At 37.9% G+C, this 288,358-nt stretch overlaps 2 protein-coding genes across 14 annotated transcripts in view; one reads left to right on the forward strand and one right to left on the reverse strand.

The window, feature by feature from the left end:
- Nucleotides 1–35,292: 35,292 nt before the first annotated feature.
- On the reverse strand, nucleotides 35,293–194,936 carry vwa8 (von Willebrand factor A domain containing 8). Its single transcript, XM_067443330.1, has 45 exons — nucleotides 194,673–194,936; nucleotides 194,247–194,324; nucleotides 193,714–193,844; nucleotides 193,488–193,598; nucleotides 183,109–183,276; nucleotides 181,788–181,952; nucleotides 181,648–181,697; nucleotides 181,461–181,569; nucleotides 180,447–180,551; nucleotides 179,203–179,334; nucleotides 178,911–179,045; nucleotides 178,555–178,632; nucleotides 169,631–169,791; nucleotides 168,572–168,685; nucleotides 157,193–157,361; nucleotides 156,949–157,026; nucleotides 156,430–156,545; nucleotides 150,864–150,967; nucleotides 148,916–149,022; nucleotides 142,372–142,443; nucleotides 140,603–140,679; nucleotides 137,938–138,013; nucleotides 132,552–132,687; nucleotides 132,341–132,460; nucleotides 131,991–132,196; nucleotides 110,482–110,633; nucleotides 107,176–107,284; nucleotides 106,952–107,090; nucleotides 106,655–106,842; nucleotides 103,158–103,280; nucleotides 102,923–102,987; nucleotides 101,878–102,003; nucleotides 100,883–100,992; nucleotides 95,365–95,519; nucleotides 93,986–94,178; nucleotides 93,801–93,882; nucleotides 93,150–93,354; nucleotides 72,952–73,060; nucleotides 72,452–72,608; nucleotides 60,485–60,593; nucleotides 48,405–48,530; nucleotides 46,652–46,810; nucleotides 39,416–39,514; nucleotides 36,645–36,883; nucleotides 35,293–35,882 (listed from the first exon to the last, which is right to left on the reverse strand). Exons 1-45 carry the CDS (start codon nucleotides 194,809–194,811, stop codon nucleotides 35,774–35,776), a joined length of 5,691 nt encoding a protein of 1,896 aa, XP_067299431.1. The 5' UTR covers nucleotides 194,812–194,936; the 3' UTR covers nucleotides 35,293–35,773.
- Nucleotides 194,937–196,257: 1,321 nt separating this feature from the next.
- Nucleotides 196,258–288,358, forward strand: part of dgkh (diacylglycerol kinase, eta) — a 107,665-nt gene continuing 15,564 nt past the window's right edge. The window contains exons 1-25 of one of the 13 annotated variants that reach the window (XM_067443334.1): nucleotides 196,258–196,423; nucleotides 198,241–198,402; nucleotides 230,516–230,626; nucleotides 231,865–232,011; nucleotides 234,378–234,458; nucleotides 252,235–252,339; nucleotides 253,090–253,222; nucleotides 263,096–263,202; nucleotides 263,301–263,426; nucleotides 264,302–264,404; nucleotides 273,728–273,890; nucleotides 274,858–274,966; nucleotides 275,105–275,244; nucleotides 275,335–275,416; nucleotides 277,862–277,953; nucleotides 278,065–278,164; nucleotides 278,260–278,551; nucleotides 280,055–280,186; nucleotides 281,767–281,901; nucleotides 283,542–283,659; nucleotides 283,742–283,852; nucleotides 283,945–284,041; nucleotides 286,164–286,271; nucleotides 287,522–287,635; nucleotides 287,725–287,859. In XM_067443334.1, coding sequence (XP_067299435.1) covers nucleotides 196,373–196,423; nucleotides 198,241–198,402; nucleotides 230,516–230,626; nucleotides 231,865–232,011; nucleotides 234,378–234,458; nucleotides 252,235–252,339; nucleotides 253,090–253,222; nucleotides 263,096–263,202; nucleotides 263,301–263,426; nucleotides 264,302–264,404; nucleotides 273,728–273,890; nucleotides 274,858–274,966; nucleotides 275,105–275,244; nucleotides 275,335–275,416; nucleotides 277,862–277,953; nucleotides 278,065–278,164; nucleotides 278,260–278,551; nucleotides 280,055–280,186; nucleotides 281,767–281,901; nucleotides 283,542–283,659; nucleotides 283,742–283,852; nucleotides 283,945–284,041; nucleotides 286,164–286,271; nucleotides 287,522–287,635; nucleotides 287,725–287,859 — 3,054 coding nt within the window. In that variant the 5' untranslated portion in view covers nucleotides 196,258–196,372. Of the gene's footprint in view, nucleotides 196,424–197,925; nucleotides 198,403–230,515; nucleotides 230,627–231,864; nucleotides 232,012–234,377; nucleotides 234,459–240,184; nucleotides 240,320–240,494; nucleotides 240,709–252,234; nucleotides 252,340–253,089; nucleotides 253,223–263,095; nucleotides 263,203–263,300; nucleotides 263,427–264,301; nucleotides 264,405–273,727; nucleotides 273,891–274,857; nucleotides 274,967–275,104; nucleotides 275,245–275,334; nucleotides 275,417–277,861; nucleotides 277,954–278,064; nucleotides 278,165–278,259; nucleotides 278,552–280,054; nucleotides 280,187–281,766; nucleotides 281,902–283,541; nucleotides 283,660–283,692; nucleotides 283,853–283,944; nucleotides 284,042–286,163; nucleotides 286,272–287,521; nucleotides 287,636–287,724; nucleotides 287,860–288,358 lie in introns of those variants that run through there. The other 12 variants (XM_067443338.1, XM_067443337.1, XM_067443333.1 and 9 more) reach the window with 12 other exon arrangements.

Raw genomic sequence — 288,358 nt, forward strand, 5'->3', positions numbered from 1 at the left:
TTGTTCTCTGTCAAGTTCACATTTAGGGCATTTAGTTGCGCAATGATCAGCATTTCAAAGGTAAAAGCTCAGCTCTTTTTTAGAAGTGAGAGTGGAAATAATCAATGCTGTATTATTTGTGACTGCTCTTCATGAAAAGGCCCACATCAATATTGTCTGTTTCTGTTTCTGACAGGCAGCGCCAGGCCGGCAGTCTCAGACAGAAACTGCTATCACGTATATGTCTTTGTGGATCTGCAGATGGACAAATCTCACCTAGACAAATCTGCATAACTTCATTTGCATTGATTTTGGTGGACAATCTGACCATATTGATGTCAAATAGGTCGTTTTTTAAACCTGGTATCTGTCTAACCGTCAGCATCAACAATGGTGAAACCGATATCCACATCTGAAATATATATTTTTAACATAACATTTTTCATCAAGGACACATTCAATTGATCAAAAATGACAGTAAAGACCTTTCAAAGGTACAAGATTTCTATTTTAAAAAATGTTTTTTAACTTTCTATTCATCAAACAAGAGAGAAACAAAAACCACTTTAATTTACAGCCCATAGATTCATACTTACCCTGTAACTATGAAACAAGAGGGGAACAAGTACAACTTTAATTTACAGCCTGTAGATTCATACTTACCCTGTAACTATGAAACAAGAGGGGAACAAGTACAACTTTAATTTACAGCCTGTAGATTCGTACTTACCCTGTAACTGAACATAATTACACTTTAATTCAAAAATACTTACAGTATAAATAATTTGTTAATTTTCCTGATAGTTACCCCTTTATTCCTCAAATAGTACATATTGTTCCGTATAACTACACATACTTACTTTATAGTTACACTATAATCACAGAAAGTTATGCTGTAAATTTGCTTTACTTACGCAGTACTTTCCGAACTGTATTCTAAAGCGCTTATTTTAAATTGTAATAATACTTTCTTTAAAAATAAAAATAATAAACAATGGGTCAGCCACAAAAAAAAAAAAAAAAAAAAAAGTTGCTGTTTGGATTTGTAAATAACTGGATCGTTATTGCAGTGATTTTGTGTTTCAAGCATTTTATATGTTTGGCGACAGTTCTTACTAATTGATGTTCCCTCCCAACCATTCTTTCACAGTTTGAGCCTGATGAATCTTGACTTTGTCATCCTGGAATATTGTCATGATGTGTCATCCTACGTTATTTAAGAAATGAAAAGCTACACACTCCATCAGTTAGGGTTAGAAGAACTGTTGCCAAACATATAACATGCTAGAAACACAAAAATCACTGCAATATTCATCCAATCACTGGCTCTGAAGCATTTGACTATTTAAATCCAAACAGCCACTTTTTTTCTTCTTCTTTTTTTTGTGGCCAGGCAGTGTATTTCACAATATTCCTGTTTTTATTGTATTTTTGATCAAATAAAGCCTAGCGAGCTCTTGTGTAGTTCAGGTAAACGTCATGGGGACAAAATGTTCCCACAAAAAAATCTTGTCCTTGTGGGGACATTTTTGGTCCCCATGAGGAAAACAGCTTAGAAATAATACTAAGTGATGTTTTTTGAAAATAAAAAAAGCTGAAAGTTTTGTGATAGGTCGAGTTATGTTTAGGCAATAGAATATACAGTTTATACCATATACAATCCATTATGTCTATATGAAAAGGCACATAAAAAATGAAAAAAAAAATAACCTGTGTGTGTGTGTACATGCGTGTGTTTGTTTATGTGGTTTATGAGGACACAAATTTGTATAACTACATGGGTATTACACTGGTATTACACTATAAATGTGGTTTATGAGGACATATCAAATGTCCTCATAATTCAAATGGCCTTAAAAACATACTAAAAGATTTTTTTTTTTTTTTGAGAAAGTAAAAATGCAAAATGTTTCCTGTGATGGGTAGGTTTAGGGGCAGGGGCAGTGTGAGGGGATAGAAAATACGGGTTGTACAGTATAAAAACCATTACGCCTATGGAGACCAACATGTGTGTGTGTGTGTGTGTGTGTGTGTGTGTGTGTGTGTGTGTGTGTGTGTGTGTGTGTGTGTGTGTGTGTGTGTGTGTGTGTGTGTGTGTGTGTGTGTGTGTGTGTGTGTGTGTGTGTGTCCACAGAAAGAATGTAAGTGAGTCTGCATCACTTGTCAATTAGTGTCTCCTCTCAATTTGAGATTGTGTGATGACTCCGATCATTCGAATATCCCCATTTTTGTTTAATTGACGTGTCATCTTCAATAAACCCGTCTCTTGCGTGGTAGCTCGAACTTTCAAATATTGTAATATTCTAATATCTAATATGATTTCTGACCTGTAAGGATGCCAAAATAATAATCATACACTGTTTGTTAATAGCCCAGAGGAGAACTGGCACCCCGACTGAGTCTGGTTTCTCCCAAGGTTTATTTTTCTCCATCATGCCCTGATGGAGTTTTGGTTCCTTACTGTCACCTTTGGCTTGGCTTGCTAGTTCTAAATATCCAAATAAAATTAATTACTAAATTAACTGTATCAACTTTATTACTGATCTGCCCACATTGTCGCTATATGATAAATTGATAAATATAATATATGATAAATTGAAATGAGTTGATAACATCACTGTTTTCTCCAGAACGACTGTACAGCGGAATCAAATTGTTGCAATATTTTCCAGTTTTTCCTTATATTTTGATATAAGTACATAATACTTAAGGCCACCTAATATGGAATCGAGAATACATTTAAATGCAGATCATATGTTTCCTAACCTATAATAACCTACTCATTGGGTTTCAGCTTCATTAAATCATTTTGATTATTAAACTGGGAAGCATTTGTGTTTTGCCAGCTCTTTTCTGAATGTGCTGCAGGTCAGAACTGATGGCTGAGGATGTGGCATATAGAGAGATGAAGATGATCACATCACAGTAAAATGAGTCCTCTGCTAAGAAAAGCAGAATTCACAGATGAATATAGCAGCATGCAGAGATTCCTGCGGTTCCAGTAACCCATGCACAGAAGAATTCAGAACAACTCAAACACTATAAATCTATAGCGCCTGCTCACCTACGCAGCAATCCCCTCACCCTGCTAACACACTGGGATACTGGGATGTTTGATGGTGGTATGTAATGTAGCCCCCCGGCCCAGTGAGGCACATTGATTTAAAGAGATGGAACTCCCAGGCTGAACACTCTCTTCTCAAACTCAGCCTCTCTATTGTGTCTGTCCTTCCCCTGACCTCCAGTCACCAACCACCTTTCACCCAAATGCACAGCAAAAGAGCCCAGGTCAAAGGCCATTCAAAAGGCACCGGGGTTCCAGGGGGAGAAAGGACAGCGGAAAGCTTGACGAAGAATTTCTGTCTTTGAACAGCGTGAAAGCGGAAAAGGGAGTTTAATCCAGTATGACGTAATCTCTGAAAAGACCACAGGAGCTCAATGGAATATACTTGTCTAAATGATTCAGAGATAAATCCTCCTTCTTTAAAGAAAATTAAAATTGTCAGGATAATTATCTGCCTATCTGTGCTTCTACAGATCTAATGGATGAATGGAGAATTGAATAATATCACTTTCCCATAAAAGTGTTTATTTGTCTGATATATAAAGCAATCAAGACACCAACCCCATTTTGTTTAAATAGATTCTAGAGTCTATATAAACTATTATAACTACTGTACCATACAACTTTACATGAAAAGTATAGTCAAGTCACCTTTATTTAGTGCTTTAACAAATGTTCAAACTTAGCTGGCTTTACAGTGATAAACAGGAAAATAGCGATTTATTGATGGAAGCATAATTCAATTCTGCTTTAAAGCTTTAAAAGACAATAGTAAACAGCCATTATTAGAGTTGGTGTAATTCATTATTATGTGATTAATTACTATAAATGAATTACTTTTCATCAATTAGTGAGTTCAATTCACCTACAAAGCTGCTCTGGAGAAACAGTGATGTCATCGTCCTGCTTAGTTCAGCTCTCATGCAATAGTGTCAGTGCTTTCAAGTCAATAATATTGTTGAATATTAAAGGTGCACTATGCAACTTTCCGTCCACTGGAGGGCGCCTATTCTAAACAAAGGCGTTGTTTGATGATGCCAAGTGTGAGCGCAGTATCTTGGGACATGTGGTCTTCACCTCACAGCCGGTGGAAAATAGGACTCAGGCAGAAATCATGTTGATGGATGCGGTTATTAACGTTACTGTAGTGTAAAGCAGAGCAGGACCGAGTGTTGTGGAGCTGAGCACGGCCGCTGGAGCGATTGTTATACAAACACACGGCTTGCGAGCACCGGGACTTTTATGATGGGACGGGACACAGTCGCCGGGCGCCTGCACTTCTGCTTTTCTGGTCATGAGTATAAGGTAAGGCAGCTCTGTTTATTATATTAAATACATTTAAGTGTGTTTAAAATGATGTTATGACGTTACTCTGTGCGTTCGCTCGGCGCTGCTGTGACATGTTCACACTGCTAAGAGAAATGCACTTCTGCAGAATAAAACCAAGGGTTATCCGCAGATTTGATGCGATTGACAGGCGACGCTATGATAAAACATCCCGGGTCCTTGGTTAAAATAGCAATTTTCTCACAATTTACAAATAGTTGGAAACATTTGGGATATTGTAAGTACTCAACTGAAAAACAATATATTGGCCTAGTATTTTTTGGATATTTTACTGCAAAAAAAAATACATTGTGCACCTTTAAGTTTCCTCAGCCAAGTAAGCCAGAGACGACAGAGGCAAGGAACCCAAACTCCATCAATGACAGAATGGAGAAAAAACCCTGGGAGAAACCTGGCTCAGTCAGTGGGCCAGTTCTCCTTTAGCCAGATGCTAGTTTTAAAGGCATAGTATGTACGTTTTCGCATAGTATTTAAAGTCGCTTATTCAAAACAAAGGCGTAGCTTGGTGACGCTGTGAATGAGTGTGGAATCATGGGAGTTGTTGTCTTCAGCTAGACTGGGTAAACCCAACCCAGCCCATCCCAATGTCTGAATCGGGAAACCTGTGCATATTTCGGTCCTGCTTCTGTTACAAATTTATAGGGACCAATCACAAACTGGCTTATCCACCTGGTGTACTATTGGTGGGTTTAACACGAAAACGGATAGAGAAGCGATGGATCGTTGCCCTGATTGGATGAAGGATCCAATTGCGTACAGAGTCTATGAACTATTGAACTATGCCCGTTGATCTCGCCGTTAGTGCAGTAGAAAATACAGAGCAGACTTAAAAGATTGGTCTGGTGATAGCCAGACAAGTCTTCGGCTCCACAGCTAAGGAATCCAACTTGGGCAGAAGTCATGTTAATGGATGAGCTAATGTATTAAAGTTTTATTAACTTTAATACATTAGCTCATCCATTGGTGGTATGAAGAAGTGCCAAGACCCATGGGGGTGATTGCTAATGAAAGACACCTGCGCAAAACACCGGTCTCAAGACCAGTGGAGCTTTTACTATGCTTAAGCTGCAGCCGGCCGCTTCCGCTCTTTTCATTGTGTATGTGCTGTTAAACATGGTTAAAACAATACAATTGAGTGTGTTGAAAGTTCTGTTTTAACTTTATGTTGTGCATTTGCTCGGTGGCTGTTGTGAGGGACTTGTTGCACCATGCAGTAATTTAAATCATTATTAAAATATCATCAGAATCTGTGTTGCTAAATGGCATGCGATTCATTTCAATACATATTGAATGACAGCAAAAGCTCTCTCTGATTATGCAATGTTAGCCACTTGAAAAAGTAGTGTTGTTCAAAATGAAAATGTTCTTATCATTTACTCACCACCATGCCATCCAAGATATTCATGTCTTTCTTTTTTTAGTAGAAAAGAAAATCACACGATCCCAGTCAAGGAATAGGGTCTTATATAGCGAAACCATCGTTCATTGTCTGAAAGAAACCAAAAATATATACTTTTTAACCTAAATTGCACATCTTGCGCTGCTCTGCGACACACCACGGATTGCACAATCCAGTCGGAAAGGTCATGCTAGACGTATAGGCAGAAGTACAGCCCCCGTGTTTAAAAAGTGTTTGTGCGAAGACTTATACAAACATCCTTTAGCAAAAAAACAGTTAAACAACAATTTCGGGCGATTTGGAAGTTGAAGATGGATTTTTTTTTTTGAAAGGGCGTTTGTAATAGTCTTTGCATATCCGCTCGGGGCATTACTTCCACCTATAGTGGGACCTTTCCGACGTGATTGCGCAATCTGGTTAAAAAGTATATAAACGTTTATTTTTTCTTGACAATGACAGATGGTTTTGCTAGGCCATATTCCTCGACTGGGATCGTGCAGAGCCTCTGAAGCCCTTTGAAACTGCATTGATTCGACCGTCAACATTTTGGTTGCCATTGAAGACCATTGTGTGGAGAAAAGATTCACCAAGATTTGGTGCTATACAGCACTTAAAGTGGTTCCCCTATGATTACAAGCCAAAGAACCACTTTTTAGCAGCGTTTATTTAGAGTGTACAGAAATCAAGGGTGGATATGACGTCACTGACAGGTTGATGATTCCTCTGGATTTAAACATTGCTGGAAATGTTTAGGATAATGTAAGAACAAAAGTCAACAAAATATATAATGCTGTTCTAGTGGTTTTTGGATATTTTGATTTAAAATTCTTTAACCACATTGCATCTCTCTAAATTAGATAATATTATCTATCTTATACATTTTAATTCAAATTGATGATGTGGTAGGCTATTCATCAAGAAAATCGGGTGGAATTTTTCTACATTATTTACACTTTTATTATTATTATTATTATTATTATTATTATTATTATTATTATTATTATTATTATTATTATTATTATTTAAAACATGTAATAGGGCTTGATTTTCACAAACATATATAGCCTAGAAATCTAGACGCATCCTAGCGGCAGCAAATCTAATCTGTCGTGAGTGTCGTCTAGCAACTCTCAATACATGAGCTGTAAAAACCAAACTCTGGTCGGGCCAATCACATCGTGTATAGAGTTGGTGGATGGGGCTTAACATGATGGCAGAGTTACGTTTGCGTGCTTCTAGTAAACACAGAAACTGGCGAACAGTGGTCTTTTGAATCAGCTTTGACCGCGATTCTGGTAGACTTGGAGTTAAGCTTTTCTCTGAGAAAAGAACAAAGAACGGCACTGAAGTCATTCTTAAAAAGGGAAGATGTGTTCTGAGTTTTGCTGACCGGATACGGCAAAAGTTTAATCTGTCAACTAGTTCCGCTTCACGTTGCTCTGGTTGGTGTAGCGCTATCCTATCGCGTGCAGAGGGAGTTTGAAGGACAACCGTTTATCCCACCCCTCAGATTGAACCCTGTCAATGGTGAGTTTCCAGACCAAACATCTTGATGTGGGTCTGGCTTGTCAAGCTAAAACATATAAGCAGAACATAACAACCAGTCTAATCCAGTTGCTGACTTTTGGCACTGCTGAACAAAAATTCAAATATTTTTCACTAATAGTTCCTCTTTTGAAGATGAATGCTATAGTGAAACAGAGTGGTGTGTCGCAGATGGTGTGTCGTAATTCAGACTATTTTTCCATTGTGATCAGACGGGCTGATGTCCATCTGCTATATGGCTCTGAGGCAGACTGAACTCTCAACAGGAATGCTGCTTTAGTCACAGAGGAATAGGGCCTGGAGAAGGACTTATGAAGACTGCTAAAAGCTTACTCTAGCATATTATATCCTACATCAAAATATCACTCTTTTGCCATACTCAGCTCTTTCCATTGCTCTATTCAAGACTAAGGGTTAAAATGTGGCTAAAATGGGTAAAATGAAAATGCAGTCATTATTGACCCTGACCAGTTGAACTGTAACAGTCTTATGATTGTGTTGTCATGAGTGAATCATTTGCTCTTTGCTCTTTATTCATTCAGAGAATAAAGCAGGAGGTACTGAGAGGTCACATGAGTCCTGAGATCAGTGTTTAAGAGATAAGATTCAGCCCTGGATTTCCACTGCTTGTTTTGAGAAGCCATTAGAAAAAATAAGTAAAAAAAAAAAAAAAAAAAAACTTGTTTGTTAATGCCACTGATAAGATATTGGATTTGCAAATTTATATTTGAGACCATGTAGAGGCATTGTGCCGTATGCACAAAACAGTTCATAACAAAAATTAGTCACTTTTGTGTTCCACAAAACAAATAACAGCATAAAGAACAACATGAGGGTGGGAAAAAAACAATGACATAATATTCATTTTTGCCTAAATATTTCTTTCAGTTGTACAACAGCATTCATCAGCAAGCTGTAGTGATACTGTGAAGGAATAAGGTTAGCTCCTTCTCATGTCATTCCAAACCTTTAAGACTTTCATTCATCTTCAGAACACAAATTAAGTGTCTTTTTTCTTTGTTTAAGATTTATTTCTGTACCCCCAGAAAGTGTATTTACCCTGATCTCTGACTTCACGGAGATATTGTAAAATAAATCCATATGAATCAAGCGGTTTCTAAAGAGACATGATTGCATTTTACAATGAAGAGCTTATTAGAACTTATTAATTTACACCAATCAAGCATACCATTATGACCTGTCCTATTATTGTGTTGGTCCCCATTTTGCTGCTAAAACAGCCCTGACCTATCGTGGTGTGGACACCACTATAAACCCCTGAAGGTGTGCTGTGGTATCTGGCAGTAATATAATATTCTTTTAGTAAGTTGCGAGGTGGGGCCTCCATGGATTAGACGTTTTTGTACAGCACATCCCACAGATGCTTGACTGGATTGAGATCTGGGGAATTTGGAGGCCAAGTCAACACCCCAAACCCATTGCTGTGCTCCTTAAACCATTCCTAAAATATATTTGCTTTGTTGCAGGGCGCATTATCCTGCTGAAAGAGGATACAGCCACCAGGGAATACCATTTGAAAAGGTGAACATGGTCTGCAGCAATGCTTAGGCAGGTGTCAAAGTAACATCAACATGGATGGTAGGACCCAAGATTTCCCAGCAGAACATTGCCAAACGCATCACACTGCCTCAGCTGGCTTGCCTTCTTCCATAGTGCATTCTGTGCCACGTGTTTCTAGGGTAAGTGACACACACACACACCCGGCCATCCTTGTGCATTAAAAGAAAACGTGATTGCCCATTTGTCCTGCCTCTAACACATCAACTTTGAGGACAAAGGGTGCTTCTCAATATCCCTCCTCGCAACCTCACTCCTCCGTCCTCCATCCTATGACCCGGAAACCGATGGAACTCAGCCATCTTGTAGGACATCTCAATACTCTAATTGCACCGCGAGGATGGAGGAGTGAGGAGGCTTCCTGAGGAGTCGTGAGCGAGGATACACTGGTGGATCCTTTGCGGAAGTGTTTTATCGGCTAAACGTGACCCACGCATTAATTCTCCTCCCCCTTCATATCGTGCCACAGTTTATTCATCATTATTAATATGTTAACATAGCCTGGATGCCAGCCGAACTTAGCCCCGCCCACAACATTTTTAGGTCTGGCAATTCGGTCTGGCATCGCTCCATAGAGGAGTAATTATCTCCGAACAGAAACTGTTCGGACCAATAAAATCATCAGGGCGGGCTTTAGACTAAGACGGACAGATGATCAACAGTAACGTAATCATGCACGTCATCAAAGGAGCTTAGATTATATTTACTCGAATCCTAAACAGAGAGCTTGTTTGTATCTGCATTCACCTTCATAATTTCTCTCAAAGATGATGATCATGTTGGGTAAGTACTCTGTGTATCATTGAATTATTTTATTTTTTTACAACACCGACAAAGATCGTTTATTCCAGCGTGTGTGCAGACAGGGTTGCCAAGTTTTTACAACAAAATCCGCCAACTACTAGCCCTAAACTTCTCGGGGGGGTCTCCGGGGGAAAAATGGTGTTTGGGGGGTAAAATGTGTGTTATTTTGGCAAAATTGCCAGCTAAAATTCACACTCATGGGTCTATATATCACATAATAGTCGCTTCAACCCTTGGTTGACAACCGCAGAACAAAACGCGGACTTGGCAACACAGTGCAGTTGAGCTCTTTCTGTTGACATTTGACAATGTGTCGCTTCGTTGCTCTGATTGGTTTGCTCCATTGGGCTGCGATTATGAGGTGTGTTTCAACCCAACCAGGAAAGACATCAATTGGATAGACCTACAAAGGTCTATCCAATTGAGGTCTTTCCTGGTTGGGTTGAAACACACCTCATAATCACAGTCCAATGGAGCAGTTTCAGACTCATATTCTGACTAGAATTGAGTATGACCACGTCAGGCTAATGTTAACATGTACAAGACACAAATGTTTGTCAAATAACAACAACTGACAGTTGCAGAATTATATCAAAGCACAAGAAAATGAAAGAAACAAATAGAGAAACAAATAGAAACCAATACTATACAATGAATAAAAAGCAGTTAATAACTGGAATTCGTTGTTAATAATAACTGGTAATATTCATTAAAATATGGACAAATGTGGTATTTTGTGGAGGCTGAAGCTCACAATATAAATAGTTATCTCTAATGTTCAAGAATCCCGACTAAATCCAGCGGTGCAGAGTCATCATTAACTGACGCTGTTTTAAAGTGACGTTAAAGGGAGCGAGGATATATCATTTCACTTGATTCAATTCCTCCGTCCTCGCGTCCTTTCATTGAATCCTGAAGGGGCAGAGCTAAGGAGCGAGGAAAGGAAGCTAGGAAAGGAAACGAGGATGCACAAATAAGAATTGGGAAGCACCCAAAATGTAAAATTCCTGCCTAATATATCCAACCACTAACAAGTGCCATGATAAGGAGATAATCAGTGTTATTTACTTCATCTGTCACCTGTCATAATGTTATGCCTGATTGAAGTATACACAGCAAATGCAAACAGCAATCAAGGCTCATTCTCGTGTGTTACGCAGCAATGTTTTTTTTTTTGTTAGTTTAACTTAAAAAGTAAGAAACCATGTTGCCTTAAAGTGTTGAGTTTATTGAAATAAAAATAATTAGTTGATACAATGAAGGAAATTGGTTTAATAAAAAGAAATTCAAAATATAATAGTATCTGAACCACATAAAAAAATTGTTTAATCATGAAAATAGCACAATTTGGCATGATTCACTGTCATCACAAATAAAACACACAATTACCCAATTTCCTTACATCTTTTAATAAAATTTGAATAAAGGTTGTCGATTCTCAAAAATATTCATTATATTAATACATTTCAATGAACTCAAATTTTTAAGGCAACCAGGTAACTTATTTTTTAAATATTTTTTTACAGTGTGCAGGAATTGAGGTTCATTCGCGTGTGTTACACAGCATGTTTGAGCTTCTGCAAGAACCAATGAGGATCATTCTTCATTCTTCAGTCTCCCGGCTCTTTCTTCAGTTGGTTTCCTATATTTGAGCATTTTCTTGTATTTGACCATTTTGTTAAATGTTGCCATTTTAGTGCTTTAAAAAAAAATAAAATGTGTCTACAGACACTCATTCTGCTCGGTGTATTGTAGCTGTCACTGATTGTTTGGTCTGATGAGTCTTATAAAGGTGTATAATATTAGCCTATATTGCCACTTAACAAAATGAAAGCTCTTTTAGAAGTTGAATTTTTAACACAAACATTTATTGAATTGACCTTTTAAACTTTTTAAGTTAAATCCTGCAGGCACCCCTGTTAAATGTGATGCATATCTGATGTGATGCATCTAAAGGCACTTCAGGGGAAATTTCCTTTGTGTTCCATTGAAGAAAGAAATTCTTACAGATTTGAAACAAGGTTGAGTAAATGATGACAGAATTTAGACTATTCCTTTGATAAGCCACAAAATCTCATACAAATTCCCCACTCTGGTTTGGACAGCTTCTGAGAGGGTTAGACAAAATATTACATTATATTTAAGAACCACAGTAACCTCAGTAAATGAGAAATTTACAAACATAACAAACATAATTCATTCTGGCGACTGACTCATAGTCGCACGTTCCTCTCTCCCTCCCTTTCATTTAGACAAGAGTGTGACTCTCCCTGCTGCCTTAAGGGTGAAAGAGCACACCTTTTTTGGACACTCTCTCCTGCTCATCTTCTCTTTCTGTCAAAGGGTTGATGTATGTGGACAGCCATACCCATGAGGCCAAATGTACACTGATAAATGATGACTGATAATGATAATTGTACCTTTGACCCACAGCAAATGCATGTGCCAACTAACTGGACCGTTACTAAAGACTCGTTTTTCATCAAATAAAAGAAGGACTTTCAGAGAGCTTTAGCCCAAAGCAGCATCACCCTGTGAATGGTCATCTGTCAAACCCACTCATTAGATCAGCACAATCTTTCACTTCAGGCAATACTTTCAATGTTATGTAAGAGAACATTGGGCTGTGAACACAACAGCATTAAACTACAGAGCTCAGGGGCCGTATTCACACAACATCTCAAGGCTTAAAGTAGTTTTTAACACCTAAAATGAATGGGTGTGTCAGTACTAGTTTTAGGACCCCTACATTACATGCGTGCGTGCGTGTGTGCGTGTGTGTGTGTGTGTGTGTGTGTGTGTGTGTGTGTGTGTGTGTGTGTGTGTGTGTGTGTGTGTGTGTGTGTGTGTGTATATATATATATATATATATATATATATATATATATATATATACTCACCTAAAGAATTATTAGGAACAACTGTTCAATTTCTCATAAATGCAATTATCTAATCAACCAATCACATGGCAGTTGCTTCAATGCATTTAGGGGTGTGGTCCTGGTCAAGACAATCTCCTGAACTCCAAACTGAATGTCAGAATGGGAAAGAAAGATGATTTAAGCAATTTTGAGCGTGGAATGGTTGTTGGTGCCAGATGGGCCGGTCTGAGTATTTCACAATCTGCTCAGTTACTGGGATTTTCACGCACAACCATTTATAGGGTTTACAAAGAATGGTGTGAAAAGGGAAAAACATCCAGTATGCGGCAGTCCTGTGGACGAAAATGCCTTGTTGATGCGAGAGGTCAGAGGAGAATGGGCCGACTGATTCAAGCTGATAGAAGAGCAACTTTGACTGAAATAACCACTCGTTACAACCAGGGATAAGTTATGACAACATATGTTTTTACATTGTTTAAACTCATCAAACTAAGTTAAGAAATGTTAAACTGTTTTTTATTAGTTATACAAGATGTAACTAATTTTTTAAAGTCAGTTTAACATAATTTAAGTTGAAATAACTTAAAGATCCAAGTTGATTGTACTGCAAAAGTTCAAAATTTGCCTTTTTTTTTTTTACAGTATATGCAGCAAAGCATTTGTGAAGCCACAAAACTCACAACCTTGAGGTGGATGGGCTACAACAGCAGAAGACCCCTCCGGGTACCACTCATCTCCAATACAAATAGGAAAAAGAGGCTACAATTTGCACAAGCTCACCAAAAATGGACAGGTGAAGACTGGAAAAATGTTGCCTGGTCTGATGAGTCTCGATTTCTGTTGTCAGTCTGAGTCAGAATTTGGCATAAACAGAATGAGAACATGGATCCATCATTCCTTGTTATCACTGTGCAGGCTGGTGGTGGTGGTGTAATGGTGTGGGGGATGTTTTCTTGGTACACTTTAGGCCCCTTAGTGCCATTTGGGCATCGTTTAAATGCCACGGTTTACCTGAGCATTGTTTCTGACCATGTCCATCCCTTTATAACCATCATGTACCCATCCTCTGATGGCTTCTTCCAGCAGGATAACGCACCATGTCACAAAGCTCAAATAATTTCAAATTGGTTTCTTGAACATGCCAATACTCATTGTAGTACTCACTGTACTAAAATGGCCCCCACAGTCACCAGATCTCAACCCAATAGAGCATCTTTGGGATGTGGTGGAACGGGAGCTTCGTGCCCTGGATGTGCATCCCACAAATCTCCATCAACTGCAAGATGCTATCCTATCAATATGGGCCAACATTTCTAAAGAATGATTTCAGCACCTTGTTGAATCAATGCCACGTAGAATTAAGGCAGTTCTGAAGGCGGTCAAACAAAGCATTAGTATGGTGTTCCTAATAATCCTTTAGGTCAGTGTATATATATATATATATGTCTCCTCTCAAGCTGATTAGATGCTCCTGAATTTTGTCGCTTAACTGTTAGAGCATTTAGCAATTAGCTGAAGGTATACTTGTTTTAAACTACATTTTAAAATCTTTATTTGAATATGGCAACATGATACCTCTATCTACAATATTTCTATGATCAAATCACTGACAGAGACCCCTGCTCATCATTCAGTAGCTGTGGTCATAGTTAGTATAGTACAGTATAGTTAGTTGACATCATCCATTGCAACGAGATCAACCCTGCCGTCACTCTTAGCTTAAGACTTCTCACTATTCCTTTGTAAAAGTTGCTCTCAGCAGCTTTGCATGTAAGGTTTAAGAGGAAAATCTTAACAAAGACACTACCAAAATGTTGACTTTAGCATTAGCTGGAAAAGATTACTAAAGAATTACTAAAGAATATTATATTACTAAAGAATATAATATTACAACTATTTTATTTCATTGTATTCCTTTTGCCCGTTGGCTTGAGACAGCGTAAACTGACATTTGGGAAACAAAGCTAAGCCACAACTTCGACCAACTCAAGCATTAGCTTAAACACTGTTGTTTGATAATATGTTTTATATGATCTTTTTCACCATTTGGCTTGAGACAAGGTGATAAAGAATTTAAGTTATGTTTGATACTTGCATTAAAGGGTCAACTGTCAGTCCATGGCTGTGTCAGGACCCTTGTGGTCATCAGTCTCTACACGCCTGCAGGGGTGGGTGGGAAATGACCTTGTCTTATTACTGCCCACCTCCATGCAGCGAGTAACAACCATGTGAAGAGCTGGTTGTTCTCAAACAAAAGAGACAGATGCTCAGTCTTTCCTCTGGCTTCGGCTCCTCAAGATACGGCACCTTATGCCCTGTTCTAACTTGCCCAGATTTATGAGCCGTGTGTAATGTTTTCCACCACAAAAATGACGCCGCATGTACACAAGGTGGGTGGAAGATTATTAATGGAGCTATAAACCTAAAAGAACAGTCTGCCAAAGTAGGAATGATACCCAGAGGTCTTAAAGGCAGGGAAATAAACAGTGCAGGTGTACGATTCACAAGTGTTACCAAAAGAGCACAATATATAATGTATATTTCTGCATTAAAGAAGACATAAATAAACAAGTTAACATTAGGACATACTGTCTCCCTATTTCTCCCTGTCAATCTCAACTGCCACATTCAGCGAAGTAGTTTTGGAGCCACAGTCACCGTTTCAAATGATATAGTAAAAACGTCTCTGGCGATCACATGATGCTGTGATCCGTGCAACATGACCTGCAGGCATGCAGAACAAGGAGTCCGGGGTTAATCGTGGGCACAGTGTTTCCTTGCTATGCTAATACTAAAGTTACTCAGCTTTATTATAGTGCAATAAGGAGCCCCTCACATTTTATTTACTCAGTGTTTACTGAACTGGAAATGACAGCACTGGCTTTGTGTTTCTTTGAAATAACAGGAAATGCAAACAGACACACCCTATTTATTCTTAAATATTTGTACAGAAACTCCAGCAAAATCATGATGAAATCTCTAATGTCAACATGTAACCCAGACTAACCCTACATAATACATGTTTCTGGTCTTATCATGCACAATTTAATATTGAATGTCATTCCAAAGAAAATTAAATGGGGGGAAAAAAGCAATCTACATTTTTTTCTTGACCTTAGGCTACGTCTACATTTGAAATCGACGTATTCGATTCAAAATGCTCTCCGTTTGCACTAGCATTTTCAAGTGTTTTCCAAAAGTTTATCATTCACAGTGAAACGTCAAACAATGCCGCATGCGTAAAGCTTACTGGGATGATACAGACGGAAACAGACATTATAGAGTAATCATGCTATTCTTCTGGCGGGATCATTTTGTTTAGCAAAATATCTCACCATTCACTGATGCGTCCAGCTCGCACTCAGCAGAGGCGGACAGAGTACACAGCTTCATTACTTGAGTAAAAGTAAAGATACCCCTTGCTAAATTTGTACAATTAAAAGTACAATTAAAAGTACCACAGTCAGATGTCTACTTAAGTAAAAGTACTAAAGTACTTGATTATCAAGAGTACATTTTCTAAATACTGCATTACTACTGACAGAGTGCTTACATTTATGAACAGAAACGTCCTACATGGAGTTATGAAAAAATGTTAATACCTTGGAGAATGTAAAAGTAATTGAAAGTAAAATTAAGTTATTTTTATATTTTTACCATGTTGCTTTATTTAACATGTTTCACTTGCCAGCCAGATCTCACAAAAATGCGTATAAATAGTACGAGTTTGCAATGTCGTGGAATGTATACGCCAAAACTCATTTTGGCGGGTCTATGCCACGCTGTTTTTCGCGTGCATAAGATACGCACTTTATGGCGTATTATACATATGAACCCCCCACCCCACTACCCTAATCCTACCCAAGGGCGTATCATATATACGCCATAAAGTGCGCATCATATGCACACCAAAATTAGTTTTGGCGTATACATTCCACGACATTGCACACTCGTACTATTTATACACATTTACATGTGATCGGGTTGGCATTCACACTCGTACTATTTATATGCATTTACATGTGATTGGGTTGCCCACATTTGAACCTGATTGTGTTAGACAAGAAGATCACGAGTTGGCACATAGCCGGGATGGACCTGCTGCCTCTTTATCATTTGTTTTGTCTCTTATCTAAATCTGACCATGGAGTTGACCTTGGCGGAAAGCTGAAGGTGATTGCTGATAGGCTTTCCCAATCAGTGGCGCCTGCACAATCTAATCAGGTTTGATGGGGAAACAACCCAAATCAAACCAAATTGAGGGTTTCTGAGATTTTTTTTTTTTTTTTTTTTTTTTTTTTTAAGTAATGGGTACTTACGGTTATGGATAGAAATGTAGCTGAGTAAAGAGTAAAGAGTACAACAAAAATTCCTCTCAAATGTACTTGAATAAAGTCATGAGTACTCTCCAAAAATGATACTCGAGTAAAGTACAGATCCCTCAAAATTGTACTTAAGTACTGTACTCCAGTAAATGTACTCCGTTACTGTCCGGCTCTGACACTCAAATTCACCTGCTCTCATGTTTTGCCATATTTGCAGGACTGTGATATGAAAAGTGTACAAAGTAACACACTTTATTGCCCAACGTTTTGGGATGCCTGCCCTTACATGCACATGAACTTTAATGAGATCCCATTCTTAATCCATGGGGTTTAATATGAAGTTGGATCACCCTTAGCAGCTATAATTGCTTCAACTCTTCTGGGAAGGCTTTCCACAAGGTTTAGGAGTGTGCTAATGTTTGACCATTCTTCTTGAAGAGCATTTGTGAGGTCAGTCATTGATGTTGGACGAGAAGGCCTGGCTTGCAGTCTCCGTTCTAATTCATCCTAAAGGTGGTCTATCGGGTTGAAGTCAGGACTCTGTGCAGGCCAGTCAAGTTCCTCGCTCATCCCTGTCTTTATGAACCTTACTTTGTGCACTGGTGTGAAGTCATGTTGGAACAGGAAGAGGCCATCCCCAAACTGAAATTGTCACAAATATCTTGGTATGCTGAAGCATTAAGAGTTCCTTTGACTGGAACTAAGGGGCCAAGCCCAACGCCCTGAAAAACAACCCCACACCACAATCCTCCCTCCACCAAACTTTACATTTGGCACAATGCAGTCAGACAAATACCGTTCTCCTGGCAACGACCAAAACACATCCAATGCTTTGCATTGCACTTGGTGATGTAGGGCTTGGATGAAGCTGCTCGGCCATGGAAACCCATTCCATGAAGCTCTATATGCACTGTTCTTGAGCTTATCTGAAGGCCACACAAAGTTTGGAGGTCTGTAGATATTGACTCTGCAGAAAGTTGGAGACTTCTGCGCACTGCATGTGCACCTCAGCATGCGCTGACCCACTCTGTGATTTTACAAGGCCTACTACTTCATGGCTGAGTTGCTGTTGTTCCCAATTGCTTCCACATTGCTATAATACAACTAACAGTTGACCGTAGAATATTTAGTAGTGAGGATTTCATGAATGGGTTTTTTGCACAGGTGAACCCCTATCACGGTACCACGCTTGAATTCACTGAGCTCCTGAGAGCGACCCATTCTTTCACAAATGTTTGTAGAAGAATTCTGCATGCCCATAGGTGCTTGATTTTAGACACCCGTGGCCATGGAAGTTATTGGAACATCTGAATTCAGTGATTTGGAGGGGTGTCCCAATACTTTTGACAATATAATGTATTTTAAGCAACAGTGTGAAAGTGAATAGCTCATAAAAGGCACAATGGCCGTATAAACATACATATATATTGGTTCAGTATGCGTCACATGACTAAACATGCATCGTCTTTTTCAAATACCTCTGTTTTTACGGTCCACACTACAACACGGAAATGGCGTTTTCAAATGTACCCACTTGGGAAAGCATTTTTTCCAATGTGGATGGAGAGAAAAAGGTTGCATTTTCAAACTAAACTTACTCGTGTGGACAAGTCAGGGAAGAAAGATGCCATATAAAAATGAGGCTGATGATAGATAGTCTGTTTAATGGGCCGTACTGTTGTAGACTGATCATATGTCTTTCTTAAAATTTCCGTAATATAGGCATCTAATTCAAATAAATTGAACTATGGTGTTGTAAAGCAACAGGCCGTTGCGTAAGTTCACAACAAGTTAACCACATGAGAACTTCAATGCTCCAGACTGCAGGTTCCGCATAATTACACACCGAAACATTAATGAGTCCTATTACACACCCCGCCACTGTACACACACTGAATGAATGAGCTTCATTCAGAGCTGTGTGCTCTGCTTAACTTTCCTCAAATATTTGCACTCAGTTTTGTGATGGAACCAGCAATGAATATTTTATGGTGCCCTGAATATTTGCATGTGCAATAGGTGCATGCTTTCTTCAAACTACAACCAAGTACTGGAATTATGATGGGTATGAACTGTAAAAAAAACAACTCAGTCGACTAAGGATATCATGTTCTTCAGGTTAAAGTTAATGACACACAAACCGGTCAGTGTGTAAATGCTGATGTCAGAGATCTCCTACAGGAATGCGCAAAAGCAAAGGGAGAGTGCGTCAGGGGGTCCTGCGGTGAATGCAGAGACAGATACTATCAGAAAGAGTTAGGGGACTCAAATTACACGACCTGACATGAGTTTGACTCAAGTCGTGAATTTAAGGGCTTGTGACTTGTCTGACTAAATAAAGAAAACGACTTGAGAGCTGACTTGAGACTCAACTTCGGCTTGACAATGACTTTATAACAACTGTAATTATTATTTTTTTTTTGTGTGAAAGCATTGCAATGCAGATGCTTCTACAAACATTTGTGAAAGAATGGGTCGCTCTCAGGAGCTCAGTGAATTCAAGCGTGGTATTGCGATAGTTTGACACCTGTGCAAAAGTTCATTCATGAAATTTCCACACTACTAAATATACTAGGGTCAACTATTAGTGATATTATAGAAAAGTGAAAGCAATTGTGAAGACAGCAACTCAGACACGAAGTGGTAGGCCACATAATCACAGAGTGGGGTCAGCTTTCTACAGAGTACTTGTCTGACTGCATTGTGCCAAGTGTGAAGTTTGATGGAGGGGGGATTATGTGGGGTTGTTTTTCAGGGGTTGTACTTGGCCACTTAGTCAAGTGAAAGGAACTCTTAATGCTTCAGCATACCAAGACATTTTGGACAGATTAATGGTCCCAACTTTGTGGGGACAGTTTGGGGATGCCCCTTTCCTGTTCCAACATGACTTCACACCAGTGCTCACACTCATATAGGGCAGATACTTGTAGCCTGGTGTTTTTTTATTGCATAATTAATTGCGTACTTCAATTTTCTTTATAATTATTTTTAATAGTTACACATTTAACACATTTAACACATAACATTTATCTCAACATTAACTATGCAGTTGTAATTGCAGTGTAAATGCATTCATGCCACCAGATGATGCATGTATTATTATTATTTTATTATTATTGTAAATGTATAATTTAAAAAGTTTATAATTACTGAATAAAAAAAGAAAAATATGTTGGTTGTGGTAAAAATAAACAGGCCTGTCACTAGAGGGGAGAAAGGTGGTGATGATTTCAACCGAGGGGGGCCCACAGCAACAATCTGCACTGGGGCCCCGGGTACAGCTAGGGCCCTGAATATAGACTATACTAGTTTTTGTTATTTGGTAATGTGACTTAGCAGGAGCCACTGACTTGACTAAACTTGACTTGCGTGGTCTGTGTGCACCTCAACTTGACTCAAAAATTGATGGTAGTGACTTACTTGTGACTTGAACATGTGTGACTTGCTCTCGCAGGCTGCCTGCGGTCTCTACAATACACCAACGTCTGTTAAAATATGGCTTGTTATGGAACAATCTGGCATAATGCATAATTAACTTTCTCCAAGGAGAAAAGCAATAATTTAGAGAAAGATGGTGGTGACGACTGGGAACATCAGTTACTTCACTAATCCTAAACCTACTAATCATAGAAATCTTTCTGCATTTTTACATAAAAAAAAGAGAAGCTCATTCTGTATGATTTATGAGTTTTTTTCCTCATAGGGACATCAAGTTAGGTCCCCACTGTGACACAAGTAAGTGTGAATTCAGGTTGAAGTTCCCACCAGGATATAAACTTTTGACTGTAGTGACTATACCTGACTATAACTTTTTGTATAAAGCGTGTTGTCGGGTCCCCCGGGGGTCTTCTACAGCACAAATCAAATTATGAAACTTTGAGTGACCATTCATTTGCATCAGGAGGCAGTGAAAGGCCAGTATATGCAGCTGTGCTGGGAAAATGAGAGGCGTGGGTCAGTGTGAGCCAGCATACACACACACACACACACACACACACACACACACACACACACACACACACACACACACACACACACACACACACACACACACACACACACACACACACACACACACACACACACACACACACACACACACACACACACACACATACACACACAGGAACTGAACGTCCTGCTAAACTAATCAGCAGCCTTCACACACTGTAAAGTACAACACATCCTCCAAACACAAGGCGTCACACCCATCTGAGATAATCCAGTGACGGAAGAACACAAGAATGGAGAACAGGAATCACTGAATCAGATCTAGAAATAGAACATCTAGTCAAACATACTGCACTTTAAAGGGACACTTTACTCCAAAATTACAAATCTGTCACCACTCACACTCGTCATTCCAGACATGTATAACCTTCTTTCTTCCATGGACACAAATGAGCAATTTTGAAGAATCATCGCAGTTGTGTAATTTTCCTTTTTGTTTAAATTGCAAAGTTTCATTGTTGTGTAAATTACTCTTAAATGAATAAACAAAAGGCTGATTGAATGTTGCTGAGAAGATTTACAGACCAAGTTAGACTCAGTCCAAGACATCTGGACATGTTTGCATCCCATGTGACACCAGCGCTTGTGGAAGTTGCAGTGTTTTGGCAGAGTGAATTGCAGGGCTGGAATCTGCTTCCCCTCTCCAGCCTCAGCAGCGCTGATCTGAGAAACAAAAGAGAAGAAGATCCGGTGTCCGATCTTATCCATCATGCCTCATAGGCTCACACTGAACCCTTGGCACATCGTTGGAATTAATGGATGAAGTCGTCGGACCCTGAATATTCATATTCTCCTCTTTCGCACCCCCATGGGGTCGAACAGGACAGGTCCAGTCTTAAAGGGTTAGTTCACCCAAAAATGAAATTGATGTCACTGTGTAACTTTTTTTAGTTCATTCTTAGCTAAAAACACTTAGTTCTTTCAAAAATATATGTGCTCATTAATGTATATTTACTTCTTTCAAGTAATAAAGTATTCTCATAAGTTTATAATATGATATTGAAAATACATACGGGTGAGGGGTGCGAATACTGGTCGCCCTGTTGCTCCTCCATCTTGAAAGTACATTAGCCAAAGGACATACCCATAAATTCAAGCTTCGCCTTCCACGTTTTAACACTCGATGGCACCGTGTCGAATGTGAAGAGGGGGATTGCCATGTTATTCTTGGACTAAATCGGCCACCGTAGGAGTTAAAACGAAATCAGAATTGAGAGGAACAGAAACTATTATTCACTGGATGGTCATATACCTTTTCACCGCTAGATGGGGGAAAATATCACACAGTGTAGCTTTAATGATTCACTCTAATGTCGTTCCATATCCGTAAGACCTCCGTTCATCTTCGGAACACAATTTAAGATATTTTATATTTCAGTCTCAGAGCATATGCAGTCTATGCACACTATACTGTCCATGTCCAGAAAGGGAATAAAAACATCCTCAAAGTAGTCCATATGTGACATCAGTTAGTCAATTAGAATCTCTTGAAGCATCGAAAATACATTTTGGTCCAAAAATAACAAAAACTAAGACTTTATTCAGCATTGTCTTCTCTTCTGTTCTTCATATAAAGATTCAAACCATTATGAATCAGTGAATCGATCAATGGTTCGTATCGAATCATGAATCGTTTCAGAGGGTCTGTTCATAACAGACAGCTTAGATGGATGCAAAAAGTAATATTTTTTATGTTCCTCAATGCTGCTGGCAGTTTCTGATAGATTAACTGGGCAGTAATGACAGCTCTATGGTAAAGCCCACCTGAAGAGCACCTGAGGCTGTTCCCAAAACAGTCCCCACCGATTACACTCCTCCCCAACACAACCCACCACACACACGCACACACGCGCGCACACACACACATACAGAGGATGACAGCAGGCTGTTGTAATCCTGACCCAGCAGCCATGACAGATATTGTCATCGCTGACACATCTCCTCTATCCCCAGACACCTGGCCTCCTACACTTTCTCATGGAAAACCTCCCTCTATGAGCCTTTCCCAAGAATCAGAATAATGTGAAATTAGACAACAGCTGACAGACTGTTAAAAAAATATGACAAAGGCCTCTATACAATTAAAAGTTCATCCCCAAATTCCAAAATGTCTGTCATCATGTTGTTGCAATTCTTGAAGCTGCTCTTTTCCATATATAAAAAAAGTTCATATTGACAATGGCTCCATAAAAATAGTCTATATAGCTCATCTGAAGTCATATGGTAGCTTTGTTTTTATATTCAGATTCTGTGGATCAAGTTTGAAGTTATTCATGTCAAAACCCTGTTGTTTTATGCTGTAAACAAATGCAGGTCTGAATATGTAAAATGGAGAAACGAGATTGAGATTTTCAAGTGAATAACAATTTAAATTTGGCCTGTTCATCCATAAAAAAATAAATAATTGAAATGTACCTCTACCTTCATTTTAGCAAACCTCCAGAAACATTTGTACTGTACTATAAACACAATTCACTGGATTTTCCAGATGAAATTAAAGTGGTGAAAAAAATAATGAAAAAAATAGTGGCAGATTATTTACTGATTGATTAATAACGACATATTTGGCACGGTTCCTTGCACAATGCTGTGTTATGACCCCCAAAACCCTTTTACCATAGTGCGTTTGATAAGGAATACATTTTGATGTTTACATGACATGACCATCTCAACACGTGGCTTTTCTGATGTAGTAAACTTGCTCGGTAGCCCACCTGGTACAGCACTGCATTTGTGATATGCTGCTTTTAGCTTGCCAAATGCGTTTTTATATCACGCTTGCTCTTGTTAGTCTAGGTGGTTTTAATTAATATAACAAAACTTCAAATGCTATAGACCTTTAACCTTCCAGTGACATTACCTTGATAAGTACAAACAGAGCTTGACATTAACACCCAGTAACGCAGTCACTCCTACTAGAATTATTGAATTATATAGGGTACAACGCGCTAAAGGCTCCATGGGGTAAAAGGCTCCTTTGATTTGATTTCTCTTGAAGCATCGAAAATACATTTTGGTCCAAAAATAACAAAAACTATGTGATTCATGATTTGGATTGCGTATCAAACTGCTGAAATCACGTGACATTGGCGATCCGAATCATGAATCAATCCGCTGATTCATGATCGTTTTAATCTTTATTTAAAAGATTGAAAACAAACGCGGAAGAGAAGACTGATGCTGAATAAAGTCGTAGTTTTTGTTATTTTTGGACCAAAATTTTCAATGCTTCAAGAGATTCTAATTTACTAACTGATGTCACATATGGACTACTTTGATGATGTTTTTATTCCCTTTCTGGAATAAAAATTAAACTGTGTCTGAAGAGGAACGGAGGTCTTACGGGTGTGACATTAGGGTGAGTCATTAATGACATCAATTTCATTTTTGGGTGAACTAACCCTTTAATGTCAATACTGAATACAATCAATGTAATAAAACATTCATGTTCATCTGTTTCATAAATCGGAATGTGCATCTTACTTAGAAAGTCAAGTCACCTTTATTTTTTATAGTTCTTTATACAATAATTAGCATTGTAAAATGTGCAAATACAATATAATATCATGCAGCTGAAACGCCGCCACAGGTATGTTTTTTCAATGAACCTGGGTTGACAAATATGAAGTGGAGAGACATCCTTTTTAGCGGCTGAAAGCATGATCACATTCTGTTAATTAGCTGCTTCCTCGTTCCATTCCTATGTCCAGTATCAGCGGCATCAGGAAGATTGTTAGCACAGACACATGTGAGCCAGACGAGCCTCATCAAATACCGGCAAACAAAGGGAACAACACACTTGCACACGTCCGTTTGTGTAAGACGTTTATTAGCACACTCCCATTTAGTGTGCAAGTGCGTTACAGAGGAGCTGTAAATAGAAGACTGTGTTCATGCAGAGGTCACATAGCTCCAGGCTTTGCGTGTGTGTGTGTGTGTGTGTGTGTGTGATGAGATCGATCATTGTACAACTACTGTATGAAACTGTGTCATCACAGATCAGTCCACACCTCTTTCTCCATGTGAAAAGCAGCGCCTGAAGGGGGGAAAAATACATAGCATGTACAACATTCATGAAGAAAATCCATTGTAGTTCTGCTTTCAAATAACTGTGTTCTGCAGGGGAAATGACAGAACGAAAATCAGAATGACATCACAAACAGTGTTAACACAGATCAGAGGTGGTTATTTGAGGTGCAGGTGTTTTGACATCTGCTTGAGGAGTCGGAGGGACAATGGATGTCATTGCCTGAACCAAACCTACTTATCACAGAAAAAAACAACAACACCTTTTACCCACAGCTTCTTAGTCTAGTCTAGACGCTTTATCTTATCATTTTCACACATTAGGTCAAATGACATAAGTAGGTCAACTGGTGGTGAATTTGTCCCCTTTAGTCAATATTTCAGCCAATGGAAATCATTAACAACTGATGGTCCTATCAGCTTAAGCACTGATTTGACTGAGAGACAAAAAGAAATGCAACCTACTGCTTTTTTTCACTGCACGTACACTACCGTTCAAAAGTATGGGGACTGAAAGATTTTTGATAAAAAAATTATTTAGTTTTATTTAGCAAGAGCAAATTACATTGTGCAATAACAACATATTGTTTACTCGTAATAAATGCTGGGATATTTCAACCCAAATTTGGGGCAAATACGGACAGCCTGCCATTGGGTTACATTTAAAACAAATCAGCATTTAAGATTTCTATTCCAAATATAGTTGTTTTTTTTTAAACCTTATATTTAACAGTTACACAAGAAATATTAAGAATCAACTGTTTTAATAATAATAATTATAATAATAGTAATGTATGTGCAGAAAAATGTGTTAAACTCAGGTTTGCCATTAGCCTAGAAATATAGAAGCACCCTAGCGGCAGCAAATTTAATTTGCCCGCAAGTGTGGTCTAGCAACTCTCAATTCCTATCTGAGCTGTATTCCTCAGAATCTGGACGGCCCAATCACATCGTGTAGGTAGGCTATAGAGTCGGCGGGCGGGGCCATAATGACGACGGCCGAGTTGCGTTTGCCTGCTTCTAGTAAACACAGAAACTGGCGAACGGCGGCAGTCTTTCGAATCAGCTCTGCCCACGCCTCCGGAAGACTTGGAGTTAAGCTTTCCTCTGAGAAAAGAACAAAGAGCGGCACTGAAGTCATTCTTAAAAAGGGAAGATGTGTTCGGAGTTTAGCCGACCGGATACGGCGAATGTTTAATCAGTCAGCGAGCTCCCCTTCACCGTCGTTGCTCCGGTTGGTGTATCGCTATCCTATCGCATGCAGAGGGAGTTTGAAAGACAACCGTTTATCCCGCCCCTCGGATTGAGCCCTGTCTATGGTGAGTTTCCAGACCAAACATCTTGATGTGGGTCTGGCTTGTCAGGCTAGTTTGCCATCACATCAAGAATAAATTACTTTTTGAAATGTTAACAGAAAAGGTTATAATCAAATAATTACAGCCTTTGTGAGCAAAAGAGACTTTTGAAAACATTTTGGATTATAGGATACTTGAGGAATATACTCTTATTGGTCACTGAAATCATAATTGTAATAGCTATAAATATTTAATGAAAATTGTAGGGCGACAGTTACATTGAACTCACTCAAATAAGTACTGAGTAATATTAATTAACTACATGTAATAATATAGTTATGGAGGTAGGGTTAGAAGTAACACTATTTTACAGTCTCCTTGTTACATATATTACATGAACTTACCATAGTAATAATAGTAAATTATATAAACCTTTTATATATCAAAAGCTCAAGGGAAAGTTGATTTCTCAATTCATCACCATATTATTACTATTCTATAGTAAATACATGAAGTTAATTATTATTATTACATTGTAACACTATTACATTGTGTTGTAATAATAAAATATTATTATTACATTGTAATTACATTGTAACAATGAAACCTTAAAATAAAGTTAACCGGGTTAGCTTTAGAGCTACACTGCAAAAAATGCTAAATATCTAACAATTCTTAAACCAAGATTGGTTTTACTAGATATGCTGAATGTTTTCTTGGAAATAAAACAAGCGAAATGATCTGCCAATGGGGTGAGAAAAACGATCTGATTTCTGATTGAAATCTTGTTTCTATCCCAAACAGAAATAATTAGCTTCTTCTTTTTTTTAAAGAAAAACTAATTTCATTTTGATTTTATTTTCAAGAAAACAATGAAAAAACATCTGTAATTTGACTTATCTACTAACTGCATCTTGATTTAAGATATGTTTTTATATTTAGACTAGAAACAAGACTGTTATAACTATTGTAAGTTCATGCAGAAATCTGTAACTACGTCCCCAACAATAAAGTGTTACCAAACGAATACAAAAATGTCGCTATATTGAGGCAACTGAAAACGACTCCACCATGGACCAACAAATTCTAACCTGGTCTAAAGTCAATGGCGCAGTGTTTTTTGTTATTTAAAGGGAGTGTTAGTAATGTGTGCAGGTGCATATTGCGCATACACACTGCTTATTACACACAGCAGCACACAAACACTTTTAAATATGAAAAATAAAAGGATTCCTCTCTGGAGAAGCGTTCAGTCTTTCTGCTAGCAATTCCGCCATATAGCAAATCTGCCATGGTCCAAGCTCAAATGGTTTTTAAAGGGAATGGGAGATGAGACCCCTTTGGACCATGCGCCTGGCGCACCCAATGTTTTTTTCCATTGTTAAACTCGCAAAAGTGGATTTTTTTCAGTTGTTATTTCAGTATAGTGCAACAGAAAACGCTGACTGGTCTCTTGGAGTACAATTTCCATTGTTTCAGGCAGTTTGCGATGAAAGAGAGGAGGCAAGGACCAAAATAAAGTTTATGGGACACCAAAAACAAAGCAAGAACAATCAAAAATCCAATTTTAAATTAGACACTTAAAAATAACACGAGGGTAGAAAAAATTAAATAAAATACACTTCCTGTGAACAGCCCCTAACAGTAAGCAGGTAAGGGGTTTTACACACAAACAGGCAAATATAGATCTTCATTGTTTATTTGATGTATTCATTGCACCACTTTACATCAGAAAAAAAAGACCACATCAAAATTAAAACATACCAGGAAGACAATAATATACATGTTCAGCAGCAATTAGTAAGGCAAACTTAATTTATGACCTTCAATGGCTGTAGTTGTTTTTACAAGACATTTTGGCAGTTTCAAAATACAATTAGTCTTTATGATTAGTAAATGAGGCCTGTGTTGGTGAATGAAGTGCAATTATTTATTTATTGAGTCTTGGCACGCCACTCCAGTAAAGTACGTGATGGCAGAACACACTTTCAAGTGATGTACCCATATATGTGAACATGCATCTGTATTTCAAGGCACAGTGGATCCAAACCCCTGTGAGCTGCGGCGCAGAAGTGCTCATGCACCCTCAGCAAGAGGTTTTCAATCGACTATAACTGCCATGGTGGACACACGGCCTTAAAGGGTTAGTTCACCCATTTACTCACCCTCAGGTCATCCAAGATGTAGGTGGCTTTTTTTTTGCCTCACAAAAAAAAAAAAAAAAAAAATACAGTAAAGAAGATTTTTAGCTGAAATTGTGGTCCTTGGTGATTCATATAATGCAAGTGAATGGCCCCTTTGACACAGAAATATGGTAGATTACGTACAATTACCAGAATGACTTTACCGGTACAGAAATATGTCAAGTCGAGTCACCTTCATTTCTACAGTGCTTTTTACAATACAGATAATAGGAAATGAATGGAAGAGGAGATTGTTTTGGCTGTACAGCAGCTCTAGAAAAAAGAGAACAAGTTATTGTCCAGCTAAAGTAAGTTTTTGATTGATTCATTTCCGTTGTAAAAAATCATGTTATTTACACTCACCTAAAGGATTATTAGGAACACCTGTTCAATTTCTCATTAATGCAATTATCTAATCAACCAATCACATGGCAGTTGCTTCAATGCACTTAGGGGTGTGGTCCTGGTCAAGACAATCTCCTGAACTCCAAACTGAATGTCAGAATGGGAAAGAAAGATGATTTAAGCAATTTTGAGCGTGGAATGGTTGTTGGTGCCAGACGGGCCGGTCTGAGTATTTCATAATCTGCTCAGTTACTGGGATTATCACACACAACCATTTCTAGGGTTTAGGAATGGTGTGAAAAGGGAAAAACATCCAGCATGCGGCAGTCATGTGGGCGAAAATGCCTTGTTGATGCTAGAGGTCAGAGGAGAATGGGCCGACTGATTCAAGCTGATAGAAGAGCAACTTTGACTGAAATAACCACTCGTTACAACCAAGGTATGCAGCAAAGCATTTGTGAAGCCACGGATGGGCTACAACAGAAGAAGACAAATAGGAAAAAGAGGCTACAATTTGCACAAGCTCACCAAAATTGGACAGCTGAACACTGGAAAAATGTTGCCTGGTCTGATGAGTCTCGATTTCTGTTGACACATTCAGATGGTAGAGTCAGAATTTGACGTAAACAAAATGACAGCATGGATCCATCATGCTTTGTTACCACTGTGCAGGCTGGTGGTGGTGGTGTAATGGTGTGGGGGATGTTTTCTTGGCACACTTTAGGCTCCTTAGTGCCATTTGGGCATCGTTTAAATGCCACGGTTTACCTGAGCATTGTTTCTGACCATGTCCATCCCTTTATGACCACCATGTAACCATTCTCTGATGGCTACTTCCAGCAGGGTAATGCAACATGTCACAAAGCTCAAATCATTTCAGATTGGTTTCTTGAACATGACAATGAGTTCACTGTACTAAAATGGCCTCCACAGTCACCAGATCTCAACCCAATAGAGCATCTTTGGGATGTGGTGGAACAGGAGCTTCGTGCCCTAGATGTGCATCCCACAAATCTCCATCAACTGCAAGATGCTATCCTATCAATATGGGCCAACATTTCTAAAGAATGCTTTCAGCACCTTGTTGAATCAATGCCATGTAGAATTAAGGGAGTTCTGAAGGCGAAAGGGGGTCAAATACAGTAATAGTATGCTGTTCCTAATAATCCTTTAGGTGAGTGTACTTTATTTGTCAACTTTAGGTGAGGCCACTTACATTTTCAACTAAAATAGAAAACTTTAAAGGTGTCATGAACTGGCTTTTACATTTTTTTTATACTGTTGTCTGAGGCCAATAATGATGTTCGTGTGGTTTTAACATTCAAAAACATCATAACTAATAAGTAATAAGCTATTTTCTACACTGGTAGAAAGAGGCGGTGCTTCATCCTTGTTTGGGCCGTACGGGCTCTTCTCCCGGAAGGGTGCGCGTGACTAGAGCGAGAGAGGAAATGCACGCCCATAAACACTCCGCGCCGCGCTCCACTTTATTCCTATGGGTGACATCAAGCGACTTCAACGCTTCAGCACAGCATTCCGGGAAGGCAGCGCTGCATTTGAACCGATTTGAACGCAGAAATGACGGGAAGCTTCACAATATCGCTTAAGTCGCGTCGCAAAGTGGATCTCCACCGTTCACTGCTGTCAGGACTTTACCAAATCATACCAAAAAAGTGTGTTTTTGACGGAGCGGGCCCAGCGATAAAGGTTCGGTCCTGCTTTGGAAGCAGCCGGTGAGTAAAACTGCTTCAAATGTCTGTGCTGTGCTTATCGTCGCGTGAGTAAACATCAGTAAACAACACGATCGCGTGCTTTGTCATTCAAATGCGCTATCGTTACTCCATTGTTGTTCTATTTATAACGTTACACTAGTCTGACGTGCAAAACCGTTTTGCTTGCTATTGCTAAGGTTTAGTCGCAGACAATAGTCCATAAACCGAATCATGTCCTCATAAACTGTGAGTAAACACACACAAATGTTGACAGGCCACTAAATACAGTACATACCACAGAGACGGATGGTCCAGCTGTTGCTGTTTCTCCTGTTCAATTTTTTTCAGCCTCAGATTTGATTCTGGATCATATATCTATTAGCTGAGCTAGCCATGGGGTTCCTCCACGCTTGAGGACGTCACCGCTTTGTTCGCACTCGTCATTCCAGTTGCTCGGTTTATTCCGGAAAGACTCGGTACAGCCTATATTTCTTTTATAAATATAATAAAACTAAAGACTTTTCGGAGATATGAAGGATGCAATACTACTCTATAGGTACTCAAGATTGACATGAGATTGACTGAAACGGAGTGCCCCCCCCCCCCTCCCCCTTTAAGACTTAAATGGCCCTGTCCCAAATTGCACACTTAATATACACTTACAGTGTTGTGGACAATAACGGGCCACATACGTTTGTCCAAAAGTCCAAAAGACCGTAGGGTGTCCTATTTGCCATTTTAGCTTTCAGACGGGTGCTTGTTAGCGCTCCCTTTGCAGTCTATATGCGCCTTCGATGCACACTTTTGACGAACCCGCACTAGTGCGAGCTTTGCAACAGGCTTCTTCCAAAAGGAAGGTGTTGTCAAGCAATTGCGGACTCATGGAAAGACTGTGATAGTTTATGGTGCCATTTGGGACAGGGCCAATGAATCATCAGGAGGCGAGGGTTTTAATTTTGTTTTGCCAGTGTATGTTTTTCTGACTCTCAAAGTGACAGTAGCCATTGACTTGCATTATACAAATCACCAATGACCTCAGTTTCAGCAAAAAATCTTCTTTAGTGTTCTACTGAAGTAAAAAAGTATTTAGCCCACATCTTGTTTGATCTGAAAATAAATTACAACAGGACATTTTTTGGTGAATGGTTTCATTAAATAGGCAGTTCAGTAGATTTTGGAAAAGAGCGTCAATATTTTCAGAAGAAACATTCTATAGGACATTCCTGCTACCTGCTGGCTTTCCAAAGTTCAACTCATCATGCTGGCCAGATTCTATAAATTACAGTCCCACTTTCTCCTTGGCAACATCTCGGGAGTGTGGCGTAACTGGAGCCAGTGGCTGGATTCCTCAGCTCCGTGTGAGAGGCAGGGTGGCAGCGCCGGGCGTCAGTGGGTCCAGGGGACAGGAAGGAAAAAGACTGTTGACATAGATGGAGCACTTGGAAAGCGTATCGGAGAAGTTTGCGCGAGTAGTTAAGAAGCGCGTGTAGTCAGGTGGACAACATTCCACACTCAGCAGTGCTAACATGGGCCTGGGACAGACCAGAGGTCAAATATTACAGGAAGTCCAGAGAGAAAAAAACATATCCCTCAAGATGACTCACAAACACAGGATGCACAGAAGGCTATACTTTTCTGCAGTAAAAATATCCTCGTCTTTGAGTGGTGAAAATGCAAACTTTAGCTGTTCTTTTGACCTCTGGACCTGCTATTTCTGTGAGCCGTTGTTTTTCCTTTAAAGTTTCTCACAGCTCTTTGTCAGCGGAGCCCAGTGTCAGGCCTGTCAGAGGTCCCAAATACATTTTCATTTGCTCTCATTTGGTTAAAGAGTGATGAGTGTGTAATGGGACGGCTTAGGAATGTGGTGTGGAATTGCACTTGAGGTTCTGGTTTCTCAGGATGGACAGAGATTTATGAGGAAGTCTTGGGTGATGGGGTGGCGGTGGTGTGCGGATGACTCTCTGTTTCGTTCGCTTCAGTCTCAATCCCTCCCATAAACTACAGGATGTGTGCACTTTACAATGATGTGTTTAGAGAACACTCGGAAAATCCCAACAAACTTGACGAAAGAGTGCCAACTCTTACACAATACAGGGCTCTTGAAAACAAAACAGGTTACACTCAGACACACCTCGTGATCTATTAATACTCTTTGACCACAACAGCTGGGCATTTTTACTGATATAATTATGCAACATTATGATTGTTGTGAATAATATTTTTTACAAATTTTACATTATTATTTATTTTTTATATATTAGGTTACACTTTATTTTAAGGTGTCTATTTTACAGTGTAAGTATAAAACTTGCACTTGCATGTAGTTGCATGTAATTATACATAATTTATAGTTATTACTACAGTAACTACATTTAACATGTGTAACAATAATAATAAAATAAAGTGTTTTGTCGTTTGAATATTGCATTATTTGAATGTTTTTAACTTTTAAAAAAATATATAATCAAAAGGCATTAATATACATTTAAAGCGTTAGTTCACCCAAAAATGAAAATTCTGTCATTAATTACTGAACCTCATGTTGTTCCAAAACCTTAAGACCTTTGTTAATCTCTTTTAATTAAATCCGAGAGCTCTCTGACCCCTCCATTGACAACTTTTTAATTAGCACTTTCAAGGCCCAGAAAGGTAGTAAAGGCATTGTTAAAATAGTCCATATGACTACAGGGGTTCAACCTTAATTTTAGAAAGTGACAAGATTACTTCTTATGTGCAAAAAACAAACCAAAAGAACGACTTTATCCAACAATTTCCTCTTGTCTGTGTCAGTCTCCTACGCTGTTGACATTGGCCAGCTCCTGCATCCGCATCACACGCATGTTTCACGATGCTCACTTGAACAGCATCGGCCAATGGTAACGCCGGTTTCACACTGCACGCGTAAGCAGGGCGTAAGCAGCGCATATTTTTTTCGGGGCTCATGTTAACAGATGAGTGCATTCACACCGGCAGCAGAGGCAGCGCAGCGGCGCGTAGCAGGAGCAGAGCAGAAGCGTCTGTGCCGCGATCGTTTCGGCGCCGGGTCTATTTTTGACCCGCAGCTCACGATGAATTAAAGCCACAGTACATTGTTCTGGTCAAAATTAACCTGGTTAACATGAAAAATAACACATTTAACCATGAAATAATTTAGTGCAGTGTTCCGTGTGTTTCTCAGTCACCATATGACATCCGGCGCTGTGAAAAAAAAAAAAGTTCTACACAAAAACTGTATTTTTGAAAAAAAAAAAGTCACTGCCATAAGTTTTTGCCTGAACTACAAAACTAATTTTAAATAATATATGCCAGTTTAGTTTAAATTAAATATGAATTAAATTATGTATATATTATAACTATATGCTGGCATAAAAACAGAAACGATAAACAAAAGCACGTGGTGTCACAGGCAGTGTTCTTCAGAGTGCACCTGGAAAGACAGCAATGGACGACACTCGTCTCATCGTGGAGGTTGAGAAGCACACAGTTCTCTATGATCCTCACAATTAGCTTTATAAAGACTTGCAAGTGAAGGAAAAAGCATGGGAGGAAGTTGGTGAGCGTGAGCGGCTCTTGGTGCTGATGGTAAGCCATTTTAAAGTGTTTTTGACAATATTTTGTTGTCTCACGAACGAACAACTAAATATGGATAGGTAAATAGAACGTACACACATTAATATAGCACACATACAGTATAGACATGTAGATAGACTATGATGTGCGTTATTTTGTCATTTTCTTAAAAACTTTTTAGATAATTTGCTCATTTAGCCTACAATATATCATTAAGAAGTTTCCTCTTAGTTATTAGTCATTTATGAATTATCTTTAAGAGGTTTATGATGGGTAATGCATGTAAATTTGATGCCTACTCAATATTTCAAGACTATTTCCTGAAGTTTCTCTTTTTAGCAGAGTGCTTTTCATGGACATATAGTGCGATGGCCTTTCTTCTATCAAAAACTCGCACTAAACGAAATAAAAAACATCAGAAACAAGTGAAACGATTTTTTAAAATAAAATTACCTTCATGATAAATCTTTGCTTTATTTCCATTTCAAATACATTAAAGAGAAATGCAAATTATCCATTATAATTAATTAAGTAATTAATGACAGAATTAAAATTTTTGGAGTGAACTAACACTAACTTTAACAGCATTGTTAAACAAAGCAATTTACTCACCCGATAGACCAGTCTTAACATAGCATGGATAGCCATTTAGACATGTGCGTGGTTATGTTAACAGCCTTATAGAATATGTTAAAACAACAGACTTTCATTTTCAATAACACTTTATGTACTTTTGTGCAAATATTGTAGATTCATACAGTTCAGTCCTGATGCATCACATAATTGTGAATTGTGACTATGGATTTGTATGAAGTACAGTCCATTCATAAAGATATGGCGCTTATGACTGAGGGTGTATTGAGAGCACACAGGTCTCTGGTTTTGATTGTAGAGATTGTGAAGAAATTTCAGAAAAAGAAGACCCATTTCGGGTGAAAACAGACCAAAACCAGAGGATCCACATAGAAACTGACATGTACAGGTCACAAAAAATGATTTTGAAATTATTACATTTTGCTTACATTTTAAAAGTTTCGATTTTAAACAAAACAAACAACCATTTTATGACAATTATACATATCTCCCCAAATTCTCACTACCACTTCATTTGTTACATTTTACAAAAAAAGTTCATATATATATATATATATATATATATATATATATATATATATATATATATATATATATATATATATATATATATATAAATCAGCATACATGAATGTCAGTGTTTTTATGGACATTTTACTCTTGAGAATAAATGTTATTTATTCTTAATATAATTTAATATAATTATTATTTATTCTCAATGCGGATAAGCATTTTTCTTTTTATCAGCATATATGAACATCAGTAATATTTTATTTAAACTGTTTTTTTTTTACTGTTTTAATGTAAATTTTACGCCTAAAAGTTTTTTTGTAATTCCAAAATTCTATTACAACGAACATCAGTACAACATATCATCTTATAATATATTAATATCAATTGTATTACACTACAAGAATGAATGTTAATGAGAATTCGGGGAGAAAATGTGTGCAAATAAAAAAAATATAGAATGCCTTATTTATTTCGATTTTCCAGTGACATGTATCCCCGTAGCATGTTTTCATGAGATTTGACCTGTTACGCCTGGACGCAGAGATCACTGCGTGTCATTGGTGACGTGGCAGGTTTGCTGCGAACACCCAGCTAGAGGTCTCTAGGCACTGGACAGCATGGTGGAGGTGAAAATCTGCTGAAGGATTTGAGGGATCTGCTTGGTGTCCATGGCGACAAAAGATCGTCCGGCCGGCAGAGTCCTCTGGAGCCTGGATGTCGGAGAGAAAGAGAAAAGAGCCCCCCACATCAAACATTAGCAATGCAAATGAGCTTTTCCTATCCTCCATAGGAGGGACAATGGCTGTCATTCATGGAGGGGCTTTGATAAGATACAGGGTCTTGGGAAAAGCCTGTTGGTTAAGAGGGACTGAAAGCAAAGTGTCGCCCATGTCCTTTTACTTAGCAGCCGCCCTTCCCTCCTCACTAATCATTCATTACTGTCATTTAGTCCCTTTAAAAAGAAGGCACATGTTCAGAGAGGACTGCTCTTTAAATCACGGAGGCCATGAAAAGACAGCCTATATGGGACGTGTCCGACCACCACGGCGGCGCCTTCCGCATGCCTTTAAGCTCTCCTTATGTGCCCTCTGTGAGTCAAGACCCGCAAAATCCTTCAAAAAACATGAACAATGCATTAAAGAGAGCTGAACATGAGTCTATAGACTCCCGTCTTTTATTTGAGAAGAGCCGTACAAATCACACAGACCACAGCAAAGCATTGACACGGCTCTAGAAAGGGAATGTTAATTACAATTCAAACCCATTATGGTTTATAGAGCCGCCCTAAACGTTTGAGACTTTGCACTGCAATTAGTGCTGAAATGGGCCTTGTTTTTTTAGAGAACTTTAGAGACTGACTTTCACTCAAAGGTTTCACTGCACGGCAGCTTTCCGGTTCTAATCTAGGCTTAACCTTTAACCAAGCACGCTAACGTTTAACACACAACCTGCTGTGGGACATTGACCCTCACCTGTCCGCCTGGTCTCCTAGGGAACCGATGAAGATGGCGAAGGCATTGACCTGCGGGTTACTGGTGAGGGCACGTGCGAACCGGTCGGGGCTGATCCCGTAGCGCTCCAGGTTGGCGTCGCTCAACACGATGACGAAATGCTCGTCGGCTTCTTCGCGCGCCAGCTCCTTCACGGCGTGTTCGGTGCCCTCCAGAGTGTAGTCTCCGCTCATGCAGAACTGCGAGTGGGCGTGCATGGTCTGGGACAGTAGCGTACAGCAGAAGAAGAGGTTATAATGCATATTCAGCAGCCCAAGTGGACAAGAAAAGGCCATATGCTAAACAGTTTGTTTTAATGCACTTCCTAAGGCGGTAAACGCACACATAGCTCACACATGCGAGTGGATTCTTCACAACATCTCAATAAACAACATGGAGGAAGGGTCTGAAGCCATTGTTAGAAAGATTAACGGGAAACAGAGCCAAGAAAAATAGGTACAGCAGTGTTTCCCAAAGGATTGTGTGAGACTATGGGGGTGGACGTTTGGTCACTTATGGTGGGTCCAGGGACATGCCTTGGTGGAAGAAATATATTTGAAAGTTAAATCGAAAAGTCAGGTACACTTTGAAGTTAAAATTTAAGAGCTTGAAAGCCCTTTTTGCAGTCCAAATTGAACATAGTAAAAATTATTTGCAGTGTAAATGAAAAAATTAAAAGTCACAGTTAAACACGGTTTATTCTGAAATTAGTTCGAGCCTAGGTAATTAATGGGAAACACTATACAGAAAAAAAAAAAAAAACAACAACAACACAGAGACAGTGGTTAGTGATTTCCTAATGCCCACAGCCCAAAGAATACTTCGTTTTTTACGTGTCCAAAAGGCTACGCATACAGTGTAAGATGTCAATTTCATCAGCGGCATGTTATGCACACAGCCTGATTTTTTTCAACTGCACTCTCATTTCTTCAAATCTGTTTTGCCCATTCTATAATGAAATTATTATTTTAAACAGAGGCAGAACATTAACAGATGCTGTGTTTATGTGCGCTAGTGTGGGAGGAATTAAAGTGTTAGTTCACCCAAAAAATTGAAATGCTGTTATGAATTACTCACCCTCATGTCGTTCCAAACCCGTTGATCTTCGGAACACAACCGAGAGCTTTCTGACCCCTCCATAGACAGCTATTTAGGGAGGTTTCACACCTGTAATTTTGGTTCGAACCAAACTGAAAAGTCCGAAAATCCGGACCAAACAAGGTAGGTGTGAAAGCACCCTGAGTTTCGGTTTATTTATGAGACCGCTCCAGTTCATGTGCAACGCAAATGATCACTCCGTCACGGGATTTTATATTATTTATTTAAGCTTATTTATTAAATTCAGGCAAACGATGAAACATTTATTAAAATTAAGATATAAAATAAAGCTTTCTACCAAACAAATCTTAATGAAGTGTTCAAAATTATTTCTGACTCGATGTCTTTGACATATATTGCACATCTGTGCACGTTTCATAATCAATATAGCCTAGATGAAATTTAAAAATAACATTATAATATTTAAACATAACTATAAAATAAAATACATTGTTTGGCTAAAAAGCCTATCTTCTAGGAGCTTCTCCTTTCATGTCGGCGCCGATAAAAAGTTTGCATAACGAGGACGTTCATTTGGTGAATTTGCCTCGAGTATAGTTGGTGCTGCAGATAGTAATGCCATAATATTAACAGTATTGGCAACGATGCGTCTGTTCATTCATTCTTGTCAAAGTTAGCCGCTGAATTGACAACACACTGACGTCAGACGCACGTCCGCTAACAAACCAATCAATGTTAAGATGCAGCCCACATAGATGATGACGACAGGACGCCAGTGCGTCATGTAAAGTTCTTTGGTGCGCTGAGATAACTGCAATGTGAAAGCAAACCAAAAAGAACCAAATGTCCAAACACAAACTTTGGTTCGGACCTTTGTGCGGACTTTCAGGTGTGAAAACGCCCTTAATTAACACTTTCAAGGTAGTAAAGGCATTGTTAAAATAGTTCATATGACTACAGGGGTTCAACCTTAATTTTATGACGTGACGAGAACAGCAGAGGGGTCGGAGCGCTCTCAGATTTCAAAAATATCTTCATTTGTGTTCCGAAGATGAACGAAGGTCTTACGGGTTTGGAACAACATGAGGGTGAGTAATTAATGACAGAATTTTATTTTTGGGTGAATTAAACCTTTAAGAGATACTTGTCACTCTGGTTTAAAAGAGTACGAAGACATTTTTTATTGCGCTCATTCTGGAAAGAAATAGTGCAGACACTGGACAAGGATGACACTTTTACTGTGCTTGTGTCGACTTGCCTGTGTTTGTGTAGTGTCACTACTGTTCTGCTTCTGCAGCTATTTTCTGTGTGGGCAACATTATTTTCAAATCTTGGAAAACTTTTTGTATTAAGTGTAGACCTGTGTTTTCAGTGTAAATTAGCCAATGGTTTTAAACACCAGGGGCTGAAATATAACTAGTACTTTGCTTTGTAAATAAAGGCGATTGTTTCATTTTTGAAGGCCCCGATCTGGCTGCAGTCGTGCGTCAGTGAATCTCAGCGACCATCCCTGCAGTCTCATGTCTGAGAATTTATGTTTGATTTTCTTCCTGATGTGGTCACATAAGACAATAGGAGGAATTCTAGGAGAAACGCTGGCTACTACGTCAGCACAAGTGAATTCATAAGAGCATAGACTTCAAAACAAAAAAAGGAAATGAGGTCACACTCGCATTACAGAGGCATTACTGTACCTTTAAAACCTTCAGCCTCTCCTTGTTGTTCTTGGGCACTTTGTCACATCTGACCAGTTCTATGTCAAAACCGTCTCCGGAGTGCCCCATAATATCATACTAGAGGAAAAAACAGGAAGAAGGAGAAGGGTTAAGTCCACGCTGCCAGGAAAATAACAAGCAGACAAACGATGATATGTCCAATACTGGAATAAACAGACTTCAAGAAAAGATTTTTAGAAGTGTACCTCAATAATGTAAGACTAAACAAAAAGACACAAGATTATGTTTATTTAAGTCAGATATACTGACAAATATTATGCTATTTATAGTTACACTCATGAATAGTCAATCAAAGGAAGTTTAATAAAAAAATCTTATCCTGCTCAACAGTGAATCAAGTGTCTTTGCCAACAATGCAACAGTTGACGGCACTGACAGTCTGAAATACATCATATTCCATTACGTCTATATATCTTCAGTATACTTTAGGGTGGTTGTATAGTACAGATTTGACTGGCTGATTTTGCACACATTTTCAGGGAGTCAGAATGCACTGGTTTTGATCTGTCTACCAAGATTCTTGGCCAGAAAAAGCATCAATGTGGACCAGACTTTCATTTTCAAAAGCTTTGGCTACATGAGACCAAGGGGACACAGACTAATGTTAGAGTGAGAGTATACTTTATTGTCCTTTATTCACTGAAAGCTGCAGTAGTACACAAGCTGTGATTTTGGCATGAAAGACTGCCATGCCATACCACTCGCGCCCATCTGTTCGCCCATGAGGCGTGCTGGTCTGAAAACGAGGTGTGTTCAGGTGCATTGTTGGCACATTGATATTTTGAGGCAACTGAAAACGACTGTGTCATTGACCATTACTGACCATTTTTTCCATCATTAAACTAGCAAAAGTGGATTCGGACATGCTTATTTGTATATAGATTGAAAAATGGGAGAACATACGCAACCTTGAGGGGCACTAATACTAATAGATTTGACATCAAAAAGTGTATTATTTTCTTTAACATATTGAGTACGATTGGTTAAGAAACCATCCTGTGTAACCAATGTGTAACCTGCAGAGCTGAGAGGGTCAAAGGACAAATGAGAATGTGTGTGACACCTGCCTTGAGATCACAGGTGGAAGAGTTATCAGGCGCATTTTATGTAATGTAAATTATGCAAGTGTCAGAGAGAAACACATATATGACAGGCTTGCTAGATGAGCAAACAGTTCACTTGACAGCCAAGGTGGGGCCATAAAGTCTGGCACTCACACTCTCTGACACTCTCTCACACACACACACACACACACACACACGCACACGCACGCACGCGCACGCGCACGCACGTGCACGCACGCGCACGCACGCACTCACACTCTCTCACACTCTCACAATCTCTCACACACACACACACACACACACACACACACACACACACACACACACACACACACACACACACACACACACACACACACACACACACACACACACCACACACACACACACACACACACACACACACACACACACACACACAGTGTTTTAGTTACACAATGAAACATGCCAAATTGTGATACAAAGAAAGTACATGCAACATGAACACATGCAAAAACAAGAGAGTACCAGTGAAATATTAACTTATTATGTTGTAGTAAATGCTGTAGCTTTAGTTTGCTTTTTTTGTCAAATCATTTTGTCAGATATACCCATAGACAGTAAAAGAAATGGACACAGCGGAGACTTCATATCATAGACTTCAACAGAGAAAAGTGAAGTCAATTAGAAGCACTGACTTCCTAATGGCTGAGCGAACTGCGCAGCCTCAGACTGAGCTTCACGACGCAGACGTGACGTGAGCAACCTGTCTGACAGTTGTAAGTCTTCTAGTAGTTGTGTAAAGTGAAATCTGAATCACTGAATCTTGCAGAGATGGAGAGCATGAGAAGTTCAATTTACGCGCATGAGAAATGGAGAGCTTGAGAAGTACGTGCCTGCGAGCTTCTCCTACTGTCTTCTATATGGTCATTTCTCTACTGTGCGACAGAGTTGCATGGTTATGACGCAATCGTTAGCCTATTTTTACAAAAACGCGATAGTGTAAGATACAATGTGATGTATGGAGCCTCTTATACATTGTCGTGTTTCTTTAGAAATAAACAATGGACAAATGAGGTCTTTAAATACCTCAGATATAAAGTTATTCGCTGTCAAAGGGACGCCAAAATGAATGGGAGTCAATGGGATGCTAACAGCAGGTGATGGCTTGGTTAGCAATGGCCGCCCCTATGGAAGGTACGTTTTCCGGGTGCTGGATTACCCCCTTGGATATACCTTCACTAAGTTTAGTGTTTTTTTGCTCTTCACTCACATTTTAAAATATTTACAAATATATAGATATAAATATCTTTTTCACATATTTAAGCAAACTTGTAGGGTCATTTAAAGGGATAGTTCACTTTAAAATGAAAATTCTGTCATCCTTTACCCACACTCTTAGAAGAAAAGGTTCTATCGGTGCTACGTATTTGGAAGCCTTAAAAGATTATATATAGAAGTATAGTTGAGTATACTCCAAAGACCCTTTTATGCTAAAAGGGTTCTATAATGACAAGAAAGAACCCTTTTGGCACTTAAAATGGGTTCTATATAGAACAAAAAAAAAATGCATTTCTTATCAAAGAAAAAAATGCATATCTTATCGTAGCAAAAACTCTTTTTGAGTTATTTTTCCCCAAAATTAGACAATTACTTTTGCTTGTCTAGTAAATACTTCTTGTTTTAAGAATGTTTAGATGTTTGGACTAGAAACAAGAAAAAAATACTAAGTAAGAAAAGCATTTTTTGCAGTGAACCTTTTAGGGGTTCCAACTACGTATCTTGAGTACCTATAGAGTAGTATTGCATCCTTCATATCTCCGAAAAGTCTTTAGCTTTATTATATTTATAAAAGAAATATGGGCTGTACCGAGTCTTTCCGGAAAAAAACGAGTGCCTGGAGGCATATCGTGTGGGCGGAGCTAAAGAATGACAAGTGCGTACAAAGCGGTGACGTCCTCAAGCGTGGAGATTGAGAAACCCATGGCTATCGATCAGATTCAACTAATACAGATATGATCCAGAATCAGATCCGGAGGCTGAAATAAAATTGAACAGGGGAAGCAACAACAGCAGGACGTCCGTCTCTGTGCTATACTGTATTTAGTGGCCTGTCAACATTTGTGTGTGTTTACTCGCAGTTTATGAGGACATGATTTGGTTTATGTACTATTGTATGCGACTAAACCTTAGCAGTAGCAAGCAAAACGGTTTTGCACGTCAGACTAGTGTAACGTTATACATAGAACAACAATGGAGTAACGTTAGCGCATTTGAATGACGAAGCACGCGATCGTGTCGTTTACTGATGTTTACTCACGCGACAGTAGCCAACAACAGACATTTGAAGCAGTTTTACTCAACGGCTGCTTCCAAAGCAGGACCGAACCTTTATCGCTGGGCCCGCTCCGTCAAAAACACACTTCTTTGGTATGATTTGGTGAATCATGCGATGATTCCGCGATGTTGTGAAGCTTCCCGTCATTTCTGCGTTCAAATCGGTTCAAATGCAGCGCTGCCTTCCCGGAATGCTGTGCTGAAGCATTGAAGTCGCTTGATGTCACCCATAGGAATAAAGTGGAGCGCGGAGCGGACTATAACGACATAAGTGTTCACGGACGAGTGGATCTGCACCTGAGAGAGTGTTTATGGGCGTGCATTTCCTCGCTCGCTCTAGTCACGCGCGCACACCCTGCCGTTGACTTCCATAGTAGGAAAAATACTATGGAAGTCAATGGCTCCAGTTAACTGTTTGGTTACTGACAGTCTTCAAAATATCTTCCCTTGTGTTCAGCTGAAGAAAGAAATTCATACAGGTTTGAAACAACTTGAGGGTGAGTAAAGGATGACAATTTTCATTTAAAGTGAACTATCCCTTTAAAAAAAGAGAAAAGAACAACAACAAAAAAAACCCTCTGCACATCACTTTTGGACACTACTATGTTTGGTGTGGTCAATGACACAATATTGCTATATTTTATATAATTAATGTTATATATATAATGTTTATTAATATTTTTAGTCATTGTTAAGAACTGTAATTGTATGAGCGCTGGACAGAAGTGTTTTTCGTTTAGTGTGCGTTTTGGATTTATTTAGTTTTGTTGTGATTGCTTTGTGCTGCCATTTTGGCCAGGACTCCCTGGTAGAACAGATTTATATCTCAATGGGATTATCTCCTGGATAAATAAAGGATAAATGAAAAAAAAAAAATTCGTTGGAAAGTGTGTGGTCTTCTCCTCTCTGCTGCCATCTTGATACTCTTAAATCTACACTTAACTCTTCAGCATCTCTTAAATAATTTAGGAGCTGAGACCTAGTTTTAACACTTAGGAACCTTTATGAATCACACTTATTCTTAAATCTAGGAATACGAGTAGAAATAATTTTTTTTGACTAAAATGTTACTCTGAGTGGCTTTAAACATACGTCCCCAGGACTCCTGGAACACTACATGTCCAACCAAAGTACTGCACTGGATCTAATTTTACAAATCTTACATATTATCTATATTTATATCATCCAGCCTTAGATCTGACCTCACACATTTAAAGTGTTGATGCCCATTAGAGCAGAACGGGATAATGTGAGCCATTGACACCCACAGCTGCATATCTTCCGCTGCTTTCCTCCCCCAAAATCCCCGGGATGAAGATAACAGATCGTCTTTTGTGCAGGCGCTACAAATCTACGAGCATCTCTCAACAAGGGCCGTGATTCACTGCCTCCAAAGCATCTGCCAGCAGCTCAGATGAACAGAGACAGAGTGATGGACGGAGGAAAAAGATCAACATTAAGTGAAAAAGAGAGATTGAGAGGCAGAGGCCTCCCAGAGAGCTGCTAACCACTAATCAACCTAAACCAGCATGACTGTCTCTATGGCAACCGAGTATGTGGCAGCTTCTGGGGACACATCACATCATCCTTTTTGCCATGGCAACCTGAATAACAGTGTGTCAGCATGTGCGGTGGGGAGATCCCTATTACTCATCAGATCGGTTGATAGTTTTCACTCACTGTTTCCATGGTGTGTTGCCTGGATGTGTTGTTTTGTAAACAGATTTAGCTATTTTATTGAGCTACAAAAAAACCCCCAAAAAAGACTGTGGTGAAAATACTGAGATACATCAACGTGTAGAGATTATATTTGAACTCTGTGGTCAGCTTACACCAAGTTTACGTCAAAATTATACTCACTGGGATTTCAAATGAAAGGCACTGTCCAAAAATCTAGTGGGCCATCTTGTTTTCTACATAGGCAGCATTCTGATTGACATGGAAACGTATAAATGACTAAGCTATATTGGTGTTAGTTCTAGCCTAGTCTTTTTTTTTCAAGGATACTGCACAGTTTACAGAAACTCAAAATAAATCAAAATTATTCATTGAAGGCCACCTCCTTTTGGTGTAAGCTGACCACAGAGTTCTAATATAGTGATAATAAAAATAATGCTCCGATACCACGCATTGTGTTCAGTACAGTGTTTGTGTCAAGCCAAGCCAAGTCAAGTCAACTTTATTTATATAGCACTTTTTACAATTCCGATTGTTTCAAAGCAGCTTAACAGTGTTAACAGGAAAATAATCCAACTTTGTCCAGACAAAGAAACACTGACAACAGAACAAACAGAGCACAATGGCTATATCAGAGAGGGATATCTATGAAGTAAATTTATTGAATTAACAGAATATTAAATGAATATATTTCTATAAACAAATATTGCAGGGGTCACAGATCGAGAAATCAACTTTCCCTTCAGCTTTTTATATATAAAAGGTCATGGTAATATAAGAATATCTTGTACGTTTCAGAGCTGAAAACTTCCTTGTTAGTCAAAGAACAGCTTTTATAGACACCAATGCCCAGAAAACGAGAGATCTCTGAATGTGACAGGCTGTGACGTCAGAGTGTGGTGAACACCACCTCAACAGAAGCTGTAGCGCCGCCCACTGGCTCGTGACTGACATAAATAACATCGGGCTACGTGGAGCTAAACCTGATCGAACTTCCAAGCAATAAACATGCTGCATAAACTTCATTCGGATTCCAATATTATGAATGCATGGATGAACTTTAATGAATATCCAGCTCATGTGGGGAACACATTGCACACTTGTTCCTTCATTTCACCACGGATTCATTTGTAAACAAGAGACTGTATTTGCAGACAGAATGAGATTACATGAACGAATGAAGCAACACACCTGTGTGAGTAAATATAATTTTTTTGATGTAAGTACTGCATTGTTACAAATCGTTTGATATCCATTGATTAATTGTATGTCTAACTGAACATAACTTAGCATTCTGTCACATGTATGGGCCAGGGCTCGCAATATGTGTATGGGGTATGTGTTATCCAGACGGTCTACCAAGTGTGTTGTTCACTCTCTTGACTTGATATTTGAAGGAAAAATACAATCTCGGAAGTTTTGATCATGCTTTGATTCGTCTGACTCTGCAGTGAGGCTTGTGTGTGCGTGTGTGTAAGAGATGCATGGTTTGCGGTTACAGACATTTTGTGAGCCCTGTGGGATGAATCTTCCCGGTTGCCATTTCTCCACGCGCTTTCAAAACAAATCCTTGCGTGTACTCACCATTAAATATGCAAATTTTGCCGTTTACTTTTAAGTCTTTAGTGCGGCATGCCCATAAAAACTGAGCGTTCCAGGAAAGTTAGAAATTATAATTAAAATCCAAAATTATCCTTGTAAAACATAGTCGATTATGTCTTAAGTGAATGTAAACAGTTGAAAAGAAAGGGCGTGTGTAACAGTAATTTGGATACGAACAGCTCTTAAAGTGATAGCAGCCTATTAAACGTATTGCTGACTTTGTCCTCAATGTTAATCTAATGACAAAAGACAGAAACTTCTGTAACTTTAATCATGATTAATAATGATTGACTTCAAATTTTTGAACAGTAGTTTTATTTTAGAATCAGCCAGCCTTTGTCAGCCATCTTGGATGTTTTTCTTTTTCTTTCACAAGTTGGAAAAATGCATTAGGGAACTGCCTTCGCCATAATATGGTGCTGAATTTGGTCAAAATAAGGTAAACTTATGCTGCATACTTTGGAACAGTGTAAACACTACACAAAGAGCTTACTATGTTTTGGAACAGAGCTGATGGTAGACTGTCAAATCTCACCTTAAACTTGTGCTCGTAGCTCTCCAGAGCCTCCATCACCATACACACGGCCTCCATGGAGCGCTCCAGACGGCCGTCGACGCCATTAAAGCGATACATGCTGCCAGAGACGTCTGCTAGCAGACGTAAACGCTTCGGCTTCTGCTGCGGAGACCCCAACTGCAGCCAGACCAAAGGAAAAACACATAAGTCATCCACACATCCAGTCTCATATGACCAGACAGATATTTAATTAGGAAAATCATTTAATAGAGTTACTATGTGGTTCTTTAATTGTAGTGTTCTGTTTGCCCAGACCCCTCTTCTGAAAGGCTTTATGGACAGTTTGGTCTTTAATGGATTATACAGGAGTCACATAATATATAAAGGCACCACTCTAAGCACTCAGTAAAGTTTATTGCAATAAATTCAGAATGATTTTAAATATGCGCTGATGGGAAACAGTGTGACCTTCTTGCTCTGTCTTGAGTGTCTGCTAAACTGGAATTCAAGGATACCAGTAAAAGAAACAATATGAATAGATAGAAGGAAGACAAATTTTAGTCCAACATCAGGAAATCTAACAAGAATGCAGTTATATTTTACATTTTTGAACATAGACATGATTTATTTACTTTGTGTCCTTTCAAACCTGCATGCCTTTATTTTCTGTAAAATGAAAAATGGGAAATCTAGAAGAATGTACTCTTCTTTTCATAGTGACCAACATGGGGATAACAACCAAGTGTTATTTATCACATAATTTATCATTTGTTATGTTTTCTTTTTGTATTGTGAATTATGTTCTTCTATGTTCTGAGTTTTTGAGATAGCATTGCGGATGATAGGTAAAGAAAAATTAATGTGAAACTTGGTTCTATCCATCAATTTTTGATTGAATGGAGGCAGATCTAAATGTGACCTTGCATTCAGAGAAGTCTGTTGCATCACTGGAAGATCCAGTTATGACATTATGATTAAGAATTAAAGCCCTGATACGCTAGTGTAGTGTAATTTCAAACTAAATCAGGCCAAAACAATGTTTGTCTCGGGAGTTGGAAACTATTTTCCGGTAACGTTTGCTCCGGCTTCTAAACACATTCAAACTACTATTGGAAAGGGCAGATTATGTAACTGCCAGGTGTGGCTCTAGGGATCTAACTTATTCGACATGGTTCAGTCTACAGTATTGTTCAGTCTGTCAAGGTCAGTGATGGGAATAACGGCGTTATAGATAAACGGCGTTACTAACGGCATTCATTTTTGCAGTAACAAGTAATCAAACAAATTAATGTTCCCCCCGTTACAACGCCGTTACCGTTACTGAGAATAAAATGCGGCGTTACTATAACGGAGCTCACTGAAACGGTTTTCATCAGAACAGGTGTGCTCTCTGTCAGCTGACCTGCGTCTGTGTGTGTGTGAGAGAGAGTGCGTGCGCGTGCGCGTGCGCGTGCACTCATGGGACCAGCGACCAGGAGTCAGAGCGATGGCATGTCCAATGACTTCTAAAGGTAGCTTTAGCAAACGAGAAGTATAAGCACTACTTTTCCCCCATTGAGGTGAAAGGTAAGATGTGCCGTTATCGTTATCGCTATCACTATCGCTATCCAATTGAGTGCAAAGGCATTTTCTTTCCAGGTTGGGTTAAAACACGCCCCATAATGCCCAATGGTGGAGCAGTATCAGAGTCATATTCTGACTAGAATTTGAGTATGATGACGTCAGACTATTGTTTAGTGATGAATACTGAGCGATCAGTGTGAGCTCTTACCTCTGGCTCCAGCTCTCCTCTGCGTTTATAAATGGCCTTCTCTCCTGTTAGGCCATCAATGATCTTAGCATCATCCAGCTCGCCCAGAGCCTGATTCCTCAGCCACTGCCTCTCCTTCCCTTTAGCCTGAAACAAAACCATTTACATATATAAAAAAATATATATTCAAATCGTTTTCTGGTTATAAGCATACATCTAACAACATTTCTAGATCTACACTTTATATGAAATAAAATAATTAGTGACGACTAATAAAAGTTTTGTAATATAAGTTTGTGTTGAAGACTTTTTAACACTCAAATGTGAGCTAGCATGCATACTGTATCTCAGTCGCGACTATGATCCCCAGCGGGTCCTTGACCTCCTCTGCTTTGAACATGGATCAAACATCAACAAACACCTATAGAAGCACTTCCACATGTGGCTCTCTTTATATGGGCGAGCATGTCAGATCTCCATGAAGAACAATGACCCAAAACACATCACTGCTCATCACTCCAAAAACACATGAACACAAGCACATACCATAATAAAAGCATCACATACAGGGAGTGCAGAATTATTAGGCAAATGAGTATTTTGACCAACTCATTCTCGTTATGCATGTTGTCTTACTCCAAGCTATATAGGCTGGAAAGCCTACTACCAATTAAGCATATTAGGTGATGTGCATCTCTGTAATGAGAAGGGGTGTGGTCTAATGACATCAACACCCTATATCAGGTGTGCATAATTATTAGGCAACTTCCTTTCCTTTGGCAAAATGGGTCAAAAGAAGGACTTGACAGGCTCAGAAAAGTCAAAAATAGTGAGATATATTGCAGAGGGATGCAGCAGTCTTAAAATAGCCAAGCTTCTGAAGCGTGAACATCGAACAATCAAATGTTTCATTCAAAATAGTCAACAGGGTCGCAAGAAGCGTGTGGAAAAACCAAGGTGCAAAATAACTGCCCGTGAACTGAGAAAAGTCAAGCGTGCAGCTGCCAAGATGCCACTTGCCACCAGTTTGACCATATTTCAGAGCTGCAACATCACTGGAGTGCCCAAAAAAACAAGCACAAGAAAGTCGACCACCACTGAACAAGACACACAAGCTGAAACGTCAAGACTGGGCCAAGAAATATCTCAAGACTGATTTTTCTAAGGTTTTATGGACTGATGAAATGAGAGTGAGTCTTGATGGGCCAGATGGATGGGCCCGTGGCTGGATTGGTAAAGGGCAGAGAGCTCCAGTCCGACTCAGACACCAGCAAGGTGGAGGTGGAGTACTGGTTTGGGCTGGTATCATCAAAGATGAGCTTGTGGGGCCTTTTCGGGTTGAGGATGGAGTCAAGCTCAACTCCCAGTCCTACTGCCAGTTTCTGGAAGACACCTTCTTCAAGCAGTGGTACAGGAAGAAGTCTGCATCCTTCAAGAAAAACATGATTTTCATGCAGGACAATGCTCCATCACACCAAGTACTCCACAGCGTGGCAGGCAAGAAAGGGTATAAAAGAAGAAAATCTAATGATATGGCCTCCTTGTTGACCTGATCTGAACCCCATTGAGAACCTGTGGTCCATCATCAAATGTGCGATTTACAAGGAGGGAAAACAGTACACCTCTCTGAACAGTGTCTGGGAGGCTGTGGTTGCTGCTGCACACAATGTTGATGGTGAACAGATCAAAACACTGACAGAATCCATGGATGGCAGGCTTTTGAGTGTCCTTGCAAAGAAAGGTGGCTATATTGGTCACTGATTTGTTTTTGTTTGGTTTTTGAATGTCAGAAATGTATATTTGTGAATGTTGAGATGTTATATTGGTTTCACTGGTGAAAATAAATAATTGAAATGGGTATAAATTTGTTTTTTGTTAAGTTGCCTAATAATTATGCACAGTAATAGTCACCTGCACACACAGATATTCCCCTAAAATAGCTAAAACTAAAAACTAAAACTTCCAAAAATATTCAGCTTTGATATTAATGAGTTTTTTGTGTTCATTGAGAACATGGTTGTTGTTCAATAATAAAATGAATCCTCAAAAATACATCTTGCCTAATAATTCTGCACTCCCTGTACACTCTTGCAAAGGTTTCAGACAGAAGTGTGAAGTAACGCTGTAATAAAGAGTCATTAACTGAAGAAACAGCAGGGAGGATGACACTCCATTGATTTACTGAATGGATGAGATCATCTGCTCTATTCTGTGTCATATCTCAAGGCTGTGTGAAAAAGAGCTGTAATGCTTACTTTCCACCTAACTGCTGTTAGTATTTCCACTGACTTCAGACCTGAATGATGATGGAACTGACTGTTACAACACCACAAACACAATGCTTTTATGTGTGGCAGGGATTCAACATTTTTCCTATGTTATCACCAATAACCATTAAATGGTTGTTGTTAAAAATTCTCTATTTTGAGAAAAAAAAAAAAAGAATACATTACATGCAATATAAAATTATAGTGTACAGCAAGAAAAATGGATATTAATTTTGCGTATGCTAAAGATTACATTTAACAGTGTTAATAAATTATTAGCTTTAGGTGAGTGCTAGATGGCTCGATATATAGAATTGTATATCAAAATGTAAAAACACTGGAAATTAGCATGATAATTTAGTTCTCAATATATCGGCCGATATAGCATTAAACTTAACTAAAACATTTTTTTGTTTTGTTTTGTTATTTTGAAAGGTTTCGGGAGAAAAAAAAAAGAAGAAAAAAAAAACCTGTGCAATTTAGCGCAGGTTTGCATATATACACTCTATTGCCAAAAGTTTTGGGATGCCTGGCTTTACATTCACATGAACTTTAATGACATCCCATTCTTAATCATTCTTTAATATGGAGTTGGCCCACCCTCTGCAGCTTCAACTCTTCTGGAAATGCTTTCCACAAGTGTGTTTATGGGAATTCATTTATTCTTCTAGAAGCGCATTTGTGATGTCAGGCACTGATGTTGGATGAGAAGGCCTGGCTCACAGTCTCCGCTCTAATTCATCCAAAAGGTGTTCTGTCAGGTTGAGGTCAAGACTCTGTGCAGGCCAGTCAAGTTCCTTCACAACAATCTCACTCATCCATGTCTTGATGGACCTACCTTTGTGCACTGGTGCGTAATCATGTTGGAACAAGAAGGGGCCATCCCCAAACTGTTGCCACAAAGTTGGGAGCAAATTTTCCAAAATGTCTTTGTATGCTGAAGCATTAAGAGTTAATTTTACTTTGCACTTGGTGATGTAAGTAACTCTTCTGCGCACTGTGTGCCTCGGCATGTGCTGACCCCGCTCTGTGATCTTACCAATTTGTGGCTGAGTTGCTTTTTTCCCCAATTGCTTCCACTCTGTTATAATACCATTAATAGATGACCGTGGAGTATTTCACAAATGTACTTATTGCACAGGTGGCAACTTATTACGGTACCACGCTTGAATTCACTGAGCTCCTGAAAGCGACCAATTCTTTCACAAAGGTTTGTAGAAGTATCTGCATGCTTGATTTTATACGCATGGAAGTGATTGGAACAATGACTCGGGGATTTGGAGGGGTTTCCCATTATATTTGGCAATATAGTGTGTATGTTGAACTTTGCAACCACCATTAATAAATGTCCTCAAACTACTACAACAGGCTCATAGAGCATGCAGTCAGATTCCAGAGAATAAATGAGTGTATATACCACAAACTACAGGGCAACCTGCTGTGAACACTTATCTGTCAGGTAGGTTTGTGAATGTGCACGTGTTCCGCATGTCTGGGAGAGTCAGTTGTGGAAAATCATACGAGCAGTGATTACAGAGTAAAAGCAAGGGTCCAAATTTGCAGTTTTGCTCTCTTTTAACATCTCTCATATACTACATTCCTTTGAAAACAGATGAGTTGTTGTTGTTTGTGTTTTTACATGCTTCATACTGACTTGAAACATAAAACTTAATGAACCAGGACAAGTGTTCACCATACAACAATCAGAAGTTCAGATAAAGTTGACCTGTTTCTAATTATCTTAAAAGAGAAATATAAATGTACCTGCAAATGTATGTATGCATTAATTTAATTTTGTTTAGCATTCAATGTGTCCAGCTAACATGTGACCCTAAAAAATACCCATAAAATGTACCTGCATATGAGTTGTTTAAAAACGTAAATCTTTATTTGATTATTTAGTTTAATTTAAATTTAATTCATTTTTAATTGGAGTGGGTAGAACCAATTTCCCCCAATGTACAGTACCTGCATATGTTTTTTATTTAAAAAAAAATTATTGTACAAAAAATATATTTCCAGAGTAGGAAACTGTCAATAAGTTTTCAGCATTTATAAACATATATACTAAGATGCACCTCACCTCAAGTTGGTTGAAGACTTATTATTATTTTCAACATCTTGGAATAACAGTAAAGATTGATAAGATGTTTCTAAACTTCTGACTGTTAGTGTATGTGTCGCCATCTTTACAGAAGCAAATGAATAGGCAGTGGTCAAATTACTATCTGGAAAAATCCCAAGCAGAGAACAGAGGCACAGGGTGACGTGGAGGTTAACTACTTCTCAGGACAGGACTAGTAAAGAAGGATGCCAGTGCGCTCATCTGGACCACACACGTCACTGAGGCTGCCAGCTCTCTTTACAACGCTATTGTAGGTGAAAGGAGATAGTGCTGATTTAGAGGACTGGACTGTGAAAGACAGACAGAGATAATCCTTGTCACCATGTTTTCACATAAACACATCGGTCTTTAAGCAGAGCTCCTTGGACGGGCTGCCAAAGAGGAACCTGATCCTCCCTGAGGCTGGAGCCAGCCCTCCGTTCACACAGCACAGGGAATCCCCATGAGCAGATACAGATCTCAGATCAGACCTGCCGTTGTTCATTTAGTTAAACGTAGACAGGGAAACTAGCTGGTCTTCAATCAGTATTTTCTGAGAAACTCCACCAGAGTTCTAGTGCTCCGTCAACCCACACCCAAACAAAAAAGATCAGACGCGTTACCGGACATCCTTTCATACAGAATGACGACCGCCTGGGTCCATATCGACAGACCAATCAGGAGGGCAGGACGCCTAATAATAATAACAACGCACGTTCTTTTAGTCTTTTGGACAGGATGGCCCTCTTGTGAGTTGGCTGAGATGCTAGGAAAACTTTAGGTGTGGTTATGTTCGTGTCCATGTGTGCACATGCACACTAGAGCTTGTCATCCAGAAAAACAGCTGAATATTCAGCAGGACAATTTTTACTATATGTAAATTAATCTTCATACTCTTTTTGTACAGACTTTAGTGTTTTTGTAAAGTTCAGACTCAATGCATTAATGTTATGTTGTGGATATTTAAGCAATGGGTTTGCTTCGCTTCATACATTAAGTTTAACAGCATTAGGATGAAGAGGATAAACTGTATAACTGAACTGTGTAATATATATATAGAGTTAAATTGAGTTTATTCTCCCAGTGGTGCCTGCAGCTGCACAACTGTATGCACTGTGCATACCATAAGCAATCCGGCTGAGAAATGTTTTCCATGCAAATATTTCTCAGTTATTATGTAGCCTAAGCATTTCTGTCAACTGAATTAATCATTATTGTGTGTCTTTTTGGTGAATTGGTCAAACTGTTTGGATTGCTCTCTCACTGAATCGCCTGAAGCGATTTAAAATCAGTAAAACAGAAAGGGTTGAAATGAAGACAAAGTGAACTGTGCTGTGTTTTGACAATTTTCTCAACATATAACTCATTAAGTGAACTGAAAAGTTCCATTTAGAGCGATACTCCACCATTTTTTCATATTAAACTATGTTATTCCCTTAACTAAGACGAGTTGACACATACCTCTCTCGTCTCAGATTGGTACTTAATCGCTCTGATGCGCGGTGACATTTTGATAGCACTTAGCTTACCCCACTAAGCCCAGTTCATTCATTAGGTACCAACAGTGGCGTAACTTTGTTTTAAAAACTGGGTGGGACATAAATTGCATATCATATGCACGCGAAAAACTGCGTACTATGCATTCCAAAGCTCATTTTGACGTGTGAGGGGCACTCATTCGTCAAAATGAGCTTTGGCGTGCATATGATATGAACTATATGGCATATTAAGGGGGGTTGCATTACTGATACAATGTTATATCAGATTTAAAATATGTACAATAACAATTGCAGAAAAATTTGTATTAAGATGTCCGGAAATCAATTAAAGGTGCACTATGCAGCTTTCCGTCCACTGGAGGGCGCCTATTCAAAACAAATCATAGTTTGATGACGCAAAGTGTGAGCGCAGCATCTTGGGAGATGTGGTCTTCTCATGATTATGAGGTAATGTAGCTCTGTTTATCATATTAGATACATTTAAGTGTGTTTAAAGCGATGTTATGACTTTACTCCGTGCGTTCACTTGTTCACACTGCTAAGAGTAAAGCGCTCCTGCCAAATAAAAGCCGAAACCGAGGGTAGCGCAGATATGACTCAATTGACAGGCGACTCCCTCAAATGCAATGCTGAAACGTCCCTGTCCTTAGTTAAAATAGCAATTTTCTCACAATTTACAAATAGTTGGAAACTTCTGGGATATTGTAGGTACTCAACTGAACAAAATATATAACACCGGCCTAGTGGTTTTTGGATATTTTACTGCAAAAATACTACATAGTTCACCTTTAATTAGTTAATTTATTGATATAGGCCTAGATCTCGTTTAATTATAGCATCTAAACACAATATAGCGTTGTGCCAAGATTTTTCACGTGAATAAAGGCATATACAGTCTTGTTCAAAATAATAGCAGTACAATGTGACTAACCAGAATAATCAAGCTTTTTAGTATATTTTTTATTGCTACGTGGCAAACAAGTTACCAGTAGGTTCAGTAGATTCTCAGAAAACAAATGAGACCCAGCATTCATGATATGCACGCTCTTAAGGCTGTGCAATTGGGCAATTAGTTGAATTAGTTGAAAGGGGTGTGTTAAAAAAAATAGCAGTGTGGCATTCAATCACTGAGGTCATCAATTTTGTGAAGAAACAGGTGTGAATCAGGTGGCCCCTATTTAAGGATGAAGCCAACACTTGTTGAACATGCATTTGAAAGCTGAGGAAAATGGGTCGTTCAAGACATTGTTCAGAAGAACAGCGTACTTTGATTAAAAAGTTGATTAGAGAGGGGAAAACCTATAAAGAGGTGCAAAAAATGATAGGCTGTTCAGCTAAAATGATTTCCAATGCCTTAAAATGGAGAGCAAAACCAGAGAGACATGGAAGAAAACGGAAGACAACCATCAAAATGGATAGAAGAATAACCAGAATGGCAAAGGCTCAGCCAATGATCACCTCCAGGATGATCAAAGACAGTCTGGAGTTACCTGTAAGTACTGTGACAGTTAGAAGACGTCTGTGTGAAGCTAATCTATTTTCAAGAATCCCCCGCAAAGTCCCTCTGTTAAAAAAAAGGCATGTGCAGAAGATGTTACAATTTGCCAAAGAACACATCAACTGGCCTAAAGAGAAATGGAGGAACATTTTGTGGACTGATGAGAGTAAAATTGTTCTTTTTGGGTCCAAGGGCCACAGGCAGTTTGTGAGACGAGCCCCAAACTCTGAATTCAAGCCACAGTACACAGTGAAGACAGTGAAGCATGGAGGTGCAAGCATCATGATATGGGCATGTTTCTCCTACTATGGTGTTGGGCCTATTTATCGCATACCAGGGATCATGGATCAGTTTGCATATGTTAAAATACTTGAAGAGGTCATGTTGCTCTATGCTGAAGAGGACATGCCCTTGAAACGGTTGTTTCAACAAGACAATGACCCAAAACACACTAGTAAACGGGCAAAGTCTTGGTTCCAAACCAACAAAATTAATGTTATGGAGTGGCCAGCCCAATCTCCAGACCTTAATCCAATTGAGAACTTGTGGGGTGATATCAAAAATGCTGTTTCTGAAGCAAAACCAAGAAATGTGAATGAATTGTGGAATGTTGTTAAAGAATCATGGAGTGGAATAACAGCTGAGAGGTGCCACAAGTGGTCATACAACTAAATATTAGTTTAGTGATTCACAGGATTGCTAAATCCCAGAAAAAAAAATGTTTGTACAAAATAGTTTTGAGTTTGTACAGTCAAAGGTAGACACTGCTATTTTTTTGAACACACCCCTTTCAACTAATTGCCCAATTGCACAGCCTTAAGAGCGTGCATATCATGAATGCTGGGTCTTGTTTGTTTTCTGACAATCTACTGAACCTACTGGTAACTTGTTTGCCACGTAGCAATAAAAAATATACTAAAAACCTTGATTATTCTGGTTAGTCACATTGTACTGCTATTATTTTGAACAAGACTGTATATTTGCACACTTTGCTCATATAATCCCTGGTCTAGTCTGTTAAACTTGTTAGAAGTTCTCGTTTCTAATCTGCCCTCGTAGCCTATTTTTTCTCTCATCAAAACCGAATATCATCAGCACATCAAGAGCAGGGACAGTTTTTGTGCATTTTGTTTCGTGATCTGACCGGAACAAATAGAAAGTCTCTGCAACGGCGTTAAGCTTTAGATTAAAGCGCTCGTCTGTGTGAAGACTACATGAGCCGTGAGAGAAATCTGTAGCACTGATAACAGCGGCAACAAGCGACAGATCGCCTCTTATTTAACAAACGAACAAAATGATGCTCTTCTAGTTAACCAGAGATGTTTTGTTTGAATTAGTTCATCCGTGAAGCAAGATGTTTTTAAAAAAAGTGGTGGGGACATGTCCCACCCGTCACACCCGTAAATTACGCCTATGGGTACCAAACAGAGATCAAGTTAGAAGCACTTTTGAGAGTACTTCGACTCGGCGCAGTAAAAAGTCACACCTTTAAAAAAAAAAAATCTCACCCTCTCATTTCCGCCAATAGGGGGAGAGGATTTTTCCATTTATTTTTATTTTGGACTTTTTAGTGCTCTAAGCCTAAGTACTCTCAAAAGTGCTATTCCGCCATACATTATAGTTATCCTTTTTAACCTGCTTAGAAGAGCACCATGATTTACTTTGTCACAATATCTGGTCGTTCAACTATTCGGGTAACTGTATTTAAATAGGGAAAACGTGGAGGTGTTTGGTCACTTCTAACTTGGTCGCTTCTAACTTGATCTCTGTTCGGTACCATAGTGAATGAACTGGGCTTAGTGGGCTAAACTAAATGCTATCAGATCGTCACCGCACGTCAGAAAGATAAAGTGCACGCACTCTGATGAGAGAGGTATGTATCAATCTTAGTTAAAGGGTTACTTCAGCGATTAGCATATGGCTTTGTATCAGTAGAAACCCTGAAGTATATTTTGTGCTTTCCCACCTCATATCCCCCTGAGACAAGAGATTTATGCATTTTATTTCTGGAAAAATTCCTCCTATGATGCAAATTGATGATATTTGCATCATAGGAGGAATGTTTGGCCAAAGGCTAAAGACTACAGCCAGCAGAGGGAGCCATCTCCGCATGTTTTGAACTCATGTATGGGGGATGGTAGATCACACTCAGAGCTCAGCTCGCAGCTACAGGCACTTATTTAAACGGAGCTATGGTGAGCAATGTAAGTCTTTTAACTTCTCAAATTAATTTCAATAAAAGTTAAGCTTGCAAAGGCATGAACTGAAACGCGCCAGACTGAACTTGCGTTGTGAATGTATGCCGCGAGTGTAGTCGCGATTACCTCAGCTCTCATCACGAGCTCATCAGCTCATTTATCTGACTCCTGCAGTTAGTGCTCAGTGCTGTAAAACTCGCGCGGTGACTCACTCATTATATTGAACAGACACGTTCAGTTTTTAATTGTAGTGTCTTCTCCAACTCAGTCACAGTAATCCAGTAGCAGTGGCTTTGGGAATGGCCTCACAGGGCAGCGAAACTTTCTGGGAATTGTAGTCTTTTATCCCCATGAGACAAAAATACATTTTCTGTCTTTTCTCAGTCTAGAAGCCACCAAATTCAAAAATAATTTCTACTACATTGATGACCCAGTTTAAATACAGATTCATCTTCCCAGCCTTGAAGTAAAACCCTTTAAGGGAATAACATAGTTTAAAATAAAAAACGGTGGCGTATCCCTTTAATCACATCATTAGATTACTTTGCAATGTAATGATGTGATTAAATGAAAGGATTTTCAATAAGTAAAACATTTGATCAAATAAAAGCAGCCTTAGAGAGAATAAGAGACTACCGTATTTTCCGGACTATAAGTCGCACTTTTTTTCATAGTTTGGCTGGTCCTGCGACTTATAGTCAGGTGCGACTTATATATCAAATTTAATTCATACTGACTGACAAGAATAAACATATAGCCCTGAGAATGCGCTCTATGCTGCTCCTGTAGCCTAATATTTACTTATACACAACAACTTAGAAAGACTGAACACAAACAAAATGCTCCCATAAAGAAAATCTTATTCTGCAAAATACAAACAGCATGTAGTAAAACATGCAGCGGAGAACGATTCTCACAGCGTTCGTCTCGCGCGGCAGAGCCTCTCCCGGCAGAGACTTCAAGCCTCTGTGGACTCGTTCCTTCAGCTCTGGCCATCTTGCTTACAGTCCGCAAGTAGATTTCTTTTTCTTCTTCATCACAATTAAAGTAACCTCTGCTTTTCGCCAGTCCCTTACAAGTTTCTCACTCACTTCAAACTTTCTTTCTTCTCCTCGGGTTATGCAGTGAAGCGGGCACGAGCGAGTGCACGCGAGCAGGTGCTCACATGCGCGCGCGGGTGCTCGCGTGCTCGCATGCGCGCGGCTCCAGCTCTGCCCTAATATGCGACTTATAGTCCAGTGCGACTTATATATGTTTTTTTCCGCGTCATGACGCATTTTTTGACTGATGCGACTTATACTCCGGAGCGACTTATAGTCCGGAAAATACGGTACTATTAAAAACATTAAAACATTTTACTGACCTCAAACCTTTTGACTAGTCATGTAAGCCACTTGTAATGCAATTACATTGATAAATAGTCTGTGGTGTGTTTCGAAAGTGATTAAAAACTTTTTAAGTGAGTCTTAACATGAAAAAGTTTGGTCTCTAGTCACTACAGCGCATGCACAGGGCAGAAACCAGTAGAATGTCTTCAGCCCACTAAACAGGGCAAATTAGCATGAGAGCCAGAAAAATCATTTTGGAACAGGAAAGTTCTGCGGGTGACCTACTGACGACGTGCAAATTAAAGGCTTACTTCCGCGATTTAGCATTAAGCTTTGTATCCATAGAAACCCGGTAGTATATTCAAATGATCGTGCTTCTCTGTGTGGAGCAAAGGGAGTGTTTCAACTTTTCAAATAAATTCCAATTAAAGTTAAGCTACCATAAGCATGAGCTGAAAACGCGCCAGACTGAACAAGCGTCATAAATGACTGCCTTACCTCAGCTCATCTCAGCTCTTCACTCTCCTGATAAATGTATTCTGACTCCCACTACATTTGTGCTGTGACTTTCGTTTGGCTCACTCACACTTTATTGAACAGACATGTTCAGTATTTAACTGTATAGTGTCTGTTCTCTAACAAAAATAAATTATTTTATTACGAGTGATAGCCAGCAGCCGCGGCTTTGGGAGTGGCCGCGTAGGCCAGCGAAGCAAGTGCATTCTGGGAGTTGTTGTCTTTTGTCCACATTAGACAAAAATACATTTTCTGTCTTTTCTCAGTCTAGAAGGCACCGAATTCAAAAATAATTTCACATTTCTAATACATACATGACCCAGTTTAAATACACATTCATCTTTCCAGTGCTGAAGTACCCCTTTAAACAAACACATATGCAGCCGAATCATGTCCATAATGACCAACGCAATCTACCAAGAGCAGCGCAAATTAGCGTCTGGTTTACATTATGCTTTTTTTGCGTGTTAAACAATGCCGCAAATACCTGTAAATTGACTAGAGCAAACCTTAGTAAATCATGCCGCGTGACTCATTTAAATACACCTGAAAGCCGCAAAAATAACTGTCCACGCTTTTTCAGTGCTTTAGTAAATCCTGACAGCAGTTGTTCATTGTCAAAAGAGGGTTTGTGCTGGTGCAAGCTGTTAGTAAATCTGGCCCCTGTAGTGGGACTACTAGAGGTGTTTACCTGCAGACTATCCAGAATGATGCGGAGTGACTGGACCTGTCGTCGGACCGCTCCTGAGAAACGGTCGTATGTAGTGGCATCATACTCACTCATGTCAATTTCCTTGAGCCTGTAAAAAAAAAGCACAACACTTCAGACGCACAAACACAATCTGCAGTGTTTACATCTACTAAAGTATGTGTACAGAGTAAAGCACCATCATTATTACAGCTCATGTGATTTGAACAAAACTAACCGTTTGTAATAAAGTCCAGAGTGTATTCAAATTTGCCAAGCTGTTTGTGCTACAGACATGAATAATTGAGTGCAAAAGCAACCACTCATCAACCACCCTAGAAACTTCACATATATGTAACCTGCAAGCATCTTGTACAGGTAAGAACTACTAACATTTTCTATAGAAAAAGTACACATTTATCTTCATTGACATTCTTGCCCAGAGAAGTCTAAACTTGAAAACAATGTCTAGTACATCTTAAAAGAGTGTTCTGGGGCAGAAGAAGTTCAGACAACATTGATTTGTTTAGTCACACATTAAGTACAGCTGTCAAGATAGAGAATAGTGCACACTTGAGAGTAGGAGGTGTAGGATAAACATTTCTCTTGGGGCAAGTCCCTACAGCTCCACGACCAGCACCCACACGCATGCAACACCCAGGTGCTCAAAGCCCAGCCAGCCTCATCAGTGTGGGCGTAAGAGGGATGGAGGCTGGAGCACTGCCAGGTCACTAGTCACCCACGGAAATGTCCGTGAATGTCACGAAAACATGTCCAGCTCACATTTCACACACACACAGAAAATATATATATTTTGAATAAAGAAACCGAAGATTGCATCAGTGGTCAAACTGTTTCGACCTGAAAGCTTCCAAATATCCATCACCATATTTGAAGGATTAGCCTTTAAGTAGCCTGACAAGCCAGACCCACATCAAGATGTTTGGTCTGGAAACTCACTATTGACAGGGCTCAATCCGAGGCGTATCTTTTAAACTCCCTCTGCACACGATAGGACAGCACTACAACCAACCAGAGCAACGAAGGTAAAGCAGAGCTAGTTGACAGATTAAACTTTTACCGTAACCGGTCGGCAAAACCCCGAACACATCTACCCTTTTTAAGAATGACATCAGTGCCGTTCTTTGTTCTTTTCTCAGAGAAAAGCTTAACTCCAAGTCTTCAGAGTCACGGTCAAAGCTGATTCGAAAGACCGCCATTTGCCAGCGTCTTTATTTTCAAGTAGCACGCAACTCTGCCGTCATTATGTTAAGCCCTGCCCACTGGCTATATACACGATGTGATTGCCCTGACCAGTTTGGTTTTTACAGCTCAGAAGTGTATTGAGAGTTACTAGACTACACTCGCGTCCGATTAGATTTGCTGCACCAAGGGTGCGTCTAGATTTCTAAGATACCATTTAGGCTAAGATTATACCAATAGTAATGATAAAACTGCTTGTTACTGAGGAAAAATAAAAGTAAATATAAATAAATGATGTGTTTTTTGCATTTTATTTTAAGTCATCCTGTGGACGCCGTTGGAAGAGTCCCCTCAGTTGGCCCTGTCCCTCTGGTTGAAAACCACTGGCTTGTATAATAAGGTACATTACAATTTTTGTCATTCTGACATTTTTAGGATAATAACGCATGTTTCCTTCCTGTATTCTCAATGCAATAATGTGCCTGGGCAGAAAAATACTGGGAAAATACTGCAGAATAGACAAAGAGAGCTGCAGTAGTGACATATTTGTAGAACAACCCAGAAGTTAGCATCACCCTGGTTCTCTTGACAAATATTCAGTAGGATTTTTCCATTTCGTTTTGGATTATTCCAAAGTCTGTGACTGTCAGGGTCTGAGTCTGTTTTTCACATTTTGTATCGCTTCAACTTTCCTGTTCTGTTCTAGTGTTTGCTGTAGTGGTTCAGTTCTCCTCCATTCGCTTTCTGTTTGTTTCTGAATGATTTGAGTATTCTGTCTCGTCATCGAGCTCCTTTGCAAGTGCTCAGTTTATGTCTGTTCCTTGTCTTGCATTGTTTTACATCCCTGTGTACGTGGTTGTTGTGTTCATGATTGTCAGTTTTTGAATAGCCTTTTGTAAGTTTCTAATTTAAAATGTTTGTGATTTTAGGCTATGACCTATGTTTAAATGTTTGCCACTTGTGAGCTAAATCTAAAGTACTAGGCTATATAAATATGAATTAATGAATTACAATGATGTTTAAATGTAGTAGCTACGTTAACCTGACTTCTATGAAAGAGTAAACAAAGAGAATTGCAATTCTGATGAGCCATGTTCAGTAACAACCTTTGGATTTTAAATAAAAATTAATGAATAACTGTGTTTGTTGTATGTAACAGCGGCTCAGTTGCGGACTGCAAACGCAGCATATGTGAAAGCACTACAGGGTGTGCGGATCCTGCACCGCATACGCAAGGCAACACGCACCGCACACGCACTGCACACGGAGTATGTGTGAAACGGGCGTTACAGTTACAGGCGTAACTTTTTGGTCATAGTGATAATCTTTACAAATTAACACAACTTCATGAATTTTGAAGCGTAAATACAATGGGCAGAATCAAAAGCTAAACGTAGGCTATAAACGAACTGCAACGCGGTTGCATGACTTCAACGTCACCATCACAAAGCCCATCTTCCCTGTAAGTTTTAGTTTTAGTTTGCAAGAGCATGATTATAAACACAACAATGCTGTAAAAGCACTGATGAGTTTACCTGTTCGGATGGCGTTTAATTTCCTCGACAACTTCTGTAGTCCCATTAAACCACTTGTTAGCAATAAGTACACGCTTTTTTTCTTTTTTACTAAAATGTGATATCTGTGCCACTAGAGTGACTAAACAGAACTGCAAATTTTATATGTTTAATATGTTTCTTGAACAATCCACCTGTTAGATATTGATTAGCAAAACGGATGCCATTGGTTACGCCAGTGTTGCGGTGTCGTATAAACAGCAATATAACATATTATACAAGATATATATCTTATATATAATATATTTTTTCTTTCTTTTCTTCTTTCTTAGTTTTCTCTCTATTTTTTGGGTGAAATACGACCTGGAACATGTTCTTGACAGGATTTGTGAGATTACCCCAGTGACTTGATGGACAGGCCTCTGCAGGAGTGTGTTCTGCTGCACAGGTGGGGTGAAGACAATAATCCCTAAACAGATTGTAGAGTTAATCCTACTCTTCTGCTCAGGTTCAGGACGGGCCTGCATGAATGTGTGTGCATGTGCGTGTAAAAGGTGTTTGATGTCATGAGGGGGAAACAGAGTGTGAAGTGTGTCTAGACCGTAGCAGCCCACAGACCTCAGGTGTGCTCACACACCAACACTATCAGAAGTGAGATCAAACCAGACAGTGCGCTCTCAAGATACTGTGACAAAGTCATTCTTTTCAAAATAAATGATCCTTCATCTCTCCATCACCACCTGGACCAAACATATCTGGAAAAGCCACACAAGTGCTGCTAAATTGTTCCTGTGCTACAAAAGATAAATGTAACATGTAAGTGTGTGCTCTCTTCTTGCTCATGGTATTATCGTTCTCCTTCTTCCTGCTTTGCTTCTCTCTCTCACACACACACGCTGTGGGTTTCCTGTCTGGTCTCTGAAGCTCACATTCTTTGCGCAGTGTTATTGGAGGGAGGACAGACTGCTGCTATTTTCTCCTGAATTCCAAACCTGTCCACAGACCGGAGAGAGAGGTGGCCAGCGTGGCCATGCAATAGCAGTGGGAAGGAGCAAATGAGAGTGAAAAAGTACAGCAAATATATAGAAGCAAGTACAGAAAGTCAAATAGTTGTAGTGTTGGTGAGCATTAGAGACCCCATTTAAAAACATTTCAAAACTCTTAACAACCCCAAACCTTTAAAAGGTAGTGCATGCGTTGATTTTTAAATATTCAAAGCTACGGTACAGCTTGAATGAAAACGTTTTAAATCAATAACTGACCAAATCTTAACTATTTAGAGATTCCTGTGTTTCAATAGGAGGGATTTTTAATAGATGCTGAAGCAACTGTATGAAGGGTTACAGCTGTACTGCTCAGGTATCAAGTATTATTAACAAATTCAGCTTTTTCTGAATCATAGTAGGCCTACATCAAAATCGAAAGATACTATGGTTGTTATCGGAGTGTAACGTACCTTTGCTAAAAAGGTAGATAAAGTCCCACTTCCTGTGGAAACCCCTGACAAAAGTCATGTCAACAATTAAAAACATTGTGAACGTGACAGACAGCATGCAGATTACAACATGTGAAACACAAAAGCGAAAAATCCCATCTGAGAGTGCAAGAATTTGAGACAGCAACAGCTACTGTAGCCACGAAGACACTGCAGATAAATTCGGTTGTCAATTCACCTTTTAGTGCTTAATCCTGTTCTGTACACACAATGTTTGGTAATTTATAATCACGTTCTACAACCAAAGTAACTCCCAAAAATAACAACAGCTTTTACAAAAATTCTGCATAATCTGTGCGAAACTGAACTCCAAAACTAGTTGATAGAGTGTATTCACACTTGTAGTTCAGTTTGTTTATTTGGTTTGGTCCAAACACACACAAAAAAAACACACACACAAAAAAAACATTACGTCCTGGTCCACTTAGCGTTCAGACTGGCACTTTTATCACCGAACCTAAAGATACCGAACCTAAAGGCATAGTGATACTTTTATGACATATTACCTATTTTGAGACAAACTTAACTTACAAAAACAATGCTGAACTGGGCTAAATGCACTTGTTGTATGTGCGTAGCAACATATGATGGTATTTTGACCAATTGAGAACACGTGAAGGGCTTATAAAATGTGTAAAGGAGTCAAAACAGCATCAGGAACCTCTGATGCCTGTACCAAACTATGACGGCAACATCAAGAGAAACATACTCATGTTGCAATTTCTTCTTGGTTCGGTTCGCTTTCACAAGCCAACCGTTGAAAGCATAGCAAAGCGTGTTCATGCAAGTCACATGCAAATCCAAATGTCCTCTTATTGGTAGTTTTTTTTTCTCCGTCATCCATCAAGATCGATTCATGAGCTTATTGTGGCTTTGTTTGTAACGGTCAAGACATACGCACACGCTATATTTATTTATTTAAGGATAGCCCCTTGAGATGATCCATCTCTTTTTCGAAGGGGTCCAAAGGCACAAAGATAGCTGTACAACATCATAATACATCCCACATTATACAACAACAACAACAACAAAAAAATGGGTATGTTTTTTAGCCGCTGTACAAAAACATTCATATGTAAATGTAGCCGTCACACATAGACATACGAATGTAAAAAACACATAGACATACGAATCCATATTAAACACAGCGGCTTGTGATGACACTCGTGACTTACGACACGAAACGTTTGATTTGTGTGAGAAACCGAAAAGTATTCATATAATTGTTTACCTCAAATACAACACTATGAACATACACTGTCCACACGCCATCGCTGCCTGCATGTGAGGCCAAATTACACAATACGCACTATACAGATACGCACAAGAGATCACTTCCGCCACTTGTATTCCATTGAGATACGCCGTATCTTGTACATTTGACCTCACTTGCAGGAATTGATGGCGCAGCCGCAGCATTTGTACATAGGGTTGTACTTAAGGTAAATTATATGAATACTGTTGGGTTTCTCGCAGAAACCGATCATTTTGTGTCTTAAGACATCAATGTGTCACCACGAGCTGCAGGGTTTAATATGGATTCGCATGTCTGTGTTTTTTACTCTCATAGTGGCTCTCATAAAAAACACTCCATTGACGTGCATTATACGAGAAATTGTTGTCAAAAATCTTAATTTGTGTTCTACTGAAGAAACAAACGCACCTATATCTTGTTTATCTGCATCCTCTGAGGGTAAGCAGATAAACATCGAATTTTCATTTTTGGGTAAACTATCCCTTTAATACTGCAGTAAATTCAAAAGTGTTCTCTCTGGATCTCCAGGGCTGTCTAGAGGTTAACTGTGTCAAGACACACACAAACACTAAACAAATGTTTTAATGCAGCTAGAGCCGGAACTAAAGCTGGATAATCCCTTAAAAGTGCTGTAGGAGTGGGGGAATTGAAAGTTCTGCGCATGATCTACTGACGACGCGCAAATTAAAGAACACGGACGCAGCCGGATCATTTCCATAATGACCAACACAATCTACCAAGAACAGCGCAAGTTAGCCTCTGGTTTTATCATCAAGTTTTTTAGGCGGTAAATAATGGCGCAAACACCAGTAAATTTACGTGCACAAACCTTAGTAAACCACCTTGCATGTTTCATTCAAATACTCTCCTGCCATAAATTTTGCATCTGACAGGAAAACTCCTAGAAAATGCATATGCAATTAAGTCAGGCGCTAATTTTTCGCTGGCACAAGTTGTTAGCAAATTCGGACCTAAGTGCCTACTTGGTCAGAGCATATTTCTGAAAGTCTGGCAAATATACAACACAAGCATATTCACTAACAGAAAGTAACAGAGTTTAAAAAGTCCTGCATAACAGGAATGACCTGGGTTTGGTCTTCAGTGGCTATATCAAAAGCTCCAAGAGTATCAATTTTTGGGTGCTGGTCAAATACTCTTCACTAGCAGAACACAAAGCTGCATTCCTCTAGCCTGATAAGCCAGACCCACATTAAGATGTTTGGTCTGGAAACTCACCATTGACAGGGCTCAATCTGAGGGGCGGAATAAACGGTTGTCTTTCAAACTCCCTTCAAACTACACGCAACTGGATAGCGTTACAACCAACCAGAGCAACGAAGGTGAAGCAGAGCTAGTTGAAAGATTAAACTTTAGCGGTATCTGGTCGGCAAAACTCCGAACACATCTTCCCTTCTTAAGAATGACTTCAGTGCCATTCTTTGTTCTTTTCTCAGAGAAAAGCTTAACTCCAAGTCTTCCAGAGTCGCGGTCAAAGCTGATTCGAAAGACCGCCGTTCGCCAGTTTCTGTGTTTACAAGAAGCACGCAAGCGCAACTTGGCCGTCATTATGTTTATGCCCCGCCCACCGATTCTATACACGATGTGATTGGCCCAACCAGAGCTTGCCGTTTACAGCTCAGAAGGGTATTGAGATTTGCTAGACAACACTCGCGGCAGATTAGATTTGCTGCCCCTAGGGTGCGTCTAGATTTCTAGGCTAGCTTTCCTCTGCATCAGTCTGTGATGTTCAAGATAAAGCCAAGCTTTAATTTTCTCACTAAATAAAATTTAAATGGCAACACAGCGACCTTAAAGCAGCCAAATACTACAAATATGTAGTGCTTTTTTGCTTCTAAAGTTCACTTAGGTTTGTTGAGTCAGCTTAATTTAGTTTTACATGAGCATTTTCCATCTTCTCTCTAACTCTCAGAATTAAACATGTTGATTTGATACTGTACCTTTAAGACTTACAGTACAGGCCAAAATATTGGACATTACTATTTGTAATGTTTTTGAAAGAAGTTTCTTCTGCTCATCATGCCTGCATTTATTTGATCAAAAATACAGATTTTAATATTGTGATGTATTATTACAATTTAAAATATTTGGTTTTCAATTTATTATACTTTAAATTATTATTTATTTTTGTGATGCAAAGCTGAATTTTCAGGATTGTTGCTTCAGTCTTCAGCGTGTCACGTGACGTGATCCTTCAGAAATCATTCTGATATTCTGAATTATTATGAACGTTGGAAAAAGTTCTGCTGCCTAATATATTTGATGAATAAAAGGTTCAAAAGAATAATAATAATAATAATAATAATAATAATAATAATAATAATAATAATAATAGATTTTATTTATAATGCACTTTTCATTCCGAAGAATCTCAAAGTGCAACAAAGGGAGCAAATAACAAAAAAAAATGAATAACAAATAAAAATATAGAATAATACAAACAATCAACCAACACAGAAAACTGAACAGAAATAGAATTGCATTTATTCAAAATAAAAACATTTTCAAATAATATAAATCTTCTTTACTATAATTTTTTTTTTTATCAATTTAACACATCCTTGCTGAATAAAATTATTTATTTATATATAGAAAAAAAAGACTGACTGATCCCAAATGAGTAGTGTGTATTGTTGTTACAAAATATTTCTATTTTTAAAAAATTTGCTTCTTTTTTTTTATTCATCAAAGTATTTTGTATATAGTAAAAAGTATCACAGATTATGAAAAAATATTAAGAAGCAGATCTGTTTCCATCTTTGAAAATGAATCATCATATCAGAATGATTTCTGAAGGATCATGTGACACTGAAGACTGGAGGAATGATCCGGAAAATCCAGCTTTGCATCACAGAAATAAATGATCATTTAAAGTATAATAAATTGAAAACCAATTATTTTAAATTGTAAAAATATATCACAATATTACATTTTTTTCTGTATTTTTGATCAAATAAATGCAGGCTTGATGAGCAGAAGAAACTTCTTTCAAAAACATTACAAATAGTAATGTGTCCAAACTTTTGGCCTGTACTGTATATAGGTAAACAATCTATATTATAACTAATTAATGTCCACATACTGGCATAGTTCACACTGCTGTTTATCTGTGTACACAGTGCAGAATAATGAACATTGTATAATTTGCATTCGCAAAACCAGGGTTATGTTAATGAGCTCATGGCTGTGATGTCACAAGCACTGAATGAATCATTGTTGCAGCTTAGTTGCCTTAAATGATCAGTGTTGACATTGTGAACATCAGAGCAGTGTTTCTATCCAAAAGTAGGTCGTAAGAGCGTTGAGTGGGTCGCGGAGTACATGTAGTAGCCAAAGAAACAACAGTAACAACAAAAAAACAAAATCGAAATGATGAGCATGCAAGAAAGACTCTTTTGTCAGACACGAAAAAAACATTATCCTGTATCTGCTGTCAGTTGAGATCAAGCAAATGTTGTTATTTTTTGTTATAAAATAAAAAGTCTTACACCTCTGAAAAACCAACTTTCCTGTCCTGTCAGTTATTATACCGTTCTCGTCTGCAAAGGCAGAGGGCCACGCAGTATATCACTTCACTATATACGAGCAAATGAAAATGACGTTGTCAATTAGTCTGTCAAAAAATTACCAAAAAATACCTATAAATGTAACTTGTATGTCGTGTGTTAGCTGGGAAGGATTTGAGTATGATGTTCAATATATATCAGGATTATCAATTTGTTTATTGTCAGTTCATGTATCTATTGTGTATTTACCAGTGTAATTAGCGTCAATACCCCTTTATTTTCACTTACTTTCTAAATATTTAATGACTTATACCAACATACTAATTTATTGTATAAACACAAAAACTAGTTTGAGACGGCCTTACCGTATACTGTTTATTCATCAGTGTTAGTGATATTCTTATAATTTATGTTAAGTAACCTAGACATAGATGAGTAACATGGGAGAGTAAACCTACAGTACTTGTGTGTGTCAATAAAAAACACAAAAAACAAACAAACATTTGGTTCCTCAAAATTAGGCCGTAGCTCATTGAGCATGGGAAAAACAAAACAGTTGAAAGGCACTGCACCAGAGTAACTCTATAAAAGCCATTTCATTTCAACAGAACAAGAAAAATCATGAAATGCCCATTGCCCATTAAGAGCTTTGTGCAGTCCATTGACCCAAACAGAGGCTTCCTTCATGACGAAACACTTGTACTTGCTTCATGTGGGTCCGTGCATGCACACAGCTTAATGAATCACAGCATTCAAGGAGTGCATTTTTGAGATAACTGGGCCCTCTGTAGTGTCCGTTCAGTCATCTAGATCGTGCTGTTTTTTTATGAGCCACTCATTTTTTTCTTGTCAGTTTCAAAGCGTAGTACTCTCTACGCCCTGAATAGCATAACGGACTGATTTGGATCAATCTGCATACTGCAGGGAATGCAGAATTATTAGGCAAGTTGTATTTTTGAGGATTAATTTTATTATTGAACAACAAGCATGTTCTCAATGAACACAAAAAACTCATTACTATCAAAGCTGAATATTTTTGGAAGTTTTAGTTTTTAGTTTTAGCTATTTTAGGGGAATATCTGTGTGTGCAGGTGACTATTACTGTGCATAATTATTAGGCAACTTAACAAAAAACAAATTTATACCCATTTCAATTATTTATTTTTACCAGTGAAACCAATATAACATCTCAACATTCACAAATATACATTTCTGACATTCAAAAACCAAACAAAAACAAATCAGTGACCAATATAGCCACCTTTCTTTGCAAAGACACTCAAAAGCCTGCCATCCATGGATTCTGTCAGTGTTTTGATCTGTTCACCATCAACATTGCGTGCAGCAGCAACCACAGCCTCCCAGACACTGTTCAGAGAGGTGCACTGTTTTCCCTCCTTGTAAATCGCACATTTGATGATGGACCACAGGTTCTCAATAGGGTTTAGTCTTGAGATATTTCTTGGCCCAGTCTTGACGTTTCAGCTTGTGTGTCTTGTTCAGTGGTGGTCGACTTTCTGCCCTTCTTACCTTGGCTATGTCTCTGAGTATTGCACACCTTGTGCTTTTGGGCACTCCAGTGATGTTGCAGCTCTGAAATATGGCCAAACTGGTGGCAAGTGGCATCTTGGCAGCTGCACGCTTGACTTTTCTCAGTTCACGGGCAGTTATTTTGCGCCTTGGTTTTTCCACACGCTTCTTGCGACCCTGTTGACTATTTTGAATGAAACGCTTGATTGTTCGATGATCACGCTTCAGAAGCTTGGCTATTTTAAAACTGCTGCATCCCTCTGCAATATATCTCACTATTTTTGACTTTTCTGAGCCTGTCAAGTCCTTCTTTTGACCCATTTTGCCAAAGGAAAGGAAGTTGCCTAATAATTACGCACACCTGATATAGGGTGTTGATGTCATTAGACCACACCCCTTCTCATTACAGAGATGCACATCACCTAATATGCTTAATTGGTAGTAGGCTTTCCAGCCTATATAGCTTGGAGTAAGACAACATGCATAACGAGGATGATGTGGTTAAAATACTCATTTGCCTAATAATTCTGCACTCCCTGTAGGCAGACAAAAAAAAAGCACTCTTTGTGACAAAATCAACCCACTTACCTACTTGATTACCAGGTTGACTGTCTTATTGCGAGTGATTTATGTTTTTATGCAATTACAAAAATGTTTGTTTTTGTTTTCTTCAGTCCTAATAACATGCTCTTCCTTTAAAAAGACTTGAAGACTCGTCACTTAGGCCATGTGTTTATTGTATCATGTTAACCTACTGTATAGCCAAAACTACTGTTTTAGTAAGCACACATTTATTCTGGCATTTAACGCCACTTATCATGAGCTAATAGGTTCCTGATGCATAAAGTCGACCAACTGTTTTTGGTTACACTGAATGTTTTCAGAAATACATCAAGGATATTTATAATTGTCATCTTGCGTTGTTTGCCATTTTAGATCAGTGTTATTTTAGAATAATTGAGATTTAATTAACTATACTTTTGTAGTTTTATGAATATTTTTGCTTTAGCTTATATTTATTTATTATATTTATCTTTAATTTATTTTAGGTTTAGTCATTTAAGTTGTAGCTATTTTAATATATCAAGTTAAACTACACAAAAATGTTACTTCAAGTTTATTTCATTTAAGATGATGTTTAATGTAAAGTAAAAAATTGTATGGTTTAGTATAATAACCCTGTCTTGAGTTCAATGCAGTGCATTATGCGATAGCCATTTTGTCAAAGGACATATACAATGCACACACAGGCAGCTCAGTAGCTGAACTACTGAACTGAGCCCTGAAGATACTCGCTTTCATTGAGACAGCACTGGAACATTTTTGGAGAGATTAACAGACACTCAGGCCAGAGGGTAGAGATCACACAGGGTCAAGTGTAGGCTTTTTTGGAGAAATCTGTGAGTGTTTGAACTGAGTGAGTGATGAATCTCTGAGTGAGTGATGTACCTCTGCTTAAAAGCCTTCTCCGCCATCTCCCGTGCAGCTCTCTTCACCTCATCGGGCACAGCGTCTTTCTCTGCCTGAGAGATCTGGTGAACTTTGTGCCCGGCATCCAAGCGGTAGGGGCCTCCCTTCCCTCCAAGACCTGCTGTATCTCTGCCACCTACACGAACGTATAGGTAATTTGTTGAGTTACCACGTTGTAGGTGATTGTTTCTTTTGTGTGATAGTTAAACACTGCACATTTGCATAATACTGTAAATAAAGTTTTTTTTTTTTGTGGAGACCATCTCCCTTCAAACTTTTATTTCAACCCGATCACACATAAATGCGTATAAATAGTATGAGTGTGCAATGTCGTGGCGTGCATATGATACGCTGTTTTTTGCGTGCATATGATACGCACTTTATAAGCTAGGTTTAGGGGGGTGGTGGGTTCGTATGTATAATCAATCGAACTCGGGTTTGAACCAATTGAACCAAGTGTGAAAGCACCCTTACTGTACCTGTGCCTCCAGCCCACTGGTTCCCTCCTACATGAGGGGCATTTTTGGGGTCAATCTTGCCATGTTTTGGGGAGCTGACATCTAGGCCACTGTCTCTCTGAATGGTGATCTGGAAGAAGAAAAAAAGGCACTTTCAAAACCAGATGTTTGTTGAAATAGTATCTGAACATTCACTCATTTGATCTTCATCTGGTTACTAAGTGGAAAAAACTGCCATTTGGGACACAGTCAGTCAAAGGGTTATGAACCAAATGAAATTTAAGACAGATTTACCTATCTAGAGTCATCTTTACACTGCAAAGCAAGTGAGGTATATACAAGAAAAATGTTTGCTTGTGCTGACTTTTTAATGTGCCATAAACATATTTACTCCAGAATCACAATTGCAGGAAACAATACATCATGCTTGAAAAATGAATGTTGATTCACATGCCGAGCTGGCAGGAAACAAGTCACAAATGGACTGACAACGTTTGCTGACTGCTACATGTAAACATCTTAAATCAAGAGTCTTCAACCGGGGGTCTGCGACTCCTAGGAGGCCCACCAAATAATTTTTGAACACAAATAATTTTTTTGTTAAAACATGGGTAAACAAATTACAAAGTCTAAGCAACCTCACCTTAAAAAATAAAATGTGGTGTTTTAGTAAACTTATAGCTAAGTATTTAATTATCCATTTGAAATAAAATGCAACTCTGCAAATCCATTAAAATACTTCTGATAAATACATGTTTAAATCTTAATTTTAACAATGATTGCATGTGCAACAACAAAAACATGCATAGTCCTAATATACTGTCTTCACATAATATAACTATTATAATATAATGGGTCTCTATAAATATTGAAGGCTTTATGCTTAATATGTAGTTCTGTTTGACACTTTATGCTTTAGGCTAAGTCTTTATTGCCTAAAGGGTTCTTGCCCTAAAAAAAACTTTGAAGACTGCTATTAGTACAAATCTGATAACACAAATCCAGAAAGATGGAAAGAAAAATATCTCAGCAAAGCACAAAGATGCAAAATAAATGGATAGCTGTCACGTGGGACATCAGTGCTTTTAAGCAAAGCCTCACTTGGTGGTTCATATGGGGAACCCCACAGATTTGTGGTATGCCAATGGATATCTCAACAGATTTTGAAGTGTTATAATGTGTGTGTGGACGTATTCGTCTCCTGATGTGGACTTGAAGCTCTGAAGCAGCTTTCTACATCCGTTTAGTGGTATTCTCTCCCTCCTCTCATCTTTCTTAACACAGTCCATTAATATCATAAAGCACTGGGCCTCTCTTTAATACCCACGCACCCATCTGGAGGGTTGTGGCTTTCTCATGACCCCCACACACTCCTTTATAGCCCCCTGCTGTGTGCAAATACAGTTTGAACATAACGGCAAGAACTTCCTATGAACGCTTCAATACTTGTTGGGAGCGTAGCACTTTGAAGTGTGATTGTGTCTTGGAGGGAGACAGCGGCACAGTTGGACTCTTTTAATGTTGGACTGTGAGAGAACAAACACGTAGTGTTTCAACATATCCCTGTCCCTCCTATTAATATAAAAGGCAATTCTCATTATGTAATGATCCTGCATGCTTTGACTAGGCAAGGTCACGTTAGGTCACTGAACTTGAAGTCACTGAGCTTATTAAGACACTTCCCGTTTCGCGTAGGGAATGAGCAGAAATGTTTTTGCCAAGTCATACTGAAAGGAAGAGTTGAAATAAACAGACAATTTGGAAGCTAGAGGAAAGATCTGCCCTTTGTGTTCCAGTGGGTGAAAACATGCAGGGTGAAAGTTTAATGCTGCATGCATGACTTAACCTTTAAATACTTAAAAAATATTCCATCCAAAAATGTATTAGTCACCCTCATGCCCTTTCAAATGTGTATGACTTCCTTATTTTCTCTGGTGGAACACAAAAAAAGTTTTGCAAAATGATCATCCTGCACTTTTCAATAAAATTAAGCATACAGTTGAATGGCACAATATTTTTTTCTTAATCAAAAACTGCTGAAAAAGATAAATAAAACAGGAAATTACATTGTGCATGTGTGCGGGAAGGAGAGAGAGAGGGAGAGGGAGGGAGAGAGAGAGAGAGAGAGAGAGAGAGAGAGAGAGAGAGAGAGAGAGAGAGAGAGAGAGAGAGAGAGAGAGAGAGAGAGAGAGAGAGAGAGAGAGAGAGAGAGAGTGTGTGTGTGTATGTGTGACTGTCTGTCTGCCTGTCTGTCTGAGTGTGTATTAGGGAGAGGTATGGCTTACAGATGTTCATGGTGAACGTGGCTCAGAGATTAACAACGTTTGCCAATGTCATGTACAGAAATGCCACACCAGCAAGATGCATTTTAACAAATGACAAGCCATTGTAGATATCGGTAAAAAAAAGAAAAGAAAAGTGCCCTACAGTATAACACTGTCAATCTGCGGTATTCTGAGATTTATAGTTCCTGTGTTTAGTTTAGAGGAGGGGTAGCGCACAAACGTTTCTTCCCATCTCTACGGAAGATCACTGACAGCCCTGTTTATGATAAGGAGATTTGTGTGTGTGTGCAACGTGGCTTCAGATTAGCCAGGATTTAACAGCACAAAGATGAGACACACAAGCACTATCCCAACACCCTACTGACATTACAGATGAAACAGACAGACAGAAAGACAAAGATAGATAGACAGTGGACAGATAGATAGACAGACATATAGACAGTAGACAGACAGACAGACAGACAGACAGACAGACAGACACAGACAATATATTGAGAGACAGATAGTAAGACAGTCAGACGATTTAGACAGTAGACAGACAGACAGACAAACGATAAATAGACAGTAAACAGACAGACAGACAGACAGACAGACAGACAAATAGATAGACAGACAGACAGACAATATATAGACAATATATTGAGAGGCAGATAGACAGACAAACAATAAATAGACAATAAACAGATAAACAGACAGACAGACAGACAGACAGAAAGACAGACAGACAGTCAGACAGAAAGACAGACAGACAGACAGACAGACAGACAGACAGAAAGACAAACAAACAAACAAACGATGACAGAAGACAGACCGACAGATAAATAGATAGACAGATTAAATAACACTATTTTTTAATGCAAACACATTCATATATGATTTAAGTGTGCTGCAGACAGCATGCTTTTTGGGGTCACAGTATGTACAAAATTATGGAACAATCTTGACGTACATCACGTAACAAGCCTAAAGTAAATGGGTCATCATTGCTAAGTGGAGATGTAAAAGTGGGGCAGGCCTCTAAATTAAGCCTTTTATCCAATTTCACGTGTATTTATGTAGGACACATTTTTCTAGCATCACTGAGAATATAAAACAAAAGCTCACAAGTCACACATGCAAAAAGAACTCTACATAATGCTTTTCCCATGAAGTTTAGGTAACTGTACTTATATAGTTCATTCATATCCTCATAGATTGCAAAAAATCCTGAGTCAAGTCTCAAGATCCGAAGTGGATTGAATGAGATCCCAGGTTGTTAGATATGGCTCATCACATAATCTCGAAAAATATAAATTGTAAACATTTAATCGGTCATCTGTAAAATGCCCTCCAGAGAGATCAGAAAGTCAATATCTCCAGACGGAAGTACTGGCCCATGTCTTGGATGAGTGCCTATAACTGCCCTTTCTAGTGGCCCAGTGGGTAGAGCAAGAGCCCGGGCTGGAATGTGAGGAATGCCCGTGTTTTGGGGTTGTTTCTGAAATGAGATGTCCCAGGTTGGTTGCTGAGAGGCCACTGCGTTCACTCGCAGACCCACACAGAGAGCAGGACAATGCAGTCAGACACGCTGTCCTAGCTGCTGACCACAGGAGGCCCATCAAACCCATAAACCCTTTCATTACATCAGCACCGAGTTTTTACTTTTCTGCTTTACACACCCTGCATATACGGTAAGAAGAAGATATGAGAAGAACTTTTGTACAGTAGATCAAGTTTATGATATAACTGTTTAGGGACGAACAGAGCAACACTTTTAGCTTGGACATGAGATTACAGTGATTTTAAAGGTAAAAGACTGTAAAAATGCTACGGTTAAAAACAGTTAACTGGTTAACATAAAGTTTCTGTACTCTATACAGTGAATACATGTAATAGATCTAACCTTACATTTGATGTAATTTTACAGTACCACTAAATTTACAGTTTTTGGAAGTGAAAAAATTACAAGTAGTGTAATTTACATTTGAAAAAAAAGCATACATTGAAATTCCCAGAGTTCCCTGCGTGATACTTCACATTGGATGTATTTTTGTTGAAATAACTATGTTTCTTAGTTTTTTTAATCAGTTATATAAATGAATGTTTATTGCATTTTTAAAATGTCATGTGTGTTACCGTGGTGTTTAGTGTTTGTGTGAATGACCCTTCTGTATATTAGTATTGTCCCCCTAAAGCTGCTTGTGATGAGATTTGATTCATCATGTGACTCTCATCACCACTGTGATTGGTGGTTGTCAGTATACCCAAGGTACATAACAGATAGTATTTCAAAAGGGTGGTAATTTACCATTGTTTCAGTTAATGAAATATTTATATTTACTGTAAATTTAACTTAAATTTAAATGTAATCTGTAAAATCAAAAATGTTACGGTAAAGTCTGGCAACCACAGCTGTTGTTTTTTCCCCCATAATAGTGGGGATTTTTTTTACAGTGTGGGCAAAAAATAAAAAAATAATCTGTAAGATTATATAATGTTTTTGAAATAAGTCTCTTTTGCTCATCATTTTTTATTTATTTGAAATAAAATAGAGTAAAAACAGCAATGTGAAACATAATTTCAATTTAAAAATAACGGTTTTATATGCAGTATTTTGAAATGTAATGTATTCCTGTGATAGTAAAGCTGTATTTTCAACATCATTCCTCCAGTCTTCAGTGTCACATGATCCTCTAATATGCTGGTTTGCTGCTCAATAAAGAATTTGTATTATTATCAATGTTGTGCTGCTTTATATAGCTGTATTTTACATTTACTGTTACTTCTGGTCCTTGCTGAAAAATCTAAAACAAAAAACAAAACAAAAAAAATCATACTGATCTTTCTTGTTTTTGAAGTATTTAGGACATGTCCCAAGTATTCCCATTATTTCCCTAATGCTTTTGACATTCTCGCATGTTAATAATGCAACAATTCAGGCCACACAAAAGTATACCACATCACACAGTGCATGATATAGCAAAATCTCTGACACATTTCTATTGTTGAACAGAATATATAACACCCACGCCGAATTCAAGCAGTACATGTAAAGAAAGCGGTGCCATTTTGTCCTTCATTTACCGAGCTTCTTTAATTCCTCAGACTACATAAAACACTGGTTAAATTCGCCCTGGTCAGACCGAGGCAATAACACGGTCCTGTTACATAGATGACACAGAGGCACCAGCGCCAAGATGTGACCCTCGATCACATGACCAGCTCCAGTTACATTATATTTCACACCTCACGCAATGGCACTATCTACACTTCTAAACTTTACACTCTGCATACACCGTTAACTCTGAGTATTATGTTTGAAGTTAATTAAACCTGAAAAACTCCATTCAAACTTTATTTCTATTCTTTTTCATTTCAGCCATAGGTGTGCAAATATTTAGCATTTTTTTTGTAAACTTCATATATATTAAAGAGATTTTTGAATTGATTAAAAAAATAATAATACTGTAAATAAGGGTAAAGGCATTTATAGTTACATAAGATTTAAAATCCAAATAAATGCTGCTCTTTTGAACTCTATTCACCCTAAATATAATGCATCACTGTTAATAAAAAAATAAATAAAATTAAAAATATTGGTAACACTTTAGAATTTAGGGTCCAATTCTCCCTAGAAACGAGTTGCTTAATAGCATGTGTATTTCTAGGATTTTGGCCTAGTAATACACATCTGTAATATGGTCAAAAAACAGTCTGATAAAAAATGATATAGTAATATGGCCGTTTCATACGAATGAATCTTTACGTTTTGTAATTATTACGATGGATGTTTGCTTGGTGCAATGCCGAAAAGGTGCTGTGTGGAGTTCTGCACCTCTAATAAGTAAAAAAAACTGAAGTTTTATACTGCCGAATAACAGATGGAGCCATTCGTCAACTCCAAAAGCCTGTGCAATACATCTATTACAATTAAACATTGCACTACGGGATGCTGGTATTATTGTAAAGATGAAAAAAATAAGAGATTTCATTACTGCAATGGCAAAAGTATGTTGAACAAAACACCAATAAAGTAACAAGTTTGTCACGGGACTAGAAATCAAAAAGCAGTCAACTTATCATTAAAGCATTTTTCACGCAAGCTATCACATAGTGTGTGAGTTTATATATATATTATATATATATATTATATTATATATATATTTATATATATATATATATAAGAATATAATGTGCTTATATATTCACATAAGATGTACGACACGACACTTGAATAACATTATCTTGTCAGAATACATGCTGCTCCCCCAAATATTACACATCATTATAGCCTACATGATAAATCATCTAATCTTGAGATGAAGACAGTAGCTATAATTATTATTATTTTTAAATAGATAAAGCTGCATGCATGCAAGACAACAGAAAATTGATGAATGTCTAAACTTTATCTAAACCTGTGTCATTGATTTTAGGCTTTTGACAAATGTTTGCTAAATGTGGCACTGCGGTATATTAATGTTTGACATTAGAATCTGCGCATTTGATCTTTCTATTCTAGCCCAAATAAATACATGACAGACAAACACATCCTTTGCATTGCACATGGCATATTCAAGAAAGCATTTCCTAGACCATTTCATAGACCATTCACAAGACCCGTTTTATGATCACTTTAAAGTCCCAGTGAACTGGAAGTAGGTTCTAAGACTTGTAATATGTGCCAACAAAGTAAATAAGATTGATTTTGATTTCATGAGGACTTTAAAATGTTAAATGTATGTAATACATGCTCTAAATCCATTCAATTCAGGAACACTGAATAAACGTCTCCTTCAAAAGACTGGGTGATTTATGAAGTAGGCAAGTAATATTTGTGGGATCAGCATGCATTTTTTTGAGAAAATGACACCTTTGTCCATTGCATTGGGTTGTTTTTCCAGTAAAAGATACTGTATGGACAATCGGACCCAATACAACTCAGTTTTTCTATGTATCTTGCTTTGTCAAGCGGCAGAAGTGATTCTAAATAGGCTCTACTGGGTTAACGCTATTCATTTCCAGTGTGGGGGAATGGACTGTTTTCCCCCATGCCCACTCCGCCCCACACCACGCCCCCAGCTATGACACGACACCAAGTCTACATGAAACTAAAAGTAGGTGCCGGCGAATGAGTGAGTCAATCAATCGTTCATTCAAATGATTTGTTTAAACAGCGGATTCATTCATGATGAAGCAACGGACTCGCTACGTCCAAAATCAAATACTTCCCTATTCTATAAAACATAGTTTCTATGAGAGTCACTATAAGAGTAAAAAACACATAGACAAACAAATCCATATTAAACCCTGCAGCTAGCGACGACACATTGATGTTTTAAGACACAAAACGATCAGTTTCTGCGAAAAACCCAGTTAATTTAAAAAAAAAAAAATTAATTTAAAGTTAAAAATTTATGTTATTTTTTTTTTTTACCTCATATCAGACGAATCTCATCCAGTATTCCCAACGGCATTACTTCCAACAGAGAAGGTCAAAACCCGGGGCGACCATAGATATAATCCTCCTCCATAGTGCCTCAAACGGTCGAATGAGGCATCTATGTACACATATCCTTGTGCCGTTGTTTTAACCTTCTCCGGTGGAAGTAATGGCATTGGGAATACTGGATGAGATACATCTGATATAAGGTAAAAAAAATAAACCCATAAATACTGTTCAATTTCTCGCAGAAACCGTTCATTTTGTGTCTTAAGACATCAATGTGTCACCACGAGCCGCAGGGTTTAATATGGATTCGTTCACTGTCATCACAAATTAAACACACAATCACCCAATATGCTTACAAAATATTTTAATAATATTTGAATAAAGGTTGTTGATTCTCAAAAAAAGTTAATTGTATTAACTAATTAAAATTTCAATGAACTAAACATTTTAAGGCAACCAGTTTTTTTTTTTTTTTCAGTGTTGGATGCCCTGGGGGTAAGCAGATAAACATCACATTTTCATTTTTGGTTTAACTATCCTTTTAAGTTATTTTCACAAATAATTATTAGGTTAGTAATTAATAGTATCTATCTAACACTATATCAGGTTTAAGACAGTATTAGATGATGGATATTTGCAGCTGCAGTGTCTCTCTCTTCATGAGTGTATGGCTTGCAATGTGTGTGTAAGGGGTGAGTCAAAGCGTCCACTCATTTCCCGTCTAACACACACATCATATCTATATTCTGCATCAATGATGCTGCACACATCTGTTGCACTGATCACTTTATAAATACATCCATACATGCAGACAGACGGACATGTATGGAGCAGGATCAGTGAGCAGTGTTGACGTCAGGCTCAGACATTCCTCAAATGACTGTATACTCTGCCCTGCTGTACATCATGTCACAGCCATCATGTGTGGTCAGAATGATGAACATCTAATTTAGTGGACAGGACCTCATTGCCTATATATATATATATATATATATATGATATATACATACACATTGTACAGGTACAAAAACAAAATTCCACACCTCTGGCATAAGAGTGGAAAACAACAGACATTCACTCTAATCCAGGACATTTAATTATGGAAAGTTGTGATGTTCTGCTCTCAGATATTGGGGCAAGATGATTGACAGCTTGGAATGGAGTCATAATAGACTCTTTCGAAAGGTTAAGGAGCTGTTTCCTATTACTGTCTACAGCGAGCATCTGAGGTTTAGTTTATCTGTAGCAACATGATTTTGTAGACCAGGTGTGAAAAGATGGTCAGAATCACCTTCACAGCCACAGCAAAATAACATCCGTCAAGAAGACCTGCTGGTGGGGACTTTTGTTTTATAATATTTATATCTTAAAAACCAAGTACAACAGCATGGTTTCTAGAAGAAAAAAAAGTCCCATTCATTTTCTCCATAGAGGAATAGTTTTTTTTTAGCGATAATACATCCAATGTTTTTAACCTGAGCCCAGAGATTGTTCTGCAGCATGTTTCTGTAGAAGTCACATGTCAAATTAATTAAATTGTGTATATATATATATATATATATATATATACAGAGAGAGAGAGAGAGAGAGAGAGAGAGAGAGAGAGAGAGAGAGAGAGAGAGAGAGAGAGAGAGAGAGAGAGAGAGAGAGAGAGAGAGAGAGAGAGAGAGAGAGAGAGAGAGAGAGAGAGAGAGAAAATGAATGGGGGACTTTTTTTTCTTCTATTATCGCAAAAAATTATGTTGTATGCTTTTGCAACTTGTACTGAAGTATCTTAGAAAGTATGTCAGTGACATTGATTTGTCTCCAGATACACATAAGTAATGTTTTTAAGGCACGTTACTTAAATGTCTAATTTAACTAAGGCCTAATCCTGGCTTAACGGGCTATATATAGTCTACAATACACTACATTTTTAATTTTACACACAATATGTGCATTTTACACTTTTACACTAAATATACCGGTATGTATCTTTAACTAAATGTATGCACTATACGTTTAAAAAAAATATGCATTGCACAAAATATAAATTTTATGGTTTCACTAAATATATGCATTTTATACAAAATATCAGAATTTTACACTTTCACACTAAATATATGAATTTGACACTAAACAATTATTTTTACACTTTCATAAATATATGAATTTTACACTTAGGGCCAGATTAACTAAACGTGTGAGAACATAATTACAACAAAGCTCTGCTTGTGATCTGCTGACAATGTGCCCATTAAAGAACCCAGACGCAGCCGAATCATTTCCATAATGACCAACATAATCTACCAGCAGTGCAAAATATCATCTGGTTTAAGACATGCTTTTTTGGGCACTAAATAATGCCGCAAACACCAGTAAATTGACAAATGCAAACCTTAGTAAATCCCCTCGCATGATTCATTTAAATACTCTCCTTTCATGAATTTTGTGTCTGAAAGGGAAACTCCTAGAAATGCATATGCAATAAGGTCAGCCAAAAAATAACCTTCTCCCTCTTTCAGCTTTAATTTTTCACTGCGCATCATTAGTAAATCCTGACAGTAGATTATCCCGGGCACCAGCTGTTAGTAAATCTGACTCAATAGTCAATACATACACATTTTAAAATTTCATAAATGTATGCATTTTACAAATATAAGAATTTTACACTTTCATGCTAAATATATGTATTTTATACAAAAATTTGCAGTTTACAAATATATGAATTGCACACTTACTCATACTAATATGCAGTACGCATTGTCTAGAGCACAGCAGTGACCGGCCACTTTTTCAGCAGCTTTCACTGCATGAAAAGTGGGATTTTCGTCAGTAAGCGGCACTGTAGATTGTCGTGGAAGATCAGGTTTACGACTGTACACGGCAGTTTGCAGGCGACACCGAAAACTGCCGTGAATTGTCAGAAATTGACGTGGGCCTTGCTTGGCAGTTGTCCCCCCCAAGACCCCCCTTCCCTTAACTCCAGGGGAGGCTTTAACATGTAAATGAACATGCTGTGAGCTATACAAATGCAAATCAGGGTAGCAGGAGTTTTAACCCATGTGACATTTTTCTAAAAGGTATTAACTTCCTTCTAAAAAAAATCTCTTAGATAGATCAGGCTCAGTATAGCCTAATTGTAAAATCTTAAACTTAAGCTTGAATTTATATATTTGATGAAAGTATTCTAGATTATTTATTGTGTGTCATTTGCAATCAGTCCCCGTGAATTCAGTGCGACTCGCAATTTTGACCAATCACCGCAACTTTTACCAATCATTGCGGTCTCCTGCTAATAAGCGGCGTCATACATCAGCAAACTTTATATATCATATATCATTGCCTGTCAAAATTAACGTGTTAACGCAAATTAATTTTAACGGCACTATATATATATATATATATATATATATATATATATATATATATACATATATACATATATACATATACATATACATATATACATATACATATATATATATATATATATATATATATATATATATACATATACATATACATATATATATATATATATATATATATATATATATATATATATATATATATATATATACATATACATATACATATATATATATATATATATATATATATATATATATATATATATATATATATATATACAGGGGTTGACATTAACTTTTTTGCTCACCGGCCACTGTGTCTAGTGGTTTTCCAAAGTTACTAGCCACTCAGCATTTTCACTGGCCACAATTTTGCTGTTTGGAAATTACATTGTATATGTTTAAAGTTGACTTTGGCATATATAAATTACTTGATTTTGAACCATTTTACTTTATTTAGAAGATTTAAAACCCTTTCAAACTTTCAAATGCAGAATGTCCCCCCAAATCTTGTATATCAGCTGGGATGTGCAGGTGGGCAAGGGGTGGGCAATATAATAGGCTAATATGAGAAAGGTAATATGACAGGCTATGAGTTATTTTAGTTAGGATATATATATATTTAAAAAATTTAAAAAATACCCTAAGCAAATTACAAAAACAATAGTTATTAAAAATAAAATAAAAATTCCGATACTAATACGGCACAATGTAATTTATTGAATGTAATTGTCATTGGATACGACTTTCATTGAAACGAATGTAACAAAATGTGGGCGTGGTCTGTGTTGTGAAATGAAACCACATTAAAAATTCCCTTAAACTGCGTTTGAAACATACAGCAAAGTAGCGACAGAGGAAAACACAGAGCCTGATATTATGCAAACATTTACCAATAATGTGGAAAGCGTTTTAAATCTGTTCAGTGGAAAATCCGCTGTGACGAATCTGTCCTCGTCTAACATCTGCTGTAAATCCAGGTAAAACTAGCTACGTGCACGCGCCCGTCCCCAGATAACATGATCCCCAGTTGATCCGTAACACCGGCGGGAAGACACAGCTGAATGCAATCATTGGGCTATCTCGTCAGCTTGCTCAGTTTGCTGCCGATTTTAACGAGCAGTTCACTTTAGTAATCTCCAGGTTGCTGTCCATAGATGATAGGTTGCTTGCTTTGGAGTCGAAAAACTGTGTGGAAGATACTAACTTTAAGAAGAGAAGACGAGTGCCTAAGAGAAGACCAGTCCTAAGATTGCGGTAAGACTGTTATCTAAGCTAAAGTAACCTAAAGCAAAGCTTTTTAAGTAGCACAAGCTCAAATTAGCCTTGTAAAAGAACAAATGTAAGTTGCTTTATAAAAGTGTTTTCTTTTTCTGGTCATTTTACAGGAAGCAGTACGCCGTCTTCACAACTTCGTCATAACACTCATTTAATTGTTTTCCAGCTGCATGTAAGACATAGAGACATTACGCAGGACGCACAAACATCCAGTTCTTGCATCGCACGCAGAAGCTGTGAAGAGTTCAGCGCGGAGTCGATTGAGAAGAGGGTAAGATTTATTAGATTAGATCCGTTTTTGGTCAGTGTGACTATTTTTCAGGTGCATTTTACGCAGTACATCGCGCAATACTGATTGTCTTTATTGTTTGTTTTTACAGCTGCTACAAGCAAGAAAGCGTGTGTTAGCTGAGGATGAGATGGGCCTTTGGAAGTGCGCTACCATAGACCTGATGAGGAAGACGGCATCGTTCGCGCGGTGTCTGGATGGACTGTTTGACCAGCCAGGAGCTCGCCGAGCTCTGTGCCACGCTGCAATCGAGATTAGAGGCGATTCCAAAGAACAGGGCAACGCACGACGGACAGACGTCTAAAAAATTGACTTAAAACAGACAGAATGGCGCTAGTTACCTACAGCTCTGAAGCGGAAAACAGAGACTTCATGGTGCTGTAGGATTTTGGGCTTCTCTTGAGCTTCCTATTGTTGTGTGGGCAGATCTCACACGTTTTGCATTTGGTTGTGTGTTTGTTCTAATAAAGCTCTTTCTTTGAATAAACTGCACGTCCCTGGCATATTTTCCTTTCCTCAATAAATGAATGTCCTTGATGGTTATAATAGCGTAATCCATAGGATAACACTGACATGAATATAAAACATAATAGCATATCACATGAATATGAATATATACAATTAAAAAATAATATGCAAATCATAATTTTATATATATATATATTTGTGTAAAATTATTATAATTTGGGGGTTTAAATTTATTAATTTATTACCCAGGTTGACCAATAGTAACAGATCTGCCAACCAATCACGAGTGATATTTCTTGTTTCAATGTAGTAGTTTCAACCAATACTGAGTGAGGAAATTCAAGCCATTCCGGCAAGGCACCGCCCAGAGCTGCTATTCATATGCTAATTAGAGCAATTAGCGCCGGCGCCAGCATGCCTCCGCAAGCTCCACATACGTCATGGTTCGTTTCCGTCAATATGTGGCACAGACGAACGCGACGTTCACAGGCTGTAAACTGACGTTAATTGTCGAAAATCAGGGAGATTTCCGGCCGTTTACGGGGACGAAAATCCCACTTTTCATGCAGTGTTTGATTCTATTACAAAAGCGTTTTTTCCCCATCATTTTCTTTAAATGCCTCTAAAAACTTTGGTCTTGGCAAGAGATTCTGTGCAATAGGTGTAAAGTGCGCATGTTAAATGGATAGCTCATCCATCATTTACTCACCTTTTGTTCCAAACCAGTATGGTAACCAAACAGTTGACTCAATTTTTTTCATTTGATTGATTAACAAAATATGGAAGTCAATGGCTACTGTCAACTGGTTACCAACATTATTTAAAATATCATCTTTTGTGTTCAGTAGAAGAAAGAAACTCGTACAGGTTTGGAACAACATGAGGGTGAGTAAATGATGTCAGAATTTTATTATATAAAACTACCCATTTAGCATGTGTAACTTATACTTACTACTCAAAATCTTTCCCAAAGGCTGACGTTTTTAGAGGCATATAAAGAAAATGATGGGCAAAACGCTTTTGTAATAGAATCAAGGCTGCAAAAAAGTGGGCGGTCACTGCTGTGCTCTAGACAATGCGTACTGATGAGGTCAAATTCATGAAATGAGCGAATCCTGCCCGATGTTTACAATGTGCTTTCAATTTACAAGCTCAGAGGAATGTGATGTTTCGCAGGATGTAGTAATGTAATGTAACTGAACGCCAGGATGTTGGCAACATCAGCCCTTTGATTATGTTTGGACGTGTGACGGCCGCCACATCAGCAGGAGAAACTGAATCACTGTCAAAGGGCTTCTCATAACTCATGTAAAGAGAATTGGGGGTTTGCGGGTGATGCATGAGCTGATTAATGCACAGAGGGAGGGAGGAGAGACAACACTAGCTACCTACTGAGTGCTCACCCCCTCTGGGAACAGGAATGCTGCACAATGGGCCTCCGACTGAGGCTGTAACACATGAAACAGTGTGAGAGAGTAGAAAATATGAGCACTGTGATGGAGGGAGAGATAAAGGACCAAAGGGAGAGTAACAAAATGAAGCAAGGGAATGAGACGGTCGACAGACTGAGAAAATGAGGAGATGGCACTGATCCTAGAAGAGAAGGCTCTCTGGCAACAGGAGTCTGGAAATGTTTCCATTACTCTCTACAGTAACAGTTTTAACAGAGAAGATCTCATATTTGAAGACCAGGCCAAATACATGAAAGAACAACTTAAGTGCTGAGAATCTTCCAGACCTGGACAAAAAAATATGAATCCAAGGATGAATGCTCACTATAAACACACTAAGAACATAATATAAAACTGATTGGAAGAAAATGTCGAAACCAAGAAACATTATTACAAGTAAGTTGCAGGCCAGACTCGAACCAGTGTCATCTGAAAAAACACGCATTAATACTCATTCATCTGGAGGTTTGACCCTCGGACTGGGGGTTTGATCAAGACAGCAGAACGAGCCCAAGGGCAAACAACATAAGGTCAGTGTAAGAAGGTCACTGCTGCTCCTCTAATCCAGGATGTCCTGCTTGACTAATACACCCAACAAGATGGGCCCTCAATATATCATAGATGTTTGTGGAACAGATAAAATCGACAACAGTAAATTAGAGTGAGGAAAAAAGAAGAGAAATGTCAGGTTTGGTCCATTTTCCATTTTAAAAAAGCAATTGCAATTTTTTTTTTAAAAAGTTAAATTATGACTGGCTAAAATAAAAACTTAATTTAGAACTGAAACCTGCTTGTGTTAAATATAAATTAATAAAACACTGTATGTGTAATTGTATAACGTATTCATATTTTAACTTAAAGTACATGTATAAAGTAATATGGTTGAAAGACCAGTGTGGGAGAAAGATGGTTTGAAAAGTAATGCATTACATGCATTGGTATGCATTACACTATTATTTGCGTTATTCAGTTACTTTTAAAGAAAAGTAATGGGTTAAATTACTTTTGCCTTACCTGGGTTTTTTTTTTTAAAAATTATTTATTTAATTAAATGTACAAAAATTTAATATTTTGGTAAATTTAAACGCTCTTTTACACCAAACCTGAAATAATAAGGCAGAGGGAAATGCAAATTCAAGTGTGTACAGTAGAGAGCGCAGCTCAAACAAACCATATGTGCTGTCGTTCTAGAAGATAGCAGAAGAATAAGATGCAGGAGAGGAACGTTTAATGATTACTTCAGCAATAAAATAATTTTTAGAAATTTTAAATAAAGTTATTTTTGCTTATGCTTTTATTTAACATTTCATTATTGGAGGTTTGCGTGGTATTTTAATTTTGCATTTCACTGATTTTGAGGAATACTGAATCTGTTTTTGTGCAAGAGAGATTTGTAAATGCATGCTCACATTTAGTCTAAAACTACAACAAACATGTTTACACACAATGCCTCTACACTTACTCCCGATTTTTTTCCAACATGAGGACAAGAGAGCTGGTAGTCAATAAATGGGAACCAATTTGGGTAACTTATTTGAAAAAGTAACTCAGATACTTTGTTGTAAATTAGTAATGCATTACTTTATTAGTTACTTGAGCTACCCCCAAATACTGCTTAAAACAAACAATGTGCTTATTTTCTCCTTAAAACTGCAGTGTACTAAAGGCATTTTAAAATATGTATTTTTGAAACCCCATGTTTCCTACAGTCACAAATATGTAACGAACATATATACGAACAGGAACATGGTTTGTGTAACATTAGCAACACATTAGTAGCTGTTTGATAACGCAGTCAAGCAAAATGCTAATCATATTAAATGAGTTCATATATTTAAAAAAATTCAACATCATATGTTGTGCCAGTCACATTTCTATCATAAGTTGAATATGCTAGACGGTCTGGTGGATGCTGCTGGATCCGTGTGGAGTAAGTTTATGAAGGATGGATGCACTTTTTTTGAGCATCAAACTCAATGGACCCAGTCATTGCCATTATAACGCTTGGAAGCGTCAGGATATTTATTAATATAACTCTGATTGTGTTCCTCAGAGAGAAGAAAGTCATATACACCCACGATGACTTGAGGGTGAGTAAATCATGGACTAATTTTCATTTTATAGTAAACTACTCCTTTAAGTGACTGGTAAAATGGGGGAATTTTTTTTTTATTTTGCTTTATTTGAAGTACACAATAACTTAAGTCTGTTCGGTCTATTCACAGTAATTAATAGTGGCTGAATCTATCAGAAATTCCATCTAATTTCCCCCACAGAAATGAACGAGTAACGATGGTAAACAGAATTGGCTTTCCCCGACAGGTGGGCGGGACCTGCTCTGTTGACTGTATGTATGGGGCAAGAAGAAGCGTGATGGAGGGAATGTGTTTGTTTGCGATGTGGAGACTGAGGTGGGGCGAAGGGTGGATACAAGCACTGCTCTGTGGCCGTTAAGGAAAACCCCAGACCAACAGCATGATAACACAGTCTTGAGCTTCATGATAAACCCTTATGAAAAACCATGCTCTTTCCTTTTTGTTTGTAAACTATATCTCTCCCTCCTTCAGTGAGGCAACTAAGAGCAAACCAGAGAAGACTCTCACATGTGCGATAGTCAACAGAACTCACACATGGCATTCAAAGAGCTGCAAAGAAAGTTCATGACCGTGACCATTTGGGCAAATATTTGATGTAAAAATAAGGAGGCTCAAAGAGAGCCAGTGTGGTGCTGAATGACCAGACGGTTAACAGGCTCTTTGTGTACCTGTATGGAAGAACAGGAAGTGTGTGAACTTTCAGTCAAACACACTACACAGATACTTCAAACGCATATCAAATGGTCAATATTACGATTTAGATATTTAGGCCACATACAGCCAGCGTTGTGGAAAGTAACTTTTAAAAATGATGTTACTTAGTTATATAAGTAATATGTATAAGTAATAGTTCTATTTCACACTATAAAAGTGAAATGAAAAAGCCTCAAGCTGAAGAAAATGCAAATTCATGCCTGTACAGTAGAGGGCGCAGCCCAAACAAACCTTCAACTTTGCTGCCATTCTGGATTGCAAAAGAATTGGACACAGCAGGAATATAAATTTCAACACTTACTTTAGCCATAAATACAAAACAAATAAAACAACATCATTTTACAAATCTGTTTATAGCTACATTCATATGTGGTTTAAAATCCTATTCAAATGGCATTTCTGGAAATCCGTTTTCAGTCCGACTGCTCTGATCGGATTAAGCGTGGTTTATGTGAATTTCTCACGGCACGTAAAATGTAAACGTCTGACGTTGTTATAGGAAACTTGATAAAAGTCTCTGCAGAAACAAGGTTGTGCTGTTGCAAAGTGATGGACGAGCAGACTAACAATAGGCTATAATGAACCAGGTGGAATAAAGCCATTGCCTCATCATGGCGGCTACACAATGTCTTGTTGAAAATAAGACAACATCTGCATTGCAAACCCCTCTGTGCTGCGGTGGTTGTTGTTTTTGCTGTATGCCTACCAATGCAACGTCATTGCCATAGAAACCAATGCAGATATCCCGGAAAATGAAAGAGCGACATGGACACATAAATCAGATCTGACCAGCTGCGATGCACAATGTGGACATCAGTAATTCCAGATCAGATTCCAATCAGATACACACAATCGGATTTGGATTGACAGTGTGAAAGGCCTGTGTCTATCATATCATGTTTACACAGCGCACACAACGCCTGTGCACCTTACTCCTAATTTCTCTCACCATGAGAACAGGAGAGCTGTCAGCCAATAAATGGGGTTGAAACTTGTAAAAGTAACTTAGATATTTAAAAGTAACGTGTTACTTTACTAATAAGTCATGTTACTTAAAGCATTATCCCCCAGCACTGCAACCCGCAATGTTTTGAGAGTAACACAACCGCATTTAAATAATGGAGTGAATCTGCTTGATAGTTTTTCTATGTATTTTTAATCCAGCCGTTATTTTAGAACCACTTTCAAAGTATATTTTTAGTCTCATGACTGTAAACAACATGCAAGGATGGCGACAGATTAACTACTTTGGTGCTATTTTTATGGAAAGAAATATTGGTGACCACAGACATATTGATGTCTGGCAATTTTTAGTAACCCTCAGTAAACAGATGCGCCATGTAAAACAACCAACAAACAGACCTCTACCAAACCAATGCTGTCATATACATTTTGCCTCTTATTTATGTCCACATGTGAATGATAGAAATCCCTTATAGTTTAGGTCAGTTCTCTCCATAGTGTGTACACTTTTTATAAAGATTATCTGTGTCACACAGCGAAACATTGGAGTGCTGCCATGAAGGAGCCTCCCAATAAAAATACTCAGGTTTAGCAGCTAAATTCTCCAAAGAGCTAATGTGCAGAGCACAGACTGCAATATAAAACAAAACAAAAATCTGCAAAAAAAGCATTGTATCTCAAGTGTGTGCATGATCCTCTCCACTGAGACTGCAGACAGTCATGCAATACTCTATTACAGTAGTTGTGTGAGTTATGTGCATAAAGATGTAGTCACATGAAAACAATAAATAAACATAAAATGGATAATAAGGGATATAAAACGAATAGCTTCTAAATATCTTATTTCACAATGCTAAAAAACGTTTTCATTTAGCAATTTTACAAACTTATCAAAATAAATAAATAAAACTAAATAAAAACATTTATTATCCAAGTCCGCCTCCACGTGGTAAGAGATGGAACTGCACATTTTGAACTGCCAAAGCCAAACATGTATAAGTTTAAGAGAGGTCCGAAATCCTGCAGCACAGGAGGAATCAAAAGGAATCCAAAAGCAAAGCAAGACAAACGAGCAACAAACGTAAACAACAAACGTTTGCTGAATGGATAGGTCTCTCAAACAAAACAATTTTTTTTAAATCGATATAGATAATGTATATATATATATATATATATATATATATATATATATGAGCATGTCTCTCTCTCTCTCTCTCTCTCTCTCTCTCTCTCTCTCTCTCTCTCTCTCTCTCTCTCTCTCTCTCTCTCTCTCTCTATATATATATATATATATATATATATATATATATATATATATGTGCTCAAATTTATTGGTACCCCTCCACAAAAAAATTAAGAATGCACATTTTTCTCTGAAATCATTTGAAATTGATAACTTAAAAAAACTAATTGTCATCCAACAGTGTTTATCCCATATTTAATACAAACTTTGCTTTTGCTTTTCTATTTAACGTAATATTGTAAATAATTAAACAAATAAAAATGGCATGGACAAAAAAGATTGGACCCCTAACCTAATATTTTGTTGCACAACCTTTAGAGGCAATCACTGCAATCAAACGTTTTCTGTAGCTCTCAATGGCACTTCTGCACCTGTTAACAGGTAGTTTGGCCCACTCTTCCTGAGTAAACTGCTCCAGAAAAAAAAAAGCATACTGATCTATTTCTACAAAAATATTATATATATATATATATATATATATATATATATATATAGATAGATAGATAGATAGATAGATAGATAGATAGATATAGATTTTTAAATTTATTGATTTTTTTTTTTTTTTTTTTAAACTTTTGATTTTGGGGTGAAATATGACCCACGTATGCTCTTTCTAATGTTATGTGAGATTCTCCCTAAAGGTCATACCTGAATTGGTCTGCCATCCTCCGATCCGATCATGTTTTTCCATTCCAGCAGAGAGCGCTGTAGGTTGTCAAGGCCTGTTTCCCATACTCTAACATAGCCTCCCATGTCCACAGTCACCACCCCACCAGAGCCCAGCGGAGCCATCACTACATCTGTGTCTGAGACCTTTGAGATCCACACAGTGTAGGGAGACATTGAGCTGCTCCTGAACACATCGACATAAACGACACTGATCAGAACCACCAAAGACACCCGGTTCCCTTACACAGGCTTTCATGAAGCTAATGTAAGACATTTAAGACAACAAAAATAACTTTAAACATGGAATCATCAGGCTCAGGATTCCCAAATTAGGGATATAAAGCAGGAGGCCCTAAAGGTCCACTTTCCTTTAGAGTTTAAGCTCCATCCTTGATCAAACTCAACTTGTAACTTTCTAGTAATCCTAAAGACCTTGATTAGCTTGTTCAGGTCTGTTTGATAAGGGTTAGAGCAATAAATGGACCCGGAGAGTATCAGGAGCCAATGATCTGCTGCAGAATAATATGCATTGCAAATGCAAAAAATACTCTGTCACTTTAAGGTGAAGCAAAGTGCCCAGCTGAACAGAAGAGGGAGCTGCAGTTTAATGACAGGAGTCTTTCTCTATACCTGGGGACTGGAATGTATTTGAGCTTCTTAGAGTTCAGGTCAGTCACTTCCAGGTAAGCAGCCGTCATCGGTGGTGTGACATCTGTTAGTGAATCCATACCATCACAGTATCATAAGTAAAAAGCAAATATATTTGCATGTCCATTTTTATATGATATGTGCAAATGAAGGTGTCAATGCTTCACCTTTAGGGTAGATCTCAGTCAGTGGCACTTGTGTAGGAGGCAGCGCTCGTACCACTTGATTGGCACCTAATAGACAGACACAGTTAACCCTCTTTGCAGGCCCTGTTCGCTTACTTGACCCAAAAAACATATCCGGCCCTCGACCCTCTGTTATGGGTGAAGATCTCTTAAAGCTGTACACCTCATTTGGGGACTGTGGAAACACAATACAAAACAGGTTATAGGGATCAATAAGAGAAGTATGTATATGTATAAATATAAATAAACATATAAATATACATAAAACATTTTAACTTAAACATTATTTTCCAAAATATGTGTTTGTGTATTATTTTGCATTTTGTTTTGTATTTTTGTTGAAAATTATGTTTAAGATGTGTACACTCACATGTACTCTATACTGTATATACACACATACAGACAGTAGCGCTCAGAAGTGATATCTGGAGGGGGGATATATATTTATATGACCCTTCAAGTTCGATTAAATTATCAAAATATTATATTATGTTATATAATATATATATATATATATATATATATATATATATATATATATATATATATATATATATATATATATATATTTTTTTTTTTTTTTTAATACGAAGCAAAAACAAAACACTAAACTTGGTTAAGGTATCTGACAAAAGTATTTGGCATAAAAGGCAAACTACAGCTTTTATTTTACTATGCAAAAAAAAAAAAAAAAAAATGCGTAGAAAACCTCACAGGAAAACATATACATTGACTACCACACAATCAGTTATTAATAATTAATAATTAGGTGAATGACAACATAATAATATAAATTATGTTAATACCATTACATCATTTAACATTTATATTTAAATAAAGTGTATATAAGATTGTGGCCAAAACTGGTACTGCAGGTGTATCCCCTCTCCCCCTCCCCCTGACTCGAGGTTGCCAGATAGGCTGCAGGATCAGCAGGAACATTTGTAGATCTGCAGCTGTGGTAACTAGAGCAGAGCTGGCAACACGGATGCCCAAACACTACTGACTTTGTGATTGGTCGATAGGTGGAGGGTGGAGCTTCAGGCCAAAACACAACATCAACATCAGTTGAGGGCTGCAACAACAACTTTCAAATGACAATATCCTGGCCGAACTACTGTTGTCAGTGATATAAGTATTTGAAATTAACATGATTTCTTAATGTCTAGTGACATATCAGGGCCATTTTATGATTCATTGAAATACATTTCTCACATTCATCAGCTCCTTTACCTGTAGATATTCATGTTATTGTTTGTAACTAAGTTTGAAAAATAAAATAAAATAGTGTGTATCATGTCATTGATCTACAGAATCCAGCTTTGTATTTTACAACAGGGTATGTAAAAATTGTCACCCACCATGAGATCTGGGAAGCCCACAATAACATTAGCATATGTGTTTGTGTCACAGAGGATGCGGTTAGGAGAGACAATCTTCTGCCCCAGGGCAGTGCTGAGGTTCTCATTGGGCAGCTGCTCATTCGACACCTCCTGAGGAGCTGTGGTTTCCATCCCTGAAGCACAAAGACAGTTAGACCATCACTCTAAAATGACCTCCCGTAGAGATGATAATGTGTCCTCACCACTAAACCCATAAAAGGATTCAGAGCATTTCTACCATGACTCTACATTTGTCACATCTTTATACCCCAGTTTAATTGGTCATTATTCAGACCTTCTAGAGACATTTTGTCACACTCGATTTGATTAAGACCCCAATCCTGCTGATGGGAACTTTTGATGTCATTAAAAACATGCTCATTTTTCAGAGAAAACGCTGAAGCGTGTCTGATACTTTAGATGTACGATGCCCGCTAAGTACAGGCATTACTCTATCTTTATGACAGTGACATTCCTCTCAATAACTCATCCTATGAGTTATTAAGCATCTTTCTGCTCTTCACGCTACAGAAACTGATACGTGCTGAAGGAGAAATGATGAGGGGCAGGTCATCAGAAGATAGAGCTGTTTTCATGGGCCTTATAAACAAAGGGGCAACGATTAATTTCACCAGCTATTTTAGGCCTTAAAAACAAACTGGCATTACTTTCTATCAAATGAGGCGTGCAGGACACACTGGCATCATCCATCAGGCCCTGAGAGCTTTAGCTCTACTCTAAATGCAGTAGGGCACGTAACTGCTTTCAAATTAGCCAAGGCAGGACTACTCTTTATATATAGTGGGTACGGAAAGTATTCAGACCCCCTTAATTGTTTCACTCTCTGTTATATTGCAGTCATTTGCAAAAATCATTACAATTATTTTTTTTCTCATTAATGTACACACAGAACACAACACAGAATTGTTGACATTTTTGCAGATTTATAAAAATAAAAAAAAACGTTTTTAATAGTATTACGTTTTTAAAAGTATTAAGACCCTTTGCTCAGTATTTAGTAGAAACACCCTTTTGTATTTCAGTATTCAAGTATTCAGACCTTTGCTGTGACACTCATATATTTAACTCAGGTGCTGTCCATTTCTACTGATCATCCTTGAGATGTTTCTACACCTTCATTTGTGTTTGATTATACTGATTGGACTTGATTAGGGAAGCCACACACCTGTCTATATAAGACCTTACAGCTCTCAGTGCACGTCAGAGCACATGAGAATCATGAGGTCAAAGGAACTGCCTGAAGAGCTCAGAGACAGAATTGTGTGGCAAGACACAGATCTGGCCAGTTACAAAAAAAATCTGTTGCACTTAAAGTCCCTGTAAAGTCAAAATTAATTATGTGTTCTGAGTTCGTCACCCCACAGAAAAATGTTATTAATCACCCAGCCAAATTTAAATGATAAAAAAAAGAAATCGGCAAATAAATAAAATAAGAGATCAAAATCTTGACAAAAGGAGCAGTATTCTCTGCTCTCAAACGCTGGGGGCGTGTCCGCTGGCTGCGCTGAAACCACGCCCACTTGCGGGAACGTAGCGGAGCCTCCGCCTCACTCAAATGTCACTGCTACAGCCGGAATGGATTCTCATCATGCTCCTAGCAGCTTCTTAATTGGGTTTACAAAGCCATACATGTTTGAGACTCCAGAGCCAGAAACAAACGTAGAGGACATCGACATATTCAATAACCAACATCATTCCCCTCAATCTGCAACACTATGGTACGTATTTTTTCCCCTTTCCATTTTATGCAATTAAGCTATATGTAACCAGCATAAACTTAGCCAAATAAAGTTAGGCTAGCAATAAATAATATAGAATAAAACGTATTTTGCCACTTTATAGTCACATATCAAACTAACAGCCATCATGGTTTACAGAAATAATAGTTGAAATCACTTGTCTAAGGAATCATATTGATGTATATAAACAAAACAAAATCAATTTAGAGGGTTGCAGGATTTAGTTACTGTGGACTAATATAACATTACCTGCTATAATTATAACATAAGCACACAAGGAAACTTACACTCATTGGTGGGCATGTAACATTATTGCGGATGATGTCGGCACCGGCTGTCGGCGGGACGGGAGGATAAAGGCCGAGGCGGGAGATAGTCGGTTCACCAGTAACAGCAGATGATCAGTGAATCCCATTTGTCTCCCGACGAAAGTTTATAAAACTATCCTGTGTAAAATGATCACTACAGAGGCGGGTGTTGGTGGTTATCCTCAGCTCTCCATCAAAGTGGCTCTTCACAAAACGAATCCACCTCTAATATGATCATTTTTCAGAAATTTAAATAAGGACACTGATCTGTTTTGAATTGTAAGTTATCACATCCAGGAAATAAGCATTTCCATGATGAAGGCATAGCAAACTGTAGGCTATAGTAACTAATAGTATTCGTGATTGAGCGGCAAACTTATGCGAATGTGCTCTAGTTATGAGCCTTAGAGGCTCCTGTGCGTCATCGACAGTAGGGGCGGGGCCAGGCTCAGAAGCTCCATCCAGTCGGGAGATGGGAGAAAGTTGTAGAAAGTCAACTATCATCACTGCAGCCCTCCACCAATCGGGGCTTTATGGCAGAGTGGCCCGATGAAAGCCTCTCTTCAGTGCAATACACTGAATGTTTGCTTAAAAAACACCAAAAGGACTGCAAGATGGTGAGAAATAAGATTCTCTGGTCTGATGAGACCAAGATAGAACTTTTTGGCCTTAATTCTAAGCGGTATGTGTGGAAAAAAATATCACCTGTCTAATACTAATATAGTCCAAACAGTGAAGCATGGTGGTGGCAGCATCATGCTATGGGGGTGTTTTTCAGCTGCAGGGACAGGATGACTGGTTGGAATTGAGGGAAAGATGAATGCTGCCAAGTACAGGGATATCCTGAAAGAAAACCTTCTCCAGGGTGCTCAAGACCTCAAACTGGGCCGAAGGTTCATCTTCCAACAAGTCAATGACCCTAAGCACACAGCTAAAATAACGAAGAAGTGGCTTCATAATAACTGTGTGACTGTTCTTGAATGGCCCAGCCAGAGTCCTGACTTAGTTGTGCATCTCTGGAGAGACCTGAAAATGGCTGTCCACCAACGTTTCCCATCCAACCTACAGAACTGGAGAGGGTCTGCAAGGAGGAATGGCAGAGCATCCCAAAATCCAGGCGTGAAAAAAACTTGTTGCATCGTTCCCAAAAAGACTCTTCTAGTAAATAGAAGGTGCTTCTAGTAAATACTGAGCAAAGGCTCTGAATACTTGTGATACCATGTGATATTTCAGTTTTTCTTTTTTAATAAATCTGCAAAAATGTCAACAATTCTGGGTTCTTCTGTCAATTTGGGGTGTGGTGTGTACATTAATGAGAAAAATGACTGCAATATAAAAGTGAAAAATGTAAGGTGGTCTGAATACTTTCCGTACCCACTGTATTTTATATATAATGTATGTACAACAGAATAGCTTTTGTTTTTCTTCACGGCCTGAGGAGAAGGTGGCAACAAAGCAGCCCAGGAGCCCCGTAGTTGTGCTGACATAATGAGGACTGTCAACACAGCTTCCGCCTATCCTAGCAGTCTTTGTTAGGAACGGTCAACATGCACACCTCCAGGAGAGCTGCACGAAGCTATTGCCTCAGCCTCCGTATAGTAGTAGGATAAAGGAAGCTGTGGTTACGTAATGCAGATTCTCTAAAACCAGAGTGATGTATCTTACCACACTTTCCTCCTCACAGACAGCAGGGAGAAGAGACATGCTGAGAATGACACAACGACAGGTGGCAGCGGCTTATAGCCGTGACCTGTCTGTTAGCCAACAAACATGGTGTAATTGGTACTTCCATGAAGAGTCACTCTCTGAGGTACTTTATTCTGATATATTCGAACGTTTGGAGAAAATTCTCAGCCTAACTCCTCAGCCGAAAAGATTTGAGGGTCAAATTTACAGTTTATGTCAAGATTAGGCTTAAAACCAAGGTTAGGTGCTTCTACATCAGTGTTATTCAAATATTTTAGGGATATGGTTATGTTTAGGGGTGGGAATATGGTTTGGATTAAATTTCCGGACAGGACTGTTGTTTCAGGATCAATAAAATATGCTGACAGAGTAATGCGTCTAACTCTGCAAAACCAGGATGTGCAATAAATGCCCCTATATACTCACAGTGAAGTTCTGTTTCATTCGTCGTTTAGGGGTAAAAAGAAGTTTGAAATTGTACCTTTTCAGCATTATACTGTAAGTGAACATCAAGATACCGGACATGTCAATTTCAGGCATGTCAGATAACGTCAGGTATGACGTAAATTTGAAGGCCAAAACTTACACTTCTGGTTCCAAAGTCAATGTTTTTTTTGGATGGAATTTTGTTTAAATAGTTGAAATAAGGTCTGTGGTGAACACAAGCTCAGGACATTTTCACATTTTATTCTACGACATAAAATACTAGTAAATATTTACCCCACCTCTGCTTTTTTAAACTGTTACGTGTCTTGAACAAGGAGGTTGCTAAAAAGTGGCTAAATGGGACTACACAGGCAGTCTAGGATTCACTAATTCACTGTAAAATTGATCTTGATGGACGAATGTCTCAAACATCAACAAATGTGATCAACAAATGTCTCAAACATTTGTTGATCACAGAGCATGTTTTTGTGATAATCCAAAAGCCAATGGAAAAATCCTATTGGGTTTTTGTCGAGGTAACCAGTGCGATACTAACTTCCGATTGGTCTACAAAGTGAAGTCATACCTGCACCACTCTATTACATATCAACATAGGCGGAGCCCCTAAGCCACACCCACCTATTGTGTAATTGGCGATAGTGTTGCAAGGATGATGTCAAAACACGACATCACTTGAGACTTTTTTATGGCTTTTTATAATATCATTTTCAAAGTAAAAGTTATGTTTACCACAGACATTATTTTACTCATAGACTGAAAAACCTCATTATTAGAACCCATAGGAAAATCTCAAGGGAACCACTGACGAATTATTCTTCTGAGTTTTGTTGTCATCCCTACACCAGTAATCTGAAGGTGTTTACGAGCCAAAGCAAATCCAAAAACTATGCTTTGGCCTGATTTTGTTTATAAGTTTTTAAATGTTGTAGTTTTTTATATCGGGCCATAACAAGTAGCACTAATTAATACATAAAAAAAAGTAAAAAAAAAAAAAAAAGTAAAATGTGCCTGCTTGGAGTAAAAACGTAAAGTGCAATGAGCATAAATTAGTTTTTTGTTTGAAAACCCCACACATCAAAGATGACACCAAATTTATTCACATGCAGAAATCTCGAATCTGACAAGTCAGTTTCCAAAAGCCCCCAGGCTTCATGTCAGTCAAAGCAGATGTCGAACAGATGCATTTGCCAAAGCATGACAGATGGTGACTGACAAGTGTGAAGGGCTCTCTGTGGCCCTGATTGGACACAGCATCTGATTGGTTGTTCTGGCTAACATGCAATAAGGATCATTCACCTGAGCTGGTGCCAAAGCCGGTGTTAACAGCGTCTTCACTGATGGCATGCAGCTGGCATACTCCAGTGTCCTCTGCGCCCATGTGCATGGGCTTTGTCAACAGGAACTTCCTGCACATGATGGGAGCACATTTAGTTGAAGAAGTAACATTAGTTGTAGCAAATGCTCTTATTTAAAGGGGGGGTGAAACACTCAGTTTCAGTCAATCTCATGTCAATCTTGAGTACCTATAGAGTAGTATTGTATCCTTCATATCTCCGAAAAGTCTTTAGTTTTATCATATTTATAAAAGAAATATAGGCTGTACCGAGTCTTTCCGGAAAAAAAACGAGCGCCTGGAGGCGTATCGTGTGGGCAGAGCTAAAGAATGACGATTGCAAACAAAGCGGTGACGTCCTCAAGCGTGGAGAAACCCTTCGCTATCTCAGCTAATACAGATAATGATCCACAATCAAATCTGAGGCTGAAATAAATTGAACAGGAGAAACGGCAACTTTTGTAGCGCTGCTTTCCCGGAATGCTGTGCTGAAGCATTGAAGTCGCTCGACGTCACCCATAGGAATACAGTGGAGCGCGGCACGAGAGCAGTGTTTACGGCGTGCATATCCTCTCTCTCGCTCTAGTGACGCGCGCGCGCACCCTACCGGGAGAAGAGCCCGTACAGCCCATACAAGGACCTTCCGTTTTATTAACGTCAAGTGGACCCATACTCGAAAAAAACTCAGAAACTTGTGAGAAACCGGAAGGAGTATTTTTGACACAGAAATACTCCATCAAACGTCCAACATTAGTTTTTGAAACTTTGTCTATGTTTAGGATGGGAATCCAAGTCTTTAACAGTGTAAAAAGCTCAGTATGCATGAAACAGCATTTCACCCCCCTTTTAACCTCTAAAAGCAGAACACCCTTCAAATTCTAAGCAATGTTGGAAAACAACTAAAACATAAAAGAATCCGTGTGATTTCACTGAAGTGCAGAATGAATTTCATTGGCACCTGTCAGTCTTGCTCTCAACAAGAAGCCATCGGTCTTCAGCTACCAGGAACACAGCCTTGAGATTGATGGGGAGAGAGATGGTGTGAACCTGACCTTCTAGCACATCAACAACATCCAGCTGATTCCTGTCCAAGTAGAACAGAGCGTAAATCATTAGGCCATGCCTGAACAGGACACCAGAGCTCTGGTACAAAACCTAGTGAGCTGCTAGAAGTTTACAGCCTATGCTGTAAAAATCATTATAATTTTAATGGCAAAAGACTGTAGAAATACTAGGGTAAAAAACACTTCATTAATTAACAGTATGTTTACTAAATATAGTAATAAATTAACATAAATAAAGGCACATTTCATGTAGTCCGGTTTATTTTTTAATTTATTTAAAAAAAATTTTTTAACAATAAATGGGTATTTCTTGTGACTTCACATTTTATGTTACACGGACCCCAGTTTGAAAACCCCTGCTTTAGAATAAAATATGTTTGATTACAATATTGCTGTAAAAAAAAAAAAAAAAAAAAAAAAACAAATAGTTGACAACATGTTGAACTAATTCAAACACTGGCTGCATCATAATAGGATTATAATAGATCACCATAATGCATTAACTATGCAATGTATGCATGACAGCGTAAATTACCATACATACAAGTATTCGTTTTGGCACGATTTGGAGCACTCCACATAAGCGACAACTCTAAAAATGACACTTCTGACATGGAGCATAGGGCAACATGATAACGAGTGCCACAACACCTTTGTCTATTTTTTATTAGATTATTGCTTTTTTTTCCTCATAATTCTCTATTTTTCACACTTTGTCGGACATCTTAGATTTTTTGCAGTGCATACTGGGATTGATATATCCCAAGAAATATGCACTGCTGTCTTATAATTTGGTCAAAAAAGGTCAGAAAGGTAAATAATCCTGTTGCTCTAATAAATTAGGTGCTTTGCTTTTGAAAATGCTGCCTACATGGGCAGCTCACTAGGTTTCAAAATAAAGTGTAAGGGGACACATAAGATTGAAGGAGAATAACCTACCCATTTTCTTTGTAAAAGAGAAGCCAGTTCTTGTGGGCAAACTCCTTGCACATTTTGTAACCTGGCTAATGACAACAATAGAAAAGTTACAAATAATTATAAGACAATGTTAGGCATGATTGTCTGATTTTACACAACCGGCCACGACGCTAGCCGCAACACTGATAAAAGGTATCCGGCCTAGTGGGCCCTGGACCCCTGATGGAGAACCACAGCTAGAGACATAGATTTCCACCTGACTCTCTTTGTTGTTCCACCAGTTTGAAGTCTTGCGTGGTGGTTCCTCCTGCTTGTCCTGTGACAGGACCAGTCTCCTCACAGCACCAGTAACCAGGTCCAGATGCAGCACAGTGTTTCCCTACAAAGAGGAGACAAGAATGTTCACATACTGTAGTTCGATTTTAAAAAAGGTCATATCATTTCAACTTATTCTCTAAGGTACACTGATAGCGTTAGGTTAATGTCAAGGTTTTATGCGCCAAGAAAAGCCATAATGTAGTTATACGCAACCATTTTCCAGCCTCTATCTGACCCTGGCCTTTTTACCGCTGTCCCTTAAGATGTGTAAATGTCCTTTTCACATTCAGCCGGAATAAGGCCAGAGATTTACTTTGTGCAAGTATTGTGCCAGCCTCCTTTTACAATGTGTCTTAATCTTCAGTTTTCAATTTCATAGGAAAGGTTGGAGGCCATAAATTCCTCCTCACCACTGAATCTGCAGCATAATGGCTTCCTTACACCCTGGCTTTCATATACCGCATGCTGTCTGTGTTATTAATAGAAGACTTGCATTACTTCTGGACAGATGGTGGGTTTGGCTGAGACGGGCCGCTATGGTCACGGGCCGCACTGTTCCATTCATCCTTCGTGTTTTCTCCGCAAGGAGAGCAATGACCTCTGGATGGCCCCCTGTGATGTCTGGACATCTGTATTTTTAGATTTTTATAAGCAAGAAATCTTGTTCTCCACACCCCTTTTTTCCATTGCTAACAGGTGTTTTAAGGTTTCCTCCAGGCTCGACTCTAATACAAAGCAGCTGCACTCTTTGAATGTTAATTCCAATTTGATCTCTTTACTTTTTTTGGTTTGGTACCTTAATATATCAATTAAGTGAAGCAATGAAAAGGGTTACTGAATACATTAAGATACACTACATGACCAAAACTGTGATCTCTGAAAACACCACACAGGTAAAGGGTTGACTGCTAGCCTTGCCTGCTTGTTAAACATTTAACTTTAAAACTATAGGCATTAATAGGGAGTTACAACAGTTTCCACTCTTATGGAAAGTTTTTTTACTAGACTGAATGGATGTTTAATCTGTTAATAATAGAGTGCAGCAGTGATGACGTATTTTTGTAGGTCAAAACAGAAGTTAGCTTCACCATGGTTCCCTCAATAACAATTTTTTTTAATTCTTCCATTGGATTATTACAGAAAATAAGCTCTTTAGCAAACAATTGTTTATGATTCTTACATGTTTTGTTCATAAATCTAATACTCACAAATGAAGACAATTTATTTATGAATTCTGAAGCCTTACTGCCAGAAATAAAAAGCTAAAGGTAGGCAAAAAATGAACTACACCACAATCACATGACTTTAACTTTAACTTCACTTATACTCTTTATTGAGTAATGAGGCTTTAATGAGGAGTCAATACGTTTACTTGTTTAGCATTAAGACATTTAATGTCCCTGGTTGTTAGTAATCACCATTTTCAAGACACGTTCAACAAAAAGAGCTTGTGTTAACCATAAACCTTATTTTAGGCATTTAACGCAAAACCCATTCAAAAAACTCTCTGACTTCAGGACGATGAACCTAGAGTAAAAAAAGTCAACTTGTTTCTCGGTTTTAGTACTCATTCCTGCGGAACTCTGCGGAAGAATTAAAAGGGGGTGTCCACGTACCTTTGGCTATTTAGTGTATGATCTTAAAATATTAATATTAAATAAAATATTTTGGCATAATATGTATATGCAGTCATTACCAATAAAAGCCAATCACACTCTGGATTTTTGAGTCTTCGCGTATCCTCACCAAAACCTGACAAGCCAGTCATAACAGAAGTAAAAATGATTGTGAAAAACTAAATATGAGTAATTTCTGTACCTCCGTTAAATGTCCATTCAACCAAAACTTTAATGCATTAAAAAGTTTATAAAGACACAATAAAAGTTATCTATGCTGTATGAATCAAGTGGTTTAACCCAACAGTTAACCCAACGGTTTGTGTCCTCCTGAAGGGACACAAACCTCACTGGTTTTTGTGGAGCCTCAAAGGAGCTTGTGTGATGAACAAATACAAAACTCACTGGTTCTTGTGCATCAAGAAAGCACATTTGATCTTCTGTTTGCCTTATTTGGTGAGCTCTATGTACAGTATGTGTGTGGATTACTTTTAAAATGTCTTTGTGAACTTTCTGAAGCAAATAGTTTTGGTTACAGAAATATCTCAGGTTCCATTTAAAATATCTTCATTTGTGTTTCAAAGATGAACTAGTCTTTTGGAAGGAAGAGGTACAGTAAATTATTTCATTTTTAGGTGAACTATCCCTTAGGTGGACTTAAAGGGTTAATTCACCCCAAAATGAAATTGATGCCATTAGCTCCTCACCCTAATGCCGTTCCACACCCGTAAGACCTCCGTTCATCATCAGAACACAGTTTAAGATATTTTATATTTAGTCCGAGAGCGTATCCAAGTGTATGCACATTTTACTGTCCACATCCAGAAAGGAAATACAAACATCATCAAAGTAGTCCATATGTGACATCAGTTAGTTAGTTAGAATCACTTGAAGCATCAGAAATACATTTTGGTCCAAAAATAGCAAAAACAAAAACTATGACTTTATTGAGCATTGACTTCTCTTCAGGTTTTGTTTTCAATCCTCAAATAAAGATTCAAACGATTATGAATCAGTGTATTGATTCGTGATTTGGATCGCGTGCCCCAAACTGCTGAAATCACGTGACATTGGCGATCCGAATCATGAATACGCTGATTCATCCGTTTGAGGACTGAAAACAAAACCGGAAGAGAAGACAATGCAAAGTCGTAGTTTTTGTGGTTTTTGGACCAAAATGTATTTTCGATGCTTCAAGAGATTCTAATTAACTTACTGATATACTTCCATACGCTCTCGGACTAAATATAAAATATCTTAAACTGTGTTCTGAAGATGAACGGAGGTCTTATGGGTGTGGACCGACATTAAAGGGAGTCATTAATGACATCAATTTCATTTTTGGGTGAACTAACCCTTTAAATATCCTACAAAATTGCAGTTTAAATTAACTAGGAAGGAATAAACAAAGCCAAAATATAATGACAATAACATCAAGCAAAGTGACATGCAGGCCTCAGTGTACCTCAGTACGTTGTATAACTTATTTAAAATTCCAAATAGTATCATTACATCTCATCATCTACGGTGAATCTATTAGCTCACAACTCGGCCCCAAAATTGTTTTGATCCGTGGCCATTTACTACTTCCATCCACTTTTATTAGAAATGATATTCCATTCATGGGTTTGGTGGAAAGTATGCATCTATTGATGATCTTCTATTTCCATGTTCAGATAATAACAGCATGTCTCAGGTGAACATCAGGGCAGGAATGAGACCCGTAAATGGATAGGTAATGTTAGCAAGTAAATGGCAATGCTTTCATGTACAGTCCCTGTGTAGAAGGGTGAGTTACAGGTCACACACACACACACACCTGTTCTTCATGGAGCACCACCTGGTCCTGCAGCGGGTTGCCCAGTGCCGCCACAGAGACAAAAGGCTGCCACACTCCACTGGTGGTTCGGGGGAAGATGTCATAGAGCTCAATGCACTGCACAGAGTCTCCTCTCTCCTTCATAGCATACAGCGATACAGGGTTACATGTGGACACGTAAATGGAATCTGTGAGGAAAAAAGGATTCGGAAGACTTTATAATGTCATATTATTTAGGTCAAAGGTTTGGCTCCATGAGACTAACTCCGATGTCATTGTGCTTTAGTCATAGCGTACCATTAGCAGTTGTGACGTCGCAGACGATGTTGACCTCGTTCATGGGGATTTGCCAGTGAGCCTGTTCCTCAGTGAAGCTCATAGATCTGGACTCATGCCTTTCAGATGGATAACTCTGAACCCGCAGAAACACTGGGCCCTGAGGAAAAGCACAACGTCTAATTAGTGTAATGTGTTAATTACAAATTTGAAATATTGAAAAATACATGAAAGGTTTATGATACCTTAATATCTATCCGATGGGAATCTGTTGGACACAGCAGCTTTCGTCGTGCATTACCGCTCTGATTGATGGCCCAGTAACCCGCCATCTTACAGTCTGGCAATGGTAACCTAGGAAAAGGGTATTTAGTCATTGTCTTTTTGCCAGAGTTATGAAACTGAAATCTAACACTGATTATGACAACATGTAGGTCATGAAAATACATAAAACTGTGTTCTTTTATTAGGTTAAGCAAAACTGACTGACTTTTTGTGACTGACTGTGTTTACTATATATGTGCATTACTGTATATGTCACATTTTTACCCAAGTCAGAAAACATTTGTTGTTTCATTTGACTCTGTACATGGGCCAGGATAACAGTCTGCTGTCTCTGTACTTCATTGACATGCATTAAGGTTGTAGTTACATATCTGATTATTGAACAGATAGTATTCCCAGAAAAAAAAAAAACATCAATGCACTCCTCTGCAAATCATGCAGCTGGGATAACATATTATTCCCATCAAGATTAAATACTTAAATGTTTTTTTTTTTTTAAAGAAACTAATAATTTTACTCAGCAAGGATACATTAAATTGATCAAAAGTGACAGTAAAGACATTTATAATGGCCAAATATATACCTATTTCAAATAAATACTGTTCTTGTGACATTTAATTCACTGAAGAATCCTGAAAATAAATGTATCACAGTTTCCACAAAATATTAAACATTGATAATAATAGTGTCTACTTACACCAACTGCAAATAGCCCGCGTTTTTGGCAGAGGCAGCTTTTCAAACTAACTCCGCCCACCTTTATCTGATGGAAGGCTGCAACATACTTCGCAAGAACAGAAAAAAAAGTTCTCGCTCCCAGAGCTGCGAGAACAAAATTACATAATTTTGTTCTCGCAACCCTGGTTCGGGAGTTCACACAGCTTGTTCTCGACACATCGCCTGAGCAGAACTTTTTTCTTGCAGGTGTCCAAAAACTATTGTGTGATTGGTCAGACATTTAAAGTGGGCATGGTTAATGCGGAGAAACGCAGATGATCGGCACCTGCTTTTCTCGTGAAGTATGAATGCACTGGCCAAAACGAAGTTCTTGCCACCACGAGAAAACAAATTTCTTAGTTCTTGCAGAGTATGTTCGAAGCTTGAGCCAGACACGATTTCATAAAGTAGTAAATCCATAATTCCAAAAGTAGTTCTGCTCTACATGAACTCTGCATGGCGAGTAGGGCAAGTGGCGTTAGCATTTGATGCAACCAACCAAAGTTTAAATCTGCCTTTTACAGAACTCATTTTCCTCCCTTTTTCCATTGCATATCAGCTTTGATATTTATTTTACATTTATTTTAAATAAAAAATAAGAAAATATTCTAAATATTGGAAATGGAAGTTCCTAATGGGTATTTAATAGTGGAAATTAGGAGTAGGCGTAAGAGAGGTGCAAGTAATGTCCCAATAAAGCAGCATCCATATAAGTCACACTGTGTTATTATTGTACACAGTTTTCCATTCACTGAGGTGCAAATAGTATCTACCACTATTTTTCACTACTTTCTAAGTATAAATAGCATCTAAGCACTATTTACAGTAAGCGCAAATAAAATACTTTTTGTTACTAATTACACAGTATGCAAATAGCCACTGCTTAATAATAAATGTTTCTTGAGCAGACAGTTTAGATTTAATGATCGCGTGAGACTGAACTGGAGAATGGATGCTAGAAATTCAGCTTTGCTATCCCAGAAAAGAAAAGAAAAAAGAAGAAAAAAAAACATTAAAATAAATATTGAACAATATTATTGTATTTTTGATCAAATAAATGCATCCTTAGCGATTGTGGGACATCTTTTAAAAAATTTAGAAGTTTGATTCAAAGGAAATATTTGTTTCTTCACTGTCATTTTCCAGTACTTTGTATAAAACATAATACATTGTGTAGACTAGATAGCAAAACATTTAAAAGCAAGTGAAATAAAACAAATATGAGACAGAAGAAACAAATAATTTCCTTTATTGAAAGTGTATAATATACAGCACTGATAAAATGAAATGACCTTTATGGAATGAGACATTATTTGTTGTTATATAATGCTGATGCCAAACTCTTAATATTTAGATAAAGGGCAAATTCCAAACAGTGGAAGGGCAGACAGCGATGGGACAGACGCCACTTGAAGGATCGTTCAAGATAAAAGAGAAAATTATGTTTTTAATAGCTCCCGTCGCCAGGTGTGTTCCAGAAAAACACATTATGAGAAAATTTTCCTGCTCTCCCCAGATTTCCCACTCCAAGCATTCTGTTTCATAGTGAACAGGCTATAGAGACGCTCACTTCCCATTGGAATTTGCCCATAAATCTTTTTAAAAGCACTAACCAGACCCTGGCAATCAAGGTTTCAGTTTTAGTTATTTCTAAGTCTGTGTAAGTATTAGATTTTTACCTTTAAATGTGTGAACTCATGCATGTTTAGAGTTTTGTCTATTGCACCTTCAATGAAATAAGCAGCTTATAAGTTAAATGCATCTGTTAAAGGTGAAGTTTGTAATATCTGTGACACTAGAAATTGCTGTTCATTTGAGCAGGACACAACAGTATCTATGGGGGTAGTTTTGTTGCTTTATTCCAAACAAATAGATCGATATCACCAAATAAATGTTAAGAGATTCACAAAAATGGGGGGTGGAGTCTACCTATTTGTGAATTTGTGTGACAGTAGACCCTGGTGAAGACGCTAGAAATGTTTCAAAATCTGCGTGATGTGCTGCAATTTACAAATGTGCAAGAAGAGATCCACCAATGCAGAGGAAGCCATCAACAATGCACAGGAAGCGATTCACAAATAAATGCAAGTCAGAGTTGTGTTTGTGACAAAAAAAAAAAAAAAGTGTGGATTTTTTTGTTCTTCGCAAATGTCATTGTATTTGTGAATCTAATTCATTTTTGTGAAACTCCTGCATAGATAACAATATATTTGTTTGGAATAATGCAACAAAAATACCCCCATAAATATCGGCTAAACCAATGGTGTGAGTTTGACCTGTTTGTCAGAGCAATGTAGATGCAAACTATTTTAAAACTACTCATCATTTTGTTTAGTCTCACTGCCGTTGAAGAAGAAATTGAAAACTTCATCTTTAAACGCATTTGTTCAAGTGTGTGGTTTGAGGACCACGCAGAGCAGATCCTTTCTACAGGTAGTCTTACTAGTCCAGGATAGCCTGGCTGTTAGAGTATTTATATTTATACTCAATATTTGTCTATGAAAATGTATTCATGGACAATAAAGGGTCAATAGGAGCTGAGCTCTTACTCCTTGGCCAGGTGCACGCTGGTGGGTTTGGCTCCGATCGGAATGCCGTGCTTGTGCAGAGATGTGATCAGCACCTCACGCATGTCCTTGTTATAGGAGTCAAAGTCAAACACATTCCTCACCACGTTGGCCAAGCCCTCATCCGGAAATTTCTGGAAAACAAGGAGAAGGTAAGCCACAAGCTAAAAGCATTTAGTTGTAATGCATTTTAAGAGCACTGCCGATATCAATCACCTCAGATTAAAAACATTGAGTCATACAGAAGAGATGATAAAATGTGTAAGAATGGTTTCCCTGTTGATAAGTGTGAATTTACATTGAACTGCCACAACACACTTGGGGAACTATTTTAACGATTTGAGTGCATGGTCTAAAGTGCACGCCACGCCACAAGTGCACTTAGGGTGTGTCCGATAAATGGGAAAAATGATGGGAAAAATGGTTGGTGCTTCCGGCAAATTGTCAAAAAGGGTTGTACCCAGTTTCTTAAACAGTGAAAAGGATTTAATATTTAAATTCACACTTCACATTGATCATGTTTTATGGGTAATTCACACTGAAATATTGCACAGTTATAAGCTATTCATAGCAGCCGTATTAATTGCTGTTTCATTTCATGCCATTTTAATACTTCTTTGTTTAATTTAAATTTGATTTGTTTGCATCCTCACTTCACATGTAGAAAGTTAATTGGGATTTGAAACATTTTTAATTCCATTCAGAATGGTGCAAAACCTGCCTGTGGTTAGGTTCTTCTTCGTCTAGATTGTACCTCTGCTCACTCTGGACATTCACACATCTAGCTTAAGAACTTGCATAATGAGATTCTTTTGAACAGTTTTGAAGGAGTTAACAGGCCAGGCACTGCTCGCTACTTTTCCATTTGATCCCAAAATCAGAAATTCACAAGAAGACAATTCATATTTGTGTACACTGCTTATTTCAAGCATAATGGTGTTTAGAACAAACGGTTTAGAAGATCACAAGGAACAAATTCAGTCAAGTTTAACTGCAAGTGTAGACCTCTGATGGCTGCTTGCGGCAGACTAATCTGACAACCGACTCCTCATCCAACGTGACAGATGAATTCCATCTATCTATCTGCACCCCTGTCACTCCTAAGAGCTGAGGCTAGAGAAGGAGGAGGCCAGTACGTAGTGTGTGTGTGTGTGTGTGAGAGAGCGGAGTTAAAGCCCAGAGACAGGTGGCCCGGAATGGCAGTGTGGCCTCTATGTGTCAGATCAGTCAGTGAGTGGGCTGAGTGAAGAGACAAGGCCTCTCCTCCCTCACTCTGTCTCTCGTGCGGCACCTTTCATCTCAGACATAGGGTCACTCACCCTCATCTATTAAACCTCACACAGTTTATCACTGACACAAAGTCTGAATTCTTAAAATGGGGAACATCCTAAAACCAAAAGGTTTGATGTGTTGTGTGGATTTGTCCAGATTTTGACCTGCGGTATACCGTCTGGTCCACGTTGCAGCTTATTCTGAACATAAACTGTCACTTTAGATAGGAAGATACGGTATGATTAACATGAATAAACAGCCAATATCCAATTAATATGCATGCTAATAAGCAACTAGTTAATAGTAAGAACGTCTCGGTTATGTATGTAACCCTTGTTCCCTGAAGGAAGGAACGGAGATGTTTGGGATCCCAATATGTCGTGACATAGAATGTGACAGAATGAAAGGGAACTGGTATACCTTTGTTTGATGACACTTTAGATTAGGGTCCAATACTCACTATTAACTAATTAACTATGACTCTCGCCTCTAATAAAATATTGCTTAATAATGGTTAGTAAGGTATTGGGTAGGAATAAAGGTGGGGTAAGTGTTATTTCAAAACTGTTTTACAAAACAGACTCGGGCGAGTGCAATAACAAACTTGTAGCCACTCAGCAGGTAAGGGGCGTGTCTACTATTGATGGTAAGACGAGAGCGCTCGCTCAGTGCACGTCATTATTCAAAAAACACGACACACAGGAGTCGGGACGGACATTAGCAGAGAACAATATATGCTGGCTTTTGCTTGACTATGCTCGTGTGTCATGTTCACTTGTTTGTTCATTTGCGATCGTATTGTGGCTCACTTCAGCAATGAAAAAGACCCGCTCATTTACACAGCGTATGGAGCATCTAAATCTTCTCACTGCCTGTTTCAAGCGTCAGCTCATAAAATGTGTCCCACAAGTAAGATACTATACTATACTATACTATACTATACTATACTATACTATACTATACTATACTATACTATACTATACTATACTATAATGTTTGTTTCCTCATTTCATGATCTATATATTATCCGGTCATACTTGTAATATGTCGTTAGCTGGACTGTCGGCTCATGTTCTATCGAGTTGTTCATGAGAACCGTTTGTGTTTTGTGATCGCTATAACTCTAATCTTGTCATAATTGTAATATGTTCGCTAGTTGGACTGTCGGCTTGTGTACTATCAGCTTGTGTACTATCAGCTTGTGTACTATCAGCTTGTGTACTATCGAGTTGTTCATGAGAACTGTTTGTGTTTTGGTGATGGATATTCACTTTTTCATTGAATATTTGACCTGGATTAGTAACGCACAGATTCTGCCGTATTCGTTGCCTGGGTTACGTATGTGTGGGGCGGAGCTATCAAAATAGGGGCGAGACCCTTTTGGGGGTAGGGGCGTGTTTGTTTTGCAACAACAGTTACCAGAAAGCACTTACCCCACCTTTAAGGGATGTAGAATAAGATGCAAGAAAAAGGCATTAATATGGCCTTTATAAGTACTAATACTTCTAATCTCTCTCTCTCTCTCTCTCTCTCTCTCTCTCTCTCTCTCTCTCTCTCTCTCTCTCTTTCTCTCTCACACACACACACACACACACACACACACACACACACACATACATGTCTATATTACCAAGAGGGGACTATCACTCTACACTATCCAAGAGGGGACCTGTGTTTCTAGTCATTTTGAAGAAACAAAAATCACATACAAAATTTTCTTTTAAGGTCCTTATTCATAATATAACTTCAAATAAGCATTTTTTTATTTTTTTAAAAATATGCCAAGAGGGGACCTGAGCGATGTCTACCTATCCAACAGGGGACCTCCATAGACTCTAATGGAGCTGTGTGTGTGTGTGTGTGTGTGTGTGACCGATGTCTACCTATCCAACAGGGGACCTCCATTAGTCTGCAGTGGAGCTGTGTGTGTGTGTGAATGTGAAGTGAGCTGGCAGTCAAGTCTGTCTTCATTATATATATATATATATATATATATATATATATGCCATCTCCACCATTGCATGTCTTTACAAATAAATAACATAAATGCAGTTAAGCTTCGTACAGACTATATAATGTGTCAAGTAATAATATGTCTTTTTATAATAACTGTGTTCTTTTGAATGTACTGAGAAGTATTTATTTGTAACCTAAAATATACTTTAATACTTTAATTTATTTTGAAGCTTATTTTTAAATATATTTATTACACAGTCGCAATAAAGTTACAAGATGTTACATCAAGTAACACACTATACTTAGTTAGTCCACAAGTCTTCTTGTGCTTTAGTATGTTAGTCAACACATTAAAATAAGTTAACTTGTTTACTTAGGCATCTGGTATCACAATAGGCACACACACACACAATATATACCTTAGACATAACACCTAATACATTACAGAAAAGTCATTTCTTTAAGAAATTCATTCTCTGTTGTGTCTTCATAATTACAGTATATGATCAGTCCACATCTCTCATTTAAGATTATTGTCAGGTACACCAATGTATTTACATTATTGAATATTACAGGTCATTATTGAATAGTGATTACGTTACACACACACACTGACTTAGGTCCCCTGTTAGATAGTAAATCACAACGCCTGTGTGTTTGCTGTGACATTTCTTATAATCACAAACACACTGCAAAGATTTAGAGTTTTTACAGCAATACCTGAGTTTAAAGGGTTAAATCCAGCAGAAATAGCTCTCTAATGTATTAATTGCAGGTCATTATTGAATAGTGATTATGTTACACACACACTGACTCAGGTCCCCTGTTAGATAGTAAATCACGACGCCTGTGTGTTTGCTGTGTCATTTCTTATCATCACAAACACACTGCAAAGATTTAGAGTTTTTACAGCAATACCTGAGTTTAAAGGGTTAAATTAAGCAGAAATAGCTCTCTAATGTATTAATTGCAGGTCATTATTGAATAGTGAATATGTTACACACACACTGACTCAGGTCCCCTGTTAGATAGTAAATCACGACGCCTGCGTGTTTGCTGTGACATTTCTTATCATCACAAACACACTGCAAAGATTTAGAGTTTTTACAGCAATACCTGAGTTTAAAGGGTTAAATCAAGCAGAAATAGCTCTCTAATGTATTAATAGATAGTTAGATGTTAGATAGTAAATCACGACGCCTGTGTGTTTCTCTCCTCAACCCCCACAACCCCCCACTCACAATTTACATTTCAATAAGGGAAGACTTGAAAAACCAGTTTGTGAACCACAGGCCAATAGAGCTCAAACTACCAATGTGGCAGAACCCTTCTCAGATAAACTAGAGAAGATGCTGGGATTTGCCCTGCCAAATTAAACTAAATTACAGTTTTTACGATCGCTAGGAAACATTTCTCAATACTTTGGTCATTTTCAAAATCCTTCACACAGTTCTCCAAACCAACTTTCTGCTTCACAGCAGTTATTTCACATTCAAAATCCACAAAAACTAACAAAACACTTAATTCATGTCTCAAATCAAGTGCCAATGATCCACAGTTTAGCTTGCACAGACTGAAGTTGTGATCACTGTGTGAAGAGTTGAAAAAGTTGAAAAAGTGTGTTTATTATTGAGAAATGTTTTGTAAAAGAACATTTTATATCACAGCTTAACTGTGAATCAACATTGCTTTAGCAAAAAATGCATTCAATGGCAACATCTTTCAATTTACCTGAAATCTTTTCTCACTTTGACACAAACACAATCAAATCTTTGTTCTACAGGCCAATTCGCACATCCTTACATGCTGTTTTCAAAAGTGTTAAACTTATGGACAAAACAATAACATAATACAAAACTGAATGAGACAGCAATTTACAACATGTATACAGTAATTTTGTAATGCAATTTATCCTGCTAAAAAAATCAAACACTATCAAAGCAACTTTGATGAAACTGAACACCAACACAAGTGTTAGTCCATTACCATCCATTCAAAAGAGGAAACTTAGGAATAATGTTGTACTGTAATGTAAGCATGCAGTGAATTATAAGCAGCAGAGAGTGTCATTCTAGTTTTGTAAAGACATTTCAATTGTATAATGTTCCTGATGTTAGTGTTGGATAAACCTGTGCTGCCAGTGCTCTGGAAGAATGAGTTGATTTGTAAATGTAAAATTAACTGCTGTGAAGCTGAAAGTTGGTTAGCAAATTTATAAACTCCTCACTCAGTTCTCCTAAATATTGGGAAATGTGTACTAGCGATTGTAATTTCATTTCATCATGTAATTTCAATTTATTTTTGGCAGTGTATTTGGTCTAGGACACAGGTAACAGTAGTGAGCTTCTTTGTATCACCTGTGAGAGTCTTCATGCATTGAAATGTAAATTACTGGTGGGGGGTTGTGCAGCAAACTCAACACACACACTATTCTCTATTCCAATTTCAAGAGCACATCTAAACCTCTAGCCCAAACACATTACAAGTGAAAGCACAAATAAATACAAAAGATATGATACAAATGAAATAAACAGTGCTTTTCAGGACGGTCTCTCAGTAGTTGTAATATAACACTGTATTGTCCTCACTGTAAAAAAAAAAATATATATATATATATATACACATTTTTTTTATAAGTTAATAATTTTAAAGTTACTTTTTCTCAAAGTGTATGTTCACTTAACTGAACCTACTATGACATAAGCAACTGTGTTTACTGGGATACTTCCTATTTTTTTAAAAATAATTTTGTATTAATTTTAGCATTTTAGTTTAGCATTCGTGGACTGTCATAGATACAGCTTTTGGGGCGTGTGCTTTAGGTGTTCACCCATATAGCACGTGAGTAATGAAGAGCCTTCTGAAGCAAAGTGGCACGTTTGTGTAAGAACAATGTCCATATTTTAAACTTTATAGACTAAACAAACTATTTTTATTGAAAGAAATTGTGTTTTAGTGTTATTATGAAAAGAGTAACCCCTGACGCTAAGTTTTGTTTAGCTCTATCTTCTCTCTTCTGCGTTTGTCAGTGCACATACGTCAAGGATTCATGGGTGAAGAAGGGTTACTCTTTAAAGGACAACTCCGGTGAGAAATGACCCTCGGGGTAATTAACAGATGGTGGTTACCGAGTAGATCTTTCTGTGGGATGCGTTTTCATGGAAATCAAGTGTAAAGAGTTTTATCTCTAAAAACAGATTTGAGTGACGAACGCTGTGCTAAGTGATGAACTGTGACTTGGAATCTCATATGGGCCATTGTTTCCGGAAGAAAGCACTGAACGCAGTAGAGAAAAAAAAAGAAAAAAAAGTCCATGTAATTAGATTTCACAAACTTAATTCCTATCGACCAGCTCACTTAGCACAGCGTTCGTGGCTCGACTAGTCGAGACTGTTTTCCAAGATGGCTGCAGTCTGTAAATGTGTAATGTACTGTCTTTATAAAGTATCTTCTTATTAAACCGTTTGTACTCTAACAAGTTCTCAATGCTGCGGTTTGCATGTAGGGATCCTCATTATGCTGCCGTGTTAGTGTGAGGATATGTTGAGCCTTGTTAGTGGTATTAACTAGCGATTTAATTTCACTTATTCCATGCCCCATAGACAAACATTATAAGCTTATCTGTGTTTCGAGATAAAACTCTTTAAATTCGATTTTCATGAAACCGCATCCCAGAGAACGATCTACTCGGTAACCATCTGTTAATTACCCCTAGGGTCATTTCTCACCGGAGTTGTCCTTTAAGCGCAATGTGATTCGTGTGGCACTGAAAACCGAAAGCTAGTATTTTAGTCTATGGATCAGTTACTGTGTGGATCAGTTATATGATGGTTAGATGCACTTTTATGGACCGACAAGGCACTGGCATTTTAAAGCTGGGAAGAGCCAGGACTTTTTTAATATAAATTTAAATAACTCAGATTTTATTCATTTGAAAAAAGAATGTCATATACACTTGGGATGACTTGAGGGTGAGTAAATCATGGGCTAATTTTCATTTATAGGTGAACTAACTGCTGTAAACTGGGCCCACAAACACAGTAGATCCACACAACCCCCCCACACAATTTACATTTTAATAATAATAAATAAGGGAAGACTTGAAAACCTAGGGCCCTATAATTTCCGCGATCACGGAATCGCGGACGGAATCGCGGAATTGGCATATTAACACGGAATCTGCATATAAACGCGGAATCTGGTGTTAACGCAGATTTCCCCGGAATTTTACATATTTGTAATTAAATTCTGTGTCGTGTGGGTTAAGAACGTATGTCTGAGGAAAGTGCAGACCGGGGGAAGCAAATCTTCTCGACACAACCCCTCCCGTCATTTCAGCTCGCCCTTCAAAACAATGAAATTACAGCGAAGTTGGTCTCCACGGCTCTGCTTTCGGCAGCGAAAAAGTTAAGAAACTCGACGCTAACGGCGGTTTCACACTGCACGCGCAGGCGGCGCAGAAGCTTTCCGTATGGAGAGCGTGAGCCGCGCTCGTGTATTGCACATACAGACAAATATTGTCCATTCTGTCAGATTTTCCGGTGTTCTGCTCGACCCCTGTCATCTCGTGCTTTGATTTATAATGGGCACATTAGGCAGCAATGCATATCTGCTGCAAATGCGACCATTTTCCCCTCTGTTAGTCTGTTCCAAACATGCATTTAACATGCTGTATATGGGTAGTTTACATGATAAGTAACCTTAAAGTTAAAATTAAGCATCTAGTTTTAATCATTTAAAGGGGCCTTTGAAGATGGGGGAAAAAAACTTCAGGCAGTGTTGTGTTTTCGTGTATTTTTATTTTTCACAGCTCTGGATATCATAATGGTGATTGTTAAACACAGAACAATTCACTACATGATTTCATGGTGAAATGTTTTTTTTTTTAAGTTAATTTTCAAATTTAAATGTTTTACTTAATAGTACTATAAAAGATGATTCTTATGATTTTTTTTTTAGTTCTTTTTTAAAAAAAATTACTTGAAAGAAAAAGCTAATGGAGCACTTTCATTTTAACTTATATAAACTATTATAATTTATTTTACCGGAAAGTTTAAAGCTAATAACCATTAATATTTGAAGTATTTGAAGTGCAGTGTTATGTCAAATATCATATTTGTCCTAAAAAGTAAATGTGATGTTTGTTACCTCGATAAATTTAAGGTCATTCCTATTTTTTGTTTTATGTTGTATTATATTAACATTAAAAGCAAACTCTTTTTTCACCAAAATAACAGTAAAGGGTAAAAAAAAACTGAATTACCAAACATTTTAACGGAAAAAAAGGAATCTGCAAAAATTAAAACGGAAAAAACGGAATTTGCAAAAATTTAAACGGAAAACACGGAATTTGGGAAAAAATAAAACTGATTTTATAGGGCCCTAAAAACCCAGTTTGTGAACCAAAGGCCAACCTAGAGGAAAGGAAAATCAAACCTGAGATCTCCTTCTCAACTCACATCTTTCTCCTAGACAGAAATGAGATCAAGTGAACATCAAATTGAGACATAAGGCTAAGTCTCCTGCTTCTCACATGTTTATCCTGAGACAAAAATGACATTCTCTCATGTTTATCTCCACTAAAGTTTCATAAGAGATCTCAACAACATCACATACTACGCTCTGATTTGTCTCCTTGGCTAGAGAGACTGGATTGCTCATATGTGTCTCCTCTAAAGTTTCAGAAGGGATCTCAACAGTATCGCATGCTGTGCTCAGAATTTTTTCTTCAGCTCGATACTCTTGAACTCTTACTTTTGTCACCTCTAAAAAGTTTCATAAAAGATCTCAATAACATCACACACTGTGCTCAGAATATTCTCCTTAGTCAAAGTCTCTGGCACTCTCAAATTTGTCAAACAAATGTTGGTCACTTTTTCAAAACTCTTCACACAGTGATCACAACTTCAGTCTGTGCAAGCTAAACTGTGGATCATTGGCACTTGATTTGAGACATGAATTAAGTGTTTTGTTAGTTTTTGTGGATTTTGAATGTGAAATAACTGCTGTGAAGCAGAAAGTTGGTTTGGAGAACAAGTTTTGAAAATGACCAAAGTATTGAGAAATGTGGCCTAGCGATTGTAAAAACTGTAATTTAGTTTAATTTGGCAGGGCAAATCCCAGCATCTTCTCTAGTTTATCTGAGAAGGGTTCTGCCACATTGGTAGTTTGAGCTCTATTGGCCTGTGGTTCACAAACTGTTTTTTCAAGTCTTCCCTTATTGAAATGTAATTTGTGAGTGGGGGGTTGTGGGGGTTGAGGAGAGAAACACACAGGCGTCGTGATTTACTATCTAACATCTAACTATCTATTAATACATTAGAGAGCTATTTCTGCTTGATTTAACCCTTTAAACTCAGGTATTGCTGTAAAAACTCTAAATCTTTACAGTGTGTTTGTGATGATAAGAAATGTCACAGCAAACACACAGGCGTCGTGATTTACTATCTAACAGGGGACCTGAGTCAGTGTGTGTGTAACGTAATCACTATTCAATAATGACCTGCAATTAATACATTAGAGAGCTATTTCTGCTTGATTTAACCCTTTAAACTCAGGTATTGCTGAAAAAACTCTAAATCTTTACAGTGTGTTTGTGATGATGAGAAATGTCACAGCAAACACACAGGCGTCGTGATTTACTATCTAACAGGGGACCTGAGTCAGTGTGTGTGTAACGTAATCACTATTCAATAATGACCTGCAATTAATACATTAGAGAGCTATTTCTGCTTGATTTAACCCTTTAAACTCAGGTATTGCTGTAAAAACTCTAAATCTTTACAGAGTGTTTGTGATGATAAGAAATGTCACAGCAAACACACAGGCGTTGTGATTTACTATCTAACAGGGGACCTAAGTCAGTGTGTGTGTAACGTAATCACTATTCAATAATGACCTGCAATTAATACATTAGAGAGCTATTTCTGCTTGATTTAACCCTTTAAACTCAGGTATTGCTGTAAAACCTCTAAATCTTTGCAGTGTGTTTATGACAACAAGAAATGTCACAGCAAACACACAGGCGTCGTGATTTACTATCTAACAGGGGACCTGAGTCAGTGTGTGTGTAACGTAATCACTATTCAATAATGACCTGCCATGAATACATTAGAGAGCTATTTCTGCTTGATTTAACCCTTTAAACTCAGGTATTGCTGTAAAAACTCTAAATCTTTACAGTGTGTTTATGATGATAAGAAATGTCACAGCAAACACACAGGTGTCGTGATTTACTATCTAACAAGGGACCTGAGTCAGTGTGTGTGTGTAACGTAATCACTATTCAATAATGACCTGCAATTAATACATTAGAGAGCTATTTCTGCTTGATTTAACCCTTTAAACTCATGTATTGCTGTATAAACTCTAAATCTTTGCAGTGTGTTTGTGATTATAAGAAATGTCACAGCAAACACACAGGCGTCGTGATTTACTATCTAACAGGGGACCTGAGTGAGTGTGTGTGTAACGTAATCACTATTCAATAATGACCTGCCATGAATACATTAGAGAGCTATTTCTGCTTGATTTAACCCTTTAAACTCAGGTATTGCTGTAAAAACTCTAAATCTTTGCAGTGTGTTTGTGATGATAAGAAATGTCACAGCAAACACACAGGCGTCGTGATTTACTATCTAACAGGGGACCTGAGTCAGTGTGTGTGTGTAACGTAATCACTATTCAATAATGACCTGCCATGAATACATTAGAGAGCTATTTCTGCTTGATTTAACCCTTTAAACTCAGGTATTGCTGTAAAAACTCTAAATCTTTACAGTGTGTTTGTGATGATAAGAAATGTCACAGCAAACACACAGGCGTCGTGATTTACTATCTAACAGGGGACCTGAGTCAGTGTGTGTGTAACGTAATCACTATTCAATAATGACCTGCCATGAATACATTAGAGAGCTATTTCTGCTTGATTTAACCCTTTAAACTCAGGTATTGCTGTAAAAACTCTAAATCTTTGCAGTGTGTTTGTGATGATAAGAAATGTCACAGCAAACACACAGGTGTCGTGATTTACTATCTAACAGGGGACCTGAGTCAGTGTGTGTGTAACATATTGACTATTCAATAATGACCTGCAATTAATACATTAGAGAGCTATTTCTGCTTGATTTAACCCTTCAAACTCAGGTATTGCGTATTGCTGTATAAACTCTAAATCTTTGCAGTGTGTTTGTGATTATAAGAAATGTCACAGCAAACACACAGGCGTCGTGATTTACTATCTAACAGGGGACCTGAGTCAGTGTGTGTGTAACGTAATCACTATTCAATAATGACCTGCAATTAATACATTAGAGAGCTATTTCTGCTTGATTTAACCCTTTAAACTCAGTTATTGCTGTAAAAACTCTAAATCTTTACAGTGTGTTTATGATGATAAGAAATGTCACAGCAAACACACAGGCGTCGTGATTTACTATCTAACAGGGGACCTGAGTGAGTGTGTGTGTAACAATCACTATTCAATAATGACCTGCAATTAATACATTAGAGAGCTATTTCTGCTTGATTTAACCCTTTAAACTCAGGTATTGCTGTAAAAACTCTAAATCTTTGCAGTGTGTTTGTGATGATAAGAAATGTCACAGCAAACACACAGGCGTCGTGATTTACTATCTAACAGGGGACCTGAGTCAGTGTGTGTGTAACGTAATCACTATTCAATAATGACCTGCCATGATACATTAGAGAGCTATTTCTGCTTGATTTAACCCTTTAAACTCAGGTATTGCTGTAAAAACTCTAAATCTTTGCAGTGTGTTTGTGATGATAAGAAATGTCACAGCAAACACACAGGCGTCGTGATTTACTATCTAACAGGGGACCTGAGTCAGTGTGTGTGTAACGTAATCACTATTCAATAATGACCTGCCATGAATACATTAGAGAGCTATTTCTGCTTGATTTAACCCTTTAAACTCAGGTATTGCTGTAAAAACTCTAAATCTTTGCAGTGTGTTTGTGATGATAAGAAATGTCACAGCAAACACACAGGCGTCGTGATTTACTATCTAACACGGGACCTGAGTCAGTGTGTGTGTAACATATTGACTATTCAATAATGACCTGCAATTAATACATTAGAGAGCTATTTCTGCTTGATTTAACCCTTCAAACTCAGGTATTGCGTATTGCTGTATAAACTCTAAATCTTTGCAGTGTGTTTGTGATTATAAGAAATGTCACAGCAAACACACAGGCGTCGTGATTTACTATCTAACAGGGGACCTGAGTCAGTGTGTGTGTAACGTAATCACTATTCAATAATGACCTGCAATTAATACTAGGGCCGGGACTTTAACGCGTTAATTAAGATTAATTAACTACGGGACTTTAACGCGTTAATTAATTACGCAAAAAAAAAATAAAAAATTAATCGCACTTATTTTTGCCCCGCGGAACGTTTTTCAATGAATGAGTTTTGACGGACCGATTATACTGGAACACCAACTAGCGCTCATGAGTCACGACAACAACCATGACAACAACAAACCATAGTGAACATGAACGAAGAAGCTAAACAATATTTTGTTGATTAAAGGTGAACTATGTAGTATTTTTGCAGTAAAATATCCAAAAACCACTAGGCCAGTGTTATATATTTTGTTCAGTTGAGTACCTACAATATCCCAGAAGTTTCCAACTATTTGTAAATTGTGAGAAAATTGCTATTTTAACTAAGGACTGGGACGTTGCAGCATTGCATTTGAGAGAGTCGCCTGTCAATTGCGTCATATCTGCGCTACCCTCGGTTTCGGCTTTTATTTGGCAGGAGCGCTTTATTCTTAGCAGTGTGAACAACTGAACGCACGGAGTAAAGTCATAACATCGTTTTAAACACACTTACATGTATCTAATATGATAAATAGAGCTCCATTACCTCAAAATCATAACCGGAAGAGTGGATCTGTGCAGGCCCCCGGCGAACTGTGTCCCGTCCCGTCATAATAAAAGTCCCGGTATTCGCGAGGCGGGTATTTGTTTAACAATCGCTCCAGCAGCTTTGCTCAGGTCCACAACACTCAGTCCTGCTCTGCTTTAGACTACAGTAATGTTAATAACCGCATCCATGAACGTGATTTCTGCCCGAGTCCTATTTTTCACCGGCTGTGATGAGAAGACCACATCTCCCAAGATGCTGCGCTCACACTTTGCATCATCAAACTACGCATTTGTTTTGCATAGGCGCCCTCCAGTGGACAAAAGCTGCATAGTGCACCTTTAAGCTTATGTATTCAGTCATTATTCAATGGTATAGTAAAAATCCATGTGAAAAATTACTTCTCATTGTTTCTCATATATGCAATTAAAATGCGATTAATTTCGATTAATTAATTACAAAGCCTCTAATTAATTAGATTAATTTTTTTAATCGAGTCCCGGCCCTAATTAATACATTAGAGAGCTATTTCTGCTTGATTTAACCCTTTAAACTCAGTTATTGCTGTAAAAACTCTAAATCTTTACAGTGTGTTTATGATGATAAGAAATGTCACAGCAAACACACAGGCGTCGTGATTTACTATCTAACAGGGGACCTGAGTGAGTGTGTGTGTAACAATCACTATTCAATAATGACCTGCAATTAATACATTAGAGAGCTATTTCTGCTTGATTTAACCCTTTAAACTCAGGTATTGCTGTAAAAACTCTAAATCTTTGCAGTGTGTTTGTGATGATAAGAAATGTCACAGCAAACACACAGGCGTTGTGATTTACTATCTAACAGGGGACCTGAGTCAGTGTGTGTGTAACGTAATCACTATTCAATAATGACCTGCCATGATACATTAGAGAGCTATTTCTGCTTGATTTAACCCTTTAAACTCAGGTATTGCTGTAAAAACTCTAAATCTTTGCAGTGTGTTTGTGATGATAAGAAATGTCACAGCAAACACACAGGCGTCGTGATTTACTATCTAACAGGGGACCTGAGTCAGTGTGTGTGTACCATATTGACTATTCAATAATGACCTGCAATTAATACATTAGAGAGCTATTTCTGCTTGATTTAACCCTTTAAACTCAGGTATTGCTGTATAAACTCTAAATCTTTGCAGTGTGTTTGTGATTATAAGAAATGTCACAGCAAACACACAGGCGTTGTGATTTACTATCTAACAGGGGACCTAAGTCAGTGTGTGTGTAACGTAATCACTATTCAATAATGACCTGCAATTAATACATTAGAGAGCTATTTCTGCTTGATTTAACCCTTTAAACTCAGGTATTGCTGTAAAACCTCTAAATCTTTGCAGTGTGTTTATGACAACAAGAAATGTCACAGCAAACACACAGGCGTCGTGATTTACTATCTAACAGGGGACCTGAGTCAGTGTGTGTGTAACGTAATCACTATTCAATAATGACCTGCCATGAATACATTAGAGAGCTATTTCTGCTTGATTTAACCCTTTAAACTCAGGTATTGCTGTAAAAACTCTAAATCTTTACAGTGTGTTTATGATGATAAGAAATGTCACAGCAAACACACAGGTGTCGTGATTTACTATCTAACAGGGGACCTGAGTCAGTGTGTGTGTGTAACGTAATCACTATTCAATAATGACCTGCCATGAATACATTAGAGAGCTATTTCTGCTTGATTTAACCCTTTAAACTCAGGTATTGCTGTAAAAACTCTAAATCTTTACAGAGTGTTTGTGATGATAAGAAATGTCACAGCAAACACACAGGCGTCGTGATTTACTATCTAACAGGGGACCTGAGTGAGTGTGTGTGTAACGTAATCACTATTCAATAATGACCTGCCATGAATACATTAGAGAGCTATTTCTGCTTGATTTAACCCTTTAAACTCAGGTATTGCTGTAAAAACTCTAAATCTTTGCAGTGTGTTTGTGATGATAAGAAATGTCACAGCAAACACACAGGCGTCGTGATTTACTATCTAACAGGGGACCTGAGTCAGTGTGTGTGTGTAACGTAATCACTATTCAATAATGACCTGCCATGAATACATTAGAGAGCTATTTCTGCTTGATTTAACCCTTTAAACTCAGGTATTGCTGTAAAAACTCTAAATCTTTACAGTGTGTTTGTGATGATAAGAAATGTCACAGCAAACACACAGGCGTCGTGATTTACTATCTAACAGGGGACCTGAGTCAGTGTGTGTGTAACGTAATCACTATTCAATAATGACCTGCCATGAATACATTAGAGAGCTATTTCTGCTTGATTTAACCCTTTAAACTCAGGTATTGCTGTAAAAACTCTAAATCTTTGCAGTGTGTTTGTGATGATAAGAAATGTCACAGCAAACACACAGGTGTCGTGATTTACTATCTAACAGGGGACCTGAGTCAGTGTGTGTGTAACATATTGACTATTCAATAATGACCTGCAATTAATACATTAGAGAGCTATTTCTGCTTGATTTAACCCTTCAAACTCAGGTATTGCGTATTGCTGTATAAACTCTAAATCTTTGCAGTGTGTTTGTGATTATAAGAAATGTCACAGAAAACACACAGGCGTCGTGATTTACTATCTAACAGGGGACCTGAGTCAGTGTGTGTGTAACGTAATCACTATTCAATAATGACCTGCAATTAATACATTAGAGAGCTATTTCTGCTTGATTTAACCCTTTAAACTCAGTTATTGCTGTAAAAACTCTAAATCTTTACAGTGTGTTTATGATGATAAGAAATGTCACAGCAAACACACAGGCGTCGTGATTTACTATCTAACAGGGGACCTGAGTGAGTGTGTGTGTAACAATCACTATTCAATAATGACCTGCAATTAATACATTAGAGAGCTATTTCTGCTTGATTTAACCCTTTAAACTCAGGTATTGCTGTAAAAACTCTAAATCTTTGCAGTGTGTTTGTGATGATAAGAAATGTCACAGCAAACACACAGGCGTCGTGATTTACTATCTAACAGGGGACCTGAGTCAGTGTGTGTGTAACGTAATCACTATTCAATAATGACCTGCCATGATACATTAGAGAGCTATTTCTGCTTGATTTAACCCTTTAAACTCAGGTATTGCTGTAAAAACTCTAAATCTTTGCAGTGTGTTTGTGATGATAAGAAATGTCACAGCAAACACACAGGCGTCGTGATTTACTATCTAACAGGGGACCTGAGTCAGTGTGTGTGTAACGTAATCACTATTCAATAATGACCTGCCATGAATACATTAGAGAGCTATTTCTGCTTGATTTAACCCTTTAAACTCAGGTATTGCTGTAAAAACTCTAAATCTTTGCAGTGTGTTTGTGATGATAAGAAATGTCACAGCAAACACACAGGCGTCGTGATTTACTATCTAACACGGGACCTGAGTCAGTGTGTGTGTAACATATTGACTATTCAATAATGACCTGCAATTAATACATTAGAGAGCTATTTCTGCTTGATTTAACCCTTCAAACTCAGGTATTGCGTATTGCTGTATAAACTCTAAATCTTTGCAGTGTGTTTGTGATTATAAGAAATGTCACAGCAAACACACAGGCGTCGTGATTTACTATCTAACAGGGGACCTGAGTCAGTGTGTGTGTAACGTAATCACTATTCAATAATGACCTGCAATTAATACATTAGAGAGCTATTTCTGCTTGATTTAACCCTTTAAACTCAGTTATTGCTGTAAAAACTCTAAATCTTTACAGTGTGTTTATGATGATAAGAAATGTCACAGCAAACACACAGGCGTCGTGATTTACTATCTAACAGGGGACCTGAGTGAGTGTGTGTGTAACAATCACTATTCAATAATGACCTGCAATTAATACATTAGAGAGCTATTTCTGCTTGATTTAACCCTTTAAACTCAGGTATTGCTGTAAAAACTCTAAATCTTTGCAGTGTGTTTGTGATGATAAGAAATGTCACAGCAAACACACAGGCGTTGTGATTTACTATCTAACAGGGGACCTGAGTCAGTGTGTGTGTAACGTAATCACTATTCAATAATGACCTGCCATGATACATTAGAGAGCTATTTCTGCTTGATTTAACCCTTTAAACTCAGGTATTGCTGTAAAAACTCTAAATCTTTGCAGTGTGTTTGTGATGATAAGAAATGTCACAGCAAACACACAGGCGTCGTGATTTACTATCTAACAGGGGACCTGAGTCAGTGTGTGTGTGTAACGTAATCACTATTCAATAATGACCTGCCATGAATACATTAGAGAGCTATTTCTGCTTGATTTAACCCTTTAAACTCAGGTATTGCTGTAAAAACTCTAAATCTTTACAGTGTGTTTATGATGATAAGAAATGTCACAGCAAACACACAGGCGTCGTGATTTACTATCTAACAGGGGACCTGAGTGAGTGTGTGTGTAACAATCACTATTCAATAATGACCTGCAATTAATACATTAGAGAGCTATTTCTGCTTGATTTAACCCTTTAAACTCAGGTATTGCTGTATAAACTCTAAATCTTTGCAGTGTGTTTGTGATTATAAGAAATGTCACAGCAAACACACAGGCGTCGTGATTTACTATCTAACAGGGGACCTGAGTGAGTGTGTGTGTAACAATCACTATTCAATAATGACCTGCAATTAATACATTAGAGAGCTATTTCTGCTTGATTTAACCCTTTAAACTCAGGTATTGCTGTATAAACTCTAAATCTTTGCAGTGTGTTTGTGATTATAAGAAATGTCACAGCAAACACACAGGCGTCGTGATTTACTATCTAACAGGGGACCTGAGTCAGTGTGTGTGTAACGTAATCACTATTCAATAATGACCTGCCATGAATGCATTAGAGAGCTATTTCTGCTTGATTTAACCCTTTAAACTCAGGTATTGCTGTAAAAACTCTAAATCTTTGCAGTGTGTTTATGACAACAAGAAATGTCACAGCAAACACACAGGCGTCGTGATTTACTATCTAACAGGGGACCTGAGTCAGTGTGTGTGTAACATAATCACTATTCAATAATGACCTGCAATTAATACATTAGAGAGCTATTTCTGCTTGATTTAACCCTTTAAACTCAGGTATTGCTGTAAAAACTCTAAATCTTTGCAGTGTGTTTATGATGATAAGAAATGTCACAGCAAACACACAGGCGTCGTGATTTACTATCTAACAGGGGACCTGAGTCAGTGTGTGTGTAACATAATCACTATTCAATAATGACCTGCAATTAATACATTAGAGAGCTATTTCTGCTTGATTTAACCCTTTAAACTCAGGTATTGCTGTAAAAACTCTAAATCTTTGCAGTGTGTTTATGATGATAAGAAATGTCACAGCAAACACACAGGCATCGTGATTTACTATCTAACAGGGGACCTGAGTCAGTGTGTGTGTAACGTAATCACTATTCAATAATGACCTGCAATGAATACATTAGAGAGCTATTTCTGCTTGATTTAACCCTTTAAACTCAGGTATTGCTGTAAAAACTCTAAATCTTTGCAGTGAGTTTGTGATGATAAGAAATTTCACAGCAAACACACAGGCGTCGTGATTTACTATCTAACAGGGGACCTGAATCATTTTGTTAAACATAAATAAATCAAAAGTGGTTAGTTTAAAAAGCTCATAAATGTATAAGGTGGTAAGATGGGCCTTTTATATGGGCCAAAAGTCACACATTATTTTTACAAATACTTGGCTAAAATATATTTTTTTTAATAATGTCTATGTTAACACTTGTTTAAAAGAACTTTAGATGCAAAGTTTGTCCCATTTACCGTACCTTTTTTTTTTTATATAAATAAAATAATGCATTATTTTTCAATAATTATAGGCCACTGTCATTAAAATGTTATATATATATATATATATATATATATATATATATACACACAGAAACAAAAAATGTTTACAAAAGCATTGAATGAGATCCCTTAATAATTTAATAAAGTTTTACGGTCTGTCCACGGCCCTGATGGATGGTATTTACTATATTTATTTGTAGAAACTGAAGACACACACATTTTGATGGCAGATGTATTTCTAATTACATCCTGGTTGTTTAGATTTTTTAATCGTTTTTTCTTGGATCCTGTAGTATTTATTTTTAAAGTAATGCAAAGTTTGAAACTAGTCAGGGTATTTAGTAAAGAGATATAATCTATATGATGTTTGTTCCTTTAGTAAGCAGTCTGTTAAACAGCAGCTCTAGAGTCAGAGGACAGAAGGCCATTCAAACAATAGAGGAGTGTGTGTGTGTGTGTGTGTGAACGACGTGTGTTTAAGGGCTATTACAGTTCCTGCTCCAGCCTACAGGGGAGCTGCTGAGCATGGCCTTAAACACTCACACACTCTTAGGTCCCCTCTTGGTCAAAATTTTTAAAAATTCACCAGAGTGTTTTTTCTTGATTTTAACATGATTTAAACACACACACCTGTAGGTCCTTACTTGGTCAAACATTTAAAAAATCACCAGAGCATTTCTTTAGTTTTTTACTTCATTTTCACATGATTTAATGCATGACCAACAGGGGACTTGAAAAATGTCCCCTCTTGGCTCAGAGGTCCCCTGTTGGTGAGTGTGTAACGACGCCAAGGTCCCCTGTTAGATAGGTAGACAAGTACACACACACACACACACACACACACACACACACACACACACACACACACACACACACACACACACACACACACACACACACACACACACACACACACACACACACACACACACACACACACACTACAGTTTTAATACGAAATTCAAACAACAAATAGTGCTTTAGTGCACTTAACGTGGCATAACCATTAAAGCCAGAGCCAAAAAACTGAGTTGCGACATGCGTTCCTCATTCATGGAGCTTCAAAATTTGTGGCAGCCATTCACTGCAATTATAAAGCTTTAAAAGAACATGGAAATGTTTTAATATAATTCCAATTTTATCTGAAAGTAGAATGTCATCCTCCTAAGATGGCTTGAGGGCAAGTAAATTATGGGGTAATTTTTACTTTTAGGTGAACTATCCCTTTAATGTTAATCTAACAACAAAGGACAACGGAAAAATTACTCACTGCTAGCCCCTCAGAGCCCCGCCCACAACATTTTTAGGTCGGGCAATTCGGTCTGGCATTGCTCCATAGAGGAGTAATTATTTCCGAACAGAAACTGTTCGGACCAATGAAATCAGGGACGGGCTTTAGACGATGACGGACAGATGATCAACAGTAACGTAATCATGCACGTCATCAAAGGAGCTTGCCATGGATTATATTTACTCGAATCCTAAACAGAGAGCTTGTTTGTATATGCATTCACCTTCCTAATTTCTCTCAAAGATGATGATCATGTTGGGTAAGTACTCTGTGTATCAATAAATTATTTTATTATTTTACAACACCGACAAAGATCGTTTATTCCAGCGCGTGTGCAGACAGGGTTGCCAAGTTTTTACAACAAAACCCGCCAATTACTAGCCCTAAACAATGGCTTCTCGTGGGGTTCTCCGTGGGAAGAATGGTGTTTGGGGGGTAAAATGTGTGTTATTTTGGCATGGTTGCTGCTAAAATTCGCACTTATGGGTCTATATATCACATAATAGTCGCTTCAACCCTTGGACATAGTTACATAACCGCGGAAAAAAACGCGGACTTGGCAGCACAGTGCATTTGAGCTCTGTCTGTTGACATTTGACAATGCGTCGCTTCGTTGCTCTGATTGGTTTGCTCCATTGGGCTGCGATTATGATGGGTGTTTCAACCGAACCAGGAAAGACATCAATTGGATAGACCTTTGTAGGTCTATCCAATTGATGTCTTTCCTGGTTCGGTTGAAACACGGCTCATAATCACAGCCCAATGGAGCGGTTTCAGACTCATATTCTGACTAGAATTGAGTATGACCACGTCAGGCTAACTCACTGCTATTGACTGAATCACTTTTATAGCTTTTTATTTGTGCGTAATGGCGGCTGAAAATCCAGCTTTGCCATCACTGTATTTTATTTTTTTAAGTACATAAAAATAAAAGGGTAATAATACATTTCACAAAATTACTATTTTTACTGTATTTTGATCAAATAAATGCAGTCTCGCTGAGCATAAGAGACTTCTTTCAAAAGCATTTTTTTTAAATCTTACAGACAGAAATTTATATTACAATAATAAAAGGAGTAGAAATACAAATTGAAATAATAGTGTCATTCTGTCAATTATTCGCTTCCATTTTGTGTTGTATGCATCAGACAGACAATGATCTATAACTGTGTCAGACAGACTACACATATGTGTGCCGTCTGAGGCTATAACTACCTGACAATTACCTGTAGGTGTTTTACGATATTGACCACTTCCCGTGTAGAGTAGGGGTAGGTGATTGTTCCTTGGTCAGCCATGGCCCGGAGCTCTCCGAATGCAGCCACCAGTTTCTGGAGAACAGCATCAGGAACGTCAGGCCCGTACTGCTTCAGCATGGCAAACTCTGCCTGAGGTTTGGGGTTGTCCACTGCATGGCAGCTAAATATGTCCCCTAAAGGAGTGATGCATCATCAAGTCTTTACTTGATATTTGTTTGTAATACTCTATATATTTGAATTTAATACATTCTGTGATCAAATACTTTTGTATAATAATGATGAACAGTATAATTGAATTGTCAATATATGAGCCTTACCAAGAGCTCCAAAGAAGTCATTTCCCAAAAACGGAAAGCCTGGCCGGTTTGCTAAAACAATCATGCGAAAGTCTGGATGCATGGGGATGGCATTAGGCCTTCCTGCTGCTTCCAATGGATCTGTGGAAATCAAAGAACAATTCCTGTTTTAAAGACTGTCAGTGACGGGTAAATGATGTGGAATATGTTTGATCTTCTCAGTCCATTTCACCTGACACTATTCTTCTTCCATCTGCAAGGATCATCTCTCCACTTTCCACCAAAGTCTTCAGGATACAGGTGACATTTGTGGGAGCTTTATCAGCTTCATCTATTACCAGGATGTGTCCCATCTTCACAGCTTTAACCTTGAAAACAACAAACACAAGCACATTTTAATAAAATTATTAATTTACTTATTCAAGTCCATTTATAAGCAAAATTTCTTGTGCCAAAAAGATGTAATGTAACATTTTTCATCCTCAAGCTACTGCTGCACACTAACGTTCAAAAGGATTTAACATTTTACACTCGCTTATCTTACTCACAGAACAGAATAAGCCGTTCTGTGAGTAAGATAAGCCAGCCCTGCAACATCTGTGACTGAGTTGCAGGGCGAAATCAAATCGCCCGGAGAGCAGGCTGGGTTTACCCAGTCCTTAAATTAATTTTACTGACCCTAAACTTTTGAACAGTACTGTACCTTTAAGACTTTTATATGTGAATTACCTCTGTTTGGCTTGCAAGTGAAAACCACAGTACCAATATAGTTTAGGTTTCAATGACCAAGAAAGAGTACAAAAATACACAAGAGACTTCAGATAAGAAATACAGATCAATATTTGCATTTAATTAAACAACAAGTCACTTTAACTCTTAAGGTATTCCAGAAACATTAAGATGAACTGAACATAATAAGACTGAATATATATGAATTGAAATCAGTTTGAATTATGCGGAAAGATTCCCTTACTGAATAAGCACCGACATACAGATGTCACAGATGAGCAAAACAGCTTGGGTCCAGTCTGTGTACCTTCAGATAATTAGTTTTCTCATTTTTGTCTTCAAAACGGGAAAACTAAGTTCACCCTTGTAGTTCGGTTAGTTTGGTCCTGACCAAAAAACTAAAACAAAACATATAGTCCTGGTCTGCTTAGTGTTCACACTGGCATTTTTAACAGTGAACCTAGAGTTACAGAACCAAAGGCATAGGGAGACGCTCACAACCTGATTGGTCGGCATATATGACGTAGGAGCTCGCTTACCGAACATTCAAAACCACGATGTGTGCTTTATTAAACTCGATAATTTTATGCAGGTACATATGGCATAATTTTTACCAGTTAAGAACTCATAAAGAGCTTATAAAATGTTCAAAACAGCACCAGGATTTCCTCCGTATGCAGAAACAAAAATCTGCTGCAAAAGAGACGGCAGTTCTGTCATCTCTACTGACTAATGGGCAACAGGTCCTTTGATGAGAAGAACCATAAGTCTGAACGCACCTTATGAAACTGTTCCTTTGTCACATATTCGACCCTTCTCATGAATATAAATAACCTAAAACGGCAAATGGAAATGATAAATCCAAAATGGAACAACCGTCGTCGGTTATACCTCAAATTTTGTGCAACAGAATAATAGCCATCCACTACTACAGTTGTACGGGATTCTTCAAGTGTTCATATTCCAACTATACTTTGATCTCTTTCTCATCAAACAATCAGACTGATGGATTGACAGACACAAATCGTAGCGGGGCAGGACTTTCTCCTGTGTACACATGAGTTCACTATGGCTAACTACATGTGCCAGATAAATACTCTGTTTATCTGTATTAATAGGTAGAAATACACTATTATATATTTCTGTTTTGAAGACATAAACAAGAAAACCATTATCTAAAAGGTACACGGACCAGCTTGGTTTTCATGCTTTCCTTTGACTAGCCATTTCCTGCTGCGCTCCGGATCATCTTTATACCAAAACAGCAAAGAGGAGTTAATGGAGGGCTGAAGATTATAGACGTGTTTTCATCATCTCTAATATGTACAGCTGACATTAGCGCCATTCACAACCCAGAGCTGAAAGGTGGTTTGCGCAAAAGAGGGGTGTTTTCTTGTTGCTTTTATCCGTTGGGCCGGCACAATGCGACACCATTTGGAAGCATTGATATCAGATGAGACGTCAGAAGGGGCTTCAAAGCCTAAAGACTATTTATACCCTGAGAGCTGCCGCTGGGTGCTAATTGAGGGGCCAAACTCCTAGTCACAGCCTGCTTTTCATCTCCCTCCACCTTGTATCGAGCAGAGACATCGTTAAAAGCCTTTTGTAGAGAACACCCGCGACCCTGCTTCACAAACAATGCGTCTAAATGGCACCATCACGCTAACAAAACAACAGGCCGACTTCAGAAACGAGCAGCGTGGAGGATTATAACACACTGTCCTCGAGGTCATTCATTAATTTTTAATGCTTTTTCCCTCATCTGTGCCGGGGCGTCCTCCGGGTGTGAGCTGGCAACGTGTTTGTCCTCGCTGGAGCAGTGGTCTGGACCATCTGCTGAGAGATGTATAAATATCACTATGCAAAGTTTACACTTCACATGGCTGAATTTCAGGAGATCACAGGACACCCAGAACCACTGAGATGATAAATCTCACAATCGCATACACAAATCCTGATGGAGCTCACTGTAGGTGTGTATACAATTAAAAAAGCAAGTACGGGCTCTGTTACAAAGCCGTGCTGTCCACTGCCTGCATAGGAAAGTGTCTGAGGCAGCATCATAAGTCAAATGAATCCTCAAGCATATGTCATACAAATAGAGCTGCTTATGTGAAGCATAACAGAGACTTCATTGATTCCAATAGATTTTGGTGTTAGGATGAGATCACATTAGCGAATGTTTGCGGGCAAAAGGTCCATGTGTCGATGTATAAACACAAGTCTCACAGAAGTCACTTTCAAACCAAGCAGCTTTCTGTTGGTCAACATGGCAAATTCACATGAGCCACTTTAAAGCAAGTGAAATCTGCATAGAGAATTCACAATCACGCATATTCCAACTGGATTTCGCCAGTGAAATTTGACACGCAGTGGTATTTTTAAGCAGTTTTTGAGATTTCCCCATTTAAGTAGATGGGAGTTGGTTTCCATCTCCAAAATAGCCACCTGGGGGAGTTGCCAATATGGTCACAGAGCAAACAGACTTCCATTTTAAGAGAGTATGAAAGGTCCTGGTCAACAATTGCCAACAAAACACAGACATTTGACAGTTTCACTCATCGTCTGTGGTTTCGACTCATGACCGGGAACAAACAAACACACTTGCAGAACCGAGTTACTGCTCTGGAAAAACAAACTGCATCCACTGTTTCCTTAAAGCTGGGTTATTTGGGAAGCTGAACAAGGTTTTATTTCCCTCACAACCAGAAACACACTTCTTTAGTGACATTGTTGATTTTGTGGTCTAAAAATAAAATGACAGCGCTGGCGATCGCTTCTGTAAGCCGAACGAAGCTTTTTGATGTGTTGGGTACTCATGTTCTTGCTCTGGTGTATGTGTGCATGCGCTCATCCGGGATAAGTTTCCATACAAGGAATTCTGCTCTTTATGATGTCAAACAGGGCCATGCTAAAAAAGACGTTCTGAAACTTGTTCGAATACTGAATGGGTGTATTTGGCACAGAAATACTCTATAAGTCAGAATGCCTCTGGTATATAAACTTGCGTCATATAAATCAGTGAGCAGCTATCAAAATGCGGGATACTGAAATCACTTTTGAACTGAAATCACTTTTTTGAACGTGCGTTTACTTTCGCTCAAATTTGCAATCACACATACTATAGGGAGTGGTGGTATAGGCCAAATATTTTACTAGATAAGATATTTGTTAATGACGCTTAGGATCTGTTGCACACCAAAACCTCCACTATTGCCCTGTCAGTCATCTCTCCTTAAACTCATCACATGATAAGAGAAATCGGATGTGGCAAGGGGGGCGTGGTTCAGCGAGGTCTGCAGCGGGAGAGAGAGCCGCGGGACGAGCGGTAAGTGAGTGGGTTGGACGCAGATTAATAACACCTGTCTCTTGTTCCAGTAATGAGCGCGGAGAGGGTATAAAACCTCGGTGGAACCAGAGACCAGAAAGAGAGAGAGACGGACGGTTGATGCACAAACCCCAGAGACTGAGAAACCGGAACCCGGAAGTGCCGACCCGGAAGTGATCGTTGTTATTGAGAGAGAGAAACTATACACTACTGAGTGTGTTTTGACAGTGAATGAGAATAAATAAAATAAGCATCAACCGTCCAGCCGACCCCGTGTCCTCTTCCTTCCTCATATTATCGAACTTTGTTACATCGGACTACTGCTGTAATGTGCTGAGATTCTGCAGCTCATGCTGTACTTTCAGTTTATAATTGTAGCATCAGTTATACAACTGAACTAAATGGTTATAATTTCAATAAAATAAAAAAAACCCGATACAATACTGCGGTGGGCAAGTAATGTTATCGGGGTAAGGCTGAACACGTTGTAACAGACTATGGCAGCAAGCCTAGTTTCTACCCCCCAGGTAATATACTTTAACAATTTGCCTTAGTACAATGGCAATATAAAAGCTAATTATTGCTTTTTTTGTCTTCATATAATATCACACCTAATATTTTACTTACTATACACCAGAGGCCAAGATATAGCTTAGCCTAGTTTTGATGTAAATGGGCACTAAGTTACAGCTTATGCACTACAAAATATTTTTGCATTGCACCATTAAACTTAGTTGAAGTGTAACTAAGTTTAAACTAAATATTTACGGAAGCCTCCGATCAGGAGTAATGGCTGGAATAAAATAGAAGAACGACTGAGCTGCATCAGTAAGCTCTAGTTTTACTTGACAGACTTCAATTCTATACACGTATGTGATAATGCTGACATTTACACTCGTTTAAATTTGAAGAGAGTAAACATTATGTAAATAGGTTTTAAATAGATAGACTAAATATATAGACTTTGTTAGCGGCTCTTCAACACGAACCCGTCCAAAACAGCGTGCCCTTTTGTGCATGTCAAATAAAATCAATAAAGTCATAATCAAGAAATGTCATTTATTTTTTTTGTTTTTATTTCAGTATTTACTTATTGATCCTTATTAATTTTGTTTCAAATACTGACTTTTTCTGAATGTTTCTATTGGTTCATTGAGGGAAAATGCCATATGCGACTACACATACTTTACGGAGAGCTTATGACCAACTAGCTACATTCTGCCTTAAGAACAAATTGTGCAACTGAAAAAAGATTTTGTTACAAAACTAGCTAGTAGTTACTAAGCATATAGAGTGGGCTTTACATTCAATTTTAAGAACTTACGAACAGCTGGTGGAACCATACCCAGGGGTGCAAAACTCAGTTCCTGGAGGGCCAGAGCCCAGAATTAAGCTTCAAACCTAATTAAAGGCATCGGATCCAGATAATCATATGAGAAATAAATAAATCTGAAAATCCCAGTTTTAGAAAAACTCCTTAACGTCGAGATTAAACCTGTGTCTGTGTAGGCAGCTCACTAGGTTTGGAAACAGAGCCATGATGACAGTGGTGAATACTGACCAATGGAGAATCTTCATAGATGATGATTCCATCTCTCACAGAGGGCTGTAGGGTCAAAGTCTGGACTGTGGTGTCTCTGTTGGGCCATAAGAACAGAGCTTTAGACTGTGTTTTTGTCATGAAAAATATCCATGCAGTGTTGATGGTGACTCTGTTCACAGTTAAATCATAGCTAATATCTCTAGAGGGTGAGATGATTTGCGTATTCATATTTATGGGTCCTACATAAGCATAAAGAAAACTGACCTACATTCAGAGTGATGGACAGCGCGCTCGAGTTTTTGCGCAGGTTTGAAATGTGACACATATCTCTATAGGCTTAGTGGAAGGGAGAATCCCTGAAGTGATTACTTTAGACTAATTTAAGATTTCCATAATCGCTAACCAGGCCATAATACATTTGAGTTTGACTTTGGTTTAACTTTCAAGAAGAAACTATGAAGATGATCAAACTCTGCATCTAATATATGGGTTAGACAGAGTGAGATCTTATAACAGCATTCCCACATTGTAGATCCAATGAGCATCACTTATTTGATTAAAAATACAGCATACAGTAATATTGTGAAATTACATGTCAAATATAAATATATACAGGGGTTGATCAATAAAACATCTGGTTTTAGACCACACTAATTAATTAGTACAGTGTAGGGGCTCTTTTTGGGGCCAATACAAAATCATTTCTTCTTGGGAATGACAGGTACAAGTCCTTCAGAGAGATTTTGGGCCATGAACACTGGCCAGGTTACTATGTGATGCTGGTTTCCTGACTCGCTCCCCAAAAATACCCCAAAGTGGGTCAAAAATATTTAGATCTGGTGACTGTGCAGGCAACAGGGCAGCAACAGTCCAGTGTTGAGTCTCTTTGGGGCTTCCCCACGCCGTAATTCCCATGGATGTAGGAAAGACATTGAAGGTGGACTCATTAGAGATCAATCCATGTGTCACATTGTGTACAGCCCAAGATTTGCACTGTTGGCACCAATGAAACCGACATTTGGCATCGGCACGAGTGACCAAAGGTTTATAGCAGCCTGACCATGAATATTGACTGTGTGGAGCTCCTGACAAACAGTTTTGGTGAAAACAGGAGAGTCAAGGTGAACATTTAATTCTGCAGTGAGTAGGCATATGTGGAATTTTTTGTGTGGATACAATCCAGGTTAGTATCTGGACATCTCTTTCAGGCAGCTTCCTCTTGCGTCGACAGTTACTCCTGTTGGATGTGGTTCATCCTTCGTGGAGGTATTGCTGACATGGATTCCAAAGCTCTCACTACACCGAAAAGACTTGCTGTCCTGGTCACAGTTGAGTCAGCGAGATGCGTACCAGCAATTTGTCCGCTTTTAATCTCCGATACATCTCCCATTATGTTGTGTAGATTGGAATATTTTATGTATAGCTATGCTATTGATCTCCTAACTCAACCTTCACACTCTGCTCTAACTGATGGAATGTAACAATAAGTGACGTTTGGCCACCAGGTTACACATAGGTGTGAAACCTCCAATACTAAATTGGCCAGGGTTTCAGTTTCATTGTTCAACCCTGTATATCTCATAAGTCATAATGCATTCTGGTGCCATAAATGGCATAAGGTAAAATACCATCCACATGATCTAAAAGGAAATAGGACTCATTCGACCAGGCCACCGTCTTCAACCGCTCCAAGTTCCAATCCCAATGCTCGCATGCCCAATATAGGTGCTTTCGGTGGTCAGCGGCTACGCAGTACCATATGCAGCAGAGTGATGTGACACATTCCTCCCATAATCATCATTATAATATTGTGTGACAAAGTAGACTTTCTGTTGGCTCAGACCAGACAGGATGGCCATCGTTGCCCTTGTGCATCGATGAGCTTTTGGTGCCCAAAAACCTGTCACCAATTTGTGGTTTGTCCCTCCTCCGACCAGTTATATATATAATTTATTTATTACATGTATTATAATTATGGGTAGTGCATATCTTGATGTAAGAGCCTGTTGTAAGCATGTTATACCTGGTCTATTTACTGACATTAGACTGACTGATATTTAACCGACAAAACAGCTTATGTCATGTTGGCCAAATTTGATCTGGGAAACGTTAAAGGGAAATGAACTGAGAACTGAAAAAAACTACAGATGTTTCACTCTTTTCAACACCATTAGACGAACTGTCTCAGTTTCACAGAGGATAGGAAAAATAATAAGAGGTTTGGAACAAGGTTAAGTGAATGATGGCAAACCGTAAAAGGAGAACTGCTCCTTTCATTTTAGTTCTTCAAAGGCAAAAGTACAACTTAAAAGTTCCCACTGCCCTGTCGACAGGTGTCCTAATTTATCAGGATTAAAATAGCTCACTCAAGCCTTAGAGAGGAGATCTTTTTATTTCAGGCACTCAGTGAGCCGGTAAAAGGAAGTTTCACCTTCTAAAAGAAAACATCTGTGTCTGGATGTTTATGTCCCTGATAAATAAAGGTGTTTTTTTCATATACAGAGGTTGCATTACTCAGTTATTCACTAATGAAGAAAAGCTCCATGTGATGTCAGCGGATGTGGGTCATTCCCGGTGTGGCCTCGTAACCAGGTTCTAATTGAGTCTAGTAGTTTCTGATAATAGGTCTTCCTCCCCGAGAAGGCTTTATTTGAGAAGAACTCAAGGGACTCTTTTATGTTACCTGTGAAGCTGAAGATATTCTCTCGGTCTGTTCATGAGATGCAAGAATCGATCAACAATCTTGTTTTTACCAACACCCTGAGAACAGAGTAAGAACATGTTAAAGAAACAGATCACCTATAAATGGAAATAATGTGTCATTATCTGCCCATGTCTTTCCAACCCTGTATTCCTTTCTTTCTCCTTAACTCTATTAAAGGTGCACTATGTAATATTTTTGCAGCAAAATATCCAAAAACCACCAGGCCAGTATTTCATATTAGTTCAGCTGAGTTCTTACAATATCCCAAATGTTTCCAACTATTTGTAAACTGTGGTAAAATTGCTATTTTTACCAAGGAGCCAGGACGTCTGAGCATAGCGTCTGAGGGAGTTGCCTGTCAATTGCGTCATATCTGCGTTACCCTCGGTTTATTCTGTATTATTTGGCAGAAATGCTTAACTCTTAGCAGTGTGCAACAAGTGTCACAGCAACCGCCGAGCGAACGCAGAGTAACGTCATAACATAATTTTAATGTCCCAACATGTCAATGTTTAACATGTCCCAAGATTCTGCGCTAAAACTTGGTGTCATAAAACTATGCCTTTTTTTTGAATAGGTGACCTCTAGCGGATGGAACAATTACATAGTGCAACTTGAATTGCTATCCACATACATTTTATGAGAAACAGAAGCTCAGGCAATCTGCAAAATCTCTTTTGTTTTTCACACAAAAATGTAAATATTAAGTAACAACATGCAGGTCTGAAATGATGACAGTTTTCTCTTTTTCATCTAAAATATAGAGCAAATCAGTTTTTATTACATCAGTTAAGGTTTAACTACATAGGCAAAGAGGTGTTTTTAATGTTCATCTAAAAAAATAACTGCTCTTGATTGAGTAATTATTGTAAAGCGTAACTTTAAAGTGTTATGGTTATCCCATAATTACCCATTACTCAACATCAAGCCATCCTAGGTGTATATGACTTAATCACTGGCTTACCAACTATAATCACTGGTTTCTAATAACGGCGGTACGCGAGTCTAGTTCTGGCGAAAGAGTGACCTCTGATTATTATATCTGACCTATTGATTATAAATATATCTCGTTTACACAGACATATTAAGCAGCAAAAACTGTTTTCAACATTGATAATAATAAATGTTTCTTGAGCAGCAAATCATCATATTAGAATGATTTCTGAAAGATAATATGACACTGAAGACTGGAGTAATGATTCCATCACAGGAATACATTACATTTGAAATATATTCAAACAGAAAAGAAAAGAAGATGTTTTTTTTTTTATTGTAATAATATTTCACAATATTACTGTTTTACTCTATTTTTAATCAAACAAATGCTGCCTGGGTGGGACTTCTTTCAAAAACAAACAAAAAATAAACAAATAAATGGTATTGCATAAACAGGAAATCATGTATTCACAGGTCTATTTCACTTTGTCCGTCTAGCACACATTTATATGTTTTGTGTGTCGATCAATCTACTTGTCTAAACCCAGAAGTGACAGCAGGCAGGACACCCACTCTTTTTCCATACCCTCAGGTCTTTAGTAGAGAGTGGGCGAGTGCCTGGCCGCCGTAAGGCACACAGAGTTATAGTTCACCCTGTAGCTGGTGGGCAGATGCTTTACAAACGCAGCTGTGCTTCATGGCATGACGCCACCGCTCTGGGCTAGCATACTGTACATCTGCTCTGCTCTCGGCATCAGAGTGGACAGACGCCTCTGCAGACTGGCGTCCTGAGGATGGGAAACCTTAATTACCTGGTTGCCCACAAGAAGAAGGTGTTCCCCCAAAAGGAAGTCCTTCAGCATGTCCTGCATGACCATCATGTGCTGTGAACAAACAGAAAAAAACACATTTTATGAGACCAGTATTAAAGACAATGGGCTTACAAGCATTAAATGACAAAAAAAGATTTTTGTTATTTAAAGTTGGAAAAAAAATAAAAAAAAATAAATAGATATTAATAAAACAAAGATATTGAAATGGGCAATCAAGGTACAATATAACTTTTTGTGAAATAATGGTATAAGTATTACTAACTTGTACCTCATGTCTTTTTAATTAAAAATACAGGCTGCAGTAAAAACATACAATTGAAGAAAAACGTGGACATCGCTCCAAAGGAATTAAAGGCAACATGGGAACTCCTGTTTTTGTTAAAGCACTTGACAAGAGTTATTTTAGTTAAACCCTGTGAATAAATTTGATCTATATGGTTTTTAAAATACTAATAAAATAATTACACTACAGTTGGTGAGATTTTTAAATGTTCTGAAAGAAGTAATTATGCTCACCAAGGGTGCATTTATTTTATACAGTAAAACTTTTTCTTCTTTTACTTAAAATAGCTGTTTTCTATTGTAATACTGTAAAATGTAATTGCTTCCTGTGATGCAAAGAGTTTTCAGGATCATTAGTCCAGTGTTCAGCGTCACATAACCCTTCAGAAATCATATAATTAACAGATAGAAAGCAGTGTGTCCAGGTATGTAATAGTAAGTCGCCATACTTGGATTACTCAGTAGGTGTCCCTGAAGGGTCAGTTTTGGGCCCACTACTGTTCTCACTTAGCTTGACAAGCCAGACCCACATCAAGATGTTTGGTCTGGAAACTCACCATTGACAGGGTTCAATCTGAGGGGTGGGAAAAACGGTTGTCTTTCAAACTCCCTCTGCACGCAATAGGATAGCGCTACACCAACCAGAGCAAAGAAGGTGAAACAGAGCTTGTTGATAGATTAAACATTCACCGTATCCGGTCGGCAAAACTCCGAACACATCTTCCCTTCTTAAGAATGACTTCAGTGCCGTTCTTTGTTCTTTTCTCAGAGAAAAGCTTAACTCAAAGTCTTCCAGAGTCGCGGTCAAAGCTGATTCGAAAGACCGCCGTTCGCCAGTTTCTGTGTTTACTAGAAGCACGGAACTCGGCCGTCATTATGTTAAGCCCCGCCCACCGACTCTATTCACAATGTGATTGGCCCGACCAGAGTTTGGCTTTTACAGCTCAGAAAAAAATATAAATATAGTTTTTTTAACTTTCTCTAAATTTAAAATATTTAAATCTGGTTGTCTGACTTATAAAGCTATTCACAATTTGGCTCCTCCACCATTGAATGAGTTTATCAAACAGAAATCTCTTAGTGGCTCTGGTTTACGAGTAACACGAGCCACTGTTAGAGGTGACTGTGATCCCCCATTTAGACGTACTTCTTTTCCTCAAAATATTCTGTCATTTCAGGGCTCAAGGGTTTGGAACAGTATCCCACTTTCAGTGAGGGAATGTACAACTTTTCTTACTTTTAAAATAAAATTGAAAAGGTGGTTGAGAGAGACCCAAATATGCGACCATATGTGAAGTATATTCTAATAGGTTAAATTGGTAAGATTAACTTCTTTCTTAGACTTGGTGCAATACAGATGAATTGTTAATTAATTTTTCTGTTTTTTTTTCTTTCTTCTAATTAATTGTTTGCTGTTTTGTTGTGTGTTCTGATATTGATTGTTGTATTAGTGTGTCTGTCTTTGTCTTATTGTGTTATATAGAGTTTTCCCTTTTATGTATAACATCCACTTGCCAGGGGGTCTGCAGATGGAAATTAGCCTAAGGCTATAATCTGGCATATTTACATTAGTTTTAATGTTAATTAATATGCATTGTTCCCCCTTTCTTAAAAAATAATAATAAAAAAAATATTCTAATATGCTGATTTGCTACTCAACAAACTACTTCCTATCAATGTTGAAATGTAAAAAAAAAAAAAAAAAAAAAAAAAAAAATTCTTTGAAAAATCAATCTTTCCTAACATTATAAATGTATTTATGGTCATTTTTGATCAATGCAATACATGGTTGCATGATAAAAGTATTCATTTCTTTAAAATATTGCTTATCCCAAACATTAGAATGGTAGTGCATCGTGCTGGAACATTAGCAGTTTAATATTTCAGTCGAGTGATTTAAGCAAATGGAGGATTTAACTGTTTCGGTACTATAATATGTAATGTGTGGTTTTTTTTTAAATGTGGCCTCAGACTTTTGTAGTCCATGCATGTCACGTGACCTGATCCATCTCTGGTAAATTATGAGAACACACAAGAAAATCATCTACGTCAGAGAAGTTCACCTACATTTTGACACACAAAAGCTGGATAGATAGATGGGAGCATGATTGAATTCTGGTCCAGTTATGGCACAATGAATTGAATTTTCTGTTTATGATGCTGCAAAGACACAAAGTGCTTTTTTCAATATGATAAGGACACATAAGAGTGTTTTGTTTACTGCATGCACACATTATAAAACACAAGCAAGAGCGGAGTGGACATAAGAGTTTGCCTATTTATTTATTTTTTTTGGGGGGGGGGGGGGGGGGTGTCCTCATTTCTGCCTCAGTGGACTACTGCACTTCTCCTTCTAGTGCTCTAAAGACAAAAAAGCAGGTCATTGAGAAGTGGAACAAGAGTAACTTTTTTTTCCCTCCACCTCTTTCTGGGCCTCTGAAGGGAGGGTAGAGGTGGCAGTGAGGGAGCAATATCTGGGTCATCCTCGTTCTCTTCTCACATCACTGAGCAACTCTAGCATGAAACCGAATGCCACATGCACTGTGGCAAAAACATTGACTGTTACTATTGGCAACACTTTATGTTGTTATTATTTCATGATATAATGCTAAACAAATAATCTACTATTCAAAAGTTTCAGGTTTGTTAAGATTTTTTAAAAATGTTTTTGAAGGAAGTCTCTTTCTCACCAAGGATCAAAAATACAGGCAAAACAGTAATCGTGTGGAATATCGTTACTATTTAAAAATAATTGTTTTCTATACATTTTAAAATGAAATGCAAAATATGACTTACTTTGAATTACTCCTCCACAAATCATTCTAATAGGCTGATTTGCTGCTCAAGAAACATTTATTTTTATGATGTTTATGTTGAAAACAGCTTAGAGGGGTGGTTGCCCTTTTTTAACTTTAGTTAGTGTGTAATCTTGCTGCTTGAGCATAAACAGTATCTGCAAAGTTACAGCGCTGAAAGTTCAATGCAAATGCAGATATTGTCTTTTAAAGTTATGGCAGTTTTTTGCCTACAAAAGCGGCCGGTTTGGACTACAACGAGCTTCTTCGCGGGTTGGTGACCCCTAGCTAACCCTTGCGAGTCACCACGGATGTGACTTCTGCCCGTAATGGTAAGGGACGTGGCGTTTCTGGACAACCTGTGCTTGGCACTTCAGCCAATAAAAATAAAGGAAACTACATTTGGCCATCTAACCAATCTAAGACCATTGCGTTTTTCTGAGGGATGGGCTTCATAGGAAGCAAACAAGCTGTTCAAAGGAGAGTGGAGACAGCGGTGTGGAATAAAGGTTCAAAAAAAAGAGAAAAAAATGGCATAAAAAAAGAGGAAGTATTAAGATATGTTATATGCTAACATGCCGACTTTTTGGGACTTAAGCTTATTCACCGAATCCCCCAGAGATAGATAAGTCCATACATAACATTCTCATCTCTATGCGTGCCTTAACTCTGTGTGATACAAACACACACACCGCTAGCCTATCTTAGCACAAAGACTGGAGGTAAACGGTTCTATCTAGCCTACTGCTCAATAAGACAAAATAATGCTAACATTGTCCTAAGCGCTGCGCAATATCCTTGCACCACTGCACCCATGGTACGGCAGGCAACTATGGCAAGGTTAATTCAAATTTTTCATTCTAGGGCATCTTTAAAAAGTAAGTAACCTGGTTGCCTTAAAATTTTGAGTTTATTGAAATTATATTTTTGTTGATACAATAATGAAATTGGTTTAATCAATAGAAACTCAAAATATTATTGTATCTGAACCACATAAAAAATTGGATTAATTTGGCATGTTTCACTCGATCATCACAAATAAAACACACAATTACCTTATATGCTTGCAAAATCTTTTAATAATATTTGAATAAAGATTTTCGATTCTAAAAATGTTTTTGACATTTTAAAAATGTCATTGTATTAACAATTTTTATTTTATTTCAATGAACTAAATTTTAAGGCAACCAGATAACTTATTTTTTAAATATTTTTTACAGTGTAAGGATAAGGACTTATCTATATATGGACTGGGTATACGGTGAATAAGCAAAAGTCCCAAAAAGTCGGCGCACTCCTTCAATATTTTTGTGGAAATATTTTCAGGGTTTCTTTGATAAATATAAAGTTCAAAAGAACATAATTTATTAGAAACAAAAATCTTTTTCTTAACATTATAAAGGTCTTTCTCTTTGCTGTCACTTTTGTCTTATTGCTATTATTTGATTAAATGCGCACATTTTTAACGAGAACATTTATTTATTATTAATAATAAACATTTTTCAACAAAGTAATATAGTTCATTAGTGTAACTTGTTTACACTGACAATTTAGTAATATGCTTACTGTTAAATAATGGTTGCTAAACCGTGTCCAATATATTAAAAAAGTTGATTTTTTTATTTTTATTTTAAGTGATACAAACATACACACTTTGTGCATTAAAGATGGAGTACATTGTTTCAGAATAGTAACCAGTATATTTGAGCAGCTAAATGGGCCAGAAATAGCTCAACCGGTGTTTAGAGTTGGAGTGTTTTGACTGAACAGTGGCAGATGGAGGAGTATTTTAATCTTTTATGTTTGGGTAACTGATCGCTATCTAGTTGAGCACATGTATAGCTGTGCATGAGAAACAATGTGGTTTGATTCAGCATCAGAGACTTCACTTTGAATGCTGAACATCCCTCAGCGAGAAGACCTTCAAATCCATAATAATGAAATATGATTAGACCCTGTTTCACTGTGGACCTGCCGAGATCCTGCTCTATTTGAACATGCCTGTGTGTTTGGCCAATGTTCTTTTGTGGGTACTCGCTGAGATCTGACCTTTCAGCAAAAGTCTCAGCTGATTTACAAGGCTTAGACAGACAGATTGAGCTTTCCTTGCTGCCAGACCAACACTGCCTCATTACCAAGCAACGTTGAATATTGTTTTTTTGTTTTGTTTTTTTAAATACAGAACTCAACTGGTGTTCAGTCATAGTGTGTGTGTGTGTGTTTATCTCTATTCGACAATGTTTAAAACACATAAATGCGATTGGATGAGCCACATTTAAAGTTATTACCTGAAACGATTATATATATATATATAACCTTTTGTTGTTATGTGCTTTTGTCATGTTTATTATCTGAAACTGAATGTTCTCATGAGAGCATGTCTGGGACCTATATCTTCTCATCAAGGCTGCACACAGGACCTGAGACGTTTCTTATGGTAAGAAGTATGAATATGTTTGCCTTAAGGTCATCATCTATACGCTAGTATGCTACAAAACTACGACAAAATTCATATTTAGAAGATAAAAGCACTTGAATGATTAATGATTTTGATGACATCACGCTTCTCATCAGATATTCTGTCCAATCAAATGACATTAGATGACTATGTAGTGTTTTGCCTAACACTTATTTTCTGCATTATACGTGCAGAACTTACTGTAAAATTATGCATAATATGAGCCGAAGTTCAGGCCCTGATATTACCAATACTTAGCATCTGTTTATTGATACAATCCCAACACAAAATATTCTGATACTATAACTGTATCGATTTCCACTCACCCCTACTATTAAGCTTTAATTTATTTAAATTTTAGTAATTTTAAATAATTTAAAAAATAAAGGGTGCTTTCACACTTGGTTTGATTGCCTGGACCGAACCAGTTTGATTGCTCCCCCTCCCCCAAAACACACATTTTATCAAATCATGTCATTAATAGCGGTTTACTTCTGCGATTTAGTATGATTGCCTTAAACATCAACAACAAACCGTACCGGAGTTCACATGAACCGAACCCCAGACCACCTTTTTAAGCAAAAGTTTAATCTATTAACTAGCCCTTGGTTGTAGCGCTATCCTATTGCGTGCAGAGGGAATTTGAAAGACAAACGTTTAAAGTTAAACGATTTGAGCCCTGCCAATGGTGTGTTCCCAGACCCAAATTCATTTTAATGTGGGTCTGGCTTGTCAGGCTATACCTACTTAGGAATAGTCTAAAAAAAAAAAGAAAACTCATTAAGAGAATGTCACAGCAGTTTCAAAATTCATGAAGGTGTAAATGATGACAAAATTCAAATTTTTTGCTGAAATACCTCTTTAAATTAGTAGAGCAGCTCTTGAGGCTAAAGGGATTTTTCTTTGTGGGCATCATATTTGCTCTTGGCTGTGGGCTGCAGAGAAGAGATAATGTTTCTTGCTGGTAATACGCATATAAGGACCTCACCTGAACGTTCTCATAAAAGAGCACATCTGGGACCTTCATCTTCTCATCAGGGCTGTACACAGGAACCGAGATGTTCCCTATGGTCAGAAGTCCATCTTTTACAGTGCCTAACAGGGGACAGCAAAAATTCAAGTCAAGTCACCTTTATATATATATAAAGCTTTTTACATTAAAGATTGAAAGATACAAGAAATAACGTAAAAAAATTAGTTTCAGCCACTCTGGAGAAAACAGTGATGCCATCGTCCACTCAGTTCAATTATACAATGGTTCATACAATGGTGTCAATGCAGGCATATCAATAATATTGTGGAATATTTAGTGAAAAGTGAAATGAAATATAGAAATGAAAAGAAAACCTGAGAAATTCTCAAAAAAGACAATGATTTTGTCTTTTACCAGACAATGATTACCTATTCAGCCGTCACTGACCAGCTGCTAGGGACACAGCCTCTTTCCTACAAAAACTATCTAATTCCTATCTATTCCTCCACACTTCAGAAACTACATAGTACATAGAAATCTAAGACTCTGAAACGGTCCATTTTCCCCACTGTCTGCAAGAGACTAAAATACCAGGGCAGGCTAAAATTACTGAGAAACCACTGAAGCTGACTGAGCCTGAGTTGTGTGAAATTCAGACCTGAATTGAGACGGCCTTTTAAAATTCACAAAGATGCAGAATTACAATTTAAATTCAAATTTGGAAGAAGAATGAAATGGAATCCAACTGCAGTAAGTAGTCAAGATAATACATTTGAGCCCATAAACGTGATCATACGCAAAACAAACTCAGTATTTCCATAAACATTACATGATATTAATAATAGTAAATAATATATAATTATAAAATAGTTTTACATTATTGAATATCTTTTAATAATCTAACAATTGTGGAAGAACACTATTTGCCAGTATGCTCTAATTTACCTAAAAGTCTTATTGAGAAATCAACTTTCTTTTGATATATAAAAGGTCATGGTTATATAAGAATACCCTGTACGTTTCAGAGCTGAAAACGTCCTTGTTAATCAAAGAAAAGTTTTTTTAGACACCAAGCTCAGCTAACAAAATAATATTATGTGAAATAATATTCCTTTCTTAATCTGCATGCACGCGCATGCGCACGTGTATCCACCAATCAGGCGGGCCAAGTAATATAAAAATAATATTCCAATCAATCGCGGGTGGATGGGAGATAAATCATTGTGTTTGTTTGATAAAGATGTTTACGAGCACTTTGATCGAGAGAATCATTCCGGTTGCCGCTTTTAAAACAATCCCTCCCTCATGTGAACTGAACTGACAGCAGAGCTGAAGCTCATTAAATATGCAAATCTTATCTAATCCTAGCCCTGGGCGTTTACTTCCAAGTCTCCAGTGAGTCACGCCCACCAAAACCCAGCGTTCAGGAGAGAGCATCAAAACCAGTGTGGAAAATAGCCTATTACTTATTCGTTTTGATGTTTTTGAATGTAAAAAACACACAAACGGCGTTAGTTGACCTCAGACAACAGTATATATAAAAAAGCCAGTTCATGACAGCTTTAAAATGTACCCAAACGTCCATATTTACTCAGTAGACAAAATGTAGGTAATATTTATTTTCATATTTAGACATTTTGTGGTGCTGCATAGTGAAATTTGATGTGTTAGTATTCTGGTAGTATTGAACTTAAATATATTTAAGATAGACTAAATGTATTCTTCATAAACCGGTCAGAAGTCATAGTTTGTCAAAATGCATAACTTTGTGTTTACAAAACACTGAATTATTTATGTTTACGAAACCCTCTATTGTGTGACAGAGTTGTATTTTTTGTATTATAATTCAACATCCTGTGAATCACTGTCCAATTCAGCTAAAATGCTTATGAACTATATTAGGAATGCTGACTTTTGCTAAGCCCTGGTCTGTTCTGTGGTATGGTGTTGTACTGTAACTCACAGGTGTAGGGGTGGTTTTGTTCTGATGCTGGGTCAGGCTTATCCTCTATTGAGCAGTTCACAAGACTCTTCTGAAGAGACGAGCGAGCCAGGCTGGGCAGAAACCTACAAAAAAAATTCATTCTTTATTTATACATTTCAAATAAACTTTCCCAGTCATTATTAACTTTACAAGCGCAATAAAGCAAGCAAATGCAGCTGCATATTAAAGCACAAGTGTGCAATGTGTCATTCTTAGCATCAAACATAATACAGAAAAACAATTATTTTCAAGATTCATGTTTGCCAGATAACAGAAAAATCATGCATGCCTTTGATGAAATTCTCCTGGCCACTGTCATGTCTAGTCTGACTGTCTGAAGCCAAAGAGTGGCAAATCAATTACACATTTCACTTTTAAGCTCTCATGGTCCATTCATTTCAAGTCTGCATGAGGATTTTAAAAGATCAACAATGCATTATGAAATGCATTATACGATTATGAAATCCTTAACATAAATTTGTAAATGCAATAATGATGGTCATTTTGACATTTACCTCAGTGTGATTAATTTTGGTGTAGAGTCTGATATAGTACAGAGCTCCTAAAGGGACCTTTGCAAACTGAAACTGGGATGATAGCACAATACGACAGTGTGCATTGTCAAATTTGCCAAGTAAAAATTGCTCAAAATGTGGCTTTAGTTAGGGCAGTATGTCATATTTCAAGGCCTTTTGTCCACTTTGGCAGCTGAGAAACCACACCATTAAAGGGTTAGTTCAGCGATTAGCATATGGCTTTGTATCAGTAGAAACCCTGGAGTATATTCAAATGATTGTGCTTTCCCCCCTCATACCCCCCTGAGACAAGAGATTTATGCATTTTATTTCTGGAAAAATTCCTCCTATGGCGCAAATTGACAATATTTGCATCATCTTTGGAATGTTTGGCCAAAGGCTAAAGACTACAGCCAGCAGAGGGAGCTATTTCCGCATGTTTTGAACTCGCGCATGGGGGATGGAGATCACACTCAGAGCTCAGCTCGCAGCTACAGGCACTCATTTAAACGGAGCTATGGTGAGCAATGTAAGTCTTTTAACTTCTCAAATTAATTTCTATGAAAGTTAAAGGTGAACTATGTAGTATTTTTGCAGTAAAATATCCAAAAACCACTAGGCCAGTGTTATATATTTTGTTCAGTTGAGTTCTTACAATATCCCAGATGTTTCCAACTATTTGTAAATTGTGAGAAAATTGCTATTTTAACTAAGGACAGGGACGTTTCAGCATTGCATTTGACAGAGTCGCCTGTCAATCGCGTCATATCTGCGTTACCCTCAGTTTCGGCTTTTATTTGGCAGGAGCGCTTTCCTCTTAGCAGCGTGAACAAGTGAACGCACGGAGTAACGTCATAACATCGTTTTAAACACACTTAAATGTATCTAATATGATAAACAGCTCCATTACCTCAAAATCATAACCGGAAGAGCTGATCAGTGCAGGCGAACGGCGACTGTGTCCCGTCCCTTCATAATAAAAGTCCCGGTATTCGCGAGGCGGGTATTTGTTTAACAATCGCTCCAGCAGCTGTGCTCAGGTCTACAACACTCGGTCCTGCTCTGCTTTAGACTACAGTAATGTTAATAACCGCATGCATGAACGTGATTTCAGCCTGACTCCTATTTTCCACCGGCTGTGATGAGAAGACCACATCTCCCAAGATGCTGCGCTCACACGTTGCGTCATCAAACTACGCATTTGTTTTGAATAGGCGCCCCCCAGTGGACGGAAAGTTCCATAGTGCACCTTTAAGCTTGCAAAGGCATGAACTGAAACGCGACAGACTGAACTCGCGTTGTGAATGTATGCCGCGAGTGTAGTCGCGATTACCTCAGCTCTCATCACGAGCTCATCAGCTCATTTATCTGACTCCTATCCTCAGTGCTGTGATACTCGCGCGGTGACTCACTCATTATATTATATTATATAATTTCAGTATAGAAGCCACCAAATTCAAAAATAATTTCACATTTTTACTACATTGATGAGCCAGTTTAAATACAGATTCATCTTCCCAGCGCTGAAGTACCCCTTTAAATGGGCTGATGGCTGTGCAGTGTCCTATTTGCCAAGATCAGGAGTCCATAAAAAAAAGATGAATTTTGTGTTATGGGGACAATATAATATACTGCCCTAACGAAATCCAAATTGAGCACTTTTTACTGTACCAATCTTTTCATGAATCATTAAACTTAGCATATAGGGCAATGCACACCGACCCGTATGCACCATCAGCCCATTTTGCGACGTGGTTTTTGGGTTGCCACAGAGGATGCATTAAAGGTGGGATAAGTGTCATTTCAAAACCGTTTTGGAAAAAGGACACGGGCCGAGTGGAATAACAAACTTGTAGCCAATCAGCAGGTAAGGGGCGTGTCTACTATTGATGGTGAGAAGAGCGCTCGCTCTCGCTTTGTGCACGTCATTATTCAAAACATACGAGTCACACATGACGGACATTAGCCGAGAACTAGCCTAATATATGCTGCTTGACTATGCTCGTGTGTCATGTTCGCTTGTTAGTCCATTTGCGATCGTATTGTGGCTCACTTCAGCGATGATAAAGACCCGTTCATTTCCACACCGTATGGAGCATCTAAATCTCATCACTGTGTGCGTCAAGCATCAGCTTACACAATGTCTCCGACAAGTAAGATACTATACTCCTAATATATGTTTGTTTACTCTTTTCATGATCTATATAACCCTTATCCAGTCATAACTGTAATATGTCGTTAGCTGGACTGTCGTGCTTGTGTTTTATAGAGTTGTTCATGAGAACAGTTTGATCACTATCTCTAATCTTGTCATAATTGTAATATGTCGTTAGTTGGACTGTCAGCTCTTGCTATAGAGTTCTTCTTGAGAACAGTTTGTGATTTTGTGATCGCTATGACTCTAATCTTGTCATAATTGTAATATGTCGTTAGTTGGACTGTCAGCTCGTGCTATAGAGTTCCTCTTGAGAACAGTTTGTGATTTTGTGATCGCTATGACTCTAATCTTGTCATAATTGTAATATGTCGTTAGCTGGACTGTCGTGCTCGTGCTATAGAGTTGTTCATGAGAACAGTTTGATCACTATGACTCTAATCTTGTCATAATTGTAATATGTTTCGTTAGTTGGACTGTCTTGCTCGTGTACTATCGAGTTGTTCACAAGAACGGTTTGTGTTTTTGTGATAGAAGGGATGACTTTTTTATTGAATATTCGACCTGGATTAGATACATAGAGAATCTGCCATAGCCGTTGATGCCTCTGGGTTACGTATGTGTGTGGCGGAGCTATCAAAATAGTGGCGAGACCTTTTTGGAAGTAGGAGCGTGTTTGTTTTGGTGATTTGAAATATCAACAACGGTTACCAGATACCACTTACCCCACCTTTAAGGCAGACAGACATAAGATCCTGATATTAAAGGTACCGTTCTAAAGAAAGCTACATGCATTCATTTCACAACACACTGATTCCCGACTGTTACACTTAATACTTCGGCTTTCGTGTGTCTCCCAATCTTTGTTGCGTCCCTCTGAGCCACGGGGCATAACAAGTGAAACCAGGAAAAAAACAGAGGGGAACCGCTCAGGGAAAAGTTTCTCATGCACATGCATTCATTTCTTGTGAGCATGCAAAATGTTTGCATGTTCGTTTGTTGTGTGCACATGCAAGTCTGTATAGTTTTCATTTTTGCAAAGATCCCTTTCGGCACATTGTCTGTGACTATTTTATTTTAGGATGTTGTTTAGTTGCATTGCATATACACTACCGGTCAAAAGTTTAGAAACATTCAAATTTGCTATGTTTTTTGGAAGAAGACTCTTCTGCTCTTCGGGCCTGCATTTATTTGATCTAAAATACAGCAAATTATTGTGAAATATTTGTACAACTTAAAATAATTTTTGAATATATTTTAAAATGCAATTACTGTGATTCAAATCTGTATTTTCAAGAAAAGTATCAAGAAACATTTATTATTATCAATGTTGAAAACAGTGGTGTACAATTTTTTGGATTATTTCATCAGGATTATTTAATACATAGAAGGTTCAAAAGAACAGCATTTATCTGAAATATAAAGCTTTTGCAATATTATAAATGTCTATACAGTCACTTGATCAATTTTAATGCATCATTACTGAATAAATGTATAGACCCTTTTACAGCCCACGTGGTCAAAGAGTTGCGTGCGCATTTTGGCAACGGAAGTGGTGTTGTTCCCTAGTGGTTCTAACGTGAGAGCAACTCCGAAAGTTTATCAAAACGATTTCCCAGCATCACAATGTATTCCCAGCATCTGGCTGTTGCGTTTTTGGTTGCACTAATCGCTATTCCACCAATAGGCTTACATTTTATAGGATTCCGACAGGATCACAGCCGTTTCAGAAGAACCGGCGGTACGCAGGCGATTAAATGCATTGATTGGAATGAGGACATAAAAATGCTCGCATAAAAAAAATCATTTGTAAAACATTTACTGCACTTGAAACTTAATTATTTATAATAACCCTCCCAACATTGGCTGCCACTGGTGTGAATAATGTACCCCCCACCCCCAGATTATCATATCAATAATCACAGTACTTATCAATTTCATTTGTAATGATTTTATTAATAGTTTAATTGCAAAATAACCATCTGAGAAATGTATGCAAGCAACATAGTTGCTATTAAAGTACTATAGCATTACAAAATTAAACTTTAAACAGAAGTGTCGACATGAATCAATAACATAAAATGTAAGGAAAAGGATAAATGTATGTCGGTGTGAAGAATAAGAATAAATGTAGAAAATTGTATTGGACATTCTGTACATGCCCACAGACAACGTATTCATAAGCATCCAGTGATTTATATGCTTGTCTCGGGTGAACACGCTCGGTTTCTCAACTAAATACGTATATATCCGACCACTAAGTTATATCTGGCCATCTGCTAACATCTTCTATCCACTCCACTATAGTACACGGATCTGGTAGCCGAATACCATTTGATAAAGTCAACTTTTTAAAATAACTTTCTCGGTTTGTGTTGCTTAATCCGCTCACGTAGCTTGACATGCTGCTGATTCTCGCCACAGTTTGTTGCCAAAATGCGCGCGCATACGTTGCTACGTCATCATTGTATACAAACAGTAAAAGGGTCTATTCATTTCTTTAAGTTCTTTCCCAAAAAAAGAAGAACATTTTTACCGACCCCAAACTTTTGAACGGTAGTACAATGTTACAAAAGCTTTCTAATTCAGATAAATACTGTTCTTTTGAACTTTCTATACCTCAAAGAATCCTAAAAAAATGTTTTACACAACTGTTTTCAAAAGGAATAAATTATATTTTAAAATATATTCAAATAGGATACCTCCTAATGATATTTCACTATATTACAGCTTTTAAAAAATATATTTTTAATAACAAATGCAGCCTTGGTGAGCAGAAGAGACCTCTTAAAAAACATTTTAAAAATCTTACCGTTCTAAAACTTTTGACTGGTATTGTATACATTCATATATGAATGGGGTTGACTTTGTCTACCTGGACAGACAGGCTTTGTTCACAGCATGAGCAACACTCTCCTGTGGATACTGTGAAAGACGCCGACATATTCTCAGCAGCTGCCTGGTGGACAATGAAGAAGCAAGAAACAGGGCCTGGACATGGCATAAAAAAACACCAAAGATCATTTACATTTTATCAAAAACAAAACCACAAAAACCACAGCACAAAGTCTGATGAAAAAGTAGGACAATCGCTCTTTTGCTCTGATACAACAGGATATTTAGGGTTTCTAGGACAGAAATCACTATTAAACAGCAGAGTAAGCAGTTACTATACAAGAAACCATATGTGGTGTTTTCAAAAAAAAACTTAACAAATGTGCTGATAAGGTATGAGAAGAACCTCCTATCTCCCTACGCATATGATTCCGCACTTGGACCACTGGAGCCAAGGAATGAGCCACAACCTCTCCTTACTCCGTGTAGGTGGTGAAGAAATCAATTCTGGCCTCTGCCTTTGTTGAAGGTTTTAAGGACCTAACATTGGAAAGCTCACCGTTGGATCGTTGGATTTTCTCAGGCTGTGAGTCAGGTGTTGCAGCTGCTCCACTGCTTCTTTGGGCACATTGGGGATCTGTTATAAAAAGAACATTACAAACAAATCAAATCTAGAAAGAAAGGAACAGAGCTAATATTGCATTTGATTAAACAAGATATGCGTTCCATAAACATGTTGGGTGTAAGCATATTTAACCAAACAACAACATTATTGAAATCAGTCTGAAGGTGATGTGACTGACCATGCCCTGTAGAACGGCCGTTTCCTCTGCCTTTGCCAGTGGTTTGATGGTGTGAAAGAGAAACATGGTGAGAATCTCTGGCCCGAGCCACTGTTGCGTGGTGCTCCCGACCTGAGGAGGCTCCGCTAGGGCGATGATCCGGAATGACGGGTGGATTGGGAAGATGGATCTGTGGAGAAGATAGCATTTACAACTGGTTTCATATTAAACCCTACAAATTAAGAATGACATGTCATTCAATTCATGTGCATGTAAAGGCACTTTTGCCAAAATATGTATGTATTTGGGACAACCCATGGCTACCTGAGCATTAAAGTATTCTAGTTCTCGAAGTGGAAACAAAGAACCATCCGATGTGAAGTGGAGAGCAATCGAGCTTATTAATGCACGGTTAGCCATGGATTATCCTGCTTAAACCATGGTCATTTGCCAGCAGTTACAAGTTAAAATTGATACTGATATTTGCAGTGCAATATTTGACTAGATGTGTTGAAAAATGTTTAACATTCTCCCCGTCAGACACAGAGATATAGTAGGACAAATTACATTTATTTGAATGAATGAATTACAACATTTATCTGAATAAACTATTGAGAGTGAGAGTGAGAGTGAGAGTGAGAGAGAGAGAGAGAGAGAGAGAGAGAGAGAGAGAGAGAGAGAGAGAGAGAGAGAGAGAGAGAGAGAGAGAGAGAGAGAGAGAGGGAGAGAGAGTGCGAGTGTATCTCTGTGAGCGAGTGATGTTTTTTTTAAAGAAAATTAACTTAAATCATTATTGATAACACAAAATTATTCTTGAGCAGCAAATCAGACTCATAGAAAGATTTCTGAAGGATCATGTGACACTGAAGACTGGAATAATGATGCATCACAGAAAAAGCATTTTAAAATATATTCAAAATTTAATTTGTAATATTGTTTGACAGTATTACTGTTTTTCCTAAATTTTATTAGGAAATTCTATTTTCAGTTAAATATCCAAAAACCACTAGGCCAGTGTTATATATTTTGTTCAGTTGAGTACTTACAATATCCCAAATATTTCCAACTATTTGATATTTGTGAGAAAATTGCTATTTAAACCAAGTTCAATCGTTCAATCGCTCCAGCGGCCTTGCCCAGCTCCACAACACTCGGTCCTGCTCTGCTTCAGCATTAACTTTAGTAATGTTAATATTCACATCCATGAACTTGATTTCTACCCGAGTCCTATCCTGATTCTTTTCCACCGGCTGTGAGGTAAAGACCACATGTCCCAAGATTCTGCGCTCAAACCTGGCATCATCAAACTACACCTTTGCTTTGAATAGGCGACGGAAAAAAGTTACATAGTGCACCTTTAATAAGCATAAAGAGACTTCTCTAAAAAAACATTTAGAAAGATCCTACAACCCCAATCTTTAGAGCGGTAATGTGTCCGCGACTGAGATTGTTTCACTTTCAATTTAAAATAGTCTGCAGTGGGTATAAGTAACTAGTTACTATTGCATTCTCAACATAGCCAATGTGGCGTTATTACACATATAATATAAAGACAATAGAGCAACATGTTGAGCAGGTGACCTGAAAACAGTCATTACCGTCACAGTGACTGTCAATCTTTGTTATTATGATTATGATATGTTCAGGGTTTGGCATAACCAAAGGCACCTGATCACTGATGATGATATGAGAACAAGACGAGGTGAAGCCAGTCCATTCATCTGTCAAAGTGAATAGGATATGCCCATGTCAAGATCTGTGCCCTCGCTGATCTCTGGCACACTGATATTGTATCGCTGACAATCGCTTGTGCTCGAGCTGCATCGCCACCTAATCCCACTGGACAGCTCCGTCTATTTATAAACAATGAAGCACCCTGCATGAAATGCAGAGATACACCTACTGACAGCGAGAGCGATCGAGATTCTTCATTATCACACCATTTTAGATCTTCATCTGATCAACTGCCTCCTGTTGCCTAGCAACACCTTCCTGCCTTCCAAGTCCATGTCCCTGGTTTCAAAGACACCATCTTCACTTTCTTACATTTACACATCATTACTGAACGTACCACATGTTAGTGATAATCATACACCGGTGCACTGCTATCATCTTAACTCAATAACACAAAATGTGTCGCTGAGAAAACTAGAAGAAACACCATTTATCCAAACAAGGTTAAGTGACCAGGGGCTGTCAAGTTAAGCTACAAAACAAAACAGAAAATTCCACGTGACTACTGAAGCTGTGTAATAGGTTTGTGTGAAAAAATGACAGACTTGAGTCATTATTCACTGTAAAACTCCACTAGTCCTCTGTGGTCCTGTATGTTCAATTATGGTGCATCAAGACCCATTTTGCCAGGTTTGACGTTAATATTACTAATCGCAATTGGTTTGAACTTTGATGTTTCATGGTTGCACATGCAGAAGTGTGAATGAGCATTTACAGCTTGGTGGAGAGCAAGATTTTTGTGGAAAAAAAAACAAAAACAAAAAAACATACTATGTGTTTGCCATGGAGAATTACAGGATTGTTGTAAGAAAGATAATAAATATACCACCGTTCAAAAGTTTGGGCTCGGTACACTCTTAAAAATAAAGGTTCTTAAATGGTTATTTGGCAGGGTGTATGGTTCCATGAATAATCTTTAATATCCAAATAACCTATCCATTGCACAAACAGTTCTTTGTAGTGCAAAAAGGTTCTTTAGACTATAAAATGGTTTGAAAAAAAGGGTTCTTTAAAGAACACTTCACAAAAACGGTTATTTGGGGAACCAAAAATGGTTCTTCTATGGCATCACTCTAAAACCCCATTTTTTGTTCTTCCTAGCACCTTTATTTTTAAGGGTGCAAGATTCTTGCTCACCAAGGCTGCATTTCTTTGATGAAACTACAGTAAAAACAGTAAAATTGTAAAACATTATTATAATTTAAAATAACCATTTTCCTTTGCAGTATACTATAATATGTAATTTATTCTTGTGACGTAAAAGCATCATTTTAAGCATCATTACTTCACACACATTCCTTCAACATCACACAATCCTTCAGAAATCATTCTAATATGCTGCTTTTCTTGAGAAACATTTCTGTTGAAAATAATTGTGCTTAATATTTTTGTGGAAAGAGTGATCCTTTCAGGATTATTTGATGAATAGATAGGGCAATAGAACAGCATCTATTTGAAACTGGATTTTTGTGACCTTTTAATTACATTGATTTTGTATTGTATACAGTGTATATAAGCCAATTAAAGCAAAGCCAGTTGAGAACCAATTTGTTTCAAACTATTTGCATGAACAAGATAGGTTTTGCGATGCTGAAAGTGTTCCTGCAACGCATTATAAACTGCAGTATGGAATAAGTCTGAGAAAGATGGAGAGCTAAATGGAAAGACAGACCAAGATACCAAGAATAGTTAATTCAGTGAGAGCACTATTCAGTGACCTCAGGAGGTCAAAGACACCAGCCCTGCCCATGCAGCCAAGCAAAGTACAACTTTTAGAGGGATCATTAATAGGCCTATACAGAGAGGAGTGTGTATGCGAGTCTGATGCTGACAGGAACAGAGGCTTGCTAATTAAGAGCAGTATTGGAACCACATGAAGAGACCACAAGTGAAGTCTGAGACACCGACTAGAAACACAGGAAGAGGAAGTGGCTTTATTTCAACCTCAGACGCGCCACCACAAACATCCTTCCTACCCGTCTAGGTGGGGCTCCACCAGCAGGACACAAATATACATCCAACAGCACTGATTTCTTCACCAAGACACTCACAAATTTGTAATTTCACTGACCAGGTGTTGATAAGGTATGGTTATGATTACAACCAGGTCATGCAATGCACTAACGATGAGCAATTTACTAACGGTGGAAAATTAATCCTTGAACAATATGCTATATTGTCAAAAGTTTTGGCACACCTGCATTTACATGCACATGAAATTTAATGATATACCGTTTTTAATTCGTAGGGTTTAATAAAGAGTTGGCCCAGCCTTTGCAGCTATAACAGCTTCAACTCTTCTGGTAAGGTTTTCCACAAGGTTTAGGAATTTATAGGTGTTTATAGGAATTTTGACAATTTTTCTGGAAGCTCATTTGTGAGGTCAGGCACTGATGTTGGACGAGAAGGTCTGGCTTGCATTCTCCGCTCTAATTCATCCCAAAGGTGTTCTATCGTAGCCTATAAATCTAGACGCACCCTAGCGGCAGCAAATTTAATCTGCCCGCAAGTGTCGTCTAGGAACTCTCAATACCCTTCTGAGCTGTATTCCCCTCACTCTGGATGGGCCAATCACATCGGCGGGCTGGGCCATAATGACGACGGCCGAGTTGCATTTGCGTGCTTCTAGTAAACACAGAAACTGGCGAGCGGCGGCGGTCTTTCGAATCAGCTTTGACTGCGATTCTGAAAGACTTGGAGTTAAGTCATTCTTAAAAAGGGAAGATGTGTTCGGAGTTTAGCCGACCGGATACGGTGAATGTTTAATCTATCAACAAGCTCTGTTTCACCTTCGTTGCTCTGGTTGGTTGTAGCACTATCCTATCACATGCAGAGGGAGTTTGAAAGACAACTGTTTATCCCACCCCTCGGATTGAGCCCTGTCTATGATGAGTTTCCAGACCAAACATCTTGATGTGGGTCTGGCTTGTCAGGCTAGTTCTATCGGGTTAAGGTCAGTCAAGTTTCTCCACACCAAACCGGCTCATCCATGTCTTTATGGACCCTGCTTTGTGCACTGGTGCACAGTCATGTTGGAACAGAAAGAGGTCATCCCCAAACTGCTCCCACAAAGTTGGGGGCAGGAAATTGTCCAAAATGTCTTGGTATGAAGTATTAAGAGATCTTTTTACTGGAACTAAGGAGCCAAGAATAATCCCTGAAAAACAACCACGTATTATAATACAATGGGGCAAAAGAGTATTTAGTCAGCCCCCAATTGTGCAAGTTCTCCCACTTAAAAAGATGAGAGAGGCCTGAAATTTTCATCATAGGTACACTTCACTTGCTATGAGAGAGAATGAGAAACAAAATCCAGAAAATCACATTGTCGCCAATGACAGAGGTCAAAAGTTTTCTGTCAGTCGCTACAAGGTTTTTACACAATGTTGCTGGTAGTTTGGCCCATTCTTACATGCAGAACTCCTCTAAAGCAGTGATGTTTTGAGGCTGTCGCTGAGAAACATGGATTTACATTCAACTCCCTCCAAAGATTGTCAATTGGGTTGAGATCTGGAGACTGGCTAGGTCACTCCAGGACCTTGAAATGCTTCTTGTGAAGCCAATCCTTCATTGCCAGGAGATGTGTTTGGGATCACTGTCATCCTGAAAGACCCAGCCATGTTTAATCTTCAATGCCCTTGCTGATGGAAGGAGGTTTTTACTCAAAATCTCACAATACATGGCCCCATTTATTCTTTCCTTTACACGGATCAGTCGTCATAGTCCCTTTGCAGAAAAACAGCCCTAAAGCATGATGTTTCCACCCCCATGCTTCACAGTAGGTATGGTGCAACTCAGCATTCTTTCTACTCTAAACTAGTTTTTACCAAAAAGGTCTATTTTGGTCTGACCATATGACATTCTCCCAATCATCTTCTGGATCATGCAAATGCTCTCTAGCAAACTTCAGACAGGCCCGGACAAGTACTGGCTTAAGCAGGGGATACGTCTGGGACTGGAGGATTTGAGTCCCTGGCGGCATAGTGTGTAACTGATGGTAGCCTTTGGTACTTTAGTCCCAGCTCTCTGCAGGTCATTAACTAGGTCCCCCCGTGTGGTTCTGGGATTTTTGCTCACCGTTCTTGTGATCATTTTGACCCCACGAGGTGAGATCTTGCGTGGAGCCCAGCTCGAGGGAGATAATCATGGTCTTGTATAGCTCCATTTTCTAAAAATTTGCTTCCACAGTTGATTTCTTCACACCAAGCTGCTTACCTATTGCAGATTCAGTCTCCCTAGCCTGGTGCAAGTCTACAATTTTGTTTCTAGTGTCCTTTGACAGCTCTTTGGTCTTGCCCATAGTGGAGTTTAGAGTCTGACTGTTTGAAGTTGTGGACAGGTGTCTTTTATACTGATAACCACAGGTAACAAGTGGAGGACAGAGGAGCCTCTTAAATAAGTTGTTACAGGTCTGTGAGAGCCAGAAATCTTTGCAAGTAGAAATTTGCAAGTAGATTCTTTAAAAATCAGAAATGTGATTTGTTTTTTTTTGTTTTTTTTCCATTCTGTCTCTCGTAGTTGAAGTGTACCTATGATGGAAAGTTATAGGGCTCTTTCATCTTTTTAATTGGAAGAACTTGTAAAATTGGTGTCTGACACGATTTTTGCCCCACTGTATATAACCACAATTTGCACTTAGCTCAAGTCAGTCAGACAAGTACCATTCTCCTGACAAATTCTCCTCCACCAAAACCAGACTCATCCATCGGGTTGCCAAACAGAGAAGCGTGATTCTTCACTCTACAGAACATGTCTCCACTTCTCTAGAGTCCAATGGCGGCGTGCTTTTTAACACTACATCCAACGCTTTGCATTGCGCTTGGTGATGTAAGGTTTGGATGCAGCTGCTCGGCCATGGAAACCAATTCCATGAAGCTCTCTATGCACTGTTCTTGAGCTAATCTGAAGGCCACACAAAGTTTGGAGGTCTGTAGATATTGACTCTGCAGAAAGTTGGCGACATCTACACACTGTGCGCATGTGCTACACATCTGCATGCGCTGACCCTGCTCTGTAATTTTACTTAGCCGATTACTTTGTGTCTGAGTTGCTGTTGTCAGTTGACCGTAGAATATTTAGTAGTGAGGACTTCCTGAATGAACTTATTGCACAGGTGACAACCTAACACGGTGCCAACCTTGAATTCACTGAGCTCCTGACCCATTCTTTTACAAATGTTTGTAGAAGCAGTCTGCATGCCAAGGTGCTTAATTTTATACACCTTTGGCCATGTAAGTGATTGGAACACCGGAATTCAATGATTTAGAGGGGTGCCCCAATACTTTGTGGTCTCTTTGAGAGACTTGCTATTCCATTACGAAAACAATGTTAAAATAATGACATACAGCCTTATAACATCTCATCTAACAGCAGATACCGAATCGGAACACGTTTTTATCAGACATGTCTTTCAAAATAAAAGTCTCACATCAGAAAAGCATGATCAATTATTCGTGTGTTTTTTTTTTTTTTTAGTTTCTTTTGGACTATAGACTAGAGTGCTACTCAAAATGGACTGGCAACCAACCTTTCGGAAACACTGGTCTAAATAAATCGAATTAACCACACATCACTACTTCGGTCACAAGCGCACCAGTCCCTATTCATTGTAACTGCATGAAAAAGAATGCAAAAAAAAAAAAAAAAAGACTGTTCAAAATACCATCTTTTGTGTTGCACAAAAGAAAGTCAGGTTTGGTTTGACATGAGGGTGAGTAAATTATGACAGAAGGTTTATTTTTAAGTCCAACATCATTCATTTGGTTTCCAAAAAAATAAAAAAGGAACCAGATCTAAAAAGGCCACAAGAGTGCTAAAACAATACTGTATGCTGTTAAACAAATAAATAAAATAAGACTGAAACTACTAAGACTTTAGTTTATTAACTCTTCAATTCAAATACGATGATGCTCCATAGCAACAGAATATTGTAGTGTTAAATTTCTCAGACACTTTAAAATTGCACATCTGAAGGCAAGTAAAGGACAGATCGGAATAAACAGAAAGTGTCATGGTGCTAACTGACAAAACCTATAAAATCAGCCCTCGGATTAAATTGAGCTGGACCGTCTGGTGGGCAGTTTCCTGTTATTGCGGTCTTGGAGATGAAAGCTGCCATTGTCATGGACTGAAATGCATCTCATCGTAACTCAGCTTTTCTCAAAGACATGGGCGCATGGTCTAGACTCGCTGTCACAAAGCTTGTTGGACTGAGATAGTGTCTCTCTCTATAGAGATGATGTCATGAGTAGTTAATCAACATCTCCTATGTGGCTTTGCCCATCAAATGTGTGCGAGCCGTCATAACACTCATTCATTCATGACTGTGGCTGCTTCAGGCCAACCGAGACGGAGAACTGGACGTGACTTATTGAGTGCTCTAAAGCCTAGTTCAGACTGCACGATTTTCAAACTCGTCGGGTCACTGCTCTATTCATACTGCATGACTATCTGGGGTATCATTCAGTCACTGCTGAGGTAAATATTCATATGTCATTTAAAAATCATAGAATTCAATCAGATTTATGTAAATCCATCATAATTTATGTAGCTTTTTTGCTAGTCACATTTTCATTGCAGAAACCAAGTTGTGTTGTGTGCATGTCACAATGAAAATGGTTGTATAATGGAGGCATCTCTGTGATCCACACAACTCTTTGAATTTTGAGACTGGCTAAGACAGCAGCAGTGAATTAAGTCATGCATACCAACCTCATACTGCTATGCTGCTGCTTCATTTAGCGTAGTAGTCCAGCGCCAAGGCTACACATTAGCCCAGTTCATATATACAGTCTTTACTGGTAAATTACAGGTACAAATAATACGATTAGTGGCATGAGCACAGGTCATAATGACAGTGTTGACTTAAGAAGTTTGCTTTGTGTCAATAACAAAGCTGTATTGGAGCCGTTTACAGTGAGCTCCACTGATTTTAACTGATTGATTTTTTATGTAAACATGCAGTAGATGGTATATTTACTGGAAAAATCAATCTGGTCATTTAATTTCATTAATTTACAAGGTAATTTACCAGGTTCGGTGTGTCATAGAAACCAATGCAGATATTCTGGAAAACAAAAGGACGCAAGGGAACACAAATCGGAATTGAACAGTTGCGATACACTGTGTGGATATCAGATTCCAAACAGATAAGTAGGGGGAAACATACTATGGTAGTCAATGAGGGGGCGAGATTTGCTTGGTTACAAACGTTCTCCCAAGTATCCTCCTTTGTGTACTGCAGAACAAAGAAACATATAAAGGTTTGGAACAACTTGAGGGTGGGTAAATGATGACAGAATTTACCTTTTTGAGTGATCTCTTAAATTTAGATCGGATTCCAAAAAGATACACAAATAATAAGATTTGGACTGCCAGTGTGAATGTAGTCTCTGACTTTATCAATATTTTATAAGTGTATTTTTTAATGAATGTTTTGATGTTGTTTTGTGAGCTGAGCTCTATAACCTAGAATAAATTTGAATCACTTTGTGCCAAAATTTTTGAAATTGAATTGAACTGAATTGAAATTCATTGGATAATCCTTTGATTGCTTGAAGACAGGAAGGGTTGCTATAAATGTGCTAAATAATCTCCCCCACAATACACTGCACACATACAGGTGTTGATTGGTGTGAGATTTCTATTCTGTTCCATGATCGTGGCACACTGCCGAGCCACAGCAAATTATCCCATTCTGTAACTGCAGTTGGCACTAGAAGCTCTCATAAGAAAGGGTACTGATAGGTGCTGGTTTTCCTATAAGAACTACATAGAGCATTAGTCTCATGCAAGTACTTATTTTTACGACATACTTACAAAAAGCATTATCTCAGATGGACATAAAACATTTATAAATTAATGAGATTCCATTCCTAAGCCCATTATGTGTGTATCCATCTTAGATCCACACAATGGATCTTTCAGCGTATTCTTAGATATAACGGGATATATACATAGATGTAGTTCATATAGCAAAACCATTAGACTGAATACAAATAAATAAATTAATTAATTAATTAAAAAAAAACACCATTTAAAATGATGGTATATTCTTATATTTTATCCACACAAAAAAAAAACTAAAAAAAAAAAAAAAAAGAACAAAACATTTTTGTTCTAAACTGGGTCATTAATGCAGTAGAAATGTGCAATTTTGAATTTGGTGCCTTCTAGACTGAGAAAAGACAGAAAATATACTTTAGTCTCATGGGGATGAAAGATAACAAACCCCCGGAATGCACTTGCTTCGCTGCCCTACGAGTCTACTCCCATAGCCTCAGCTACTAGATTACTGGATCACTATGTTCTGCAAGTGATCTACTGGTGCAAATTCAGAACACAGATGCAGCCGGATCATGTCCATAATGACCAACGTAATCTACCAAGAGCAGCGCAAATTAGAGTCTGGATTAGGATATGCTTTTTTGGGAGTTAAATAATGGCACACATATCAGTAAGTCGTGGAGTGCAAACCATAGTAAATCACCTCGCGTGACACCACAATTTTGCATCTGAAAGGGAAACTCCTACAAATGCATACAGAATAAGGTCAGCCTCAAAAATAGCCTTGTCCATGCCTTTTTAGCACTAATTTATCACTGTGGGCCCTATTTTAACAATCTGAAACGCAAGTGTCAAAGCGCGAGGCGCAAGTAACTTTGTGGGCGGGTCTCAGCGCTGTTGCTATTTTCCCGGCGGGATAAATGGCTCTTGCGCCCAGCACAAATCTAAAATGGGTTGGTCTGAAGTAGCTTCATTATTCATAGGTGTGGTTTGGGCGTAACGTGAATAAACCAATCAGAGCGTCATCCAACATTCCCTTTAAAAGCAGGTGCGCAAGTTCCATTATGGATTGCTATTATTATGGCGTATTTACCAGGCGCACGCCAGGAGCGGTTCACAGCCGAGGAGACTGATGTTCTTGTAAGAGCAGTGAAAGACAGATGTCCTAATATACATATATGTCTTGCCACTATTGGGCAAACAGGTCAGATCCTTAATTACTACAATGAGCCTGAATAATTTGTAAACTAGATTTATGCCTAGTTTTTCACATCTTCGTGGCACACCACAATGATTTCCGTCATCTCATGTGTTAATATTTTTTTAGTGTAACAATTTATAATTTTGCAAAAATAACTGTTGCATCTGTGTAGATTACATGAGCAAAGTGTATGCGCGTTGTGCACGCTATACATTATGGTCAAGCATGCGCCCTTTAAATAGCATAATGAACAACGCGCAACACGCCACTGACTTTAGACCAGGTTTTTTCTGGTCAGTGACGCAATTGTTTAATGGAACAGCAAAATAGCACCAGGGATTGTTTGCGCCGGAACACGCCTCCTTTTTTGCGCTGAACCGCCCAGGGAGCGCAAGTTCATTCACTAGTTTAGTGACATGCTTCTGTGGAGGGAAAAGCGCGCCTTGCGCGGTGCAAAATAGGAATGACACATGCGTCGGTGTACAAAGTCAATTGCGCTGGGTGCAAGATAGGGCCCTTTGTGTCTTTAGTAAATCCTGAAAGTAGCTGTATGAAGTTTTATTTAACAATGTTTGGTTCCATTACCAGAAAAAAATAAAAAACATTTTGTATTTATAATGAATATTCATTTAAAATAACCTGTTATTTATGCATCCTTTATTGACATAATATGCATTTACCTGTCTTTCAGCTCCTGGTCAGTGAGCTTCATTTCCTCTTTTAGAGTCTGGTAACGGTCCCACTTCAGTAGTCGAGTCCCGTCATACAGAGCCAGCTCTCGGTCATGCAGCAACCTGAAACAGTAGACAGGCCAGATTAATGACCCAACCAATCAAGAACAATAACATGAGAGTGAAGATCAGCTATCTGCTCTAAAGTGAAGATTGCAAGCACAGAAATATCAGTGTTGGGATTTTCACACCATCAGAGTGTTTTTAGATTAAAAAAAAATGTAATCTGCAAAAAAGATAATATATAAAGTATTAAAAATATCTGGCAATAGACATTTAGAATAGAGGTGCATATAACACAGTGTCCTAATCAGACTTGATACAACAAGTTTCCAGTTGTTTGTCCGCCAGTTACTTATTTGTATCATTATAGTGAATTACAAATAAATAATAGCATTCAGACATGACATTAAAGGGTTACAGCGATTAGCATATGGCTTTATATCAGTTGAAACCCTGGAGTATAACCCAAATCCTTACACTTGCCCATTTTTCCTGCTTCTAACACATCAACTTTGAGTACAAAATGTTGACTTGCTGCCAAATATATTCCACCCACAAACAGGTGCAGTGATGAAGAGATAATCAGTGTTATTTACTTCACCTGTCATTATGTTATGCCTGATCGGTATAAAATAAATATAAGTAAATAAAGTAAATAACAACAGCAACAATTGTTTTAATAAAGAACAAATAATACATGTAGTAGCACTAGTAATAATTATTTTATTAATAATAATGATATTAATAATTATTAATATTGTCAGTCTATCAATAAACTACTATTACTAATAATAATAATAATGTATCATTACAAATATTTGAATTACTACTAGAATTATTACCATTAGCAGTAGTAGTAATACAAATATTAAAAAGAAGAATGAATATAATGGACTATTCAGGGTAACGGCCGATAAAAATGATAGCATCAAACAGGGTTAGGATATGGTGTAAGCCTCTAGATTGGAGCTAAAAACAGGAAGTGCAGTTTGGTTTGAGACTGACCTAGACAGCACAGCCAGAGTGCCCAGGTTGACACGATGGATGCCATCCAGCAGTACCAGCTTACCCTCCTGAGCAGCAGTGACCAGCGGGGATGCCCTCCAGGCAGTGTCTCCATTAGGAAGGGTGTACCTCTGCTGGAGGAGGTCCCGCGCAGTCATATCCTACACCCCCCACCCCCCACACACACACACACACACACACACACACACACACACACACACACACACACACACACAGATAGAGAGAGGCAACACCAGTCATTTTCTATATCCTGTAGTGCAATGACAGAGAGGGTAGGGGTGAAAGAAGGACAGAAGTGTGTATGGGCAGGGTTTTTAGTGCATTTGAGAACGGCTTCACATGGAGTCACACTGATCAGAGAGCAGCCATTCATACTCAAGGGCTTCGCATTGATTTGGAAGTGTACGCGATGTGACTGTACAATAATACATCAATAATGACTGCTTACTCTGATATGTGAAACTTTTAAAAAGGTTTTTTTTTATTTATTCTTTTCTGGTTTTATTTCTATGTATGTGTGCTATTCTTGCTCTTCTGTAAAGCACTTTGGTCAGCCTGGGGGCTGTTGGAAATGTGCTTTACAAATAAAATTGAACTTGACTCAAGATTAAATCAAAAAGGGCCATGTGCCATAATCGCAAGTAGTTTTATAGCAATATATCTGATAATTTTGAATAAAATATTGTGTGAAATGAAAATTTTAAATCAGTCTTGCACAAACGATTTTCAGGTTTGTTCCAATTTTAAAGTTTATTAATAATAATCTCACATTCTTGGGCTATAGTGCCCAACATAATACAGTCCCTGACAAATGTCTTGTCGCTTATCTATTTTGTAGCAATACCTGATATTAACCTGACTTTTAATTAATTAATTGGTGTTAGAAATAGCTCATATGAAAAGCTAAAACCCTCCCAAATGATGTTTAATGCACTGAAATAAATAATTTTCACAGAAGAAATATTTATCATTTAATCAAGACAGAAAGGTCAAATTTTGGCAAGACAAAAGTTTTGTCGCCTATACAGAAATGTAACAAATTTACTGCAAATACAAAAATATGTCAGCAAATTAAGTTGTGGCGTTGTGAGGTCCAAATTTAATATCTTGCATGACTTCCATGAGCTTGAAGGACTGCATCCATGCGGTTTGGCAAGGATTCATACAATTTATTGATGAAGTCATCAGGAATAGCTAAGAAAGCAGTCTTGCATGCCTCCCAGAGTTCATCAATATTCTTTGGTTTCGTCTTCCATGCGTCCTCTTTCATCCTACCCCACATATGCTCAATGATGTTCATGTCTGGTGACCGGGCTGGCCAATCCTGGAGCATCTTGATCTTCTTCGCCTTGAGGAACTTTGATGTGGAGATGGAAGTATGCGATGGAGCACCGTCCTGCTGCAGAATTTGGCCTCTTTTATGGTTGGGAATATATGAGGTAGCTAAGATTTCTTGGTATTTTAGACTATTGATGTTCCCTTCCATCCTGCAGATCTCGCACACCCCCATACTGGATGTAACCCCAGACCATGATTTTTCCGCCACCAAACTTCACTGTTTTCTGGGTGAATCTCGGATCCATTCTGGCTCCAGTAGGTCTCCTGCAATATTTGCGGCGACTGTGGTGTAATTCAACTGAAGATTCATCTGAAAATCCACCTTCTGCCACTTTTCCTGCGTCCATCCTTTTAGCAGGCTGTGGGCCTTGACAAATGCCACACGGTTTTTCAATTGTCTTTTGATTAGTGCTGGCTTCTGGGCACTGATTCGACCATGGAGGCCATTTTGAGGCAGAATCCTAGAAACTTTTCTGGTTGACAAAGGGACTTCAGATGACCAGGTCTCGTAGAGCTCTGCTGCAGTGGAAAATGGGCTGGCCTTGGATTTTCGAGCCAACAAACGGTCTTCTCGAGCAGTTGTCTTGTGGGCTCTGCCTGACCTGGGCTTGTCAAAAACGTCTCCAGTCTCTTCAAATCCTCTGTACTTGACGCTGAGACACATTGAAGGTGTCTGCCACATCAGCAGTGGATCTGGTCTTCAGCCTCTTGATATTCAAAACTTTAGTCTCAGGGTGTGAATCTTAGGCATGTTTGCAGAGGTCTAGTTGCAGTTGATGTGAAGGTCTAGCATACTGGGGTTCTTTTTATACACACTTGAGACCTAATTGATCCAATATTAGTCACAGGGGAAGCTCATATGACAAGGTGACAACACTTATGTCTTTGCAAAAATTGAATCAATGGGCTTTACCAAGCTGTGAATATTAGAATACTTTTTGAAAGTTTAGTTTTTCACTGAAACATTATCACAAAAGCTGGTGGGATTAAAATGAGCCATTTCTTGTAAAAATATCTTGATTAGAAATATATTTCAGCGGCACTTTAGGTCAATTTGTACACAAGCGACAAGACTTTTGTCAGGGACTGTATATACTGTACACTACTTATATACCCCACTTATATAAAATATACTTTTTTAAAAGAAATTCAGGAAGGCTGCATTAAATCAATCAAAAGTGACAGTGAAGACATTTATAATGTTACAAAAAAATTTCTTATGAACTTTCAATTCATCAAATATAAAAATGTATCATGATTTCCACCAAAATATTAAGTATTTTTATATTAAGTATAAAATATAAAAAGTATACTTTAAATACATGGATGAGGGACACTTTATGCACTCAACTGTCGCTATCAGACTCTGATGCTGAATGACAAAACAACCTGATAAAGTTCATACACTCCACGGTTTAGTACTTAGTGCATGGTGTATAATGTTTTATTTGTGACACTACCAATATTTCGCAACTGTATTTCTGATTAAATAAATGCATCCTTGGCGAGCAGAAGAGGCTAGCCTCAAGGATGTTCAAATATACAAATTTCTACTGCGATTTTAGTTGTATCAAAGTTCACATTTCATTTTTTTTTTGTTATTATACACAGAATTCAATTTTAAAAGCCTTGAGCGTTAAAATATGACAAGTTGAACTTTTCCTCCAAGACTGTTTGCCAGGTTGTTTGAGGAAAATTAGCATGAACTTTTAAGGCAAGGGAAACGTTGGAAAGTTATCGAAAGGTAAATCTACACAGGGAGAACAAAACTATCATAACATGAGGAAACACGAGACAGAAAACATCATTGCTTGTCAAAGCGAGTGCCAAGACTCTTTTTCTGGGCCGTGACGTAGTATTTTTTCCACAACTGAAAGCACTGCATGTCATTGGGGATGAGCCGTGGCCCGTACGAGTTCATAAAAGGGCTTCAGAGGGCTAAAAAGATGAAGTGCGCCACAAAATTCCTCTTTTCCCCATTCACTGTGACCTCCTGCTCTCACCGGGCAAAAATAACTTAAGCATGATGCTTGAACAGCTTCCCTTTCCTGCTCCATTCTCACTGAGCCAAAGGAATTCCCGACATTCCAGTACAAACACAAATGCACGCAGAGGTTTATTACCTGCGGTGACAATGTTTACACTGCGTTTTGTTCGGCTCTTCACAGACTGTATGAGGTGCATCAAAACATGAACATGCTGCGATAAGACCCAGATGCTAACGGGCCTCTCAGCTGGTGAGGAAAGCACCCGGCCGCTGGTCACACAGCAAGGGCTCCACACATCATTTTATTTGAAGTCTCAGTGAGCATTGTCATCTTTTTTCTCAAAACATTACAGGAAAAGTTCATCCAAAACATCTTTATGTCGCTCCAAAACTGAAGGACTCTTGTAGAACTTAAACTGAGCAATATTTAATCCAGCTTTACTCAAAATATAGTTGGCTGCTTTACGGTCTATATAGGCAGCATCCTAATTCTCATGGAGACCAATAAGTTACTGATCTTGAAGACACTACATAGGCAATAACATGTTGCTAAGCTAACAATGTGATATTGTGAGGCAGTCGTGGCCTAATGGTCAGAGTCAGACTGGTAACACTAACTCATACAGGTTGAGGGTGAGTCAATGATGACAGGATTTTCATTTTTGGGTGAACTAACCCTTTAACATCACATGTGTATTTTTACTGTAAAATACTGTCAGCTCAATAGATTTTGGAACTGAGCCATTGTGTTCTGACAGCAGATTAGGTTCAATGCAGTTAATGATAACTGGGGGAGATCAAGGACAGTGCCTCCAATCCAAAAATAGAAACAACCCAAGAACATATGGCTATTTAAGGGCTGAAGCTCAAAAATGTTTTGTGTGGTCTTGTAAGAATCACAAATATTAAAAACGCCAATGATTGCTGATGGAAACTCTGTGACCCCTGTGGTGCGTAACCTCTGGCTCTGTGTGCTGATGCCCAGGACGACACTGAGCTTTCCTCAACAAACCTCACGGGCCACAGCTGCACACAAGTGAGCAAACACAAACCATGCTCATGTGATACGAAGGTAAACTCAGAAACCAAAACAGAAGAGAGGAATATTCTGGGTTAAAGGTACATGCAGTTAGACTGGGTAAACCCAGCCTGAGATTTGATTTTGCCCTGCAACTCAGTCTGGAAACCTGTATATTTATTTCTACTACTTATGTTACACTTTTGCGGGAACAAATCACAGACCGGCTTATCCACCTATTGGTGGGTTTAACATGATTACGGATAGAGAAGCGATAGGTCGTTGCCCATTGATCACACCTCTTGTGGTCTGATTGGTTGAAAGATTATCCAATTGCATACAGAGTCATTTGAATAATGCTCATTTATCACGCCTCTTGTGCAGTAAAAAATACAGAGCAGACTCCCCAGACCACTGTTCAATCTTAAATTGAGCTCTGTTTGGTGATTGCAAGACAAATGTCCAGTTTCCAGCCCCCTAGTAGTATACATATATTTTCCCCCATTGAAAATTATTCAGATTTTTACAGATCAAGCGTAATCGTGTAATTTCCTCCCCTAAACCAGTTCAGTGCAAATCCTGCCCTCTTGCCAATTTCCCATGGAGTAGTGTTAGTGAATAGTATTTGTTGTAGCACTGTGCAGGTGATGAACAGATTAGCTGTTTGCATCCAAAGTTGCGAATTAAACTTGTGTGCAAAATGGGACGTGCAAGAACGTGCAAAACGTGCTAGACAACATGTTTAACTGTTACACGTGCATTTCTGCAACTTTACAAAAAAAACAAAAAAAAAAATTCCTTGTCTAGACTTTTCTGTGTTTCGTATTTTTAAAAAGCAAAAATTCTTTATTTTACATGGAGTGGATCATCTCATACAGGGGTGACAATACTCTCTTGTAATATAAGGTGATACTTATGTGTGTATTTTTTCTTGAGAAAATTGTGGTTCAGTGTTGTATAGAAATAAAACCAAGAGATACACTTTCCTAGCCTGACAAACCAGACCCACATCAAGATGTTTTGTCTGGAAACTCACCACTGACAGCTCAATCCTAGGGGCGGGATAAACGGTTGTCTTTCAAACTCCCTCTGCACGGCGTGAACGCGATAGGATAGCGCTACGACCAACCAGAGCTAGTTGAAAGATTAAACTTTCGCAGCATCCGGTCGGCAAAACTACAAACACATCTTAAGAATGACTTCAGTGCCGTTCTTTGTTCTTTTCTCAGAGAAAAGCTTAATTCCAAGTCTTTCAGAGTGGCGGTCAAAGCTGATTCAAAAGACCGTTCGCCAGTTTCTGTGTTTACTAGAAGCACGCAAGCGCAACTCGGCCGTCATTATGTTAAGCCTCGCCCACCGACTCGTGATTGGCCCGACCAGAGTTTGCCGTTTACAGCTCAGAAGGGTATTGAGAGTTGCTAGACAACACTTGCGGGCAGATTAGATTGGCTGCCGCTAGGGTGCGTCTAGATTTCTAGGCTAACACTTTCCTAATATTTTTCAGGAAATGTAAGCAATTTTAAGACTTTATTTGAGAAACTGATTAAGCTGATAAAATTAAGGAAAATAAGATTACTTGTTTATTGTGAATTAGCTCAATTATGCAGTTTATTTAGACACATCTTTGTTAGTTCCCAGCATGCTTTGCATATGGCTGGAATATTGAAATTAAGTGTTGTTTAATGTGTTTTTGAGTGAAGGCAATCATCTAATAATGTTTAATCATTTATCAGGCAATCATTTATGTTTGACATTTGAAAGAATTTCTGTTATGTTTAAAATTTGACCATTACCATTGTGAGGAAGAATAGAGCTTATGGTTAGGTTGTGATGTGAATAACTTTTTTATAATTATTATTGTGAAGAATGTTGCTTTTTTCAATGAGCACTAACTTTGCTAATGCTAGTGCAATAACAAGTTTGTTTCTACTTGTGCCAGCATCAATTATTTGAATAACATAACTGAAAGTCAAATATAAACAGATAATTTCCATTTACTCTAATATTTATATATATTTTTCAAAATCAACTTAATTTAAAAAAGCACATTCCACTAATAAGATTTAATTAATCATAAAAACTACTAAAAGATAAAACAATACTGTGTAATTTTGTTACCATTTTTTTTAAAAGTAGATACAGTGTAATATTTTTACAGTGTAAATGCATGTAATGAAATTGTTATTACATTACAAAATTAATGTAATTGTTGTATTACTGAGGTTAAATTTAATTAGTTACTAATCATATTAAAAGGAAATTGCTTTACATTGATAAAGTAATCCAAACCACATTTATAATGGGTAACTTATAACAGTTAGCAATTACATTTCCAAAGTAATCTTCCTAACACTGAATGTATGTGAGATTCAACAAATTCTTTTTGTTGTGTGACTGTAGAATTTTTTTGAATTGTCGTGAATTTAATTCTATTTCCTGTCATTTCAATTCAAATTCCTGTGGGGCGGAGTCAATTCAATTCAAATTCCAATTCATGAACTGAATGGAGGCCTGTTCTGAAATTCTAAATTTTGCACAAGCCTTGTAGCTTTAAAGAGATAGTTCGCCCAAAAATGAAAATGTGTTGTTTATCTGCTTACCCCAGGGCATCCAAGATGTAGGTGTGTTTGTTTCTTCAGTAGAACACAAATGAAGATTTTTAACTCCAACCATTGCTAGTATAATGCATGTCAATGGAGTGCTTTCTGTGAGAGTCACTATAAGAGTAAAAAACACATAGACATACAAATCCATATTAAACCCTGTGGCTTGTGATGACACATTGATGTCTTAAGACACGAAATGATGTTCTGCACAAAACCCAACATTATTTTTTTATATTGTATTTTTACCTCATATCAGACAAATTTCATCCAGCATTCTAAATGCCTTTTCTTCTGTAGAGTAAGGTCAACAACTCGGCACGATCATATATATATATCGGATCAGTTTTTCGCTATTGTATTCTTAGGTGACAGGCACAGAAAAAGGTTAAGGAGAAAATGTTTTTATTGCAATACTTTTTCTTTATTTTACTTAAAAGCCTTGAAAACCCTTACTTAAACTAAAACCTTTACTTAAAAAAACCTTGTACACATTCCCAGTGAATTGTATAATATTATAATCATAATATATATATATATATATATATATATATATATATATATATATATATATATATATATATATATATATATAAAGATTTACAGTTGCAGCTCAGAGATGTACAGTAGCATTTAAGTATGAAATTGAATGAATAAATGTAGGCTAAAATTAAAACTACATAGTCTTCAATACACAACATTGACTGAACATTGAAAACTGTAGTAAAGGTGTTTTGTTTTTTTATTAACATAATTTTAAAGATGAACTGTCCCGTTAAGGACAAGCGTTCACTAGCTGCTGTCAATTAAAGGCCTGCTCGCATCTCATACAGAGACACGCAGATTTTACTTTCACTTTAGACATAACCGACTGTGTTTATAAGTTAGCCTTGTGTGTATTTGACAGTATTAGCGCAGTAAGACTACTTAGTCCAGTAATCACGTGTTTGAGAGGCTTTTAGTGCGCCCGCTCAATGCAAAACTGTGCATAAGCAAGCAAATGAAATGTTAAACCAGCAAGGCTTTAAAACGTGGCTAAACACCCCCTAACTTTTAGTGCATATGATTGGATATTTGCTCATATAAGCGCGTAGATTCACAGGCACACTCAAAAAGAGCCGAAATAAACTGAAAGAAATATTTCAAAGGGAGAGAAATGGAAATAATTAAGTAAATTATTTTTTTATTAAAAAACGCAATTCACAAGAGCGTTTTGAACCGTGAATGCTGTACCAAACGGTTTATTATTATTTTGAATATTGTGGCAAGCCTAATATTTATATATAGATTCCTCATTAGTGCCTGTGCGGATGGCGCGGATCGGTCGAATGAGGCATCTATGTAAATATATTTTTGACCTTACTTGACGTAAGTAATGGCGTTGGGAATACTGGATGAGATTTGTCTGATATGAGGTAAAAAAACAACAACAAAAAAACAAATACTGTTCGGTTTCTTGCAGAAACCAATTGTTTCTTGTTTTAAGACATTAATGTGTCGTCACAAGCCACAGGGTTTAATATGGATTAGATAGAAAAACACTCCATTGACATGCATTATACGAGCAACGGCTGGAGTGAAAATCTTCATTTGTGTTCTACTGAAGAAACAAACACACCTACATCTTGGATGCCCTGGGGGTAAGCAGATAAAAATCAAATTTTCATTTTTCTGTGAACTATCCCTTTAAAGAAACATTTTAGGATCAATACAAGTAAAGCTCTACTGACAGCATCTGTGACAATACCACAGAAAATAACAGAATGACTACTGGTAGATTAAATTAAATGATGTGTTTGTCATCTCTGGTTATAAAATTCACAACCATTTTCTGTAGTAATTGACAGCATATGTGGCATAGAGTTTAACATGTAACTTGTATTGACCCCAGAACATATTCCTGTTTGTCTTCTTGGGACTGATTCATTTATATCATTTACTCATGTTTTGACAATACCTGATAAAGCATAATTGGTTCAATGCTGTAGCCCAGCATTTCAGCAAACTCTTTTGCAATTACAGATTTGCCACAACCCTGAAAAAACAAAACAAGAAACAGCATTAGACAAACCACAAGGCATTATTACTAGACAAGCATATGATTTATATTGTTCATCTGATCTAATCTTACTCAGAACCTCCTAAATAAGAACACAACCTATGACGCACACACAGAAGACCCCGGTGATCTTCCTGCATTACCTTAACAGGCAGTGTGAATAGTGAGCTATTGTTCTTGTTAAACACGCATCAACTTTCTAGTTCAAAGTGCATTTGCTCCAAGAGGGTGGCCCAGGGAAGTTGCCTGTGTACCTTGGCTCCGATCAGACAAATGTCTTTGACGAGGTGGGACTGCATCATCTCAGCCAGCAGGCGGTCGTGGGTGGGGGTGCTGATGAACGCGGGACTGCTGTTGGGTGGGCGAATCGGCCGTGTCCCTGAAGGAACCTGATGAGAAACCACAGCATTTCCTTTAGAGGGAAGAAATGGTTTATCTAATCCACATTTCCAAATAAAGCACTATCTTCGCTACAGGGACACGTTACTGTTAATTCAAGAGATTTTTCTTTAAAACAGCACTTTACCACCATCGCTGTGTCCTGACCTGAAAGGTGATGTTCTGGTTGGCGATGTTGAGTGTGACGGCTGCCTGTCCTGCATGATCTCCACTCGCAGGCTCAACGCTCACCACTGAAGTCGGAGAAGGCTTTGTGCTCCCATCAGTCAACTCAAACCTCTGAGAAGAGAGTGTATGTTAGTGGAAACTGAATATATATATATATATATATATATATATATATATATATATATATATATATATATATATATATATATATATATATATATATATATATATATATATATATATATATATATATATGATTTATATATCTACATTTATATCTATACACTTTATGTGTAAAAAATATTCTTCATGCTCCCTCCCAACCATTCTTTCACAATTTGAGGCTGATGAATCTTGACTAGAATATTGCCATTATGTGATTTTAAGAAATGAAAAGCCATACACTTCATCAATTAGGGTTCTAAGAACTGTTGCCAAACAGCCTATATATGTGTGTGTGTGTGTGTGTGTATATATATATATAGGCTGGCTGTAGGCCTCCATTCATATTATATATATATATATATATATATATATATATATATATATATATACAGTGAGGACAATAGTTTTTGAACACGCTGCTATTTTGCAAGTTCTCCCACTTGAAATCGTCATCGTAGGTGCATGACCACTGTGAGAGACATAATCTAAAAAAAGAATCCAGATATCACGATATATGACTTTTTTTTAACTATTTATTTGTATGATACAGATAAATAAATCTATATATTTCATATATAGTGAGGGAGCATGGAAAATCATTTTTACAAATAAATTGGCACATCTGAGTCTTTGGGATTTGCTGGAGTAGAATTTACAGAGTTTTCAACTCTTGCATTGTCAGTACAAGAACCACAAACCAAAATTTTACCAAAAATGAATGCACCTCTTGATGGAAATAACATCACAACATGCATTTCCATCAAGGGGTGTTTCAATTTTCATTCAAGATCTTGTATCGGCAAAGCATGAGCCGAGAACTCTGTAAATTTCCAGCACATCTCAAAGAAAAGATTCTTCCAGCTCACTCCCGTTTAAACAAATATACAAACGTTTTAAAAGCATCCCTGATTTTCTAGGAAAAATCTTATAGTAAAAATGATATGCATGTAAATGTTGCAGTGTATTATTATGCATTATGTTTTGTTATCTTGGTGCATGCAAAATAATATGATACAAAAATCCTTATTTGTTCCCTATCATAGGGGATAGGACCTTACACCGAGCACCCCTTCTACGGCGGTGCAGCCATCCTTTCCCAGCATGGCCTCGTATGGGTAAAGCCTCTGGACCAGCTGCTGCGCTGACAGCATGGGGAACACGTTCTGCAATACATTTACATTTTACATTTATTAATTTAGCAGATGCTTTTATCCAAACCGACTTACAACTGAGTACAGAAAGCAATCAGTCATGAAGAGGTGAAGAAACACAGAAAGTGCCCTAAATACAAAGTTTTGGATATTACATTTTTTCAACAGATACAAATGACCTTCAAGAATATATACACAATGAATCTGATGCACTTGGTAGGTACTAAACTGTTTAAAACCCTTATGTCAACAGTGGCGTTTTGAGATATACAGTAGATTGGCGCTCTTACACCATTTCCACTAGCACAATCAAAGGTCCAGAATCCTGTTTCTCAAATACTCATATGAGACAGTAATGTGCTCTTTATACAGAGACAGCTGTCAACTGATATAGACTTCTTGTTCCAGTGATTTAAAAAGGGGGGAACCATTTTTGGTTCCAAAAGGAAGCTTTCAGTTAAAGGACAACTTTGGCAAATTTTTAAGTTTATCTAGATCGTTATATCTTCGTGAGTACAGTCTATAGAAAAAAAAAAACGAACTGGATTGGTCACAGTAATCCAGTAGCGGTGGCTTTGGAATGGCCTCACAGGGCAGCGAAGCATTCTGGGAATTGTAGTCTTTCATGCCCATGAGACATAAATACATTTTCTCAGTCTAGAAGGCACCAAATTCAAAAATAATTTCACATTTGTACTACATTAAAAACCCAGTTTAAATACAGATTCATCTTTCCAGGGCTGAAGTACCCCTTTAAAGGGGTACTTCAGCGATTAGCAGATGGCTTTGTAGCAGTAGAAACCCTGGAGTGTATTCTAATTATTTTAAAATTAGTTTTGTTTTCACAATTCCAGTAATTTCAGAAATGTCACACTTCCCTGTTTATGTTATGTATAATACTTCATGCAACCTGCTACTCACCAGAACTGTGAGGGCAGATGGGAGATTGTCCACAGGGAAATCAGGCAGGTTTAAGCTGGCAGACTCTTGAGAACAAAGAGTTGTGGCGAAAGACAAGAGCTGGGAAATCCTAAGATGGAAACAAATTGTTTCAGAATTCAGTTTGCAACATTGCCAATGAAAAATCCATGTTTGAAAAGTGCTGTACCTTTCAGCGGGCACATTTGGTCCAATTCTGTACAGACGCTCTAGCTGGTCCTTCAAAAAAATAAAATAAAAAATAAAAACCCAGATTCTTTTGGTAATGCACATTTATCAAATGTAGATTCATTCATACACATGTAGTACCTTGAAGGGAAGATAGTAGATGTCTCTGGCCTGGAAGCGGGAGCGGAGTGGGGGATCCAGTGGGTTTCCTTTGTATCGGGGGACCGGCAGGCCAAGAGCAATAACTCGAAAATCCTCACTCACACGAACAATCTTCCATGCGTCTAGCTCTTCTTTAGTGTGCTCCTATCAGATCAACACGGACACAGCAAACAGTAGAGACCGGTACATTTATTTACAAAGTACATTTTGAAAATAAAATAAATACAGAATTTATTTTAAAATAAAAAATAATTATTTTATTTTAAAATAAAATTATTTTGTTTTATTTTATTTTATTTTAAAATAGAAGAATATGTCATAAAGTAATAAAATAAAATATTTTATATTATTTTATTTTTACATTAAAATAAAAATAAATTAAAATCAAACAATTTATATATTGTATATTTTGTATTATATTTAGATAGACAGACAGACAGACAGACAGACAGACAGACAGACAGACAGACAGACAGACAGACAGAGAGACAGACAGACAGACAGACAGATAGACAGATAGACAGATAGACAGATAGATAGATAGATAGATAGATAGATAGATAGAGAGATAGATAGATAGATAGATAGATAGATAGATAGATAGATAGAGAGATAGAGAGATAGAGAGATAGATAGATAGATAGATAGATAGATAGATAGATAGATAGATAGATAGATAGATAGATAGATAGATAGATAGATAGATAGATAGATAGATTTGAGACACATATTTGAGAAATACATGATATAGTAGTATTATATTTCTGTCATGATAAACCGGACGGTTTTCTGTGAAGTTATTTCAGTTGGAGTTCCAGTTTCAGTATGTATTTGTTGGAAGATTGACTCTCAAAGCAACTCTCTGAGCACCGTGAGTTTGTGTATCAGTCGAAAGCGTTCATTCACACAGAGAAACACAAAAATCACTTATTAGTGACATGCACTGATTGGCTGTTCTCATGTTTATCTCTGCTGTGTGACAGGCCGTTTCATACTGAGTAAAAATGTCCAGAGCTTATCATCATCAGAGTAAATTCTTATTGCGACCTTGATAAGAGATCACTTATAGCCCAGCCCTTATGGGTAATAAATGTTCTCAATCTAGCCTTCATTGTTACAAAACGTTAATTTTTTAGTTTGCATATGTACTGCATAATTAATGACAATATAAATGTTAAGTTGTTGTAATGTATTATCAACATCTCTATCATAAAGAATCAGTTACAGGACAGATCCCTGACTGTTTGTTCTGCTTCTGTGACCATAGGAAGGACTGTCGATACAGCGTGGCTGTCCTCACCTCCAGGAGTTTGTCGTAGCGCTGTGCTGACATGAGAAAGCGTCCATCTTCCAGCTGCATCTCTCGATTCTCTAGCAGGTTATTGAGAACTGGCAACACATTCCTCTCTGCCTTTTCCAGCCCCTCCAACACCAGAATCCGACCCTCAGTAGCAGCTCGGACAGCACACTGAGCGAGACAGAAAGGTCAGGAAGGGTTGGGGTTTATTGGAACAGGGCTTAGATGACATCAATGTGCAGAATACGGGCATGGACATGAGCTCAGACTAATTCTCTGGTACAACATCCTTTAAGTTACTGTTCCAGAGCAAAATATGGTCTCCTATGAACATTTGAAAAGTAGGGTTTCTTCAGGTTTCATCAAGTCTAAAATAAGACTTTTTAAGACCATTATAAATTAAATGTAAGACTTATATCATGCAATAAATAAAACAAAATAAACATACAGATAGGAAATCCAGAATCACAAAATGATTTGCAAAGCAAATTAATGTATTCAGATTGAACAAAGGATCAGTAAAAATCCCACCAGGATTTCACAAATTGTATTGTTTACCTATATCTAGTACAGGATAAAAGTTTGGACACATTGCTATTTGTAATGTTTTTGAAAGAAGTTTCTTCTGCTCATCAAGACTGCATTTATTTGATCAAAAATACAGAAGAAAAAAATCTAATATTGTGATATATTATTCGAATTTAAAATAATTGGTTTTCGTTTTATTATACTTTAAATGATCATTTATTTCTGTGATGCAAAGCTGAATTTTCAGGATCATTCCTCCAGTCTTCAGTGTCACATGATCCTTCAGAAATCATTCTGATATAATGATTTTCAAAGATGGAAACAGTTCTGCTGCGTAATATTTTTTCATAACCTGTGATACTTTTTGTATAATACTTTGATGAATAAAAAGTAAAAAAAAAAAAAAAAAAAAAAAAAAAAAGAAGCAAATGTTTTAAAAATAGAAATATTTTGTAACAACAATATACACTACTGAAATACATTAATGTATTTTCATTGTACTATAATGCATTAATTTTCAATGGGCATATATGGGACTGATACTTATTATAACATTGCAGTCATTATGGCCTTAAGAACTTTTTTTTTTTTTTTTTTTTTTTTTTTTTTTTTTTTTTTTTTTTTTTGAGGAGGTGGAGTAGGCCCCTGTGGTGTGTCCTAAGCTTTTGCCCTTAAAGGAAGTGTATGTACGATTGTGGCCAAAATTGGTACTGCAGGTGTATCCCCTCTCCCCCTCCCCCTGACTCGAGGTTGCCAGATAGGCTGCAGGATCAGCAGGAACACTTGTAGATCTGCAGCTGTGGTAACTAGAGCAGAGTTGGCAACACGGATGCCCAAACCCTATTGACTTCGTGATTGGTCGATAGGTGGAGGGTGGAGCTTCAGGCCAAAACACAACATGACAACATCAACATCAGTTGAGGGCTGCAATAACAACTTTAAATGGCAATATCCTGGCCGGACTACTGTTGTCAGTGATATATGTATTTAAAATTAACATGATTTCTTAAAGGGTTACTTCAGCGATTAGCATATGGCTTTGTATCAGTAGAAACCTTGGAGTATAATCAAATGATTGTGCTTCCCCCCACTCATATCCTCCTGAGATGAGAGATTTATGCATTTTATTTCTGGAAAAAATACTCCCGTGACACAAATTGACGATATTTGCGTCATCTTTGGAATGTTTGGCCAAAGGCTAAAGACTACAGCCAGCAGAGGGAGCTATTTCCACATGTTTTCAACCCGGAGATGGGAGATCACACTCACAGCTCAGCTCACAGCTGCAGGCATTCATTTAAACGGATGCTAAGCAATGTAAGTGTTTTAACTTCTCAAATTAATTTCTATGAAAGTTAAGCTTCCAAAGGCATGAACTGAAAACGCACCAGACTGAACACGCATTGTGAATGTATGTCGCGAATGTGGTCGCGATTTCTTCAGCTCTCATCCCGAGAGCTCATCAGCTCATTTATGACGTTAAATGTAATCTGACTCCTGCAGCGTTGTGCTGTGACACTCACGCGGTGACTCGATCGTTATATTGAACAGACATGTTCAGTATTTAATTGTAGTGTCTGTTCTCTAACTCAGTCGCAGTAATCATAATCCAGTAGCGGTGGCTTTAAGAATGGCCTCACAGGGCAGCGAAGCATTCAGAGAATTGTAGTCTTTCATCCCCATGAGACAAAAGTAAATGTTCGGGCTTTTTCTCGGTCTAGAAGGCACCAAATAAATATTGGTGTGCATTATGTGTGCATTTTACTTTTTAAGACCCTGCAGTAACCCTGCAGATGTATGGGATATGGATGGATGGAGGGAGAGGGGATATGAATGGATAGATGGGATATGAATGGATGGGATATGGATGGATGGATGGGATATGGATGAATAGGATATGGGTGGATGGAGAGCGATATATATATATATATATATATATATATATATATATATATATATATATATATATATATATATATATATATATATATATATATATATATATATATATATATATATATATATATATGGATGGATGGATGGAAGGATGCGATCCATCCATCCATTCATCCATTTCTATTCTACATAGGAACCCTGTTCAAAACAGCAAAACAGAATGACTTTCTGTGACACTACTGTCTCGAGGAGGAATTTCTATCTGCACCGTTTAAGAAAATGTTCATCTGTCATTTCACCCACATTACAGAGCAGTTCACATCTATTTTAGAAATGTACTTTTTTTTTAGAGCTTGCCCCATTTGTGGGCTGAATCTCTAAATCTTGTCTGTTATGAAGATGCAGCCATGCAAACACATGTGTACAAGAATCAAACGGCATTGACGTCAAAGCCAGGAAATTCTGGGCTACTCCAATGACCACAAAACATGTCGCCATATAATTAGGTTAACATGTAAATATATGCCTGATTGTGTGGGAACAGGGCCTATAAATATGTAGCCAGATGGTCCAAATTTAGCACAGAACCCATATCCATTTTTGATGCCATAATCACATAATTGCTAGAAATTTCTGTGACGCAGACTAGAGAGACTAGTTAACCACAAACCAGTGCGTTTGTCAATGAGACAGCAAATTGTAAATGGCCGTCGAGCTAAATGCCTTTGACCTGCATGAACTAAACAAGAGACACAAAGTAAAGCAAGCAGGAAAGAGTTCTTGGACCAAAATTAACTTTTCCTTGACTTCTCTGTGGTATAATGATGAAGAGTAGAACATATAGGGCCATAAACAGGGCTATATAGCGTGAGCGCAATTCTGGACAGTTTTGAGGAAAATTAGCTGTTTTGTGAGTGTCTCCTTTAAATGCAAATGAGCTGGTGCCCCCCGCCCTTCACAGCTTGTAAACACGCTAATGAAAACTGAAACATGATACTTGATGATGTTTGGTTTTGATGATCATCTCCATCACAGACATGCTCACGTGACATTGTAGTTCTTCATCATCATGAAACTTCATGAACTTGAGCACAGAGCATCATGAACTTGAGCACAGACATACACACAAGTGTAGACATTTTGTAAAGATTAATTGTGCATTCTTCATATAACGGGACTTTCTGCCATGTCAAATCATGCATATAGTATGCTTGCTTTTCTGTTAAAAGTATCACTGGTTTGTGAATATAGACACTTTATTAACAAATTATTTATAGGGAGTGTTTATGCTGGGATGTGTAGGTGGTGCGGTGACATGCAACTTGAAAAGTTTAAAGAAAATCTATTTAAATGTGTTTTTAAAGGGGAAGAACATCTTAGCCTTACCTTGGAGTTTGTTCACTCTTTTAGGTAGTTTTTTTACGCCTTGATCATGCCTACAATAATGTTTCTGCCTAACTTCCTTTCAACAGGAAAAATTGACAAGCAATTATTTGAGGCCTTTAAGGAATGTGTTTAAAGGGGGGGTGAAACACTCAGTTTCAGTCAGTGTCATGTCAATCTTGAGTACCTATAGAGTAGCATTGCATCCTGCATATCTCCGAAAAGTCTTTATTTATTTTTATAATTATGTAAGAAAGATGCGCTGTTCCAAGTCTTTCCGAAAAAAGCCGAGCGGGTGGGGGCGTATCGTGTGAGCGGAGCTAAATAATGACGTGTGCGCGCTGCTGCTATTGTGTTGAGTCGAGTGCGTCGTAAAGCTGTGTCATCCCTAACAGCGGGAAAAAAACTTTATTCAAAATAAAAATATGGCTTTTAATCAGATACAGCCATACATCTATGATCCGGAATCAGACCCAGAGGCTGAAGTTGAACAGGAGCAGCAGCAAAAACGACTAGAGCAGGACGTCTCTATGTGGTACAAGTTATACAGTAACTATATAATATGCTTAGCGGCTTGTGTTATTTACATATTTATACTTGAATTATATCGTCGTTTTGTCTTTGAAGGTGTACATGTGGGAAGTGCAGTTGTGCACGTGTGTGTGTGTGTTTACGCGTGGTTTGTGTAGACAATTGTAACGTTAGTAAGCGGACTGGTTTTGCACGGCAGGCTAAGTTAGTGTTTACATAGAAAGACATGGAATAGTAGCGCATTTGAATGAAGAAGCGCGCTTATTTAGTTCAACATATTCCCCACTCTTTGTGTATTGTTGTTTGGAGTGCTTTTACAATACACAAACATAAAGTTACACATATAGTGGCCAGCTAAACAAATGTACACGCACTACACATCGCATGCTCCATTGATCAATTAACTATACGTGATCATGTTTGGGCTACTTGATGAGCATAGGCAAAAACACAGACATTTGAAGCACTCTTACTCACAGCCTGCGGTTCTAACGTTGGGACCTTTATCGTTGGGACTGCTCCATCCTTCAGCATTAGGCGATCGGAAAATCCTGTGTTGAGCTGGGCCTTGTTTATGAAACAGTCGGCACCGAAATGCAGCGAACAGATATAAACATTCGCGCAACTCAGTTGCTGATCCAGAAAAGCAAATTCCATCCACTGTTGCCTTACCGCGGGGTTTTTGGGGAATCTGTGCAGGACTGTCTTGGTCTGGCAACCAAAAACGCACTTTTTTGGTGACATTGTAATTGTGCACATCACCTGTGCAGCGCAGCCTACGAGCCAGCGCTTTGATGGGCGTAGCCTGTTACTTTCTCTCTCTCTCTCAAGGAAATTCCGCCCCCATTAACGTCAAGGGGACACATGATCGCAAAAAAACTTGCCGAAACTTATGACTAACCGGAAGTAGTATTTTTGACAAAGAAATACTCCCATCAAACGTCCACCTTAACTTTTGAAACTTTGTCTATGTTTAGTATGGGATTCCAAGTCTTTAACAGTGTAAAAAGATCAGTATGCATGAAACAGCATTTCACCCCCCCCCCCTTTAATAAAATATGGTTTAATAAATATCAAATAAATAATAATAAATAAATCAATACACTCACCTAAAGGATTTTTAGGAACACCTGTTCAATTTCTCATTAATGCAATTATCTAATCAACCAATAAATCACATGGCAGTTGCTTCAATGCATTTAGGGATGTGGTCCTGGTCAAGACAATCTCCTGAACTCCAAACTGAATGTCAGAATGGGAAAGAAATGTGATTTAAGCAATTTTGAGCGTGGAATGGTTGTTGGTGCCAGACGAGCCGGTCTGAGTATTTCCCAATCTGCTCAGTTACTCAGATTTTCATGTACAACCATTTCTAGGGTTTACAAAGAATGGTGTGAAAAGGGAAAAACATCCAGTATGCAGCAGTCATGTGGGCAAAAATGCCAGGTATATGCGAGAGGTCAGAGGAGAATGGGCCGACTGATTCAAGTGCCAACTGTGCCAATTGGGCATTGTTTAAATGCCAGGGCCGACCTGACCATTGTTTCTGACCATGTCCATCCCTTTATGACCACCATGTACCATTCTCTGGTGGCTACTTCCAGCAGGATAATGCACCATGTCACAAAGCTCAAATCATTTCAAATTTTGAAATCTTTTTTGAACATGACAATGAGTTCACTGTACTAAAATGGCCCCCACAGTCACCAGATCTCAACCCAATAGAGCATCTTTGGGATGTGATGGAACGAGAGCTTCGTGCCCTGGATGTGCATCCCACAAATCTACAACTGCAATTTGCTATCAATAGCCAATATTTCTAAAGAATGCTTCCAGCACCTTGTTGAATCAATGCCTCTTAGAATTAAGGCATTTCTGAAGGCGAAAGGGGGTCAAACACAATATTAATATGGTGTTCCTAATAATCCTTTAGGTCAGTGTAAATATGAAGTGTAACTTAATCCATTTAAAGGGATAGTTTACCAAAAAATTACTATTCTATCATCATTTATTCACCTTCAAGTTGTTCCAAACCTGTATGAATTTATTTCTTCTGCTGAACACAAAATACAATATTTTGAAGACTGTCAGTAACTAAACAGCTAATAGGGCCCATTGACTTCCATTTTTCCCCATATAATGGAAGTAAATGGAGTCCATCAACTGTTTGGTTACCCACATTCTTCAAAACATCTCAATTTGTGTTCAGCAGAACAAATAAATCCATACAGGTTTGGAACAACTTGAGGGTGAATAAATGAAGGCAGAATTGTCATTTTTGAGTGAACTATCCATTTAAGGTTTCTCAGTAACGCAAATGACATGGTAACAATGATCTTTAGCCATTTATTCTCAATACAGCATGGACTCTTATAGCTAACTGCTTAAATTAGACACTCAATCAGATTGAAAATAACCCTCTATGAATAGTTGATCATTCAGTCTAAAACATTTCCCATTCACACATAAAGGCAAGTCAACTGGGAGTTGTTTGCCTGACACACAAAGCTTGTTATATAGGTCTGAAAATGAGCGCAGGGCCCAAGAGAGCAGTGAGATGCTCTAGTTAACACCCTGCCCCCACACGCAGCCCACCTTTTAAACAAGTCGTCCATGCCTACTGCCTATCAACCAATCCAGACTGCAATTACAAGCAGGAGTGATGGAATCCAGTAATATCTAATAAAATAACTATAGAAACACTATAAAACTGGACTGTGCATTAATGCAAAGCCAAAGCTATTTACCACAAAGCTCAAGGCACAATTCATTATCAAAATGCTTTAGAATCATGTGCACTGGGTCTAATGACTCTGTTCGCAAAGGTTAAGACCTTATGTACCACTTAAAAAAGCTCAGAGAGGGTTTCCATGGTAACATGTCAGCATTTCCTCAGTGAAACTTCGTACGAGCGAACCTTTCATCAGATATAAGAGCAGAACAGAGGAGCTTTGGCTAATAATTTAAAGCCTGGAAAGACAAAGCTGAATAAGTAGATAAAATTGACCATCTGGGCTACGTCATTAACCACGAGACTGTGACCTGAATGACATGTCTCAAATGGAGACAGTTTAGATCAAAAAAAAAAAAAAACTTTTTTTATTTAAGGTTAAGTTTTAGTTATTTTGTTACGTGTTATTGCCATTTTTGAAAATCTGAATTGAAATTCTGTGAATTGATGCAATTTAATTCACAGAAATTAAATTCAGCCAACTGAAAAATTTAGATTTTCAATTGGAGACCTGCATTTTTTTACAGTGTATATTCTCAAATGTCAGGGTGGCACAACGGCAAACATGGCTATTTTATTATTAATTCCCATGTAATAACAGTAAACATGATAATGCATCATCATCCAAAAGGAGCACAACTGACCATTGTGACAAAGTGAAAAGGTTTGTAGATTTTATAAAAATGAATTTAAACATTATTTAACAACTGAAACTTAGTTTAAACACATTGTTCATGACTCAACAAATATGCTTTACATCAGTTTTGAAAATAAAAAAATAAAATAAAAAAAACTTTTTTAAACTTTATTTGTCAATCACCCATATATAAGGCACACCTGTTACCTGTTCAACTGTGTGTTATTACAAATATCTAATCAGCCAATCACAGGGCAGCGACTCAATGCATTTAGTCATGTACAATTAAGTTCAGTCTGAGCATCAGAATTGGGAAGAAAGGTGATGTACCTGACTTGTGTATGTGGTGTGGGTGTTGATGCCAGACGGGCTAGTCTGAGTATTTCAGAAACTGCTGAATGACTGGGATTTTTAAATGCTGTTGATGCCAGAGATCAGAGAAGAATGGCCAGACTGGTTTGAGTTGATAGAAAGGCAAAAGTAACTCAAATAAGCACTCATTATAACCAAGGGGTAGGAGCATCTCTGAACGCACAACACATCTGCTGATGTAGCAGACGGGTTACATTGCAGAAGACACAACAGTGCCACTCCTGTCAGATAAGAACAGGAAACTGAGGCTACAACTCACACAGGCTCACCAAAATTATTTAGCCCAGTTAAAGGCACAATATGTAATGTTTCAGCATTAAAAATATAAAAGATCACTATATCTATGTTATATATTTTTTAAAGTTGTGTGTTTACATTATCCCGACAGTTCCAATTAACTTCTAAATCCAGAGAAATTAATATTTTAATTCGAAGACACGGACCGTGTCTTTATTTCCGTTATGTCGCCAGTCTTTCACGTCATATCAACGTTTGCGTCTTGCTTCCTGCGGAACTCGGCGGAACCGCCAAACTCAAAGAGGAACACTGACAGACAGTATAAGGGGAACACCCGTATAAAAAAGTCTGTATGATAATGGATCATGACTACTCTTTGCCTGTACGTTTTGCCAGCTCAACAAAGCGCAAACGTACGGGTGAAAAAAAATGACCCGAGAAGATTTTGGGACAGTAGAAGAAGCAAGAGACGTGTAAACCTTGGAGAAGCCTTTGAAAGATGGCGAAATCTTTGTGACAAGCTCGGACTGCAGAGAGATATGCTGATCTCGCTTTCGTTTTAATAAACAGGTAATTTAAGTAACCATTCAGCTAACATAATAATCATATAATCATAACATGCTGTATGTTTGCATATTGCATAGCGATCTTGACCACATTGAGACGCGTTTAGCTGAATACGTATAACGTTACATTTTGTATTGCATCGGCTTTTCAAACAGGCGGATTCTTTGTTTTTGGAGACTGAAACTGAGACTTTTTAAAACTGATTCAAAAGTATATTTCTATCCGTATATTTGGTGACACGATGATGTCATGTGTAAAACGCAGATGGACTAGCTATTATTGGTTTTATATGTAGCTGGAGAAGGTAACGTTAGCTTCATAAGGTAATATGCCACTATCTTGGTCAATTAATATAAGGTGACCGTCACTTTTATCATATGTTAATACTAGCTACATATAATATCGATTTAATAATGATCTACTTATTCATATATCTCTGAGTTCCAAAATAAATGTTTATTAGAATGATTGATGAACGTGGGGAGCGACACAGCGCGTGTTCCAATGAACAACGTATTGCTGGTGCTGGTTCTCTCATTTACTGTTTTATGTTGGTAATGATAAACTAAATTGAAATGTATTTCCTTATTGAACAGTTGATATACAGAATGTTCGACAATCGCGGATGCCATGTCAATATATCTATAATTTGAGTAACTCAAATTATGATGCGCGGTTAATATGTCAACATAGCCTACCAACTTATAGGTATGTTGACATAGCGACCGCCCGCACAACATTCTGTCTCGCACATTATCTAACGTTACTGATAAGTTTGTTAAGTAACGGTAGCTTGCTGCTATTTCATTAGATTGACATTACATAACGTGAAAAGCCGTAACTAAACTTAACAATAATAGAGATGTAATATAACAATTACCTTGTCAGTGAACATGTTTTCTGCTGGAGATGCCAGATTCGCTGGTTGACAGTGGCAAAAATGACAACAACTCCCATGAGCACACGCACTTTCCCGACGTCATCAAAGTACGTCTGTTGTTATTATTTTGAATGAGTGACCCCTAGTGGCCAAAAGTTGCATACTGCACGTTTAATGAAAGGATTTTTACTTCACCATGTGAGTGCCTTCTTCATAATTGGAAAAACTGCTGGTTCTGAAGAGTCTAGATTTCTGCTGCAACATTCAGATGATAGGGTCAGAATTTGGCGTAATCATCTCAAACTGGTCCCTTGAACATGACAATGAGTTCACTATACTCAAACTGACTCCACAGTCACCAGATCTCAATCCAATAGAGCGGGAGATTAACATTATGGATCTGCAGCCGACAAATCTGCAGCATCTGCGTGATTATATCATGTCAATATGGACATAAATCAGCACCTTGTTGAATCTATGCCATGAATAATTAAGCCAATTCTAAAGACAAAAGGTGGTCCAGCCCACAACTAACAAGGTGTACCAAATAAAGTTGCCGGTGAGTGTTATATATAAAATAAACAATCCTGATGAGTGAAAGGTGAAAGAGGTCGACTTGCCTGGTCTATATAAAAGGCAGTTCCTGAGCGGATCTCTCTGCGCTGTTTGAGATCAGTCTCAGTAGTGTCTCTGGACAGGGCAACATATTCAACCTCTCGCTTTGTTAGTTCCTAGCAAACAAGAATAAAAGGGCATATATAAAGAACATAGTTGGCATATGTTTTTGTTGTTGTTTTTTTGCATGTATTGGTGGTTGGGGTTAGGAGAGGTAATACTTGAAATTACCAGGTACTGCATGGCAATAGAGCGCCGCAGAGGACCAGGAGGACCAATGAGAAACACATCCTGACCAAGAAGGTCCTTCTGCATTATCCAGCGAAGGTGTTGGGTGATCATTTGTGGCAAAGCCTCCATCACTGCCAAAAAGTACATTATTGAAAAATGCAGACAATTTTCGAAAATTATTTATGGATGGATTATAGATGGATGGAATGAATTAAGATAGATAGATAGATAGATAGATAGATAGATAGATAGATAGATAGATAGATAGATAGATAGATAGATAGATAGATAGACAGACAGACAGACAGACAGACAGACAGACAGACAGACAGACAGACAGACAGACAGACAGATAGATAGATAAGTGGCATGTGCATTAAAAAGATGCTAAACATTTTTTTTCAGTTCTAATATGAAATATATGAGCAGCTTTAAATCAGTTGGTGTTTTGGTGACTTTAATGGACTTATAAAGTCAGCTCTACACAGGTGTCCTAGTAGAGTAACAGCAGGTGTATTATAACTAGCACATACTGTGATTTACTGGCACAAGTTCTGGATTTCTGGGGGTTTTGAGCCGATACGAGATTTCGCCAATCTTCACAGTGTCACCTGTTGAGACGAAAAAAGTTAAATTGAATTGCAAAACAAAGCAAATGTTACACAAATAACCAAACATGCACTATGTATATTCGCAAACAATCCTTATCACCAGAGCAGACATTTATTTTGAAACGTTAAAGACGCATGTCAACATATCGGAAGTGTAGCGTTATTCAAAACACAGAACACAAAGTAAAAATAACTTGGTGGGCTCCATTTGACCTGTCAGTGAACAACAATGTAATACTTGAGTAAAAGCTCAACATCAAACCTGCTTAATAACAAACTTTAAAGACAAGAAGGGCTATACTGTATGCAGGTAAACAGACTTTGGCTTTGTTGAAATCAGTAACCTGCCTGATGAGGTGTTGAGGAGTTTGACCTCATGTGCGCTGCAGTTCCAACCTTCTTTTGACATCACGGGTCCTAATATATGGCGAATCCTTCTCGCAGCAACAGCTGCTGCTGTTCCTTTAAATAAAATTCGCGAATGCATATCGACTCTTTAAAAGTGCTGTTAAATTACTCATATATCTGCTACACTGTTATATATCCACTGCTATTTCATCATGCTCACGTCACAAGTGTTTACACCGCCGGTGCACAGATGTAGACGGAGAGAATTAGGTGGTGGACAGAAAATGTCCGTTTCAATACGTCTTCCGTGTGGAACTGGCTGCAGCATTATGGGTTCCACGGGAAACAAATTCACAAAACATGTCAAGAAACATTTTTATTTTCTAGGAATTATAATTCACAAAAATAACTTCGGGTGAGTTTGGGTTAACCAAAGTCGAAGATATATCTAATCTATTAGGTTTTACTTTAATTGACTATGGTACAATCTAAACTTTACTATAACTAGGCACATGTAGACTTGTTGAGCAAAAACTGTACTTTCACAACCAAGTGCTGGACTAAAATGCAAGTTTGAGTTGTTTTAACTGAAAGCAGCGTACACTGACAAATTGTAAAATATGTCAGTGTCATTGTTTTGTCTCAAGATGCATCAGTAATGTATTTTTCCCCTTAAGGCACACTCATTATTTTAATGTCATAATTAAAGACCTAATCCTGGTTTAATCTCAGAACTGTCTGTGAAAACCAGGCCTAAACTAAACTTAAACAAATAAAAGATGAAGGCTGTTACACACTGTCTTATATTAGAGAATCATCTTATTTTATTATATGGGACCAAGAATAGACTTTTGTCCTCTGTAGTGGATATTGTATATTTTTTATGAATTTATCTGACACCATACATGGCAGTTTTAAGTCTGGATGTCATGTGAGACTTTCAGAGATACAAAATGTTTGAAAGTTGGACTGATTTGGTAGATGACACCAGGACTTAAAGCGATAGTTCACCTAAAAATGAAAATTCCGTCATCATTTAGTCACGCTCAAGTTGTTCCACACCTGTATACATTTCTTGGTTTTGGGAGGAAACACAAGGGAACACAAGGGAAGATATTTGTAAGAATGTTTTTAACCAAGCAGATCTCTGCAGCCACGACTTATGTGCCGCAAGAAGAAAAAAAAGAAAGAAAAAAAAAACTAGTCAGTTGCCGAGATCTGATTATTCCTTCAGATATTTTCCTTTGTGTCCAGCAGAAGAGAGAAATTCATACAAGTTTGGAACAACTTGTGCTTTACTAAATGATGACAGAATTTTCATGTTTGAACTATCCCTTTAAAGCATAAATCAGGCATTTGGCGACACAACAAGTGAATGGGGAAATAAATTATATTTCAATATTCCTATGAAATATTAGATAGCAAATAAATAAAGTCATGGTCATAGTTATTGAGTCACTAAAAAGTGGGAAAATGTGCAAAACGCAGGTTTCGTGACGTCATGTATAGCGCTTTGATTCCTTATAGGGATTTGACATTTATCACGTGGAAAGAAGGAGGCTTAGCCTCAGTCTGGGAGACTCTGATAGAGTAGGAGGAGTGGAGAAAGGGAAATAACACTCAAACCATATGCCCGATTCCACGAGTAAAAGTCGCGCTTGATTTGTGCTGAAAGCTTGAGCACAGGACTATAGGAGAATATGGAAGATGAAGACTGCCAATACACTCGCAGCCCTGCCTGGGAAGAGCTGGTCAGTACATTTTCTATTCAGACACATATCAAGATCCTTTATTACCGTACATATATCACTGTTGACATCGGCAGTATTTTCGCAAGCTCTTGGTCTGATCGTGGCTTATCTCGATGTATAGGCTATAAGATCGTTGCATAGATACGCGAAGAATCCCGCTTAGGCTACATTCCTCTACAAACTGATGAACTTGTGAACCATATTGACATTACAAGTTGCAGGGTATCATTATATATCAAACTAATCAATGATCTTATCTTAGCCATCAGTGATAGGCTATATATATTTTTTAAATAGGCTAGGCTACACACGCCTACTAATTCATCTGGAAACATGCCAGTTATGGTGACATTCGCTAGCTTTTTCTAGCTAACAGTTATTCAAAGTTGTAATGCACTGATGGAAATGTGAGAACAGCAATGACCCATTTTCAGATGGTAAAGTAAAGTGAGAAATGAAGAAATGAGGCTGATCAGTAAATTAAATGTGGAAATTTGTTTGGTGCATCCGCTTCAATTATGAAAGAGTTTTAAATAAGGAGCTTTGGCGAATTTTGTATGTGCTGCATGTATACTTAGATTGATTTATGTTTAAGGTCTACAGCTGTTTGAATTTACAAAACATCAGATGTCATATTGATCAGCAGTCTTCCATATTTACCTTACAACTCTCAATATGTCGTTATAACGCCTCATCATTTTGCATGGCTTATGTGCTGTGGTGAATACATAAGTGAACAAGAGAACGCAAGAGGTACAAATGCTGTCACTGCAGCCTTTTCAAAAGGTTCGGTAGGCTACCATGCATCCTTTAGGTACAAAAGTAATGCAGAAGTATGTAAAAGTAGAGTGAATAAGTAAATAAATAACAGAACGAGTATGCCGATTCAAAATAAATACTGAAGTAAAATCTAAATAGGTTTGTTTCGCGCAACCGAATAATTACAATTGGCGGGCATAGCACCTCAGCATTTTTATTGATATAAAACAAACTTTTTATTGATATAATGTCGACATAAAGTGGGTCGAAAAATGATAAATAAATGTCAGTACTTAGCCTATGTTATGTGGGTATCCGATTCTCATTCGGACAAAAAGCGCTCGAGATACCAACTGTTGCTATGGTTACCGTATCAAGCGATATAACGTATGGACCGCGATTTCTACTGAGGGGGCCCAATGCAATTGGACCCCTCAACAAGGGACCCATAAACCCTTTAGACGACACTATAAATCATCATATGCATAGGCTACATGTGCACCGAAGTGTATAGGCTATAATTCTTTAATATATTGTGGTATAATATGTACCCTTTGATAGCTTTTTCCCCGGAACTAGTCAAAAACTGCAGTCAGCTCAGCTGCAGCTCTATTTGGCAGCTTTCACTAGGGTTTGAGACTCAGTCTGGTTGTGGTTTTGTGTTGTGTATAATGTTACCGAAGAAACATCTGTTGCTGTGTCCTCGCCATAGTTTGTGAGATACCCGTCCACCGCTAGGGTTTGCTACAGAGATTTCCTCCCGCTCCAAGCGTCTCAGCCCCCCGTCTGCCTTCCTTCATGCAGTCAGATAACCGCTCAGGGGAACCAGCGGTCGTGTTCAGACACGAAAATGCACTCCACCCGGCTAGGAAAGTTTCACAGCAGCTCTTTCAAATATCGGACTGAGTAAATGACTGGTGGCGCGCGGTTGGGCAGAAAAACGCAAAAGCATGACGGCCAAGAGAACCGCTTTCCAGCCGTTGTCCAGCTCCTGTATCCCGGCGGAGAGGAAGGGAGCGGCTGTTCATAACCCGGAGTGCTGTGACTCTTCCCCGCAGGAGCCGGAGAAACCAGCGGCGTCCCCTTCAGGGCTTCCCGCCATAGGGGCTGTCGGGGGATCTGGGCCGGTGGTGGACGAGTCATCCGACAGCGAGGGAGAGCAGGAAGGGCCGCAGAAACTCATCAGGAAAGTGTCAACCTCCGGGCAAATACGAAGCAAGGTAAGACACGTTGTTTCATACCCGAAGCCTGTGCTGTATGTGTTTTGGTGTTCAGGTCCAGGCCAGTAAGCAGCCGATGGTGCTACTGTTGCCCGGCACACATGGTAGACGTCTATGAGCTCAGTAAACACTGAGCTTTTCCAGCGTCAAACATCTGGAATGATTGCAAACTGAACGGGAATGCTGCATCGTTTGTGCCATAATTCCTCTCATAGTAAGCATGCAGTACATGCAGCTCAGTCAGCAGTGCTCTAGCCTACTTTACAGTCGTCAACCTGTTGATATGTAGTCATGCACGACCACTTGTTGAAATACGTACTTCTTTTCTTTTTTGTTTTTCATAAAATTATAATTATGTCTTATATAAATAATGTTTACATTATGTTAAATTGATGCAATTATGGTATTACGTAACACCTTATTTTAGTGTAGGCTACACATGTAGTTATTATATAGTAATAGCAATACACTTTGCATAATTGCATGCAACATACCCTAACCAAACCACATGTAGTTAATTATTGTTACGCAGTACTTAAAATGTATAGTTACACTGTAACAAAGACACCTTAGAATAAAGTGTAACATTATATTAATATATTATAATATAATTATTTTAAAATATAGTAATATACAATTGTACTTGCATAGGTTATCAAACACTGATGCTCGCTTGATAATGTTGGACCCTACATAATTTTTATATAATTTCCTTGATTACATTTATGTTAATTTTTTTTTATACCTTATATAATCATGGATCATTTATGCGTGCCATTGAGAAATAAGTTTAGAAATGTATTAAATATATTTCAATATTTTTTTAACAAACAAACAACAACAAAAAAATCTGTCTCCCTAATTAAATGCATCATCCACTTTGAGTAATAAAACAATTTTGCCTGTTTGTTTTTCCTTTGCTGCATTTAGTGTGGAAAGATTTGCTCCCCTTTTACGTACTTTAAACACATTAATCATATTTTATGTTTAAATGAGGACTGATGTGGGGTCAGTTTTAACACATATTATTTACATACATGCAAGCCCCCATGAACCCATTAAAACGTGGGCTTTGATGCGTAAATAAATGAATAGTAATTGAAGCCTCTTGATTCGGCTCTCCTGCTTTGCAAGATGACACCTCAGCCGTCTTGCCCCACTTTAACTGTGACAATAAAAAGTTCCTCTTTTCTGACCAGAACAAATCCACTTAATTATTGAGTGCTGCTCTCCACCCCCGCTACATTATTAAAGAGGGCTATATTTAGATACTGTCTGTTCTGGATTTGGAAGGGGCTGTTCTTTTGTGATGATAATGAGCTGTCAGTTTAAACCACACCGCATGTGTAAATAAAGCCTCGTTCAACAAGAATCATTCAGGAACATCATATCTCCTCTCTTCAGTCAATATACAGCAGTTGATGAATGCAACTCCACGTCATTATCTCTGTTTAGGGCTTTTTCTATGTAAAAAAGATTGCGACATGCATTGACTTGTTATCTTTGCTGAACAGGGTAATTTAGTATTTTTTTTTACCTCAGGTTAAAGGGATAGTTCACTCAAAAATGAAAATACTGTCATCATTTACCCACCTTCAAATTGTTCCAAACGTATTAGTTTCTTTCTTGTGTGGAACAAAAAATAAGATATTTTGAACGTGAACCCATTGACTTCCATAGAATGTAAAAATAAATATATATAAAAACGGAATACAAAAACTATATGGAAGTGAATGGAGACCATCAATAGTTCTTGTTCTTAGCTATCGTTTCAAAGTAAATTATTGTCCTATAAAAATCAGTGCACTTTCCTCATAAATATTAAGAAGCACAAATGCTAAAAGACTGTGTGGTCACACAAATAAATGGCATTTCAAGATATATTCCATTAAAAATAGTTCAAAAATTAATATTTTTATGTTATTGCTGTTTTTACTGTATTTGATTAAATAAATGCAGCTTTGACGGACATTATATATATATATATATATATATATATACAATAATAAAATTGTGTGTTTATCTGCCAAAAGTTTGTAAATGTTCCAATTTGTTTAATGTTTTTGAAATAAGTCTCTTATGGTCACCAAGGCTGAATTTAATTAATCATAAATATAATAAGAACAGTAATATTGCTAAATATTACTACAATTTAAAATAACATTTGTATATATATGTAAAATGTATTTATTTTTTAAAAACATTTTTAATGTAAAGCTGTATTTTCAGCATCATTACTCCAGTCTTCCCTGATTTGCTGCTCAAGAATCATTTGTTCTTATTATCAATGTTGAAAAGAGTTGTGCTGCTTAACATTTACAGTAACAATAACATTTTCTTAAAATCGAAACCCATAACGGTCAACCACTAAATAACCTGTGCTCCAGATGGAGAAAGTTCCACTCTGTTTTAGTGTACTCTGAGTTTTCCTCTCAGCATTCTCACCAGACTAGAATAATCAGAGCGCTGAGGAAGTACATTTGTTTTAGTGTTAGGCTATTCTCCAGTGCATGTGTGTTTATATTAGACCAGTCATGTGCAGTGCTGTTCAGCGGAGTGCCTCCCTTTGCCCTGGTAACTCTGTGGAGAGCAGCTAATGCCCACGCCATCTGTGTTCTCAATGGCAACCGCAGACATCTCAGTGCGCTACAGGAGTCGAGGGTGAGAGCGAGAGCTAGTTAGCTGATAATGGTAGGTGTTGTGCTGTTCTTTTGGGCAGTGGGCTGTGATGTGTGTGTGCAGATCAGTGCTAATGGAGCATGCAGGCTCTCAACTCTGTCCCACCTCAATGTTTGCTTAACATGGGCTCTTCACAGACTGTCCCATGTGTCCTGCTTGCACGGTGACCTGTCACAGATCACTATATGCTGGGGATCTTCTACCGTTGGAGTGCACTGACATTTTTCAAACCCAGATTAGCTGATGCCATAGTAATAGTAACTACCCACTCTATCTTCATTAAGCTAATTGCGGGAGCAGGGAGTGCTGTGTAAAGCTTTGACTTTGAGTAACACTTCAAGCATAATGACATCAAAATAAATGTGTAGATCCTTCTAAAACAAAAGCAAGAAAAAGGCTTTTTTGTGTCTTGCGCATTTGCGGGATTAGTTTCTTTTGCAACATTAATCCTCCTTTTTTAGAAATTAATCCTTTTAGAAATGTTCAGTATTACTGATTTTTAGAAATTATGCAACACGAAAAAGAATATAATATAATATATAATTAGTGCCGTCAAATCGATTAATTACATCCAAAATAAAAGTTTGTTTACATAATACACACACACACACACACACACACACACACACACACACACACACACACACACACACACACACACGTCGTGTTTCCATGTTTAATGGGGATTTTCCATAGGCGTAATGGATTTTATACTGTACAAACTACATCCTATCCCCCTACACTGCCCCTGCCCCTAAACCTACCCATCACCGGAAACATTCTGCATTTTTACTTTCTCAAAAAAACTCATTCTGTGTGATTTATAAGATGTTTTCCTCATGGGGACCTAAAAATGTCCCCACAAGGACAAACACACACACACACACACACACGCACGCATACACATACACACACACACACACACACACAGACACACATGTCGTGTTTTCATGTTTTATGGGGACTTTCCATAGGCGTAATGGATTTCATACTGTACAAACTGTACATCCTATCCCCCTACACTGCCCCTGCCCCTAAACCTACCCATCACAGGAAACATTCTGCATTTTTATTTTCTCAAAAAAACTCCTTCTGTGTGATTTATAAGATGTTTTCCTCATGGGGACCTAAAAATGTCCCCACAAGGACAAGAATTTCGGATATTGCCATCTTTGTGGACACACACACACACACACACACACACACACACACACACACACACACACACACACACACACACACACACACACACACACACACACACACACACACACACACACACACACACACACACACACACACACACACACACACATTCATGTACATATTTATATGCATGTATTTATTGTATATATATATATATATATATATATATATATACACATGCACATTTTTAAATATGTACATGAATGAGTGTAGTTATATATTATATACATAATATTTATACAAATTACAAATTATAAAAATATATAAATAAAATATTTACATTTATATTTTTATTTATATATATATATAAATAAAGTTTTTTTTCAATGAATGAACCTTTTTATTGATTAAGTTTAATTTGTTTTGAATTTATATTAATTTCATGGTAAATATATCAGTCATAATATGATCATATATTAATTTCACAAAGCAATATTGAGATTGCTCCCTTTAAAAAAGTTAATTTGAGACTGACTCAGATTGTTTCTATAATTTGTGAATGATATAATATAGCGCATGTATAATATGCATTGAAATTCCTTTTAAAAATGATTGCAAATATATGGTTTTAAACATGTTAAAGCTGTGAACAATTACAATACACAATGCAGTTTAGCAACAGTGTTTCCAGGACAAACAGAGTTCAGTGATATGATGTGAACACAGCTGGGATCTCAGTGAATCTCTGTGGGCTGATGCCTTGTAATTTAGTGGGAGAGCTCAAGTGTAGCAGAGCATCTGATGCTCTCGCCCCCCACAGACATCAATAGAGAGGTAATACTCTCTTCTCTCACTGTTCTCATATCTTCACACACACACAAACACTAGGAGACCACAGTTGCCCTGCCTGATGATGCTTCATGGAGTTTATAGACAACATGATGTCTATACATTTTAATGTGATGTATATCCAAGTAAAACTAAAGCTTTTATAGTAGCAGGAAATTATGCCAGACGAGACTTGATTTTATCTAATAAGTTTTGACTGGATTGAATCTGATATTATTGGTAAATGTATTAGAGGTTGCCAACTGATTACAGTTTATAAAAGCAACATTTTCTTTGTTTAGTATAATGTGTATTAAAGAATCATGTAGAAAATAAGATCAAGTCTTAAGCAATGATTGATGAAATTTGGAACCCCCTGCAGTTTCATCACAATTCGACAACACTTGAGACACACATTAAGGTTTGAGTATGAGGACTGGTAAATATAAATATAATGTAATTTACAATACTTTAATTTGTATGGATGTATATAACACTAATTTTATTTATTTATTTCCGCACACGCTTGCACGCACGCACACACACACATATATAAACCAATCAGGCATAACATTATGACAGGTGACAGGTGACAGGTGAAGTGAATAACACTGATTATCTCTTCATCACGGCATATGTTAGTGGGTGGGATATATTAGGCAGCAAGTCAAGTCACCTTTATTTATATAGCACTTTTTACAAGTCCAAATGTTTCAAAGCAGCTTTACGGTGTTAACAGGAAACTAATTCAACAGAATTTGATTCGGCTGTACAGCCGCTCTAGAGAAAACTGTGATGTTATCAGCTCATTTCAATTATCATGTAGTGTCAAGGCGGGCAGATCAGTAATAAAGTTGAAATTTAAGTGTCCCCAAAAGCCAGAGTGTCATCCAAAATCAAAGTCGTGAACATTTTGTCCTCAAAGTTATTGTGTTAGAAGCAGGAAAAATTAGCAAGCATAAGGATTTATACGAGTTTCACGAGGGCTAAATTGTAATGGCTAGACAACTCAGACCATCTCCAAAACTGTAGCTTTTGTAGGGTGTTCCCGGTCTGCAGTGGTCAGTTTCTATTAAAAGTTGTCCAAGGAAGGAACAGTGGTGAACCGGCGACAGGGTCATGGGTGGCCAAGGCTCATTGATGCACATGGGGAGCAAAGGCTGGCCCGTGTGGTCCGATCAAACAGATGAGCTACTGTAGCTCAAACTGCTCAAGAAGTTAATGCTGGTTCTGATGGAAAGGTCTCAGAATACACCGGTGTATGGGGCTGCATAGCCACAGACCAGTCAGGGACCCCATGCTGACCCCTGTGTCTACTGCCGAAAGCTCCAACAGTGGGCACGAGAGCATCAGAATTGGAGAAGATGGCCTGGTCTGATGAATCACATTTCCTTTTACATCATGTGGATGGCTGGGTGCGTGTGCTTCATTTACCTGAACACATGGCACACGTGGAGTAAGTTAATGAAGGATGGATGCATTTTTTGTGACCTTGTCACTGCCATTGTAAAGCTTGGAGGCGTCAGGGTATTTATTAGTATAACTCCGATTGTGTTCCTCAGAAAGAAGAAAGTCATACACACTTGAGGGTGAGTATGGGGTCTAATATTAAAGTGAACTAATACTTTAAAGGTGTGTCCATTTCTGTTTATTATTTTATTAGTTCTGTTGTTTGCAATTTGTTAATTTGTTCTTATTTTATTACTCATTGTACTTTTTAGTGTGTGTTTTTTTTAAATGAAAATACAGTTTTGTATTGAAGAGAAGTAATTTTTTGTCTGTATATACTGTCAATTATAGTTCTTAGAAAGAAAATCAGAATCTTCATAAATTGGTATCGGCAGGCCAAGAAAATTGTTATAGTTACATCTCTAGTGAGCAACCTTATAATTCTAATATAATGTTATAGTGTCTATATAGTGTCTTCTTATAGTGGGCTTATGGTGTCTTCTACCTTTACCCTTGAGGGAGTCCTCCTTTGAAGTTAGACCACCAGTGTCATATTGCATCAACCAAAACTATTATATAATTTAAAGAATTTTCAGTGTCTGAAAACTTAGCCAGCTGATTGGTTGCCTCACTAAACTAATTTCGGACAGACTCTTAAGGGGGTCGCACACCGGACGCGGAGCTCGGCGGTGCGCCACGTCTTTAAAATTCGAACACATTGTTTTCAATGAGTGTACGCACACCGGTGGCGGCATTCAGCACCTGTCCGCGGCGACTCAGGAAGTTGTTCTAAATCCTGCCGCGCCACAGAGCGCCATTTCAAGGCTTTATATTAAAAGTATATTATCGTTAAGGTATACTGATTTCACCCTTTGCTACAAGACACATTTGTTTTACATTCTGAGTTCAACAGCTTGAATAAAGTCTAAATATATTTTGGGGAAATGTATAATAAATTTAGCCTTTTAAAATCCTTTTAGAATGTGCGCGTCCGGTGTGCGATACCTGAGACGCTGCGCGGCGCGCCGCCGAGCTCCGCGTCCGGTGTGCGACCCCCTTTAGGCAGTGTAATGGTTTAATGATCTATTGCAAAATAGAGAGAGCTTTGGTGATAACTAAGCGAATATTTAATTACTACAATATTAATTTCTAGAAATGACATCCGTGGAAATGACAAGTGGAAAGGCAAAAACATTGGTCGAAACATTCATCAAAGTCACTCAACTGTCACTAAATGGAACGCATAAGATTGTGGGATATCAAAGGCAGTGAAGGATACATTTATGCTGCATTCAGAAATCGATCAGATAACGGTAAATATCTCAGGAGACAGGAAGTGAAGCTAACATTGGATTCGGACGTAGGGGTGGGCGATATCTCGATATTTAAAATATATCGAGATATTTTTTCAACTCTATGGATTTGGACATATCGTATATATAGATATATTGTTTATATTTAATTCTGATTCCGCCACTTTGCTTGTTTGCCTTCCCTGTGCTGTGCTCGCCCCGCGCCTCCCGCTTTTGTTCCCCCTCCCCTCGCGTGTTGTCTCATTGAACACGGCTGCTTCCACAACCAGGTGAGGATTAGTTATCATGTTGACAAGCGCGGCGCGCGCGCGTTGTTCAGGACTCAGTTTAGAGACCATGTTTTCCTTCTAACACAACTGCTTGCTAAAATTCATAAAGAAATATTAATGTTCATCATAGTTCAAATCGCAAGTTTCACCCACAGTCTTGACACTATTGGTGCGAGACGCGGTCGCAATCATGCCAGTTTATGATTTGTGTCTAACTGATCGCATTGTTTTCGGTTAAAATGTCAAAATGATCGCATATCATTTGAAAACATTTAAAAAGTATTGCAATATCATTACTATTTTATTTTGTCAGCTTTATCACGGGATTATGATGAATAGGTCTATTCATGTTTTAACCAAGATGCTCTTCTGTAAGTTGTACTGTATCATATTATCATATAGCCTACCTTCTGACATTCATATTTTTCGTTCTGTAACTGGAAAAGAAGTGAAATTCAGCTCATGTGTAGCCTACATGATCCACATGATGAGTTTGAATTTGGTCAAACTCATGACAAACATCACTGTTTGAATTTTGATACAAATTTAACAGGAAATGGTGTTATGACAAAATCAGTTTATTTATATCTCAGTCATGCCTCCATCTTTCTGCAAAATGCTTACTGTTTACTTTAAGTGTAAAAAAGGGAGTCTTTGATTCATCTTTGATTCATATTTATGTAATCAGGGAGTGTTTTTTTTTTTTTTAAATGATGCAAAAGCACTTTGTTCCTACATGAACTGACTACCTCTTTGCACTTCAATAACAACAACAACAACAAAAAAGAATTTGTGGTTTTTGGCATATTTGTTTTTGCTGTAGTTTTTCGGGGGTTATTTTTCCTGAAAAGATATTGAGATATATATCGTATATGGAGATATAGCAAAATATATCGAAATGTTTTGCTCCATATCGCCCATCCCTATTCGGACGTGCCTTGATGCCTTCATTAGAGCCCTGCATTTATGCCCGAGCCCGACAGGCCCCGACTTTAACGTCATACCTAAAACACGGGCCAGGCTTCGGGCATTTTTTTAGGCTCCTCCTTAGTTTTATATTTATTTCATTAATAAGGAACAATGAGATGTGCTGCACTGGAAACAACATGAGACCATAATAGCTTACGTGACTGTCAAGACATGGCTCGCACAGGGTTAAAGAGTTTGTTTTTTCAGCAGCAGCTAGAGTTATGGCCTTGTTTACAATCTATCTGATTGGGAAATAACCAGAAGTAGGCCTAAATGCCTTCTGAGATTCTTTCAAGACGTAGCCTATTTAATTCCGATCACTCAAACAAACCAATTCAGATGGTGTTATGAAAGCATTTCAGACGAAACCGGACAAAATTTGTAATCTGCTATTGGTAATGTATCTGGTTGTTTAAACCACATGTGTAAATTTTACTCTTGGCAAACAGCTAAAAAATAAATGTGTGAGAGCGTGTTATGGGCAATATGTTGTGATGTGAGATGTTGTGAGATCTGATTTATATTCATTTTCAGCGGTGTAAGGTATAAGACAACCTGTATTTTTTTTATTTATTATTATTTATTTATTTATTTATTTTTCGATTGTTTAGCTCGTTTCGATTGCGAGCGGTATCATCCTGCCTCTGCTCGTCAAAAATGCCTTTTACTGTGGAGGTAATAGTAGGCTAAATGAACGACCATTGTGCAGCTTGAAGTGTTTTATATCTATGGATTTTATTATAGGCAAGACAAGTCAAGAGTTGATTTGAGAGGCACATGCAGTTAACTCACTGTCGGCCACTGGCCGCTTGGTCGCCACTTTAAAAAAAAATTAAACTTTAATTTAACAAACAAAAAATTGCTCTAAGTATTTTTCTAAATGAACTTAATAAAGAAACGAAAAATATAACTACTACTAAATCGCTGCAACAATGAAAAACAAAAACAAAACACAGGCTCCAGTCAGACTAGGGCCGAGAATTTTGATAAGCTGTCGGACACGGGCCGGGCTAGGGCCTCAGCATCTCAGGCCAGGGCCAAGCTAGGGCCTAGATTTGAGACCCGTGCAGGGCTCTAGCCTTCTTACCTAATGTGTCCTCTGAGGCAACATTTTTATGTTTTTGGACAAAGCCCTAGTGTCTATTTAATTAAAGACTAGTGACCAGTGTTACTCTTAAAGTGTAGGCTGAAAGTCTAGAATATATTATATTGAAAGTAATACCATTTGCCATAATGTTGCAATGACTAATCTGTAAATTTCCTGGTTCCTGTATTTGTTTGCTGTGCTTTTTAAAGTGAGCAAATACGTTCCCCACATTTCTAAACGTATTTTTTCCATTTATGTGAAATCATCTTGATGCTCCTTTTTTATCCCATATAAATACTAGACTGCATTACTGTATGTCTAAAGGCTTCTGTCTTCCTGTCTTATCTGGGCTGATGTAATTGATGATAATTAGATGAATTTAATAGTGCAGTTAGAAGAATCGAGGAGAAATTGTGTTTAGGGTTCAAGCGATGCGTAGGCTGAAAATGACCTTTTCATCCATCACAACTTTTGTCATCCAGTGAATTATTTTTTGTCTGTATGCAGTGAATAAAGTCTGAATAAAGTACAAATGCTTTTGGTAATTGTTTTATTAATAATGATTTACTTTTTTATATCAGTATATCAGTGATTTACTTTTTTAACTCAACAGAACTCTCAAATTTGAATTAGTTGAACCAGTTGAACCTTTAACTGCATAAAGGTTACTCATTGTTGGTGTATACGTTATTAGGAAATAAATGTATACGTTTAAATAAGTAGTATTAAATTAAAATGCAATTAAATTAAAATAACTTCTCTAGATGATGGAAGAAGTTATGCAAAACAAAACAAATGGTTTGCAATCGAATAAATATAGTACTATTTTTAAAGATGTATCAAGTTATATTGAAAACAAATAAATACAAACCAAATACATTTTTGTTAACCATAAAAACACTTGATCTACAAGATTTCCTCTATTAACCTGAATCTATTTTTCAACATTTGTGACTCCGGATCACAAAACCAGTCATAAGTCACATTTGAATATAATAGCCAACAATACATTGTGTGGGTCAAAATTATCAATTTATCTTTTATGCCAAAAATCATAATCATGTTCCATAAAGATATTTTCTAAACTATTAGATATAAACTAAAATATTAGTAGTAGTAATATGCATTGTTAAGGACTTCGTTTGGACAACTTTAAAGACCATTTTCTCAATATTTCGTTTTTTTTTTTTTTTTGCACCCTCAGATTCCAGATTTTTTAAATAGTTGTATCTCGGCACAATATTGTCCTATCCTAACAAACCATACATCAATTCTCAATGTTAAAAACATTGACCTCATATTGACTTTTTATGACGTTTTATGATCCAGGATTTGTGGTCAATGGAGAAAAGCTCAAAGAACCAAATCTGACATTATTGGGGCTCCTGCATTTATAAGAGATATTGAACACAAGGAAACTGAGATCCAGGTGCACAGATAGACAAGGGGAAATCCATGATAGCATCAGCAACGAAAATCTGTCCTGTTGTCTGACAAGTTCTCTTATTGAGTTAAGAGAGTCTGCTGAGTTCCGTATCCTGTGTCCTGTGCACTAATGCATGAATGAGAGGCACTGCTGATTCAATTGTGGAGCTGCGGGATGGGATTTGCCACAGGCATTGAAGCACACACTCACCTCATGTTGAATCCCATGCTCGCTTTCTCTTAAACAGTGACCACGGGCCTGGCGTGTACCTGTACCTGTGTTATCCATTGCCATAATGGCCATGCATATCGGGGGTAAGAGAGGGTGGAAAATGGTTAAGAAAAACTAAAACTTTTTAAATTTTGATATAATTATAGGTAGACAGAGGTCTAGTGATTTACTTAATACCATGCAGGGCATCAGACGAACATTTAAGTATCTGGTTCATTTTACATCTGGTTTAAGCGATTTAAACTTTTCCTTTTCGTTAAAACCCGAACAAAGAACAACACTCGGCTACCAGATGTGGATCACACCGGCTACTTTAATGAGGAGGATGGGGAGTGTAATCATGTGCTAACATCACACAGCAGCTCTGGATCTGGCCTTTTTGTGCTTATTTCCTCAGTTTAGATCTGATAGTCATGCAAAAAAATAATAATAATTGTAACACATAACTAGCGTAACTATGCTTAAGTCTGAAAATGTTCTAACACATCTGAAATTACTGAATTTAAATAAAGTTTGTGAGAGAATTTTCCAAAGACTTATCAATATCATTTTATTTTCAAAAGATTGCAAATCGCGTTCTAATCTCAATACAAATAACTTACAACGGGGGCAAATGCGATCAGAGCTTGATGTTTTCTGTTCGAAACCAGTCGGTCTGAGATGCTATTAGGTTTTCCATATTTTGCAAAAATGTTGATGTCGTGGCGGTGTACACCAGCTATTATCATATTTATTTTACAACAATGGCAAAAGTCGTCAGAAGCCATTGCAACATCTTACTCAAAATCACAAACAAAGAATTGCTGTCTCAGATGTTTCTCCATTGCTCTGCATACGTCATCTCCTTCATCTCTTTGATTGGTTTTAGGCCTATCCAATGGCACCCAGAGGCATTTGAGCAACGTCCTTTGGTGACGCCCCTTTGGAAATGATTTGTCTATGAAGCTTTGTTTGGTTTTAACCAGGCTATTAGGGAGTGGAACTGACTAAGAAGTCTTCCTCTGCCGCCATCTACTGCTTATAGTGGTAATTTCATGTCATTTTTTAAATAAAAGTGTTTGTTTGCCATGAAGTTAAAGGGCCCTATTTTAACGATCTAACTGCATTGTCTAAAACCCACAGTGCAAGTGCACTTGAGTTGTGTCTCAAATAGTCAGAGCGCCCGGCGCATGGTTTAAAAGGGTTGTCCATATTCTCTTAATGAGTAATGGGTGTGTTTTAGGCATAACATGCACAAAAAATTGGGAGGGGGGTATGTTTCATGCATACTGAGCTTTTTACACTGTTAAAGAGTGTGTTTTTGATGGAGCGGTGATGATAAAGGTTGACGGTCGTGCTTTGGAAGCAGGCGGAGAGTAAAACTGCTTCAAATGTCTGTTGTTGGCTATCGTCGCGTGAGTAAACATCAGTAAACGACATGATCGTGTATAACGTTAGTTAATTTATCAATGGAGCATGCGATCTATGGTGTGTGTTTAAATACATTTGTTTAGCTGACCACTATAGGTGTCAGTTTGTTTATTGTAAAACCACCCAAACATAAACCTAGCGTTCTCACAAAGCGTGCTTCGTCATTCAAATGCGCTAACGGTTACTCCATTGTTGTTCTATGTATAACGTTACACTAGTCTGACGTGCAAAACCGTTTTGCTTGCTACTGCTAAGGTTTAGTCGCATACAATAGTCCATAAACCGAATCATGTCCTCATAAACTGCGAGTAAACCCACACAAATGTTGACAGGCCACTAAATACAGTACATACCACAGAGACGGACGTCCTACTGTTGTTGCTTCCCCTGTTCAATTTATTTCATCCTCCGGATCTGATTCTGGATCATATCTGTATTAGTTGAATCTGATTGATAGCTATGGTTTATTACAGTAACGTTTTCTTTTCCACGCTTGAGGATGACAGCTTTCAGCAATCTCTCGTGCAGTAGCTGCACGCTCGTCATTCTTTAGCTCCGCCCACTCGATACGCCTCCAGGCGCTCGTTTTTTTTCCGGAAAGACTCGGTACAGCCTATATTTCTTTTATAAATATAATAAAACTAAAGACTTTTCGGAGATATGAAGGATGCAATACTACTCTATTACTCAAGATTGACATGAGATTGACTGAAACTGAGTGTTTCACCCCCCCTTTAAAGACCTGGAAGTAAATGCCCATTGCTATGATTGGATAACAGTTTTGCATTATATAAAAAAAGAAATAATATTTAAAAAAAAGCTTTGGCTACCTAGTCATTACACATGAGGAATTGTTTTGAAAACTTCCAATGTGGAGAAACAGTATCCATGATTCACCCACAGGGCTCGCAGAATGTCTTTATCAAACAAACACAATGATTTATCGCTCATCCACCTGCAATTAATTGGAATGCGAGCGAATGTTTGAAACATGCCATAAGCTTTATTGCTTAAAAGCTCGATCAGGTTTAGCTCCACGTAGGCCTGTTATTTATCTAACATGTCAGGCATGAATCGGTGGGCGGGGCTTTAGAATCACCCCCTCGTTTCTTTGGCTGAGGCGGCTTTTCACTGAACTCTGACATCTCAAGTATAAGCACTTTCGCAGTTTGATTGTTTCTTTGACTAACAAGGACGTTTTCAGTTCTGAAAATTAAAGGATATTCTTATATTATCTGTTTATATATCAAAAGCTATTCCTTTTCCTTATTACAAAGTTAACTTTGTAATAATGAAAAAAACCTATTGTTTAATAACCCTTTACCGTATTTTAAACACTTATTTAGGTGTGTTGACTAATATACTAAAGCACATGTAAATTACAGGTTTGTAATTTTAACTGTAGTTTGTTATTTGAGATTACATTTAAATATTTACAAAAAAAATATTTATAATATTTTAAATGTACTAAATATCAACTTCATAATTACAAATATGTAATAATTAATTACAAATATAAATACATGACATAGAAGTTTCAATAGAAACAACATTCAAATATATTCTAGTTTACCATAAATGCATGTTAATCGATTCAGCTGTACAATTTAACCATATTCCATATTTATACTGACAAGCGGGTGTTTTTTACCATGCAAAATTAAGCATAGTATATATCCTATCCTATCCTATCCTATCCTATCCTATCCTATCCTATCCTATCCTATCCTATCCTATCCTATCCTATCCTATCCGGTATCCTATCCGGTATCCTATCCTATCCTATCCTATCCTATCCTATCCTATCTGGTATCCTATCCTATCCTATCTGGTATCCTATCCTATCCTATCCTATCCTATCCTATCCTATCCTATCCTATCCTATCCTATCCTATCCTGTCCTATCCTATCCTATCCTATCCTATCCTATCCTATCCTATCCTATCCTATCCTATCCTATCCTATCCTATCCTGTCCTGTCCTGTCCTGTCCTGTCCTATCCTATCCTATCCTATCCTATCCTATCCTATCCTATCCTATCCTATCCGGTATCCTATCCGGTATCCTATCCTATCCTATCCTATCCTATCCTATCTGGTATCCTATCCTATCCTATCTGGTATCCTATCCTATCCTATCCTATCCTATCCTATCCTATCCTATCCTATCCTATCCTATCCTGTCCTATCCTATCCTATCCTATCCTATCCTATCCTATCCTATCCTATCCTATCCTATCCTATCCTATCCTATCCTATCCTATCCTATCCTGTCCTGTCCTATCCTATCCTATCCTATCCTATCCTATCCTATCCTATCCTATCCTATCCTATCCTATCCTATCCTATCCGGTATCCTATACTGTATCCTATACTGTATCCTATCCTATCCTATCCTATCCTATCCTATCCGGTATCCTATACTGTATCCTATCCGGTATCCTATCCTGTATCCTATCCTATCCTATCCTATCCTATCCTATCCTATCCTATCCTATCCTATCCTATCCTATCCTATCCTATCCTATCCTGTATCCTATCCTATCCTATCCTATCCTATCCTATCCTATCCTATCCTATCCTATCCTATCCTATCCTATCCTATCCTATCCTATCCTATCCTATCCTGTATCCTATCCTATAAATTTTGTTCTTTTTATACTGCATGTTATTTTTATCCCATCAATCAATTAATCAAAAGAATAATCAACAGGTCAAATTAATAATATCTTAAAAAATATATTAATAAATTAATAAAAAAGGGTTACTCTTGCACCCTTTCTTTGTAGTTAATTTGGTTGTATAGTGTTGTTGACACCATCTATAGATGCCTCATTGGCAACTGTTTCTATGGGTCACTATATGTTGATATACTATAAATGCAGTGCAGCGCTTCTGGTTCAGTATTGGCCGCATGCGTGTGATTCTAATGAAGGAGTCAGCCAATAGTGAAAGCGGCAGTAGACTGACACAGAAGAGAAGAAATTGTTGAATAAAGATGTTATTTTTGGGGTTGTTTTATTATTATTATTATTATTTTGAGGGGGGGGGGGTATTTTTGGGACTATTTTAACGATGTCTTTACTACCTTTCTGGGCCTTGTAAGTGCTGGTTGCGTTGCAATCTATGTGGGGTCAGAGAGCGCTTTGATTTCATCAAAAATATCTTAATTTGTGTTCTGAAGATGAACGAAGGTCTTACAGGTTTGGAACGACACAAGGGTGAGTAATTAATGACAAAAATAATCCTTTAATTAACAATTAACCCTTTGAGCTCTCAATTGCTGAGCGACAATAGAATTCATTTGTGAATATGACCAAAATGTGATGTAGCATTTGAATTTTGGCTTGGATTGCATGTGACCATCTGACCCTGAGCACTATTGTACATTGACAGACAAAAGGGCTTGTTCGGCATTGGCATTCCATACATATGTATCATTCCTGTTTCCACAAGATTGTGAGTGAAGAATTATGAATCAATAACCCTTGGAGGAGACTAAAGACAGGCATATTCTTCAGCTCATTAAGCCCTAATTCGTATTCTCGTGGTAATTGGCTCTTGCTTTGTATATTTCCCGTCTCAGATGACCTTGATTAACAGTGGCTGATTGACTGGTTTGTTTTCTCAATGACCCACTCACTCAGCCCATCATACACAGCATTCATTCTTTCAATAGATGCTCATAATAGGGCTACTTGTAGACTGAATGCAAAATGCATGTTGGTCCAGGGTGACTCCAAAGCTGTGGGTTTGGAGGAAACAGGGCGGCATTCACGATCATTAGCTGTCTCTAAAGAAGGCAGGCAGTGTGTGGGGAGGGTGTGAGGGGTCTGGACAGCTTTGAAAATGGGTTTTAATGATGGTCCCCTCCTCCCCCTCTCCTGCTGACTGTGTAGCAGCGATTCACTCTCCGTCAGCCGCTTCCCCTCCCTTCGCCTGACCGTCCTGACCAGTGTAATTGTTACCTTGTGCTCTGCCTCCTCTGTACACAATGACTCTGTGTCGTTAGAGATGAGAAAATTATGTGCCAACAACTGACAAGGTGTAATTGCTGGGCCAGTTTAAGCTGTGCTGCAAAGTTTCTGTGAAAGTGGTATTTTTAACTTGGAGCACCATGTTCGTGATAACTCAGTGTGCTATTTGTGCTTATTAAAGATTCACTTTTTTCACATTTTGAGGTCTTCAATACCAATGATTCTTGTGTTTTTTAATCTTTAGGCCACAAATGAAGAGTTTTGATTTATTTATTTTTTGTATTGGCCACATTTTCTGGATAGATAAATCTCAGAATTGCCTTGTTTTGTAATGGAAATGTGCTGCTTTTGCCAAAAAAAAAAAAAAAAAAAAAAAAAATTCATTATTGATTCACCCTCATGACATTCCAAACCAATACATTTTCTGTGAAAAACAAAAGAAGAACTTTTGAAGAACCTCACTCAGATTTTTCTGACCTCACTAATTTTCACTCAGAAATCCCTAGTAGATTTCACACATGTCAACTAACACTCATTACTCTCATAGAGTATTACTAGAATATTAGTAGGCTGTATATGCTTAAAGGCACAGTATGTAATTTTCACCACTAGAGGTTGTTTATTTAAAAAAGAAAAAGGCGTACACTGTAAAAATAAATAAATGTTGGTTTAACTTTAAAAAGCAAGTAACCTGGTTGCCTTAAAAATTTGAGTTTATTGAAATTAAACATTTGAGTTGAAGCAATGAAGAAAATTGTTTTAATAAATAGAAATCTTGTATCTGAACCACATAATTTTTTTTTGATAAATCATGAAAATAGCACAATTTGGCATGTTTCACTGCATCGCACACACAGTTACCCAATGATGCTTAGAAGATATTTGAATAATATTTGAGTAAAGGTTGTAAATTCTCAAAAATGTTCATTGCATTAACTCAATTTTTTTATTTCAATGAACTCAAAATTTTAAGGCAACCAGGTAACTTATTTTTTAAAATATTTTATTTTTAACAGTGTAGCTTCAAGACGCCTTGATTTCATGGGTCATGGGAGTTGTTGTTTTCCCCTCTACAGTCGGTGGAAAAGAATCCGACAGGACTTGGGTATAAATCATATTCATGGATGAGCTAATGTATTAAAGATTTATTAACGTTACTGTATTAAGAAACACTGTGGGGCTGAAAACTGTTTGACTGGAACAAGGCTGCTAGAGCAATTGCTATTGAGAGACAAGCGCACACTTTAAAAATGCCGCAGCCAGGCGCTTCCACTTCTCCCGCTCATGTGTTTGTGGGGTAGCGCAGCACAGTTTTATCATATTAGATAAATTTGAGTGTGTTGAAAGTTGTGCTATAATGCTACTCTGTGAGTCGCTCAGCGGCTACTATGAGACACTTGTAGCACACTGCAGATATTAGGCATGGTAAATCTAGAAAATGAGTTTTAAACAATAAGACTAACTGTGTTGAGCTATAAGAAATATTAGTTGATGAATGTATCCAAACAGTTGCTCAGCTGTCTAATAAAACATATAATATATAAGGCATCTTTGGTGGGTAACGCAGGTATGATGTAATTGATAGGTGATGCACAGATACGGCCCATATCCTGGTTAAAATGCTTATTTCTCTGCATTTAAACATTCTTGGAAACATTTGGAAAAATGCAAGTACAATAAATAAATAAATAAATAAATAAATAAATAACATTGTTCAAGTGGTTTTTGGATATTCCAAAAATCCTACATATAGTGCCTTTAATATCTATATTAACACAGTATTTTGACTTATATTTGACTTAACAGTAGCTTGATAATGGGAGCATCTTCAGTCTTTTTTTCTGGGTTTGATGCATTGGCCATTAGAAGATGCCTGAGGGTAAGCACTGAAAAGCTGTGCCCATCCAAGTCCAACTTCCTGGTAGATTTGTGCATGTGTAGACTCTGCCATAAGATGCCCCGCAGGTCTTGTGATCTGTCTAGAGAAATGATAAATATCACCACAGATGCCATAGCCTGATACATTCATGCATTTTAAACAGAGACTGGGGGGCTGTTTACACAACTGCTTTGAAATAAAAACTGATTTAAAAAAAAAAAAAAAAAAAAAGATATTAAAAGTTTTGGTTGTTCATTTACACGACAACGCCATTTTGGAGACCTGAAAATATGAATGTTTGTTTAACGGGTTTCACAGTGGACGTTTTTGAAAACTATACTAATATTATCACAGTGTAAAATACAAAAACGTGCATTTGTGAATAATATGGTCTATCAGAGGTGCCTAAAGAGGACATGGTGGTGGGAAAAATATGAAACTTTTCGCTCGCAAAACTTTGTGTTTCTCAGAGAAACGTGTTTGCTTGCAAAACTTTTGCACTCGCGCGAAAACAACTCAAAAGGTTTCCTGCTTCCTTCTTCCCTGAGCCTTTAAAGGGTTAGTTCACCCAAAAAGGAAATTGATGTCATTATTGACTCACCCTAATGTCGTTTCACACTCGTAAGACCTCCATTCATCTTCAGAACACAGTTTAAGATATTTTATATTTAGTCCGAGAGCTTATGAAAGTTTATGCACACTTTACTGTCCATGTCCAGAAAGGGAATAAAAACATCATCAAAGTAGTCCTTGTGACATCAGTTAGTTAATTAGAATCTCTTGAAGAATCGGAAATACATTTTCATACATTCTCAAATAAAGATTCAAACGGTCATGAGTCAGCGTATTGATTCATGATTCAGATCGCGTGTCAAACTGCCAAACTGCTGAAATCACGTGACACTGGCGATCCGAATCATGAATCAATACGCTGATTCATGGCCGTTTGAATCTTTATTTAAGGTTTGAAAACAAACGCGGAAGAGAAGACTGATGCTGAATAAAGTCATAGTTTTTTTGTTAAATTAATTACTAAACTAAATTAACTATATCAACTAAATTATCTGACAACATTGTCGCTATATGACAATTGAAATGCTAAATGAAAATCACTGTTTTCTCCAGAGCGGTTGTACAGGCGAATCAAATTCTGTTGCATTATTTTCCTGTAAACACTGTAAAGCTGCTTTAAAACAATTGACATTGTAAAAAGCGCTACATGAATAAAGCTGACAGAAGGGCTTTATCAACTCCCCAGAGCTGTGTGGATCACTTTTATAATGAATGGATACACTTTTTTGGGCTTCAAATTTTGGCCATTATAAAGCTTGGAAGAGCCAGGATTTTTTTTTTTTTTATGTAACTGTGATTGTGTTCGTCTGAAAGAAGAATGGCATATTCACCTTGGATGGCTTGAGGGTGAGTAAATCATAGGGTCACCCTAAAGGTGAAGTGTTAAAAAATACAAGTTTGCCAGCAAGTAAACGATTTGTAGGTTGATTCCTTCAAAAGTATAAACACTGTGGGTTTTGTGTTGCTTAAAAGCATTGGTCTGTTTGTTTGATCATCGCGACCAGCTTAACACTGCAACATAAACTGCTTTTCCACCATTGGGCCAAACTGTTTTCATTGCTTAAACATTCCATTCTGTGCCGATCTGGCCCAGTAAGATCAGATTCATTTGTCCACTGTGGTACTCATAACACAGCTCATTGGAATGTAATACACATGTGTTTGTGTTGTGTTTGCGTGCTTCTAGTAAACACAGAAACTGGCGAACAGCTGTCTTTCGAATCAGCTTTGACCGCGACTCTGGAAGACTTGGAGTTAAGCTTTTCTCTGAGAAAAGAACAAAAAACGGCACTGAAGTCATTCTTAAGAAGGGAAGATGTGTTCGGAGTTTTGTGATCGGATACGACGAATGTTTAATCTGTCAACAAGCTCTGTTTCACCTTCGTTGCTCTGGTTGGTGTAGCGCTATCCTATTGCGTGCAGAGGGAGTTTGAACCGTTTATCAACAACCGTTTATCCCACCCCTCAGATTGAACCCTGTCAATGGTGAGTTTCCAGACAATCTTGATGTGGGTCTGGCTTGTCAGGCTACAAATGACCTCATTTAAAAATAAACCTGTAGCCCAACTGAATTACATAACAATTAGGTTATCCATCTCATAGTGAAAACTCTCTATAGCCTACAAACATTTTATTAACAGTAGAAGTGAAATCTTATTGTAGTTTTTAAATATGTGTGCCGTCTTGCGTACCAACCAAGCTCAAGAAGAAATATGACTTCCTTAACGTTCTTAGAGCTGTTAGTGGCTTCAAGGCAAGCATCTTTAGTACGTAGTGGAACACCCTTTTGCTGTTATGGCCTGCTGCAAACAAGATAAATAACCAGACACCAGCTTCTGGCAGTGTTTCTGAGGAATCATAGCCCATTCATCATGAGCAATGGACTTCAGTTCAGTAATATTCTTGGGTTTGCGTGCTGCAACCACCTTCTTCCCTTCTTCAAATCCCACCAGAAATTTTCTAAGGGGTTCAAGTCAGGTGACTGTGATGGCCACTGTGGAATCCTCCAGGACTTCTTCTGCAACCAAGTCTTGGTGGAATTTGAGGTATGCTTGGGGTCACTGCCCTGTTGGAAGGTCCACGCTTCAGCTTCCTCACTTACGGCATGACGTTTTCTCCTAGGATTTCCTGATACTTCAATGATTTACTCTGCAAGCTGAAACCTCAGTGTCTGTTGCCACCAAGTCTTGCTGCAGGTCTTTTGCAGTCACTCGAGGGTTTTGGTTGCAGCCATTGATAACTTCCTTTTTCTTCTCCCGTCCAGCTAGTGTAACCACTGTTCCTTTAACTTGCAAACTATGCTTCCAACGGTGTGTCTAGGAACATTTAGTGCCTTCGCTATCTGTTTGTATCCTGTTCCTTGTTTGTGAAGGGCAATGATATCTTCTCTTAACTTTTTGGACCATTCTTTGGCCTTCTTTTAATGGGCCATATTTCTAACATGCATTTAGACAAGACAGTCAACAAACCTGCAACCAAAAAACTAGGCAGCTGACTTGTTGCCTCGCTACCTTGTCAGGCAATAACTGCCATAGTCAGTGTTTGTGCACAAAGGTAACGTTACCTCACAAAACTGATTTCAGATAGACTTCTGAGAAATTGTAACAGTTTAATTATCTACTGCAAAATAAAGCGAGCTTTGGTGAGAACTACACAAATATTTAATTACAGAAATGACACACGTTGGTCAAAAACATACATTTACACACAGTACGACCAGCAACCGCAACTCTCGGATGCCATCTTTTTTTTCTTGGTAGTTCAATTCACCATTCGCGGCAAGTTTGATTGACAGGCGCTCTGACCAATCACAACACCGATATTATGTCAACCCCCCCAGCCACCTGTTGCTATCCGCCATTTGTCCGACAAGCAAACCACAACGCTTAGTAGACTGATGTCGTTTTTAACGTGAACAATCGTAAACATGTGCTCGTATGGGACTTGTAACGCAGACAGCAGGTATCCAGAAATGCTTGGCGATGTACAGTTTCATCCGTTCCCGAAACCTGCCCAAAATCCTCATCTGTCATTTCAGACAATGCTCTACATAAACTTCATGTCTGACTTGTGTCATACAAGTCTAGCTTGCTGGTACAGTAATTTATACTACAGTAATTTACATGGTTCATCATATTTGGTATTTATATCCTTATTTACAAAGCGTGAAAAACAACACACCTAGTGACAGAAGATGGGTTTCCGTTTTCGGTTCTCCTTCGCCACTACAACAGCTGTTAAGTGCTGACAATGGTGTCCTTTTTCTGCCACTGTTGTGGCAGGCTTGTGGAGGACTGGCCTGTCATACTGGAAATATTTGGGCTTTAAAGAGGTCCATGGTATAGATAAGACCAACTGCATGAGCACAGAAACCTGTGGAGCTAACCACACATTATGTCCTTACCTTGCAGCACACTTAATAATGTTACGGTTGTTAGCTAACGCTAGCTAGGATAACTGAATATGATGGTATATATTATCTTTAGTGAGCAGACAGTTATATACCCAGCTTGCTTTACGGGAACACTGTTGCTCCTTAATGTTGTTATCCTCTGTCTCAATCGCGTGATAAGGGTTGTTCAGTTTTACTCTGTGACTTGTAGCCTATAGCTACAATCTTTTTTGTTTTGTTTATTTCATTTCAAGTCATGTTCACATCCTGAAAAAATCCCTTAAATGCATATAGCAAACATTTCTGTCTGCTTTGGTCTGAAATCAACATGTAATTTTTCCAGAAATTGTTCACTATTTCCCCAGGGAGTGCACGAATTGACAGTGGGAGAGCCATTGCGGGTATCGAACGCTTGTCGGACATATAGCAACAGTAACTAAGGGGGCGGGTCTTTGCGAAAGGGTGAATTGTCAACGAATGAAATGCATAGGATTGTGGGATATCAAAGGCAGTGAAGGGTACATTTATGCTGCTTTCAGAAATCAATCAGATAACAGTAAATATCTCAGGTGGCAGGATGTGAAGCTAACATTTAATTCAGACGCCTTGATGCCTTTCTACCTTAGAATGTGTCCTGCGAAGGCAGCATTTTCCAAATATTTCAGATATTTCATGTGTTCTAGCTCAAGCTACTAATGAAGCCCTTGATAAGTTGCAACAGGTGTGCTTGAGACAATACCTGTTCTGCAGATTTGTGCTGTTGTGAGGGATTCTATTCACGGGGTTGAATCATTTTGAGACTGCATAAGTCATTACAAGTTGCATTTGGGAAACCACAAAGTTATTTTTTGCAAAAGCTAAACGCTTTTGTTTGATTTGTTCATTGCAAACAGCTGAAAGTCTGTACATTTTGCCAATAAACCTGATTTGCAATGGGGGTTGAATCATTTTTATTACAACAAAGCATCTTTGTTCTGATTGGCTGTTATCTTAAAGGGATTCAAAAATTTAAATTCTGACATTTACTCATCCTCAAGTTGGTCTGCTCCTGTATAGCCCTATTCGGACTGGATTAGTTTAACATGGGGACGTGGGGGTAAAGTAATTATTACCAGAGGTTCTCGGTGATTTTAGTCCCGTCCGAATGTGCCATCTCGGTAATCATTACGGACAATGTCAGTAAAGATTTTACCTTCTGGAAAAAGGTCTGGAAAAAAGACCTCTGGTAATACTAATCCCTTTCGAATAGACCTGCTGTAAAAATGTGTGGTAAAATTCCGTCATTTCCTGTTTAAAAGTTAAAAAAAACCGCATTTTGCGACCTTGGAGGCGCTTGAAGCATTCGGTTGCGTTGTAGGTGGTGGGACAAATCTGTGGAAAATGTCCAGTATTTTCCGCATATCATTTAAAGCAAAAAGAAGATCAAAAGCACTTATTAGAGGCACAACACATTTTAGCTCTGTCTATTACCAACATAATCCAATCAGAATCACTAGACTGGACCTAACTATTTATTAAAACACACATATATATTAGAGACGGAGTTCAGACTGGCGCTCAGGTTGTGTGTTTGCTCACGTGATAACGGTAACGTCATAGGCACATAACGTCAAGGAGGTGTGTAAAGCGAGTTACCCCTCCCACTTCAGCTAGTTTTACTGAGATGTCTTATCCCGTGCGAATTATCCATTAATATTACAGACGTCCTGAGGTAAAATTACTTTACCCCCATGTCCCCATGTTAATCTAATCCCGTCCGAATAGGGCTTATGAGTTTCTTTGTTCTGTTGAACACATAAGAAGACATTTTCTGGTCCCCATTGACTTCCATATTAAGAAAACAAAATACTATGAAAGTTAATGGTTGGCCAGCAGCTGTTTAGTAAATAATAACAGAATTTTTATGTTTGGCTGAACTACCCCGTTAAGCTCTCGGGAGTTTTCCCTAACTGGCTTTGAAGAGATGCTGAAGAAGGGAATGTGTTTTATGGCCTTGAATTATTCTACTTGTAGATGAATGGAGGAGTTCATTTGAAGCCCCACTGAAAGGAACACATGTTGCTGAAAGCATCTTTTTACAAGGTCGAAGCACCCTGCAAGAGGTGAAAACTAATACTATTAACATTCCTGTTGAAATTGAAATAAAGCTCTAATAAAATGTGAATATAATATTATTAAATTTGAAATGTGTATGTGTGTAGCTGATTCAAATGTTGCAGACATGGGGTAGAGAGCAAAGCACAGAGGCTGGATATCCTCACTCAGGATGTCCGTCTGTTATATCACTCACTTTCTGGAGAAACCTCTCAGAAAAAAAGCAGCGAACATTGTTTGGGCTTCTGTTGTGTGTGTGTGTGTGTGTGTGTGTGTGTGTGTGTGTGTGTGTGTGTGTGTGTGTGTGTGTGTGTGTGCGCATCATGATATGGTGTGTGGTTACAGTGAGTCGTGGTTGAGTTGCCACTGGTGTGTGTGTGTGTGTGTGTGTGTGTGTGTGTGTGTGTGTGTGTGTGTGTGTGTGTGTGTGTGTGTGTGTGTTGGTGATGTTGAGAGAGGTGTGGGTGTACAGTGCACCGCAGTGGGGTTAGTCATGTATGTCTGGCACTGAGCCGTTCTCCCTCTTACAGTTTCGTGAAGAAACAGTCTATTAATAGATCGCTTCTTATCCCACTTGGCAACAGGAAGGGAACTGAAGACAAGAAAAAAGGAACGAAGTGGCCGAAAGACACTAACAAAAGAGGAACTAAGCAAAGCATTGCATTTTCATTTTATTATGCAACAGTTCAAAGAAGTCCCTGATGCTTACCTTGCGTGTACTTGATCAAAAATATAGACATTGTGGAATAGTATTACAATTTAAAATAACAGTTAGTTGTTTTAATATATTTTAAAATTAAATCTATTCCTGGGATGCATTGTTGAATTTTCAGCATCATTACTCCAGTCTTCAGTGTCACATGATCTTTCAGAAATCATTCTGATATGATGATTTGCAGCTCAAGAAACATGTTATTATTATATTGAAAACATGATGAATAAAATATTAATGTCTTTAAAAATACTGACTAAAATAATTGTATTCATCTTACTTCCACCTTACTTTACCTACTTTCACATAAATTCATGTCTGCATTTACATTCATATTCTTGACAGACACTGTCTTACCAAAGTGATTTATGAGAAAGTGGCACTAAATTAGATAAACACAGTCCTCACATTCATCTGATGTGTTATCCTGAGTGAGTGTGATGTCTTAAAGGCACAGTACAGCCAGAAATGAAAAGTCATGAGTTACTCACCCTAATGTCCTTACAAACGTGTATGAGATTGATAATATGCAGAATTGACACCGTTCTTTTCCATGTAATGAAATGGAACGGTGACATTTTGTGTTATGAATTTGGACCCACATTTTAAAATTTGGGTGAACTATCCCTTTAAGATCATTTCATACAGCGCATTTTCATACACCACATTCAACACCTTTGCGTTGATATTGTTAACTAAAACTATTAAAAAGCATTTTTGATGATTGAAATAAAAGTGAAATAAAATAACATAAATATTAGATTAAAAATGTAAAAGATTAATTCACTTCTGGCAAGATGGGATTTAAATGAAATGTATGCGGAAAACAAGGATGGAATCGAGGAATCCAGTCATAAAAACTGTATTTATAACACAGAATTTCACAGAATTTGTCAAATTTTGGATAAATAAATCAAAAGTAGCCAAGTACATTTAAACTAAAACATGATATATTAAACCTCAAAAAGAATATTAAAATATGAATCCAGTTCTGCACGTCTGTGAATTAATGTTTTGTAGACTTCCATTTGAATACCAGAAAAACATACTAGCACACTTAACATCATAGTATTTTAAAATTACATAAATAAATAATACATTTTTATTTGTATGAATTCAATTAATTTCACATGCTTTTTGATTATTAACATTTAATTAAACCATTAAAATGGAATCCAGAAAAATGAGAACGGAAAACACAGAATGTATTAATAAAAATTAATAAAATGTATTTCATGGGTCCCTAAAAATGTAATTTTTGTTAAACTTTTAATAAATTATTAAATTGTATATGTTTCATGATTTTAATTAATTAGGCATGCTTTTTATTACTGCAATTTAATTTTAAAATGGAGTTCAGAAAAATGTATAGGGATTTTTTTAAATGAAATTTGGTAAAAATTAATAAAATAAATGAAATAAATTACTAAAATAAACTATGAAAAAGATCAAGCTACATTTTTTTTTAATAAAAATTACTTTATTTTAATAAAATGTAAACTAAAAATATGAAAATATTTCATATTTTAGTTTACTTTCCTGTAGCTCAACCAGTAGAGCGTGGCGCTAGCAACGGCCAAGGTCATGGGTTCGATTCCCAGGGAAAGTGACAATAATGATAAAATGTGTACATTGAATGCAATGTAAGTTGCTTTGGATAAAAGTCGCAGTGTTAAAAATAACACTGATCTCCAGCATAATTTCTTCCACCAGCTCAGCAGCCTATATGTAACCCATGGAATACAGCTGTAAAGTCTTGATGAATTGAGAAACATTTAGTAAATGAATCTGATGATGTTTCACACCCCAACAATACTGCAAGCGAGTCTAGAAGTACACTCCCTTTATAATCAGCACACTTATTATCAGTGTACACAGCATTGCTCATTAGTTATTATGGAAACATTCTAGTTTGCCACATGCAGTGCACACGTGACATAACCTATGGAGGACATTAGACCCCTCAGAATTGAGGAGGACCGTCATGTATTATCCAATAGCACATTAAATGTCACACAGGTATATTTAGTAAAGGCAGAGCGAGTTCAGTGTTTTGTATCCGAGCAGAGGGGGTGCTTTAACAGCCACGTAGTGTCACTGAGTGCGCTGGCGGATGGATTCGCTGTTTAAGTTGACACAGCTGTGCACCAGGATGTCAGATCGAACCCTGCGTCTCTGTTTGTAATTCTCCCCTCAGAGAGCATATTTCCTCTGCTATAAATAGCTGCCCTCCCATATATGCCTGTGGATTTGTGTTTTTTTTTTTTCTTCTTCCATGTTCCTGCTATATTTGTAGATGAATGGACAGGAAGGAGCATGACTGCTTGCAGGTCTATGGCCCTTGTTTATTGTCGGTTGGGGTTGGGATGATGTGAAATGACAGTATGGCCAGTGTAGGCGACTGGTTGACAGGATGACCCTCGGCGTTGGCCCCCATCTCTCTCCGACTGCCTTCCTCTCGCCCCGCCATGTCAAAACCTCCGGCCCATGCAGGGACCAAACCGCATGCGCTGCCTTTGAAAACTGCATCGGGCCGTCTGGAATGTCACTTTCACAGGAGACCGAGTCGGTTATCCGGCTTTGCAAAATTGATGATCTCGAGGAAAGTTTCGCTTAGAGGGTTTAAAGACGTCGATCTCAGGTTTGAGATCTTGCGCCTTTCCTTTCATTGCTTCGGTGAGTTTGGTGGCACTCTGCAGGAAGGGATCTTTTGAGTAATCGGCTTCCTTTCTTGTGTGCCATTTGCCTTGTCTTTCCCCTCCCAAGCATGAAAGTGGCGTTGAAGCGCACTTGATCTTGGCAAGGCTTCTTGTTCCTTCCTCTGGCAGTGGCAATGTGCACATGTCCCTGTGGACATCCAGAGCTGATATCGAGTTTCAAATTCTGCTTCCTTTACACTTATGTTAAGCCTCATACACCGCCGCTTTGTTTGGTACATTATAACGTGGTTTACATAGCTGGGATGTGACTGGATGGTGTGTGTGTGTAGGAAGAGCTCATATTTAAGGTCATAATTTAGCTTGCTTGACCAGCTAGTTAGACAGAGGACTGTTTTATTGCCCAGTCTGTTTCATGTCACTCAGTCAGCTCTGGTAGGGATATAGCCAAAGGAAACGGCAAAAAAAAGCAGAAAACATTTGCTTTTGACAAAAGAGGAGCATGCCTTACGTTATTCAAATCGAATCAAAATGATTTGATTCGAGTAAATACATTTCGTTTTGTCAGTGTCAATGCATTTTGTGCACTACTTTTACACATTCACCAAAAAGTAACACGTTTACTTTTCACCAAAGGCTTTGATTCTGTCAAACCTTGCCTCCCTGTCTTACTATATCTACTGCCTACATAGAACAGAATGCTAACTTAAATTGAACTATATAAATTACCTGTGAAATGCTCTATATAGGGAGCAACCAATCAATTCAAAAGTGTTTGGCTTTAAAGGGGTACTTCAGCGCTGGGAAGATGAATCTGTATTTAAACTGGGTCATCAATGCAGTAAAAATGTGAAATTATTTTTGAATTTGGTGTCTTCTAGACTGAGAAAAGACAGAAAATGTATTTTTGTCCCATGGGGATGAAAGACTACAATTCCCAGAATGCTTCGTTGCCCTGTGAGGCCATTCCCAACACCACCAACTTCATTACTGTGACTGAGTTAGAGAAGACACTACAATTAAAAACTGAACGTGTCTGTTCAATATAATGAGTGAGTCACCGCGCGAGTGTCACAGCACTGAGCACTAACTGCAGGAGTGATGAGAGCTGAGGTAATTGCGACTACATTCGCGGCATACATTCACAACGCCAGTTCATGCCTTTGCAAGCTTAACTTTCATAGAAATGAATTTGAGAAGTTAAAAGACTTACATTGCTCACCATAGCTCCGTTTAAATGATCCTGTCTGCAAGCTGAGCTCTCCCTGCCAGTTGAGTGTGATCTCCATCCCCCATGCGCAGATTCAAAACATGCGGAAATAGCTCCCTCTGCTGGCTGTAGTCTTTAGCCTCTGGGCAAACATTCCTCCTATGATGCAAAAATCGTCATTTTGCATCATAGGAGGAATTTTTCCAGAAATAAAATGCATAAATCTCTTGTCTCAGGGAGATATGAGGGGGGAAAGCACAATAATTTGAATATTCTCCAGGGTTTCTACTGATACAAAGCCATATGCTAATCGCTGAAGTAACCCTTTAACATGCTGCTAAGCTAATGCAACATTACTTTAATAAACATTTAACAGCGCACAGTAATATTGGGTAAATAGTCCCAAATACCTTACTTTTAGGCAATTTCTACTTGTATTGAACTATTTGTATCGCTATGTTGTGGTTTTTAATAAATCATAAGGCCAGAAACACATGTATACATAACATTTCAACTCAACCATGATCTCTTGGCCAGTGAAGGGCACTAATGAATGAATTGCGTGCTGACCATAGACTTTAAAAAAAGATGGACGACACCTCTTCACTACCTTCCATTGTATAAAAGTGAAGCCGCAATGTCTGATTATGGCGCGGATATCTTATGCTAATTTGGGACCTGCGTCTGCACAGAAGAGAGCAGGAAACAGAGCCGCGATATTAAAACCCTGCAGTATCAGTTATAACTCATTATGTCGGTGTGAAATAAACAGTTATGGAAATGTAAAAATTAAAGCTAAAGCTCCAATCTCCTCCCGAAAATCACGGAAAAAGTCTGTTGGTGCCTCAGTGACAATTGACTCAGCTGTCAATCATAATGTCACACGTTTTTTTATAGCATCAAATAACTAACAAAAAACTTATTTTTAAAAAACAATCACTTGAACTTACATCAGCATGACAAAAAGGACCTAAAATAAAAGTGTAATTTGATTGTGTAGTTTGTCTCAAGTCCCATTAGAATACATGGATGGGGCGGTTTTGATGAGCTATACTGGGACCAGCCACCGAGTGCGATTGGACGTGTGCGGCACGCTTGGTGCTGACACATAATCCACAAAGTTGGTCTTGCACGGCATATAACCAAATGCAAGTACGTCCTAATCCTGTGTGTCCACGAAAGTGTTTTTTTTTCCCCCCTGTGACCAGTGTATTTTTCCAATAATTTTCAGTGGGAGCGCCAAGTTTTTTAAACGGCAGGAGCAGGGAGGAAACGGCAGGAGCTTTCTCTTATGAATGGGAGAAAGTGCAATCCCCAATACTGAATTAACCCCAACTTCTAAATGAAAGAGCCAATTGTTGATTGGTAAAGTTATCGTGTCACTGCAGCTGCTGTTAGAAGCTCCGGTTGCTATAGAAACAGGCAGTGTTCTGAGAAGGACGCAGTATCTTTTTTCACGCTGAATGATGCAGTTTGTCATGATTTGAGCGTTTTAAAATAAAATGTACGAGGCGGTTGTTGTCAGGTGTCACTGGTGATTTTAAATATGAAATTTAATTGGTTTCTGGTTGACTTTCAATCAGCTAAAAAAAAAAAAAAAAAAAAAACGCTCTGAAACTGATTCTACTGATAGACTGTACACTCTGTGTCATTTTAGTTATAATTGTGGTGTGGATGACCCTATTCTAATATAATTGGAACGATTATTAAATTTATCAGTTACTACAGTTGTGTGAACGGGCCTTTATCCCCTTAAGTGTCACCCCCCTTTTTGAAAATATACATGAAAATTCACTACCCAAACTTAAATGGTTGCAATTCAAGAATGCTTTGGAATATAGACATAAGTTTGGTCTCATTTTAAAGAAGACAGTCAGCAGAGTATTGCTCAAGTATCACTTCAAAAAATGTAAGTATAAAAAAGTTATGGAAGTTTAAATGTACTGTAAATCAAATATACGGTAGTAGATATTTCATATTTAATATAAAATATATATGTTACAAAATAATGTGTACTCTAAAATTACTATCAAATCAAAGCCATATGTCTAATCAATTTGTGTTCCAAATTTGAAGTTGATATCACAAAAAATGAAGTTCCCATGAGATTTTGTTTAGGCGTTGTACCAAAAATAGCCACCGGGTGTCATTGAAATTCCATTGATTTTTTTTAATGCAATTTCCTGTGTCAAATGTATATATTTTTTTGTAAATATCACAAAACAGTTTGCAGATATAGAACCGTGAGACTAAGACCTTTCCGACGATATGTGTTTTGTCAAGATTAGAAAAGGTTTTTATTATAAATTAAATAAATATGTTAAATAAATATGAAACATGACAACGCCACTTGGGGAGGAGCCCGCTAGAATAATTTAGAGCACCGTTTCCATGGTAACGCAAGGTCCGATTTCAAATCGGTTTACACAGGATGAATCTTGAGTTTGTAAGCTTTCGAATGATATATGGTTTGTCAACATTATATCAGGATAAATATAGGATATATTGTTTTAAACATGCAGTGGCAAATGGGCCCACCAGTGGGCCAGTGACACTTGATTGTTTTAATTAGTTTGCTGCTAGCATGATGTTAAGCTAACAGCATGATTTTCCAATAAGCAATAAGTAGATAAGCACAAATTTTTATTGAAGTGGTCCAGTTTAATTAGATTGAAGTGTCTTAGCTTTGGAACAATAAAAAAGTCAAGGTTTTGAAACAGAGCTAATGTGTTCATCGCTACTGTTGATATTGTGCTGTGTGTAGATGTTTAAATTGTTTCTGACTTTTTATTAAACCTCTCTCTTTTTTTGCAGACGAGTGTGAAGGAGGGGCTGCTCCTGAAACAGACAAGCTCGTTCCAGCGATGGAAAAAACGCTATTTCAAATTGCGGGGACGCACACTCTACTACGCCAAGGATGCCAAGGTGAGTTTAGCACCACAGAGAGCTAGTGTTCGATTATATCCTGATACTGATTCTATACACCCACTACACTGTAAAAAATTACAGCCTTTAATTACCACCTTAAAGGATTAGTTCACTTCAAAATGAAAATGTCCTGATCCTTTACTCACCCCCATGCCATCCAAGATGTTCATGTCTTTCTTTCTTCAGTCGAAAAGAAAACTTTTTAGGATTTTTCTCCACACAATGTACTTAAATTGAAACCAAAATGTTGAAGGTCCAAATCAATGCAGTTTCAAAACATTTTTTTTAAACTTAAATTGCTCATCTTGCGCTGCTCTGCAACACACAACGGACTGCACAATCACATTGTAAAGGGCACGTAGAAGTACCGCCCTGTACCACCAAAGCGCCACCAAGTACCGCCACCAAGTACCGCCAAAGCGCTCATGCGAAGACTAGTACAAACGTCCTTTAGCAATAAAAGGTTAAACAATGATGTTGGACGATTCTGAAGTTGTAGATAGAGTTTTTTGAGGGTTTTGTAATAGCCTTAGCACATTTGCTTGGTGCGGTACTTCGCCTACGTGACCTTTCCGATTAGATTACGTAATACGTGGCCATCGCAGAGCAGCACAAGATGAGCAATTTAGGTAAAAAAAAGTATATAAATGTTTATTTTCTTCTTGAAAAGTACAGATAGTTTCGCTATTCCTCGACTGGGATCGTGCAGAGCGTCTGAAGCCCTTCGAAACACTTTGAAGCTGAATTGATTTGACCCTTTAGCATTTTGGTTGCCATAGAAGACCATTGTGTGTAGAAAAATCCTGTAATGTTTTCCTCAAAAACTGTATTCCTTTTCAACTGAAGAAAGAAAGATAGGGGTGAGTAAATTATCAGGGAATGTTCATTTTAAAGTGAACTATTCCTTTAAAAACAGTAAAATCATAGCACTTTTTAATTGTATTTCATTCCTGATGAAGAAAATCCAGTTGTCAAAAACATTTCCATGACGATGATAACATTTTTTACAGTGTACAGTAAAGCCCCCTACAAGCCCTATCTGTACTCTGTACACCCTACAGAGTGATCTAAGGTAAGGGGGTAGTAAAATTTGCTTGACCTTGGTTCCCCCAGGACCCGGGCATGCCTGTGCTGAGAGGGGCTAAAGAGCTGCACATGGGCACTTGCATTGCACCTTCTGCCATGCCTTTAATGTCACTGTGTGTGTGTGTGTGTGTGTGGTTGCACTATGACAGGCGGGTGGCGTTTTGGCCCGCTGGCAGTATCGAGTCTCTCGTAGCCGCGTGTGCTGGAGGGTGCTTTCCGTCTGCTGGACTGGTGCCCGCCGTCCGCCGCCCACTCTTGGCCCCAGTGGATCGGAGGAAGGCTTGGTGGCAATTCGGGTCAGCAACAACAGCGACCCCCTCTTAATCTATCTAGCCTCCATCAATGACATTGCCGACCGCCCATCACCCTGCCTGGCATTGTTCGGGATGCCTGTTCTCCTCATTGGACGAGAACAGTTTAGCTGTGGAACAACTAAAGCGACATCGCATCATTTCCGCATCTGCTTGTCTGCTTCGGCTTCTGAAGAGGAGAGTCCAGGAGACGTGCCTTGTATGTCATTGGCCGTGTCTGAGGGGAGATGTTTTACCCACCAGTGTGTCTCTGTGCCTTCATCATGAAGACGCTTAAATCGAGCCTTGCATTGAGTGTGTTTGCCTTCATTCGTTTGTTCTCTGCTCATTCAGCTGCATTTCCTATGGTTATGGATGAAGGGCTCTATGAAATTAGTGTAATTTTTTTGAGTTTTGATTTTTTAAATTACATTTTAATAATGAAAATCATGTCTAATTAAATTTATTATACAATAAAAAAACAGCAATTTATTAATAGTTTAACTGTTAATGACTGTTAGTCTCTGGTCAAAAATAGTGCCCTACCTATGATTAATTATTTTTCCAAATTTTATTTTTTTATTTTATTTTAATTTGAATGGATACATACATTTGAATTAACAAAAAGCATGTCTAATCAACTGAATTCATAAAACTTTACCAATGTTAACAATAATATGGCCCTATAAAGTTTTTTTATATTTTCAAAAACATTTTTTACAGTAAAAATTTTAAATGGAAGAAAAATTCTGGTATTCCTTCAAGTTAATGTTTTAATAATGTATTATTTTTCTTCTTCATATTATTATTATTACTTTTAGAAGTACATTATACTATACAGTAGTAATATATTTCTGTCACAATTTCTTAAAAATCAAACTTTTATTTTGATGGGTTATCATAACTGTGTGTATGACGATAGTTTAAATCAAATGAAATTGTGAAATGCTGCTGAACTGACTCTCAGAGCAGCTCCGCAGATGAAGTTCACGTGTTCATTTCCTCATATAGTGAGAGAGCAGACGCTGAAAACACCATGAGCGTCAGTAGACAAAACTGCACCGCTCATTTACATACATACATAGATTCTTGATATTTAAATAGCAGTCTTTTTGCTCTAATATTCACATACATTAGTCCATACTGAGATTTGACTAGGTGTGCAGCTCTACTTTTGATGCATTCATCCAAAATTTGCCAAATTCCGTGAATGACTTTCGCGATTCCGTCCACGTTTTCCGCATTGCAGAAATCACCTATGGGTGGCATTCAGGCATTGCATCCGTGATCTGATCTGAATCCTGACAGAAAGAGAGAGTGCTTAAAAATCGCCAGCTATGCAGCTGCAATGCCATGATGCAAGCTAGCGCTTCCTGCATACCTCCTGAATGACATGGAGAACACTAGCGCATGATGGCAGAGAGCTGAGAGTGACGCCACAGACCTCACAGGCAGAGACGAGGTGGCTGATCTCACTGCTGTGCTCAGACAAGGGGATTTTGTTTGTACTGGCATTGCACTCGGGTCTGTGACAGATTTGGCAAAGCCAACGCAGAGGCCTGCACTTCATGCTGTAGAGTGGCCAAGCCTACAGATCATAAATAGGATGTCACGCTGTTTACACCGCCTGAGTATACAACCAGCATTTACTCAAATATCTGCCATTTTACTGAATAATCTGAGCTTTTTATTTGTGTCCAAGTTGCAAGGGAGAGAGAAAATAATAGATGAAGTGCCTTTAATATCTAAAAACAGCAAATGCAATGCAATAGTAGATTACATTTTCATCCTGATTGATAAAAAGACAATATAATAAAATATGTTTGCCCATTCTCTCCAGTCCTAATTACGACTGCAGAAAAGGAGATGTATCTTTGACAAAAGTTTTGCTTGCAGTAGTTTCTGACATCTTGGTTCCCGCTGAAAGTGGTGTATGACATTAATTCTCTGGCCTTTAGTTCTTGCTCTCTGCGCTGATAGAGGAGGTCATGATGCACCCAGCTGTCTGCGATCCATATTAAACTCATATAGCATACATGCATGTCAGTGCATAGGATAAGGCATGGATAGGCAACGTTGGTCCTGGAGTGCCACTGTCCTGCAAGTGTTTAGCCCCAACCCTGCAGCCTTAGTAATTTTGAAGACATTGATTAGCTTGTTCAGGCGTCTTTGATTAGGGTTGGAGCTGAGCTCTGCAGGACAACCGTTACCCATCTCTGGGATAATGAATAAGCTCATTTTTGTGTCATTTCAGTAGAACCGTATTCAGTACCTATGTGCATAAGATGTTTGTTTTCTTAGACATTGTCAAGGAAAGCTAATGCTGTGATTGTCCATTTTTAATAATCTCCTCTTTCTCCTCCTGTTCACAGTCTCTTATTTTTGATGAAGTGGATCTTTCAGATGCTAGTGTTGCCGAATCAAGCACAAAGAATGTCAACAACAGTTTCACGGTAAGCGGCCATTTCCATGCCTTATGTCAACACAGGGGAATATCCACAATATACCAAAAATAGACAGTATATTAGATGTGTAATACTGGCTATTCTGCCAGATGCTACAGGCAAACATACTGTTGCAGTTAAAAAAGTTAAATTCAATTCTGTGAATTGCTTAAATCTGTCCCTTTCAGTGAATCAAGCCAAAATTCAAATGTAACTATTCCTAAAATCCATTTGAATCAGAGCAGATTTATAAACTGTATGTGTATATGTATCTGTATGTGTAAATATGAATATGTGTATATATATATATATATATATATATATATATATATATATATATATATATACATACAGTATATATTGATGTAAGTTGTGATTAATCGATTTGCAGCACTAAGCTATACATATAAAAAAACTGTATAAGTGGGGCAAAAAAGTATTTAGTCAGCCACCAATTCTTCCACTTAAAAAGATGAGAGAGGCCTGTAATTTACATCATAGTTACTCTTCCACTATGAAAGACAGAATGAGAAAAAAATATTCAGAAAATCACATTGTCTGATTATTAAAGAATCTTTTTGCAAATTATGGTGGAAAATCAGTATTTGGTCAATAACAAAAGTTTATCTCAATGTTTTGTTATATACCCTTTGTTGGCAATGACAGAGGTCAGACGTATTCTGTAAGTCACCACAAGGTTTTTACACACTGTTGCTGGTAGTATGGCCCCTTCCTCCTTGCAGATCTCCTTCTAGAGCAATGATGTTTTGAGGCTGTCGCTGGGCAACACAGATTTTCAACTCCCTCCAAAGATTTTCTATGGCATTGAGATCTGGAGACTGGCTAAGCCACTCCAGGACCATGAAATGCTTCTTACAAAGCCACTCCTTTGTTGCCCAGGCGGTGTGTTTGGGATCATTGTCACGCTGAAAGACCCAGCCATGTTTCATCTTCAATGCCCTTGCTGATGGAAGGAGGTTTTTACTCAAAATCTCACAATACATGGTCCCATTCATTATTTCCTTTACACCGATCAGTCGTCCTGGTCCCTTTGCAGAAAAAAGCCCCTTTTCCACCCCAATGCTTCACAGTAGGTATGGTGCAACTCAGAATTCTTTCTCCTCCAAACACGAGAAGTTGAGTTTTTACCAAAAAATGTCTGGCACTGCAGGATTTGAGTCTCTGGTGGCGTAGTTTGCTACTTATGGTAGCCTTTGTTACTTTGGTCCCAGCTCTCTATGGGTCATTTACTAGGTCTTTTATACTGATAATAAATTCAAACAGGTGCCATTGATACAGGTAACGAGTGGAAGGCAGAGAAGAAGATTAGAGAAGTTTTTACAGGTCTATGAGAGAAATCTTGCTTTTTTTGTAGGTGACCAAATACTAATTTTCCACCATAATTTGCAGATAAATTCTTTAAAAATCAGACAATGTGATTTCCTGGATTTTCCCCCTTCTGTCTCTTATAGTTGAAATGTACCTATGATGAAAATTATAGGTCTCCCTCATCCTTTTAAGGGGGAGAACTTGCACAATTGTTTGCTGACTAAATACTTGATTACTATGGACCTTTTTTAACATTGTAATTCAATTTCAATTTTCAGTTATTGATTTTTTTTTACAATGATTTTTCCCAGAACAATAACTTCTGTTTCTGAAAACGCAGAAATCTGAAAAGGTCCTTTGTTAGAAAATATTATTAATAAAAGTGACTTATTTTCTACACTGTGAAAAGAGCAGATGTTGCCTAAGGGAAGACTTGCCATGGTTTTCCATGCTATGGCATCTGTGTGTGTGTTTGTGAGCAAGTAAACAAGTGTCATCAGCTGAGATCAAACGGGACGAGGAGCAGCGACTGTGGTCATGTCTTTCTAAAAACTACAGGCCAGCTCCCCAGGCACAGCTATAAAAAGAAACAGCGGAGGACTAAGAAAGCTCTGAGGAGAACGAGGGGTTATTCTTAGCAACAGAGATTTTAGTGCTCCACTGAGCATGCTTTGGATGATTTGATCGCAGGCATATTGTTCAACAGTGGGCCGGGCGAGCGGAGCCGTGTGGACGCGTGTGTAACGCACGTGCTCTGAAGTAGTTGCTGTGCTCCGCCTGGTTTAACAAATGCTTTTTCCCCTCAGAAAAAAAAGAAATCGCCCACTGCCAGGAAAAACAACAGATGCTCATTATATATATAAATTATTGAGAGGCCCATGTTGAGGCTTTTTTTTTAGAAATAAAGTGCGTGTTCTTGTTCAGCAGGGCGATCTGCTGATTTCAGAAATACATTACACACTTCTGAGCATCGAAAGCCCACTCGAAACCTGTTTGAAAACATTATTTTTCTGATTCTGTGGTGCAGAAATGGCATACTTGACTTGGGGAGAATTTGTTCTGTGGTGGCTAATCGTCCTCCTGAGGCTCTTGAAGGTTTACCCACAGGAGAATTATATTCCTCTTTCATGTCACTGGAGTTCTCCATAATGTTTTGCTGAAGTAGCAACAGATGTGTCTACTAAAATTCTGTAATAGAAATAAAAAATGTCACAAAGGAGACGTTTGTTATTGATGTTATTGATATAAAGTAATATAATATAATGTTTTAAGCTATAAAATTAATACATATAGGATATCTTTTATTTTATTTTATTTTATTTTATTTTATTTTATTTTATTTTATTTTATTTTATTTTATTTTATTTTATTTTATTTTATTTTATTTTATTTTATTTTATTTTATTTTATTTTATTTTATTTTATTTTATTTTATTTTATTTTATTTTATTATACACTGCCCAGCCCAAAAAAAAGTGTCTGTTTAGATTTAAATAGCAAAATTGCTTAAAAGGATAGTTGACCCAAAAATGAAAATTTTATGTTTATCTGCTTACCCCCAGTGCATCTGATGTAGATGTAGGTGCGTTTGTTTCTTCAGTAGAACACAAATGAAGATTTGTAACTCCAACCGTTGTTCGTATAATGCATGTCAATGTTGTGTTTTTCTATGAGAGCCACTATGAGAGTAAAAAACACATAGACATATGAATCTATTTTAGACCCTGTGGCTTGTGGGGACACTTTGATGTCTTAAGACACAAAAGAAAACGATCAGTTTCTGCAAGAAACCGATCAGTATTTGTGTTATTTTTACCTCATATCAGACGAATCTCATCTAGTGTTCCCAACACCATTACTTCCACCAGAGAAGGTCGAAACCTGGCGCAATCATACATTTATATAGATAGATAGATAGATAGATAGATAGATAGATAGATAGATAGATAGATAGATAGATAGATAGATAGATAGATAGATAGATAGATAGATAGATAGATAGATAGATAGATAGATAGATAGATAGATAGATAGATAGATAGATTTTCGGGTTTTGACCTTCTCCGGCGGAAGTAATGGCGATGGGAACACTAGATGAGATTCGTCTGATATGAGGTAAAAAAATAAAACGAATACTGGTTTTGTTTCATATCTTAAAACATCAATGTATCGCCACGAGCCACAGGGTTTAATATGCATTCGTTTGTCTGTGTGTTTTTTACTTTCATAGTGGCTCTTATAGAAAAACACCCCATTGACATACGAGCAACAGTTGGAGTTAAAAATCTTCATTTGTGTTTTACTGAAGAAACAAATGCACCTACATCTTGGATGCCCTGGGGGTAAGCAGATGAACATTACATTTTCATTTTTTTGGGTGAGCTAACCCTTCAATGAGTCAATGATTGGATCAATATTGCAGTGATTTTTGTGTTTCTAGCGTGTTATATGTTTGGCAACAGTTTTTTTTAACCCTAACTGATGGAGTGTGTAGCTTTTAATTTCTTAAACAACAATGTAGGACACATCATGACAATATTCCAGGATGACAAAGATACATAAGGCTAAATTTGTGAAAGAATGTTTGGGAGGAAACATGATGAATTATTTTTCACAGATGAATTGGCTCCTTATATTCATTGAAAGTCTTTGGGATGTGTTGGATGATACTTTACAGATTATTTGTATAGATTATACTCTTACTTTTTCAATAACTGTCTCCTTTCTGACTATTTTTAGTCTCAACATCACAACATGTATTTCCATCAAGAGGCGCATCAATTGTTGGTCAAGATCTTGTATTGACAATGCAAGAGTCAAAAACTAAAAATAGTCACAAAGGAGACAGTTGTTGACAAAGTAAGAGTATAATCTATACAAATAACATACAGAACGTTGCTTGGATCAATTGGTTTTGGAATAATTTGATGAGAGCTGTTTGATTCATATCGAGAAGTCTTCCCTGTCTATGGTGAGCTTCCAGACCAAACATCTTGATGTGGGTCCGGCTTGGCAGGCTCAATCCAAGGGGTGGGATAAACGGTTGTCTTTCAAACTCCCTCTGCACGCGATAGGATAGCGCTACAACCAACCAGAACAACGTGAAACAGAGCTCGTTGATCTATTAAACATTCGCCGTAACCGGTCGGCAAAACTCCGAACACATCTTCCCTTTTTAAGAATGACTTCAGTGCCGTTCTTTGTTCTTTTCTCAGAGAAAAGCTTAACTCCCAGTCTTCCAGAGTCACCGTCAAAGCTGATTCGAAATACCGCCGTTCGCCAGCTTATGAAAGCTTTAGCATAAGTTCTGCCAGGAAGACTTAATTGTTACGTCACTTAACTTCTATCTATCCAATCACATTCTAATACTCGGGTATAAAAGATCGGTACTTACTCATGTTTGAGTTCGCAGATGCTGACGCTCCAATTCACCGCCATCCTCCCCACCACCTCCAAGTCAAATCCTTCCCTACTCCACCCCACCACCACCAGGATGGTCCCTTCCATACCTCACGGGGGGGTCGGCTGCGCCTCTGCCTTCATCTTCAGGCAGGATATGCAGAGTCCATACCCTCTGATTGCAAGCTACGGACGGGGCCTATGCCAAAGTACTTTATTGCTTGCTGGGTTGTTAATAAATGGATTATTGTCACAGTATCTATTCTCCCGAGTCTTTCTGGCAGAACTGCGTTTACTAGAAGCATGCTCTGCCGTCATTGTATAAGTCTAGCCTAGAAATCTAGACGCGAATCTAGAGGAAATCTAAACCTGCAAATCTAATCTGCCGTGAGTGTCGTCTAGCAACTCTCAATACACTTCTGAGATGTAAACGCCAAACTCTAGTCAGGCAAATCACATCGTGTATAGAGTCGGTGGGCGGGGCTTAACATAATGACGGCAGAGTTCTGCTTGCGTGCTTTTAGTAAACATAGAAACTGGCAAATTTCGCTCTTTCGAATCAGCTTTGACCACGACTCTGGAAGACTTGGACTTAAGGATTTCTCCTATTAAAATCATTCAGATATTGCGTGCCGTTGCCATATGCATATTGTGATATGAACATTTGCGATATTTTGATAATTTTGATATATTGCACAGCCCTATTACTTGGTCTCATTCTCTGGAGAAAACCTGAAAATCAGCAAACATAAGCTAAAGTTTTCCATTTGCAGTTAGTTGCTCTCTAGGAGAAACTATCAAGACAAAATGTTTTTTTGTTTTTTTTTCCTGCAGCAGACACTTTCTCATAATACAAAACCACTTTTGGCTCCATTTTTGTCTCGGTGTAGAAACCAACTGCTTTGTAGTCTTGCGGTGTTTTTTCTGTTGCTAAAAATAGCTCACAGCACTGTGTGTATGAGAGAGAGAGAGAGAGAGAGAGAGAGAGAGAGAGAGAGGTGATCTGTCTGCGGAACAAAAGGAAATCCTCGGAGTGATGTCACTCACAAACACATCCTGGTGAAGGGATGCAGTCTGAGCAGGGGGGAGTGAGAGATACAGAGGACAGAGTCCCGGCGAGTGATGGGGGATGAAGGCAAGAGGTGAATGCTAGCCCGTTCTCTATAATGACTCGCTTCTGCTTGACTTGGCCAGAGCTCTGGGGATGGTTGTAATGGAGCGTTCAGCCTAGAAACAAATACATGCGCCTTCTTTAGGACGGCCACTTGGCATGCAGGATTTGTTCCTAATTCGTACATCGAAATTTGTGCTTGTGCGCGTGTGTCTCGCCATGTGGAAGTGTTCAGTGTGGCGGTACATGTGACATCGCATGTGTCTCCGGTGGGCTGTTCCTTGAGCGGTGGAGGGTTCTGCAGAGGTTGGGGAGGGTGAGAGATCTGGAGAAACCAGGCTCAACACACACACACACGCACACTCACAGGCATCAGCTCACGATTGCAGAAGCAGCGGTGCAGTTGAGAGCGGATCGCTGGTGAGTGCACTACACACACACGGCATGTGCATGAACACCGTGTCCCGATGAGCGTGTGTCTAACGGTGTCGCCTGACATCTGGGTTCTGCACGCTGGCGGAACGGAAACTTGTCTTTAGGTTCTGGATGAGCTCTTTGTGAGCCGTTTTTCTTAACAATGACGATGTGTGCTTTGGTTTCTGAGCATGTAAGAGGAAAAGGCAGGACGCTGCATCCTGAGGTACACGTGAGCGAGGCAAACCAGCAGCAAGTGCTTTTTGTCGCCTCATCTTGAGAGCAAGATTCCATTATTCTCAGTTGGCACCGGCTAGAGCTTTAAAGGGGCTGCGCACAAATGGATTTGTCATTTTGTATTTATGATACCAAGTTTTAATGCCGCAGACTGATGCGTCTCTTATCATGAGCTGGTACGGAATTGCGAGAGACTTCGAACAGCTTCAGTGCAGCATTAAAATGAGTGAATGCCACTTTCCGTGTGTCGGTACTTGAGGACAAAATGTTTCCATAGACTTAAAAAAAATAATAATCTGATTTTAGATTTAAAATTGGTCTTAGTTCCTGGTTACTGTGTTTTCTGTTTTTAATCATAATTTTGCCTTAGGTAGCTCGTTTTATATAATCCTGCTAGTGTGAACATTTATTAGATTTGTATTTTATTTTTTTAATGATGAATTATTTAATTTTTAAAAGTATCTTCAATGTAGTTTCTTTAATTGTTCATGTAGTCTCTACACTGTAAAATTAAAAAAATTAAAAAATTAAATAAGTTATTTGGTTGCCTTAATTTTGAATTCATTGAAATTAAAATCGAGTTAATGCAATTGACATTTTTGAGAATCGACAACCTTTATTCAAATATTATTAAAAGAATTTGTATGCATTTTGGGTAATTGTGTGTTTTATTTGTGATGACGCAGTGAAACTAAATATTTTCATGATTTATCACATTTTATGTGGTTCAGACACAATAATATTTTCAGTTTTTATGTATGTTTCCTTCATTGTATCAACTCAATTTTATGGCAACCAGGTTCCTTTTTTTTCCAAGTTAAACCATTTTTTTTTTTTTTTTTACGGTGTATTAATTATTCTATGTACTTTTTATAATTATTATGACATGCCTAATAATTATAAATACTTGACAAAATAGTGTTTACAAAGTTCTACATGTAAATTCGTTTCTCAAACTGCAAGACATTTAGCTGTTTTAAAAGGACAAAGCAGAATCTTGTGTATCATTTTTATCAGGTCTCTTGTAAACAGTTCAGTCAGTGTACGATTGCTTTATCAGTGATGTTCTACATTATCCTGACTAATGTCGCTCATTTAACAATGAATTATCTTTTAAAGTCAGGAGAGGCACACCAGATCAATGCAGGGACAATGATAATGAAATCTACTTGATAAAACCAGATTGATATTGGTAATATTATTATAAAATGACTTTGTTGATACGACCCTAATGATCCTCCGCGAGAAAAATGAGCCTGACACGCCTGAGATTAAAGTCCATAAATAGCCTGAGCGAGATCTAATGAAATAATAGTCAATTTTGTCTAGAGGGAATCCGCTGGCTCGCTAATGTGAAATAATGTAGACTTCAAGAGGTACGTATATAGAGGGAGTGCTTTAATTAAATGCAGTATCTCTTTCCTGTGGTTTATGAAAACACTGTGTACCGGTGCAGACTGACAGAGATGATGAATTCTCTGCAGGCACTTTTAACATACAACAGGGGTCAGGCGGCTAAATATTAAGCCAATCACTAAGGCTGTATTAATTTGATAAAAAAAATTAAGCAAAACTGTAATATTGTGAAATGTTATTATTACAATTTAAAATAAGTGTTTTTGATTTTATTTTAATGTAGTCCAGGGATGGTAAAGCTGTATTTTTAGCATCATTACTCAAGTCTTCAGTGTCACATGATCCTTTAGAAATCATTGTAATATGATGTTTTGCTGCTCAGTGTTATTAGTATTCAATTATTAATTAATTATCATTATTATCAATGTTACAAACAGTTGCTGCATAATATTTTTTTGTGGAAATGGTGTTATATTTTTTTCAGGACTATTTGAAGAATAGAAAGTTGAAGTGAACAGCATATAGGGATGCACCGAAATTTTGCTACCAAAATATTTTCGGCCGAAACTTCTATTTTCCGTTTTGGAGGGGCGAAGTCAGTGACCGGAACAGACAGACGTTTAGTTAGCACTTCCTTGATGGCATGATTTGACTGTATTTAGCGTATATTTTGTGCACACAACGTGGTTAAGCTAACAGTTAAACATGTCAGCTGTGTGGACACTAGCACTGGATTGAAAAAAAAAAAAAAAAATTATATATATATATATATATATATATATATATATATATATATATATATATATATATATATATATCGATTAGGGTAATGATATGGTTTCTGTTTATGCGTGAACAAAACTTCCCTAAATATTTATAGCGTGTCAGCCATCCAATAATTGCAAAAAGCTTTGTGCTTGTTTATTTTTAATCTGAAACAAAGCCTCAAATTTAAAATTCTGTCCATTTTATTATGAAATTCAAACAATAAATATTTTGGCGCTTTATAATACGGTGTGACAGATCGCTGTAGGGCCTCAGGTCAAGTGACACATGAACCGATCATCAAATCTTTATATGTTACAACACTGAATAAACATGGGTGACCGCCAGAACGTATGTTGAAAATACATTGCCAATTACCGAAACGAATCGCATCTCATGTAATCGCCCAATCAGTGTTTCAACCAGGGAAAGATGTCAATAAAACGGCTTGTAGGCTTTACAATGACACTTACCATTACATTTGCCTCAAGCAAGCTATTCAGTGTCCATAAAGTCATTAGTTTAGCTTTAGCTAGAAAGAATAATTCTAAAGAGGTGCATTTTGCTAAATATATGCACTGCATTACATACTCATTATATGTTTTTTTATTATCTATTGATGTCTTCATCACATAATGTTTGTTTGTAAAACAACTGTCATGAAAACAAGTTATTCCAGCTTATTGTCATTTAAGTTATTATATTTCACCAAGTCACATTTATTTATATAGCGCTTTTTACAATTCAGATTGTTTCAAAGCAGCTTCATAGTGTTAACAGGAAAATAATGCAACGGTGATGTCATCCAGCTCAGTTCGATTATCATATTGTGTCAATGTGGGCAGATCAGTAATATAGTTCAAATTTTAGTGTCCCCAACTGAGCAAGCCAAAGCCCAAGGCAACGGTTGCAACAAACCAAAACTCCTTCAAAAAAACTTGGGAGAAACCAGGCTCAGTCAGGCAACATATGAGTCTGGCAACATTACAGCTCAGAAGTCATATTAGATCAATAGATATCCGTAAGTTATTCGAAAGATTGAGACAGGTTTTAATGAGGATGTCGTGTCGATGCAACATTTACGGGGGGAGTTTAATAGACACATTTCAGGGATGCTTTGGTCATGTTTTTTTAAACTTGTGTTGTTGTTGTAATTTTATAAATGTCTTTACTGTCACTTTTGATCAATCTAATTGGCCCTTTATTATAATGTTAGATATAATAAATAAATAAAAAGTGGGAATTTCATCTTGTACAGTTGTATATTCTAGGACGATTCATATTTGATCTGTAGTGCCTTAAAGTTGTTATCTTAAAGAGATAATTTACCTTATCTGACACTTAAAATTATAACCTAATGTACCGGCTGTCATATTAGTACAATTATTGATTTAGGTTGCCTGAAAATAAATAAATAAATAAATGTATAATAATAATAATAAATTATTTTAATAATAATAATACACTTCATTAATTTAGGACTAGGTTTGTGGTTTTGTGGTTCTTTTGATATCTCACTGAATCGGAGATGCTTTCCAAACGGTTTCCGTCGAATCCTGTGGCGTTTTCTCACAGACCTTCATTAAAGTTTTAATCTGTTGACTCTAGAATGTTCTATCAGTGTCGTTGATTAGGTCAGACTCATTCCTGCGTTAAATAAAGCGTCATTTGTCTCACACGGATGCTCTCTTCAAACTCTCTCCGTCTCTGCTGCGGACTGGCCTTTCCTGAGTATTGAACTGGAACGGTTTCACTTTCCCCAGACAACAATCAGCCCCCTCAGTCAATGACTGTCTCATTGGTCTGAGAGCTGTGAGATTTGAGCGATTACTTACATCCTAGTGTTCTGCACACTGCTGCTCTTTCAGGTACCCCTTCTTTGACCAGTTTCTTATACCCCTTTCTACCAAAATGGTGCTGGTTTTCAATTTGCTTGTTCTTTGGCCTGAATTTCAACCTACTCTAAATCGAATGTTACTACATAACTAGCCAATGTGATGTTTAGTTCCAGTTTATCAGAAAGTGATGATTTTGCTCTCTTTGACTCACTGGATTTTTCATGCAAAAATCCAATTTTGATCATAAGTTAAATTTATATATATATAAATAGAAAAATGAAAAAATGAAAATAGAAGATATATATATATATATATATATATATATATATATATATATATATATATATATATATATATATATATATATATATATATATATCTTCTATTTTCATTAAATGTTTTATTTGTTAAGTTAAATGTTAAGTTTCAAGTAATGGTTTTTTGTATGGTTATAGTTTTAGTTAATTATAATAACGCTTAATTTTTTCCCCCAAAACTGTTGTTTTGGTAACCTAGAGTGCTAACTACTGTAATGTGTAGTGTTACACAAAATGACAATTCATTTGTGTCAATTTCAAAACAAAGATTCCAACTGCTATGAATCAGTGTATTGATTCATGATTCGGATTGCCAATGTCATGTGATTTCAATCAATCAATCAATCAATCAATCAATCAATCAATCAACCAACCAATCAATCAATCAATCAATCAATCAATCAATCAATCAATCAATCAATCAATCAATCAATCAATCAATCAATCAATCAATCAATCAACCAATCAATCAATCAATCAATCAATCAATCAATCAATCAATCAATCAATCAATCAACCAATCAATCAATCAATCAATCAATCAATCAATCAACTTTATTTATATAGCGCTTTTACAATCAAGATTGTGTCAAAGCAGCTTCACAGTGTCAAACAGGACAGTATTGCAACGAAATTAGATTTGGCTGTACAGTCTTTCTGGAGAAAACAGTGATATTATCAGCTTATTTTAATTTATCATATAGCGACAATGTTGGCAGATTTGTATTATAGTTTATAGAATTAAATAAAACCTAATTCATACATTTTATTTGTATTATTAGTTGAATAACTTTGATCATAATTTTAGTGTCCCCAACTGAGCAAGCCAAGCCAAAGGCGACAAAAGATTTCAGCAGTTTTACACGTGATCCGAATCATGAATCAATACGCTGATTCATTTGAAATCGGCCATCACTATCTAAGTCGTTATTTAGTTTCATTTAGCACAAAAACTATTCTCGTCGCTTAATAAAATAGTTGTAGAATCACTGTAGTGAGATGGACTTTTTATTGGTCTTGCGAGAGGAAATGACATTGGTGTCATTGAAGGCCTTTCTGCGCCATCTAGCCTGCCAAACCAGACCCACATCAAGATGTTTGGTCTGAAAACTCACCATTGACAGGGCTCAATCTGAGTGGCGGGATAAACGGTTGTCTTTCAAACTCCCTTTGCACGGCGTGCACGCAATTGGACAGCTCTACAACCGACCAGAGCAATGAAGGTGAACCAGAACTAGTTGACAGATTAAACTTTCGCCGTATCCAGTTGGCAAAACTCTGAACACATCTTCCCTTCTTAAGAATGACTTCAGTGCCGTTCTTTGTTCTTTTCTCAGAGAAAAGCTTAACTCCAAGTCTTCAGAGTCGTGGTCAAAGCTGATTCGAAAGGCCACGGTTCGCCAGTTTCTGTGTTTTCTAGAAACACGCAAGCGCAACTATGCCGTCATTATGTTAAGCCCCTCCCACCAGCTCTATACACGATGTGATTGGCCTGACTTGAGTTTGGCGATTACAGCTCAGAAGTGTATTGAGAGTTGCTAGACGACACTCGCGGCAGATTAGATTTGCTGCCGCTAGGGTGCGTCTAGATTTCTAGGCTATGAGCCATCGGATTTCCCAAAAAATATCTTAATTTGTGTTCTGAAGATGAATGGAGGTCTTACGGGTGTCGAACGACATTAGGGTGAGTAATTAATGACAGAATTTTCAATTTTGGGTGAACTAACCCTTTAAAACTGTGAAGCTGCTTTGAAACAATTGTCATTGTAATAGCGCTATATAAATAAAGTCGACTTGACTTGACTTGTGTGAAGCCTATTCATAAGGCCCAGAACTGGTTTCAGATTGGGAACCAGCACTGGCACCCTATCATTGTTAAAGAGACTTTAATGCAATCCTTTCCTAGATCGTCTAAACTCCATTTGAATGTAATCATGAACTGCAGTGGCGGCGCACAAGAGAAATCACTCAGTGAATTTGCCGCGTCCTCTGCACGAGCGGTTGAAGAGGCTTTTAGAGTAAGTGGCTGGCAGGGATGTGCTGGGAGTTGCCCGTGTTTGATTGTGTAAGGGAGAAAGATGAATGCTAATGTGATTACTGCATCACAGCCGGGCATGAAAATTGATAAGTATGTTTTTTGGCATCAAAAAAATGAATCCGATATCTCTATAAGTAATGAAATAATACGCCTGGAAAATTCCAACAGCTCTTTCCGCAGTTGACAGCGCAGCCTGGACAGTGTGACTTCTTTATTTGTTTTTGTGGAAGATACGCAGCCTCTCATGCTTGTGGTGTAGATCTGCAGTATCTATGGTGAACATATAAATAAACATGAAGCTGTGCGTCGCTACGCCGCAGCTCTCGGACTGAACTGCCCTTCACAGATCCGCGCAGCACTGCTAAACATGCCTCGCAGACCGCTTGTCATTTACAAGCTAGTAAAGGACAACTGGAGCCTTACATAGCAGCTGCACGGTGCACTGGCACAGGGTGGTATTTACGTAGGAGGCTTCCGAGAGTCCAGTGTGTTCCTGTAGAAGAGGCTCCTCAGATGACTGGACAGCTGCCAGAGACACTCTATGCTTAAAATGACCTTATCTGGTTGGACAAAAGAGTCACCTTAAAGAGGCTGTTTCATGAAATCCCGAAGGTTGACTGCAAAGCTTGCTGTTATTTAGCATTCATGCAATGCTTTTTGTCATTTCAGAGAATATTTTGGGTTCAGTACAAGTTAACCTTTACAGACAGCATTTATGGTGAAATGTTGACACTCAGACTTTTTTTGTGTGTAAAATATATCAAAGAGATGCACTTCATATATTCAGTGTTTTAATTATTTTAATAGAAAATAATTTAGAATTTTTTTTTTTTTTTTTACATACAGTCAAAAATGTAAGGGTCACACAACTGACCCTGACATTTTTTAAAGAATGTCATGTGGTGCAACCAGCATCTAGAAACATAAAAGCTGGAACACAATATAAAATATTGGAAATAATATAATAGAGGAGATTCATGCAGAATCTCATGACTGTGTGTGAAGTTCAGTAAGTCTCCTGAAATATCAAATAACTTTACCTTTTTATGAAATAGAAAGTTTGGTTCTGACATCCTGTTGCGTGACACACAAAACACTTAAATTATGTTAATGAATGTATGTTTTATCTTGAAATATATTAAATGAAAAAAAATCATTAAGTTGTATTTACAAGTATTTAAATAAATAAGAATACAGATGTGATATTTGTACTTGATGGTTAGCCCACATTACATATTAATGTCATGATGAGTCATAATTTTTTAACATTTTTTAGAAATGATAGAAAACCAATATGAATATGAAGAATCAAATGGATAGATGGTATATTTTAAACTATATTTTTATTGTTTTTACTTTTTTCTTTTTTTGTGAAGTTATTTGACATTCACCTGATTATGACAGAAAGTAATTTACAATGGAAGTATATTAAAATAACCATTTAATTATCAAAATGTACATTTTTATATAGCACCATTCAAAACAAGATGAGTTTACCAAAATTAATAATACATTAATAATAAAATAAAATGTGCAATAGGAATGATAGACAAAGGTAAAACTGAAATCTTATACATATAAATCTGTAAAATGTATTTAAAAAAACAGTGACATTAAATTTAAAATCTTTAAATGCACAATAATTCGAAAGAAAGATAGGAAACAAGAAATTCCGTCATTATATTTTGCACACGCTAATGTCATCCCAAACTGAAATGCGGTTTTCCCTGCAGATCCCTGGCTCCACATCGAGTGCATTAGTGTAACTGCGGCGCGATGAGTTCAAATTACTAGTAATCAACATTATTATGCCACAAAACCTGCTGAAAGAATTGTATCGAACCCGGAACATCCTTTTAATGATACGCTGCTAATACCTTACGACTTTATGACTTTATTGTCAAATGGCAAAGGATGTCATGCTGAAGTAGAGACTGAAACCACTAATGAGTTTGTGGATCCTGAAAGCGCAGTGAGTTGGGGAGGGTTGAAACACTTAGATGCAACGGCACTGTAAAAACACAGCAAGAAATAACAAGCCGTGGATGGAGCTATCCAAATGGCAAACATATAATGAGCTACAACGTTGACATCCACATAACTCTGTTGCGTTTGTAATTCTCTCTCGGCACCTCTGCTGCTGTTAGTGGATCTCTTCAGTGCGTTCCCCTGTAATCCGCTCATGCGGCAGCTACAGCCAGTGCAGTTTCTCATAGGGAGATTGTATGCCGTTGTGTAACACCAATAGCGTTGTTTGGTAACCACACCTTTGAAAACTGCAGTAACCACCAGATATACAAAACCTAATTAGACACAATTCATTACCCACCGTGCTAGATGGCAATGGCTGATTTTCCAAAAATGAATGAGGCAACTTATGGATGAGACATTTATAAAAAGAACAGATGGGTTTTGTCTATCGCATCCATGCAAGCTCTTTATTGGAGCCAGGAATACAAGGTTCTTTCGCGTCTCTTGATAATTAGTGTGAACATTGACACATGCGCTTGGGGAGGATCTGTGATGCCAGCTTAATGCGGATGCAGAGATTAGAAACAAGTCGACGTTAGAACAATGTTTTAACGGTTTGGCAGAGCACAAGCAAGATCTCAAGTTTCTCCTAGACTGCAATGAAACTGAAGAAGAGCAAACAGAGACTGGAAAAGGGCTGTAGTAATGTGACGCGTTTGTTTTAGAAGTTCAAAAGAAATCTCAAAATGTCTCAAGCAGTGCTCAGATTTGTTCAGACTACAAAGTTTGCAATGAAAAGTCAGAGCTCGCAATGTGAAATCGGCTCATGGTCTCATATGTTTTAATTCATCCTCAGGAATTTAGGGATGGAACATTCTGAGATTGACTTAAAGGGTTAGTTCACCCAAAAAATGAATTTGATGTCATTAACTCCTCACCCTAATGTCGTTCCTCACCCGTAAGACCTCCGTTCATCTTCAGAACACAGTTTAAGATATTTTATATTTAGTCCGAGAGCGTATGCAAGTGTATGCACACTATACTGTCCATGTCCAGAAAGGGAATAAAAACATCATCAAAGTAGTCCATATGTGACATCAGTTAGTTCTCAAAAAATACATTTTGGTCCAAAATTCACAAAAACTACGACTTTATTCAGCATTGTCTTCTGTTCCTGATTAACTAACTGATGTCACATATGGACTAATTTGATGTTTTTATTACCTTTCTGGCCATGGACTTTATAGTGTGCATACGCTTTCATTAAGGAACAGAAAAGCTCTAGGACTAAATATAAAATATCTTAAACTGTGTTCTGAAGATGAACGGAGGTCTTACAGGTGAGGAACGACATTAGGGTGATTTATTAATGACATCAATTTCATTTTTGGGTGAACTAACCCTTTAATACTTAAAAGGTAATTTCACCCAAAAATCCAATTCCACCCAAATCCAGAAGAGTTTTATTTATCTTCAAAACACAAATGAAGATAATTTTAGGGGTTTCTGTCCATTACACCAAAACTCACAAAAATGCACATATTAACATTGATCAATGCACATACATGGAGCACATCAAATATTTTAAACAAAAGCTCAACTGTACTTGCGAGAACAAACCTTGTAAGTTCATGTGAATCAGGCAAGGACATTTGAGCTTCCCCTTACCTATATATATCTGCTTTATGCATGTGCATTGGTCAATGTTTATATGTAAATAAAAACCTAAATCAAATGTCTTTTTATATTTAAAGCGATCATGTCTCTTCAGGAGACTCATCAGAAACCACTCGATTCATGTGGCTTACTTTTGTGTCCTACACGTGTCTTTATGCTACAAAAAAGCTTTTCTTACTTAGTATTTTTGTCTTATTTCTAGTCCAAATATCTAAAAATCCTTAAAACAAGAAACATTTACTAGACAAGCAAAAGTAATTGTCATGTTTTGGAAAAAAGAACTCAAAATGAGTTTTTGCGTAAAATAAGCAAAGAAAACTGCCACTGGGGTGAGAAAAATAATCATAATTCAAACAGAAAACAAGATTATTTTGCTTACCCCATTGGCTGATTATTTTGCTTATTTTAAGCAATAACTCTCTTAATTTTTTCAGAACACAAGAATTTTTACTTATCTAGTAAATGTTTCTTAATTTAAGAGTTGTTAGATATTTTGAGTAGAAACAAGACAAAAATACTAAGTAAGAAAAGCATTTTTTGCTTGAATGTTTGGTGAAATGGATTTTCAGTGGAGGGACAGAAAATGTCATTAAAAATATCAGATATGAGCGAAAGTCTTATGGGCTTCAAATTAAATGAGGGTGAGTAAATTTGTGTGAACTAACCCTTTTACTGAGAGCCAAGTCTTTTGAACTATGAAAGAGCAACCTCTGAGAATCGAAAATCAAATGTTTCATCCTGAGATAATTGGCCACCAAATGTCATATTTTGCAACAATGTGAATCTAAAAACAATGAATCAAACCCAGTGTTTTTAAACTCAGAGTGGCCAACGTGAGAAAGTGGTTTACGTTGTAATCTGCGGTCTTGTCTCGGTGCAGGTGGTAAGCTGTAATTCCCTGAGGACCGTATCACCTGCTTCCCCACGCAGCGGAAACTGTTGTTGGGTTGCCGCGTGCCTCCGCAGTGGCACCACCGGCGCGCGGAGATGTTAAGGGTGCCGTTATCAATAAATTATAGTGGTATTAAAAGCGCAGAGTTTGACTCGTGTTGAGGCTGCCCCTGTTATGAAACAGGCTTTTAGCATTTTCTCGGGCACTCCGCCTGTCAGCCTAAATCTCGCTCAAGCATCCGAGAGGAAAAGACCTGAGGGGTGGAGGTGGCCGTTAAAGAGGAGAAGAGGAGGAGGCGGGGGGGTGAGGGGCTTGTCCCGAGCTTCGTCTTAAAGAGCGGAAGCACGGGTGGGGTGGGGGGACTCATTGTCAGTCGCAGTCAGTCAGGCAGGAGGGTGAGACACTCCGCTCTCATCTCCCCATATCTCTGTCTCCCTGTAGGTAATTACACCGTTCCGAAGGCTTATCCTGTGTGCCGAGAACAGGAAAGAAATGGAGGACTGGATCAGCTCACTGAAATCGGTTCAGTCCAGAGAGCATTACGAGGTAAGAGCACAGTTTGAGTTGCATCTTGCATGCGTTCTGAGTGTTTGTTGGTTGTCAAACCTACTTCTTGCTCTACCTCTCCCTCTCCCTCTTAACTGTTTTCAATCAGGTTATGTGTATTTCAGGTGCTCTAGAAGAACCTGCTTTCAAATGTCCTTTTTTTTCTTCTTCTCAGCGTTAATGAGATGCATTTGAAAAAATCAAGTTAACCATTTAGTTCTGGCGTTACCATAATAGTTCTGGAAGGAGGAAATTTTGCTCAATGTTTGCAGTTGATAATTCACTGACTCTAATTGCGCATGTGTGCATGTGGCGGCTTTTCACATCTGAAACGGTATGTCGCATGCCAGAAAATGAAAGTGCGGACTGCAGCGTCGGGTGTTAACTGTATGCTCACTTTGATATGAGATGAAGATGGTTATGTAAGACTCTCAGCCCCCGTGTTCTGCAATACCACACCCCGAACTCCAACCGTGGGCGCAGTCGGCCTCTTAAATCACTGTCCTGTTGCATCAGGGTTCTTCTGCTAGATGTAAGAGCCAATGTTACGGGGGAAACTGATTGTCAGGGAGAGCCGTGGTGTGGTGTTGCACACAGGAGGGTTGCGTCTCGTACACCTGAGGCCAATATACGTATGCATGTCTCTGTGTTGCATGTGTGTGTGAGCTGAAAAGCATAGTGTTTGTTTTAGGGGCTCTGAAAAAGTCTTATCCTGGCGCTGCCAATTTGTCTTAACTTCTCCTTTGCTAGACGGCACAGTTTAATGTGGAACATTTCTCAGGGATGCACAACTGGTATGCCTGCTCCCACGCTCGCCCCACCTTCTGTAACGTCTGTCGGGACAGCCTCTCAGGGGTCACTTCTCATGGCCTCTCCTGTGAAGGTAGGTGTTTGCCCATCTATCTATCTCTCTCTTCTCAAATCCGTATGTCGGATAATCCCTCTTCAATTATGAAGCTGCTTCGTTCAGCGTGCTGTCCTTCCCCAAAGGTGTCATATTTTCATCAAACTGCTCAGGGGTGATCAAGGATGGTTCAGGGTTACATTAGAGTCGGTTACACTGGTTAGAACTACTTAGTGCAGAAGCACAGCTTATTGAGGAGGAAAAGACTTGCAGACGGAAACATATTGCAATAATATATCAATACGCTGACGCCAGATATCTGTCTTTTATTTGGTTCAATTTTGCATTTCAAGGATACTTGTTGTACTTCTGTTGAGGTGCTTCCACATCAATCAGAGGAGAACTATTGTTGCTTTTCTTGTTTAAGAGTCTACATGTCTGTCCTGTCTTGCGTAGCAGATGGGTGTATTGTTATTATGGGCATGTGCTCATGTCTCGGTCAGACCTCTCCCCCTTTTTATCTCATTATTGGTTTCATTTGCCCCACCTGTTGGATCCGCCCACTCCAAGTGGGATTTGAAACCGGGTCCGCCGGCATGAGAGTCGGACGCTTTAACAAGCAGGATAAAGGCTGCAACTAAACAAAACACCCATGTTGTACACAACACAGGACAGACATGTGACACTACAAGTAACTCTAGTGTATACAATTTTATGTCAACTTCAAACAAACACCAATCACAGCCTATTGTACTTCAGTAATCTGACATATTTTTTTAATTTAAAAGTATATATTTGTCAATACAAATGGACTTGTAGAATGAGCTTGGATTTTATCCATCTGGAATTGGTTTTCGTAAAAAGAGGGATTGGAGCCAGGTGATTAGAGAGGAAGGACTGAAAAGTACCAGTGTAATCAGGGTTTGCCTGGTTAACTTCAGCAGTTAGCTCCTACTGGTAGATGCAATAACTATGACTTATGTGGTCAAAAAGCATGTTCAAAAATAGCTGTGTATTGTGATGGGGAAAACTTATAGAATTATATTATAAATTGTGAAAAATATTAATAATAATAATTATTATTATTATTATTATTATTATTATGTTACTTTACATTATATAAAGAGCTTTAATTGTTGACTTAAACTAAGAACATAAAACAATAAACGTTAACTGACATAAAATAAAATAAAAACTAAACTTATTTAATTTAGTTTGTTTATTCTAACTTAAAATAAAAAATAATGCAAATGTACACATTTATGATTATGCTCATATAATGCACTATCAATTGGTCCATTTTATTGGATTGATTGATTGATTGATTGATTGATTGATTGATTGATTGATTGATTGATTGATTGATTGATTGATTGATTGATTGATTGATTGATTTCAATATTTTTTTCTATCTGCCACAATGAGTTCTAATATAGAATAATTTGGCACCTCTGCTTTATGGCTCTGGGGCCGGTTGCACTAGCTGTGCATAAGTTAGTCTAGTTTTGACATAAATGGGCATTGGGCACTAAGTAACCTATACACTACTACATATTTTTGCATTGTAACATTAAACTTAGTTCTGTTAGGACCACTATCGTCAAAGAGGATTGACAATTAGCATATAGTTTGGATTGGCGATACTATTCTGTTCTGGGCAAAATAGCATGGATGAAAGCAGGGAGAGCAGTGATAAGCGATTAAGGTAAACAGAACAGAACCAACAACATATTGCAGATATCATTAACGTCTATATATTAAAATGTACAACAATTCAGGAATTTATTCTGATTCAGGGTGAATTAGAATATCAAATCCTGACTGACGAGAGGAGGAGCTGGGGATGGAGGAGGGTAATTAGCTCCGGAGAAACACGATAGCAGCTGATAATACTGAAGGAGCTTATATATGCATGCTGTGATAGACCCCTATAAGTAGGCGTGATCAGCTGACAGTCAGCGGATGCGAGCTTGACTAACGTGACCTTCCAGAACTAACGCTATGCTTGATTTGAAGCGTTTCGAATCCAATGATATTGGTTTACTGAAGGTAAACGTCAAATTTTGCAACTATGCATTACTTTACGGAGAGCTTGCGTCCTACTGGTTACGTTCTGCCTTAAGAACAAATTGTGCAACTGAAAAAAGTACAGAGTTAGTTACAAACTAGCCAGTAGTTACTAAGCATCTAGTGTGGACTTCACATTCCATTTTAAGAAAGAACTTACGAATGGCTGGTGCAACCTCACCCAGATGATTGGCTTTAAATTAGATGATACAATAAAATGTGATATTTAAAGACAAAAAGACAAACCACCAATAATATGAATCAATAATATGAACCAGTAAATAGTGCATATGACCATGAACAAAAGTATCCAAAGTTAATCTGTAAAAAGTCAAATCAAGTCAGTGACTTTTATTTATATAGCGCTTTATACAATACAGATTGTTTCAAATCAGCTTGATAAACAGGAAAATTAATCAATGATGCAAACAGAGTTCATTTTGGCTGTACAGCATCTCTAAAAGAAAACAGCATCATTGTTCAGCCGAAGTTAGTTCTGATGTAAATATATTAAATTATTAAGCTAATTTCATCTATAAAGCTGTTCTGTAGTGATGTCGTTGTCCATCTCAGTTCAGCTCTTGCCCAAAAGTGTCAGTGTATTCGAGTCAATAATATTGTTGAATATTAAGTGTAAACTTACTAAGCAAGACAGAGGCAAGGAACCCAAAATCTGTCAGGTGAAAGATTGGAGAAACAAACTTGGGATAAACCAACTCATTCGTGGGGCTAGTTTCAATTCATCATGCCAGTATGGAAACAAAAAAAGATACTTTTTAAAAACATATATATTGACCAACCACAGCACCTACAGTATATACTTAACATTGTACGACGGGAAAATAATGGTGTATTTTATTTTGTATTTTTTCATATTAAATATTGATGTTAAAGTTTGTGGCTATTTTTATTATTATAGATTGTTTTATTGTGTATTTTATTATTATTTTATATAGAGTTATTTGTCAACTACCTGCAGAAGCACCTCAAAGAACATGTTGGCAGGTTAAAACACTCTCACTAAAAATACCACATCCAGGGTCATGCATTATGAATGCTAATGGTGTGACATCATGTGGAAAGAGAGTGCTAATTACTTTCAGAGATATGCAGATGGTCTCATTAAACTCGGCTAACTGTCATTGGCTCTCGCATAGCAGGAAGTAAAAATAGTAAGCCTCTCACTCTCTCCTCAGTTTTAATGAGAAATTTAAGTGAAACCCACACTGCATTGTGCATAATACAAGCCTCATTATTATAGTCGTCATAATGTTCCCTAATGTTGATTTTTTTCACTAAAACATCAAGGTGCCATTTAGAAATGGCAGTTTTCTGGGGTCACATTGCATTAAGCAAAAGTGGATTTGTGTGGTCGCAGTGGTCTAGAGAGCGATAATTAAGGAGCACTTTCCAGTGCTGTTGTTTCGCGTTTGTGTTTCCAGCAAGCAGACACACAGACTCAGAGTATTAATTACTGTATGTGTTACTGTGGAAAGATGATCTCATTTCTTTCAACAAACCTCTCATTACTATCTTCAGGCTTGAGAGCCGTTTCTTTTCACATGGAAATTGCTTTTGTTTTTGGCTGTTAACTGACAATAGCATTAGAGTGGACTATTGAGTGAACCCAAAACATTATTTATTAAACAGATAATTCTGGTCATAGATGCTGATTGGTCGATACAGAACTCTAGTAAGTTATGACACATAAGCTATGTTCACACTGTCAGCCCAAATCCGATTATTTGTGTATACGATTGGAATCTGATCTAAACGCACTATGTATCGCAACTGTTCAGATGCAATTTGTGTGTCCATGCCGCTCTTTCATTTTCCAGAATATTTGCATTGGTTTCTATGGCAATGATGTTGCATTGGTAGGTATACGCCAAAAACAACAACAACCGCAACATGGAGGAGTTTGCAATACAGATGTTGTCTTATTTACAACATGATATTACGTAACCGTTGCACTGGACTACTGCAAGAGGATTACTCTACAGTGGCAGAAACGAAGGAGGCTGGTTATTACGTGCTGTTTCAAAACATGTTTCCGTTATTCCATCATTTTCTGCTGTCTGGCACTTTGCAACAACACACATTTGTTTCTGCAGTGTGTTTTAGCATGTTTCCTATGATCAAGTTCTGACGTTTATGTTTTATGTGGCTTGAAAAAAGACATATAAAGCACACAAAATCCGATCAGATTAGTCAGACTGAAACGGATTCCCAGAAGTGCTCTTTTTCTATTCACACTTTCTAAATCTGATCGGATATGCACAAAAATTGGATTTGGACTGACTGTCTGGATGTAGTCTTAGTGAATTTTCTAAATAAAGTAATGTTTAAATGCCTTTTTTTAATGCAGTATCATTTTATTAAATCAATAAAGCAATGTTAGATTGTTGTGTTAAGAAGTTTCATTTCGTCTGTTCTTTTTGGCACAATAAAGAGTAAAGGATGCTTTAGGTGTGTTGATAATTTGGGTAGTATGTGTTTGCTTCATCTCTATTTTTTATTAATATTACACAATGCTGTATGGATCCAAATTAAATTTTATAGTCAACATTCACAATAAAAACTGATAATTCCAATATAGGGGTGTCCCCGACTAAGGATTTACACATTCGAATCAGAATTTTCGAATCTCTCGATGGTCGACCGATAGTCGAATCATCTATGTGTGTGTAAACCATAGACCGGAAAAAAAGAAATGGTATAAACGGGTTGGGAAGGGCAGGACACTAGTCAGTAGGAGGCTAAGACTATTTTTATTTTACTTTACACACGGCACACAGCCACCACTATTAATAAAGTGATCAAAACTAGGCAAAACTACACATTTGTAAATGAACCGTTCTCTCATAACATTTAAAAGCCGCGATCGAAACACAGAACATCACACAAATATATAAAAGAACATTTTGATAAATAAACCAAAAAAAAATACCTGCCTAGAGAGGAAAAGAACACTTTGAGTGCGTTTATATGCACATTCTTAAGCCGATTGTACCTAAAGGGGGTCGCACACCGGACTGAAGCTCAGCGCCGTGTCTCAGGGATCTCACACCAGGCAGACGTGAACATTATATACGCGCAAGCTCAATTTCGACTTCTGACAGAAGAGCTGCACGATGAGTGTATCTTGTAGCACAGGGTAAAATCAGTATATACATTCACGATTTGAGGGAAATATACATTCAATCGCCGCGGACAGGCATCGAATGCCGCCATCGGTTTATATGTGTTCGAATTTTAAAGGCACGGCGCGTCCGGTGCGAAGCTCAGTGCCCTTAAAGGGGCGATCGCTCAGTGCCGTGACACCTCTTTATAACACTAATATTGAGCACCCCCATATTGCCAAAATGGTATGATCCTCGTTTCATAACACCCGCGAAAATTCGACTATGATATCAGTAGTCGAATCCGGTCCTGCATATCGATGCATCGGATCTTCGACTATTAGGGGTCACCCCTAAATATGACTTGAAGGCACAAAAATCAAGGAAAAAAGCTTTATTGACTTCCGAAATGTAGTTCATTGGTTCATTTGATGATCTTTATATTAAAATATGTAAAATAATGTTTCACCTTCGTTGCTCTGGTTGGTGTAGCGCTATGCTATCGCGTGCAGAGGGAGTTTGAAAGACAACCGTTTATCCCGCCCCTCGGATTGAGCCCTGTCTATGGTGAGTTTCCAGACCAAACATCTTGATGTGGGTCTGGCTTGTCAGGCTAGGCCAAGACTGAGTCAAGGTCGAGATCTGAAGAGGGCCAAGACTGAGTCAAGACCGAGATCTGAAGAGGTCCAAGACTGAGCCAAGACCGAGATCTGTAGAGGGCCAAGACTGAGTCAAGACCAAGATCTGTAGAGGGCCAAGACTGAGTCAAGGTCAAGATCTGAAGAGGGCCAAGACTGAGTCAAGGTTGAGATCTGAAGAGGTCCGAGACTGAGCCAAGACCGAGATCTGTAGAGGGCCAAGACTGAGTCAAGGTCGAGATCTGAAGAGGGCCAAGACTGAGTCAAGGTTGAGATCTGAAGTGGGCCAAGACTGAGTCAAGACCGAGATCTGTAGAGGGCCAAGTCTGAGTCAAGGTCAAGATCTGAAGAGGGCCAAGACTGAGTCAAGGTCGAGATCTGAAGAGGGCCAAGACTTAGTCAAAAACAAGATCTGAAGAGGGCCAAGACTAAGTCAAGACCGAGATCTGAAGAGGGCCAAGACTGAGTCAAGGTCGAGGTCTGAAGAGGGTCAAGACTGAGTCAAGGTCAAGGTCTGAAGAGGGTCAAGAATGAAATAAGGCAGAGACCAGAAAAGGTCAAGTCTGAGAGCAAAAGACAGTTGAGTCTGATTCAAGACTGTAACCTGAAGAGGGTCAAGGCAGAGGCCAGAAAAGGGTCAAGACTGCGTCAAGTCTGAGGGTAGAAGACAGTTGAGTTTGATTTAAGAATGTGACCTGAAGAGGGTCAAGGCCAGGGCCAGAAAAGGTAGAAACTCATTCAAGATCAGAAGATTGTCAAGTCTAAGTCTATCAGGGTCAAATACTCCTGAGTCCATGAGAAGACCAAGACCATGAAAATATGATTTCAAGCTCAGGTACTACAAACACAATCAAGGAGGCCCAACATAGCACTGCAATCAACTTTAAAGCAGGATTACAAAAAAACAGAGTTTACTAGTCAGCAGCAAATTATTTGATATGCTGGTGTCCCACTCTCAACAAGCTTGACCAGCTTTCCCACCAAGATCTGACCAGCTTGGGCCATCATGGGAATTCTTGCAGGTTTACGCCTGTCTTTTCAGCACAGTTCTTTCAAGTTGATAGCAAGAAGTTTATAATGATCATTGCTGCTTATATTTCTCTTCGATTTCCTACAGCAGCCAATCAATAAAAATTGATGTGAGACATAGGCCCCAACAAAAGAAGCAAACTCAATATTTCTCACTCTCTAATTTGACAGAGACATCCTGTCCATTAGCAGCGCATCGTAAACAGCCTTACGTTCACTCAGCATTACTGAATTGTCTGTAAATGGTTTACTAACAGCCCTGAAAATGACATTAGAGTGTATTATTGGAGATTTGTTTTCAGAGCCATGTGAAATGGTCTGAGCTTAGACCAGCTCTGATTACAAGATCAGTGCGGAGCCCAAGCGAGATGAAGAGCTCTCTGATTAGTGTTATGAATATCTGAAGAGGACGTGTGCGCTCTTGTCTCGTCTCGATAGATGTGTCTCCTCATTTATTATTAAGAGAAGGCATTGCAGAAAGTGGAAATTCCCAGCATCGGACATACCGTGAATGTTTGGCTTCCTTTCTCGTAAACAGCCCCATTCAGCACATATCCACTCCGGTTCTGGAATACACCAGGGAGGAAACACTTTCTGTAGTGACTCTGTGGTGTCCCGGCTGGCAGGGCTTGGCTGGACTAAATGCATCTCTGCTCTGGCGTGATTAGCCGTGTCATTGCAAATCTGTGTAATCCTACAGGACATTAGAAGTCCCGGCAGCATATGGAGGCGTAATGCGCTCAGATACTGAGATGGGCCGATTTAACTGGATTTGAGGCTTTTTCAGGGTCTGATTCTTGAACTGTGGGCGCCAGGAAGCCCTGCTTGTACAGAACAAACGGGCCCTTAATGTACATGACGTTTTTTATTTCTGCAACTTGTAGAGACATCTGCACTGATTGCAGCATCTGTGTCAGGAAACAGCTGAGTGTACATTTTAAGTTAGTAAGAATGGAGGTGGCCACGATAATGTGCTGAAGCGTACATTATGGAGGAGGAAGCCAGCCAATCAATCAGCCACTTAATTCTCCTTCTGGAAACGACCAGATGAACATTGCTAACTTGATTAGATCTGCAATGCAATTTAATAGAGGAAATCAACAAAGAACTGTCAGCCATTAGCTTATTGGACCTCACCCACTCCGCTGGTGAGGACAGTACAGAATAGCAGCGTAGTTTAGAGGTCGAGTTACCCAAAAGTTTCCAGAATTTAAAAGAAATCGAAGCATAATTCAAAACGCTTTCCGACATGACAGATAGCTAAATAAAAGTCGGCCTGTTGTGTTAACCTACTTTAGAAAGATTCCCATTGTAAACAATGATAATTGAGATTTGAAGTGTAGATTTCTAGATTGTTTTGTCACGTTATAAACCTAAAGAAAATTATAATGTTATTGAAAAAGATGTTATTACCAATGTTGCAGGCTTATTTTAGTGTATTTTAGCATTGTCAAAAATATCGATATTTCGATATGTATCGATACTGGAATATCTGAAACGATACGATTCTCAGTTTTTACAGTATCGATATCAGCTGCGCTCTCCTCTCCGACCGAAAGCGAGTTGACACACACCGGCATATTCTCACTCAGCCCGGTTAATCTCTGAGCACGGAGAACGCGCGTTAACACACGTGACAGTGTGTTATTGTTAGTGTGTGATCGGTCTGAATTTCGCGAGGGATTGCACATAAATTAATTCTACTAATCCCCGCAGATTTCGTGCTCACATCTGAAGCGCACACACACATAGCCTACCCTAATAAAGCCGCCTCTGACATGATACAAGTGCAAACATTTGCTTCTTTTTCCAGCTTATTATTGGTCAAATACACTCAAAGAATTATCAGTGCACATCTGAAAGAGTATTAACGTAAACACAGTCGCAAACAGTTCAGGAAGAACGAGGAACAGGAACAGTGTTTAGGATCCATGCGTCCTTTAGTCTTAAAGGGACCGCAGTCATTTGTTATTCAAACTACAAAAAGACAAACGATCACACTGCTCTTGGCTGATCAACTTGTGCAACTTTAATAGTTTCATCTGTACGCTATTGAATTTTTTACAAAGAACATTATCCAATGTTGTTTTAAATGTAATTACTATGCATTTTTTTATTCAGTTTCTTATCTGAATGTTAGACCTACCTATAAAAAATAAAGCAGTCTATTTAATTTGTATCTTCTATTCTATTGCATTTATTTGTGCTATTGTTTGTAATCTGTTTATTTGTTCTTATTTTATTACTGTTTAGTCGTCTTTTTAAATTCAATTCACCATTCGAAATCAAGCTTTCTTGTGCTGTGTGTAAGCTATTGCAACACAATTACCCCATTGTAAAAATACATTGAGATAGCAAAAATGTGTGAGATAATTTTAATAGTAATTGATCAATTGATCAATAATTGTTCAAATCAAAACGATGCCCAGCCCTAAGGAACATGCTGGCCACATGAATTTTTAGTAAAAAATAACAATGAATAATAACAAGTTCTGTTGTCATATTAAGCATCTTATCTTATCTTATGTTTTTTTTTTTTTTTATTATTACTGTGGTATCGATTTAGTATCGATATATCGATATTTTAGTCTGGTATCGTATCGAAGTCATAATTTTGGTATTGTGACAACACTAGTGTATTTAACGTAAGTTACCCACAGGTGAAACAGTTTAGAGGGTCATGCAGTGTACAGTAGGTTAGGAATTATTCTTGCTGCGGTAGTCAGCGCTATTAGTGTTACACTGTGTAACATGCTACATACACGACTGTTTGGCCATACACGACTAAATTACTTACCCACTGCGGCGTCACCCCCGTTGTTAAAATACTTGATTTTCTTAAATTAGTTTTTAGCATTTGGTTTTTCAAATACTTTTTCAATGTTCTCCTCAGTTAAACACTGTATATTGTGCTGTCTGATTTAGGAAGTGTTCTCCCGGCATCTTTTATCACCTCATATTTCTTTTCTGAAAGGAAAATATTTGATTGTCACATAAGCATCTCAAGGTTACTGCCAGCCAGACTTATAACTGGTTTGCACATTTCCCTCTCACAGTGTGTAAATTCAAGGCCCATAAAAGATGCGCAGTCAGGGCCACCAACAACTGCAAATGGACAACGTTGGCCTCTATCGGGAAGGACATCATTGAGGATGAGGATGGGGTGAGTCGCATAAAGCCTGTGGTTCAGTGAGCTAATTCATAACCAATAAGTCTGTTCTATATGCCTGGCTACATTTTTATTACATTCTATTCCTATAGATTGCAATGCCACACCAATGGCTGGAAGGCAACCTGCCCGTCAGTGCCAAGTGTGCCGTTTGCGACAAAACGTGTGGCAGCGTGCTGCGCTTGCAGGACTGGCGTTGTTTGTGGTGCAAAGCCATGGTAAGAAATAACTACATATCTCAAAATGACTCTGGCAAAGCTTTATAGACACATCATTTTCAAAGGGGCGTCTCCAACGGACGAGGACGTAACCAATGCAGAGCGACGGAGAAACATCTGAGACAGCTATTCTGTTTGTGATTTCGAGGAAGATGTTGCAATGGCTTCTGACGACTTTTGCCGTTGTTGTTAAAGAAATATGATAATAGCTGGTCTCCACCGCCACTACATCAACATTTTTGCAAAATTTGGAAAGCATCTCAGACTGACTGAAACATCTCGGATTGACGGTCGAACAGAAAAAAACAAGCTATGATCGCATTTGCCCCCATTCTGAGGCATTTGTATTACGATTAGAACGCGATTTGCAATATTGTGAAAATAAAATATGAGGAGTCTTTGGAAAATTGTCTCGCAAACTTTATTCAAATTCAGTAATTTCAGATGTGTTAGAACATGATCACACTCCCCATCCTCCTCATCAAAGTAGCCGGTGTAATCCACATCTGGTAGCCGAGTGTTGTTCTTTGCTCGGGTTTTAACGTAAAGGAAAAGTTTAAATCGCTTAAAACAGACGTGATAGCTAATTCGAATGAGTGATGTTCCACGGCGGCATCCATGTTTGTGATGTACAAAACTCTGCTTCACCGTCGCTGCGCTGTCGTCATCGTGTAAAGCCCGCCCCAACGTTTCAGATTGGTGCGCGATTTCGACGGAATAGAAATGGGTTTGAATGAGCTCTCTGCCAGACTACTTGCAGAGCAAATCTAAATTTGCTGGAAGTTGTCTGGGTTTTCCCAGGCTAAGAATGCCTTGTAGAATGCTAACTACTTCAGGGAGCCTTTGACCTCTAAAAGCTGTCTTTGCTTGGACAGGTGCACACGGCGTGCATGGATATCTACCCCCGCAAATGTCCCCTCGGCCAGTGCAAAGTGTCCATCATCCCCCCGACCGCCCTCAACAGCATTGACTCAGACGGTAAGACTTTACTCTTCACAAGTTTAAGAGTACGAATATATAAACATTGATAAATAGTAATATTGTATAAATAATAATATCAATGTTATTGATAATAAAATATGAATGTAAATCATATTATTTATACAGTAGATTTACTTTATTTGAGTGAAAACGTTAAAATTGTCACATTAAAATTGTCACTTTGTTTTTGTTTTTTTAATTATTATTATTATTATTATTATTATTATTTTGGTTAACTTTTGGAGGTTATAATCTCAATAAAATAAGCTATAATCAAAAACAAAAAAACAGGTAATTAGGTCTGTTTTTAGAGTGTATTTATTTTTTGAATAGATTTTTTTGTTTGTGTGACAGAGTGGAAGCTTTGAGAAAGTTTTCAAAGCTTTCAAAAGGTTAAGGCCACTGAGAGTGGATGATTGCCTGATTGTGTGCTTATCCATGATCCCACTCTGGATGTAGTGTATGATAATGTATCAGGGTGTGTGTGTGTGTGTGTGGTCCTGGTAAACCCTACATTATATACAGTTTTTTACAGCATAAAGATCACTATGTCTATAGAATGTCCAAGAAAACCAAGTGTGTGTGTGTGTGTGTGTGTGTGTGTGTGTGTGTGTGTGTGTGTGTGTGTGTGTGTGTGTGTGTGTGTGTGTGTGTGTGTGTGTGTGTGTGTGTGTGTGTGTGTGTGTGTGTGTGTGTGTGTGTGTGTGTGTGAGTGTGTGTGTGTGAGTGAGTGTGTGAAGTGGAGGAGGAGCTCAGGTGGAGGGCTGCTATAGATGGAGCTCATTAGCTTTGCTAATTCCCAGGCTGCATGAAGAGCAATATCTTTTTCATTACACCTTTGAACTCCTGTGATTTGATCATACACATCAGATGTGTTTTCTCCTTTCCTGAGAGACACTCCTGTTCCTTTATTTTCCTTTCCCATCTCTCCGTCAGGTGTGGAAAGTCACTTTCCCTTAGAGCATCTCGTCCCAACGCATGTAAACATAACCGCCTCTGGTGGACCATGTGCCTGGAAAAATTTAAGATGAGAGCAAACAAAAGCACTCTCCCATACCCAGCTCTCTCTTTCTGCATTATTGTCCTGCTGCTGTGGATTCATACCTTGACTGTTTGCTCAGTGAGCCTGTCTTGGAGCATATGCCACTGATTTCCAGGAAATTGCACATGGCCTTTTATTGACAGCTGTATGGATGCTATATAGAGCCACTTCATGCTCAGTATGTTGAAGGTTTAAAAATAGCTAAATGACTGTGTCCAAACGCTGAAAAATTCTGCTTTCTCAGGTTGTATGGGTAGAAATGTGAATTTAGTGTTTGTGCAACATACTGAATGCCTTCTTTTCCCCCCCAACTTTTTAGGCTATAAATATATCATGCATTTAAAGTGGCAGGCCACATAACTTAAGCACATATAATAAACAGAACGGTATCGTACAATGGTATGGACGATAATATAGCTAACACTAGGCAAAGCAAGGCAAGGCAACTTTATTTGCATAGCACATTTCATACACAATGGCAATTCAAAGTGTTTTACTTATAAATTAATTAAATTAGTGATCAAATATGCATAAGAAATTTGAGAGATCCCCATCTGATCCCCTTCTGCCTGATTCTAAATTCGGGTACCCCTATCTTAGATGGAAGAGTGTCTCCTGGTCCTTACAAGTCGGTCCAAGACAGGCTCCTTTAGGGGCGTTACCTTTGCCCCGCAGGGCCTCCCCTTTCTGCTTTTTTACATTGTCTGTTACCACAAGCAGAATGAAGCGAAACACACTGCTCTCCTTTTGCAATCTCTTACAGTCAGACAGCCCTGATCAAAAATAATAATCAACAGATGCATAAGAAATAGAAATATACAGTTGTGAAGAGAATTAAAAAGAATAACATTATGATATATAAATAAAATAAAATAAGTGGTGTCACTGTACCAAAATGTTCGTTCTCTTTTAGTACCAAACACAAAAACATGCTAAATAAACAACAAAGTATTATAATAAATTAATAAATAATATTTTTGTAATGTATTTTGTATAAAATGTATTTAAAAAGCAATGGCATTCTGTATAAAAATTCAGATATATAAAACAACAAATCTGAGCTTTTATATTACATTTAGATTAGATTACATGCATTAAAGTAACTGTAGATTAAAGTATTAAATACAATAATTGCAATTATTTTAGTTCAATTGTACTTCGAACTTTGTGTTCATGTTTATTTTTTAAATGCTACTGGAGTTTTTCGGTCAATAATATAAATGTTGTTCTGACTGACTGATATTAATGACATAAACAGTGCTAGCCATGCATTTCTTATTTTCTAACACATGAATTTTGGATATATAGGTTATCTAAAACCATCTGGTACGTAATATTAGTAAACCCCATCATGTCCACCCCAGTAAAACGTATTAAATAGTTAATAAGGACACTTGACTGAATTAAAGTTATCTGCACATATGCTAACTGTTCGGTTCACAAACTGAAATATGCTACAACATTAATAATACTACCCCTAACATACATGTAAACGTTATCTTCTTAAACTCCAGGTGTATGCCTTAGGTACTTTAATACATTTGATGCATTTCCTTTTTTCGTCACAAAAATTAGATTAAACAGTTTGCCAGGATGTTTTTTGGTCATCAGTGATGTTCCCTTTATCTGCTTTAAATCCAAAGTATTTCCAATAGAGATGCACCAAAATGAAAATTCTGGTCCTTAACTGAAAATTCTGGATGAAATTCGCTGAAAACCGAAACCGAAATTGTTTAAAAAAAAAAATGATTTAGAGTGCAATATTGAGCGGAGAGTCACACTGCGCAGTGATTGTTTTGGGGGGTATTGGCTTGGTGCTGGAACATTTGACTCGATTTTTTGCTATAGTTATCATTTTTTGGTGTGAACATGTCATTGGGCAGCTTGGTTTCATTGATTCATTGATTTGATCATTTATTGGGTCAAGTTGCGGAGTTTGCAATATATTCCTCCTCCCCTACCGTGAAATGCTCGCTCTGTCTGGATACGTTTAAATAAGAAGTAAGGACACTAAGGCCTGGTTTCACAAACAGAGCTTAGATTGAGCCAGGATCAAGCATTTAAGTAGCTTTTATAAATGTACCATAGAAAAAACATTACTGGACATGCATTTTAGTCCGGGCCTAGAAACCGGGTGGAAATATTACACAGGCAATAAGTCGGCAAATAGCTGGTCAATGTTTTTGTATGAAGAATGAAATTTGCAGTAATGCTTAGAAATCTTAGCCTGACAAGACAGACCCACGTCAAGATGTTTGGTCTGGAAACTCCCCATTGACAGGGCTCAATCCGAGGGGCGGGATAAACGGTTGTCTTTCAAACTCCCTCTGCACGCGACAGGATAGCGCTTCAAGCAAACAGGGCAACGAAGGTGAAGAAGAGCTAGTTGAAGATTAAACTTTCGCCGTATCCTTTCGGTAAAACTCCGAACACATCTTCCCTTCTTAAGAATGACTTCAGTGCCGTTCTTTGTTCTTTTCTCAGAGAAAAGCTTAACTCCAAGTCTTCCAGAGTCGTGGTCAAAGCTGATTCAAAAGGCCACGGTTCGCCAGTTTCTGTGTTTACTAGAAGCACGCAAGCACAACTCGGCCGTCATTATGTTAAGCCCCGCCCACCGACTATATACACGATGTGATTGGCCTAACTTGAGTTTGGCATTTACAGCTCAGAAGGGTATTGAGAGTTGCTAGACGACACTTGCGGGCAGATTAGATTTGCTGCCACTAGGGTGTGTCTAGATTTTAGGCTATAGAAATCGAGCTGTATCGATTAATTAAAATAAAGGCATTTATGAACTTACACTGATAAAGGAAAATTGGTTAGTGCATTTACATGACCACATGCAGTGTCGTCTTATTAGGTGTTGCAATCGTGTTTTACTGTAACTTCCATGTAAATCAAGTACCGGTGACAACACTAGTTATCACTGAAGTTATCGTTCTTAGTGTGAACTGGCTTTAAGTTGTTGGCCAGCTTACTTTCGGACACAGCCATTGATTCTACAATGGTGGTTTCAGGACTCCATTTGGCCATGTGTGAAGTCAAATCTTGTGAGTACTGTGGACATCCACTATTGATCAGAACCTCAAAGCTCCTATGTCTTTAATTGGCAGAGCACATATCGGATATAGAGATTAGTTGGGGCCAGACGGAAAAGTAATGAAAATCAATGGCTGTGAAGTTTCGTCCTGATCGTTTCGTGTTTCGTGTTAATTGGATGTTAAAAATAGAAGAAGAGCATGGCGATAGGATGGACAAATTGAAGACTGTTAAGCTACTAAAGAAGTAGAGATGGATACAGAAAGCATACGAATGTGATGGGAAAGTAGGAGAGTCCGTCACGTGTAAGGAAACCCCTGCCTCAGTGCTAGGTGGCGAGGAGAGCTGCATCTTAATTCGCTCAGGGCTGCCTTTGGCACGTGCTCGAGCTTCGTGACTCAATTTGCCTCAGCCTGCCTCCAGGAAAGAGAGCGAGGGAAAAGAGAGGCAGGGCTTCTGTTAGACTCAAAGGGGTCTACTGACAGACGTCCACCCACGCGTCAGTGTCCGCTCGCAGCCACACTGAGAACATGCAAACCCACGCTTGAGGGCAACTGTCAGCTTGGCTAACACTCATGCATGCTTAGATCCATGTATGCAAACACAATGCAATACACACAGATGCTGCATAAAGGTACACAGAGGTGAATGCACAGTGCATGCATGTGCACATGCAAACGATTCCTCACACACAGCTGCACCGGAGAGACAGGAATGTGAAAATCTAAAGGATGCATATGGTGAATCTCATAAACACAGCATGTTATTGCTCACAGCTACTGACATGTTCAGAGATGTTTGCTGCACATGCTGCATGCGTGCACGTGAGCACACTGACTGCAAGCACGTTTAGGGACAACTCCTCACTCAGCCTGGTTCTAATGAAGACAAAGAAACCAGCGCTGGGTTATTTACACGCTACAGTACACAACATTTCCAACGAAAACGCACTAGGCTGATGGTTTGCTTTTCCTTGTGCTGCCTGCAGCACAAAACACTTTTTACTTATTTCGCTGTGATTCATCCTTGTCCAGGCATGAAGAAAACTGTTCCTAAGCAACATGGAGTCCACAAAAATTTTGGTGTCATCTTTTTGAGCACACAATTTCTGGCATTTAGTTTGTGTAGTTTAATTGGTAATCATGGCACTATTAAGGACAATTCGCGCAACATCGCACAGACAAAGCAAACAAACAAGTTGGTCGATGGATTTCGAATTTTGGTGAAAAAAAAATTCACGTTATACACACTAAAGCAGATTGAACATGTTCAGTCAGGTGAAAACAAACCCTGACCAACACCAACAGACCCCGACTGGGGTAACACACTGATCCATCAAAACCCAACAAACGTGTTTGCTGGTGCTTGTCTGCAGTGTGAATTGGCCTTTAAAGATTGTCAGGGAACACAAAAGCTCTGTTACAACATAAAAACTCAAACACACAAAGAATACATTTTTTTGTTGTAATTTGACAATTGGGGAAATAAATAATGATGCACCAAAAAAATTTTATACACCAAAACACATTATTGGACATGTATGTATATATATAATACACAAAGTATGTATTTAAACAAAAAAACAAAACAAAACAAAACAAACAAACAAACAACAAAAAATATATATATATATATATATGTGTGTGTGTGTGTGTGTGTGTGTGTGTGTGTGTGTGTGTGTGTGTGTGTGTGTGTGTGTGTGTGTGTGTGTGTGTGTGTGTGTGTGTGTGTGTGTGTGTGTGTGTGTGTGTGTGTGTGTGTTCTGAAAATAAAGTACATTTAGGTTTAAAACGTTGTTTTGTATTTCAGGTGAATATATTCAGTTGACGTTTATTTTGCTAAGAGAACAATGTGATGCTCTTAAAGGTGCAGTAAGCAATTTCTGAGAAACACTGTTGCTATTTGAAATCAACACCCAAACAAACACACCTCTAGCCTCATTGCTCCTCCCCTAAAATAACAAACATGCTATGCAACATAGGCAATGACTAACAGCTGGCGCATCAGACTTCTGTATCCCTTTACTAACCAATGTTACTCACGTATCAAGCAGAAACAACGCAACCTCTGTGCCTGTTTTCAGGCCTTTCCACTCTCTATCATCTCCAACACTGGAGAGCTATTCCAATATTAACACGGGTCCTAGCTCTTACCTCATTGTAACCATTATTTTTCCAATTGTATTACTCTGAAATGTTCTTCTTTATTACAGTTTTTTACAATCGCTTTGACAATTCTTTCAATACTTCTAACAAATTTCCTAAACTATGAATGCAGTTAGCACAACATCTGTATGTGTAGGCTATACAATTAACACATTTATTGTTGCTTTGACACAAAATGCATATAGTTAATACAAATTTAAAATGCTTGAACTTCTTTCACACACAAGCTCAACCATTTACCAGTGCTTTAACGCTGATTGTCAGAACAGATAACAGCATGTTCTAAACCTAACATTATAGGCTAAAGTCAAAGTGAACAGCTGTTCATACTGTGAATTGAAATACAAATATACCCCTTGTATTTTATTTTATTGGTACTGAGAAACAGCTGATTGAAGTTGTGCAAAAATATAAATTACAGCTGATTCCCGTATTGGAATTGGTTAGGTGTTGATGTTCTTTCATGCACATGGTATACAAAGAGGGCTCATTTGGACTGATATTGTGTGTGGAAAAAACAATATAACAACACAAAGAAAGTAAGGAAAATGCCTGCATGAGGGAGAGGTATGTGTATAGAATTTGTGTAATTCCCTCTGGTGTTAGAGTTTTTATGACATTGTGCTACGATTGACTAAATGTTCCTGTTGGAAGAGTAGAGTAGTGTATTTTGTTAGTGTATTATTGTATTTTGAAAATTAGTGTTGGAGTTTAGTTTACAATGTGTGATTTTGAGCATGAAATTAACTGTTTTGACAATTGCGTGTTCTAGGTGTGTTGATGCGTTAAGAGTTTAGAAAAATTGTTAAAAGTATTGAAAAAATTGTCACAGCGATTGTAAAAAACTAAAGTAATATTTAAATTTTGAAGAGCATTTTTCAGAAATCGCTAAAGCCGCTTTGCTTGTTATGAAACGGAATATGAGTAGAAGTTTTACTAATATCTAATTTCACAGATAGTTTGTTTCAGTATTGTTTCTATTTAAAAATGCTGATACAATGTTAAGTATTTGCTCTGGCTCTTGACTGTTTTAATCACTGTTATTATGCTTGCTGTCGTCTGTTGACATGATAAAAGGAGAATGTGGTGGGTGGTCGGTGTTGTATTTCCCTCGCCCCTCCACTTTGATTGGACAGCTAGGTAAAAAGTGACAGATGAACACTGGGTTTTACCCAAAGTTGAACATTCTTTAACTCTCGGCGACCAGTAAAAACGTTTGAGCATTCAGTGATTGAGTGCAAAATAGACACTTAGCGCCTTGTTACGCTCCTGTCGTTTTAAAAACGTGCCGCATCCATTGAAAACAATTGTAAAATTAAATGTATAAAAAATATGTTTTGTAATCTTTACAGACCCACTTTATATTAGGTGGTGTTAACTACTATGTACTAGCATTTATATGATAGATAGTTCAGATAGTTATATGAAGAGCAGTAGGCTATGTTACACATTCATACATAAACTGTTGACACTTCCCTTTCACCTAACCCTACCCTTAATCTTACTCATACCCAGAGGTGGACAGTAACTAAGTACATTTACTTTAGTACTGTACTTAAGTACACTTTTAGAGTATCTGTACTTTACTGGAGTATAATTTTTTCTGGATACTTTTACTTCACTACATTTGAAAGACAAATATCGTACTTTTTACTCCACTACATTTCTATCAAGGTCGAAAGTCGTTTCTGCAGCAATTCTGAAAGTCGGAGGATAATTTTTTCCATCTTTAAATTTTTTTTTGGTGTTGTTGTTTCAGACAGTCTGTCAGAAATCACTCTTATAGGGTCATATACATTTCCCCAACTTTTTTTGAACATCAGTTCATAGCAATATGGAAGAAGACATAAAGTGACATCAGCTTTGTAAAGAGCTTTGTAACTTATATAAAAGTATTTAAATGAGTTTAAGTTAGTCGTATGCTAGTACGTCAGATGGAGCATCACTGAATGACTTAAACCATGATGACAGTGTGCATTTATATAACTATAATAAAATAATGCATTGGCATAAAAAAGAAAATTTACTTTGGTACTTAAGTACTTTTGAAAACAAATACTTCTGTACTTTTACTTGAGTAAAATCTATTTTTACAACTTTCACTTGTAACGGAGTAATATTTGACCAGTAGTACTTTTACTTTTACTCAAGAGTTGTGTACTTTGTCCACCTCTGCTCTTACCACCACACCTGTCCCTAACCTTACCTGTATCCCACCTCAATATCATCAAAAGTGTTTTGCAATACAATAGGGCTGCACGATTATGACAAAAATCATAATTGTTGATTAAATTGCAATTGCAATTGTAAATTATGATTATCACATTGTACATTGAATGATGTTTTGAATAGTTTTATGCTTCTTTTTTTGAAGCGACTGCATGCCATGTTATATCAGAATAATCAAGCAAAAAACACTTTTGCTGAAAAACTTTTATAGATTTTTTTTCTATTGCATTTATGCCTTTAAAGTCAAATATACTGTAGATTGGTTTGGTTTCTTTAAATAAAAAAAGTAAAATATGCATGGTGTTATAAATGTTATACTAAAAATAAAAATAAAACAATGGATTAAAAAACTTCAAATAAGCTGTAGAAAAAAAGAAAGAAAAAACATATTAAGCACACAGAATAATATATGTGGAGAGTTTTTTTATAATTGCGATTACATTTTATTGAACAATTACATAATTGAGACATCTGTAATTGTAATCACGATTAAAATTGTTATGAACTGTGCAGCCCTATAATACAATATGCACACAATAAGTACATTTAGTCAAAGCCACCTAATATAAAATGGAACCCATATGACACACATACGTCATAAAGATTGGGTAAAATAGTCTAATTAGGTTAAACTCTTTTTATTGATAATTTTCAATAATAAATTAATTTTGTTTGTTTAAACATTTTACTTGCTTTATCCACCTTGGTTTGTTGCAGTGCATTCTGGATTATCTTCTTTACAAATGATGCTGCATTAGCATTTAGCCAAAATAGGGGATCTACCTTTTGAAAATGCTATTACAGTTAAAAATGTTTTAATCTTTTTCTTTCTTTTCTTATGACAGGTTTCTGGAAGGCCACCTGTCCCCCGTCATGTGCTAGTCCACTCCTCGTGTTTGTCAACTCAAAAAGCGGAGACAACCAAGGGGTAAAATTCCTGCGTCGCTTCAAACAGCTGCTCAATCCCGCTCAGGTCTTTGACCTAGTCAACGGTGGACCTCATTTAGGGTAAGTCTATGATGTCAAAGGTCACAGAGAGTGAACTATTGATCATTGACTTAAAAGCAAATCAATGCTTTTGCTTGTTGTGCAGGTGTTTACAAAATCGGTAGTTGACGCATGATGAGTCCTTTTAAAATCAACATCCTGTTTCTATATAAAAATGATATGAAAGTATAGTGCAAAGAGTATATTAATCACTTCCTGGTTCGTTTTAATGATCCTACAGAGGGGCAAATACATTTGCAAATGAACAAATATTCCATGTAGTGTCTAAAATATGAGCTCAGGCATAATGATTACAAATGAATTAGACTAACCCACATGAAGTCTATTTTAAATCTATTTCAACTCTCTGGACTATCATACATCCGGCGCAATCCGACATCAGGCAGGACGCAAGTGTTTTTTGCTAGTTTCAGCCAGGTGCATTGATCCTTTTCACATCCAGGACCACGTTGTTTAAATAAGCAAATACACTTGCGCCGATCTGTTCGCCCATTGGTCTGAAAACGAGGTGTGTTCAGGTGCATTTTTGGCGCATTGCTTTTTTTGAGGCAACTAAAAACGACTGTGCCATTGACCTGTAAAAACTAAAAAAGTCAATAGCGCAGTATTTGTAAGTGTTACTTGAAGGCTGTGTTAGTAATGTCGTCCTACAGGTGGGTACACAGCACATGTAAACTGTGTTTATTACACACACAGGGACGCGCAGCAGCACACAAATATTTTTCAGTATTAAAAACAAAAGGATTCTTCTCTGGAGAAGCGTTTAGTCTTTCCTCTTGCAAAATACTGTAAATAGCGAATCTGCCATGGTGCAAGCACGACTCGCTTTTAAAGGGAATGGGAGATGGGACTGCGGCATGCGCTTCAGACCATGCTCTCAGATCTAAAAATAGGCCGCTCTGTGTGTCTTTTTGAGAAACATTACTGTTTGTGTCAGTTTGTTTACATTTTCTTTTCTCTTTTTAAGCCTTCGCTTGTTCCAAAAGTTTGATAATTTCCGAATCCTCGTGTGTGGCGGAGATGGAAGCGTTGGTTGGGTTCTGTCTGAAATCGATAAACTAAATCTTCACAAACAGGTGATTGAAAAGTACACTACTACAACATGTAAAGTTGTCACTGTGTGGTCAGGACTTGGCACAAGAGTGTCAGAGCAGATGTTTATGAGGATTTCTTAATGAGCCGACTCAGTGATGTGAACCGTCTCATGTTGGCAGTGCCAGCTGGGCGTTCTGCCATTGGGCACCGGGAATGACCTGGCGCGGGTGCTTGGTTGGGGGCCGTCGTGTGATGATGACACGCAACTCCCTCAGATACTGGAGAAGCTGGAGAGAGCCAGCACGAAGATGTTGGACAGGTACAGAGCGCATGCCTAGCATCTGTCCAGAAGTATGTCACATGTATAATATTTGTGCCATTGGCTAACATTTACAGCTCCTGTTCACAGGTGGAGTATAATGACGTATGAGATTAAAATACCTCCCAAACACAGCTGCCCCGTCACACCTGAGGAGGCAGAGGACGGCCAGGTACCAGCAACACGTCAACTGCAATGCATACATCTATTTCAACACCATTCAAAGGGTTTTTGACATGTCACAGTGTGACATGCTCCACTTTATCTAAGACTAGGCGCCACAAAGACAATACATAGCACATCTTTCAGTGGTGTTTCCCTCACTTTACACACACAAAAAAACATTTGCCGCATCCATTCGAGTCCGCTTCGCAAACAAATGGCTCTTATGAACAGTTTTTTTTCCCCCAAAACTTAAAGTTGTTCATTTGAATTGGTTTAACGACTTCAAAATTACGAGACTAATTCTCTTATTATTTAGAATAAAAAAATAGAATTACTCATTCTGCGTCCCTTGAATTAGAAGTCTGCATTTCTGCATTTTTTTTTACCTGGTCAGTTTTCTTGCGGCACGGGAGTAAATTTCCAAATCAAAGACGGTAGTAGTCGGTAAATTGGTGTACTTTGGATCTGGACCGGGTGGTCTGACAGTAGCCCGGACAGCTCCTTACATCCTTTGACAGCAGCGTATCCATGCTTGAACTTGAAGTGAACAAAACTTTTTGCAGTGGTGGCGATCACACAGTTCCCAGTTCCCTGCCCTGAACCTGACATTATATGGTCTTTGCATCCCATCCATGAGAGCACCTTTAGAGAGAATATTCAGCTTATGGGGTCTATTTAGGAGAAGAGATGTTCAATATTGAATTGTCAGTGAGTTCTTGCATGGATGTTAAAAAATATATTACATTTTTCAGTAGCTATAGCTAGTAGTGTGTATTTTTGGCTTATAATTTTGAGTGACAGTGTATTTGACAGTGTCGTATTTGATTTAGCCAATTTTTCTCCATGACATGTTTTACAGTGTTCACAGTCAGTATCATGATACAACAAGATAACAAATCAATTTATTGTATAGCCAAAATGTTATATTTGTTATCCCAGTCATTCTCTTTCTGTGGATTTTAAATGGGAGCAGTTGGGTGCGGAGTTTAACCTTCCGGGAGTGGGATGGGAAAAAAAACGCGCAGACCTCTACCTTGAATGTTTATTTATGAAATATGTTGGCTAATTTCATTACAAGCTTTTAGCTTACTGTATTCTAACACATTTACTGTGTAAACCCATTCAGCATAATTTAATTCGGTCATATTTACAGAAGTTCTGCAAATTATCCGCAGGCAAAATCCAGTAATTTCCATTGGAGTCCAAGTGATCAGGAATTTCATGAGGGCAAAAGATTTCCCCGAAATGTAAAATAAATAATTTTATTTTATATAAAGTATACTACAAACCCATTAACATATTTACTGACATATCGCTTCAGACTTACACTGCAAAAAAAAAATTTCTTACTTTCGTATTTTTGTCTTGTTTCTAGTCAAAATATCAAAACATTCTTACATTAAAGCTACAATGTGTACATTTTTTTGTTTATTCTTAGCTAAAAACACTTAGTTCTTTCAAAAATATATGTGCTCATTAATGTATATTTACTTCTTTCAAGTAATTAAGTATTCTCATAAGTTTATAATATGATATTGAAAATACATACGGGTGAGGGGTGCGAATGCCGATCGCCATGTTGCTCCTCCATCTTGAAAGTACATTAGCCAAAGAGGGACATACCCATTAATTCAAGCTTCGCCTTTCGCGTTTTAACACTCGATGGCACCGTGTCGAATGTGAAGAGGGGGATTGCCATGTTAATCTTGGACTAAATTGGCCACCGTAGGAGTTAAAACGAAATCAGAATTGAGAGGAACAGAAACTAATATTCACTGGATGGTCATATACCTTTTCACCGCTAGATGGGGGGAAATATCACACAGAGTAGCTTAAAGAAACATTTACTAGACAAGTAAAAATTGTTGTCTTGTTTTGGGAAAAAATAAATCAAAATTTATTTCAAAAAGTTTTTGCTTAAAATAAGCAAAATAATCTGCCAATGGGGTAAGCAAAATAATCTTGTTTTATGTTTGAATTAAGATTATTTTGCCTACCCCATTGGCAGATAATTTTGAGTTATTTTTTTCCCAGAACAAGACAATTACTTTTGCTTGTTTGTTAAATACTACATTTTTTAAGACTTTTTAGATGTTTGGACTAGAAACAAGACAAAAATACTAAGTAAGAAAAGCATTTTTTATAATTCAACATTATTTGGAGTACTTCTTTATTGCACATTTCTTAATATTACACCTAAAATGTGTTATCACAATAAGTAAGGATAGCTTGATATCTGTATAATATCAGTCTTTAAATGCAAGATAATAGTAGTTCCACTTTAGCATAATCAAATATACTTAAGTATTTTTTTAGTTAGACCTCAGCAGTACTTCCGGATAACTAAAGTACATTAAGTACAAAATTAGTTGTTCCAATTTTAGCAGACATTTTAGCATATCAATGTAGGCAATTTATGAATATAATACGTGATGTTTATGGGTGGCTTTAGTTGCAGATATCTGCTTATGAGGATTCAGTGGCTGCTCATCTCACCAAGATCCTGAACTCAGATCAGCACTCAGTGGTCATATCTTCATCAAAGTGAGTCCTCAGTCTCACACCATACAGTTCATATTCCACTACTCTCAGAACAAGACAACAACTACTACAGAAACTACTATTAAGCAAGTGTTTTTCTCTGTTCTGCTTCAGGGTATTGTGTGAGACGGTGAAGGAATTTGTGGCCAAAGTTGGGAAGTGTTATGAGAGAAGCAGTGACAGCACTGAGGAAGCTGATGCACTGGCCCTCAAAGTGAGTCTGTGGTGGTTCTAAAAGCCTTTCTAAGACATCAACAGAAATACAGTGAAAATTAAGTATAAACCTATGTATCCTTTGTTCTCTGTTAGCAGTGTACCATTCTGAACGAGAAACTGGACTCCCTCCTGCAGACGTTGAATTTGGAGGCCCAGGCCATGACCCCATCAGCCCTCACCACACCACCCATCGTGGAGGAGGAGGTGGAAGAGGAAGAGCTGGAGGAAGAGGAAGATCTGAGTGAAGAGTCTTTAACGGAGCTGAAGGAGAATGAAACCGAGAAGGGCTCTGCCCATAAGCTCTTCAGACCCCGAGAGCAGCTTGTGCTGAGAGCCAACAGCCTGAAGAAAGCGCTCAGACAGATCATTGAGCAGGCAGAGAGAAGTATGATCGTCCAGCAACACTGATCCATTGCTTACAGATCGCTGCTCTGATTATAGGCGTCTCTTAAAACCAGTAATCACATGACATGAATTGATTATATTCAAACGAATTAGCCACATTTACATTTTAAGTGTTTTGAATGAGTGGTCTTCTTGATCTTCAGGGATTTCTGTCCATTTAAATGGGGATCAATGTGCTTATAAAACAAATCAATAAATGTCAATAAATCAATAGTTTTTTTAGCAATACTCGTTAATACTCAGTAATACCTAGTTCTAGGGAATTACTAGGAAATAGAGATGCAGTAAAGATGCACTTTTTGTAACACTATGTAAAAATATGATTTGTTTGCCACACGCACAAATGTATATATATATATATATATATATATATATATATATATATATATATATATATATATATATATATATATATATATATATATATATATATATACACACACACACACACACACACACACATTTTTCATTTAATTTTTAACAAAATGTACATATTTTCATAGACTGGGAAACCCAGTCCATGACAGCAAAAATGTTGTATTGATACTACATCACAAAGGACAGTTACAATGATTCACTGAAATACATTTAATTGAGCAATGCTAGGCCCTGTTTACACTTTGTATTAAGATGCGTTTTGGTCGATTTGATCACAAGTAGATGAGGAGGACGCACTCGTTTACACATGGTGTTTAAATTCGTCTCTTTTGTCCACACCATTTCTGTCCTGATTTCTTTGAGGGGAGGGTCTATGGGCAGGTAAATGTATGGACTTTTCAGATCTTTAGATCTAATGGACAAAATAAGCACACGAAATTTACATATGAACACAACAAGAGAAAACAGAAAAACATACAGGGAGCATTTGCTTTCATTTCTGCTCCAAAAGCCGCAAGACTTCGCCAAAATCAGGATTGGTTAGAGAACATCGTGCTTGGTACGTTTTGCATCTTCAAACCAAACTTTTGTCTCCACTCCAGACAAAAAAAAATTAAATCCCATCTGGCGAGCGCGCTTTTTATAATGTTTATGTTAAGTCAGTAGGGGGAGAGTAGGCATCTTTTGTGGCTGTTCAAACACATTCGACCACATGAGTATTTATACTATGAAAGCAATCCGGTCGAATGTGTTTTCATCTACCTCTGGAAGTGCTCAAATATGAGCTCAAAATTTTTACACCTGAATTTAGTGTCGTGAACTTGTGATCTGATCAACCAAAAAGTATATTATTCCAGGTGTAAACAGGGTGCTACTTGCATTTATTTTTAAAGTCAGTGTGAAATAAAAAAGAGTAATTCTTGAAAACAGCCACAAAAAAATAGTTTTTTTCACCAAACTGTCAACATGCTCATTGGGAAACTTTAACATTGTCATGACACCTCCTGCGAAATCATGAATATATATAATATTACCCAGCCCAACCTTATTCTGTAATTGACAGAAAGAAGTGCATGAATAAGATAAGTTTTTCTCTGTGCTGTAGTGGTGGATGAGCAGAACGCTCATACTGAGGAGCAGGAGCTGCAGTCTCCCAATGACTTCAGGAAGGACATTGAGGAGGAAAACAAAGACAACGAGAAGGACGAGGACACTAAAGACCTGGAAGCTCTGCCCTGTGAGTTCACACTTAAATCTTAGACATGCTGTCGCTGTTCACTGCTTCCTGTGAGACACAGTGTTCTTGCTGACAGGCCTTAAAAGCTAAATCCTCCATTGGGTTGCATTGAAGTCTAATGTTTTTGTCTTACTGGAGCCTTAGAAAAGCATGAAAAAACATTCTTTCCAAAAAGTGGAATGATGTACTGGTCACAGTACATACATTTTCTGTGCACTTGGAATACTGAGATGATTTATTATAGTTGCCAAAATTATACAGTAATGGAGAACTCTGCGCTTGGTACTACTTCACATGACTTAGCTTTTGTAACAAAAAGACTGGAAGGAATATTAGTCTATTAATATTAAACTATTAATATTAGTTTGTTTGGAAAATGTAAAAGTTACATTTTTACACAAAGTTAAAATTACAAAGTTAAAATGCAAAATAACCTGCCACTCATCTGCAATACAATGAGATCATGTGACTACTGTTTGAAACATTCGGAAATAACATTTTCATATTTTAGCATATTACTCAGTAATCCTAATCTTGCTCTCTATTTAGGATTGATAGCGTGTGAATTGGGATTTCAGCCTTGTTCGATCTCAAGTATTCAAATGTGTTTGAGTCTGAAAGGGTCAGTGCTGCCCTCTAGTGACCAACTCAATATAGTACATTTCAATTTAATGTAGATGCTCAAAAATAAAATAACAGCAACATAAATGTTTTTGTAGACATATTAAAAACGCACTAATTTCAGTTGTTGAACATTTTATTTGATTAATGTTTATTTGTATAAATAAAACCCAATAAGGCTTTTTGACGGATTAAAACACACTACTCTTTGTTGTTAAAATAATAATAGTATTATTAATTATATAAATAAACCCCAAAAAGGTTTAGACACATTACGCTTAGTTGTTTAAAAACCAAATAATCACTATAATAACACATTAATATAAGTTAAATTATTATTATTTGGGTTTATTTTTTTATAAATACGTCTTAAAAAGTATTTTAGACACCTTAAAACACATATTTCATTGTTATTATATTAGGATTTTTATAAATAACCCCCAAAAAGGTTTAGACAGCCCTGTTTCCACCGTACTTTTTTCCCAGGAACCTTTTTTATAGCTGTAAGTATATCTGTAGGTTTCCCAGAGGATCCCTGCGCTATATTTCTCTCTATAGAGAACATATCTTTGTTTGCTGGACAGTGGCACTTCCTGTTTACATAGAGGCCCGCGCTCGTCAGCTTATGTTTCCAGCGGGGCATGAAAAGACTGGCTTTATCCTCAAAGTTGGTCCAGTCCCTTAGGGCCCTCTGATCTTGCCTCCTTTCTGCTGTTAAGTGAACGTGATGTGTTTTGGTTTGTTTATGTGGGATACTGCTGAATCTTTTACGGTGACTTTTTCTCTTCTCGCTGAAAGACCAGATGCGCGGGTTATTCTTAAATGCTGGAAAAAGTTGAGAATTTACAAAACAGCATTTGATTTAGCTGTGTAATGGGCACTTGGGCAGATATTGCTTTGATGAATGAGTATGTTGTGAACATGACCTCATGTTCGGTACTGTGTTTGTGCTTCTGCAGTGGCTAAGTCACCGTGTTCGCCACCAGAGAGGCGTATCAGTCGCAGCACGCAGTCCTGCGGCTCCTTTTCCATCACTCCCTTCACCACAAGCAAGGAGAACCTGCCTGTTCTCAACACACGCATCATCTGCCCCGGTACGACCACATGACATTACCCCATGTGACAACTCAAATAACGGTTTACTCTCCCGCTGCTGACCGGAAAACACAACATGTAAAAGAGATAGTTCACCCCAAAATGACAATTCTGGCATCATTTACTTATTCTCAAGCTTTTCCAAACCTGTATGACTTCCGTTGTTCCACTAAACACAAAAGGAGACGTTAGGAAAGATGTATGAGCTGATCTTTTCCATACAGTAAAAGTGAACTAGTGTCCTGCGGTTGCTAAGCTTTTAAAAGAATCATTAAAGATTCAAAAAAGCAACCCACATGTCTGCTGAACCCTCGTCTGTCTGCACTTTTTTTAAATTTTATTCTGTACTGGCAGATATTATAATATTTATGAAATAAGAAGAGTGTATCTGAAGAGAGTTCACTGTTATGACTGTTTATGTAACTTAAATACACTTGCAATAATGTTGATTTAAAACTTTCTCTCATAAGTACATTTTAAACCATTATTTATGTAATCTTATTAATATCTTGTTGTGCTTAAAGAAGTACACTTATTTTGATATGTTGACTCAACATATTCAAGAACGTGTAAATTACTTGTTTATTATTTTAATTGTAGTGTTATGTGATATTACATTTAAAGAGTAATATAGTTTATATAGCCATCATTACAAATGTGCAATTACAAATATATATTCAAATACATGAAATACAAGTTTCAATAGAATATCCCATATTTCAAAGAAAATAGACTTAAAGGGTTAGTTCACCCAAAAATGAAATTGATATCTTTAATGACTCACCCAATGTCGTTCCTCACCCGTAAGACCTCCGTTCATCTTCAGAACACAGTTTAAGATATTTTATATTTGGTCTGTGAGCATATGCAGTCTATGCCCACTTTACTGTCCATGTCCAGAACGCTAATAAAAACATCATGAAAGTAGTCCATATGTGACATCAGTTGGTTGATTAGAATCACCAATGTCACGTGATTTCAGCAGTTTGGCAGTTTGACAGCAGATTTTGAGCCCCATTGACTACCATAGTAGGGAAAAAATACTATGGTAGTCAATGGGGCTCAAAATCTGCTTATATACAAACATTCTTCCAAATATCTTCCTTTGTGTTCAGCAGAAGAAAGAAATGCATGCAGGTTTGGAACAACTTGAGGGAGAGTAAATGATGACAGAATTTTCATTTATGGGTGAACTAACCCTTTCAGAGTGTACTAATTTTTTTGCAAGAAAAGCTTTCTGTGAGAACCAGACCAATTTTTGTTTGTTTGTTTGTTTGCTGAAAATAATGCAAATAGTAAGAATAATCTATTTGTAATAATACATTTTAAGTTTGTTCCTCACATGCCTCAGACTTTTGGGATATTGTTTCAAGTATCTTATAGGGACAGCTTTTATGATACTTTTGAAGGTGTTTTGTGTAGCTTCGGGAACTTTTCCTGTTCTCTGGAAAACAACAGCATCAACATTCTGTCAAAAATCTTCTTTTGTGTTTCATTAACAAATAAAGTTATAAGGGGTTAAAACATCACGTTATAAATAACAGAATTTATTTTTTTGAGGGAAACATTTTAATTATGGCTTGCTGATCCTTGTTTGTGTGTCCTGAGATCTCACATTCATCCTTTGGTTGTTCTTTAGGTCTGCGGGCTGGTCTTGCTGCCTCCATCGCTGGAAGCTCCATTATCAGTAAGATGCTGCTTGCCAACATAGATCCATTTGGTGCCACTCCCTTCATAGATCCGGACCTGGACTCATTGTAAGAGGTTTACTTTCTTTTTTCTTGTTGAAGTTTATCTTAAAGGTATTTGCCAAGCTTACACAAGTCAGTTCTCCCACAGAGAGGGCTATTTGGAGAAGTGTGTGATGAATAACTACTTTGGGATCGGCTTAGATGCAAAGATCTCACTGGAGTTCAACAACAAACGTGAGGAGCACCCAGAGAAATGCAGGTAGTTCAATATTTTAGCACAGTCTTTTTTCATTTACCAGAACATCATTGACATGGACTCAGTGGTTGACTAGTATTTCTCGGACTATCCAGAAGTCGTACTAAAAACATGATGTGGTATGGAGTTCTGGGGACGAAAGAGCTTCTACAGCGGACCTATAAAAACTTGGAGCAGAAAGTTCAACTGGAGGTGAGCTGAATGAAAGGCATTTTCCATTAAAAACATACAACGTGAAAAAGTAACAAAATCAAATAAAATACCTGGGCAAAAAAGGGCCAAGCCCAAAATGACTAAACACTAAGCCTTTATTTATCTTAATTACGGTACAAATTATTGGTCAATAAATGCACTAAATTTAAGCAAATGAAAATCATCAGAATGAAGTTTTTGGCAGAATATGGGACGTTGTGTGTGGAGTGATGAATCACAATGAAACACGAGTTGCATGCTCCCGAGAGCGGTGTGCTTTTCAAAAATCTGCTGAGAAATATAATAATAAATGCATCTCTACCACAGTGAAGCGTGGAGGAAGAGTGTCATTGTGTGGGAAGCCCTTTTAGCTGCTGGTGTTGGTGAGACACACTTTACTGTGAAAAGTCATTTAATGCTTTGGAGTGCAGGAGAATATTGCAGAATGGCTTGCTTCCCAAAAATAAAAATACATTTTTTTTCTAAAGAGTAAAAATCAGATGTTATTTTCCTACATAAATTACAAAGACAACCTAGCAGTAGCTACATATATTTACTTTTTTGATTTGGCTCATTTCTTTGCCCAGGAGTGTGTGTGTGTTTGTGTGTATATTTATATTTATATATAAAATTTATATATAAATATATATTATATATAAATATTTACCAATCAGGCATATCATTATGACATATATTGCTAATATTGTGTTGGTCCCACTTTTGCTGCCAAAACAGCCCTGTCCTATCAAGGTATGAACTCCGCTAGACCCCTGAAGGTGTATCTGGCGTCAAGATGTTAGCAGCAGATCATTTAGGTCTTTAAGTTGCAAGGTGGGGCCTCAATGGATCGGATTTATTTCAGCACATCATATAGATCTGGAGAATTTGGAGGCCAAGTCAACACCCAAAAACTCATTGTTGTGCTCCTCAAATCATTCCTGAACCATTTGCTTTGTGGCAGGGCATATTATCTTGCTGAAAGAGGACACAGCCACCAGGGAATATCGTTTCCATGAAAGGGTGAACATGGTCTACAACAATGCATAAGTAGGTGGTGTCAAAGTAACATCCACACGGATGGCAGGACCCAAGGTTTCACAGCAGAACATTGCCCAAAGCATCACACTGCCTCCGCCGGCTTTGCCTTCTTCCCAAAGTGCATCCTAATGCCACGTGTTCCCTAGGGTAAGTGACGCACACGCACCCGGCCGTTCACGTGATGTAAAAGAAATTGTGATTCATCAGACCAGGCCACCTGGTTCTGATGCTCACGTTGGTGCTTTCGGCAGTAGACAGGGGTCAGCATGGGCATCCTGACTGGTCTGCCACTATGCAGCCCAACACGCAACAAACAGCGATGCACTGTGTATTCCGACACCTTTCCATCAGAACCAGCATTAACTTCTTGAGCAGTTTGAGCTACAGTAGCTCGTCTGTTTGATCGGACCACACGGCCAGCCTTTGCTCCCCACGTGCATCAATGAGCCTTGGCCACCCATGACCCTGTCGCCGGTTCACCACTGTTCCTTCCTTGGACCACTTTTGATAGAAACTGACCACTGCAGACCAGGAATACCCCACAAGAATGGCAATTTTGGAAATGGTCGTCTCGCCATCACAATTTGGCTATTTGCATATCTAAAAATCACATTTTTATATTAGGCTACCTAATATTACCAGTCAACCCTGGATCTTCTGAGGAACCAAAAATCTGTTAATGTAGTGAATTAGAATAAGAAAAATCTTGTTTTCTAATTATTATTTTTTTTTAATGATTATTTCAAATCATCTTGAGGCTCCCATAGGAAGTTTGCTGAGGCCCCCTAGTGGGCCCTGGACCCCTGGTTGAGAATGACTGATCTACTGTAGCAGGTCTTGTTCTAAAAACACAGAATTTGTGCCTTGATTTGTGCTTTAAAAAAAGTAATGGGACACCATTTTGTACCGTATTTTTGGAAAGGGTCAAATGATGATCTACTGATTAAGGACAACAGCTGCGGGAACTGAACCTCTTATCAAGCAGAATTTTGAAGCACTTGGGGTCAAACGGTTTAGCTGGCTGTCGACCACTGTCCCAGTTTCATGTTCAGGGCTCCTCATGGTTGTGTGATTGATTCTGCAGTGTGACGGGCAGTACATCCCACTCCCCAGTCTCCAAGGAATCGCTGTGCTGAACATCCCGAGCTACGCCGGGGGAACCAACTTCTGGGGCGGCACCAAAGAGGATGACGTAAGTGACGATGCTAGAGGTCATGAGGGTTTTCTCTTCAAACTGCATTTCCCATCCTGGGTTGTTCAACCTTGTTTAAAGTCAGTTAAGAGTTGAAATATGACACCAAGAGAGAAAATGACCTGGAGTTGTTTAATTAAGAGGATGAGTTTGCCCTGTGTTGACTCGTGTTGTCTAACATGCAGCTGGCTCTGGACAAACCTTTTCAACCCGGGGTGAAATGGGTCTTTGTTCGCAACAAGTGGCCTCTTGGCAGCTGGTTTGTTTTAGCTCACATTGCCTTGTTCAGGATGAGGTTACCTCCGGACACAGTTTGTGAGCTAGTTACTGAAGGGCAGAGGGTTTAGATATCTGAAATCTTGGATATTTGAGGAACTATCCAGTTTAAAAATGTCATTCTCGAGTCCACTAAGTGTTAGAGATAAGCGTAATTAAACCAGTAATGCATGACTATAGTCTGAAAAATCTTTTTTTTTATTTATTTAATTTTTTTAAATTGAACATTTAGGTATCATATTTGACACATTGACGCTTTTATGGTTTATACAGTATATTGTGAGAATATGGAGCTCATACTTGAGGAGGGTTTTTGTTTTTTTCAACAACAAAAAAATGCAATTTGGTGCAGTTGTTGAAATGTATATGGGCAAAATAATTAAATTTTGATATCTTGTAATGCAAATAAATTAGATCTTTATAACAGAATACCAGACTACTTACATATAATGCCTAAAAATATCAGTTGTCATTCTATATCTCAGTTAATACTTAAATTCTTAGTTTTTTGATCAAAGCTCTACAGTTTTTATTGTGTGTGTGTGTGGGGGGGGGGGGGGGGCGACTAAATAAGCATTGCTCAAAAACTTTGCTTCAGTTCATCCTGATATATTAATAACAATAATAATTTCTTACATTTACTTTGTAAATATCAGTAAAGATTTCAAAACAAAAACACGTGTATCACAACCTAAAGGGGGATGTTTTTACAATTATACTAAAAGGCAAAAAATATATAAACTGTTAATCAGATGACAGAAGGCATGAAGTAGATTGTGTACTTTTATTCTTTATCATTTTAATCATGTTCTTAATCAAGTGCATTTTGCATATCAAATATAATACAGTTGGCTTTTCTAGGAGATTTTGTTTTTATCTGGTTGTGGATCTTGAGTATGAACCTGTACAGAGCACCCTAGTGGTGGTCAAATATTTCCATTAATTTTTTTATTTTTTATTTTTTTCCCGTGCAGATATTTTGTGCCCCTTCATTTGATGATAAAATTTTGGAAGTGGTTGCTGTGTTCGGTAGTATGCAGATGGCTGTCTCAAGGGTGATCAAACTGCAGCATCACCGTATTGCGCAGGTAAACACACCTGACACACAAATGACACTGATCTGTAAAGCATGTGAATAATGGTGATAGAGATGTTTAACTCGCCTCAACCCTCTCAGTGTCGCACGGTGAAGATCACCATCCTGGGAGATGAAGGAGTGCCTGTCCAAGTGGACGGAGAGGCCTGGATTCAACCTCCTGGAGTCATCAAGATTCAGCACAAGAACCGGGCCCAGATGCTGACAAGAGACCGGGTGAGTGTTTCTGGAAAGGAATCGTGACTTTTGCCAATATTTCCACAATATTACCATAGAACAGTGGAACAGAACAGCTAAAATAATAATTCATTAAAAATGACATAATTAATACTACATTCAGAAGTTTGGGGAAGGTACAATTTTTGGCAACAGAAGCCAAAAAGTCTTATGTTCACCAAGGCTGAATTTAAACACACCCATAACTCATTAAGAGACTAAGTACAACCCTTTTAGACCATTCGCCTGACGCGCTTATCATTTTTTTCCGTCGTTAAACTAGCAAAAGTGGATTCAGACATGCACTAAGTGCACCTGCGCCATGCACTTCAGACCATTGTGCTCAGATTGTTAAAATAGGGTGCTATAAGTATCTCTACAGTCACTTTTGATCATTGTAATGCATCCTTGCTGAAATTGTTTTTTTTCTTACTGACCCCATTAGTCCATTAGTCTTTTTTCCCCGACTGTTGTTCTATGAAAGACAAAAGGAGATGTC

This window comes from Pseudorasbora parva, chromosome 5, assembly GCF_024679245.1.
Source record: "Pseudorasbora parva isolate DD20220531a chromosome 5, ASM2467924v1, whole genome shotgun sequence".
Lineage (NCBI taxonomy): Eukaryota > Metazoa > Chordata > Actinopteri > Cypriniformes > Gobionidae > Pseudorasbora > Pseudorasbora parva.

What these genes read in the sequence shown, in the direction of transcription:
- vwa8 (XM_067443330.1), bottom strand. Translation starts at nt 194,811, where the DNA reads ATGCATTCGCGAATTTTATTTAAAGGAACAGCAGCAGCTGTTGCTGCG. An exon ending in CGGCCGTTCTACAGGGCATG is followed by an intron (nt 157,027 to 157,192) that starts GTCAGTCACATC and finishes TTTTTATAACAG; the next exon opens with ATCCCCAATGTGCCCAAAGA. An exon ending in GAAAATCCAACGATCCAACG is followed by an intron (nt 156,546 to 156,948) that starts GTGAGCTTTCCA and finishes TGCCATGTCCAG; the next exon opens with GCCCTGTTTCTTGCTTCTTC.